General features: G+C 56.7%; 4 protein-coding genes, 2 long non-coding RNA genes and 1 pseudogene across 15 annotated transcripts; 4 read left to right on the top strand and 3 right to left on the bottom strand.

Moving 5' to 3' along the window:
• Positions 1-34,672: 34,672 nt before the first annotated feature.
• Positions 34,673-36,615, bottom strand: FAM43A (family with sequence similarity 43 member A). The gene has a single exon (XM_075938308.1). The coding sequence runs from the start codon at positions 36,467-36,469 to the stop codon at positions 35,399-35,401; it is 1,071 nt and encodes a 356-aa protein (XP_075794423.1). The 5' UTR covers positions 36,470-36,615; the 3' UTR covers positions 34,673-35,398.
• Positions 36,616-55,549: 18,934 nt separating this feature from the next.
• Positions 55,550-76,019, top strand: LSG1 (large 60S subunit nuclear export GTPase 1). Its single transcript, XM_075938307.1, has 14 exons — positions 55,550-55,712; positions 56,352-56,478; positions 58,317-58,437; positions 60,049-60,135; positions 60,849-60,935; positions 65,092-65,152; positions 65,922-66,098; positions 66,986-67,381; positions 67,645-67,746; positions 68,360-68,503; positions 68,796-68,919; positions 71,231-71,310; positions 71,886-72,059; positions 75,533-76,019. The coding sequence occupies exons 1-14, from the start codon at positions 55,623-55,625 to the stop codon at positions 75,710-75,712; spliced, it is 1,950 nt and encodes a 649-aa protein (XP_075794422.1). The 5' UTR covers positions 55,550-55,622; the 3' UTR covers positions 75,713-76,019.
• A 20,710-nt stretch (positions 76,020-96,729) lies between these two features.
• LOC142830825 (uncharacterized) lies at positions 96,730-105,316 on the bottom strand. The gene is made up of 3 exons (XR_012906344.1): positions 105,073-105,316; positions 103,122-103,229; positions 96,730-98,119 (listed from the first exon to the last, which is right to left on the bottom strand). It is a non-coding gene; the product is annotated as an uncharacterized LOC142830825 (long non-coding RNA).
• Positions 97,516-212,140, top strand: ATP13A3 (ATPase 13A3). 9 transcript variants are annotated; one of them, XM_075938300.1, is made up of 35 exons: positions 100,716-100,838; positions 112,983-113,116; positions 119,988-120,023; positions 146,607-146,700; positions 150,045-150,218; positions 152,293-152,454; positions 152,861-152,931; positions 154,851-154,931; positions 161,453-161,522; positions 162,231-162,365; positions 165,471-165,543; positions 166,611-166,742; positions 168,235-168,414; positions 173,067-173,224; positions 175,821-176,009; positions 181,871-181,932; positions 182,623-182,773; positions 184,620-184,736; positions 185,698-185,715; positions 185,827-185,980; positions 186,064-186,184; positions 188,805-188,929; positions 189,547-189,725; positions 190,986-191,108; positions 191,195-191,274; positions 192,546-192,588; positions 192,697-192,806; positions 194,025-194,121; positions 196,364-196,436; positions 197,480-197,657; positions 198,801-198,988; positions 201,968-202,056; positions 202,461-202,541; positions 206,851-206,940; positions 208,120-212,140. In XM_075938300.1, the coding sequence occupies exons 4-35, from the start codon at positions 146,650-146,652 to the stop codon at positions 208,315-208,317; spliced, it is 3,753 nt and encodes a 1,250-aa protein (XP_075794415.1). In that variant the 5' UTR covers positions 100,716-100,838; positions 112,983-113,116; positions 119,988-120,023; positions 146,607-146,649; the 3' UTR covers positions 208,318-212,140. The 9 variants fall into 9 exon arrangements, with proteins under 9 accessions (XP_075794413.1, XP_075794418.1, XP_075794419.1 ...); XM_075938299.1 differs by having other exon boundaries at positions 119,988-120,065; XM_075938303.1 differs by lacking the exons at positions 100,716-100,838; positions 112,983-113,116 and adding an exon at positions 97,519-97,537.
• LOC102451038 (uncharacterized) lies at positions 126,881-129,666 on the bottom strand. Of its 2 annotated transcripts, XR_012906343.1 has the most exons (5): positions 129,324-129,666; positions 129,150-129,248; positions 127,553-127,964; positions 127,376-127,465; positions 126,881-127,166 (listed from the first exon to the last, which is right to left on the bottom strand). It is a non-coding gene; the product is annotated as an uncharacterized LOC102451038 (long non-coding RNA). The 2 variants fall into 2 exon arrangements; XR_012906342.1 differs by having other exon boundaries at positions 127,376-127,964.
• A 3,793-nt stretch (positions 212,141-215,933) lies between the features above and the next one.
• Positions 215,934-221,357, top strand: LOC142830824 (podocan-like; annotated as a pseudogene).
• An 8,179-nt stretch (positions 221,358-229,536) lies between these two features.
• On the top strand, positions 229,537-249,803 carry LRRC15 (leucine rich repeat containing 15). Its single transcript, XM_075938372.1, has 5 exons — positions 229,537-229,813; positions 235,561-237,321; positions 242,030-242,083; positions 244,549-244,649; positions 247,478-249,803. The coding sequence occupies exons 2-5, from the start codon at positions 235,564-235,566 to the stop codon at positions 249,105-249,107; spliced, it is 3,543 nt and encodes a 1,180-aa protein (XP_075794487.1). The 5' UTR covers positions 229,537-229,813; positions 235,561-235,563; the 3' UTR covers positions 249,108-249,803.
• The last annotated feature ends 29,471 nt before the right edge of the window (positions 249,804-279,274 follow it).

Raw genomic sequence — 279,274 nt, 5'->3', positions numbered from 1 at the left:
GGCAAGGAGTTCCACAGGTTGACGATGAGCTGTGTGAAGAACTGCCTTTTATTTGTTTTAAACCTGCTGCCCATTAGTTTCATTTAATGGCCCTGTGATGGACCGGGTCGGGTCTGGGCACAGCTGAGGGCATCCGCTCAGGATGAATTGCTCAAAGTAGGGGCTCCTTACAGCACCCAGACTGGTGACCTCTCCAAACAGGCCACAGACCAGTCCCACAGAGCGCTTCAGCTGCCTGCCTAAAGCCTCATGAGCAAAACCCCTCTGATACCCCAGCAATATCCGTGCCCCAGATGGCCCCGGGCCTCATACACAGGTGGGGAGTCTTAGAACCCAATCCCACGTACCCCGAACAAGTTCTGTCCAGTTCCAAGAAACCAGCCACAGATCCCTGGTCAATTTACCCTCCGGATCTTACCCACAGATTACGCTGGGCCAATCCTTTAACATCTAAAGGTTTATTGCAACCAGAAAGAAAAGCCTGAGAGTACGGTTGTTAAAGGATAGTACATTACATGCATCGAATCTCCCAGTTCTCGATGCAGGCGCTAGCAGAGATGTTACAACTGCTGGCTTAAAAGTCCTTGTTGCTCATCCTATAGCAGGATGGGTCCACAGTTCTTCCCGGCTCGTGATTCCCTGCGAGGCTGCATCTGGGGTCAGAAGCAGATCTGGAGACCAAGATGGGGTCAGCCACATGGCCTCTTTATATCTCCTTCCTGGTCTCTTCTTGCCTGGAGTGGGTCACCTGGCCAGCGGCCTATCCCTGTGCTCCCTGCTGGTAGCCCTTAGGTGTCGGTCACCATTCCCGAGGTGTGTCCTTGGCCCATCGAGTGCCATTGTCCCACAGGGCCTCGCTAATTAGCATGTCCATAGGCCGGGCTCTGCCCAATGCTCAACCACATGCAGAGAAATATTCAGTATCCATACAAAGTACAGGCTTATAACTTCACACACAGACATTACACAGTCACATGACTAGTGTACACAGGAGTAGCAGACAGGAATCCTCTATTCAACACCCCACATGGCCCTTTTATACCATTTCTGGGGCCAACACCCCCACCTATGGTTGCAGCAGTGATCTGTCTGCTTCCCTCAAATTCAGTAACGTGACAGGACCCTAGTTTTTATATTATGGGAACAAGTAAATAACTTTTCCTTATTCACTTTCTCCACACCACTCATGATTTTATAGACCTCTATCATAACCCCCTTAGTCTCCTGTTTCCCAAGCTGAAAAGTCCAAGTCTCTTTAATCTCTCCTCATACGGGACCCGTTCCAACCCCCTCATCATTTTAGTTGCCCTTCTCTGAACCTTTTCTAATGCCAGTATATCTTTTTTGAGATGAGGAGACCACATCTGTACGCAGTATTCCAGATGTGGGCATACCATGGATTTATAGAAGGGCAATAAGATATTCTCTTTGAAAGTCCCCAGGTACTGCAGTGGACAGCCAGCCCTGACCCATACTGAGGGGGCACGGTTCAGGCAGTAGGGAATGAGCATTCGGTCCTACCCCCACAGGGAGGCTGTGTCTACACTGGCAAGTTATTCCGGAAAAATCAGCCACTTTTCCGGAAAAACTTGCCAGCTGTCTACACTGGCCGCTTGAATTTCCGGAAAAGCACTGACGATCTCATGTAAAATCATCAGTGCTTTTCCGGAAAAACTATGCTGCTCCCGTTCGGGCAAAAGTCTTTTTCCGGAAAACTGTTCCAGAAAAGGGCCAGTGTAGACAGCACAGTAGTGTTTTCCGCAAAAAAGCCCCAATCGCGAAAATGACGATCGGGGCTTTTTTGCGGAAAAGCGCGTCTAGATTGGCCACGGACGCTTTTCCAGGAAAAGTGCTTTTCCGGAAAAGCGTCCTGCCAATCTAGACGCGCTTTTCCGGAAATACTTTTAACGGAAAACCTTTTCCATTAAAAACATTTCCAGAAAATCTTGCCAGTGTAGACGTAGCCGGAAAGTTTAACGCAATCTGGGCTGACCCCCTGCCACGCCACTGGATTCAATGCACTTTTCTGTCATTTGAACAGCGTGTTGAACAGCCCGTTTCATCTCTCGCAGACACACAGCAGAACAGTAAGTGCAGCGCATCAGCCGCAGCGAGCAAGCAACGTGGAGCATGAACTGCACTGGCTAGGCGGGCAGATTTCGAACCTCTGCGCTTACTTCTCTTCCCTTCCCTCCTCCCCCAATGTACGCCCGGTGGGACAGAGTGATCCCACTCATGGCTCTGGCACAGATACACACGTTAGCGCGAAAGGCGTTTGCTTTGGAGGGCTGCAGCGCCGCAGAATGACAGCCGCTTGGATTTGCTTTGCTGACTCAGTGCAGCAATAAAGGGCCAGACTCAATCACAAAGCAAACACTTTTCATTGTTCCTTTTAAAAACGCACCAGCCAAAGGCCTCAGCTGGTCACAGCTGCCAGGGTCTCATATGGGCAGAGGCCATCTCTGAGAGCTAGAGCCCAAGCCAGCTAGGAATTGTAGGGAAGAGCCTGCCAAATTCATGGCCATGAAAATCAGACACGGACTGTGAGATCTGCTCGGCTGTGAGCTTTTACCCTGCGCTCTACAGATTTCACAGGGGAGGCCAGCATTTCTCAAATTGGAGATTCTGACCCACAAGACGGTTGCAGGGAGGTCCCAAGGTTATTGGGGGGGAGGTTCCCAGTATTGCCACACTGACCTTGGCACAATGCGTCCACATCCTTTCTATGGGGGGGGGGGGGCAGAACTGGACACAATACTCCAGATGTGGACACAATACTCCAGATGTGGACACAATACTCCAGATGTGGCCTCCCCAGTGCCGAATAAAGGGGAATAATCACTTCTCTGGATCTGCTGGCAATGCTCCTCCCAATGCACCCAATATGCCATTAGCCTCCTTGGCACCTAACCTCAGCCCCCCTCACTGTCCTGCCTGCAGTGCTCATGGAGCACACCGCAGCGACTGACCGCCCCCCACAGACCGGAGGCAGCTCTGGGCTCTCCCTGCAGGCAGCGTCGGCAGGACAAGCCTGCCCCGGGTTACCTTCTGACCCTGCGGCTGGAGCAGCCCTGGTGTCACGTTACTGGATTTTAGGGGGAGCAGCCAGATCACTGCTGCACCCACGGGGGGGGGGGCGGATTGCCCCAAAGTCTGTACTAAGGGGCCATGTGAGGTGTCAACAAAAGCTCGTGTCTTACTGATTCGATGTCTGCTGTTCATGTGCTGGGTGAGGGGTGAGTGGCATTATATATATATATATATATATATAATAGAGATTGCCTATCTCCTAGAACTGGAAGGGACCTTGAAAGGTCATTGAGTCCAGTCCCCTGCCTTCACAGCAGGACCAAGTACCATCCCTGATGAATTTTTGCCCCACATCCCTAAATGGCCTCCACAAGGATTGAACTCACAACCCTGGGTTTAGCAGGCCAATGCTCAAACCACTGAGCGATCCCTCCCCCTAAGGGCGTTATGGACATGGGCTCTGGGCTGGTCCTGGGAATGGTCTTTGCCCGAGACAGAGCAACGGCCTGGACGGCCTGTCGTGAAGCAGGAATGTCCAATCAATGACTGTTAATTAGCAGGGCCCCAAGGACAATGGCTCTCAAGGTGCCCAACACACACCTGAGGGATGCGCCTGGAACCGGCAAACCAGCCAGTATCGTACGGCAGCTGGCAGGGGACACAGGGACAGGTCACTTGGCCATGTGACCCGCTCCGGCTTGGGAGGCACCAGGAATGGATAGGAAGTGCCATGAGGCCGACTCCATCTTGTCTTCAATTCTGCTCCGGATCCCAGATGCAGCCTTGCGAGGGACGGAGCCGGGAAGGAGGCCGACCCGTCCTGACACAGGAGGGGCACCAGAGACGGCTAAGCTGGCACTTTGTAACATCTCCGCTGGGAGCCGGCAGCGAGAACTGGGGGACTGGTGCGTGTGACGTATTCTCCACAGCAACCTCCCTCGCCGCCTTTTCTCTCTTTTATCAACAAACCTTTAGATTGTAGATGCTGAAGGACTGGCCCAGCGTGATCTTGTGGGTGAGATCCAGAGTGTGAACTGACCGGGGACTGTGCCTGGTTCTTTGGGACCGGGAGGACCCGTTCGGGGGAGGTGAGAGCGGGTTCTGTAGCCCCTCACCTGTGTGAGGCCTGGGGCTGATGGTGGCACAGGGAGCGCTGGGCTGTCTGAGGGTATGTCTACACTACCCCGCTAGTTCGAACTAGGAGGGTAATGTAGGCATACTGCACTTGCAAATGAAGCCCGGGATTTGAATTTCCCAGGCTTCATTTGCATAAGCCGGGCGCCGCCATTTTTAAATCTGGCTCGTTCGAACCCCGTGCCGCGCGGCTATACGCGGCATGGACTAGGTAGTTCGGACTAGGTTTCCTAGTCCGAACTACCGTTACTCCTCGTCGATTTGTATAAATATTCAGAACTTTGCTTTTCATGCGTTTGCTTTCGCATATTGGGCCATACGTTGTCTGGGACAAAGCTTTGCAGCTATTTCATGTTCTAGCACGATGGCGGCCGGTCCAACAAGTCTCTGTCAGCAGGGAAGAACAAAGGTTTTAACTTTGCCAAGCTACGCTCCCCACTAGCAACAGAACCACCTGAAAGAGTCAGGAGAATTCAAAGCGCAATGGAGACGCTGGGAAAGCCGCCTGCGAGCCTGCATTAAGAAATAAACTTCAGCAAATAACACATGGAAAGAGGAAAATGGGGAATTTGCGATGACACAGGACAACAGAGCAAGCTGATGAGTCGGGGTGCATGTAACGACTCCATGGAGACAGAAAGCGGGTGCATTTCAGTTGATCATTCAAATGCTCACTTTAAACTATTTTAAAATGAAACAGGAGGCTGAACTTCTATGATCAAGGAACAATAAGCAGAGCAAGGAATGTGTATGTTGAGTGCTAATTGTTAACAGTAGCAGTCAGGGGCGCGAGAGCCAGGGTGTTACTAGGACGTTAGCAGCAATAGGCTACAATAAATACACAGTCTTACGATTCTCCTTCTCAGTCTTGATAACATCTCTTACCAAACCTTTCCAGTCCCGCACAACACGAATGCTGGGAGGCACAGCGGCTTCGGGATCACGGCTCGTCACACGGCAGAACAGCTGTCGTGGGTGGCTGGCCAGCCTTCGCTCAGCAGGAGCAACAGGGACTCACCGGTGTGACTGGCCAGCGCTCGGCTGCTGAGGATGCCTGAACTGCCAGATCCTGCCCCAGGCCGGCACCGACCCCTCTGGACTCTATTGCCATGCACAGCCGTGCGCCGCAATGGGACACGAGTAATGCAAGTCAGCTACTGGCGGGGTGACACTGCGCTGTGCCACAGGAAATCCCCGTCCGGAAATAGGAACGTCGGGTTAACTCTGCCCAGGCAGACCAGAGGCCGGGGGTGAGCAGCACGAAGTCGAGAAACTGCGGACCATGTGTCTGTGGTGCCAGCAGCCAATCGGAGCGTCACACCTTCCCACCGCCAGCCTGCGGTGCAGTTGTCCCCACCATGGACACCACCCAGTTTCTGGGCATCACGCTCCCCCGCCGCAGGCTCAGGCCCATCTGGACAAGAGGCGATGGCGCAAGGCAGGTGGGGACTAGCTCTGTGGGCTAGCGGTGTCACGGTGCCTGCTGCACGTCTCTGGCTGTATCAGTCGCAGAACAAGTGCTGCAGGGACATCTAAACAATTCAGGGACAGCCAGCGGTCCTGCGGCACCCTGGAGACTCACAACAATCGATAGTGTCGTGAGCTTTCATGGGCACCTCCCACTGAGGAAGTGGGCTGTGCCCGCGGCAGCTCATGACCCACAGATCTCCGGGTTAGTCTGGCTGCTGCTTGTTTCTACAGTGACAGACGAACCCCGCTCCTCTCTGAGCCTCTTCAATAATTCAGAGCAACAAGGCCTCCGAGAAGGTCCCAGTCGGGTCCATTCCCAGGACACGTTCTTCTCTGCTGATTATTTGTCCCGGTGAGATGCCTTAGTCCCGCCCAGCCCATGCTGGGGTTCCCGGGCCAGCTAGCCCAGTGCCTTGGCCATGTGGAGGGCAGCTCAGATGCCGTGTTAATTTGTTGTCTGAGTTAGCGGACTCAACCCTATCTGGCCACAGCAGCAAGGCGTGGGGCTTCTGACATGCCAGAGACAGCATCGCGTGTGGCCCACGAGCTCTGGGCTGCGAGGCTTCCCCTGGGGTCCTGAGCCTTAGCCGATCCTGCACCTTCCCCTGGTCCCAGCCCAGCAGCCCGCTCGGAGGGGGTGCCTGACGCCTGCCAGTGCGCGTGGCGCTTTACACGACGTGGGCACTGCCGGTGCCTGCCCCATGCAGGTGCCCGCGTGGTCATCACGCCCTAGGGCCGCACGACTTCGCTCTTCATGTCGCTGAACAGGGATGTGCAGGGCTGCCCTGGGAGGCCCTTTCTGTGCCACAGCCCTTTTGTCCCGCAGCAACTGCGCTTTCCGGCTTCCCGGGGTCCGAGAGCCGGTCTGCAGGGCGGTGAGACCCCATGGGCAGTGCCGCAGGCGCATGAGACACGGCTCGGGTTCTGAGGGGCCGGGGAGGCGCCCGTCCCTGGTGCTGGCCCCCCCATCTGACGAGGGGGGGGCCCGAGAGTCTCTGTGCCAGGCGTGCTCTGTGCTGGTGACCGATGTGGCCCTGCTGGCTGGCGAGCGGGCTGCCGGAAAGCCACGCTGAGAGCCAGCGATTGCCGCGACTCGGAGCCTGGACGCTGGCTCACTATGCGCTAATCACCCCCGAGACGTCTCCCCAGAGTTAGAGCTGGCCACCTGCTGCTTCTCGGCACAGCTCACGGCAGCGCTGAGATCTGGCCGGGTGGGACCCAGCGGGATTTTCAATCCTGCCCCCGAGGGCAGCGCCTAGGTACAAAGCGAGTTCCTCTCCGCCTTGATGTGCAGCCACGTTTCCACAGAACTCCTGCAGTGTCTGGAAGAGAACCCGTTCTTCGGACCCGCAGAACAGCTTGCACAAGCTTAGCTCCAGCGGCGGATATAGGGCAGGGCGAGCGGGGCGGCTGCCCCGGGCCCCGCGCACGCTACTGCCTGTCGGCTGTGGCCGTGGCGCATGCGCGAACTTGTGCTACCCTGGGCCCCGCAAAACTCTCATCCGCCCCTGCTTAGCTCGACACTAGGCCAACAGGGGAAGAACTAACAGCGTGCCATCCCGGAGCCCAGGCATGGGCCCAATCCCACCGCACACACCCAGTGCAGACACGGCTGCGGTAGGGCCCGCCTGGCCCTCGCCACTCTGCTCTTTTCTCCGTGGCGAGAAGGGCCACAGGCAAAAGACCCAGGAAGAGTCGGGCCTGGGGTGAGATGCCCACGTGGACCTGGTTGCAAGGGCTGCGTGAAATGCTTGCAGCAAAATGTGAAAACCTCCAAGTCTCAGGTTTTGCCATGTAATTGAACTGACAAAGACGGACAAAACGTCGGGTAAATCTGGGACATTCCCGGGGCTCCCAAAGCTCGCGTGTTTCGTCTCAGGAATGGTCCTGGTTGACGCTGCACCAGTCTTAGAAAAGCCTCGCCGCTTTTGACTTTAATCAGGCCACAGATTCTGAACAGGTACAAAATTGCACATTCTCCTGTTTGCTCCTGAGACTCGACGCAGGATGGAGCTGGGGGGCTGCAGGCTGACGTCTGCCTGCAAGGACAGGGACATCTGGCACTTGTGCTAAGCTTGTCTCTGCTAGAATTCACGTGTCGCACGGCTCAGCCCAGGAGACTGAGGCCAAAGAAAGACACCAGGCAAACCCAGCTCCTGGCTTGGGAGGGAGGCGTTTGAGTTCCTGACAATGTCCTAGGCCCCGTTCAAACTCCAGGGAGGCAGAGGGGCAAATTCCTGCATTTGTCGGCCCGAGCTCTGTATGGCCTCTGGGGCACCTCGGCTCAGACCAATGGAAAGCAGCAGACAATGGCGGGAGGAGGCAGCATTTGCAGCCTCGTCTGGGTCCCGGAGCAGAGCACCATGCTGCTGGGCAGCCCTGAGCAGCCTCTTGAAGCCTGGGCAGCTGTGGCCAGCAGTGACTCCGCTCTGAGCAAACCACCGTCCTGCTTTTAGCCTCTTGAGCCAGGGAGCTAGCGGGCCCCAACCCAGCCCCGGGAAGGCGCCAGAGGTTCCAGGTGCTCGGCCAGGGCCAGGGCTGTAAGCGGCCATTAGCTCTGCCCGAGACTCGCTCTAGTCACTGGAAAGGCTCCTGCCGACGGCAGCACGCTGAGTCAGGCCCCCGGTGAGCCCAATCCAAGAGCCGCCTCTGAACGCGCACCCCTGGGGCACGTGCCTCTGCTTGAGCAAGCCTGCCAACAGGGGCAGATGACTGTTTTGCGGGGCCCCGGGCAGCATAACTCCGCGGGGGCCCCCCTTTGCCACGGCGCATGCACGGGGCTTTTTTAAGCGCGGGGCCCGGGGCGGCCGCCCCGTTCGCCCTGCCCTATATCCGCCCCTGCCTGCGAACATCTCGCTTCCAGGGCACAGACCCCTCCCGCCAGCAGGGCACCGAGCGCGGCTCTCCCGGGTACGGCTCCCGGCGGCTGTGACCAGGGTGTTCAGAAACGCCGCTTTCCCGACCCGCTCACTCTGCAATCCGTGACTCGCCAGGCACAGGGGCTCCCGGCAGCATGCAGAGGTCTCTGAGTAACTCACAAAAAATAGACTTCAGCCCTTGCTACAAGGTTACAGCTTCCCTGCCCCGGGACTGCTCGCTCCTGGCCAAGGACTTCGGCTGGCAGCTCCCCAGCGAGGAGAGCAAACGTTTCAGCCTCTGTGCGCGGCCCAGCAGCTCAGCCCTCGCGAGTTCGCCAGTTACTCTTTGGGAAAGGAGACGTCTCCCTCCTCCCTCTTCTCATGGGACACTGCCACTGGGCGGATGGGGGGCTGCCAGAGGCAGACACGTGGCGCGTCAGTTCCAATCTCCCGTGTACGGCACGTGGAGGCTGCCGCCCGCTACGCAGGGAATGTGGGCACCGCACAGCGAGCTGCAGAGCGAGCTTCCCCCACACCGTAACGCTGTGCCTTGTGTGGCGGGCAATCACACAGCACGAGAACTGGCAGGGACCTCGAGGGTCATCGAGTCCAGTCCCTGCCCTCCCAGCAGGACCCAGCACCATCTAGAGCATCCCTGACAGGCGTGTGTCCAACCTGCCCTGAAATATCTCCAGAGGTGGAGATTCCACAACCCCCCTGGGCAATTGATTCCAGTGTTCAACCACCCTGACAGTTGGGAAGTGTTTCCTAACGTCCAACCTAAACCTCCCTTGCTGCAGGTTAAGCCCATTGCTGCTTGTCCTGTCCTCAGAGGCCAAGGAGAACAAGTTTTCTCCCTCTCCTTATAACACACTTTTAAGTACTTGAAAAACCGCTTTCATGTCCCCTCTCAGTCTTCTCTTTTCTAAACTAAACAAGCCCAATTCTTTAGTCTTTCCTCTTAGCTCATGTTCTCTAGACCTTTCATCGTTCTTGCTGCTCTTCTCTGGACCCTCTCCAATTTCTCCACATCTTTCTTGAAATGTGGTGCCCAGCTTGGTATCATCTGCAAACTTAATAAGCTCACTCTCTATGCCAATATCTATATCGTTGATGAAGATATTGAACAGAACCAGTCCCAAAACAGACCCCTGCAGAACCCCATTTGTCCTGCCCTTCCAGCAAGAGTGTGAACCATTAATAACGACTCTCTGAGAATGGTTATCCAGCCAGTTATGCACCCACCTTAGAGTAGCCCCATATAAGTTGCATTTGCCTAGTTTATTGATAAAAATATCATGTGAGACTGTATCAAAAGCCTTACTAAAGTCTAGGTATACCACATCCACCGCTTCTCCCTTAGCCACAAGACTTGTTATCCTATCAAAGAAAGCTATCCGATTGGTTTGACGTGGTAAAGAGCCGCTGCTATGGACCCAAATTTCAGCCATGCCAGTGCAGCGGCACCTGGGCAGTGCAGACAGCGCTTGCACTGGGGCACTGATTGGTCCAGAGCAGCTGCAGATGGGTCAAAGGCAGGACCTAGCTGGAGAAGGAAGGGAAGGAAAAAGAGGCCCTGAGTTTGGCTGGGGAGGGACCTTCAGGGCATTGGCACAGGTAGGCAACGTGGGGTGCAGGGGCAAGGGCTGTGGGGGCAGCATGGCCCAGAAAGCCAACCACAGCCGTGTAGCAGGCCAGCCCGGCAAAAGGCATCAGCTGCTTCCTGCGTCCCTTTCCTCTTCCAGCGGGACTGGCGGATAGAGACGAGGTTCTTGTTCTCACGCTCCGGCAAATCATTGCACAAAACAATCGTTGCCTCTGAAGCCACCTGGCACCAGCCATTGGTGGAGACGGGACATGGGACTGGACGGGCCATCAGCCTGAGCCAGTGTGGCCCATCTGACGTCCGTTTACATCTGTGTGTTTGTGTCAGAGTGTCTCTGTCTGTCTGTGCATCTCTCTGCAAGTCCGTTTGTCCAAGAACCCCTCCTAAACAGTAAGAGTTCAGGAGGCAGCTTCCTCTTCTCCTAGCTTAAAGCAAGGTCAGGGTTTGGTTGTGCCAGGAAAGCTGGACGTGCCTGGAATGGGACTGCTCTCCATAGCAAGGCAAGGGAGGGGCATAGCGAGGAGGGATGCACTCGTCACAGTCACCACTGGGGCAGCAGGCCATGGGGGAGAGCTATCCTGCAGAGGGGCAGTGGGGCAGCCGCCCCACTGCCAGAGTGAGCAGCTAAGGACTGGGCTCACAATCCTGCCTGCCACCGGCCCAGATAAGCATCTCCCTGCCTCAAGCCCTCTCCCCGAGGGGCACCACTGGGACCAGGCAGCACAGCCCCAGCTGCCCCCACGGGACCCCGAAGGCCAAAAGCGTAACTGGGTTGAAAAAGAATTGGCTCCATTCATGAGAACAGGCCCATCAATGGCTCGTAACCAAGATGGCTGGGGTGCACCCCGTATGCTGGGTGCCTCTCGACTGGCTGCCAGGAGCTTGGACTGGGCCGCATGGACGGATCACCCGATTCTCACCCTGTTCTCACTCCCTCGGGGCACCTGGCACCGGCCACGTCAGAAACCAGCCGACGGGGCGAGATGGACCTTTGGTCTGACCCCCTCTGCCAGCTCACGTGGCATGTTGGGATACAGCTGATGGCAACACTGTCCCATCTTAGAATGGGGGGCCCTTTGGCATGGGGGACCCCTGGGGTCACCCCAGGACTGTAAAACATTCAGCTAATTACATGAGGTTGATAGGTCAAGAAATGATACGTCTGTGACGCAGGAGCCCGGCGACTGGCACGAATCCAAATGTGTCAGTATGTTACGTGTCTGTTTACCAGGAAACAAGGCCAACTTGGCCCGGGAAGCTGAGACGAGCGCTCTGTGTGCTCACTGAGGCGGTCTGATTGCACGGCGTGCTGCTGTTCTATAAACAGGCATTATGCGCCCCCTCTTGCCGTGGTATCAGCAGCGTGGAGTTCGTGACCCTCTCCACAAACAACCACTGAACCCTTCCTCTCCCAGCACCGATACTGAGCCTGCAAAGGGAGCGGCCTGGTCCAGGAATCCAGCCCTGTTTCCTGCCTTCCATTGTGCAGAGAAACCCAGCTGCTCTGCCTCTAGTTTCTCAATGCATATTCGGCTCCATTGACGCCCGTGCGCCCGTCCTGTATTGGGTGGTGGGGCGCGAGGCCCGTGTGCCCGTCCTGCATTGGGTGGTGGGGCGCGAGGCCCGTGTGCCCGTCCTGCATTGGGTGGTGGGGCGCGAGGCCCGTGTGCCCGTCCTGCATTGGGTGGTGGGGCGTGAGGCCCGTGTGCCCGTCCTGTATTGTGTGGTGGGGCGCGAGGCCCGTGTGCCCGTCCTGCATTGGGTGGTGCGGGCGCGAGGCCCGTGTGCCTGTCCTGCATTGGGTGGTGCGGCGCGAGGCCCGTGTGCCCGTCCTGCATTGGGTGGTGCGGGCGCGAGGCCTGTGTGCCCGTCCTGCATTGGGTGGTGCGGGCGCGAGGCCCGTGTGCCCGTCCTGCATTGGGTGGTGCGGGCGCGAGGCCTGTGTGCCCGTCCTGCATTGGGTGGTGCGGGCGCGAGGCCCGTGTGCCCGTCCTGCATTGGGTGGTGCGGGCGCGAGGCCTGTGTGCCCGTCCTGCATTGGGTGGTGCGGGCGCGAGGCCCGTGCGCCCGTCCTGCATTGGGTGGTGCGGGCGCGAGGCCCGTGTGCCCGTCCTGCATTGGGTGGTGGGGCGCGAGGCCCGTGTGCCCGTCCTGCATTGGGTGGTGCGGGCGCGAGGCCTGTGTGCCCGTCCTGCATTGGGTGGTGCGGGCGCGAGGCCCGTGTGCCCGTCCTGCATTGGGTGGTGGGGCGCGAGGCCCGTGTGCCCGTCCTGCATTGGGTGGTGCGGGCGCGAGGCCCGTGTGCCCGTCCTGCATTGGGTGGTGCGGGCGCGAGGGAGGGAGGGTTAGGGAATCGCTCGAGGACCCCCCCGGTGACGGGACGGCTCCGGAGCCCATCTCCAGGTGGTACCCCAGGTAAGGAAAGGGAGGGTTAGGGAATCGCTCGAGGACCCCCCCGGCGACGGGACGGCTCCGGAGCCCATCTCCAGGTGGTTCCCCAGGTAAGGAAAGGGAGGGTTAGGGAATCGCTCGAGGACCCCCCCGGTGACGGGACGGCTCCGGAGCCCATCTCCAGGTGGTTCCCCAGGTAAGGAGTGATCAGGGATGTCAGTGGCCCGGCGACGGTCGGCCCGCACGCCCTCGCTTGTCGTCATGGGGCCGTGTCTGTCCTCAGCGAGGAGCGGGAGCAGCTGGTGACACCGCTCGTGGGCAGCGCGTACACCCTCCCACACCCCCCTCCGCACGCGGTGCCAGCAGGCCTCTCCCAGCAGCCCCCGCCCTCCCCTCGCACAGCCTGCTACTGCTGGGCATTACCCAGCTCACGTGTCTGCCTCGTTTCCAGCCAGCAGGGCGGGCGAGCACCCTCGGGGCGGGAAGGGAAGAGCCGCCAAGACGGAGCCCAGGTGGCTGTCTGGACACTGCGATGGGGCACGCGCCTTGTCAAGCACCAGAGTCTCCCCTTCGGGGACGCGGGCTCTGGCCGGGAAGGACCTGGGGAGGCAGCACTTGGGGGGCAGGACTTAGCTACTTACACGGGGCCCTAGAGTGTGAGTGTGGCAGGGTCAAAGGCAGGAGCAGGCCCCACGTGGAGCAGCAGGTCCTGATGGCAGGAGGGTCGAGATCCTGAGATCCCTCCTTGCCCAAGCCAGGGGAGACATGAGCCCGTGACCTGCTGTGGGCTGAGTCAGGGAAGGGCGGCTCGTGGCTGGAGCAGCCTGGCTGGGGGCGGGGGCAGGAAAAGAGAGAAGCTGCTGGACTCCCCGTGCGGGGCACCACTCAGCGCGCTGCGAGCGCCACGGCCTCAGCGAGGGCCCGTCTGAGCGAGGGCGTTTGTCCCAACACCAGACCCGCAGCTGGACGTACGACTCAGCCACACTGAAACAGGGCCCGTGCCCCGGCCCACGGAGCAGGGCCACTGTCCCGCCCACCCCGCCAGCCGGCCGAGGACTGTCCCGTGGGCCATTGTTTACCCCGTCACTCCAGCAGAACGCCCTGCGAGGAGGAGCGCGAAGGCCTCAGCGTTCAGGCCTGTGCGCATTAGGATGCCAACTGCCTTCGGTTATTTCTAGGGCAACTCCTGCACTCTGGGCTCTGCGGTTCACACGCTCGCTCGCTGTTCCGAGATAGCCCCTGGCGCACGCACGGCGCAGTGAAGCAGTGTGGAGCCAAGCTCCCACGGCGATATTTATTGCTGCATGTTTCTTACGGATCGTATCCCCCCCCCCGGGTCCAGAATTATTTCTCGTTTACAGCCTGAATTTTAAGTTGCTCCAAAGCATGCAGAGTAGATTATGCTGCAAGTCACGTTACACAATGTTGTGTTGCAATCCAAAGAAAACAAGTTCCTCTTTTTGGCATTACTAAACTACTTAATTGGGCAATTTCACTGCATTTGCACTTTTTTCAGAGAATAACATTCCTTGGAGAGTGGAAGAACAACTGAATTATTGCTGTTTAAAGTGTTACACAGGACAATCCACAGTTTCCTGGGTACTTTCACTGCTGGAGTGCTCTGTGATTGGTATTAGCGCCCAAATCAAACAAGGAGTCATACAAATTAGAGATGGGTGAATCACAGCCACAACCCTGCGTAAGAACACCCCAAAATGGGAACATGAATGCAGATCTCAATTTGGCAGCTAACCCCAGAGCAAAAACTCTGGATGCAAACACCCCAAATCTGGGGGCGATTCAAAATCCACATTCAGTTTTTCCAGCTTGATTCCATCTCAGATCCAACATCTGCCGTCCACTCTGGAGGGGTTTTGACCCGGCTTTGACCAAACCCTGTTTGAAGCAAACTCAAGATGGCTTTTGGCTTGGCATCAAGTCATGCAGCTCTCAGTCGGGGCGGGTTCAGCAGGAAAGCAGATGACATTTGAACTTGGCATTAGTTCTCCCAAGAAACTCGAGGGGAGCTTGGGGGTGAGGAGCACAGAAACCCAGCAGGTCAGAAGCTAAAGAAAACAGTTGCACAAACCTTGGCAAAGCAGCACCTTGCATGCGGCACTACCCCTCAGGCTGGCCGAGTCCAGGACAAGGGCAGAGGAGCTGGCCTGGGCTGAGTGTCCCACCCTGAGTCACACCCTGCACAGCTCAGACCGTGGCTGGCAAACATCCGGAGGGACCACGGGCGTGACACTGACACTCAGTGTTGAGCTAGTTATTTAAGGAGCAAGGGGCTTCCCCGGCGCCGCCTCACGCCTGTGGTCACACTCCTGCCTGCGGCAAACAGGCTGCAGCCCGGCCCTTAGCTCGGCCGCAGAACGAGCCTGTTTCCTCTGGTACCTCCAGGCCCGGCGGAAGCGCTGGGAGCGCCGTGGCCGCTGGAACGGCTCGGAAGGGCTGAGTCCGCCCGGGCAGGGCGCCGTGCTGCAGCAGGGGGTGTGTCGGGCCCGCCGATCGCCCCTCCCGCACCCTGCCGTCCGCAGCACCCCCTCTGGGTTTGGGCCTAGCCCGAGGGGGCAGGGTGCTGAGTACTCGCATCTCCCCCCGGGTGGGGGTTGAGAGTCAGCCACTTCCAGGGCTGTGCCCCCCCTTCTGGAACCTGAATCCATCCCTAAAGCAGGGTGGGGGAGGGGGAGAGCCAGAGTCCCCCCTCCAATGTGAGGAGCTCCCCAGCCCCCCATCTCCTAAAGCAGGAGCCAGAGGCAGGGATGTGGGGCTGGCTCCAGACCCCTGGAGCGGGAAGGGATCCAGGCCCAAGAATCACTCTCCTCCCCCCTCCCTGTGGTTTGCTCTGGTGGGGGGCAGGGCTCCAGGCTCACACCCCGACAAGGCCCCACAGGGTCCCCCCAGCCTGCAGCAGGCGGGCTCACGTCTCCATCCGACAGCCGGCCCCTGGCCATGGGGGCTCCCCCACCAGGCTGGGCTGCTCCTCAGAGCCGCCCCCCCACCAGGGCTGGACCTGTCCCCCCAGGCAGACGGCAGGGCGCTCGCACTGTCAGGGACCATGGACAGAGGCGCCCCAGTCTGGCTCTGGCTTCCCTGGACCCAACCTGGCGGCTCTGGGGAAAGCGGCAGGGCGGCTTGATTGAAGGACGCTTTTGGTGGGCCCCAGGCGGTCTCCAGTGCCAAGTAACCGCGCCCCAGAGCCCGCATGGGGCACAGCAAAAGCATCTGTCAATCAAGAGAGGCTTTTGGGCAGAGACACTGCAGCAGTGATCGGGGGCCCTGGGCCCTTTTAAATTGCCGGGCCCCTGGGCAATTGCCCCTTCTCCCGCCACTCGCCCGTGGGCCTGCAGCCAACCATCAACCTTAAAGTCAGAGGGCCCCGCCCAGAGACCCTGGGGGGCCTCTTACATCTGGACCTGGACCCACCCCTGCCTCACACCTGCCTCCTCCGAGGGCTGTGGAGGGGGCTGGCCGGGCACGCCGTGGGCGCGCGGAGGCGGGCGTTGCTGGAAGAGCACGCTCACTTTGCCGTCACGATGCCAGCGCGCGCTCGGCCCCGGCCCTGTGACTCACCCGGGGTCCGGCGCTCGCCTGAGCCCCCCAGGCAGAGACCAGGAGCAGAGCGCATGCCAGGCCCACGGGGCTCCTTCCTCCCCGCCCCCAAGGTTCCTCCGTGCTGGCCCCCCCGCCTACACCATGCGAAGGAGGCAGAGACGTGGCCCGTGGCCCACTCATTTCTCAGGGGTACCGAGTACCCCCCAGCCCTCGACAGGAGCCACGAGCACTCGGCACTCTGCCGGCCCGGCCCCAGGGCTCAGCGCGGCTCCCCAAGGCCTCTGACGCCCGCTGTGACCGCCCCAGGCCAGGTGCCAGGTCAGGCAGAGCCCTGCTCCCCTCGCCTGCCAGGCTGGGAAGTGGTGACGCCCCGTGGGGCCCACGCCCGCCTGCCTGAGGGAGCCCCAGGTGCGCGTCTCTCGCCCGCAGAGGTTGGGCCAGGCACTACTGCCTCCCCCCTCGCTCCAGAGCCCTGAGCCCGGCCTGGCCACGACAGCTCTGAATGGTGGCAGCATTCCCAGAGCCGCTCCGGCCACGTGCTCCAGAAGGAACCCGCCCGCCTTTGGCCCCGGGGAGGAAAGCAGCAGCTCGTGTTCCCCTCAATATTTCAGCAGATGGAGGGTTGGCTGAGGCTTCGGAGGAGCCTGAAATGGAGCTTTCGGGGCCGGGCTCTGGTCGCTGCTGTTGGCAGGAAGGGAGACGGCCCTGCGCGTGTCAGGCACAGGCCCCCTCTGAGCGCCTGGCGGCCTCCCCCCTGCCCCGGAGCAGCGGGCGCCCTGGCGGTCCAGCGGGGGGGCAGGCTGCACGGCGGGAGCTGCAGAGAGAGGCCATGAGTATTTCATGAGTGCATCAATATTTCATCCGGCTAGCGAGCCAGGGAGCTCTCCGAGCCGCTGCCAGAGCCTGCGTGTGGCACACCTCTCGGACAGGCAGCAGCGCCTTCTCGGCCCAGGGCCTTGAGACCCACCCCCGTGGCAAAAGCCCGTTACGGCAGCCGGGGCTGGAAGTGCCTGGGTCCCGTTTCTGTGGCCTAGAGAGCACAGCCGCATGCAGCACTTTGGCACGTTCCCTCTGGCAGGGAAAGGCCGAGTCTCGGCTCCTCGGAGTCACAGACCTGGCCCTGCCTGATGCGGGGTCTGTGAAAGAGGGAATGATACTTGCCAGCCTCCCCAGGTGGGGGCCGAGGCTGCCCCAGATCTGCGTGGCCCTTGCAGGCATGCCAGCCCTGAGCTCACTGGCTTGGACCCCGGCTTTGGGCCCCAGCATGCACGCCAGGCAGTGAGGACTCTACTGTGACGTAGTGGGGGTACCTGGCTGGTTTCTATGCTGCTGGCTCTGGGGTAACCCCCACTGGCTGCCGTGGGTACCACGACCCAGCAAAACAGGATGAGTCACTATGCAAACCAGTGGCCAGACACCCCCCATGGAGAGGAACAAAGGAAGGTGGATGCTGCCCTGGCTGGGGGGCAGGGCTGGAAGAGAGTTAGTTAGTTGCTGTCTGAGAGCATGGAGGAGACAGCCTAGGGAAGGGGCTGGAGTTTAGGGGCCCAGTCTCCCCCATCTCAAGGGGACCTGAGGCATCCTAGCCCAGCTCTGTGACCAGATTCCATCTGTGCTGTGCTGTATCCTGGAGAGGCAATAAACCACCCTCTATTCCACCGGCTGGTGCAGTCTGTTTGTGCCATTTCGGGGTGCAGGAGACGGGGGACCCCAACGCGCCGTCACAACCTTGCAGGCATGCCAGCCCTGAGCTCACTGGCTTGGGCCCCGGCTTTGGGCCCCAGCATGCACGCCAGGCAGTGAGGACTCTGCAGGCCCAATGCCAAGCCCCTGGCGTTAGTGCTGCCTCCCCCAGCAGCTCCCGCATGTTCTGATTCCTACCTCCTGGACGCAGGTCACCTGTGCAGGGGCGGCAGCCGCCGGGGGGGACTTTGCTCGGGATTCTACGCGCCCTTGCTCGCTGCTCGGCGTGAGCGATGCAGGTCGCTCAGCTGCAGTGGGTCAGCAGCGCCCCTGGGCCCGCGGTCAGAGTCCTCGGGGAGCTGCAGAAGCCTCCCGGAGCCCCTGGCTTCTCTGCAGAGCCATGGAGCCTTCCCGGCTCACTAGCCTGGCGCCTGTGACCTGGGCTGGTCCCCCTTTAACCAGACCCCAGCGCGACCGCAGAGGCCCCCCTTGTCCGTCTCCTCCCCCCAGGCTTCCGAATGCCACGGTTCACAGCTCCACACTGGGCCTGCTCTGGGGAGGCGGGCGCCAGTCCTGGCAGCCAATGGCAGAGCCCACATGGAGACCCAGCGCGTCATCAGACAGAAGCCAGGCATCTCACCGGCGAGCCTCCGGGTCGCCACGTCGGCCGTGCCACGTGCCACGGGGTGAGGGGCGCAGGGGGCTGCAAGGGCCAGAACTCCCGGGCCCCTGCTGGATCCCCGCCCAGTCCTGCTCAGCCTCCCCCCAGCCCGGGCCCCGCTGCCAAGCCCCGGGCCTGGAGCGCGCACACTGCAAGGTGTTCCAGGGTTTTACCTGCCAGGCTTGAGCCAGCCCGGACGGAGCTCAGGCAAATGGGGGTCTTTCCCGAGGCAAGAGAAGTCAGCCAGGAAGGGTTTCACAAGGCCCGCACAAAGCACCCGGACTGCGGACACCCTCTGCCACATGGAGTCTCTGTTCCCGAGCCTGGAGTGCCCCAAGCCCTCCTCAGTAACAGTGATTGGAATTTGAAAAGGGGGGTCAAAGAAACGATTTCCCCAGAAACAGCTGCAATGTTTGAGCTAAGGCCTTGCAAAGGCTCCAGGCTGAGCCAGGGCCCGGTGCAGAACACGCTGCCCGAGAGCTTGGCAAAGTTACGAGCAACTGCAGCCAGGTTCTCATAACTAACCGAACGCGCTGGGCAGCCGTAGCAAGAGGTGGCGCCTCAGCTCTGCCTGCTTGCTAAAGCTCCGCGCTCTACGTGCAGCCCCAGGGAGCCAGAGCGGGAGAAGCCCACTGCTACAGCAGGACACTAGGGCCAATTTTCTGCATCCGGCTCCCTGGTGCATGGGGCAGCGGGTTGCATCCTGCCAAGCCAAAATGTGGCATCTCATTCCCTTTCCTATAAAAAATGGAAACTAGGACAACTAACAAAGGATGAATATAGGCAAGCAACACGGGAATGCAGGGGCAAGATTAGAAAGGCAAAGGCACAAAATGAGATCAAACTAGCTACAGGCATAAAGGGAAACAAGAAGACCTTTTATAAATACATTAGAAGCAAGAGGAAGACCAAGGACAGGGTAGGCCCACTGCTTAGTGAGGAGGGAGAAGCAGTAACAGGAAACTTGGAAATGGCGGAGATGCTCAATGACTTCTTTGTTTCGGTCTTCACCGAGAAGTCTGGAGGTGTGCCTAACGTAGTGAATACAAGCAGAGAGAGGGTAAGTTTAGAAGATAGGATACACAAAGAACAAGTTAAAAATCACTTAGGAAAGTTAGATGTCAGCAAGTCACCAGGTCCTGATGAAATGCATCCCAGGATACTCAAGGAGCTGATAGAGGAGGTATCTGAACCTTTAGCTATGATCTTTGAAAAATCATGGAAGACAGGGGAGATTCCAGAAGACTGGAAAAGGGCAAATATTGTGCCCATCTATAAAAAGGGGAATAAGAACGACCCAGGAAACTACAGACCGGTCAGTTTAACGTCTGTCCCAGGGAAGATAATGGAGCAGGTAATTAAGGAAATCATATGCAAACACTTGGAAGGTAATAAAGTGATAGGGAATGGCCAGCATGGGTTTGTGAAGAACAAGTCATGCCAAACTAATCTGCTAGCTTTCTTTGATAGGATAACGAGCCTTGTGGATAAGGGAGAAGCGGTGGATGTCATATACCTAGACTTTAGTAAGGCATTTGATACGGTCTCACATGATATTCTTATTGATAAACTAGGCAAATATAACTTAGATAGGGCCACGATAAGGTGGGTGCATAATTGGCTGGATAACCATAGTCAGAGAGTTGTTGTTAACGGTGCTAAATCCTGCTGGAAAGGGATAACAAGTGGAGTTCCTCAAGGGTCTGTTTTGGGACCCGTACTGTTCAATATCTTCATCAATGATGTAGATATTGGGATAGAGAGTACGCTTATTAAGTTTGCAGATGATACCAAACTGGGTGGGGTTGCGACTTCTTTGGAGGATAGGGACATAATTCAAAATGACCTTAGCAAGTTAGAGAAATGGTCAGAGGTAAACAGCATTCGGCAGGGTCAGATGGTCAAGTCACCGCGCAGGGACCCAACAGCCAAGGCGATGGCTACACCACCGGGCTATTTCGAAACAATAACTCCGGAAACAGCGCGCCCACGCTACCGGGAAGCCGAGGCAGCTGCCATTCAGACAGGGGCTGTGTATTCAGGGGCCACAGGACCCCAAATCTCTCTTTGTATTTGCAGGTAGGCTGTCACCGGCTGTTTTAATGGTGTTTATGGAAACACCATTGAGCGCAACGAGGAGCCTCCAGCTGTAAAACACTGAATCTGGCTCCATTGCAGCTCCAGGGAGGCTCCAGGAAACGCTGGCAGGCCTGTGGAAAGCAGAAACAAACCCTTGAAAGCCCACAACCCCGCAGAGCTCCCTTGGTCAGAGCCAAGTCTTTGGTTAGCTGCAGAGACGACAGTTAACGGCAGTTGTGAACCCACAGCTTTAGCCCTGCCATCCCGGCTTCCTTTCATTGTTCCCTCGCATATTTTGGGGCAGCAGAGAGTTTGTTATGTTGTTGGCTCAGTGTATATTTAGCAGTGATCGTCCCGGGGAACACAGACAGCGCTACATGCCCACAGGGTTCTGTCTCGCTGTTTTGACTCATTTAGTTTTTCCAGTGTGTGTATCCTGGAAAGCTCCCTGGAGCTGAGATCTTTGACCAAGGTGCCCTGGGGGACACGGCCACTCCATGCAAGCATCACCAGACCAATGAAGAGCGCTGTCAGATAAGGAGCATTCCGTAGTGCGCTCTGGCCGGCATCGCTCTACCAGCCGGTCTAGTGCCCAGTAGCCAGCAAGCTGCTGTTGCACCCATGTGGCTGAACAGTCAGGAGTGAAGGTGATAAGCTGGTTCTACAAACACAGGGCCAAATTAGGCCCTGGTGCAGCCCATGGTGTATTTAGCTGCAGCTGAAGAGAAGGTCGGATTACAAAAGAGAAGTGACCCTACCTGCAGGAACAAGCTTCCTTAACAGGCTCTTCCTTGGAGAACAATCGGCAGCAGCCGATTGTAGCCACAGCCTCCTTACATCTGCCAGGGGCTATTTACAGCCCAGTTCTCTCATGAAGCCAAGAGGAGCAGCACACACTTCTTAATGCCATTGTTCTGCCAGAGCAGGTTTTAGTGAGATGGGTTTTTTCCTTGTGAGAACTAACTAATTAGACCTGACATCTGAAAGTGCCATGTTGGGTACCAAAATAACTCTCGCTGTTGCACTGCTGGCAAAGATCCTACCAGGAATAACAGGCGTCAGATCCAGGGACAGCCTCCGGTGGATGTGTTAGACCAGGCACACAAACACTGGAGGACACAGAAGTGAAGAGCACCCAGAATCCGCAAAGGGGAGCAGACATGAACGACTGTTACACAAACCGGCCAGGGCATGGCAGATCACACTAATCGAGTTGTCTGATAAGAAGATAAGAGCTGTCAGAAAGGACCCATTTGCCAATGGATGCTAATTCTTCATAATCCCTTTCTACACCTGGAATGACCCACCCCTCCCTGCCTCACTCAGACCGGTGGGGGGAAACAGGGCTTTATTTTCCTGCTTGCATTTTCCCTCCCAATAAAAACGCAACAAGGCAGCCCCATAGAGACAGCAGCTGCTGGAAAGGATTCACATGTCAACGTAATGCTTAAAAGGGAGACAGATCCTTCAGGCTTCCTTCCTCGACCATGGCTGTGCACACGCCCGGGTGCCCATCACTTAGGGGAGACTCTGCAGAGTGTGCGTTACCCACCCATGGTGCCCTGGGGCAGCAGGCTGTCTGGCAGAGTAATGTGCTGCCATACCCAGGGCCTCCCCAGACTTTGCCATCTGTGTCATTGAGATAGACACTGCAGCTGTCCTCTGCCGCAGAAGATGTGCTATAATCTCCCTGTAGCCAAGTTACAGACGCTGCCTGCCCACCAATCAGCGCCCAGCCCACTGTAGCACTAGGGTGCGATACTCACGCCACGTCGCTGCGGGGCAGGTGTGCCAGGTGGGCTCGAGAAGTGTTTCTCAACCTTGTTTTTATGAAGTACCCCCTTTAAAAAGAATTAGAAGTACCCCCAGACACACACATTTGTCTAAACAATTTAATCAGAGCTGGTCCAGCAAGGAAATGTGGGTGTAAAAAATACAAAATTCAGTTCTCCAGATGTCAGCTGTGTTGCCGAACCCTCCAGACTTCAGTCGACTACCCCAAGGGCACTTGTACCGCTGGTTGGGAAACACGGGGCTAGAGTCACCTTTGCGGGGGGTCCAGGGTTAACTGCTGGGCTTCCGTGACTCTCACAAGCAGCCTTTTCCCTGGCAGCTTGCAACCTCATTTCTAATCCCCATAATTCCATTTGTCTGGTATGTTCGCTCTCCCCCTCCGCCGCCTGGGCCAGGTGAAGTTCCAGCTTCTGTTGAGCCTCGCTCATTTTGCTGAGTTTTCTGCCTCTATTTCCCTTACCCACAATAAGCCACCAGAAAACAACAAACCAGCAACCCCTTCATCCAGCCACCCCCCGAGAACTCACTTCAGATCACTACTAGCATCCAGAGCAACCGGCTGTGCAACTATCCTGCCGACTGTGGCACGGTCACAGGTTCGATCCTTGGGACTGTCACTTGTTCGGTGGATCATTCCACAGCGCTGGAGTAACAGACACTGAGAAGAGCTCAGCTCTGGGAGGACTCAGTTGCAGGGACCTGTAGTACCTAGAAGCACAGCCCCCAAAGGGACCAAGCCCCCAAATAAATCTGTCTTACTGTGTGTGAAGGAAGTGGGTCTGGCCCACAAAAGCTCATCACCTATTAAACCATCTTGTTAGTCTTTAAAGTGCTACACAGTCCTGTATTTTGTTTCAGCTGCACCAGACTAACACAGCTACATTTCTACCTCTTTATCAATGAGAGAGACATAGGCTGTGCCCCTCCCCCCGTGTATCAATTATTCACACTGCGTGTGCTATTGAACAACAGTGTTTTATTAAGTACACAAAGTAGGTTTTCAGTGGTGGCAAGTGTGGCAGACAGATCAAAGTAAGTTACTAAATCAAAATAAATAAACATGGCAGCTAATCTGAGAAATTGTTACAATACATAATTCCTCACCCTAGTCCTTCTTTCAAGTAAAATGCCTCAAGTCAGAGCTGATCTTTTCTCTGACTAATGAGCGTCTCCCCTCGTTAGCTTTCTTTGCTTTCAGGTCTCCCCATGTTCATCCTCTTAGGGTGCATCTACACTGCGCCCATAGCTCAAAATAAGCTACACAAATTGTGTATCTTATTTCAAGTTAATTTAGAAAATAGCTTATTTCTACATTTAGCACTGTCAAATTTGACTCCTCATATAATGAGGTTTACAGGAACATTGGAATAGCAAACCTGTTATATATTGAAATAGCGGGCTTGCCTAAAAGATGCAGAATAGCTGTTTCAGGATACCTCTGGTATCCCAAAATAGCTCCACAGTGTAGACATATCCTGAGAGCGGAGAGGCAGTGACAAAAGCCAGCTAAAGACAATCATTGTGTCCCATCCCTTAAATTGAACAAAGTATCCCTGTCCTGGAGGAATTCTATCCTCCCCCACCCATGGAAAAATACCAAATTCAAGATGGATTCCAGCACCAGGTGGCCTGGTCACATGTCTTTGCAGGCTCATCCACCATTAGGGCTTACAAGAAAAGCAAAACCATTCACAGATCATTACCTTGAACACTGAGCCATTAAGTTCCTCAAGTACCACTAATGGCTTTCCCTAGGAGACCTAGAATTAATAAAGAGATTTACACTTTGTATTTCTAACTTCATACGGGAGTGACACATGCCCACAAATAGAACATACACACTCAAGGGATTACAGGCTCTTGAATTATAGGTGATCTGCCCTATTTCAAATGAAGCATGTTGGAGTTATGCATATTCGTATTCGCAATCATATTTCCATAAAAATATGGGAGCAGAGTGTCACACACCAGCAGGCTGCTCCTAACTCCACTGCAGATTCCTTATACAAGGAGATGGGGCTGCTTGAGCACACAGCACATGGCCTTGATCACATGTGCAGGGAGTGCCCCAACTCCCATGTGGGTCATGGCGAGCTGAGGGTGCCCAGCACCTGACAGGACCTGGCCCTCGGCTGCACAGGCCCCTGATGGAAGGCGTGACCATCTCCCTTGGCGCCCCCACGCTTCCCCGGCCAGGCCCAATTACCAGACTGTTTGGCCCCAAGTGTGGGGCTGAAGCCAGGGGCAGCCCCCGGTGGTGAAATCTTAGGGCAGTGCCAGGAGAAGGGCCACCACTGGGAGTTAGGGGATGACATGCCCAGTGCTCAGGGCAGCTCAGCCCACCTGGGCCTGGGGCTGTACCTCTACCAGGGAGCTCCCATCCCGCCAGGAAGCCCTGCCCCATGCTCCAGAGCTGGCTTGGCTGACAGGCCGGAGCCACGGGCCGGGTTTGGCCCATCTCCTGCTTTGGGACAGGAATCGCTGCCGCCGCCAGTCGTGCTTTAGCCTGGCTGGCTCTGCCACTCGCCAGAGTTACCGCCTCGGGACAGAGATGCCCTCCCGTTTCCGGCCGCCCGCTCTGCTAACGAGCTCCAAGCAGCCGCGCCAGCCCACCGTGCCTCAGGCCTGGGGCGTCTTCCTGGGCAAGAGCCAGGCACCGCTCAGCGCGCCAGTCTCCTCCGGGGGGCGCAGGCGGGGGCAGCCTGGCAGGGCCGTGGGGAGGGCAGGAGAGGCCTTTGCTTTCCTGCAGCACCAGCCCAGCCATGACCCTCCTGCCCGAGGGAAATGGGAAGCGGCGTTCCTACGCCTGTCTCCCCAGCCCCGTCGTGCTGCCGACACCACCACGGGAATTAGCTTGTGACACACACCGGATGCCCCCTCTAGCGGGTGTCCCCCGTGTCCCCCCTGCCCCTGCTAGTCCAGACGCGTCCTTCATGGGCCTCGGCGTCCTCTTCAGGACACGGCCCCCGGCAGGGCCCAGGCCAGTGTCTGCGCCCCCTTCCGGGGGTGGCGTTCATCCTGCTGGCACTCCAGGGTCCTTCCCTCCCCAGGGCACCCTGTTCCCCTGCCCCCACCTTGCCTCAGTGACCCACGGCCAGTCTTCATCTAGCCTCAGGGGCAAACTGCCGTCTGTCCTGGCCACTCCTCACTGGCAAAGGGGGTGGACCTGCCTCCTTTGCCTAACCTGACTGCTTCAGGGCCTGCAGCCTGGGGGCTTGCTTGGCCAGAGTGTCCCCAGCCCTGCTCAGCCTCCAGGAAGCCTCCAGCTTCCCTGGCAGCCAGGACCCTCCTGCTCTCTGTCCAGAGCAGTAGCTTGGGCTGCCAGGTGTTGGGTTTGGAACCGGACAGGCCAGTATTTGAGCTTCCAGTCCGGGACACAAATGGAGACAATGGAACGGAGACAATGGAACTGCCCGGTGTTTTCTGCAGCCGCCGTGATGTCGAGTGGGATGGAATGGCAAGGGTGTTGCAACCACCTGGCCGCCGGGGCTCGGCTTGCAGCCCTTCCTCAGGGCTGGGGTTTACCCTTAAAGAGCCAGTGCAGGGCAGATGCCCTGTCACCCCCCCAACACCTGTCTCCACTCCCTCCCAATGTCTGTCTCCCCCCGGCCTCCCAACATCTGTCTCCAATGGCCCCCCCATGTCTGTCCCCCGGGGCCCCTCCACATCTGTCTCCACTGGCCCCCCCACGCCTGTCTCCCCTGGCCCCCCAACATTTGTCTCCACTGACCCCCCCATGTCTGTCCCCCTGCCCCCCAATATCTGTCTCCCGATTCCCCCAACACCTGTCCCCCCGGCCCCTCCCACACCTGCCTCCCCCTCCTCCCAACTCCCTTCCGAGAGATCGCGGTGCGAGAGTGCCTGGGAGCCTGCGACCCAGGGCCTGACTGCACAACGCTGAGTCACCGTTCAGGGTCCCTCGGGCCCCCACCTCTATGGCAGAGCCCTGCCTGGCGCCCCTGCCCCTGGCAGAGGGACAGTGCGCTGCTGCCCACAGCCTCTGGGAAGCAAGCCCTGTCTGAGCAGCCGCCCAGCAGCTCCCGCCTGGCTCCCAGCCAGGGCAGCAGGCTGGGGCAAAGCGAGCGCTGCCGGAGGGGCAGAGGCTGGGGGCAGGGGCCGAGGGGTCAGCCCAGTCACTCTCCCTTCCCCAGACTGCTGGCGTTGCTGAAGCCGGGCAGAGACGCGCTTGGGCCTCGCCCCGGCCTGTGATCTGGGCTTCTAGCTCCAGCCCTGCTCTCGCTCCGCTGTGTAGCCGGCCCGGCAGCCGTACGGGGAAAGCAAAGAACCTCCCCCTGCCCGCACGCTGACCAGAGACCCCACCGCGGGCACCGCGCAGAGCCGCTCCTTGGAACCCCGGGTACGGCCTGCAGGCGCCCCTCAGCACCGCTCGGCTCCCGCGCAGCCCCGGGCTCAGCCTCTCCTCCTCTCCGGACTCCCACAGAACCGGCCGGCGCGCCCCCCTCGGGGCACAGCTGGGATTTGCACCCCGCGGGGGGGCAGGGAGCGTTTTCCTTCAGTTCCCAGGAAATCCACCCCTTGGACATTGTCCCATAGGGCTGCTCTGCCCCGCCCCGCTGGCCGTGGGTTCCCCGCTCCTCCAGCCCCACGGCACCATGGAGCCCAGAGACCCTGGCAGCCAGTCGGTGATTCCCGGGGGCTGCAGGACTTTGCCCCGTCACACAAGGCCTCCAGCCTGCTGAGAGCCCAGGGGCACTGGCGTGAGCTCGGCCCCTTCCGGAGTCCTGCTGTGTGGCCGGAGGCAGGGTCAGCCCGTGCCAGCAGCCAGCGTAGCCTGCAGCCTGCTTGACAAGCCGGGTCCCCAGGATTCCCTCGTCGTCCCCAGCGGGCAGGCACAGCGCCCAGGGCCACTGGCACTGACCTGACTGGGGGCAGGAGCCAGCCCTGCCACCCTTCCCCCACCCCTGCTTTTACCAACCCCCTCCCGCCACGCCGCAGACCTGAGGAGGGCGGCCCCCAGGGCAGCCCGTGGCCCAGCTCCCAGACAAACCAGCCACGGGCTGGGCGCAGCCCCGTGTGCGTGTTGTCACAGGGCACCAGCCATGCCCGAACGCAGGGCAGGCGTTTCCGTGTCGCCGGCTTCCTGCTGCCCCAGTGCCGGCCGGTGACTCAGTGGCCCTGCCCTGTCCGTGAGCCAGCCTGGCCCATGCCCCAGCATCCTGCCTGCCCTGGGCACCGCCAGGCTCAGGATCAATGCTGGGGCCGATTTCGCTTGGGTCCATGAGCCTTTCCCCCTCAAAGGCCCCCACACCCGCCGCCTGGGGCAAATCCTGAAACCTTCACTCCCGTAACCAGCCCCGACTCATCGCCAGCAACCAAACCCGCCATCCGCAGGGCCAGGGTGGCCCTAGGTGCAGGTGCCCCCCCACAGCGACTGGGAGCTCTGGGGTGCACCCTGGGGTGCCCCCTCCACAGCGACTGGGAGCTCTGGGGTGCACCCTGGGGTGCCCCCTCCACCGCGACTGGGAGCTCTGGGGTGCACCCTGGGGTGCCCCCTCCACAGCGACTGGGAGCTCTGGGGTGCACCCTGGGGTGCCCCCTCCACAGCAACTGGGAACTCTGGGGTGCACCCTGGGGTGCCCCCTCCACAGCGACTGGGAGCTCTGGGGTGCACCCTGGGGTGCCCCCTCCACAGCGACTGGGAGCTCTGGGGTGCACCCTGGGGTGCCCCCTCCACAGCGACTGGGAGCTCTGGGGTGCACCCTGGGGTGCCCCCTCCACAGCAACTGGGAACTCTGGGGTGCACCCTGGGGTGCCCCCTCCACAGCGACTGGGAGCTCTGGGGTGCACCCTGGGGTGCCCCCTCCACAGCGACTGGGAGCTCTGGGGTGCACCCTGGGGTGCCCCCTCCACAGCGACTGGGAACTCTGGGGTGCACCCTGGGGTGCCCCCTCCACAGCGACTGGGAGCTCTGGGGTGCACCCTGCGGTGCCCCCTCCACAGCGACTGGGAGCTCTGGGGTGCACCCTGGGGTGCCCCTTCCACAGCGACTGGGAGCTCTGGGGTGCACCCTGCGGTGCCCCCTCCACAGCGACTGGGAGCTCTGGGGTGCACCCTGGGGTGCCCCCTCCACAGCGACTGGGAGCTCTGGGGTGCACCCTGGGGTGCCCCCTCCACAGCGACTCAGAGCTCCAAACCGCCATGGGCAATGGGGGTAACCAACCTGTAGCCACCCAGCGCCTGTCCCTCCGCGTGCCGAGGGAGCACGCCCAGCGCTGTCGCAGCCCCCAGCTCTGGCAAGGCAGGTGGTGTGGCCCCAGAGAAACAGGGGCCTGGGTGGAGTGTGGCCAGGTCCTCCCAGGTTGTTTGGGGAGGCTCAGCCGCCCCCCGCCCCCCTCCCAGGGGTGCCTGCTGAGCCTAACGGGAACCCTGGGCCCATGAGTTTCGCCTGTTCTACTCTGGGATGGCAGAGGCAAAATGAGCTGCAGTCCAGTGACTAAAGTGACCGTCTTCTGCCCTGGCAACCCTGCTGCCTGGTCACCTCACTCCGCCCAGGCTGGAAACATTCCTGCGTGGCCGGCTCCTCCACCCGCCTGCCAGTGCACGCGAGCCTCCAAGCCCAGCGGCCCTCCCGCCCCGCGAGCAACACCTGGCCCTGCAGAAGGAACTGGGCCCGGGCCACTTAGCCTCTGCGGGGCGTAGAAGGAAGGGCCGGCTGGCTTGTGCACAAAATGCCTCGTGGGGCGGCGCTGCTGCTTTTCACGCGCCAGGCTGGGCACGGGCGGGGGGAGTCTGGAGAGGCTGGGATTTCACTCTGGTGACACATGGACCCTTGGGAGAAAGGACATCGTTGTAACAAGCCACACTCTCCTCTGGTCCTCGGAGGGGAATGCCCATATACACTGCTGACCCCCCCACGGCAGACCCCCCTCCAGTAACCACTTGGCCTTTCTCCTTCCGTCATAAAGGGGGGTCACGGACCAGCTTGTAAGAACCCCGGTGCTGCAGGGCTCCTGCGGGGGCTGGCAGTGGCGCTGCGGGGCGGCCGGGAGGGTTACATGACGGGTCAGGAGCTAAGAAGGGGCTGGCTTGGTGGGCCTGGCCTGTGTTCCTGCTCCTGCAGTCAGCTGAGTGGCGGAGTCATGGCTGCGTCACGCAGGTCAGCCCCAGGGAGTGCCAATAAAACCGTGCACCCTGCCCCGCCGCCACGTACGCTGTCTCCGTGGCCAGAGCCAAACGGGGGGGGGGGGTTCTATCAGAGCCGGGGGGGGCGGGGGGGCAGTCCAATGAGCAGATTCAAAGGGAGCCGCTCGCTCCTGCAAGCGCTTTGCTGAGGCTTGTGACGCTCGTCTCCCCGGCACCAGCCATCTGGCCTGCTCCCCTGGACGAAAGGGACGGCCGTGACATCTGTGTGGGGCTTGTGCTTTTAACCTTGCGGCTTTGGCTCATGCCCAAGGGCTGGAAACGGGAGGTTCCATTGTGTTACATTCCAGGGAGCGATAAACAACACAAGGGCAACAGCAGCCGGGCCGGCCGCCTCCAGCACGAGCTCATGGACGAGATTCCAGAGCCAGCTTGACTCATCTTGCCATGTATTTAAAGAACCGGAGCATCTGTGGTGCTGCCGTCCAATGGGGGGGGGGGGTCACGGCCGCACATTGTGCTCAGTCCAGAACACGAGGCCTTAGTCATTCCATGCGCGGGGGGGGAGGGGGACGGCCACAACCTACTTTGGAAACATTTCTTACCAGCTTGCAGTGTGAACTCTGCCCCCCCCCCCCCCCCCGCGCTGCTCACAGCCGGCATCCAACCCGGCCTTGCTTCTGAAGATCTCCAAGCCCATTTTAAACGTTCATCTTCACAGGCAGGGGAGTCTCCTTCAACCTGCTTCCCAGGAGACCCGCCAACTCCAACTCAAGCTTGTTCTGAAGCCTGAATCCTGGAACCAATTTCACAAAACGTTCCAATTGCTCCAAGCCCCACCCCTGCCTCTGTTTCTGGGTTTACACTCGTGGTTTGTCTTCGCCTGTCGCCATGTGAAGGACCCACACAAAGAACAAGGGAAACTGACTTTCCATGGCTGAGTCCTGCCAACATTTCTGCGCGTGTGTGACCTGCCCCGGGTATGACGCATGGACGGGTCCAGGCCCTAGCTTGTTAAACAGAGCCCTGTGCTGCACGCCCTGCCAGCTAACAGGGGAGAACTAGAAACCAGTCTTTAGTCTGTCTCCTCTCTTTCGATTACAGGCGGGAGGCAGCATTTGGGGACTCGTAAGGGGAGAAACCAGTCAGACGATGTGTAATTTGGAGGTTGACTTGCCAAAGGCTGCACGCGGGTAAGTGGCAGAAACAGAAGCAGGTCCCAGGCACGCTGGCTTAGTGAGGCACTTAGCCGGGAGCTGACAATCGATAAAGTCCGCCTGTACGTCATGCCCTTTGGCCCAGATCGCTGGCTGGCCTGTCACCCCAGCATGGCACAGGGCTGGTTTGTGGCCAGCCAGTCCCGTGGGGTCTGCCGCCTCGCAGCACAGTTACGCAGACACAGGCCCGTTTGCTTTCCAGGCCAGGCATGCTGCAGACAACGGCTGCACATCACAAGGGCAGGGGTCAGACCAAACCTGCCACTGACGCGGCCCGGCCAGGCCAAGTACACGCCAGGGAGGCTGCTTATGCCAGTGGCTAGAAGGGAGGCTAAACTACTCTGTTCACAGCTGTGTGCTCCCCATCAGCACCAACGACCCGACCGGCCTGGCCTCCCGCTCTGTCCTGGGTTGCTCGCTGTCCCCCCAAAGGGAACCGACAGGGCCCGCGGGCTCCCGTTGCGGCCCACACATGGAAGCAGTGTCGGCCTGAGGCGCCCACAGGGAGGCGGAGGGGTTTCCAAAGGCAGGCGAACAGTGCTCACGCCACCAAGCCAGGCTCTGACTCCCCGCGGCCCGTCCAAACGCCTCCCCTCAGCCCGGGAGGGACCCGCAGAGCCCGGTGCCCATTCCAGCCTGGGCCTCTCATCCAGCCTGAGAACTGTGCCAGCGAGACGGTGGGTGTGAGCGGCAGGGGGCACCCGTCCTCAGAGCTGCCTGGAGCCCACACACCAGCACTGGGTCACTGCTCTGCACTGGGGTAGGGCCCCTCCCGGCTGCACCTGAAAGCCATGGCCGTGCTGGCACAATTTAAAAGCCAGTAGCTGGGTTCAGGGAGGGGAGCTGGGGCTCCAGCTCCCAGGCAGCCTAGGAGTGAGCCTCACCCGTGCCCTGGCCTAAACCGAGCCATTTCCCCGAAGCAGGGGGAGGCTGTGTCCTGCCAGACAGCCAGGGATCCAGCGGCTGAGGAGCCGCCCAGGTCCTGAGCTCTCTGCCCTGACCTGATGTCCCGGGCTGCTCCCGAGCTGCTCGTTGGTGCCCCTGACGCGGAAGGAGGGGGAGGGTCTCCACAGGGCTCAGCACAGGGCTGAGGGCCTGGCCTTGGCCACATGCTGCAGCTGCAGCGCCCACCCACTGGGCCTGGCGCCAGCCCCCCAGGAGGTATCACCCCGATCTGAGCCCATGCAGACGCCTGCGAGTCAGGAACAGCCCCCCAGCCCTGTGGGAGCATCTGCTCCCCCCAGGCCTCACCAGGGCCACCCAAGGGGCTCCCACATCCTTGGGGTCCGCTCCTGGGCAGTGGGCGCCAACCTGCGGGCCAGCTCGGGCGGGCGCTGCCTCCCCTCCGCCGCCCTGGCCCCGGACAGCGCCTGGACACTCCCCACCGCCGCGCAGCAACTCGCCCAGGCCGAAGGAGCCGCAAACAGGCGCGCGGCCGCCTTTGCAGCGGGCACAGCCGGGCGGCTTTACAGACCCGCTAGAGCCTCTCCCCAGCCGCTTCTAGCCAGCCCCGGGGCCTTCGGGAAATGGCCCCATCTGCACCCAGAGCCCCGGGCGGGCAGGGACCGGCCCCGATCCTCAGCCGTCCCAGGGGGCTGATCCTGTTCCCAGTGAACTCGGCCCGTCCGTGCAGCGGGAAGGGGGCTGGGCCGGGGCCGTGCCGCAGCCGCCTTGCCCGGGGATAGAGCGTTTCCCTGTCGCTGCGGAGCACAGGCCGCTCTCCAGCGGGGAAGTGGCTGCTGCAGCCGATCGTGGAAAAGCGAACGTGACTTCAGCTCCCGGTGCAGCGGGCGCGGAGGGAGGGGACACGGGCATGGACCAGCCCCTCCCTGCTGCTTGGACCAGGCAAAGCCCGGAGGCGGCTCTGGGGGGGGAGGGGGTAATTGACAGGACAGGTGCCCGGCAGCGCGTGAGAAACACACGACGTTCCGCTTCCTGCCCCGACTCGCCCTCGGGGCGGACGTGCTGCGGGACCCGCTCTGCCCCAGCCGAGGCTGCCCCCAAGGGGCAGCGGCCCTTGCAAGTCAGCGCAGCCCTTGTTTGGAAAGTGCCCCCCGGTTCCGGTCCCCGGGGGTACGGGCCAGGCCGCGCGCTGGGGACGCACGAGGAGCCGGGCCGCAGGGCCGTGCCGCACGCTGGGGACGCACGAGGAGCCGGGCCGCAGGGCCGTGCCGCACGCTGGGGACGCACGAGGAGCCGGGCCGCAGGGCCGTGCCGCGCGCTGGGGACGCACGAGGAGCCGGGCCGCAGGGCCGTGCCGCACGCTGGGGACGCACGAGGAGCCGGGCCGCAGGGCCGTGCCGCGCGCTGGGGACGCACGAGGAGCCGGGCCGCAGGGCCGTGCCGCGCGCTGGGGACGCACGAGGAGCCGGGCCGCAGGGCCGTGCCGCGTGCTGGGGACGCACGAGGAGCCGGGCCGCAGGGCCGGGCCGCGCGCTGGGGACGCACGAGGAGCCGGGCCGCAGGGCCGGGCCGCGCGCTGGGGACGCACGAGGAGCCGGGCCGCAGGGCCGTGCCGCGCGCTGGGGACGCACGAGGGGCCGGGCCTCAGGGCCGTGCCGCGCGCTGGGGATGCACGAGGAGCCGGGCTGCAGGGCCGTGCCGCAGGGCCGTGCCGCGCGCTGGGGACGCACGAGGAGCCGGGCTGCAGGGCCGTGCCGCGCGCTGGGGACGCACGAGGAGCCGGGCCGCAGGGCCGGGCCGCGCGCTGGGGACGCACGAGGAGCCGGGCCGCAGGGCCGTGCCGCGCGCTGGGGACGCACGAGGAGCCGGGCCGCAGGGCCGTGCCGCGCGCTGGGGACGCACGAGGAGCCGGGCCGCAGGGCCGTGCCGCGCGCTGGGGACGCACGAGGAGCCGGGCTGCCGGGCTGGCCCGGGGCGATGCGGTTCCGCACCCTGGTACCCAGGCACGCGCCAGCACCTTCAGCCGAGTCGCACGTGGGACAGTCCATCGGGGGGGGGGGGTTCCCTCCTACCACTCCAAGCCCGAGCTTTGGGACCGGCCCCCCGACAGCCAGACTCAGCCACTCGGAACTCACCCCGCCCAACCTCCCCGGGTCGCCCCTCTCCACGCAGCCTCTCGCCGGGGTGGCTGAAAGCGGGGCCCTGCGGCGCCTTCGAGCCCAGCCGGTTCTTCCTGGCAGCGCTGCCGGGTAACGCCCCGGTATCAGGGGGAGCGGCTTTTACCCACCAATCGGTTCGCCTCGTGCTTGCTCCCCCAGCCTGTTCTCCAGGGCTGGCCAAGGCCTTTGCCAGGGGGGTTAACCGGGCTCAGACTGTAGCCAGCAGCCCATGGGCACGGCCCTGCCAGCCGGCTCCTCTCATCACCGGTTCCGGCACATGCCACAGCTAGGCCAGTCACTGTGGAAGTATTCAGACCTGGGGACTGTCTCACTAATGAGTCTCCTAATTGATACCTGGCTCGGGGCCGACTGACACCTGGGCCAGTGCAGCCTCCCCGGGAGCCAGCACCTGACAAACAGATTAACGCTAAGAATAGCCCGGCTGCCCCGAGGGGATCTGGCTAATTGGCTTTGCAGCTGATCTCCCGGCAGGTTACGAAACCCGCCAGGGTCTGAGGGGCACCGTGCAGCTGGCGCCCGCCGAGGGACGCGGTGCGGAATGTGCGACACAAATAAGTCGACACCTTCGGGGGAAGATACCTCGCCCCGGGCCATGGTCCGCACTGCCGGCAGCCAGAGCGCCACTCGGTGCTAGCCCTGGGGTGGAGCATCTGGCGAGCCGGCCAGCGCCGGGCGCTTTACGGGAGGGCCCGGCCTGAAACGGCCAGAGCGCCTCCCGCCTGCCAGACTGATGCCAGCCGGAGCGACAATGCTTCCAACACAAACACCCCTCTCCTGACCCCTCTGCATCAGAGCTCCAGCAGCCATCTCTGCAGCACCAGACCCCCACACCCGTCACTGCACCGGAGGCCGTCCCAGTTCGCAGTGCTGGCATCATAAATGCTGGGCAGGGGAGGCAAAAGGGGTGATGCCGCGTCCACCCAGCTGCCTGTCTACCCTCCAGCTCACTGAGCCGGATGGGACTGTGGGATCACACGGCAGATGCCAAATTGCCATCTCCAGTCCAGGTCTGTTAAATTATTGTCGCCTTTATTATCTCCACGTGTGCGCAAACGGAAACGGTGGTGTCCTTAAAGTAACCAATGTATTCGCGATACATTTCCCAGATGTACAAGTGAACAGCCACACTCACATTTCTCCTTTTGCATAGCAAAAGATCTAGAGCATTGAGACAGGAGCACATGGGATCAGGTACAAAAAAAGGCTAAAAAATGTCACCACAGTGCAAAACTCTCACAGGCCAGCATGGAATGGAACGTCTGTAAAATATATAAAAGGGAAGAAAACTTCCTGGTAGAGATTCACTTGTAAGTTGTAAACAAAATGCAACATCTGCCTCCAGCCAGCGGTGGGGGATTTGGCAAGTCTCCCCGGCTCTCTGGTAAACAACCCGCAGCTCATGCACCAGGCCGGCCAAGTGGCTCGTGTCCTTCTTGAAAAGGAAACACAACGAATTCGTAGCAGTGAAACTGGGATGCTGCTCCCGCGACATGATCCCGGGGCGCCGGGGAGCCGCCCCCTGCCCGTGCCAGACGCCCAGGAATCCCAGCTCGGAGCGCCCCATTGTGTCACGCGTTGCATTATCTCCCGTGGCTTCCCGGCCTGGCCCGGGCCCGCTTCTCCGGCTGCCCAGCCCTCGCCCCCGCAGGCGGTACCGGTGCGCGGGGAGGGCCGGGGCTCAGCGAGAGCCACACGCAGGCAGCGCCGCGCTCCGGGATGCCCCGCCCGGGGGCTCAGCCCGTGTCGGGCTCCAGGCCGGCCCCCTCCTCCGGGCCGTCGCAGGGCGCGGCGCCCCCGTCCGGGCCGCCGCTCTCCAGGGAGGACTCGCTGCCCGTGCTCTCCCCGGACAGCAGGCGCGTGACGCGCGGGTCGGCCCGCAGAGCCCGCACGTCGTTGCCGATGCGGAGCTGACCCAGGTCGCTGATGAGCTGGCTCAGCTCCTGCCCCTCCAGGCGGCCGGGCCCGGCGCGCAGCACCAGTGGGGCGCAGCCGCCCGGCGCCTCCCGGCCCCCGACGCGCGCGGCGCGCTCCTCCTGCGCCTCGCCCAGCAGGTCCTCGGTGATGGAGCCCAGCCTGGGCGCGCTGCGGCTGCGCTCGGCCGGCGGCTTGTAGCAGCTCTGGGCGCGCAGCAGCGGGCGCAGCGGGAGGCCCTGCGCGCCCACCCGCTGCTGCTGCTGCCGCCGCGCGTCCTGCCGCCGCTTGAGCCGGCGGAACTCGGCCAGCGCGGCCGCCGAGGTCTGGTAGAGCAGCAGCGCCATGGCGCGGGCCTTCTCGGGCCGGGAGAGCAGCACGGCGTGGCAGCGCAGCATCACCGCCTTGTGCCGCAGCTCGTGCCGGTAGATCCAGGCGAAGACGCGGGGCAGGCGCGGGTCGGCCACGCAGTAGGTGACGCGGTGCAGCAGGTAGAGGTGGCCGGGCCGGCGCGGCGCCCGCTCCTCGGCGTGCGCCATGCGGATGCCCTGCGCGCCGATGGTCAGCTTCATGCGGGCGCCCTGGCGGCCCGCCTCGCTCTTGGCCCAGATCTTGCCCACGGCCAGGTCGGTGCAGCCCTCGCCCTTGGCCTGCAGCGTGGCCGCGTTGCCCAGGTACAGCACCGTGTAGGTGGGGTCCTCGCTGCTCACGCGGAACTTGCGCCGCCGCGAGCGGAACATGCTGCCCACGCGCTGCAGCGCGCCCTCGGGGCAGGCGCGGGCCAGCGAGCCGAGCGCGGAGCAGCGCAGCCGCACCGCGTAGCCCTTGGCCTTGCTGGGCCGCCGCGGCTCCTCCGCCAGCAGCTCGAACTTGTGCCGCCGCCACGGCAGCATCTCCCCGCCCGGCCCGCGCAGCGCACGGCCCGGCCCGGCGCGCAGGGCGCTCCCCGGGCAGAGCCGCGCTCAGTCGCCGGCCGGCCGGGCGCGCCTGCCCCGCTCCGCGCCGCGCCCCTGCCTCCCGCCTGGCATGGTGGCCGGCGGGCCGGGCCGCGGCGCGCTAGATATAGGCTGGCGCAGGCAGGGGCGGCGCCGGAGAGGCGGCTCCGAGCGCAGGGGGAGGAGAGCGGCGCCCGCGTCTGCCGCCGCCCGCCCTGGAGCGGCTCCGGGCCCGGCCCGGGCGGAGGACGCGGGGGGCAAGAGCGGCCCGCAGCTCCGCTGGCCGGGGGGGCGTGTCCGTGCACGGGGCGCCCCGGAGCCGGGCAGCCTCCCGCGGCCGCTGGAGATCAGCGTGCGAGGGGCTGCGCCCCCCCCGTTCCCCTCCCCAATCTGGGCTGGAAGGGGCGCCTGGGGCGCCGCGCACTGGCCACGTTGGGTTACAGCTGGCACTGGCCTCGCTGAGGCAGGGGCTGGGGTCCCGGGGTGCGAAGGTGATTGAGGCAGGGGCTGGGGCCCGGGGGGGGGGGGGGGCTATTGAGGCAGGGGCTGGGTCCCGGGGGTGCGAAGGTGATTGAGGCAGGGGCTGGGGGCGATTGAGGCAGGGGGTGGGGCCCCAGGGAGGGGGGGCGATTGAAGCAGGGGCTGGGGTCCCGGGGTGCGAAGGTGATTGAGGCAGGGACTGGGGCCCGGGGGGAGGGGCTATTGAGGCAGGGGCTGGGGCCCAGGGGGTGCGAAGGTGATTGAGGCAGGGACTGGGGCCCGGGGGGGGGGGGCTATTGAGGCAGGGGCTGGGGTCCCGGGGTGCGAAGGTGATTGAGGCAGGGGCTGGGGCCCGGGGGGGGGGGGGGCTATTGAGGCAGGGGCTGGGTCCCGGGGGTGCGAAGGTGATTGAGGCAGGGACTGGGGCCCGGGGGGGGGGCTATTGAGGCAGGGGCTGGGGTCCCGGGGAGGGGGGGGGCGATTGAAGCAGGGGCTGGGGGCGATTGAGGCAGGGGGTGGGGCCCCGGGGAGGGGGGGGGCGATTGAAGCAGGGGCTGGGGCCCAGGGGGTGCGAAGGTGATTGAGGCAGGGACTGGGGCCGGGGGGGGGGGGCTATTGAGGCAGGGGCTGGGGCCCGGGGGGGGGGCTATTGAGGCAGGGGCTGGGTCCCGGGGGTGCGAAGGTGATTGAGGCAGGGACTGGGGCCGGGGGGAGGGGCTATTGAGGCAGGGGCTGGGGTCCCGGGGTGCGAAGGTGATTGAGGCAGGGGCTGGGGGCGATTGAGGCAGGGGGTGGGGCCCCGGGGAGGGGGGGGGCGATTGAAGCAGGGGCTGGGGCCCAGGGGGTGCGAAGGTGATTGAGGCAGGGACTGGGGCCGGGGGGGGGGGGCTATTGAGGCAGGGGCTGGGGCCCGGGGGTGCGAAGGTGATTGAGGCAGGGACTGGGGCCGGGGGGGGAGGGGCTATTGAGGCAGGGGCTGGGGCCTGGGGGTGCGAAGGTGATTGAGGCAGGGACTGGGGCCCGGGGGGGGGGCTATTGAGGCAGGGGCTGGGGCCCGGGGGTGCGAAGGTGATTGAGGCAGGGACTGGGGCCGGGGGGGGAGGGGCTATTGAGGCAGGGGCTGGGGCCTGGGGGTGCGAAGGTGATTGAGGCAGGGACTGGGGCCCGGGGGGGGGGGCTATTGAGGCAGGGGCTGGGGCCCGGGGGTGCGAAGGTGATTGAGGCAGGGACTGGGGCCCGGGGGGAGGGGCTATTGAGGCAGGGGCTGGGGCCCAGGGGGTGCGAAGGTGATTGAGGCAGGGTGTGGGGCCGTCATGGGGAGGCCTCCTTGGTGTAAGTACCGAGCTCTTATGGCAGTGGAGCCAATAGGAGACCTGTTCCACAGCTACTGCCAGGCCCCTGCCCACCAGCCGCAGGGCTGACAGCTTCCCCTGCTGAGTTGGGGGGCTCTCCTGTCTGAAAGTCTCCCCCGGCCCAGGGGGCAAAAAGACTGAGCCGGGCGGGACCCAGACGATTCTGGGGGAAACCCTGGGGGGGGAGGGCTGGAGGGGGACTCAGAGTGGAGAACCCTACCCAGTGGACATGGCCCGCAGGAACTTTGCCCGGAGAGGGCCCCAGCGTGGCAGTGCCTCCCGGGCCAGCCTCCTCCTGGGGTTAGAGATGGCCACTGTGGTCAGCGCCAGGGCGGGTGAGGAGTCAAGCAACTTCGTGTGGCCAGGGACCAGGCGCGCGGGGATCAGGGGGTGCAGGGACGATGTGGCCAGGGACCAGGCGTGCGGCGATCGGGGGGTGCAGGGACGATGCGGCGAGGGACCAGGCGCGCGGGGATCAGGGGGTGCAGGGACGATGTGGCCAGGGACCGGGCGCGCGGCGATCGGGGGGTGCAGGGAAGATGTGGCCGGGAACCAGGCGTGCGGCGATCGGGGGTGCAGGGACGATGCGGCCAGGGACCGGGCGCGCAGGGATCAGGGGGTGCAGGGACGATGTGGCCAGGGATCGGGGGTGCAGGGACGATGCGGCCAGGGACCGGGGTGCAGGGACGATGTGGCCAGGGATCGGGGTGCAGGGACGATGCGGCCAGGGATCGGGGTGCAGGGACGATGTGGCCAGGGATCGGGGTGCAGGGACGATGTGGCCAGGGATCGGGGGTGCAGGGACGATGCGGCCAGGGACCGGGCGCATGGCGATTGGGGGGTGCAGGGACGATGTGGCCAGGGACCGGACGCATGGCGATTGGGGGGTGCAGGGACGATGTGGCCAGGGACCGGGCGTGCGGCGATCGGGGGGTGCAGGGACGATGTGGCCAGGGACCGGGGGTGCAGGGACGATGTGGCCAGGGACTGGGCGTGCGGCGATCGGGGGTGCAGGGATGATGTGGCCAGGGACTGGGCGTGCGGCGATCGGGGGGTGCAGGGACGATGTGGCCAGGGACCGGGCGCGCGGGGATCAAGGGGTGCAGGGACGATGCGGCCAGGGATCGGGGGTGCAGGGACGATGCGGCCAGGGACTGGGCGTGCGGCGATCGGGGGGTGCAGGGACGATGCGGCCAGGGACCGGGCGCGCGGGGATCAAGGGGTGCAGGGACGATGCGGCCAGGGATCGGGGGTGCAGGGACGATGCGGCCAGGGACTGGGCGTGCGGCGATCGGGGGGTGCAGGGACGATGCGGCCAGGGACCGGGCGCGCGGGGATCAAGGGGTGCAGGGACGATGCAGCCAGGGATCGGGGGTGCAGGGACGATGTGGCCAGGGACCGGGCGCGCGGGGATCAAGGGGTGCAGGGACGATGCGGCCAGGGATCGGGGGTGCAGGGACGATGCGGCCAGGGACCGGGCGCGCGGGGATCAGGGGTGCAGGGACGATGTGGCCAGGGACCGGGCGTGCGGCGATCGGGGGGTGCAGGGACGATGTGGCCAGGGACCGGGCGTGCGGCGATCGGGGGTGCAGGGACGATGTGGCCAGGGATCGGGGGTGCAGGGACGATGTGGCCAGGGACCGGGCGTGCGGCGATCGGGGGGTGCAGGGACGATGTGGCCAGGGATCGGGGGTGCAGGGACGATGCGGCCAGGGACCGGGCGCGTGGCGATCGGGGGGTGCAGGGGTGATGTGGCCAGGGATTGGGGGTGCAGGGACGATGTGGCCAGAAGCTAAGGGCAGGGCTCTGAAGGGGCCGCAAGCTGATGCCTGCCAGGGAGATGCGCACCAGAGGCTGCCTTACGCTGCCCATGGGCAGGTCTCGGGGCAGGGGTGAGCCTGTGCCCACGGCTCCATGAGGGAGCCAGAGCTGACAGCAGCCAGCCTGGTGTGCGCGGCTCCAGGGTGCATTGCTCCCTGAGGTAAGAACGCCACAGGCCCGCTCCAGCGCCCAGCCGATCTCCCGGTGTGGGACGGGATCTGCTGGGCCTAGCACAGGGGCTGGGAGGAGGGGAGCCGGACAAGCTGTATTTCCTCCCCAGCTGGCCATCCTCCTTGGGAACACTGGGGGGTGAGAGCCAGCAGCTGGCCCCTGGGTTCCCCGGTGGGCGCTCCCTGCAGCGCTGCTGGTGGGAAGTGAGGGGCGGGTGGAGGACGGTGCCGTGCGGAGGGAGCGCAGGCTCTTCCCTGGGGACTGGCTCTTCTCCCCACCCCCAGGGGCGCTTAGGGAAGGGGCCGTGTGGCTTCATGCCTGAGAGTCCTCAGAGCGTTTGCTGGGAGAGATGCTGCCCGGAGCCCTCCGCCCCCTCGCGGGCTGCTCAGTTCGGACGCTGGGCGGCAAACCGGCTGCAGAACGGAGCGGCCCCAGTGCCAGGCAGGAGATGCTGGGCCGTGCTAATTCTGGTGGGCTGTTGGCACAGGGCTGCGCCTGCCGCCGGCTGCTCCACGTGCGAGAGTGGGTGGCCTTAGCCTGTCCCCAGCCGCCTGCCCACAGGCCAAGTGTGCTCAGGGCGTCAGAGCCCTTGGAGGGGAAGTGACCAGGCCCCAGACAAACAGGCGTCGCTTGTAGCATCAGTGGGTGATCGACTGCAGGGGACGATGCTCCAGGGAGACGGGCGATGGCTGGGGAGGACGGGGCCAGCCGCAAGGGAGGACATCCAGCATGGAGGCTGCAGAGTCCTGCTGGTTTCCCATAGGCCCCTGTGCCCTCCAGGGCAAGTGGAAGAGGGTGCATCACGGTGAGGTCTTGCTGGGACTCAGCATCTCAGAGTCCGGTTGCTTTAATTGGGTGGAGCCCGGCCGCGAGTCCAAAGGGCCCAGCTCCCTTCCCATTCCGTGCGGCCGCGCGGTGACAAGCCCGTTTGCCTGGGTTAGAGCCATAGAGCCACAGAGCGGGCAGAGGCCTCAGGACGGCAACGAGTCCAGCCCCCCGCCCAGGCAGGGCGACCCCATAACTCTAGAGAGAGGTTACTCGGGAGAGAGGCCGAGATCCCTGAGCTCTGCCCCGGCCGTTCTTCGTCTTCGGCGTCAGATCCCAAGGTTGAAACCGGCCCTTGTGGTGGAGCCGCCCCCAGGCCGCGGGGAATCCCGCCCGCGCGCCGAGGCAGCGAACCCACCGGAGACCCGGCCCACGCTGGCCAGTGTTACCTGAAAACAAATCGCAAGCCAGCCGCTCCCGTTGCTCGGCGCCACCTGCTAGCTCTCCCTGGAACTGCAGGTGCCCTGGCCGAGGGCGAACGCGGGGCCCTGACGCGCTGTCCGCAGAGCCCCTAGCAGGGCCTAGCGCCGCCGTCACAGGCTGGCAGTGCCCGGGGAGGCCGTTAGCAATGGGCACAGGCTGGCAGCGCAGAGCCCTCGCCTGCCCGCACCCAGCCCAGCAGCGATAACAGCTTTGCAGGGTCCCTGGGGACTAAGGGTCCCACCCCGTTTCCCAGGCAGGGCCCCAGGGCTGGCCCGGCGGGACATGGCAGCACACGCATCGTGCCACCGGAGCCCCGGGGGCTCCTCGCTCAGCCATGGGCTCCCAGAGCTCGGCACTGTGCAGGACTGAGCCCTCAGGGTCACGCCGGGAGCCGGTGGCCGGCCTGAGCTCTAAGCTCCCTTGGCTGGAGGCGTTTGGCGCTCTGCTCCTGCTGGGCTGAGGGAGGCCGGGTCAGAGCTCTCCTGGGCTCCCTTGTGGGTTCCCACGCTCCCTCCTCCCCCCGTTGTTGCTGCGAGGTCACTGTCCAGCTGGGAGCGCTGCCCCATATTGCCGGGGGCACAAGCTAGCACCTGCCCCAAGGAGAATCCAGCCTGTGCTGATGGTCTGACCGCGCCTTGCTAGACACGGCATCCAGCAGCGCTGCTGCCTTCCAGCCCTGCTCACACTCGCTGCTGAGCCACCTGCCTGACAACCAGGCTCCATCCTGGCCGGCGTCAGTCGCCTGCCCAGCCCACACGACCCCCATTGCCTGAGAGATCCCCGGGCAGAGCCTGCGTCCAGCCCGGAGAACCGCCCGATCCTCCCCACGGGCAAACGTCTGACCTGTGGCCAGCACAGACGTGCCACCGAGGCCGAGAGCCTTGGCAGCAGGGCTGGAAGGGCCGGGTGTGAGTGTGGAGGGGTGCAGCAGACGGTCCTCCGCCCAGCACCAGCAGGCTGGGGTGGGAAGCGCTCCCTGTGCTGCCCGGCCCTGCTCTGCCCGGCCCTGCCCTGCCCGGCCCTGCCCTGCCTGGCCCTGCCCTGCCCTGCCCTGCCCTGCCCTGCCCAGCCCTGCCCTGCCCTGCCCAGCCCAGCCCTGCCCGGCCCTGCCCTGCCCGGCCTGGCCCTGCCCTGCCCAGCCCAGCCCTGCCCGGCCCTGCCGCAGCCTTTGCCTCCCCCTTGCTGTGGACAAAGGCTCATGTGCTACTCACATTCAGATCCATCGTGTCAGCCCCTTCCTAGCGCCGAATGGGGAGGTCCGGCCAATCCCCCAGCCTGACCCACTCGCCCTGCAGCACCCGTGGCAGAGCTAGGCCTAGTAGAGAGAAGTGGCCAGCCGGCAGCCGTCTCCAGAGCCTGGGGACCTGCCTTGGCTTTGCCTTTGCACAGGGGAAGATGGGCAGGCAAGTCCTGGAGCCACCCTTCCCACCTCCTCTGCTCTGCGCTTGGCGAGCTGCAGGGCAGAACTGCGGCCCCAGGCCTCGCATTGCGCAGCTCCGCCCGCCCACGCTCTGCTGCGTGTGCCAAAACCTCCCCAGATCTCCTGCTCCAGCCTGCGCCGCCTCCCACCTAGGCCGCCTGTATCTGCAGGGTCTTGCACCACCTGTCACCTAGGCCGCCTGTATCTGCAGGGTCTTGCACCGCCTGTCACCTAAGCCGCCTGTATCTGCAGGGTTCTGCGCCACCTCCCACCTAGGCTGCCTGTATCTGCAGGGTCTTGCACCGCCTGTCACCTAAGCCGCCTGTATCTGCAGGGTCTTGCACCGCCTGTCACCTAAGCTGCCTGTATCTGCAGGGTTCTGTGCCACCTCCCACCTAAGCTGCCTGTATCTGCAGGGTCTTGCACCACCTGTCACCTAAGCCGCCTGTATCTGCAGGGTTCTGCGCCACCTCCCACCTAGGCTGCCTGTATCTGCAGGGTCTTGCACCGCCTGTCACCTAAGCCGCCTGTATCTGCAGGGTCTTCCACCGCCTGTCACCTAAGCTGCCTGTATCTGCAGGGTTCTGTGCCACCTCCCACCTAAGCTGCCTGTATCTGCAGGGTCTTGCACCACCTCCCACCTAAGCTGCCTGTATCTGCAGGGTCCTGCGCCACCTGTCACCTAGGCCGCCTGTATCTGCAGGGCCCTGCGCTGCCACCTCACCCCAGGGCCCTGTGCTGCAGTCCTCAGCCCAGGCGCTTGCGCCCCCAAAACTGGACTGGCACCTCTGACCCCCCAACTTCTCCTCCTTCCCGCTGCCTCTGCTCCCCTCCTGTGACAGCTGCCTTCCCGTAGCAGACACTTGGCAGAGGCCCGTGGGCGAGCCTGTGGAAATGCTCTTGGTGGTGTCCGTGGGCCTTGGGTGGGACTGAAGTTTCTGCCTAGCGCGTGACTTGAGATGGTGACAAAGGAGCCTGGGGGATGGGCCAAAGCGGGAACGCCTGGCTCTCTGTGCCGCTCGCCCAGACGAAGCAGGAGCCAGCGACCCAGGCTGGCTTGTGCTGCCGGAAACACCAGCCTGCGCCGACCAGAGAAGAGCGAACGGAGCGGGAGCCAGGCTGCCCGGGGCAGGTGGTGCTTTCACAGCTGCTGCCCGCAAAGGAGGCGCCGGGGGAGCTGCACCAAGGGTCCCAGCCGGGAGGTTCTCTGCGGAAAACGCTGCGGTGAGCGAACCGAAGGCTCCGAGGAGCACGGCGCCGTCGGCACTCTCTAACCACGAGAACCTGGGCCTGGCGCGAGCTGGAAGCACTCGGCCCCGCGTGTCCCGCGCCAGCACTTTGGGCCAGAACGCGCAGGCCGAGGGGCGCCCGGGCGGCACGTGTGAAGCTGCTAAAATGAAAACGTGCTGGGGCTTTGGGCTCGGCTTCGGCATCTCGACTCGGTCCTGGCTCGTCGAAGGGAAATTTTCCATGGACGGGAAATTCTGGGCTGCGACCAGGGGTCAGGCCAGGCATGGGCGGGACCCCCCACCTCCGGCCCCCGGTGACTAACAGGTGTTTCCAGCCTCTCACTGGGCATGAGCCAGCCGGGCGGCCGGGGCAAAGGAATCCCTGGGGGCGCGCTGGGGAAAAGCTGCCCTTACGTGCTGGGTTTGTTAGTGTTGGATTTAACCCTCCTGCGGGAGCAGCTGTTCTTAAACACGGAGTCCCAGGGGGTGCCGGGCTGGCAGACAGCGTGGCTGGGGGGGGCTGTGCAGTGGGGCATTTCCTGGAGCAGCCAGCCTGGGTAATGACTAGGTGTCGGGGGGGGGGGGCTCTCCGGTCCACCCCCAGCAACAGGACTGCGGAGAGACCGTCCCCATATTATGAAACCCTCTCGGCCATGACAGCCCCTGGGCCGGAGGCCTTGGCTTCCACTCCCAGCAGCTCCACTGGCTTCGCATCAGAAAGTGCCTGGCTCTGTCCTCGCTCCGAACGAAAGGAAGTTTCAAAATGTCGATTTCCCCCGGAATGGAAATTGTCAGTTGTGACCAGCTGTGCTCACGGGGCTGTGTAGCCTCAGCCACATCGGGCTGCTGTGGCACTTACAGCCCCTGGCACAGCCTGTGGGGCACACACACAGGGGTGCCATTGTATGTAAAGCCACTAGCACATACAGGGGTGCCATCGTGGTAGGTACAGTCGGTAGCACCATTCTTGTGTGTATAGATAGTGGAACACACAGGCGTTCCGTTGTGGTATGTGCATCTCTGGGGCACACACGGGTGCTGTTGCAATACATACAATCAGTGGCACATACAGGCGTGCTGGTACACACAGTCTCTGGAGCACATACAGGCGTGCTGTTGTGGTACACACAGTCTATGGGGCACATACAGGGGTGCTGTCATGGTACACACAGCCAGTGGCACATACAGGGGTGCCGTTGTGGTACACACAGTCTATGGGGCACATACAGGGGTGCTGTCATGGTACATACAGTCAGTGGCACACAGGCATGCTGTTGTGGTACACGCAGTCTTTGGGGCACTTACAGGGGTGCCGTTGTGGTATCCGCAGTCTCTGGAGTGCATGACTGTGCTGTTTTGTAAGATCAGACACAATCTGTGAGCTTGGCTGCCCGCATCCACCCAGGTTTGTTTTTCATGAGCCAAGTGCAGGCACACCCTGCTTCCTGTGCAGGATGGAGTCTTTCGAGTCGTCCAAGTGGTGTTTCCTGTACTGACAGCTGTAATTACAACAGCTGCTAGACAGCTGTGTCCCCACGCTGGCTGGCCCCTCACACTGAGAGCCCCTTTCACTGTGAGGGACGGGCGCCGCTCAGCGTCAGCGCGAGCCATGTGCCGGGGCCCCTCGGGCCAGATTGCCACGAGGAAACAGGGCAAGGGGCGAACGTGGCCCTGCTGATTTACCCTGCTGCCCAACCAGCCTGCCTGTGTGGCTGACGCTCACTGCGCCGACAAACACCCCCAGTCCCGTGTTGCAGTACATACAATCAGTGGCACACGCAGGCATGCCATTGTGGTACACACAGTCTCTGGAGCACACACAGGCGTGCTGTTGTGGTACACACAGTCTCTGGAGCACATACAGGCGTCCTGTTGTGGTACACACAGTCTCTGGAGCACACACAGGCGTGCTGTTGTGGTACACACAGTCTCTGGAGCACACACAGGCGTGCTGTTGTGGTACACACAGTCTCTGGAGCACACACAGGCGTGCTGTTGTGGTACACACAGTCTCTGGAGCACACACAGGCGTGCTGTTGTGGTACACACAGTCTCTGGAGCACACACAGGCGTGCTGTTGTGGTACACACAGTCTCTGGAGCACACACAGGCGTGCTGTTGTACACACAGTCTCTGGAGCACACACAGGCGTGCTGTTGTGGTACACACAGTCTCTGGAGCACACACAGGCGTGCTGTTGTGGTACACACAGTCTCTGGAGCACACACAGGCGTGCTGTTGTGGTACACACAGTCTCTGGAGCACACACAGGCGTGCTGTTGTGGTACACACAGTCTCTGGAGCACACACAGGCGTGCTGTTGTGATACTCACAGTCTCTGGAGCACACACAGGCGTGCTGTTGTGGTACACACAGTCTCTGGAGCACACACAGGCGTGCTGTTGTGGTACACACAGTCTCTGGAGCACACACAGGCGTGCTGTTGTGATACTCACAGTCTCTGGAGCACACACAGGCGTGCTGTTGTGGTACACACAGTCTCTGGAGCACACACAGGCGTGCTGTTGTGGTACACACAGTCTCTGGAGCACACACAGGCGTGCTGTTGTGATACTCACAGTCTCTGGAGCACACACAGGCGTGCTGTTGTGGTACACACAGTCTCTGGAGCACACACAGGCGTGCTGTTGTGATACACACAGTCTCTGGAGCACATACAGGCGTGCTGTTGTGGTACACACAGTCTCTGGAGCACACACAGGCGTGCTGTTGTGGTACACACAGTCTCTGGAGCACACACAGGCGTGCTGTTATGATACACACAGTCTCTGGAGCACATACAGGCGTGCTGTTGTGGTACACACAGTCTCTGGAGCACTCACAGGCGTGCTGTTGTGGTACACACAGTCTCTGGAGCACACACAGGCGTGCTGTTGTGGTACACACAGTCTCTGGAGCACACACAGGCGTGCTGTTGTGGTACACACAGTCTCTGGAGCACATACAGGCGTGCTGTTGTGGTACACACAGTCTCTGGAGCACTCACAGGCGTGCTGTTGTGGTACACACAGTCTCTGGAGCACACACAGGCGTGCTGTTGTGGTACACACAGTCTCTGGAGCACACACAGGCGTGCTGTTGTGGTACACACAGTCTCTGGAGCACACACAGGCGTGCTGTTGTGGTACACACAGTCTCTGGAGCACATACAGGCGTGCTGTTGTGGTACACACAGTCTATGCGGCGTTTGCTGCTCTGGCCAGTGGGCTGTATTCTAGCAGCAGAGTGTCTGCCAGATACAGGCCCTGCCTCGCTGGGAACGATGGGGGGGGGGGGGGGTGGAAAGAAGCAGCAGAGCTTGGCTCTCTGAGCCCAGGGAGAGCTGGCAGGTCTAATAGGTAGAGCAAAAACGTGAATTTGTTTGCTTCTCCAAAGCCCCATATGAACATCTCTCCTCAGCCTGCACCACCCGCCAGCAGGAAACCTTCGTCACCCCCGGGGGTTTAAGGGGCAAACAGGAAGTTTAAGTAACTTGCCCAAGGGCTCTGTCGAGTCAGTGGCAGAGCCCTGTGCTTATTCCTTGGGACCTGGTTGCCTCGTGAGCTCGTGGGAGACTCTAAACAGACCACATGACTGCCCTGTACCCTGCTGATTCACACGCACTTGCCAGTTCTGGGGCAGATGCTTCGTCATCTTTAAACCAAGGATTACAAAGTGCCCTCAGAGAGAGGGGCTCCTGCGTCTTTCCTCCCCTCTACTGCCCTGGGCAGTGTGTCCATGCAGCACCAAGCGCGGAGGGCCCTGGCTGGGGCTCCGAGGCACTGCAGTGAAACAAACAAGAAATAGCATCTCCTAGTCCGAGCACACAACCCTCCTCCTTCCTGAGGACGAGCCCGTGCTGTGGGGGTGGGACAGGCTGGGGGCCCTGCATCCCTGTGCCAGGATGGGCTGCCATTTGGCCAGTTAGGTGTGGGGGGCTGTGTAGTTACATCACTGTTGTTACCCAATTGCCATGACTCTTATTGAAAGCGTATCGCGTACGGCATCCAGAGAAGCGCTAGGATTGGTCAGTATGATTGCCCTGTTTAAATGCAGGTAGCAGCTTTAAAAGCCTTGGGGGAGGGGCTGTGCTGGTCTGTCACTTTAAAAACAGGCGGCATTCCTGGGACACTCAGGCTTTGTCTACACTACAAAGTTAGTTCGAACTAACATTCATAGGCGCTACACTAGCGCTCCGTTAGTTCGAATTTGAATCGAACTAGGGAGCGCTTAGTTCAAACTAGGTAATCCTCATTCCACGAGGATTAAGCCTAGTTCGAACTAGCTAGTTCGAACTAAGGGCTGTGTAGCCCCTTAATTCGAACTAGTGGGAGGCTAGCCCTCCCCAGCTTTCCCTGGTGGCCACTCTGGCCAACACTAGGGAAACTCGTCTGCCCCCCTCCTGGCCCTGGACTCCTTAAAGTGGCACAGGCTGGCTACGGTGCCCGTGCCAGGTGCAAGCCTGCCAGCACCCAGCCAGCAGACCCTGCACCTGGCATGGCTCGAGCCAGCCACCCGATGCCCCCCAGCCCTCCCCCTCTTCCCGGGACCAGGCTGGCGGCTCCCGGGAGCTTGCCCGGGACCACAAGAGGCGGGCACCCGCCTGGGCTAGTGCGGACATCATGGACCTCGTCCATGACCTCCGCACTAGGCACAGGAAAGTGGCCGGCTTGGGCAGGAGAGCTGCCAGCCTGGCCACGCAGGGGCAGGTGTGCAAGAGAATCAAGGGAGCCAAGTGAGACCCCCGACCCTGAGCCTACAATGGCCGTCCTGGGTCAGACCAAAGGTCCATCTAGCCCAGTAGCCTGTCTGCTGACAGCAGCCAACACTAGGAATCCTGGAGGGGATGGACAAAGACAGTGACCAAGCCATTTGTCTCGTGCCATCCCTCTCCAGCCTTCCACAAACCTTGGGCAGGGACACCACTCCTACCCCCTGGTAATACCACTCCATGGACCCAACCTCCATGACTTGATCTCACTTCCCTTTAAACTCTGTTCTAGTTCTAGCCTTCATAGCCTCCTGCAGCAAGGAGTTCCAGAGGTTGACTCTGTGCTTTGTGAAGAACAACTTTCTGTTACTAGTTTGAAGCCTGCTACCCATTCCTTTCCTTTGGTGTCCTCTAGTCCTTCTTTATGGGAACTAATGAAGAACTTTTCTGTATGCACCCTCTCCACCCAACTCGTGCTTTTAGAGACCTCTATCCTATCCCCCCTCAGTCTCCTCTTTTCTAAGCTGAGAAGTCCCAGTCTCTTTAGCCTCTCTTCATATGGGACCTGTTCCCAACCCTTGATCATTTTAGTTGCCCTCCCCTCTCCCAGCCTCTCTCTTCCCCTCTCCCACCTCCTTTTCCCAGTCTCCCCCAGTTTTGTTCAATAAAGACAGATTCTATTTTTGAACACACGTTTTCTTTATTTTGTACATCAGGAAGGGGGGCTAGGGAAGGGTAAGTGGAAGGAGGTGAGGGAGGAATGGGGTACGAGCCCCTGATGGGGAGGACTGGGCTGGCTCTGCGGGCTTCTCGGGGTGGAAGTTCTCCTGCAGCCCCCCAATTGCCCCCTCCCCCCGGATGGCAGCCTGCGGCAAGTGCAGCCGGGCTGATGGCCGAGTGCTGTGATGTGCCCAGTGTGGGCACTCAGGGCACTCCAAGCCAGGACTGCTTTGCAAGTGGGGAACCCTGAGAACTGTCTGTCCGGGGTGGGGGTCGGGTCCCTTTAAGTACAGCCCTCAGCTAGCCTGAGACAGCAGCTCCACGCTCTAAGTCCTCATCTGATGCCCTGCCGGCACTGCTTCCGGCCGTCCTTAACCTTGGTTCAGGGTCCACTCAGTGTGAACATGCTAGTTCGAATTAGCAAAACGCTAATTCAAACTAGTTTTTAAGTCTAGCTGCGCTAATTTGAATTAGCTTAGTTCGAATTAACTAATTCGAACTTAGTTAGTTCGAATTAGCGCTGTAGTGTAGACGTACCCTAAGGCAGCATTTCTTAAACTGTGCTCCGAGGAACACCAGTGTGCCGCAGAGAACAAGAGTTCAAAATGGTCTCCCTTAAAGGGGCAGACGGGCTTTTTTTTTTTTTTGCTCAATAACTTCCCCTCCACCCCCCCCCCCTTTTTTTTTGCTCAAGAAAAAATCCTTGGTGTTCCCCATTAAAAATATATTGTTTGGTGTTCCTCAGTCTTAAGAAGTTTAAGAAACACTGTGCTAAGGTGCCACAAGACTACATGTGGCGTCTTTGTACCTGAAGGCATGAACACTGGGTTTGGATGTGTATGGTAAGCATGTGTTTTGTTCCTGGAAGGCATTCTCTTCACAGAGTTACTTCAAGGCCACACAGCTGTGTGCTGGTGGCTTATTAAGGACACTCAGTGCACAATGGGCCATCCTGTCCTATAAGCCTTTCCTGTGGACACCTCAGAAGGAAGGTGAGTCAGCAAAGTGTCTAAGGACACGTGACCCTGGACTCCATCTTGGGCCAGTAATTTTCCATGCATGTGGGCTTTGTGAGGCACAGGAACAGGGGTGGCAGGTTTGCAGAAATATTGGTGGTGCCCAGAATGCCCAGAGCCTGTCCCCCGTTCCCCCACCACCTTCCTTTTATGTTGCCTGGGGGCAGCAGGCAGGGCTGAGCAGAGTGAGGCTTGGGGGTCCCTGCTGGGAAGAAGGGGTTGAACTCCAGGGGCTGTCTGGGCACGAGGGCTGCCAGAGAGCTGGGCTGAAGGTGCCAGCGTGACGTGGGGTGCTGTGGATTACAAGCCGGATTCAGGGCTCGGGTCACCCCAGCTGAGTGTGTGACAAGCAGCTTTCTAACCGTTCGCTGTCACCTGTGGGAGTTTGGATTGTTCCCTTTCTATGGAGACGCCATTCGAACAATCCACTTACGAGAGCAACGTTCCACCCCAGGGGCTGCTCAGGGCTAAAGGCCTGGGAGGAACAACTGGAGCCCATATTTGCCATCAAAGCACATTCCTCCCTCCGAGAAACCCTTTGCGGCAAAGTCTGGTCTCTGTTACCCTGTGCAGTGGGGGTCACTTCCTGCCTGTCCACACAGACTAGCCTGTGGTCGAAACCCCTCGCTGATTATCTCCGAAAGGTGCCACGGAGGCTGGGACTAGAACAGCCTTTTTGCTTAGCACTGCATGACCCTTTGGAATTCTGGTATGTTCGTTTGTAACTAACGCGCCTGGGAAGGCCACTGACTCGGGCCTGTGAAACTGCACAACTCCACAAGCCATCGCAGGAATGTTTTGGAAGCACAGAACTGAGCTCTTGCCACTATCCAAGAGGCGAAGGGAAGAAAACTTGGCTGCAAAGAACGTTTCCTTTAGGCAAAACGCCCTGGTGTCCTTGGCTTTGGAAAATGAGCTGCTGCTGCTAGAGAGTTCTCAGGGTTTCCATAAAAACTGGAACAGTGGTTTTGCTCCAAGGCAAGGAAGTTGGAAAGTGACGCAAGCAGAGAGGGTAGATGATCGTACTGCGGTACAAGAGAATCCGACTTGTTCTCTGTCTACCACACAGCAGAGTTTGCAAGTGCTGTTTGCTATAGTTACTTCTGCAAAGTGGGAGGCATGGCTGCAGAGTTAGAGAAAGGAGCCATAGAAATACACAGCTAGGGAAAGATGCTGTGAGGAGTGGGGCTTGTGGTTCAGTAGGGGGCGCTGTTCCTTGGCGGTCAGCATCAAACTGAACCCCAGCCCGGCGTTAAAGGGGGCTGAGCTGTTGGCGAGGCCATCTGCTCGGTGAGCCGTCAAAATGAGGTCCAGCATTAAATTACTGGTCACTTCTAGCAGCGTGCTAACAGCTAGTCGCCTTCAGCCCATTGGAATGTAACAACTTTATTGAACCTTTGAATGTAACAACTTTATTGAACCTGTCCACCTAGGAACAAAACTCTAAATCTCGTCACTAGCTGCCCCGGGTGTCACTGCACCCTCCTAGATACAGTCACTGCTTGGTGTACAGCTCTCAGGGCAGCAACTGATCTTCGCCAGTCAGCACCTCTCACGGGCAAAGAAGAGATACTGTGGCATTTTGCACATGGTAATGTCGGTGGGGGCTCCTTTCCTGTTGACTGTGGCTACTCTTCTCAGCCGGGTGGAGTACCGGCATCGATGGGAGAGCACTTGCAGCTCGATTTATTGCGCCCAACCAGATGCAATACAAATCGAGAGCTGGTGGATCAATTACTGCAGCATCAATCCACTGCGAAGTGAAGAGAAGTCCCCAGACGGTAAGAACATAAGAACGGCCAGACGGGGTCAGACCAAAGGTCCCTCCAGCCCAGTGTCCTGTCTGCCCACAATGGCCAGCGCCAGGTGCCCCAGAGGGAGGGAACACAACAGGGAATCCTCACATGATCCTTCCCCTGTCACCCACCTCCAGACAAACAGAGGCTAGGGACACCATTCCTACCATCCTGGCTAATAGCCATTGATGGACATATCTTCCATTAATTTATCTAGCTCTTTTTTGAACCCTGTTAAAGATCCGGTCTTCACAATATCCTCCGACAAGGAGTTCCACAGGTTGATCGTGCACTGTGTGAAGAAAACCTTCCTTTTGTTTGTTTGAAACCTGCTACCTATTCATTTCATTTGGTGACCCCTAGTTCTTATGTTATGGGAACAAGTAAATAACTTTTCCCTACTCGCTTTTTCCATACCGGTCATGATTTCATAGACCTCTATCATATCCCCCTTAGTCTCCTCTTTTCCAAGATGAAAAGTTCCAGTCTTTTTAATCTCTCTCCATATGGCACCCATTCCAAACCCCTAATCATTTTGTTGCCCTTTTTTGAAGCATTTCCAATGCCAGTATATCTTTTTTGAGACGAGGTGACCACATCTGTATGCAGTATTCAAGATGTGGGCGTACCATGGATTTATATAGAGGCAATAAGTTATTCTGTTTTATTCTCTATCCCTTCTGTAATGATTCCTAGCATTCTATTTGCTTTTTTGACTGCCGCTGCACACTGAGTGGAGGTTTCCAGAGAACTATCCACAATGACTCCTAAGATCTCTTGAGTAGTTGTAGCTAAATTAGTCCCCCTCATGTTGTACGTAGAGTTGGGATAATTTTTTCCAATGGGCATTACTTACATTTATCAACATTAAATTTCATTGGCCATTTTGTTGCCCAGTCACTTAGTTTTGTGAGATCTTTTTTTATCTTTATTTTATTCTCTATCCTTATAGAATAAGGCCTGTGCTCTGACCTAGTATGGCCATTCGTAACTATCTTGAGCAGTTTCGTATCATCTGAAAATTTTGTCACCTGGGTATTCTCTTAACCTCTGAGGACAGACAAGAAGCAATGGGCTGAAATTGCAGCGAGGGAGGTTTAGGTTGGACATTAGGAAAAACTTCCTACCTGTCAGGGTGGTTAAACACTGGACTAAATTGCCCAGGGAGGTTGTGGAATCTCCATCTCTGGAGATACTTAAGAGCAGATTGGATAGACATCTATCAGAGATGATCTAGACGGTGCTTGGTCCTGCCGTGAGGGCAGGGGGCTGGACTCAATGACCTCTCAAGGTTCCTTCCAGTTCTGATTCTATGATTCTATCCTGGCGTGAACATAGTGTTCAGCATAATAGCAACCATGAAGTTCTAGGCGGCCATGTGCCTTCCTATACTGCTAAAGGAAGAACCCAAGAAGTGGGTGATGCATTGTCCTTACATGGCAAGGGGTAGAGTTCCACCATTTCCTGCAGTCTCAGGTCTTGTGTATATTACCGTGGGTCATCCACCGCTGTTATGGAACTTCAGCTGTGTGAATAACGTAGGTGAAGTTGATGTATTTAGGTCTGCTTACCACGGTATCTTCACAGTGGTAAGTTGACAACTGATGCTGTCCCAACTCCATCTGCTCTTCTTGTTTTAGTGGAGTTCCAGAGTCAACAGGAGAGCGCTCATCAGTCTATTTATCGCATCTAGACTAGACACAATAAATTAACCCTCCGCTGGATCGATCACTGGCTGTCACTCTAATGGGTAGTGAAGACATACCCTGTATTGTCCGTGCCTTGGGTGTTTGAGTTACAAGAGCTGCCAGATGAAACCAGGGAAGCAATCACTAAAGGTGGGTCAGCCTTCTGGCTGCCAAACATGAAGCAGGGGAGAACGTATTTTTTAATGAAAGTATTAAAGAAATTGAATATTTGGTCTACTACAGCACTCTTTATTGGCACATGAGGACCTCAAATTGTTCATTCCAAAGATTAATATATTTGTATTCATCACCACACAAAGCTACCTAGGCCTGTCACCATAGTGTCTGAGCACCCTCCCTAAGTAAAATGACAACAGTGAGCTTTCTTGTTTCTCTGCTGGGAAGAAGCAGTCTGTGTTTTTCCAGGGGCAGGAGAGATGAAAGAAAGATGTTTGTGTGGTAGAGGAACCTGACACTAGATCAGCAGAGGCTCCTGCAAGTCACAGCTGTGCTCTAGGATACCTGTTCTACTTCTGCCCGCTTTTTACACAATGGCTACATCTACACTGGCGTGTTCTCACGCAAAAACTCTTTTGTGGAAGAGTTCTTGTGCAAAAACTCTTCCAGAAGAGAGCGTCTGCACTGGCATGTGCTTTTGTGCAAGAGCGTCCTTGCCAGTGTAGACGCTCTCTTGTGCAAGAAAGCTCCGGCAGCCATTTTAACCACAGGGGCTTCTTGGCCAAGAAATTCATGTTGCCTGTCTACACTGGCCTCTTCTGGAAGAGCTCTTGTGCAAGAGGGCTTCTTCCTGAGAGGGAGCGTCAGAGCTCTCGTGCAAGCAGCCCTGATTTCATACATTAGCACGTCAGTGTACTTGTGCAAGAACACACGGCCAGTGTAGACCGGCGGCACGTTTTTGCACAAGAGCGGCCGCTTTGGTGCGAGATCGCGCCAGTGTAGACACAGCCAGGTGTGCACGCGCGTCACCCCCCCCCCCGCGCCTCTCCCTTCCCACGTGACGCGGGGCAGCCGGGGCTGGAGGAGGCCCCTGTCCGGCGGGGGGACGCGCCCCCGGCACCCCGCGTCCGTCACTCGCCACAGGCCCGCCCCCTCCGTGACGCTAAAACCCTGCGGCGGGGGGCGGGGCTGTGCGGACCCAGGGGAGCCCGGAACCTTCGCTCCGGGGACGCGTTTCCGCCGGACACCGCAGAGCCGGACGCGGCCTGTCCCGGCCGAGCGGGGCCGGGCCGCGCTCCCCGCCCGGGGAAGGCCCTGCTGGATCCCGGGCTGGGCCCGGCGGGCGGACGAAGGGGCCGCAGGGCTGCTGCCCCGCCCGCGGGGTGAAACGCCGCGCCCCGAGCTGGTTTCCGGTGCGCGGGCCGATCACTTCCGGGGCAGGGACGGGGGCCGGCGGCGGCCAGCGCAGGAGAAACGCGCGTGGGACGCGGGCGGCGGCGGCATGGGCAAGAGGAGAAGTTCGGGGCTCGGCCGGGCCCTCATCAGGGAGCGGAGCCAGGGCACGCGGGGCGGCCGGCAGGCGGGATCCTGGGTAACGCCCGGGCCGCGCTCGCGGGGACCCCCCGGGCTGCCCCCCCCCAGCGGGGATCTGCCCCTCCCCCCGCCGGGATCTGCCCCCCCCCGCGGGGACCCCCCCGGGCTGCCCCTCCCCAGCGGGGACCTGCCCCTCCCCCCGCCGGGATCTGCCCCTCCCCCCGCCGGGATCTGCCCCCCCCCCCCCGCGGGGACCCCCCCGGGCTGCCCCTCCCCAGCGGGGACCTGCCGCTCCCCCCGCCGGGATCTGCCCCCCCCCCCCAGCGGGGACCCCCTGGGCTGCCCCTCCCCAGCGGGGACCTGCCGCTCCCCCCGCCGGGATCTGCCCCCCCCCAGCGGGGACCCCCTGGGCTGCCCCTCCCCCCCGCGGGGACCTGCCCCTCCCCCCCGCGGGGACCCCCACGAGGCTGCCCTGCCTCCTGTACCCCTTTCCTCCCTACCAGGGGCTCTCCCTGAGGCCCCCCCCCAGTGCCCAGCCGAAGGCTCTGGGGTACCCTGGGGAAGTCGGGGCTCTCCTGGGGGTTCCCAGCGCAGGTCCCCTCCTGCCAGGCCTGGGCCCCCACCCCCTGGGGCTGGCCTGTGACTGGTGTTTCCAGCGGCAGGGAGCAGCCTGACAACACTGCTGCTTTGCCTGCAGTTACACACAAGCGAGTTACAGGATGGGTACGACTGGGGCCGCCTCAGCCTCCGGTCCGTTACAGAGCAAAGCTCCCTGGAGGAATTCCTGGCCACCGCAGAGCTTGCAGGGACCGAATTTGTGGCTGGTAAGGTTTTTGCCATAGTAGAGACTCCTCCTGATATGGTGATTAGAAATGTAAAATAGGTTGTGTGTGACTAGACATTAGATATGGTAAAAGCTGGAGCCTGCGGTTTCTGAGCCTTTCCCCACAAGCTGCTGTAGGGTTGTGCTGGACATGTAGAGTGCATGCGCTCTTCAAGCTTTTATACATAATGCACGTTTTGTGAATGTTGTAAGCAATTTAAAGTAAGGGACTCAAATGGGACTGTAAAGTGACTTTTAACCCGAACTTCTTCTCAGTGCATTAAATAATACAAGTATCAGAGGGGTAGCCGTGTTAGTCTGGATCTGCAGAAGTGACAAGGAGTCCTTTGGCACTTTATAGACTAACAGATGTGTTGGACCATAAGCTTTCCTGGGCAAAGACCCACTTCGTCATGCATCAGTGGGTCTTTGCGGGCGTGCTCCAAGGCTTTGCTCCCCGTCTCCCTGGTCTGACCAGCAGACCAGAGAGATGGGGAGCAAAGCCTCGGAGCACGCCAGCAGTGGGACAGCCGCGGTGCGCCTGGACTGTCCCGCTGCCCGCGTGCTCCGCGGCTTTGCTCCGCGTCTCCCAGGTCAGCAGACCAGGGAGATGGAGCAAAGCCGTGGAGGACTTGGGCGGTCCCGCCACCCCGTCTTCTGGTCTGCTGGAGGGGGGGGGGGGTACAGCTAGTGCCCCCCCCCCAGCAGACCAGGCTTTTCTTGCCTACCCCTGGGGTAGAGCAGCTGGGGGCTGCCGGGTTGGTCCCGCAGCGCTGCTCCGGACCAACCCCGCAGCACCCCAGCTGCTCTGCCCCAGGCGTCCTGATTCAGCCGCTGCTGGTCAGTTTCACCAGTGGCTGAATCAGGACGCCTGGGGCAGAGCAGCTGGGGTGCTGCTGGGTTGGTCCAGTCGCGCCGAGGAGCCGCTCTACTGGAGCAACCCAGCAGCACCCCAGCTGCTCTGCCCCAGGCGTCCCCAAGTCAGCCGCTGCTGAAACTGACCAGCGGCTGACTACAGGAAGCTTGAGGCAGAGTTGCTCTGCCCCAGGCTTCCTGGAATTAGCCGCTGATCAGTTTCAGCAGCAGCTGACTTGGGGACGCCTGGGTTTCTTAAGTTGAATCTGTATGTAAGTCAGAACTGGCGTCCAGATTCAGCCGCGGTTGAAACTGATCAGTTTCAGCAGCGGCTGACGCCAGTTCCGACTTACATACAGATTCAACTTAAGAACAAACCTACAGTCCCTATCTTGTACGTAACCCGGGGACTGCCTGTATCTGCAAAGAAGCTGAAAGATTGACTGAGGACTAATCCCTTGTCCCTCTCAATGACGGTTGAGGCATACTAGTGGAGCAGTGCGTTTAAAGCTTTAACAGCTGCCATCTCTGCTTTCTGCTCTGTTGTTGGAGGACTTCAGTTAGTGGGTCTTTGCCCATGAAAGCTTATGCTCCAACACTTTAGTTAGTCTATAAGGTGCCACAGGACTCCGCGCCGCTTTTATTCATTTAATATCTTTCCCAAACACAAATTGGCATAAAAAAACCATTTTGATGATAGTGTTAAAATCTCCCCCAAAGGAGATGTTTTTTGTAATGGTTCACAGCTGAAATAGCTTCTGTAAAGGGAAGCAGCATACACTGTGTGTGCACACAGACAGTCGGAATTTGCATATTGGTTTCAAGAGAGCCCAGTAACAGTTGAATGGTGTGAGGATCAGCGGTTGCCAGCTTGGCGTGTAATCCCGCCACCCTCTCGTGGGTGTTCTTTTGTTCTAGCCCAGATGCTAAGGTCTGCACTTGCTGAGCATGAAAGTTAATGGCGGGTTTTTTCTTTATAAACAGAGAAGTTGAATATCAAATTTGTTCCTGCTGAGGCGAGGACTGGCCTGCTGACAGCAGAAGAGGCCAGAAACATCAACAAACTCCATGAGGAAAACAGACAGTTTTTGTGTATACCAAGAAGGTAAGATCTGACTTGGGGCAATACTGCGGTGTCTCCTCAGTGGAGTCTACTGGCATTTCCAACACAAGTTTCCTTTTATGGAGAGTGTGATGGCACATTGGGGTTTCCCCGTCTCCTGCACCCCTGTAGTGGCACAAAAAGACTCCACCGGCCAGTAGAATAGAGGGAGTTTATTGCTTCTCCAGGGTACAGCACAGCACAGATGTCATCTGGTTACAGGGCAGGCTTAGGATGTCTCAGCCCCCCTGGAGATGGGGGAGACTGGGCCCCTAAATCCCAGCCCGTTGCCTAGGCTGTCTCCTCCATGATCCCAGGCAGAAATAAAAACCATCCCTTCCAGCCCTGCCCCCCAGCCAGGGCTGCAGTCCGCCTTCCTTTGTTCCTCTCCCTGGGAGGTAACTGGTCGGACAGGTTACCTCCCTGTCCCATCAGCTACTCTGCTGGGCCGTGGTACAGGCAGCAGCCAGTGGGGGTCACCCACAGCCCAAGCCTAGCAACCAGCAAGGTATCCGCACTACGTCACAGAGAGGCACAGTTCATTCATTATCCTTTGGCACATTTATTCTAACATTTGCACTTAACTGACGTTTTGTCCTGTTGCCAGAATCTTTGACCTGAAGGTATCAGTTATGTCCTGGAAAACATGCACCTCATGATGTCCGTTGGGCAGCAGTGCACTGTAAAGTATCAGTGGGGTAGCCGTGTTAGTCTGAATCTGCAAAAGCGGTGAGGAGTCCTGTGACATGCATGTGACGAAGTGGGTCTTTGCCCATGGAAGCTTATGCTCCAGCACTTCGGTTAGTCTCTAAGGTGCCACAGGACTCCTTGCCGCTAGTGCACTGTAAGTGTGACATACCAGAGCTGGGATTGGTGCCGGAGCACAGAGGCCCAGCAGAGCACTTAGTGTGCCTTTTTCAAATAATGTCAGGCACCGGACAGTTCACAACTCCAGACGCCCTTTGAGAGTGTCCGCACTGGAGCCGGAAGCTGTAACTTCCAGCTCGGGTGGACATACGGTGCTAGCTTCAGTGAAGCTATTGTGCTAAAGTGAGTGGAGTAGCCGGGGCTGCATAACTGGTGGGATGGTCTCACTGCCCAAGTACAACTGAGCATCACGGGAATTCACTTTCCAGATAATTGAACAGAATATTAAAGGAGTTTTAACGCTGAGAGAGATGCAGGGACTGATTCTAGTTAGAAGTCAAGCCTCCTTTAAAGAGGACTGTTAGTCTCAGCCACTCTATTTGAGACCAGCCAGATAGAAGAGCCTCTTAAACTCAAAAAGATCTAGAGCGAGAGATGACTCTCACGTGCTTAAATATCTTAAGCCTCACAGCTGAGGGAACTGGCTTTTTGCGTGAGAGATTATAAAGTAGCATGAAATGAATTCTTCTGTCTAATACACTCGTCCCTTTTTGAAATATATAAGGAGAACAAAATGGCACTTATAAGTCTGCTAAAATACGTACCTGTACATAAGAACAACCACCAATAAAAGGCCTCTTAACTGTCCAGAGCAAGTGTTCTTTCTGATCTTTGTTTTCTGTTCTATCTGTCCAATAAAAGATTCTCAAATGCTGTTCCATTTCTTTCAATACGTGATCATTCTAGACCTTACTGGGATAGGAGAACCAGCGCTGAGAACTTACAGCAAGCAGAGAGAGAGAGCTTTCTGCAGTGGAGACGACAGCTTGCTCGGTGAGTGTGCTACTTGTGCTTAACACAGCCAATGAGATTTGGGGAAGAGTGAGTAGAACCCTAGGGACACAGGGATCATGTCTCTTGCTCCCGGTAAATGCAAGAAAAACCCCTTATGATTTTGGCCCATCCTTGTGGTGAGCTTCCGAAAAGTACCACTGTGTGTGCTGGTCATTATGAAGTTAAGAGTTCGGACCATGTGTCCTAGAATCCTAGTGAGGTGGGGCTGGCTGGGAGTTCGCAAAGTGGTAGTGTCCAGCCCCATGCTTTGGGGCAGGACCAAGCAAACCTGTAACTCATGTTTACATGCTTTGCCAAAAAGGAGGCTAATTTAGAGTCCCCTCAGCTGAGGCGTGATGTCTTATCCACAGCCCTTTCGAGGAGCTTGTGTCTCCAGAGAATGCCAGTGCCACTTCTGGTTTCTACAGGAAAGTGCTGCTCAAGTGAGCATAGCTCCATGGGAGCCGAGTGCCCTCTGGCCCAGACATTAAGATACCAGAAATGGCCCCAAATGCATGTTTTCCACATGCCAACGAGCTGTGTAGCTCCTGGGTGTCAGGAGTAATAACTTGAATCTCTTCCAGTACCTTAGCTCTGATGGAATTGGTCGATCCCTCTGGGAGAGGTGGATGTGTTGTAATTCCAGAGACTTGGTGCTCTGTTTGCTGTCTAACATAATCAGCATGCAGGGTGTCCTCTCTGTTTCTCTCTAGGTTAGAGGAAGAACAGAAACTGATTTTGACTCCATTTGAACGCAATTTAGACTTTTGGCGCCAGCTCTGGAGAGTCATTGAAAGAAGGTAACGTTTGTCAGTTTGTGTCGAGGAGCATAGAAATCATGACATTAAAAGTTAGATGATTTTATTCACATATTGCTAGTGATTTCCTGCATTCCCACTTCATAATCTTAAGTGGCTAATGTGGACTCTTTGTAATTATGAAGCCTCAGACCTAAAATGCTCGTCTGTGCTGAAGACACATCCAGGATTTCATTAGCGTCCTCACTCTGGAACGTGATCGATAAGCAGATAGCCTATGCTGCATTTGCAGGCAACTCCGCCTTCGGATATATTGAACTTCCACGCGGCATAAAATGTGAAATAGTCCTAGTTTGCAGTCTGAAGTCAGTGGCTTGTCTTTGAAGTCACATCAGTGCATTTGAAAACCCCACCCATAAATGCCTAAATATGCACCATATGGACTTGGAAATCTGACTTGAGGTTCCTGTTTTTTAATATCTTGGCCTGTGTGTGTTTAAAAAACAGGAACAATGTGATTGGGCGCATGTTGAAGGCCCAGTGAAGTTTCATTGTGAGCACTGCCTGGATTTTGTTTTGAAGTAACAAAGATTTTCTGTAACCCTCCACCTCAGACGTGTGCATATGCTTAGCTTGCAGCACAAGCGCACCCACTGATCTCAGCAGCAGCGCTGGCCCTTTTTCTGTGGCTTCCCTTCTAGGCTGCCCTTCCAAATCTTCTGTCAGCTTGACCCACCACCTCTGCCCCGCCCACATGGTCATTCCATGCACCGGCCTGGCAGGCAGGGGATGATGTGTCCTGGGATAGGGGAGCCTTTGAAAGCCCAGGGGAGGTGGAGGGTGGGCTCCTGGTCTAGGGTCTCTTGCTGTTCAGAATAAGGTTATTGGGAGCATTAGTCCCAACTTGGCATGCCAGGGAAAGGATCTTGCTGCTTGCTCTGCTTAGCTGGAACAGAAGAGCTAAGCCATCTACCTGCTTAATCTCGCCGGGTATTTAATTTCATTAGTAATTAACTTGGAGATTGAATCTCTACTGATTCTTCTGAAATTGAAAAATACTTCACCAGCGAGGTCACAGCGTTTCATGAAGAGCCTCTTTATACTGTCTGTGTTGGGAGGGGCTTTGGTTGGGGAGTGCCCGGGCTGTCAGAAACATCCTCCTGTTGATGCACCCTTATGCCTGGCACCCAGGCGCCTTTCACACACTTCACACGGTGCTGGTCTGCACAAATCTGCCGGCTCTCTTTGGAGCTCATTTCTGTGGTCCAATCCTGGAACTCCTAGACGGGAGCAACCAGTCACACCATCCAGTGCATCTCCCTGGCAAAAGAGGTTTTCTAGCTACTGGGCGTTTTCTAGAAGTGTTTGGTTCAGTCTAGTTCCAAAAGTCACCGCTTCTTTCTCCAGATTGTGCACCGCCCTAGTACCCTGCTGTCAGGGTGACAGTCAGCTTGATTCATTGTATCCCATCCCCACATGACACATTATATGATTCCTCTGCGTCTGATGTTCACTCCCTTCAGACATAGCTGGGAATGGTGGTTTTTCTCTGTGATGTGTAATGGACTCTTTCCACATCATTTTGTAACTATCTCTTGAGTCATGAAATTCCCCAGCAAAGAGTCTCAGTGATGAGGTTTAACCCACGTGCAGGCTCTCCCTGCAGCTCTGATCTTGCCGTCACGTTGTAGAGCCCTGTGTCATGTGGTTTGATTTATTTTAGATCCAAGGGAAACCAGGATATGCCAGGGCTACTGAACCACTTTCTGATTTATTGCAAGCTTTAAGCAGTTAATACAGTTTTTAAGTTTTACAACCCTTAATAACAATTACTATACAATTTAAACTTTAAATATTATAAATTCTAAAGCAATTAATACAGCGCAAAGCAATTACTATCAGATCTACTTTATACAATAACAAAGCCTAATCCACTTACACTTCACCCGTATGCTACCTACAGTGCCAGGCAGGGGGTCGTGGGTCGTGGGTCCGTCTCTTCCCACGCATTGGAACGCCGGTGTGAAGGGCCTAATCACTTCTAGTTACATTGAGCAGGACCTGTGGCTCAGTCCTGCCCATTCCCTCCCATCGATTTGTTCTTACTAAACCCAGTTTAGAGCAAAGCGAGACTTGGTCGTTCTAATACTATTTACCAATTGATGCATATTGTGCAGGACACGTCAAATGCCCAGTGCCCTAGCTGGATTACATCCTGCTGCTCAGGGTGTTGCTGCTCTGTGCGCAGTTGACAGTTCTAGGCTGCGTCTGTACTTTTTGCTTATCAGAAACAGGTACCAGTACAAGGCCGCTTGTCCTGTGTTCTTGACGTGGTCTCGCGTACCAGGCTTAATCTGCATTGTTATGCAAAACCGTTCCTGACTCTCCCGCCCTGCCTGCGTGCTTTGGCGCACCAGACTTGAAACTGGCCAGAGATCCACGCGTTGGACAAGGCAGACATCACCACTTATTGCCAAGGCAGGGTAGGCAGGCTCCCCCTCCCCCTGCCAGTCGGTGGGTACCTGTGGCTGTGGATGCGAGTATCTGTGGCTCATTTTTGCAGATACAGATGAGGCTGTGGATACCAATTGTGCGTGCACACAAGGCTCTGCACACGGGGGGGTGGGGGTGGGGGTGCTCCTCTTCTGCTGGCTCACCAGAGTGCTCTGCTGGGATCCAGACACCAAACCCTTGTAAGCTCCCCTGGTCCCTGCAGATGCTGGGGCACTGACATGGTCTGGGGGACGCAGACACGGGGAACGTTAAGTAGGATGCAAAGGTGATTTTTTTTCCTCTGGATTTGCATTGGTGCAGCTGCTGCTGGAATCCTGGGTCCAGTTCTGGTGCTCAGAATTCGAGCAGGACGTTGATAAATTGAAGAGGGTGAGAGAAGAGCCGTAAAACAATTAAAAAGATTAAAAACCTGACTCGAGTTCTAGACTCTTTAGCCTCGCAAGGAGAAGATTGAGCAGTGAGTTGACTAGAGAGTAGAAGCACCTACATGAAATGGGCTCTTCAGCCTATCAGAGAAAGGTCTCGTGCACGCCAGTGGCTGGACTTGGAAGCCAGACAAATTCAGACTAGAAATAAGGTTCACACTGTTAGCAGTGACAGTAAAGAACTATTAGAATAGGTCACCAAGATCGCGCTGGATTCCGGCACTGGCCAGTGTAAATCCGGATTGGGTGTGTTCTGTCCTGCCCTGTACAGGACCTCAGAGTGGACCATCACAACGGTCCCTTCTAGCCTTGGAATCTAGGAACCCCGGGGTTCATAGTAACCACTTCCTAATCCCAAGCAGAATTCCTCAGTGGCACCGGCACGTCCCGCAGCCAGGGATTAGAATGGGCTGCTCCTGGAGGTTTTAACTCGATCCGCGCTGTTGGGTTGTGAGAAGGGAGAACTGGATACCTGTGGGCTCTCTGATGGAAACGGGATTCCCATTGAACGGGGCAGTGGGTCCTGCTCATGCTCAGTAAGGTCACTGCTCGCTTGGAGACACTCTGGCATGGACAGTGCACGAAGGGACTTGGCGTTGGGACTCTGGGGATCTCCTGGGGCTTTCCCTTCCCCTCACGCAGTGCTTGGCAGCCATCCAGCTCATGCAGAGAGCGGGCAGCGGGCTGCTAGCAGACCCACAGTGAGGGGCAGGATTAGGGGGTTGGCAAGAATTACATGAATGAGTCCCAGCAAATCGCTCTGTGTCCCTCGGCAGGTGGCTCCAGGGGCAGCTCCTGCTCTTTCTCTTCTGAGTACAAAGGGGGCCCCGAGCGCGGTCCCTGGGGGCCTCGGTCTGCTGAAAGCCCCCTCTGTTTCCCCGTCCCCAGCACTTCTGCTGCGGTGCGAGGGTGCGAGCAGCGGGAAAGGGACTAACGTGGGGAATTCAGGGTTGCTGTAAGGGAACGGCTGGCGTTTGGCTGGGGAACATTTCCAAAGGGTAGGTCGATGGGTGTGCTCGCCCAAGAGGGATGAGAACGCTCCCATCTCAGCGGCTCGTCTGGGAGACGCTGAGGTGCTGCCGACAATGGCAGCTCCGTGAGATGAGTCAGCGTGCGGTGGGGCCGTGGGGGGAAGGTGTGTGTTGGCGCTGGGGACATTCCAGCTCGTAGGTTGCCCTGAAGAGAAGCAGTAACCAGCCCGTGCTGGGCTCCTTTGTGCTGCCGAGGCAGCAGGCGCTGACCGTCCTTTTCCTTTGCAGCGACATTGTGGTTCAGATCGTAGATGCCAGGAACCCTCTCCTGTTCAGATGCCAGGATCTGGTGAGTTCAAAGGACATTTGCTGCATTTAAACGGCTGCCCTCGTCCCGGTCCTCCCTTTGCCAGTCTGTTAGTTTAGATCCAGTACAATTACACGGGCTGTCGAGCATGCAAGGGTGTGTGCATGTGACAGTCCTCTCAGCAGTGTGGAATCCAAAACCAGCGTAACACTGGGAATTACAGACACAGCAGCCATTTAACAGAAGCCTCTGCAGCAACAAAATGCCAAACTTGATCAATACTCCAAGGTCTGGAGCCCTGCTGTGCCGCACCTGGCTGGTAACTAGGGGGTCTTTGTATTGCAGATATCCCCTTTGGCCTGGTCTCCACTTACCCCAGGATCCACGCTCCAGCAATGGATCTTCCGGGGTTCGATTTAGTGGGTCTAGTAAAGACCTGCTAAATCGAAGACTGAGGGCGCTGCCGTCACTCATTGTACTTGCTGTCCCAAGGAGCAAGGAAAGTCGATGGGAGGATTTCTCCCATTGACCTCCCACTCTGGGGCCACCCCAGAGAATCGATGCCCGGTACATCGCCTGCAGGTACGCACTAGCTGGAATGGGTATCCTGCCTCAGTTTTCTCCACTGTAGAGCTGGCCTTTGTGCGTGCAGTTCCGTGACTGCCTTTGCAAACCAGGCACACAGCTGGGGAGAGCCCTTTGCAGTGGAATTGTGGTGAGCCTACCTAACCGGCCTGATTTTCCTGTACTTGGTATTGGACTGCAGCGGTTCCCAATTCAGGATCCTGTCTGGTCCTTGTGTGCTCTGCAGGAATGCTACGTGAAGGAAATCAGCAGCGACAAAGAGAACGTCATTCTGATAAACAAGGCAGACCTGCTGAGCACGGAGCAGCGCCGGGCGTGGGCGCAGTTCTTTGAGAGAGAAGGCGTCACAGTGGTGTTCTGGTCAGCCCTGGCGGAAGGCGTGCGGCTGGGTGCTGCAGCTAAGGTAGCTCTCGTGGGGTGGGGGGAATTGTGTTTGCCTTGTTGCTGTGCTTGCTGTGTTGCTGTGTCACTGAACTCCGGAGAGAGGGACAATACCCTCTTCCTTGGGGAAGGGTGTGTGCCAGGTCCCACTCTAGAGCAGACTGTGGTCCCCACAGTGTGGTGCGCGAGACGTCTCTGGGCAGAAATGGTTCAATTGGATTTTATTTCGTAGTCGGCTCCTCGGAGGATGCTATGAAACTGGGACCTGGCGTTATGAAAATCCGATAGTTGCTCTGCTTCAGGGTGTGCAGTGAGCGCACTGATACAGAGATGCTGAAGTGCAGAGCCTCGCCTCCAGCCCCAATACCACCTGGAGCCCGGGGTCCAGCAGCTGTCCAGTCTAAGCGAGCTCAGGCCACGGGGTGGGCAGGCTGGCTGTATAAGTCACGCTGTAGCTATAGCTGTATGGGGACAGATGGCTTGGAAAAGCTAGCTTCAAGAAGAACCAGCAGCGGGTGGGGGATGCAGGCGGCTGGTATCTGGAAGGGGGTAGGTACTGAGAAAAGAACCGCTGCGGTTACCAAGTAGCGTTGCAGCAGCAGGCGGAGCCGTGCAGGAAAGCTGTGTGCCGTGGCACGGTGCAGCCCTTCGGCTCGCTTCGCACGGCTCCTGCAGCGCTCTAGACGAGGAGGCACTGAGCCACGGAAGGCAGGGACTGCGCTCCAAGCCCTCGGGCTGCGGACTCGGGAGTGTTGCTTGGCTTGCTGGCGGCCCACAGCAGCCGTGTGACGTGCAGACGGGGGTGTCTCTGGGGGGGGGGTGTGGGGCAGTGATGACTGCCCCCCAGCAGCGCTGCTGGTGACGTTCAGCCTTTTCCCTGCTGCTTCATGGGACTCCCGTTCCCGCCAGGGACTAGACATGGAGGCGGCTGCAGAGGCGGCGAGCGGCTCTGAGGATGGCAGGTCCAGCGAGGAGGAGGAGGAGGACGGGGCCCTGCAGAGCCTGGGTAACGCACCGGACAGCAGCGTCCTGGGCAGCGCCGATGAGAGTGAGGCCTACGAGGACTGTGAGGAGGAGGCGTGGCAGACCTGTTCTGAAGATGGCAGTGAAGAAGGAGGAAATCCCACTGACCCAGGCTGCAGGGAAAGCAGGACGGCCGGGGCTTTAGCGCAGTGCCCTGCGCCCTTGCAGAGCAGGCCCGTCCGTAACTTCAGCCACCTGGTTCAGAGACACGAGCTGCTGCAGCTCTTCAGGACGATGCACGCTGGGAAGAAGGAGAAGGAGGGAGAGGTCACGGTAGGGCTGGTAAGTCAGTGCTTGTACTTACAACAAACTGGCACGGTCCGAGCGCCTTGCAGCATGAAACATGCTTGTCCAGATGCCCTAGGGGCACGCGCCGGGCAGGTGAAGTCAGCGAGAGCTGGGGGGTGGCTTCGCTTGACGCGCTCTCTGCGGTACAACCCTCAGATGGTGCTTGGCTGGCTAGCCAGCCCCAGGGCCAGACCCCTACAAGTAGCTCAGTGCTGACCTGGGATGATCATGTTGTCGTTCCGCTTCCTTCCTTCCAGGTGGGCTACCCCAACGTCGGCAAGAGTTCCACGATCAACACAATCCTTGGGAACAAGAAAGTGTCGGTCTCTGCCACCCCGGGGCACACAAAACACTTCCAGGTATCTCGGGGCGCTGGCTGAATGGCCACGTGGCAGACGCCAGGGGCTCGGATCTCTGACGGGAAAGCCCGTGTTGTTTGGCCTGTGCCGTGGCTTAGGAGGGGCTGAGCTTGCTGGCTGGCAGGGCTCTCCGAGTGTTGTGGTGCCGCTGCTTTCCATGTTCCCTGGTAACGTGGGGCTTGGCCGTCCCCTGCCCACCAGTGCCTGGCAAGGAGGGGCCCTCAGTCACAGTTGGGTTTGCTGGGTTCCTGAAGGCCAGGAAGCCCCGTGCACAGCATCGAGAGCCGGAAGAGCACAGGCGTGTCTGTCGCTTGCCCCCTGCTTTGGGATAGTAGAATCTTTCCAGCCGCCACGGAAAAGCCTGCAGCGCTGCCGCTCTTCCTTTCCCGGGGGGCCTCGGGCACGAAGCTGGGGTCTTGTGACTTTCTATTCTTCCTCCGTGATCAACAGAGCAAGCGCCGCCCGGCCATCCCCGTGCCACTGTGGTGTTGGGGAGCTTTTGCCCGGATCTTCGCCTCCCTCCTGACTTTCCGGCTGTGATTTTCTGCCTTGCATTCCCGTTCCTCTCCCGGGACACACGTCCAAGCGTCCTCTTCTTTTGTGCTCCTTGCAGACGCTGTATGTGGAGCCTGGCCTGTGTCTCTGTGATTGTCCCGGGCTGGTGATGCCGTCCTTCGTCTCTACCAAGGCAGAGATGGTCTGCTGCGGAGTCCTGCCGATAGACCAGATGCGGGACCATGTTCCTCCCATCTCTCTAATATCCTTTGCTTGAGCTTGGGCAGTGAACGTGCACCTGAGTTTTGGCGTGTGGGAGCAGCTGGGTGTGAGCAGTGCTGTGTGCTAGCGGGGTCTGAGGCTGTCTGGCCATGGGTAGTGCCTCAGGGGCATTGCCTGAGGGATGAAATAGACCCGTGTGTCTCTCCTGCTTTCGTTCCTTTAAGGCAGGCCTCCGTGTGGAGGCTCATAAGCCTCTGTCATTCTTTGCTCTTAAAGCCAAGTGGTCTCCCTGTGTCCCAGCACTCAACGCATGGCTTCCTTCACTAGCTCACGTCTGCCAGCGCGTCCCGCGGCACGTTCTAGAAGGAACCTATGGAATAAATATCATCAGACCCAGAGAAGATGAAGAGCCAGATCGCCCACCAACCTCGGAAGAGCTGCTCACCGCGTATGGAAGTGAGTGACCGTGCCTTGAAGGACTCGCAGGGCTGCATCGGTGTCAGCCGTGGGAACCCTTTGCCTGGCTGGCTCACCTCTGTGTGCTCGACTCCTGGGCAATTCTGCGCCAGAAAACTGCCCCGCGTTTTAAAGTTCGTCCTCTTGTCCAGTGAGTGGAACCACACGAGCTTCAGTTGGTCGGGTCACTTTTGTTTCAAAATACCCGTCAGCAAGTACGTGTGGAACAATCCAGACTACGAACACGTCCCCTGGGAGCAGAGGGTTGAAGAACCGCCCCCCCCCCCCCCCCACAGCCCAACTCCTGCTTCTCTGTTACGCTTTTGTTGGGGGCCTCGGTACGTGAGTGTCACATGGACCTGCTGGGCCCGTCCTGGGGCAAAACGCGCCCCTCTGATTTCAGACACCCCCCCTTCCCCCCCAGCCCAGGGATCCAAAGGGAGAAACAGTCTGACACCGAGTCCCAGACTTGCATGGAATTTCCTGCACGGAAACCCGCAGCCTCCCAGCGTCCCTTTCCTTTGGCACTGCCCAGGGTTTGTGGCTGGAGAGCCGAGCTCTGCTGCGTCCAGCAGCCCCTGCAGGCAGCTAGCAGCTCTGCGGCGAATGACGCACTGCACGGGCCCCCGAGCGTGTTCTGCTCCCAAGGCTGCTTCCTGCGGATGAAGTAACCCCAGTGGAGGGCCTGTGCGTTCAGCAGCCCCGGCTGAATGGGTCCTGCCAATGGTCCGGAGCAGGGAAGTCGGTTTGGGACGCTCCTCCTGGGAGGTGCCTGATGCCAGACTTCCTTGAGTCACTCGGTGCCAAGTGGTACCGCTGCTGCCCCCTGCTTTCGGCGCGCGCTGTCTGGCGGGGGCCGCCCCCCCTTGCACTCGGCGCGCGCGGTCTGGCAGGGGCCGCCCCCCCTTGCACTCGGCGCGCGCGGTCTGGCAGGGGCCGCCCCCCCTTGCACTCGGCGCGCGCGGTCTGGCAGGGGCCGCCCCCCCTTGCACTCGGCGCGCGCGGTCTGGCGGGGGCCACCCCCCTGCTTTCGGCGCTCGGCGCGCGTGGTCTGGCAGGGGCCGCCCCCCCTTGCACTCGGCGCGCGCGGTCTGGCGGGGGCCACCCCCCTGCTTTCGGCGCGCGTGGTCTGGCGGGGGCCACCCCCCCTTGCACTCGGCGCGCGTGGTCTGGCAGGGGCCGCCCCCCCTTGCACTCGGCGCGCGCGGTCTGGCGGGGGCCGCCCCCCTGCTCTCGGCGCGGCGCGTGCGGTCTGGCGGGTGCCACCCCCCTGCTTTCGGCGCTCGGCGCGCGTGGTCTGGCGGGGGCCGCCCCCCTGCTCTCGGCGCGGCGCGTGCGGTCTGGCGGGGGCCACCCCCCTGCTCTCGGCGCGGCGCGTGCGGTCTGGCGGGGGCTGCCCCCCTGCTCTCGGCGCGGCGCGTGCGGTCTGGCGGGGGCCGCCCCCCTGCTTTCGGCGCTCGGCGTGCGTGGTCTGGCGGGGGCCGCCCCCCTGCTCTCGGCGCGGCGCGTGCGGTCTGGCGGGGGCCGCCCCCCTGCTCTCGGCGCGGCGCGTGTGGTCTGGCGGGGGCCGCCCCCCTGCTCTCGGCGCGCGTGGTCTGGCGGGGGCCGCCCCCCTGCTCTCGGCGCTCGGCGCGCGCGGTCTGGCGGGGGCCGCCCCCCTGCTCTCGGCGCTCGGCGCGCGTGGTCTGGCGGGGGCCGCCCCCCTGCTCTCGGCGCGCGCGGTCTGGCGGGGGCCGCCCCCCTGCTTTCGGCGTTCGGCGCGCGCGGTCTGGCGGGGGCCGCCCCCCTGCTCTCGGCGCTCGGCGCGCGCGGTCTGGCGGGGGCCGCCCCCCTGCTCTCGGCGCTCGGCGCGCGTGGTCTGGCGGGGGCCGCCCCCCTGCTCTCGGCGCGGCGCGCGCTTTCTAGAGGGTGCTGCTGAGCGCGCGCTCTGGCAGATGCTGCCCCTCCTGCTCTCTGGCGGGTGCTGCTGTGCTCTCCGCGCGGCGCGCGCTCTCTGGCGAGTGCAGTCTTCTCTGCCCCGCAGGGATTGGGATCGGGGGGTTGTCAAATCCCGTCATGCCCTTCCGACCACAATGGACTAGATGCCCCTCGCAGTCAGCAGCAGTCCCCGCACCTGGGGCAGCCTTCAGCTCGCGCTCCCCACGGCACCCGGCGTCACAGCGCGATCTGGAGCGGCTTGGGGCTTCCCCTGCAGAGCAAGGCCTGCGCTAGAGCTGTGTGTGCTGCATAGCTGGTGGTCTCTGCCCTAGGTCGACTGTTCTGAGAGCCTGCGCCACCATGACTGAATTGTAACCTTCTGCCTCCCTCCCAGGCATGAGAGGGTTCATGACAGCCCATGGGCAGCCAGACCAGCCAAGATCCGCTCGCTACGTGCTGAAAGATTACGTCACCGTAAGTTCTCACTGCCCTGCTGAGCTGCTCCGCCCATGCAGGGAGGTGCTGCGTCCGCCACGCTTGCTGTTTGAGCCAGAGGGACTAGGAGAGGAACGGGCCCTGCCCGGCCGGGGGGGATGGCAGCCAGCAGCGACCTAGGCCGCTAGGCTTGCCGAGCAGGAAAGTGGATCTCGAAAGCACATGCACATAGTTAGACAGAGCACTCCCCTTGCTTAGTGGGCCAGGCACTAGCCACCTTCTGACCGCCGCGCCCCAACCGTGACCACAGCGCTCCTTCGCACTGTTCCAGTCCCCCTCGCTGCACGATCCCAGGGAGCCTGCCTGCCTTCCCCTGCTGGCACACTTGGGAGCTCTGTTCTGTGCCCATGTGGCAGCCGGGCAAAGGGAAGTGTGCATAAGGGACTTGCCAAGCGTTCGAGCGAGTCTCTGGAAGAGTCGGGGAGTCCCGGCAGCCTGCTGCTTCTCGCCACTAGCCGTAGGTTTGCGCTCCACGTTGCAGTCACCCTGGCCCTCCCAGGGACTGGCTGGGAGGTTTGTGCCATGAGCATGAAAGCTGGCTTTGTTTTTTACAGGGTAAGCTGCTGTATTGCCATCCTCCTCCTGGCATTGACCCAGGAGCCTTCCAGCACCAGCATGACCGATACGCCCCACACAGAGCTACGCAGGCCAAGGCCGAAAGGAAGCCAGAAAGGAATCAGAAAGCAAAACAGATTGAAAATGTGGTGGACAAAACATTTTTCCAGCAGGTGAGTTCTGGAGTCGTTGTCTTACAGGCACGCGTGCTAGTAGCAAAGGGTCTGGCTACACTGCCGCCCTACTTCGAACTAGGGTGGCTAATGGAGGCATTCGAACTTGCAAATGAATCCTGGCATTTAAATATCCCGGGCTTCATTTGCATGTTCCCGGGCGCCGCCATTTTTAAATGCCCGTAGTTCGAACTCCCTGCCCGCGGCTACACGCGGCACGGACTAGGTAGTTGGAATTAAAGCTTCTAATTCGAACGACCGTTAAACCTCCTTGCAGGAGGAATAATTTGCAAGTTCGAATTAGGAGCTTTAATTCGAGCTACCTAGTCCCTGCTGCATGTAGCCACGGGCAGGTAGTTCGAACTAAGGGACATTTAAAAATGGCGGTGCCAGGGAACATGCAAATGAAGTCTGGGATATTTAAATCCTGGGCTTCATTTGCAAGTTCGAATGCCTCCATTCCCCCCAGTTCGAAGTAGGGCGGCAGTGTAGCCAGACCCACAGGCTGCGCATCTTTAGACTGTAACCAAGGAGGAAGTTACCAGCAGCTGCTGAAGTGGGACAGCTGTAAATCAGCAGGCGTCCAAGAACCTTCCAACCCGTGGGAAGGAGCAGTGAGGGCCGGGAGTGCTGCCTTTCAGTCTCTTGCTACTTTGGAGGTGGCGCTTCGAGGGGTGCACCCCTGCCGGTGTGGAGCGCCGCTGGAGTAGCAATGCCCGTGGGGCAGCACGTGCGGTCCTCCCACCTCGAGCCAGGTCTGTGTGGGCAGTGTAATCCAGCTGCCCTTGCTCCGTTCCTCCTCGGCCTCAGGTCTGGGATCCGGAGCCGCCGCCACAGAAGTGTTTCTCGCATTCCTCTCCATGGCTTAGCTCTGTCCTTTGTTTCTTTCTGGCCCCTGATTAAAAACCTGCTGCTTCCCACCTCCTTTCCCGGCTGTTCTTTAGCTCAGCATAGCTTCCTTTTCTATCCCCTCCCGGCTGGGACACGCTCCCTTCTGGGCGCTGTGCCGGGATGCCCCTTGCCATGGACTCTCCCTGCCACTGCTGGTCACTCCTGGTCCACGTGCTGCCTTGGTGAGGGACGTGTCTCTCAGAAGCGAACCCGCTGCCTCGTTAAAGGCTTGGCCCTTTCTATGTGGGGGTCACCACCAGCACGGTTGTAAGCCAACCCTCATTGCTGCGCACCACCGAGAGAGAATCCACCCTGTCCTGCCCAGGTGAAAGAAATGGGCCACTGGCAATCCTCCAAGGAGCCACCTCGGAGAAAGGCGTCCCCACGCGGTCCATAGCCTCAGCTCCCGTGACCATCTGAGCGCCTCCAGCACCATGGCCCCTACACGGGCAGGGCCACAGACAACCACTGTCCGTCTGCACCGAGAAGGACTCAACCAGGATTTCAGAATCGGTACCACCTGCTTCAACGAGAACAACATGGAGTGCTCATTCACCGAGCAAGCCCTCAACGGTGGGACCCTCGGCTCCATCTGCTGGCTGCTGGAGAGACTGCGCTGCACCGTCATCACCAGCAGTGCCCCCAAGCTCTACAACTCGCTGGTGCCAATGATGCTCTGCTGGTACCACAGGAGTCTAGGGCCCAACAACCGGGAGAGCCTCTGGCATCCCAGAGTTGTCGCTTCCCATGCTGACCTGTCTGCGCCTCCTGCCTGTTCCCCGGAGAACCCCTCTCTCCTTCGCCACCGTCTCTGGAGAGGAGGCCGGAGGGTCCCCGTGCTCCATGCAGGCCCACAGAGCATCCTCCGCTGGAGAGCAGGAGTGAGCCAGTGCCTGGGCTAGTCCCCCCACGTGAGCCCTTTGCCCAACACGAGCGGAGCACAGACAAGCGAGAGCTCCGCCTCCTCCGCCTCTAGGCCACCGGAGAGAGAGCAGAACGTGCTAGAGGCACAGGTGGCTTCCCCACCTTACTTCTCGCCCCCCAATGACGAGGTCGTCACGCCGCCACCTCCACCGTCGGCAGGCGACTTTACCGATTCCAGGGGCTGCTCCGCGGGCCCGCGGGAGGAAGTCGGGCCACACCTTGCAAGCCTCCAAAGACAGCACAGGCAGCCTTTGGGCAGCCCTCCAGGAGAGTCCAGTGCCGCCCGGCTGATCAGCAGAGCGCCCACAGCTGGCAGCCCGTGTCGCTGGGCGGTGCACATCGGCACATGTCTCCGTACACACAACAAAATGTGTTCTGCATCTGCATGGAAAAAATGAGGGAACCTTGCTCCTGATCACCCAGGCCTGGCTGGGCCCTGGCAGGGTGATCCAGCGGACCCAAGAGTCCATCGCTCCCACCTGCAAGTGAGTGGTTAAAAAACATTCGGCCCCTGCTAACGACACGAGGTTTCTTTTCACACCTGGCTTCAGCACAGGGGAGGTTCCCAGTTAGGCCCAAAGGGAGCTGCCCGTGTGCTGGGCGTTGCACTTAGCCTAGCACAGCAATCCCAACATGCCCCTAGGCCAGTCCTGGGCAAAACACCCTCTGTGGGCCGAATCTGGCCCCCAAGCCTCCAGATCCGGCCCCCAAACTCTCTCCCTGCCCCCCCCTCCCCGCTGAGAAATGCAGCCCTTGTGGGGCTGTTTGAACAGCTGTGAGCCTGGGAGAGAGAGGAGAGGGCTGCCCCCGCCCCCAGCACAATCCCATTGGCTGGTTTCCAGCCATTGGCAGCTGCCTGTGGTCAACATGGGCAGCACCCTCCTCCCCCCTCCCTCAGGCTTGTAGCTGCTCAAAAATCACGTGACCCCTGCAGCCAGTGCCAGGGAGGGCAGGCAGGCAGTCTGCTTTAGAAGGCTGCTGGCTGGAGTCAAGCAGGTAAGTCTCCCAGCCAGAGCCTGCCTCTGGCACCCCAGCCCTCTGCCCCCTACCCCACATAACTCGAACCCTCTGCTGCCATATTCCCTCCCAGATCCTGCACCCAACCCCCTGCCCCAGGTCACAACCCAACCCTCTGCCCCCCCCCCCCGCCCTTCTGCATCCATATTCCCTCCCAGATCCTGCATCCAACCCAACCCCGTGCCCTCTGTCCCCCCCCCCGCCCTTCTGCATCCATATCCCCTCCCAGATCCTGCACCCAGTCCCCTGACCCAGGTCACAACTCCCTCCCAGACCCTGCACCCTCCCCTGCACCTCAGTCCCTTACTGCAAGCTCCTCCTGCACCCAACCTCCCTCTCAGACCCTGCTCCTCCTCCATTGATTCGAGTGTGGCCCTCGCCCACTTTCTCAATTCTTCAAATGGCCCCCCCATCAAAAGTTATTGCTCTCAGCAGCGCTGTGGCCTCTGGGCCTCTGCCCCTTGCACTGCTGGGCAGGAATTCTGGCCGCTCTGGCTGTGCTGTGCTGTGCTGCATGGCACTGCTGCCCCTTTGCAGTGATGGATGCTCTGGAGGGGCCTGCATGTGGCGCCAGACGTCATCTGCTGTCGTTTCTCGTTCCCTGGCTCTGGCTCACCGGTGTGCAAATGTGTGTTTTCCAGGAGAGCGTCCGGGCCCTGACGAGAGGTGTCCAGACCGTGATGGGTTACAAACCTGGCAGTGGGCCTGTGTCCCAGGCTGCGTCCGGCTCCGAGAATGTCCAAGGAAAGCCCTGGAAAAAGCACGGGAACCGGAACAAGAAGGAGAAGGTGCGCAGGGTCAGCAAGCACCTGGATGCCTAGCTGCCGCGTTGGCGCCGTGTGCTGGCGCCAGGCCGGAGACCCCAGTGTGTCCTGGACGTTCGGTGCATGCTGACGCCGGCCGGACAGACCGGCATGGGACCACCCACAGCAGATCTGGCTGGGCTGAGACTGCCTGGAGCTAGCCCGTCTGCCTCTGCCCCTCCAAGAACTCGCCACTGGTCTCTTCTGGAGCAGGTCGGGCCCAGCTCCCACACAGCCCGCTCTGGCGCCGCGGCAGGGACCCGGCAGCCGGGGAAGAAGTGGAAGGGTTGGCCCGTCCTGTATAAAGCTTGTCATGTTTGAGACACTTGCCCGTCTCCTTTCTCACCTGTCCGGTGTATTCCGTCCGACACTGACGGGGGCTTGCCCTCCGCCTCCGGCCCCAGGGCTGGGGCCGCTGTGGGTGAGCCACTCCCTGCTAGCTGCTTGGGCGCTGCAGCATCCGCAGGCTTTGCCTCGGGAAACGCTTCGGCCAGCAGAGCTGGAGGTGCAGCGGGGCCTGGCCGTGCCGGGGGCGGGGAGGAGGGAATGCAGCTTTTACTTCCCTGCTGTCCCATTGACACTTCGCTGTGGTTCCCATTGGCCTCCTAAAGCCGTCCCTCTGCCTGGCGCCAGCTCGGCCACAGTGATCTGCGTTTGCCCTGCACGTGCAGGACGCTGCGTCTCCCGTGCAGGCGGGGAGCGATGGGAACGCCGCGATGGGAACCAGACCTGAGTCCGTGTGCTCGGGGAACTCGCCGGCCTTCTGGAACTCAGCGTGACTCCGGGGCAGAGCCAGCTGCTGCGGCATCGCCACCGCTGAGTCCCCAGGGTGCGCCTGAGGCCAGGCCCGTTCCCTCTGCCAGGACTCTGGGCCAGTGACCTGAAGACGGTGCCCTTGGTCTCTGAGCCATGGGGCAGGGCACTGGACATTCGATGGCCCTTCACCCCGAGGCTGCCATCCCAGCCTCGCTGGCTGCAGTGCCGGCGGTGTGGGGAACGGAGCCCTCGCCCTGGCGGGGTGGGAGCGCCTTTCCCTGTCTCGCTGGGGTCCGCACCCCGCTGCTCAGAAGTGGACACGAATCTGCCCCCACCCCTGGAGGCCCAGCCTGGGCCATGGCCGTTAGCGGGTGGAGGAGGGCGGTAGGCCAGGGCGTCCGTGTGCAGCTCGGCACATCGGGGCCGGGTGCTTGGCGGATTCATCTCCCACTGGCCCCTCCTCTTGCCTTAGCACTTGGTGTGGGGCTGGGAACGGCCCCAGGGCTCCGGTGGGGTAAACTGACGGGACCCAAGGGGTGGGCCGGTGCGCCAGGCCCTCCTGCGCCATGGGGCTCGGCTGACTAGCAAACCAGGTTCCACCCTGAGGCCTGCAGGGGAGCCCTGCGCCCCACTCAGCCCTGGGCGGGGGCAGGACAAGCACCCGGGCCCAGCCACGACCCCGCTCCCCGGAAAGTGCCTGGCAGGGAGGGGTGCCCATTTTTCAGGGGACTCTGGCCACTAATCCGCCCCTGCTGGGGTCCACAGCTGGCCCCATCACTTCTCTCTGGGGGGCCCCAAGGGGGAGGAGATGGGGGCATGTGGGGCAGAGACTGAGGGGGCTCAGCAGCAGCGTAGGCTGGTAGGGCCCCTTCTGGAGCACCTGCATCCCTGCCAGCCACATGGTGGGCCCGCACCGGGCTGTACCGGTGGGAGCAGCAGTGCTCCACGCGGCCAGCGCCGCCTGCTCCAGCAGGGTCTGTTCCGGGCCGTGGCCTCGGCAGTAGAGCCAGGGAGCTGGGTGGATCGTGTTCTGCAGTGAGAGCTGAGGCCTGCTCCGTGCATGAGCCGCTGGCGTGTGGGGCGTGTCTAGCTCGGCCACAGGCTCGCTGGGCTTGTCTCCACGCAGTGAAACCAGTTCCAACGCCCCCGTGCACCTCCCCTGCGCTCTGGAGCCAGCCCCGTCCGTTTCCACACGCGCAGGCGCCGGTTTAACCCGGGACAGACGCTCCCCTCGGGACGGAGCCCGCCGGGGGTTACGCGGGTGCAGCAGCTCAGCCGGGCCTCGGCTGCCACGGGACTCGCCCCGGAGAACGGTGAAAGGCGGGCGCGGGATAAGGGGCCACGCGCCATGGAGAACCTGGGAGGTTGTTGTGTGCACAGGGCACTGGCTCAGTGCAAGGGGCCACCCCGCCCTGCCGGCGCTGGCAGCGCTCCCCGGGGGCAGGCTGGGCTCCTTTGCCAGGCCCTGAAGTGGCGTCCAGGCGGCTGCCCTGCTGCAGCGCACGGACAGGCAGGTGCCTGCGGCCTGAGCCCGCGACAGGGACCCCAGGAGCCGCCCAGGGCAGAAGGCCGCGGGGAGCCCGGGAGGCAGGCGGCGGAGGCCAGCGCTGCATGAGTCCCACTGGCAATGCTGGGGCCAGGCGGCTCCCCCCGGCCTGCCTGGCGCGTCCCTTTGCGGGGCCAGGCGTCAGGCGCCCCCGAGCTCTGGGGGTGGGGCTGTAGGAGCTGCACCCTCCACGTGCCGGAGGGGAGCAAACGGGCTTGTGTTGCTTGGCTCCAGAATGAGACTGCTCGGCACGGCTGTGCCATTGGCCAGCCCATCCGCACCCTGGGCGCTCCGGGGGCTGGGGGCAGGGGGCTGAGGACTGGCCCCTCAGCCAGGCAGGACGCCTGCCCCCCGGCTCCGTGCGGGCCTCTCCCTCCCCCTCCCCCAGGTTCTGAGTCCTGGCCCAGGCCTGGTCTCCCCGGTTCCCTGGCACGGCAGGGGGAGCAGAGGGGCTTTGACAACCCCTGCCCTGGGCCAGCACCTGCCATTGCAGCCCTGTCGAGCTCTGTGGTGTGTCTGGGCTGCTGAGCACCCCCAGCTGGACCTGGCCCACGCTGCCGCGAACCCCAAGGCCTCCCCGAGGGGGGGAGAGGTGGCTGGTGAGTGCAGTGCGGTCCCTGCGCTGCTGGCAGCTAGGGGGCAATATTCCCACGTTCCAGACCGGCGCAGGCCTGGCTGCAGCATGCGGAGTCAGACCAGAGCAGAGCAGCCTTTTCCTTTGCCCTGCTGGCGTCCTGGGCCCTGGCAGCCGCCCCGGGCTGCTGCTGCGTCTGTGGAACCCTGGCCCGAGCGAAGGGACCGTGGCGCTGAGTCTCACGCCCCTTGGGAAGCCCTTTTCCTGCATGCGCTGCACGCCCTGGCTTGGGGGAGGGAGGTTCCGGACCGGCGCGGTGCTCTGCCCTGCTCGGGAGCTGCTGGCCAGCCTCCCCTCCGTGGCAAGGAAGAGAAGGGGCCAGGCTGGCTCGGAGGTGACGGCTGCTCTCGCCCAGCTCTTCTCTTGACCTTTGTTTTCCTTCTCAGCACGAGCGCTGGGAGGCAGCGAGCTCTGAGCAGGTTCCTGCTTGGTGCCGGGCCGCAGGGGGGAGGCCAGGGCCAGCACGAGTCTGCCCGGCTTCGTTCTGTCAGTGGGTGCCGCATTGCACCTGGAGGCCTTGTGGGTTACACGCGGGAGGCCCCACAAGGCCGCGGAGAGGCCGGCTTGCGCAGCAAGACCCAGCCACATGGCAGGTAAAGAAACGGGCGTGCTTTGTCCTCAGGGTGGTCCGGGAGGGGTCTGCTCACAGGCCATCTGGAGCGACTCCCCAGCCCGGAGCAGAGCTGCTCTGGATTTACCCTGTAGCGTCTCCCCGGGAGCTCAGCCCAGGCTGCTGTAGGTCACAGAGCTCCTTACGGTCAAAGCGTCCAGGGAAGCGACTGTCCAGGAAGGAGACCTGCAGGAAGGGATCTGGGGGCCAGGGTGGACCACAAGCCACATCTGAGACGACAGTGTGACACATGCAAACAATGCAGATGCATGAGCAGGAGTGTTGTGAGCAAGACACAAGAAGTTGTTGTTCTGCTCTGCTCTGCTCTGCTCTGCTCTGCGCCGATCAGGCCTCAGTTGGAGGCTTGTGTCCAGTTCTGGGCACCGCGTTTCAGGAAAGACGTGGAGGGTCCAGAGAAGAGCACCAAGGACGATGCAAGGTCGAGAGAACAGGAGCTAGGAGGGCAGACGGAACGAACTGGGCTGGTTTACTCTGGAAAGGGGCGGACTGAGAGGGCGCACGAGAGCAGCTTTCAAGTACCCAAAGGGCGTGACGAGGAGGGTGCAGGTGGGGTCTCATGGCTGCCAGGGCAGGTATTTGCCAGGCAGGGAGATTGGCCACGGGCGGCCGTTCCCCCCGGTCCCTGCAGCCTGGCCTGGCCACAGGAGTTAGCTCCGGGAAGCCCCTGGCCTGGGCTGGGCCGGCTGTGGCAAAGGGCCCTTCTTGCCCGTGTGTGGCGGTGACGCCACTCCGCTAACGGCATCCCCCGATCTGCATCACGGGCCGGGTTCAGATCAGCCGAGGCAAGGCAGGCGCTGCTGGTGCGCTGGCACAGGCAGCAAATCCCCACCGGAGTCGCAGCTCCTGGCATAAGGATGCTCTGCCGGGCTGGGGCCTTTTATCCCTCCTGTGCTGGCCAGGCTTCGGCCTGGGGTGGCTGGCTGGGAGCCCTTGGGGAGCCCCGCAGTGGGAGCAGGTTTGGAATCCCCCTTTCCTCGGTGCGGCAGGCTGCTCTGTCCCCTCGTGCACCCTCGTGCACCCGTGCCTTGGTGCTCTGGGCTCACGGCGCCCCCGTGCAGGTCACTGGGGCGTGAAACGCTGCTTGGTCGAGCCACAAGCCTCTGCCGCTGCTCAGAGCCGAGGCTGCCGGGAGCGCACTGGCGGCTGGACGCGTCTCCGGGCCACCCGTCGGCTGGGGCGGTTGTGGCACCCGCAGCCGGCGGGGAAAGCTGGCAGCCGTGCGGCGAGGCGGGCGTGCTGGGGCTGCGCCAGGGAGCTGCCGGGTTCCTAGTGCAGCGCCCAGCCGGAGGGTGGGCCCCGCCTGCCCGGGTGAGGAGGAGCCTGGGCCTGCGCTGGCCCAGGGGCCTGAGGGGCTGGAGCACAAGCCCAGGCAGGCGTGGCGGGGAAAGGCCCCTCTGCCGCTTTCAGCTCCTAGCACAGGCTGGCCTGAGGGGCTGCTCCCGGGCAGCTTGCTCTGCCTAGGCCACGGGCTGCGGGGAGAAGTCTGTGGAGCCAGTGCCTGGCGTTGGGCTGCTCGCGGCCCCCGGCCTGCCCACCGCTGGGCAGCGACCCCCGCAGCTGTTTGGGGAGGGGCAGGCTGGGCCCCGCGCTGGGCCAGATGGAGCCGCCCGCTGGAGATGAATTGCCTGGGGGCAGAGCTCAGAAACCCAGACAATGCGGAGGCTGGAGACCGGGGCAGAGGAAATTCTTCTGCTGTATTGCCTCTTCCCCTCCCGATAAGATGCACAATGCACGGCCGCTCTGCCATGGCCGCAGCAGCGAGGCTGGGGAGGCCCTGGCACGAGCTGTCCGCGCCCTGCTACCCGTGGGGGTGTTCGTGGTCTGTTACAGGCCCTGCCCGCACTGCCATGGGCCGAGGGCGCAGAGGGGCAGGGGAGCCGCAGGCGGCCGGTCTGGGAGAGCCAGGCTAGCGCTAGATCCCCCTTCCCGCCAGCGCGTGCCCCGTGGCCGTACGGCTTCTGGGAGGCAGGGACTTTGGAAGCTCAGCAAGAGGCTAACGAGACCCCCATGGGGACACCCGGCTCCTGCACCCACCCGAATCCTGCCGGCCTCTGGGCGCTTCCCTGACATGTCGCCGTGGGGCCTGGCCACCGTGAGCGTGATGGGTCTAGCGCTCCCTACGCTTTGGGGGACCCCACCCATCGAGCAATTGGCCTGGGCAGTGCTGGGCCTGGGTGGGAATAGGCAGGCCCGGGGGGAGCTGGATTGGGCGGGGGGGGGGGGAGAATTGCACATTCTGCGTTTCATAGCTTCAGGGAGCACTAGACGGAGGGGGCAGAACCGCTCGCAAGGACCTACAAGGGTGCTCCAGGGAGGGGACAGTGTTCTCCGAGGGCAGCACAAGCAGCAAGGGGCTGAACCTGCAGCCAGGGAGGTTTGGGCTGGACATCAGGAAAAGCGTCCTGCCTGCCGGGGGTTACACACGGACACATTGCCTGGGGGCTGTGAGTCTCCGTCTCTGGGGATATTGAAGAGCAGGTTGGGCAGACGCCTGCCAGGGATGCTCTAGAGACCCTAGACGGTGCTGGGTCCAGCCGTGGGGGTGGGGGCGGGGGCTGGGTCCAGCCGTGGGGGCGGGGGCTGGACTCGCTGCCTCTCAAGGTCCCTTCCAGTCCATGATTCTAGGGCTAGACCATCCAGTCAGACCTGCAGCATCACCGACCGGCACAGTGGCCTGGCCCCAGCCGCTTGGGTTTGGCTCCCCCCCCCCCCCCCCGCCAATGCTCTCGGGGTAGCTGCTGCCCCCGCACGGCCTGGCTCCTGGGCGGGATGGGACGGGCCGGGCAGGGCAGGAGGCTGTTAGCTGCCTGGGCACGGCCTGGCTCCTGGGCGGGATGGGACGGGCCGGGCAGGGCAGGAGGCTGTTAGCTGCCTGGGCACGGCCTGGCTCCTGGGCGGGATGGGACGGGCAGGGCAGGGCAGGAGGCTGTTAGCTGCCTGGGCACGGCCTGGCTCCTGGGCGGGATGGGATGGGCAGGGCAGGGCAGGAGGCTGTTAGCTGCCTGGGCACGGCCTGGCTCCTGGGCGGGATGGGACGGGCAGGGCAGGAGACTGTTAGCTACCTGGGCACGGCCTGGCTCCTGGGCGGGATGGGACGGGCCGGGCAGGGCAGGAGGCTGTTAGCTACCTGGGCACAGCCTGGCTCCTGGGCGGGATGGGACGGGACGGGCAGGGCAGGGCAGGAGGCTGTTAGCTGCCTGGGCACGGCCTGGCTCCTGGGCGGGATGGGACGGGCAGGGCAGGAGGCTGTTAGCTACCTGGGCACGGCCTGGCTCCTGGGCGGGATGGGACGGGCAGGGCAGGGCAGGAGGCTGTTAGCTGCCTGGGCACGGCCTGGCTCCTGGGCGGGATGGGACGGGCAGGGCAGGAGGCTGTTAGCTGCCTGGGCACAGCCTGGCTCCTGGGCGTGATGGGACGGGCAGGGCAGGGCAGGAGGCTGTTAGCTGCCTGGGCACAGCCTGGCTCCTGGGTGGGATGGGACGGGCAGGGCAGGAGACTGTTAGCTACCTGGGCACGGCCTGGCTCCTGGGCGGGATGGGACGGGCCGGGCAGGGCAGGAGGCTGTTAGCTACCTGGGCACAGCCTGGCTCCTGGGCGGGATGGGACGGGACGGGCAGGGCAGGGCAGGAGGCTGTTAGCTGCCTGGGCACGGCCTGGCTCCTGGGCGGGATGGGACGGGCAGGGCAGGAGGCTGTTAGCTGCCTGGGCACAGCCTGGCTCCTGGGCGGGATGGGACGGGCAGGGCAGGAGGCTGTTAGCTGCCTGGGCACGGCCTGGCTCCTGGGCGGGATGGGACGGGCCGGGCAGGGCAGGAGGCTGTTAGCTACCTGGGCACGGCCTGGCTCCTGGGCGGGATGGGACGGGACGGGCAGGGCAGGGCAGGAGGCTGTTAGCTGCCTGGGCACGGCCTGGCTCCTGGGCGGGATGGGACGGGCAGGGCAGGAGGCTGTTAGCTGCCTGGGCACAGCCTGGCTCCTGGGCGGGATGGGACGGGCAGGGCAGGGCAGGAGGCTGTTAGCTGCCTGGGCACAGCCTGGCTCCTGGGTGGGATGGGCAGGGCAGGAGGCTGTTAGCTGCCTGGGCACGGCCTGGCTCCTGGGCGGGATGGGACGGGACGGGCAGGGCAGGAGGCTGTTAGCTGCCTGGGCACGGCCTGGCTCCTGGGCGGGATGGGACGGGCAGGGCAGGAGACTGTTAGCTACCTGGGCACGGCCTGGCTCCTGGGCGGGATGGGACGGGCCGGGCAGGGCAGGAGGCTGTTAGCTACCTGGGCACAGCCTGGCTCCTGGGCGGGATGGGACGGGACGGGCAGGGCAGGGCAGGAGGCTGTTAGCTGCCTGGGCACGGCCTGGCTCCTGGGCGGGATGGGACGGGCAGGGCAGGAGGCTGTTAGCTGCCTGGGCACAGCCTGGCTCCTGGGCGGGATGGGACGGGCAGGGCAGGGCAGGAGGCTGTTAGCTACCTGGGCACAGCCTGGCTCCTGGGCGGGATGGGATGGGCAGGGCAGGGCAGGAGGCTGTTAGCTGCCTGGGCACGGCCTGGCTCCTGGGCGGGATGGGACGGGCAGGGCAGGAGGCTGTTAGCTGCCTGGGCACGGCCTGGCTCCTGGGCGGGATGGGACGGGCAGGGCAGGAGGCTGTTAGCTGCCTGGGCACAGCCTGGCTCCTGGGCGGGATGGGACGGGCAGGGCAGGAGGCTGTTAGCTGCCTGGGCACGGCCTGGCTCCTGGGCGGGATGGGATGGGCAGGGCAGGGCAGGAGGCTGTTAGCTGCCTGGGCACGGCCTGGCTCCTGGGCGGGATGGGACGGGCAGGGCAGGAGGCTGTTAGATACCTGGGCACGGCCTGGCTCCTGGGCGGGATGGGACGGGCCGGGCAGGGCAGGAGGCTGTTAGCTGCCTGGGCACGGCCTGGCTCCTGGGCGGGACGGGCAGGGCAGGGCAGGAGGCTGTTAGCTACCTGGGCACGGCCTGGCTCCTGGGCGGGATGGGACGGGCAGGGCAGGAGGCTGTTAGCTGCCTGGGCCCGGCCTGGCTCCTGGGCGGGATGGGACGGGCAGGGCAGGAGGCTGTTAGCTGCCTGGGCACGGCCTGGCTCCTGGGCGGGATGAGACGGGCAGGGCAGGAGGCTGTTAGCTACCTGGGCACGGCCTGGCTCCTGGGCGGGATGGGACGGGCAGGGCAGGAGGCTGTTAGCTGCCTGGGCACGGCCTGGCTCCTGGGCGGGATGGGATGGGCAGGGCAGGAGGCTGTTAGCTGCCTGGGCCCGGCCTGGCTCCTGGGCGGGATGGGACGGGCAGGGCAGGAGGCTGTTAGCTGCCTGGGCACGGCCTGGCTCCTGGGCGGGATGGGACGGGCAGGGCAGGAGGCTGTTAGATACCTGGGCACGGCCTGGCTCCTGGGCGGGATGGGACGGGCAGGGCAGGAGGCTGTTAGCTACTTGGGCCCGGCCTGGCTCCTGGGCGGGATGGGACGGGCCGGGCAGGGCAGGGCAGGAGGCTGTTAGCTGCCTGGGCCCGGCCTGGCTCCTGGGCGGGATGGGACGGGCAGGGCAGGAGGCTGTTAGCTGCCTGGGCCCGGCCTGGCTCCTGGGCGGGATGGGACGGGCAGGGCAGGAGGCTGTTAGCTACCTGGGCACGGCCTGGCTCCTGGGCGGGATGGGCAGGGCAGGAGGCTGTTAGCTGCCTGGGCACGGCCTGGCTCCTGGGCGGGATGGGACGGGCAGGGCAGGAGGCTGTTAGCTACTTGGGCCCGGCCTGGCTCCTGGGCGGGATGGGACGGGCAGGGCAGGGCAGGGCAGGAGGCTGTTAGCTGCCTGGGCACGGCCTGGCTCCTGGGCAGGATGGGACGGGCAGGGCAGGAGGCTGTTAGCTACTTGGGCCCGGCCTGGCTCCTGGGCGGGATGGGACGGGCAGGGCAGGAGGCTGTTAGCTGCCTGGGCACGGCCTGGCTCCTGGGTGGGATGGGCAGGGCAGGAGGCTGTTAGCTGCCTGGGCACAGCCTGGCTCCTGGGTGGGATGGGCAGGGCAGGAGGCTGTTAGCTGCCTGGGCACGGCCTGGCTCCTGGGCAGGATGGGACGGGCAGGGCAGGAGGCTGTTAGCTGCCTGGGCACAGCCTGGCTCCTGGGTGGGATGGGCAGGGCAGGAGGCTGTTAGCTGCCTGGGCACGGCCTGGCTCCTGGGCGGGATGGGATGGGCAGGGCAGGAGGCTGTTAGCTGCCTGGGCACGGCCTGGCTCCTGGGCGGGATGGGATGGGCAGGGCAGGGCAGGAGGCTGTTAGCTGCCTGGGCACGGCCTGGCTCCTGGGCGGGATGAGACGGGCCGGGCAGGGCAGGAGGCTGTTAGCTGCCTGGGCACGGCCTGGCTCCTGGGCGGGATGGGATGGGCAGGGCAGGGCAGGAGGCTGTTAGCTGCCTGGGCACGGCCTGGCTCCTGGGCGGGATGGGACGGGACGGGCAGGGCAGGAGGCTGTTAGCTGCCTGGGCACGGCCTGGCTCCTGGGCGGGATGGGACGGGCAGGGCAGGAGACTGTTAGCTACCTGGGCACAGCCTGGCTCCTGGGCGGGATGGGCCGGGCAGGGCAGGGCAGGAGGCTGTTAGCTGCCTGGGCACGGCCTGGCTCCTGGGCGGGATGGGACGGGCAGGGCAGGGCAGGAGGCTGTTAGCTGCCTGGGCACGGCCTGGCTCCTGGGCGGGATGGGACGGGCAGGGCAGGGCAGGAGACTGTTAGCTACCTGGGCACAGCCTGGCTCCTGGGCGGGATGGGCCGGGCAGGGCAGGGCAGGAGGCTGTTAGCTGCCTGGGCACGGCCTGGCTCCTGGGCGGGATGGGACGGGCCGGGCAGGGCAGGAGGCTGTTAGCTACCTGGGCACAGCCTGGCTCCTGGGCGGGATGGGACGGGACGGGCAGGGCAGGAGGCTGTTAGCTGCCTGGGCACGGCCTGGCTCCTGGGCGGGATGGGACGGGCAGGGCAGGAGGCTGTTAGCTGCCTGGGCACGGCCTGGCTCCTGGGCGGGATGGGATGGGCAGGGCAGGGCAGGAGGCTGTTAGCTGCCTGGGCACGGCCTGGCTCCTGGGCGGGATGGGACGGGCAGGGCAGGAGGCTGTTAGATACCTGGGCACAGCCTGGCTCCTGGGCGGGATGGGACGGGCCGGGCAGGGCAGGAGGCTGTTAGCTGCCTGGGCACGGCCTGGCTCCTGGGCGGGACGGGCAGGGCAGGGCAGGAGGCTGTTAGCTACCTGGGCACAGCCTGGCTCCTGGGCGGGATGGGACGGGCAGGGCAGGGCAGGAGGCTGTTAGCTGCCTGGGCACGGCCTGGCTCCTGGGCGGGATGAGACGGGCCGGGCAGGGCAGGAGGCTGTTAGCTGCCTGGGCACGGCCTGGCTCCTGGGCGGGATGAGACGGGCAGGGCAGGAGGCTGTTAGCTACCTGGGCACGGCCTGGCTCCTGGGCGGGATGAGACGGGCAGGGCAGGAGGCTGTTAGCTGCCTGGGCACGGCCTGGCTCCTGGGCGGGATGAGACGGGCAGGGCAGGAGGCTGTTAGCTGCCTGGGCACGGCCTGGCTCCTGGGCGGGATGGGACGGGCAGGGCAGGAGGCTGTTAGCTGCCTGGGCCCGGCCTGGCTCCTGGGCGGGATGAGACGGGCAGGGCAGGAGGCTGTTAGCTGCCTGGGCACGGCCTGGCTCCTGGGCGGGATGGGACGGGCAGGGCAGGAGGCTGTTAGCTACCTGGGCACGGCCTGGCTCCTGGGCGGGATGGGACGGGCAGGGCAGGAGGCTGTTAGCTACTTGGGCCCGGCCTGGCTCCTGGGCGGGATGAGACGGGCAGGGCAGGAGGCTGTTAGCTACCTGGGCACGGCCTGGCTCCTGGGCGGGATGGGACGGGCAGGGCAGGAGGCTGTTAGCTACCTGGGCACGGCCTGGCTCCTGGGCGGGATGGGACGGGCAGGGCAGGAGGCTGTTAGCTACTTGGGCCCGGCCTGGCTCCTGGGCGGGATGGGACGGGCCGGGCAGGGCAGGGCAGGAGGCTGTTAGCTGCCTGGGCCCGGCCTGGCTCCTGGGCGGGATGGGACGGGCAGGGCAGGAGGCTGTTAGCTACCTGGGCACGGCCTGGCTCCTGGGCGGGATGGGCAGGGCAGGAGGCTGTTAGCTGCCTGGGCACGGCCTGGCTCCTGGGCGGGATGGGACGGGCAGGGCAGGAGGCTGTTAGCTACTTGGGCCCGGCCTGGCTCCTGGGCGGGATGGGACGGGCAGGGCAGGGCAGGGCAGGAGGCTGTTAGCTGCCTGGGCACGGCCTGGCTCCTGGGCAGGATGGGACGGGCAGGGCAGGAGGCTGTTAGCTACTTGGGCCCGGCCTGGCTCCTGGGCGGGATGGGACGGGCAGGGCAGGAGGCTGTTAGCTGCCTGGGCACGGCCTGGCTCCTGGGTGGGATGGGCAGGGCAGGAGGCTGTTAGCTGCCTGGGCACAGCCTGGCTCCTGGGTGGGATGGGCAGGGCAGGAGGCTGTTAGCTGCCTGGGCACGGCCTGGCTCCTGGGCAGGATGGGACGGGCAGGGCAGGAGGCTGTTAGCTGCCTGGGCACAGCCTGGCTCCTGGGTGGGATGGGCAGGGCAGGAGGCTGTTAGCTGCCTGGGCACGGCCTGGCTCCTGGGCGGGATGGGATGGGCAGGGCAGGAGGCTGTTAGCTGCCTGGGCACGGCCTGGCTCCTGGGCGGGATGGGATGGGCAGGGCAGGGCAGGAGGCTGTTAGCTGCCTGGGCACGGCCTGGCTCCTGGGCGGGATGAGACGGGCCGGGCAGGGCAGGAGGCTGTTAGCTGCCTGGGCACGGCCTGGCTCCTGGGCGGGATGGGATGGGCAGGGCAGGGCAGGAGGCTGTTAGCTGCCTGGGCACGGCCTGGCTCCTGGGCGGGATGGGACGGGACGGGCAGGGCAGGAGGCTGTTAGCTGCCTGGGCACGGCCTGGCTCCTGGGCGGGATGGGACGGGCAGGGCAGGAGACTGTTAGCTACCTGGGCACGGCCTGGCTCCTGGGCGGGATGGGCCGGGCAGGGCAGGAGGCTGTTAGCTGCCTGGGCACGGCCTGGCTCCTGGGCGGGATGGGACGGGACGGGCAGGGCAGGGCAGGAGGCTGTTAGCTGCCTGGGCCCGGCCTGGCTCCTGGGCGGGATGGGACGGGACGGGCAGGGCAGGGCAGGAGGCTGTTAGCTGCCTGGGCACGGCCTGGCTCCTGGGCGGGATGGGCCGGGCCGGGCAGGGCAGGAGGCTGTTAGCTGCCTGGGCACGGCCTGGCTCCTGGGCGGGATGGGACGGGCCGGGCAGGGCAGGAGGCTGTTAGCTGCCTGGGCACGGCCTGGCTCCTGGGCGGGATGGGATGGGCAGGGCAGGGCAGGAGGCTGTTAGCTGCCTGGGCACGGCCTGGCTCCTGGGCGGGATGGGACGGGACGGGCAGGGCAGGGCAGGAGGCTGTTAGCTGCCTGGGCACGGCCTGGCTCCTGGGCGGGATGGGACGGGCAGGGCAGGAGGCTGTTAGATACCTGGGCACAGCCTGGCTCCTGGGCGGGATGGGACGGGCCGGGCAGGGCAGGAGGCTGTTAGCTGCCTGGGCACGGCCTGGCTCCTGGGCGGGATGGGACGGGCAGGGCAGGAGGCTGTTAGCTGCCTGGGCACGGCCTGGCTCCTGGGCGGGATGGGCCGGGCAGGGCAGGAGGCTGTTAGCTGCCTGGGCACGGCCTGGCTCCTGGGCGGGACGGGCAGGGCAGGGCAGGAGGCTGTTAGCTACCTGGGCACAGCCTGGCTCCTGGGCGGGATGGGACGGGCCGGGCAGGGCAGGAGGCTGTTAGCTGCCTGGGCACGGCCTGGCTCCTGGGCGGGATGGGACGGGCAGGGCAGGGCAGGAGGCTGTTAGCTGCCTGGGCACAGCCTGGCTCCTGGGCGGGATGAGACGGGCCGGGCAGGGCAGGAGGCTGTTAGCTGCCTGGGCACGGCCTGGCTCCTGGGCGGGATGAGACGGGCAGGGCAGGAGGCTGTTAGCTGCCTGGGCACGGCCTGGCTCCTGGGCGGGATGGGACGGGCAGGGCAGGAGGCTGTTAGCTGCCTGGGCCCGGCCTGGCTCCTGGGCGGGATGGGACGGGCAGGGCAGGAGGCTGTTAGCTGCCTGGGCACGGCCTGGCTCCTGGGCGGGATGGGACGGGCAGGGCAGGAGGCTGTTAGCTACCTGGGCACGGCCTGGCTCCTGGGCGGGATGGGACGGGCAGGGCAGGAGGCTGTTAGCTACTTGGGCCCGGCCTGGCTCCTGGGCGGGATGGGACGGGCCGGGCAGGGCAGGGCAGGAGGCTGTTAGCTGCCTGGGCCCGGCCTGGCTCCTGGGCGGGATGGGCAGGGCAGGAGGCTGTTAGCTACCTGGGCACGGCCTGGCTCCTGGGCGGGATGGGCAGGGCAGGAGGCTGTTAGCTGCCTGGGCACGGCCTGGCTCCTGGGCGGGATGGGACGGGCAGGGCAGGAGGCTGTTAGCTACTTGGGCCCGGCCTGGCTCCTGGGCGGGATGGGACGGGCAGGGCAGGAGGCTGTTAGCTGCTTGGGCATGGCCTGGCTCCTGGGTGGGATGGGACGGGCAGGGCAGGGCAGGAGGCTGTTAGCTGCCTGGGCCCGGCCTGGCTCCTGGGTGGGATGGGACGGGCAGGGCAGGAGGCTGTTAGCTGCTTGGGCATGGCCTGGGTCCGCAGCCGGCCAGGGCAGTCTGGCGGCGCTCTGCTGCCCGGCGGGCGGGGCTCTGCGTGGCCGTATACCCTGGCTGGTCCGGCGCCAGTGTTTGGTGGCCCGTAGTGGGGGTCAGAAGGGTTAGTGCCGCCTGGGCTCAGTGTGGCTGAGGGGCTGGGCAGTGGGGGGCAGAGCTGAGCAAGCGGCCCGAGGGCCACACGAGGGGCTGGAAACTGCAGGGCACCGTGAATGCTCATGAAATGGGGGCGAGGGCTCTGGCTGGGGGGCAGGGCCGGGACTGGGCGGGGGGTTATTTTGCTTTCGATTAGTTAAATGTGGCCCCGGGGGCTGTGGCCTGGCAGCGGGGAGGGGTCAGACCGCGCTCGGCGCTGTGGAAATGCCCCCTCCCTCCGCCTGGCCCGCAGCCACGGCTCCACCCGCCGGCCCCCGCTCTGTGGGGCGTGGGGCCCAGAGGCGGGGGAGGGGAGAGTCGCTGCGCCCTGTCCAAGGAGAGGCCGACCCTGCTTGCTGCAGCCAGGCTCTGAGCCGTGCGAGCGCCCGCCTGGGCCAGGCCGCTGCGGCGAGGCAGGAGCTGGCCCCGTGGCCCGGCATTAGTCAGTGGCACAGAGTGGCCCTTGGGCTGCGTCCTGGCGGCCAGCGGGCTTCGGGGAAGGGACGGCTTGTGCCTGCAGCCCTGCGTGGGCGGCTCGGCTCCAGGGAGCCGGGCTGCGCTTGGGTCGCCGGCAGGCGCGGAGCCCGGGCAGGAGCAGGACGGCTGGCCCTGCGCAGAGGGCCGTGTGCTGCCTCGGTGGCTGTGGCGAGCGCCGTGCTGGGGCTGCCCCGTGCAGGGCGCTCACCCTCGCCTGCTGTGCTCTGTCCACCCAGCAAGTCCAGGGCGACGCCCCGGCTGCCCCAGGCTCGCCAGCTCAGACACACAGGCACCGCTGCCCACCGTGGCCCCATGGCACGTCCCACGCGCCTTCTCAGGCCCCGCTGCCTCGCCGCTGTCCCGTCGACAGGTGCTCTGCTGTGTGGCTGGAGGGTGAGTGGGATTCGCCCAGCCTGGCCCTGTCGGGTGTGTGCACGCGCCAGCACGGGCAGGGGACGCTAGCTCGGCAACCAGGGCCCACGGCAGCCCGGGCAAAGCCCCGCAGGCTTCCTTCTCCCTTGGCCTGTGACTCCTGCCGGGGCCCCCACCCTGCAGCTCGGCTGCAGCATCGTTCCCAGGCTGGAGCAGCCCCGGGCGAGGCAGGACAGTGGGGGCTGCTGGCCGAGAGGCGCACAGGCTGGCCCTGGCCCCAGCAGCCGAGGCTGCAGGAATGTTGCTCGGTGCCAGGGCTGCTGATACAATCTCCCGTGCAGAGGAGCTCCAGCCCCGCTCTCCTGCCGGCCACAGTGGCTCAGCACTTGCCGGCAGCGATAAGGGCTCGGCCGCCTGCGGCCCGGCCTCAGCGCAGACAATGTGGGGCGGCGAGCCCTGCCCGGCTCGGGGGCGCGTTGACCTCGGGCGGCCCCTCCGCCGGGTGGAACAATGGGGGTGATTACGGGCAAGCCCGTGCTGCTTCCAGCGGCAGCAATGCGACCTGGCGGCGTCCTGCTTTCCTCTCGGCGATAAGGCAGCACAGGCAGCACAATGCCCCTTCCTGCGCCCGCCGCGGCTCCCGAGCACGCACGGCAGGAGGGCGAGTGCTGGTCTCAGTGCGCTCTGGCAGCGGGCTGCAGCTTTTCATTGCTGCCGGGGGAGCGGCAGGGACCCTCCAGCCCAGCCCCTCGGCCAATCCGCAGCCAGTTCTAGAGCAAGGGAGCGTGGCAAGGTGGCTCCGTGGCCTGGGCTGTGTGAGACCAGCCAGCAAAGCCGAGGGATTGGTTTGGCTCTGTGGCCAGGGCAGGGGACCAAGTCCCATCTCTGCCACTCGGCCTTTGCGGGTTGGACAATCATTTCACTGCCCGGTGCCTTAGTTTCCCCTCTTTGAAATGAAGGTGGAGCTACTTCCCTTCCTGCGTAATGCGCCTCGATTGATGTGCCAGGCGACAGCGGAGGCAGAGGACCCACGGAGCAGCTGGTGCAAGGGCGAACACGAGGATTTAACGGCCGGGGGGGGGGCACCGTCTTGGAATATCCAAGCAACAACCCAGCCGCCCTCTTGGCTGCCCTTCCCCTGCCTCCCCCGAGGGCACTTTCCCGCCCTGGCGCCTTCGGGGGGAAATCAGGGCCCGCGCCGGGGGTTCTGGCTATTGAAGGGCTGCCTCGCTCGGCCCAGGGGCTGCCCTGCCGACGGGCAGCGGGTGCTACCGCTGGAAGGTGCAGCCCTCAGCTGCTCGGGGAAGGGCACCAGCTACGCCCCACGTGGAGGCCTGGTTGTGGGGGGAGGGGTTTGATTGTGCTGGGGTCGCCCCACGAATAGTAGCCATGCTGCCGGGGTCAGTCGGGGGAGCAGGCTGTGGCTACACAGACATGCAGGGGTGACCTGCCGCCTGGGAATGGCAGGAAAGCGCCGGGAGGTGCCCCAGGCGGCAGGGCAGAGGCCACTGAGCTCTGGCCTGTGCCCGCGGGAGACGATCGTCCTCTGCTCAGCACTGGCACGGCCTCTCGGCCGGGGGCTGGGGCCAGGCTGTAGGATCTGCGGCTGCAGGGGCCGTGGGTTGGGAGTGTCCCGGGGCAGGCAGACACAGAGCAGGGCAGGAAACCGACGAGTCCTGGTCAGTGGAGACCCTGGGTCCCTTCTTGTCCTCCTGGAGCAGCTGGGGGCGCAAGTCCTCACGGAGGGCCCTGCCCCTCATGCATTTGCCCAGGCTCCCTGGGGGCAGGAGGAGCCGAAGGTCTCGCTCTAGCTCCTCTCCCCGAGGGACGTGGGAAGAAAGGCTCCTGGCCCAGGGGGGTTGGGAGCTGCCGGCAGATCGCTCAGCACAGCCCCCCCGCTGGACAGGGACTGCCCCGCCCCCGCTGCCAGCACCTGCACGTCCATTGGACAGGAGCTGGCCAATGGGAGCTGGGGCGGCCGTGCCTGTGGGGGGGAGCTGCTTGTGCACCCCACCCGGGAGTCAGGCCTGGGGCTGGCGGGATGCCAGGAGAGGCAGGAAGCTGCCTCAGCCCCCTGCTGTGTCTGACTGGGAGCTGCCAGAGCTAAGCCCACAGCCCAGCCCCCTGCCTTGAGCCCTGTCCCACGCCTCAGCCCTAATACCATCAGTGACCAGAGCCAAGGCCCCTCCAGCCCCGTGTCCTGTCGGCCCACAGCGGCCAGTGCCCGGGGCCCCGGGGGAGGGAACAGAACCGGGAATCACCAAGTGACCCCTCCCTTCCCAGGCTAGGGCCACCATCCCTGCCCGGCTAGGCGCCAGCGAGGGACCCACCCCCCAGGAACGTGGAGTTTGGGCCTTTGCACCGTCCCCTGGCCGAGCGTTCCCAGCCTGACTGAAGAAAGCCTTTGATTTACATACGTGGAGCTGGGTCGGCTGCTAATGCCAGCGGCGTGAGGAGGAAATGACGTTTCCTCGGCCCGTGTTCCCACACCCACTCATGATTTCCAGACCTCTGACACCCTCCCCCCTTTAGCCATGTCTCTTCCGAGCGGAAAAGTCCCCGTCGTGTTCATCTCTCCTCGCGGAAGCCGTTCCTCACCCTCGTCATTCCTGCTGCCCTGCCCTGTGCCTGTCCCAGGCCCAGTGCGGCTGGGGTGACAGATCCGCTGCAGCATTCGGGGTGTGGGCGCCCCATGGCTTTGTGTAGCGGCAAGGTGATATGTTCTGCCTGCTCCGCTGTTCCTTTCCTAACGGTTCCCGTGCTCTGCCAGCTCTTAGCCGGCCGCCGCCCGCCGAGCACGTTTGCAGGGACCTCTCCACGGTGACGCCACGATCGCTCTCGGGAGCGGTGACAGCTGACTCGGCCCCAGCACTTTGTCTGAGCCGGCGGGGTGCTGTTCTGCCAGGGCATCACTTAGCATTGATCACTGACTCCCATCTGCCCGTGTGCTGCCCAGCCACCAGGTCTGCGGATCCCAGCCGGGCTCTTTGCTGGCGGCCTTGGCCTCAACTATTCCGAGCAACTTTGTGTCATCTGCAGATTTTGCCTCCTCTCTGTGAGCCCCTTTTCAAGATCATGGATGCCGAAGTCGAGCAGCCCTGGTGCCCGTGCAGACGGCTCTTCCCCAGCTGTTAAGCGCGGTGCCCAGCAATGTTTGCAGGATCATCTAAGGATCCTTCAGTCACTTGACTGACAACCGGTCCCTGCCCCAAAGGCAAGGCTGGGAGCGCCTGAGCTCTGTTGCAGTGAAGCGCTGCCGCTGGGCTAGGCCATGTGCTTTAAGCAGACTCCAGTATGAAATCCTGGGGTTCAAACTTCCAGGGGGTACAGACCCTCCTAGGCCCCCTTAATGGGCATCCATTGCAGAGCGCCCCAGTGCCTGGCTGGCACCACGACGAATCTCAGCCCTTGTGCAGAAAAATGGCCTTTCCAGCCTTGGTGCTTGTGGAGAAGGCAGGCCGAGGTGATCGAGTGCAGCCAAAGGCCAGGGAAAGAGACAGCCTCTGCTTGCTTAGTTCATGGTCCTGACGCCAGTGTCCTGACATTGGAGCCGGGGGAAGCCTGGCTGTCATCTGCGCCAGGTACTTCTGAGGTGTGTGCCACCTCTCTCCCCACCCCCTCGCTGCTCTGTCCTCGCCAGCGAGCTCCCCCCGGGGGAGGCGCTGCTGAGCCTCCGCCTCGCTCGGCACGTCCGGCGGCAAGCCTGAGTGGGTCCCTAAGGCCAGGCTGGGCCTGGACAGCTGTGGAGGGACGGTAGTCCCTGCGAGTCCCCTCAGCAAAGGCCTGCCAAAGGGGGCAGAGGTGTTAGCCAGCCGCCCCTCCCAGTGCGCCTGGAGCTGGGGGGTGGAGGCACGAGGAGGGGAGCCGACTTGTGCCAGGTCATGGAGAGGGAGAGACCCCAAGAGTCCAGCCTCCTGTGTCCCTGGCCCTGCTGCGGAGCCGCCCACAGCCTCAGGGCACCGAGTTGGGGCCAGATCACTGCTCTGCGTCGCGCGGGCACAACACAGCCATTAGCCCCCGCCACGTGCTCCGGTCGGGCGCCTCGCCTCAGGAGAGGCAGCCCTGGATCCAGGGACACCAGGCCGGGGACTCAGGGCAGGCCGAGAGAGGGCTTGGATGCTCGGGGGTGTAGCCAGACAGGAACCCCCCCCTTGTAACATCCATTTTTGCTTGCCTGGAGCATGCAGGGCACACAGAGCAGAAGGCCCAGGCTGTGTGACCGTGAATGGCTGTAAACAGAGATATGCCAATTGCTGACCAAGAGGCTGCAGAGGAGTGCCCTTGACTTAACCCATATTGATACGAACACACAGCCGCCCGCGGGGGAGGAATCTCTCGCCCAGTAAAGAATGCCCAGTGCTCACAATTTAGTTCTCTCTCTTGCAAGTGTAAATTAACTTGAAACTTGCTTGTAAGAACTGGCGCCACAAAACGGACCAGTACAATTTGGCATCTTAGATAAGAAAGAGGATACGGGCCCCCAGGGGTATATAGATGGGTCCAGCAGCACATTTACTCTGAGTGTCAATCTACCATCTATCTGCTGGTCGGGTTTGGTGTTTGATCTCCCGAGGTTCCAAGGGGACGCCCACCTCGTATTCATCTTTCCTAGGAATTGAGGGACCGGCCCTGGCCTGATACGCTGGAGTCGAGAGGCACAGAAAGGGGTAAAAATTGTACCTGGATGTGTCCTTTGTCTTAAGTGCACACATAGACTTAGAGCTCTTTAAAGATTAAGCTGTCACTTGGTACCATTATTTCTATTTTCTATCTTTATTTTCTTTGTAACTATTTTTAAAATCTGTATTTGCTAACAGTTAAGAAAGAGAGCAATAGCCATTGTAACCACATGCTTTTATAGGTTTTTTTTAATAAACCTGTAACTGTTTAAGTTTTTAACCTGACTCCTTCAGTTGCTGTAACAGAACCAGGCACAATTTAAAAGAACTCCAGCCGGTCATAAGGGACAGGTATAGGAAGAGCTTGGGCGTTTGGATCTGTGTCACTCCCAGGTGACAGGTCCGTTGGGGCACCTCTCAGTCTTTCCCAGGCTGCCCGCTGCGAAGGGATTTTTGCATCCTAGCAGCTAAAATCTGAGGTGTAATAAGCTCTTCCTATAAAGGGGCGTCTGTTGGCCTGCTGGCCACCCTCTGCGATGGGACCCCGGTCCTAGCAGTAAAGACACGGACGTTAAACCTTTTCTCGGAAACACACACACACACACACACACACACACACACACACACTGCCCTGACCGTTGGCTGAAAGAATGTCCAGGAGCTCTGCCGACGGTGGGGTACAGCCTGGAGCCAGGCAGGGGCATAGACAGAGCACAGGCCTCCAGGCTGGCACCTAGTGGAGGCAGCGGCGTGCCCAGGACCCAGGCACTGAGTGAGCTTCTCGCCTGCAGCATTTGGCGGGAGGTTTGTGGTTTGCAGCGAAGCCTAAAACTGGGACTGAAGTGCCCATTGGGGAGACTTGGCATGGGGCTCGGGGGAGGGGGCAGGACAGTGTTCAGAGGCTGCAGCCTACTGCATCAGGTATCTGCATTGCACTCAAAGGGGGGCTGTTCATCAGGCCCCCAGGGACCTGTGGGGCTTTATTGCATGTCACCGAAAACCAGAATGGGAGAGATCCCAGGGAAAGGCGCTTGGTGTGTGGCCATGCAGGGTGGGGGCAGGGCGGGAGACTGCATGTGCTCCCCCTGCCTCCAGGCCCTGCTTAACCTGGGGACATATGTTAATAACGCCATACAGTGGAAACGTATAACTTCATGTTGCCATACATACATTACAAGGCCAATAATGATCAGCAAATTATGAGTTTTCAAATGATATCTTGCAAGGCATACTGTGTACAAAGATTATTACAATAGCGTGTGAATACAGGGGCACAATCTGTCAGTGACAAGTGACAAAAAATGGATAGAGGCGGATGGGTGACAGCTTGATCAGCTGTTTCAGGTTTAATTGGCTTCTAAGAAGTGTGATGGCTATTCTTTTGCTTGCAGCTTGTTGTGGCTTATTGAGTCTTCTTGGCTCCTGGCAAGCAGGGACAAGGGGGAGAGAGTTTGGGGTGAACAGCAGGCTCATCACAGTTCCAGAACCCAGAGTGCACGCTGGAGGGATGTAGCCACATAGTGTGCTGGGCTTCTTTTAGGGATTGGCTTGTTTTGAAACAGAATAGCTTAATTTTTTTGCTTATTGTGAAAGTCGTGCGCTTACTGACAACATGCAAAAGTTGGCAACCCCTAGTTTTAGTGCACGCACTAGGGAAAAGGCGATGTCATGTGCTGCAGTTCAGGATTACCACAGGGGAGAGAAAGTCCAGATCCGTGAGAGAGAATTATTTAGTGCAGCAGGACAGAGTGGCCAAAATCATCGTAAGAGAATGCTACGCTGAAAGGCACTTGTGAAGGGTCTGGTGACAGGCAGTGACAAAGTTAGGACTGGCCTTTGTGAGGAAAGAGCCAAAAAGAATTTCCTGCATGGAAAGGAGATTTGCTAATAATGCCAATTGCAAGTATCAAGTCAGATTTACAGCTCAGATCCAGATGGGAAGGTGAGTGAATCTACAATGATGAACTCTGCAGATGGTCATTGAATTTGCCAAAACACAGCTTCTATAGTTACTTTTATGTTCCATTCCCAAGCTGTTTGCCTGCTCCAGGGAGGTGTAGGGTGAAATGTAAAGCAAGGTCTCTAGGAAGTTGTGGCTGTTCACAGCCAGTATAACATTTTCAAAAGTAATGACAATGATGAATTTTGGGTTATATGGTTCATTTCCCACTGTTAATGAGTCCCATGCTGAGCAGCTGAAATGTGGACTGAATCATACGGCTGAGCTCATGGCTAGTTTTCCTCCTACTGTTCCACTAGTTTTCTTCCTTGTTCTTGCCATACTGAGCTGATCCAATACCTTATCCTGTGACTTCTTTTAAAACAGAAGAGGGAAAGTCCTTTCATGGATCAGTAACTTAAAGTGCTGAACACTGGAAAACATAATCCTGACTCTGCATACAAGATGGTGGGATCTAAATTTACTGTGATTGCTCAATGTACCGATCTTCAAGTCATTGTGGTTAGTTGTCTGAAAATATCCACTCGGTGTGCAGCGACAGACAAACAGCTAGAATTCAAAACTCTGAGGAAAGGGACAGACCAAACCGTGAATATCAAAATGCCGCTGTATAAATCCATGATACACCTACGCCTTGAATACTGGGCGCGGTCCTGGTCACCCCATATCCAGAAAGATATACTAGAATTCGGGGGGGCCTCTAAGTAAGGTGGGGAGAGAGAGCTGGCTCTGCAGCCCCAGCAGGGGAGAGGCTAAGGGCCTTGGGCAGCCAGCCCACAGCACCGCCCAGACTGCGCCACTGCCTGCAGCCCTCAGAGCATGTGGCACGGTGCTCCTGCGGTGATTTAGTGCCGGCTGGGGGTTTCAATCCACCACTGGATTGGCTCAAGAACAGACCCTTGTGAGACCCCATTTCAAATGCCTCCTTTGGAGGCCAGCTCCCCATTTACAGGTACTTTCCGAAATCCATCAATTACACATTTTCATCCATTTACTAAGGTTGCATTGATGAATCCCAAATACAGACAGGGCCTGACTCACTAAGGACTGTGCAAAGGAGCTGAACCTCATGCACGCTAGACGTGCACCTACCGTTCTACAACTAGCGTGTGATATGAACTGAATCTGTAGCAACAAACACAACTGAGCTTTATTCACAGTGCAGTTTCCCCCGCGACAGCGGTCAGGGGCTCCCTGCAGCATGGTTACAGCCAGCGATGGCCAACCCGCAGCTTTTCCCTCGCGAAGCTGGCCCTGTGCCCCTAAAAATGGCCTCCGGCTCCCTGTGCTCACCAGGCCGGCGGGGAGCTGTCTGGTGCAGTGATTCAAAACGGCGTCGGCCGATGGGAGCCTGATGTGGCCAAAAAGCCGAGTCTTTTAAAAGGGCAGCATCCCTCTCCCTTTTTTTTTTGGCTCAACAAAAATTGCTTAAAAAAAATTCTGGTGCAGCTCTTCACATTTTTTCCGCTGCTGTTTCGGCTCTTTTTGTTTAATGGGTTTGGCCAGCCCTGTTATAAATCAACAGCTACCAAGCTGCTCCTACCATTGCATACTAGGGAAATCTGTGAGCAGCAGCACAAAGAATAGTACCTACAGGGCATTTCCAAGGAGCAGCAGGTACTGTACTGTGATGTGCAGAGAGGGGAGGAAGGAATACAGGCTACATAGTGATAGACAGGTTACACAGGTAGAGTGTCCACTCTACGCTGCCTAATTTGAGTCAAGCGGATTACAGGAAGACAACTATGTATTGCCCTAAGTGCTAACAAGGAAGAAACACTAGTTTTCTATTGAGTGTTAACCAACTTGAGTGTGGACACAAAGCCATGTTTATAGTTAAACACATAACTAACAGATTGCAAAATTAAAGTCTTAACAAGGTAGTGAAAAGTCAATTATGGGAAATATAGTGTATACACATCTATACTTGTGTACTTAACATCAGCTATGTGTGCTTTCATGTAGCTTTTCTCCTGTGTTCGTTTATTCACCACTGAAAGATTTACCCAGTGTTGCTTGGGTCCTTAGCTGAAATAAGTTTTGTTTTTCTTTATTGAAATCATTGCTCTAGAGTAGGGCTGGGGAGGAGGGGTTCAGGATGCAGGCTGCCCTAGGGAGAGAGGACAACTCCAGCCTTCTGTCACTACAATAGTTTGGGGCCAGAGGAGAAACACTTATTTATGGCTGCTGCAGCAGACTCCACTGGGAGAGCGATGTAAGTACCATGGCTGGGGGACAGACAGATAGACAAACAGACAAAGTCTCTCAAATGTATAGTAGATCATAGAATCATAGGACTGGAAGGGACCTCGAGAGGTCATCGAGTCCAGCCCCCCGCCCTCAAGGCAGGACCAAGCTCCGTCTACACCATCCCTGACAGATGTCTATCTAACCTGTTCTTAAATATCTCCAGAGAGGGAGATTCCACCACCTCCCTTGGCAATTTATTCCAATATTTGACCACCCTGACAGTTAGGAATTTTTTCCTAATGTCCAATCTAAACCTCCCCTGCTGCACTTTAAGCCCATTACTCCTTGTCCTGTCCTCAGAAACCAAGAGGAACAAATTTTCTCCTTCCTCCTTGTGACACCCTTTTAGATATTTGAAAACCGCTATCATGTCCCCCCTTAATCTTCTTTTTTCCAAACTAAACAAGCCCAGTTCATGAAGCCTGGCTTCATAGGTCATGTTCTCTAAACCTTTAATCATTCTTGTCGCTCTTCTCTGGACCCTTTCCAATTTCTCCACATCTTTCTTGAAATGTGGCGCCCAGAACTGGACACAGTACTCCAGCTGAGGCCTAACTAGTGCAGAGTAGAGCGGCAGATTGACTTCACGAGTTTTGCTTACAACACACCTGTTGATACAACCTAGAATCATATTTGCTTTTTTGGCAACAGCATCACACTGTTGACTCATATTCAACTTGTGGTCCACTATGACCCCTAGATCCCTTTCCGCCATGCTCCTTCCTAGACAGTCGCTTCTCATCTGATTGCTCCTTCCCCGGCCGCTTGGAAGCGCTCGGACAGACTCGCGGACACGTGACCCGCTCTCGGTGCGTGCTCTGGGCAGCTCATGCCTCGTGGCCCCCCCCGACCCCCGGTCCCGCGCGGGGGGTTCCGGCCCCTCCCCCGGCAGATCGCGGCGGGTGACGTCACATCCGGCCCCCGGTCGGCGCGGAGCCGGTTGGAAGCGGTTCCGCCGCGCGCCGCCTCCCAGGAGCGCGCAGCCCGGCCCGGGCCCGGCCGCCGGCATGGGGCGGAGCTAGGCGGGGCGCCGGTGAGTGCGGGGGGGCAGAGAGCGGGGGGCAGGGGCGGGGCTTGGGGGTGCAGAAGGGGCTCCGGGCTGGGGCAGGGGTCAGGGCCCTGGCTGGGGGCGGGGCTTGGGGGTGCGGGGGGGGCTCCAGGCTGGGGCAGGGGTCAGGGCCCTGGCTGGGGGCGGGGCTTGGGGGTGCGGGGGGGGCTCCGGGCTGGGGCAGGGGTCAGGGCCCTGGCTGGGGGCGGGGCTTGGGGGTGCGGGGGGGGCTCCAGGCTGGGGCAGGGGGTCAGGGCCCTGGCTGGGGGCGGGGCTTGGGGGTGCAGAAGGGGCTCCGGGCTGGGGCAGGGGTCAGGGGCCAGGCTGGGGGTGGGGCTTGGGGGTGCAGAAGGGGCTCCGGGCTGGGGCAGGGGGGTCAGGGCCCTGGCTGGGGGTGGGGCTTGGGGGTGCAGAAGGGGCTCCAGGCTGGGGCAGGGGGGTCAGGGCCCTGGCTGGGGGCGGGGCTTGGGGGTGCAGAAGGGGCTCCAGGCTGGGGCAGGGGTCAGGGCCCTGGCTGGGGGCGGGGCTTGGGGGTGCAGAAGGGGCTCCAGGCTGGGGCAGGGGGTCAGGGCCCTGGCTGGGGGCGGGGCTTGGGGGTGCAGAAGGGGCTCCGGGCTGGGGCAGGGGGGTCAGGGCCCTGGCTGGGGGTGGGGCTTGGGGGTGCAGAAGGGGCTCCAGGCTGGGGCAGGGGGGTCAGGGCCCTGGCTGGGGGCGGGGCTTGGGGGTGCAGAAGGGGCTCCAGGCTGGGGCAGGGGGTCAGGGCCCTGGCTGGGGGCGGGGCTTGGGGGTGCAGAAGGGGCTCCAGGCTGGGGCAGGGGGTCAGGGCCCTGGCTGGGGGCGGGGCTTGGGGGTGCAGAAGGGGCTCCGGGCTGGGGCAGGGGGTCAGGGCCAGGCTGGGGGCGGGGCTTGGGGGTGCAGAAGGGGCTCCGGGCTGGGGCAGGGGGTCAGGGCCCTGGCTGGGGGCGGGGCTTGGGGGTGCGGGGGGGGCTCCGGGCTGGGGCAGGGGTCAGGGGCCAGGCTGGGGGTGGGGCTTGGGGGTGCAGAAGGGGCTCCGGGCTGGGGCAGGGGGTCAGGGCCCTGGCTGGGGGCGGGGCTTGGGGGTGCAGAAGGGGCTCCGGGCTGGGGCAGGGGGTCAGGGCCCTGGCTGGGGGCGGGGCTTGGGGGTGCAGAAGGGGCTCCAGGCTGGGGCAGGGGGGTCAGGGCCAGGCTGGGGGCGGGGCTTGGGGGTGCAGAAGGGGCTCCGGGCTGGGGCAGGGGTCAGGGGCCAGGCTGGGGGCGGGGCTTGGGGGTGCGGGGGGGGCTCCGGGCTGGGGCAGGGGGTCAGGGCCCTGGCTGGGGGCGGGGCTTGGGGGTGCAGAAGGGGCTCCAGGCTGGGGCAGGGGGGTCAGGGCCAGGCTGGGGGCGGGGCTTGGGGGTGCAGAAGGGGCTCCGGGCTGGGGCAGGGGTCAGGGGCCAGGCTGGGGGCGGGGCTTGGGGGTGCGGGGGGGGCTCCGGGCTGGGGCAGGGGGTCAGGGCCCTGGCTGGGGGCGGGGCTTGGGGGTGCAGAAGGGGCTCCAGGCTGGGGCAGGGGGTCAGGGCCCTGGCTGGGGGCGGGGCTTGGGGGTACAGAAGGGGCTCCGGGCTGGGGCAGGGGTCAGGGCCCTGGCTGGGGGCGGGGCTTGGGGGTGCAGAAGGGGCTCCGGGCTGGGGCAGGGGTCAGGGGCCAGGCTGGGGGCGGGGCTTGGGGGTGCGGGGGGGGCTCCGGGCTGGGGCAGGGGGTCAGGGCCCTGGCTGGGGGCGGGGCTTGGGGGTACAGAAGGGGCTCCGGGCTGGGGCAGGGGGTCAGGGCCCTGGCTGGGGGCGGGGCTTGGGGGTGCAGAAGGGGCTCCAGGCTGGGGCAGGGGTCAGGGGCCAGGCTGGGGGCGGGGCTTGGGGGTGCAGAAGGGGCTCCGGGCTGGGGCAGGGGTCAGGGCCAGGCTGGGGGCGGGGCTTGGGGGTGCAGAAGGGGCTCCGGGCTGGGGCAGGGGGTCAGGGCCCTGGCTGGGGGTGGGGCTTGGGGGTGCAGAAGGGGCTCCGGGCTGGGGCAGGGGTCAGGGCCAGGCTGGGGGCGGGGCTTGGGGGTGCAGAAGGGGCTCCGGGCTGGGGCAGGGGGTCAGGGCCCTGGCTGGGGGTGGGGCTTGGGGGTGCAGAAGGGGCTCCGGGCTGGGGCAGGGGCCAGAAAGCTGGAGAGGGCTGAGGCAGGAAATTGGAGCCATAGAGGCTCGGGGGCAGGCTGTGGATGGGACTTACCTCAAGCAGTTCCCAGAAGCAGTGGCAGGTCCCCTGTTTGGCTCCCACAGGTGCCACTCCCATTGGCTGCAGCAGGGAGCTGTCAGGATCCCTTTTCTACTTGGTGTTCTGCTTAAAAAAGAGACACCTGGTCACCCTGACGGACACTGACCAGCCACGTGGCTGTGGGGGTCCCAGCTGCCAAAATAAACAGGCTCCTGGACAGTACTGCTGACATTGGGGCAACTTCTTCCCAAGTCTTTCCATCCGTTTGAAATGGCCCAGAATTGACTGTGCATGATGCTGTGTGAGGCTGTTCAGTTCAGCTGCAAACAATGGCGTTTGGTCAGCCTGCTTTTGCCTCTCCGTAGGCAGTCACAGATGGTTGTGAGTCGCCAACTTTCACAATGCAAATAAGCAACACGACTTTCATAACGAGCCAAAAAACAAACAAACCCCATTTTAAACAAGACCAAAACAAGCCAGTCCCTAAAAGAACCCCAGCGTCCTCTGGGACGGTATCCCCAGGGCAGCATGGGACCACCTCCGTGCTCTCTCCAGCCTGTGCTGTCACAATGCCTTGCTGGATAATGGTTATCCATGGGTGGTTTGACACCCTGCCTGAGTGTGGGTTACTTTCCTCATTGCCTCTGGAGAGCTCATTTCTGTCTGATTCCTCAATTTAAAGCATGTTTTAGTGACCACTGTACAGCACAATTCTCATAACTTCGCATGCATTAATGATTAGGGCCCTACCAAATTCATTGTCCGTTTTGGTCAATTTCAGTTGAACTTTGAAGTAGGAATAAGATCCTCCGGAAAAGGGCACTTTTTCCGGAGGATCGGGGCCAGTGTAGACGCTCTTTTCCGGCTTTTTTATAAGCCGGAAAAAAGCGGCAGACATTTTTATTTAAATGCCGCGGGGGATATTTAAATCCCCCGCGCATTTCCCTACTACGACTCATGAAATTTACATGCCCCTTCCGGAAAAGGGGCCAGTGTAGACGTAGCCATGCAGCTTTCAGCAAATCATAATCTTTCCCCCATACCTTCCAAGGCATGCTGTACATGTAAGATCATACACAATCATTTGCACACGCAACCATCTGAAAATAAAAATATTGCCCTTTGTATCTACACTTAGGGAATGATTAATATACTACTGCTTAAAGATTAGATCAGCACACTGGGTGTTCTCTCTATGCCACTGGTTCACAGGGGTTTCTTAGGCAAGTCATTTAATCTCCCTGAGCCAAATTAATTGTGATTTGTTCCAGCGAATTCTCATCCTCCACTGCCCCCAGCCAGGCTCCCTTCCTCAGCCCGGTTGTGCGTCCCAATGGTCCTGTGTCTGGCTCTGCACCCTCATCTCCATTGGCTCCTTCCTTCCATTCTCCTATACATCTCTGCCCACCTGTGCCCCCCGCTCTTTTCCTTTCCCAATCCAGCCCCCCCCATTTCTCAGCCCGGTTCTGCTGTCCCCTTTCGTCCAAGTCCCGTGCCAAGCTTTACCCCCCCAATCCAAGCTTGGCTCCTCCCTTTCCCAGACTGGGTATCCAGATATCTCCCCGCTCCTGTTTACCGCTTGTCTCCTCCTGCCATCCCCTGTCTGGCTCTCCCCTCCTTCCTTTCACAGGGATAGAACCGTATACTCACAGGACACTAGAACTGGAAGGGACCTCGAGAGGTCCAGTCACCTGCCCTTGTGGCAGGACCCAGCACTGTCTAGATCATCTCTGATAGATGTCTATCTAAGTTGCTCTTAAATATCTCCAGAGATGGAGATTCCACAACCCCGCTAGGCAACTTATTCCAGTGTTTAACCACCCTGACAGCTAGGAAGCTTTTACTAATGTCCAACCTAAATCTCCCTTGCTGCAGTTTAAGCCCATTGCTGCTTGTCCTGTCCTCAGAGGCCAAGGAGAACAATTCTCTCCTCTCCCCCCCCCCCGCCACCCTCCAACACACTCACCCTTTTAGGTACTTGAAAACCGCTCTCATGTCCCCTAAACAAGCCCAGTTCTTTCATGATGATGCAGACAGTTTCACTTCTGGACCAAGATAAGTTGCAGCATAGCAGTGATTGTTGCTGCTATGGCCAACCCGGCTCCTTTCCCCGGCTGTGCCACCTTTGTACAGCTGCTCCGACTCATCCTCCTCCTGCTCCTGTGCTGTCCCTGCTCCCCTGCTTCCTTTCCACCTCATCCAACCTCCCTCACCTGCTCACCCCTCCATTCCCTACCCTTCTGCCGAGCTGCTCTGCAGTAGGCGCTGAGACCAAGAATGTAACCAGGCAGGAAGTAGGAACCAGGAACTTTACGTTGCTTAAAACGCAGTCACCTCCCCCACCTGTGTTTCACCCACACAGGTAGCTGGAGCCAAATGCCAATCACCAGTGGAGCTTTCTGACTGGCAGAGGATAGGAGCCAATTAAAAAAAAAGCCATAAGCGACTGTAAAATTTAAAAAGCCCAAGCCCAATAAGCCTAAAACAAACCAAATTCTTGCTTATTTTCCATGGTTTTGGTAGTAGCCAGGAATAGCCTGTCTTGCCATTCACAATCTTGTTCTGTCAGCCTCTAAGTAAGGAAGTTACTATGAGCTATGCATATTACATTGCTAGACTTCATTCAGAAAATGTAGCTGATAAACTAGTCTTCCAGTATTCAAGGCAGCTTTTTTCCACTTGCATGTTCATTTGGCAAGAACCCATTGGTAAATGTGGTAAATACTAATGCTGGTAGTGTTTCTACATTGTTGTTCGGACACAGATCCCTATGGTGCTTAGTATGGGTCTTTGTTCTTTTGTGATAATTAGACTTGGAATTATTTGTAGTGAGCCTACAAATCATTATTTAACAGCTTCAGGTTGTACCTCCCTACCAGAGAGCCGCAGGCCTGGGATTCCCGCGGCAGGGGGAGCTGGTGGTGTGGCCAGGAATGGGGTGGCCAGGAGCCCCACAGCAAGGGGGCTCTGGCATTGTAGGGAGCCCCTTGGTGCGACTGGTTGCCTCGTGTCAAGGTGTGTTTTGGCAGCACGGCCAGGAGCGGAGCCGGTGGAGACTGGTGGCAGGGACCTCCCCTGGTTCAGCAAATTCCCTTGTTCCGGGCTGGACCAGGGAGATCCAACCTGCATATGGATTTATTTTAAATTGAAATATCTATTGGTAAATGGGTAGTGTAATACAAATAATATTGTCTTTAGTGGTACAGTGGACCATCCTTTAGTTGTAAGTAGTAAATCTACTTCGTCTGTTGAGGGATCGTCTAAGCTACAAGAGTCAAATTATAGCCTTAATTTCTGCACATTTAAGGGTACATACATATTTTCCAGTTTCAACATTTCTCTGCCACGTGCTTATATTTATTTTAGTAGGTCCCCTCTCCTACTGCCATCCTTCAGTTTTCTTATTACCTACTTGCTGTGTCCCAGACTGACTCTCTGAATTTTAGGTAGCTTTCAAAATATTATATACAGGCAGTCCCCGGGTTATGTACAAGATAGGGACTGTAGGTTTGTTCTTAAGTTGAATTTGTATGTAAGTCGGAACTGGTACATATTGTAGGGGAAACTCTAGCCGAACATTTCTCCAGAGCTCAGTTTTATTCTCCCACACCTCACTTCCCTCAGTCCTTTATTCTCAAGCTGAGGTGTCTGCTGAGAAAAGCCGCTCCACGTCTCCCTGGTCTGCTGGAGGGGGGGGGGGGGCGCTAGCTTTGCATCTCCCTGGTCTGCTGGGGGGAAGCAGCTAGTGTGGGGTTGCCTCACCCCGTTTGTAAGTAGGGATCCGATGTAAGTCGGATCCATGTAACCTGGGGACTGCCTGTACAACACTTAGACATAGTAGTCTTTTGGGGTTTCAGTTCTGGTGAAGGATCATGGTAACCCTTGTATGTCCAGGGCTCCTTGTATTTTGCTGCTCAAATAGGAGAATTTCGTAAAATTGGCGTATAACAAAAGGCTTCGTTGAAGTGATGATGAGGAACAAGAGAAGCAGAGCTACAAAGTGTGTTAGATTTACTTACCTTTGGAATTTAACTGAATTTAAATTTATTTAAGTACCAATCTCATTTGTCTGTTACTTAGGTGTAAAAATAACCTTTAAACTGGGACATTGTAACAATAGGAATGCTTTAATGGAACCTGTGAAATGAGGCAGGGTAGAATGGTTTAAGTCAAGATAATGATTTAAATCATTAAGTGGAAAGTCTTGATTTTAAATCAACTGTTCTAATCAACTTTTCCATTTAGACTTCAGTTACTTTCTAAAGAAAGGTGCATTCTCATTGGTTGATAAAACCATTGAAATATGTTAACTAGAATTTAATTAAACACAAAGTAGCATATAACATTTATTTGTATTGAACAAAACAGCCTTAATTGTCTTTACATAAACGTTTCTTATCCAAACATATTTCACATTTACAACTAATTTATAAGTTTAGGCCTTAACTTATTTTGTATTAAACCTGTTTAAAATGAAATACAAATTTGTTTTAAAAATTACCTTATTTAAATGACAAAATAAAAAAAATCCAGTCTAACTAAAATAATCTGATTTTTTGATTGTTTCAGAGAAAATCATAGATTTTCATCCAGCCTGAAATGAGGTCTTTTCTGTTCAAAAAAGTTGTGGTGCGTTTCCCCTGTGTTAGCATTCTTGTTTAAGAAGTGATTTCATCAGTGACTGCAGCTATGTAGATCTAAAGTGTACCTATATCTATTTAAGAGGGTCCACTTGAGGGCTAGGTTTTTCCACAGATTTATTTAAATTTAGTACTTTTTGTATTTGGGTGGTGACAGGCCAGCCTGGGAAGGCAAGCCCCAGCCCCGCCCCCTTCCACCCAAGGCTTTCAGGTCACATGGAGAGCCACAGCTGCCGAGCTGCAGCCCCATCCCTCCTCAGCAGCTGGGGAAAGCCTGGCTGCCGTGTAGTGGCCAAATGCATCCCCAGCGGTGGGGAAAAGCTGGGCTGCCATGTAGTGGCTTATTGCTTCCTGGTGGCTAGGCTGCTGAGCTGGGCTGCCTTCCCTGGTGGCCAGACAGAGCCAGGCTGCTGCGCTGCAGCCCCAGCCTTAGGCAGTCGGTCATGTAGGCAGTTTTGGGAGGGCTGTGCCCTCCATCGCCTACATGACGGACCACCGATGACTGCATTCTAGAATCATAGAACACTAGGACTGGAAGGGACCTTGAGAGGTCATCTGGTCGGGTCCCCTGCCCCCATGGCAGGACCAAGCACCGCCTAGACCAGGTGTCTCCAGCTTTTTAAAGTATGAGAGCACTTTTTGAAGTTAAGTGCAATCCAGGATCTACCTCAAACCCAAATACCTTTATGCCTCTTCTCCAGGGCCCCGCCCCTGCTCACGCCACCCTTCCTCCCTCCCTCCCCCATCCCTCCTCCCTTTCATCAGGCAGGGGCAGAGGGTTGGGGTGCAGGCTTTGGCCTTGACTAAGGGATTTGGAGTGTGAGAGGGGCTCTGAGCTGAGCCTGGGGCAGAAGTTGAGGGTGCAGGAGGTGGTTCAGATTAATGCTCTGTAAGGGAGTTTGGGTCGGGGGGAGGGGCTCGGGGCTAGGGTAGGGGCTTGGGGTGCAGGAGGTGGTACATGACTGGGGCAGGGATTCAGGATGCAGGCTCCAGCTGGACACTGCTTACCACAGGTGGCTTCTGTGTGGTGGGGCAGTGGGGCAGAGCCAGGCTCACCCCTGCCCTGGCCCTGCACCACTCTCAAAAGCAGCCAGCAAACTCCCCCCATTCCAAGTCCTGTTATGCCCCACAACCCCATTCTGTGGAGATAGGGGAACAGCTCCAAGGCAAAGGGCAGGAGTTGCACAGCAGTGGGGAGAAGGGCAGCTGAAGTGTCTGCACTTGATAGCCTCCTGGCCAAATCAGTTGAGATCACCTGTCAGAGGCTCCAAGATCTACTGGTAGATCCCGATCTACTGGTTGGTGACCACTGGTCTAGACCATCTCTGGCAGGTGTCTGTCCAATCTGCTCTTAAATATTTGCAGAAATGGAGATTCCACAACGCTCCCACCGGGCAATTTATTCCAGTGCTTAGCCACCCTGACAGCTGGGAAGTTTTTCCTAATGTCCAACCTAAACCTCCCCTGCTGCAGTTTAAGCCCATTGCTGCTTATCGTATCATCAGAGGCCAAGGAGAGCAATGTTTCTTCCTCCTCCTTATAACAATCTTTTAGGCATTCTGTACATTCTAAATGCTACCATTCTGGGGTAAAACGTGTCTCTGATAACCGTAGACAAGTGACTTATCACATTTTGGGATAAATCATGAAGAAAATGATGACCATTTGAAACTTTCTGGGAATTGTAGGTGAGCAGAATGTAATTAGCTAAGGTTAGATTTAGACTGGGCTCTGGTTGCTTATACTCTTGCATAGTATCCGTGTTTTAGTGATTACAGTAGATGCAAATACTATTTGGTAGGGAAGAACACTACTTCGTTCATCCCCCTGAATTTTCTCCATCCAAGTCTGATAAAATGAGAAGTGAGGGGGTATTCTGCAGCAAACTCCTGAGGAAAACTGCTTTGATAGTTTGTGCTTATGTGAAGTGCTTTTCGGGCATCAACAAATCCAATCAAAAGTATGTAATAGCTACATGAGAAACAAATGGATTTGAAGAATGCAAGCTTCAGTAATATCTTGGCTCTTCAGCAGCTTGACACAGTTGTTAATGTAAAATGCTTTAAATTTCTCCAGCGTCATTTATCGAACTACATATATTAGTTATTCAGTGACTCAGCACTTCTAACCCCAGATATAACTTACATTAATGTTTGCCTAACTCTGTTGTGGGGTAAAGTATTCTAGTGGCAATAACAAACCCCTTGAACTTTGTTCCTTGATTAAACTGCATCTTTAAGTATAACTAGGGCAATCCTGCCACTTTCTCATCACATCACATACCTTCTTACTGTTCAGTAACCCCCAGTTTATACCTAGGCAACCACAAGTTGTGGGTAACTTTTGCAAGAAATGTGTTCCCTGTAAGAAACCTTCATACCTGCTTCAGTTTTGATAGGATATGTTCAACTTAAACTCACCTGATTTTAAGGGTTTAAGATTTTTCACTATTTACTTTTGTTTTCAAATGTATTTGAAAGCATCTATTCTGACTGGCTTCTAGCATTTATGTAATTGAATTGTGTAATCCTGGATGATAATACCAAACCACAAGTATTTAACCTCAGACTACATTCTAGTAGCAACAGCACAGCAAAACCCTCTCTCTCAAACATCCACCCCCATCCTGCATCTCATCTCTTTAGCAAAGGCTTGGGAGAGCTTGCAAGATCTTATGACTGTCAGTAAATCAAGATTTTGCCAGGCCAAGGAGAAGCTCACATTCAAGCACTGAGGACCCTTTAAGGGAAATGCCTGGCCAACAACTCTTCAAATCACTGCTGCCCTTGGGAGTTGTTGCAGTGTGTCACAGGGCAGAGAGATACTGAAACCTAGTTAGAAGGTAGTGCACTTGCTGAGCAGTGTGCTCTCACTGTGCCTGGCCTCTGGGTAGGTGAGCCCTGCATTCTGCACTAAAGTGTGCTGAACACCCACGCAGCACCAGCTTAGGGTGTTACCTGAATAATTCTCACATCTCTTGTGCTTGATTTTGTCATTCAGAACAAATGGCAAATCTTAGCAGTGTTCTTTGAATTCCTGGGTAGTTTCTTCAGCAACTGAGACTAAATAGACGTCCATGTTAACACCTTCAATCTGCTCTGTGCATCTTCCCTTCCTTTTCTGTACCGACCTTTGGTAATCACCAGTCAATCCCACCTTTGCATTATTGATCAACAGCTTGCATGCCTTCACTACCTTTGCAGTCAGAAACCACCGCATTGTGAAAGCCGAAAGACAAGATGAGCTAGGTAGCTTTGCACAGAACAGTATTATTGGATACCCAGTCCAACTTCCAGAAACTCCCAAATTCTAGAGGGCCAACGCTCCTTACAAGATACAGCTTTATCTGCTGCACCCCCCTCTCCACATGAACATCGTTATGGTTTATTAAATGAACTAGTCATGCCTTTGTCATCAGTAGTGACTCCTTCAAGGCTTCTATTTTAGACAGTTCTAAATTTTTGTTTCTTCATAAGAAAATGAAGGGCCATGATATTTTCATCACTTCCCTTTTAAATTCTTAGACTAGTTAGTTTATTAATGAATTCTAATTTTTATTTTTATTAAACATAAAACACTTTCACTATATCATCACGCAATTACTTTAGAATGTCACACAAGTACTAAAAATGAAAAGCCAATAATATCCCCTGAAAAACACCACTATACTGGGTTTTTAACAACATTTTTTGCTCCTAATAGTATGTTCTATACTTAGTGATTATAGGGTCAGACCACGTGAGTTACCCAAGCCTAATGTTTAGTTGTTTTCACTTGTGGTTTATTAAAATATGATTGTATTTTCAATGCTTAAAAGTCCAGTTCATTTATTGTGTAGCTCTAGTTAAACCAGCTGCGATGGCATTCATCACTTTCTTTGTTTGACAGGGCAACTGGAATTGTAACTTCCAACTATTATTTTAAGACCTTCCCACTTTTTTATAGCAGGGGACTCAGCTGTTGACTCCAGTCTGCACTGACTTTCCAGACAGGTTAGCCATGCTTTTTCTGTGAACAGCTGCATTTGAGAACATTGCTGCTTTTTTTTCCAATTACTTTTTAGAATAAAATTAACTTATTGAGCATTGTCTTCTCTAGAGTAGATGATGCCAGCACTTTTTAGGTTGTGAAAAACAGCTGGCCAGGTTGGTTTTATTCTCTTTGTAACCTTGTTGAAGGTTGGATACTGTAAGTTGCAAATACTTATGCTGCTGCTGTTTGTGTCTGTGTGAATCTTTACTCTTTTCTTCCTTTGGGATTTATTGGCACTTGATATTTTCACCTGGACCGAGCTCTAAAATAACACAAAGTTCTGTAGTAAGGAATACATATTTGGGGATTTTGTAAGGGAGAGGGGTGTTTTATAGGCCAAGAAGCTCACCTGAACTTGCTCCAAGAGTGTTGAGTGTTTTTAGAATCCCCGGGACCGAACCTTTGTCAGTGCTGCTGCTGCTGTGTCATCCTAAGGGCTTGGCTTGGTGGGGACTTCCCTCTCCCTGTGCCTGTGATCCATCCTTGGTCACCTCCTGCAGCCACTGCCATGACAACCCCAAGGGCAGGCAGCATGTCCTGCTTTGCTGGATGCTATTCCTCAGCGGAGCAGTGTGGTGTGGACTCATTGGCATGCTTGCTCTGCAGCACACAGCGTGTGCCGCAAGGTGGGCGGTAGTTTGCAATAGTGGGGCATGCAGCTATTGCTTTACTGACCCCTCCCAGGGTAGGAGGAGGGGATCAGAAACGACTCACGGCAGCCTGAGAGGGTCAGGGTATAGAAACTGTGAAATTTAGCATAGATCTTGTGTGGTTTTTAACAGATTCACTATTGATTGCAGGGGACATTTTAGGAAGGCAGAAATGTCATGATTGAAATAGGAGTTTGGTTAGCATTAGGATTAGCATTTCTAATCTTGTGAAAAATGGCAGGGTCTGGCCTAGGGTTGTTAAAAATCCTAACTGCTGAGATTGATTATAGAGCACTAGAACGGGAAGGGACCTCGAGAGGTCATCAAGTCCAGTCCCCTGCCCTTGCGGCAGGACCAAGCACCCTCTAGATGAGCTACTGCAGAGCCTGCAGCGAAGTTCCCTGGGAGTGGGGCCGTCAGCTCCTGCAGACCTGGCTCCACTCCCAGGGAGGAGGCGTCGCTAGTGTAACCAACACCCATACACATCTGCTTGTCAGTTAAATGGTTTGTCGTTTGCACGCCAACATCCCTAATCTGGACCTTTTTCTTCTTAGGGAGCGCCTCCAACAAGACAGTTCCCCGTGCGCCAGTCCAGTTCGGTACAGTACTGACTCATCGTCGTTGTTTGCGTTACCAGAGTCCCCCAAAGCACTCCACAGACAGAACAAGAGCGAGCCCCTGGGCAAAGGTCAAGTCAAGTCACCGACATGATTTCTTGTAGAAACTGATTTTTCTTGCATGTCTTCTCGCCAAATGTTGAGCTGGGCTGACCCTGCCTAAGCTGTGGGTCAGGGTCTGATTTTGATGAATGGCTGTAGCATACACCTGCTGTCTCGACTTAGAATCATGGAACCACAGAGCTGGAAGAGACCTCAGAAGGTCATCAAGTCCAGCCCCCTGCTCTAGGCAGGACCAATCCCAACAAGATCAACCCGACCAGGGCTTTGTCAAGCCGAGACTTAAACACCTCTAGGGATGGAGACTCCACTGCTTCCCTAGGGAACCCATTCCAGTGCTTCCCCACTCTCCTAGGGAAATAGTTTCTCCTAGTATCCGACCTGGACCTCATCCACCACAACTTGAGCCCATTGCTCCTTGTTCTGCCATCTGTCACCACTGAGAACAGCCTCTCTCCATCATCTTTGGAACCTCCCTTCAGGGAGTTGAAGGCTGCTCTCAAATCCCCCCTCGCTCTTCGCTTCTGCAGACTAAACAGACCCAACTCCCTCAGCCTCTCCGCATAGGTCATATGCTCCAGCCCCCTAATCATTTTGGTTGCCCTCCGCTGGATTTCAAAATGTCTTCACTCGTATCTGAAATTCGAAGTAGTAGAAATTACAGTGTGTGAAGTAGGAACCAGAGCACATAGCCAGCACAGTGCTGAAAAAGCCAGAGGTGTTGGGTTGTTCATTTTTGTAGCCAGTCATAAGTGTTCCAGCGCCTGCTGTTCTGGAAATGGTTTGTTTATGGGAAATGTCACTTTCCAGTGATACCCTTCCTTCCACTCTAGTTCCATTCTAACTGTTTAACTCTCACACCTCATCCATTTCTGCTCGTTGGTATTTCAGTTATCATTAAGTATTTTTGACTTTTCCAATGTCTGTCTCAGCAATGAATAAATGAATTTCTAGAACATGGTCTGCAAGGCGAGTTACAGATTTTTTTCAAGAGGAATAGTGATTTATCGTATCTATATTTTGTGGACTCGTATTGCTCAGGTTTTGATTTTCTTAGGTTCTTGTATGGCTCTTGTATTAGTATCTGAGTGCCTCAGAATCTTTTAATACATTTACCCCCCAAAATCCCTATGAGCTGGAAAAATGCTCTTATCCCCATTTTATAGATAGGGAACTGAAGCGCAAACACACTAAGGCCCAAATATGGAAACGTATTTAGGTGCCTAAATACTTCTTCAAATATCTGGGCTCAAATGACTTGTCCAAGGACACATAGGAAGTCCATAGCTGAGCAAAGAATTGAACATGGGACATGCGAGTTCTGTGCTAGAAACCTAATGGTGGGACCATCCTTCCTTTTCTAGAGGTCTTCAGAGCCTGCATCTTTGTCAAATACAAAAAGAGTAAGATTTCCCCCTTTTGCTTGGCTAAGGTTCATTTTAGGAAGTGGACATATACTGTTCTTGCCAGAACCATTGAATTCAACAACTTGTGCCTTAACAGAATTAAAGAAAACCAACGGGGGGAATGGTCTAAAATTTTCCTTGCTAAATGTCAGTCTGCTTTGGCTTCCTTTATGCTGGAGGAAGGCAGAATAGTACATTCCTCAATACACTGTAAAAGGAGGCACTTTTTAAAGCAGAAGCAACTTTCATGAAGAATTTTCTAAAAATTTACTTTCATTTCCATGAGGAAATATGATTTCTTTCCAGTGCTCCACTCCAAGACCCACATTATGTAGCTGCTGCTTATGTACCCGCTACACTCTTTAAAGAAGTCTCTGAGGCCGCAGTCATTCGGATACTTGCACTGCCCCCGGCAGTCAGTTAAGCAGGCGTGTGCGGGCATACCTACATTACAGGTGCTAAACGATGCAGCTGGGCTGCTGTAGCACTGTAGGGGAGATGCTGCCAACATTGGCCGGAGGGGCTTTCCATTGATGTAGTTAATTCATCTCTCCAAGAGGCGACAGTTTGGAAGAATTCTTCCATTGACTTAGATGTGGCTACTTGACTGCAGTGCTCAAGGCTCAACAATTTTCACAGTGCTGATTGACATAGCTCAGTTGATCTCATTTTCAAGCACAGACCATTCCTAAATACAGGAAAGCTTGGGTATCTGGCACTGTGGGGGAATGAGGAGTGCTAGCCAATCAGGAATTCTGTGAACTTGGTGTTCCTGGCCTTTGTTTGTCTGGAGGTGGGTGACGAGAGGGATCACGGGAGGATTCCCTGTTGCGTTCCCTCCCTCCGGGCACCTGGCAGTGGCCGCTGTGGGCTGGCAGACACTGGGCTGGAGGGGCCTTTGGTCTGACCCAGCCTGGCCGCTCTCATGTTCTTCTTACCGATTACCCACCCTGTGCTGGGTCCCCAGTTGGCAGGCTTATCTGTTTTGAGAGTCCCGCTGCTGCCCCTGTGCCACCCCCTCCCTCACCTGCTCTCCTCCCAGTGGTGGATTAGTCATTGAGTCAAGGGATGTGCCTGGGGCCCCAGCCAAATGGGTGCCCTGCACCCTCACACACTCAGCCCCCTGCCCATTGTTTCTGTGGGGGGAGTACATGGGGTAGGTGGAGCAGGGCAAGTCCATGACCTTGCCCCCTGGCTGGCGTGCCAGGCAGGAACGGGTTAGCTCCAGACCTCACTGCCTGCTGGAGAACCGAGCAGATGGGCAGGCAGGGAGGGACAACTCGGGGGCCTGTGATGGCTGGGCCTGGATGCTAAGTGAATGGGCTGTGGCTGATCCCGGCCTACCCACGGCTGCATCCCAGCTTGGGTCTCAAATAGCTTTGGCATCGATTCCAGTTAGCTCTGGCATTGGTCTTGGTTACTAGATTGAAGATTGACACGGGGAGAGATCAGAAATGCCAGGTTCTCTCTGCGGAGCAAGGTGCCAGATAACGCTGCTTTGACTGTATTTGGAGGCGCTGGGCTTCAGGGTGTGAGCTCTTTGGGAGGGTGATTGTCTTTTACTACAGATTTGTGAGGCGCTGTGTGCAGCTGTCCCTTGAGATGGTTCATGCCTCCAGGCACGCTTGTAGTACAAATAAGCATGGCATGTGTTCTTCCACTGTTGAAAATAAGGCATGCAGTTCAAATAGAGCATGAAGTTGGATTTGCAGTTGACATGGTGAGTCTTAAAAGTGTAAATAACAGCGCCCAAAACTAAAACCTGTTGATTTGGTAGCTATTGTTACCTAATAATCTTTTCTTAGATAGTTGTTAGTTTGAATGTTTAAAGCTGTATGCTGAAATGTTTCCTCTTTCATGTTGTTGTATAGTAAGATAAAAATCAGGAGTTTCATTGAGGAAAAGTTACTTCCTTTGTTAAATAACCTACATAGCCGAGGATAAGGATCAGTTGCTGTCAGTCCATGGTGGTAGTCTGCTTGCAGCTCTGAAATAGTCCAGTACCTAACAGAAACTCAGTTCCAGCTTTTTACCCCATCAGAAGAATGATACCTGTTAGTAGGGATGTAAAGCCATGTAACCGATCAAAATGGTTAACCGCAGGGCTTGGGCTGCTGGCCCTGCGCCAGGGACAGCAACTGGGGGGTGCTCCATTTGGATTGGGCACTGGTTACTGGGAAGCATCACCCAGTAAGGGTCAGGGATGTTAAATAGCGATTTGTAAGCTAATAGAGTAGTTGATGGAATGTCCATTGATTAGTTGATAAGGGGGTTAGCTCCTAGGGTGGCGCAAGTCGGGACTGAGCAGTCCCGACTTGCGCTGGCTCCAGGACAACTGCGGCTCTGCTTTTTAAATGTAGTAAAAGCCATTAGGCTCTTACTACATTTAAAAGGCAGGCGCCGCAGTGGGGGTCCTGGCTTGCGCCAGGTCCCAGACCGCTGCACCTCTGCTTTTTCAATGCTTACTCTTACTACATTTAAAAAAGCAGAGCCGCTGTGGTTTGGGACCAGGTGTGAGCTGGAACAGCTGAGTCCTGGCTTGCGCCGGGTCCCCCGCTGTGGCTCTGCCTCCCCTACCCCCTGGCAGAGATGGTGCTGGGGGAACCGGCTCTGCACAGTCTAGGCTTATTGCGTAGTCGACTACGTGACTAGTTGCTTACATCCCTAGTAAGGGTGATGCTTACTAGGTAACTGGTTACCTGTTTACATCCCTACCTGCTAGTAACAGAGTGTACATGGCACAACCGCTGGGAGAGAATTATGAATGTGACTTAGACCTTGTCTACACTTGCAAGTTTTGTCACCAAAAAACCCTTTCTGGCGACAAAAACTGTTCCCATTGTGACACGATAAGAGTCGCGACATACCCCCATTTTTGGTGACAAATTGATTTAGGAAATTAAATAATTTTTCAAATCTTTTTAGGTACTTAGGAGTCTAAATTCCATTGGTGATGGAATTTTAAGCTTCTAAAGGCCTAAATCTTAGGAAAATTATATTTAGGTTCCCATGTCAAGTATTAGGGTTCAGAATCTGTTTTCGGCAGACGGCAGTGGACCTATATTTTTCCATAAAATCCTTTTTTGTCACTTATGTTTTAATGCAACACAGGGTTGTGCTTTTTTTTTATAGTTTTACCTCAAAAATCTCATCACATTTCTTTGCTTTTTATGCCAATAGTGTAGGGTAAGTCTTGCATTTCTTGTTGAATTTTGGATTTTCATGATCATCTAAGTACTAGAGATCCCTTGCAATCTCTACTGCTTAAATTTCTATATTCGGTTTAAGGATAACTTCTTAGAGTGGCTTACCTTATTTAAAATTGGATTTTGAGTGATCCCCATGTCAATTTCCAGAGGCCTAAGTGTTCCTTCTGATTCATTTGCTTGTTTTAAAACTTTGCATGACCCTTAAGTCTCTATGCCTTCTAACCTTCCTTCTTCACATACAAAACCCCCCTCGCAGTTTATGCCGACAGCCTTTTATTTATTTGAGTAAATAGGACCTCTCGATGCTTTTGCAAAGAACCCCGATTACTGCATCAGCAAAGCATGAATGAGTACAGAAATGGAGAGGGAATGTTCTGACCTTGAACATTCTCTTCTGCAACTGTCCCAAGATGAACAATTTTCCTCCTTCTGCAGGTGTCTTATTTTTATTAGACTCCATTAGCGGTGGGATCAAAAGGCATTAGAGAAAAGTGTCAGGTTAGTTATTACTGGGCTATTTTAACAGTGAGTGGAACAATGTACAGTATTCCAGTGAATCTTTAGTTTTCACAATCTGTTTTTGTAAAATACCAAAACCAATGAATTAATGGACTGGATTTTTATTAAAAAATGCAGAAGCTAGAAGTGTCTTATTTCTTACCTCATCTTGGTGGAGGAGGTTATGTACACTCAGTTTGAATACCATCATAGAAGATTTAAGCAGATTGCTGTTATGCTGCCTTATTGCCTGCCTGCCTTTTGTAGTAATACTTGCTGTCAGTCCAGGGTTATGCATTTTTCTCTCAATAATAAATAACATTTTCCTTGATCACCCTCCCGCCCCTCCAGCCAAAGCATTCTCATACTCTGCCCTGATGTAAGTGCCTCCTCAGCCCCGGATATTCCCTGACACACCCAGTGGGAGCTCCCAAAGAAGGGTGGAGGCTATACCCAGACCCAGCCTTTATCTGACTGTGGCTGGCCAATTGTAAAAAGAAGCTGTTCTGCTGAAGTCTGTTTATTGGTGCTGACCTGGAAGGATTCAAGTAGGCTGACCTATGCAGTCAAACGGAATAGGGTTCTCGTGAGATTGTTCGGTGCCACCTGTTTTTCTGAGGATTTGTCTCTATTGCATTACAAGCTGAAAGTTTCAGTTCAGGCTCAAGCCGAACCGTCCATCTGCACACAAATTGCACTAGCCCAGCGCTCAAATCTGGGGTCCCGGAATGCCGTAGAAGTGGTGGGTCTGACTCTGAGTTAAGCTGGGACCCAGAGTTCAAGCCCTATAGCTTTGCTATGTAGAGAGCCTCCTGGACTCACGCTCTGGGAGTCCACAGTCCCACAGACCGACTTTGTGTCCTATTGGCCAAGCTTGATGCTCCAAAGTGATGTTTTCCCAAGCTGCACCATAAACCAAAGGCTAAAAAAGCCACATTTGGGGAGGTGCGAGGAAGTCTGGAATATGGGGCCTCATAATCTGGTGTAGAAGCTGGAGCCCCAATTTGGGACCCTGGGGGTGTGTCGAGACTACAGGGTTTTTTCGACAAAAGTGGACCTTTGTCGACAAAACTAAACCTGCATCTACACTACCGCTGAGTTCTGTTGACATAACGTTGACAGAACTCAGCAGTTTTGTCGACGCTGGTAAACCTCATTTTACCAGGAATAACTCCTTTTGTCGACAGAGTTCTGTCGCCAGAAGGCGTTATTGCATCTGCACTGTCCTTTGCGTCCACACTGTTATGTCGACAAAGCAGCTTGCTTTGTCGACAGAACTGAATGTAGTCTAGACGCTCTTTGTCGACAGAAGCTTTGTCGACAGTATCTGTCGACAAAACTTCTGTCGACAAAACCCTGTAGTCTAGACGTACCCTGGGACTATAAATGAGAGTAGGCTTTCAAACCCTAACTCTAAATGACAGATCTGCTAGCTTGAGATCTACTAACCCTGGCAGTGTAGACGTATCCCCAGATTCCTGGTATTCTGGACTGTCTGGTATCCCTACAGCATGCAGGGTTATCCACCAACTCCATGCATCAGCAAATCATTGTACTGGGCAGTATGTTGTAATTCTGAGCATCCTCCAGTTGCTAGATTCCTTAAGGGAATCATTCATGTGTTTTCCCCATTGTGAGAGGGCTCCCCCATTTCTGACAGGTTAATGTAGTTTTATTTGGGTTACTAGATTCTCCTCTTGAGCCACTAGCAACATTGGCACTGCTACATCTATCTCTTAATATCTCTCTCTCGCTCTCTCTCTCTCTAGGTATACCACCAACTCAAAAGTATAGAAGAAATACAGGTATTTGCATCTGGTCTACCTTACATGTTCGTTAAGGATAAGGTAACCCTTAGGTTCATCCTAGGTTTTTACTGAAGGTTGTTTTGCACTTTCATTGGAATCAAATGATTCATCTCATTGTTTTCTTTGCCAAGCCCCACTCAGCTAAGGGAAAGCTAAACTACAGACCTCTGATGTTAAAACTAAAAAAACCATGAATAGTCCTGCAGCACCTTAGAGACTAACAACAATGCAGATGGTATCATGAGCTTTCATGGGCACGACCCACTTCTTCAGGTGACTGGAGTTAAGGGGTTCAGGGTACAAATAAATAACAGAGAAAGACAGGGGATGGGGAAGAAAAAATGGGAAAAAATGGGTGGGAAAATTGTCAGAGTGTCCCTGCTAAATGAGGCTAATGGAGTGGGCTCCAAGTACCTGGTGCTTAGCTTTTTATGTCATTAGGGTGTGGAATGTACCATCTCATCCATGGCTGCTCTGGATGAGCTTGTGTGGTGCAGGCTGTGGGACTAGAAAATTGCTTTGTTGACATTTGGGCTTGGGTGGGAGCCCAGGCTCTGGGCTCCTACCCCCCTCACTGCGGGGAGAGGGCAGGGGCTGGAGCCCAAACATCTGCATAGCCTTGGCCAGCTACAGCCATGCCAGGCGTCTTTTATTCCAGTATAGCTGTTTGCTTATCACAGCAAACAAGGGTGTTTCCATAGCACAGATGAAGAAATCACTGACAGGTATTCTAATGTTTGCTGCCTGTGATGATACAATGTTTTGCCTGTGATTACGTTGAGGGATATTGTATGATCGCAGTTCACTCATACGATTAACTCAAATTAATCATGACTGATCTCCGTTTTAATCACATGGTTAAACAATAGAATGCCAATTGACCACCTCATGCAAGTACTATAGTGCAATCTCTTTATCGTGAAAGTACAACACACACATGTGATTTTTGTTTGTTTGTTACATAACTGCACTGAAAAACAAAACTGTGTACAACTGTGGAGCCTAGTAGTCCACTCAGTCCTACATCTTGTTCAGCCAATTGATGACAAACAAGTGTGTTTACATTTATTGGAGCTAATTCTTCCCACTTCTTCTTTACAATGTCACCAGAAAGTGACCAGACTCACATTACAAAGTCACCAGAAAGTGAGAACAAGTATTTGCATCGGACTTTTATAGCTGCCATTGCAAGGTATTTTCGGGCCATGTATGCGAAACATTCCTATGCCTTTTCATGCTTCGGCTTCCATTCCAGAGGATAGACTTCCATGCTGATGATACTTGTTAAAAATAAATAAAATGGGTTAATTTAGTTTGTGACTGAACTGTTTGGGGGGAGAATTGTATGTCTCTGTCTCTGTCTCTGTTTTACCTACAGTCTGCCATGTGTTTATTTCATGTTCTAGTAGTCGCTGATGACTCAGCACGTGTTTATTCTAAGAACACTTTCACTGCAGATTTGACAAAATGCAAGGAAGGTACCACTGTGCAATTTCTAAAGCTAGCTATAGCCCTGGGCCTAAGGTTCAAGCGTCTGAAGTGTCCTCCAGAAGAGGAGTAGTGCATGCTTTCAGAAATCTTAAAAGAGCAACCCTCGGATACAGAAACTATAGCGCACATACCATCCAAGAAGGCAGTCAGCCTTTTAGGGATGTCAGATCCCTTGTAATCAGTTTTCTGGTTAAATGTTATGTTTAACCAGTTAACTGTTTAACTGGGGACAGGTGCGGGGGGGAGGAGGGGCTGTGGGTGAGCTGGAGCACCCCCGCACGCATCGTGCTGCTCTGGCCAGGCCGGGTCCACTGTGGGTGGTGGTTGCTCTGGCTGGGCTGGAGCACCCCTGCCTGTGGTGCAGTGGGTCTCACTGGGCTGGAGTAGCCCCTTGCCTGCGGGGGGCTGCTTCAGCCCCTGCCAGTTAACTGTAACTGGTAAACCATTCACATCCCTACAGCCTTCTGCTGGAGGCATCTGACTCAAATGACGAAAATGAGCTCTTCAGTCTGCACTGTTTTGGATCGTTATTGAGCAGAACCCATCATCAGCCTGCACATGTGTCCTCTGGAGCGATGGTTGACATGTGAAGGGACATACGAATCTTTAGCACATCTGGCAGGTAAATATGTTGTGATGCCAACAACAACAGTAACATCTGTTCTTACTTTCAGGTGATATTCTGAACAACTAGGCAGCATTATTTCTTGCAAATGTAAACACATTCGTTTATCTGAGAGATTGGCTGAACAAGAAATAGGACTGAGTAGACTTATACACTCTAGAGTTTTACATTGTTTTATTTACATATTTTTTTACACATAATTCTACATTTATAGGTTCAATTTGCATGATAAAGAGACGGCACTACAGTATTTGTCTTAGGGGAATTGAAAACTTTTTGACAGTGAAAATTTCAGTATGGAAAAAGAGTGACCACCATACACTTTGTATTGTAATTACAGTCACTATATTTGAAAATGTAGAAAACATCCAAAACTATTTAAATAAAATGTATTATGTTATTCTTTAACAGTGTGATGAATTGTGCAGTTAATCATGATTAATTTTTTAAATAGCTTGACGGCCCTAATCATTTTCGTAGTACTTGATAATTACAGCCCATGGGATATTTTCAGCCTATTTTCACTGAGTGCCCACTAGAGGGCGAAGATGGTTTTCTCTCTCTTCACTTCTTAAAAACAAAAAAGGGGTGCATTCTTGAAATGATTTGTAAAATTGACTCAAAGACTTGAGTCAGAACTTGTGGTAGCTTGTGCATAGATTACCAAATAATAAGCGGTGCATGTAGAGATGGAAAATCTCCCTGAAGAGATATCCCTTAAACTTTTGTTTCCTCAACAATGGATACAGTTATGAGCTCAGGCAGAGTTTCGGGAGGGTGGAGGGGCCGCAGCCGTGGGCTCTGCCATGGCATTCCCGGCCTTAGTGAGGGGAAGTACTTGCGTTCCATGCATGCCTCTCACCCCAGGCTGGTGAAGGGAGCGCAGCAGCCAGGGGCGAGAAGCATGCACGGAATGCAGGCACTTTCCCCACACGCCCGGACAGTCCTGGGAATGGGATGAAAAGCTAGCTGCTGCGCCCTCCCCCTCCCCCGCCGAAACGGCCCTTGATTAGGAGCACAACATCATGACCTATTCAGGGCAGTTGACATGCATCTCAAGTCGTCCTTGTCTCCTAGCCTAACTATGGGACTGTTCAGAACGTGCTTTGTAAATCGGTGCTCTTCTTCCAGAGAGGGCCCCGTGGGTGCTCCCCATTCGGTTGGTGCGCCAGCGCCGCACCTCAGAGCGGAGATTTTGTAGCAGTGTCCTTGGGGCTGCGCTGGCGCACACCAGCCACCGTGCGCTGTTAGGCTGCAGGCGTTGCGCAGGTGCGACCCCCCTACTCCTCAGTTCCTTTTCTGTTGCCTCCAGCTACCGACGGACTCATCCGTGATCCCTAGCGTCTTCGCGTCTACATGACCAGACTTCTTAAAACAGTCACATTCACAATAGTAGTTGTGACAGCACGTTGGGGTTTTCCCGTCTCCTGCACGCCTGGCTCTAAGGCCCTTGCTTCTATTGCGCTTTGTCACTCGCTGCTGGGAGCTCCGTCCACGGAGTGCAGTACATCCCACTTCTGACACCAGTGTGACGGCGTGTTGGGGTTTTCCTGTCTCCTGCACCCCCGTAATGGCACGGACAGACTCCACCAGCCAGTAGAACAGAGGGAGTTTATTGCTTCTCCAGGATACAGCACAGACGTAATCTGGTTACAGGGCAGGCCTAGGATGCCTCAGCCCCCCTGGAGATGCGGGAGCCTGGGCCCCTAAATCCCAACCCGTTGCCTAGGCTGCTTCTTCCATGATACCAGACAGAAACCTAACTCACTCACTTCCAGCCCTGCCCCCAGCCAGGGCTCCACTCCCCTTCTTCCCATTGTTCCGCTCCCTGGGAGATCACTGGTCAGACAGGTTTGAAGCCCCCTTGCATAATGACTCCTCTCCTGCCCTGCTGGGCCGTGCTGCAGACAGTGGAGGTCACTCACAACCCACTGCCCAGCATAGCAACCAGCAAAGTACCTCCCAACTATGTCACAGTAGTTAATTAGTGAGTTTAAATACTTAATTACTTTGTTAGTTAAAAAAAAACTCGATTAGTATAAGGGTGTTTTTTGTTTTGTTTTTCTTTTTCTCCCAGTTAATCCCTTCCTGCAGTCTCTGACTGTTTCCTCAGGCAGGCCTGGCTCATCGCGGTTTAAGTGCTCTACCTCATGTAAAGAGCCTATCCTGATATCGGATGGCCACTCACAATGCGTCCACTGCCTCGCAGAGCAGCATTACGCTCAGAAATGTCCTCATTGTGCAAAGCTAAAACTGTGGGCACAGAGAGACAGAGACCTCCTGCTTCAGTTATTTTTATTGGAAAATTCGCTTAGACCAGCCTCTGATCTGGGCCAGCAGCCAGAGAAACGTGAGCAGCAGGGATCCAGAAAGCTCGCCAAAAACGTATGATGCTGCCGGCGTCTTTGGAGACCCCAACGGAGATGAAAAGCAGGCATGCGCTAAATCGTGCTCTGAGGTGACAGGCTTGGAGTTGCCTGCCTCACTAGCTGCAGCACCATCCGGCAAGGATACAGTCTTGCCGACGCAGCACGAGAGCGCAGCGCCAATCACATCAACAGGCATCTCAGCTGCTGCCACAGAGGCACCTGATGTGGCACAGCTGCCCTCGGCTCCGAGGCATGATTCAGTGCCTCAGCCTCTGTGTCTCCTGCTATGGTACCGCCAGCACCTGTTGGGCATTACACTCAACACAGAGACTTATTAGTCTCATCCACTTTTAACTCACCACTTTTACAAGCTGAACACGCTCTGCTGTGTTCACATCACAGAGATCACTCTCTGGGAAAAATTTCATCCGAATCTGGTGACGACTTCTCTAGGGGTTTTTTTCACCAGAGAATTCTCCTTACACAGCTCGGAATAATTACTCTTCCAGACTAGGAATATGCCTTCATATTATGGCAATCCCTGGGAACCTCACCTGAACCTTAGCCCTACTGCCAATACTGGCACAAATGGCAATATGATCACAAACACTAGCATAGGTGGGAACACCACAGAGTGCAGTATCCCTCCACCAAACACATACAAGAAGGGGGCTCACTCGCATAGGAGGCAGTACCCCCTGCTGACCCAAGTAACCTCCCTCCAGTGGAGGGAGAGTCTCTGGCCCCAGCTTCAATGACTTCAGACGATGCTGCACATTTCCAAGACCTTTTTAAATGTGTAGCTGCAGAATTAAACATTTCTCTTCGTGAGGTTGTGGAAAATCAGCACGCGCTAACAGACAAACTGCACTCAGTAACACCATCAAAAATACCATTGCCAGTTAATCCACTGACAATGGAATCGGCAAAGATGGTGTAGCAAACTCGGTGTCATTTTCTTCGACGGCTAAGAGAACTGATAAGAAATACTATGTCTCACCCAAGGGTTCCGAATTTCTTTTTCTCACCCAGCACCAAATTCCCTCGTGGTGGAAGCTGCACAACTAAAATTCAAGCAACAACAATATTGGTCTACCCTATTGGACCGTGATAGCGAGAGGTTTGATATATTCTTCTGCTGTACAATTTCGCATTTCAAATTACGCAGCTTAATTGAGCAAATCTGATTACAGAAATTACACCAAACTGAATGACTTTGTTGCAGACATCCTTGAGGCTAAGGGGCACACTACAAAGCACTGGTATTGTTACACTGAGGGAAGCTTGTACCTACATTTGCATCTGATTATTATTAATTAAGCCTCAGTGGAAGTTGCAGATACCACCAAACCTCATCTATCGTAGGTGTTTGCTGACCCAAGAATGCCGCAGTAAATAAAAACGTTGCTCACTTTAAAAGGGCCAAACCATATATTGTAAAAGTTTTAAAAGCACAACAAGGAAAAGCAGGTAAACACTTTTTATCCCAACCCCAAGAAGGAAAGAAGATAGAAAAGTACCCCACAAACACAAGGTTACACAAAATACAATAATTACACAGTCCAGTAGTTGACAGTGGGTGAGAAGCTCCTGTCTCTCAAACCTTTGGCTAATTGAAAGCCTCTGGTGAAAGACACGGAGGAGATCCCTCGCAGCGGTGACCCTCTGCGGTGCTCTGGACCTCAAGCCTTAGGCTCCTTCCGAGCCCTCAGCGAGGAACAGAGAGGCGATCCCTCGGAGACCCTGGGGACGGGTGTGGTGCAGGCAGGTGGTGATGATCCTCGTCTGGGGCCTTCCGCTCCTAGGCGCAGGAATCACCGGTGGAGACTTGCCTGGCGCTGATCTTCAGGTGGCTTCTGCTCTTCAGCAGGAACCGATGATAGACAGCTACCTATCCCTAACACCTGGACACAAAACCTGACTAGCTAACACGACGCTCCCGTCACGGACAAGAACCCGGCCGCTGGTGCAGTGAACCGACGCACTAATCCTAACGGACACACTCGATGACGAGATCTAGCTAACCCTGACTAACTATAGACTAACATAAACAGACAGGAGACAAGCAGGGACAAGGGTGGTGCGAAGGAACACAGACAACTGCTAGCCAGGCCTTCAAAGCACCCTTCTCATAAATATTCATGATCTTTATCTTTAAAATCATAGGCCCCTGTACAGGAAAATAAGGGTCCCTGGTTGGTTGCTTTGATAAACAAGTTGTAACAGCCTGGATCAGTGTGCTGCATGCAGCAGCACAGTGTGACATGTGCAGCTACTTGCGTGCCGTGTGCCACATTCCTAGCAACTTCTAACTGAATATGAATACAGCTAATACATATTCATAACTAAAGATACATATTAATGAGGTGTCAAAGTGACAGGCTACAGTATCCAAGGGTCACCCGATTGCAAGAACGGCGTTACAGGCCGCCTTCGAGGCTGCTGACACAGCTGCACGTTCTATAGCAACAGCGGTATAATGAGGAGGGCATCATGGTTTAGCTCCATTCCATTCCCCCAGGGAGATTCACTCTACAGTAGAAGATCTGCCTTTCGACAGCCAGAAGTTGTTTGCAGCTAACACCAACGAAATTCTCCACTCCATGAAAAATTCCAGAGTGATGCTTCAGTCTTTGGGGATCCACACCCAGGTACCTAGAAGAAGGCAGTGTAGGTTTCAGCCCTACCCCAGACCTCGATACCCCCCCATATGCACAACACTGCAGGAGACAAGACCAGCAGCAACAGAACAAAGGCAGAGGCAGAAACCAATGATGACGCCCTTCCTCTACCGATTCCCAACAGTCGCAGCAGTCCAACAAGCAAACTCGATCATCTGATCGAGGGTCTGTAGAGCCTGTCACCTATTCCAACGCCATCAACGCAAGCAAATCTCTTCCAGCATCGATTGTTGCCCTTCTTCAACAACTGGTATAACCTCTGATAGATGGCTCCTGCAGATAATTGAAAAAGGCTACTCTTTGTGTCCATACCCCCTTGGCCACCCCCCTTCTCTGTCTCTTTTCAGGGACCACTCTCACAAGAGCCTTCTCCAACAAGAAGTAGAGCTCCTCTTTCACATAGGGGCGATTGAACGCGTCCTCACACAGTTTAGGGGCAAGGGGTTCTGCTCCCATTACTTCTTGACTGAAAAAAGGATGGAGGGTTAGAGGCCCATTCTAGACCTTCGAGCCCTCAATAAATTCATTCAGAAGCAAAATTCAAGATGGTAGCGCTTGCTTCCATATTACTGGCATCCAAACAGGATGATTGGTTCTCATCCCTCGACTTGCAAGATGCATACTTTCACATTGCCGTCCACCCTGCGCTCAGATGTTTTGTTTTCTTCTTTTCGTTGTAGATTCTCAGAACGACCAATACAAAGTGCTTCTATTTGGACTCTCTATGGCCCCGAGGGTCTTCTCAAAGGTGCTGGTGGTTGTCAAACTGTACCTGAGGAAACAAAGAGTTATCATATCCTTACCTAGACAACTGCCTCCTCAAGCCACACTCACACAACGATTCCTGCTGTTCTCTGTCAGTCACAAGACACCTATTCTGACATCTTGGCCTTCAGGTGAATGAAACCAAATCGATGCTCTGTCCTACACAAAACATACAGGTTATCGGAGCATGCCTCAATTTGACAACAGCCACCCCTTCCCTGCCTACAGACCATTTCTAAAAAATTGTGGCCTTGGTAAATTCCTTACAATCCAGCCCCGCTCAGCAGCACTCGAATGCCTTCGGCTGGTAGGGCACATGGCAGCGTGCAACTTAGTAGTCAGCAATGCGCATCTGTGCATGAGATGTTTACAGACTGGCTGGGACAGGTATACAAACCCAATCTCCATCTACTACCCGAATCTCTAGCCCTTCCAGAGATAGCAAAGAAATCCTGACGCTAAGCCCATGGAACCTTGCTTCTAGAGTCCCTTTCCATCCACCAGAAGCATCCGTCTCCATGACGACAGATGCATCTCGTACAGGATGGGCCTCTCACTTCCGACATCACACCTGCCCGGGCCTGCGGTCCTGCACCGACAAGAACTTTCACATAAACGTCCTAGAACTCCAACAGCCAGGAATGCATGTATCAAATTCCTCCCATTCATCGCCAACAGACACATCAGACTGTACATAGACAATGTCGCAGCAATGTTTTACGTAAATCGTCAGGGCGGAGCCTGATCTTGAGCACTTTGCACAGAGGTCATAGCACTTACTTATGAACTGGTGCCTGAAACACAAACACGATTATCACCGTGGTACATCTTCCTGGCGCCCTGACTACAACAGCAGCTGCACTCAGCAGAGCCTTCCCGGTCGAACATCAGTGGCAAATGAAACCGCATCTATTGGCGGACATCTTCCGCCTGTGCGGTCACCCTACCAACAGCCAATGCACCCCCTATTCTGTTCCAGGGCAGGAATAGGCAAGGGTCAATGGGAGATGCTTTTCTCATTGCAGAGACAGCTCACCTATTCAATGCATTTCCTCCTATACCTCTATTGAACAGAGTAGTTCAAAGATAAGGAGGGACAGGGCTCATCTCATACTTACAGCACCGGCATGGCCATGCCAGCGATCGTTTCCCTTCCTCGTGGTGACGTCCCACACCCCACCGATCCACTTACCTTGCGTGAGGTATCTCCTTCTTCACCTGGGCTCTCACGACGGCCATCAACTCTCCACTCACTGCACCTGAAGGCATGGCTCCTGGCTGGTTCGCTGACCTATAATCGACATGCTCACAGCAAGTACAAACGGTCTTTATATGCAGTTGGGCACAGAGTACCTGCAAAACTTACCTTCAGAAATGGAAAAGATTTTCAATGTTGTGTGCTTGTCACCAGCCGGTTCCTTCAACATCCTCCTTACCTACCATCCTCGACTATCTTCTGCACCTTAAACTAGTGGTCCTCGCAATGAGCCCCGGTAAGGTTCACCTTGCGGCTTTTACTACGTTTCGTGCTAAGGTAGATGACTCGTCCAAATTTAATACTGAAGCTACAAATTTAATACTTGGTTTATTTTGTTTTAATTTTTTTTACTTTAAAACAAGTCAGATTGGTACAAACCCAGCTCTGTAGTTTTAAACAGATGACCATAGGAAGATGGCAAGTTCACATGTGCATTAGAAGAGAAGATAAAACTGGACACCCCTCTGCTGATTTAGTCAGTTAACAAAGGTAGCTGTTAAAATTGTTAACTGCGCAGTTGCGATTCAAGAAATGTAAAAGTTGTGCTGGCAAAGCAAGCAGCGCTCCTGCATTCCACACGTTACAAAAAAGGGGGGGGGGATTTCTGGGGAGTGTGCGTATGCGTGTTTTGTTTTAAATAGCCCGAGGAGAGTTAAAGGAAAAAGGGTCTTTACTGCAGAGTTAAGAAATCTCACTCCGATTCCAAAGGTAACCATTTGACCCCATGACACTGACTCTGCCATGCTTTTCCTCTGACGGCAGCTAGTCCTGTAATAGGAAAGAGAGAAATAGAAGAGACTGTGTCTATGCTGCGTGGGTCCTGGAACATTAGAGAGACATGGTGGGTGAGGTAATACCTTTACCAGGCCAACTTCAGTGGTGAGAGAGAGTTTTCCTCAAATGGCAGTTGTTCCAGTATAGGAATAGAAAAGGGTTATGGGGTAAGTGGTTAACCAGCGGCCCGGCTAGACTGGAAAAGCCCCCCTGCCGACATGGGCAAAGGGCCTCTCCAGCCAGGCCGGGCCCATTGTGCTGTGGACAGGGGGTCGCTCTCTCCGGGCCGGGCCCACCCTGCCACAGATATTGGCTATGTATGTCTAAGCGTTTCAGACAGTCTAACTTCAGGCATTCTTTAGCCTTGAGTGTTGGGTTTCTTAACCACAGAGCTCCATTAATTAATATGTGACTGTCTGCAATTTAAAATAGAAAAACTATGAGAGGTCAAGAAGTGCAGGTGATAGATGCTTCACCAGCTGATATTGATAAAACTTTGTTTTTCCCAAGCTACTTTTCTAGAAAATGTTAACCAGTTATCTAGTAAAATTATTTGAATCTGAAGGTACACTAGTAATGGGTTTTTCAGAACAACGTTAATTATAAACCTTTGTTCAATTATAATGATGTGTATGGTTTTGGATGTTACATAAAACTCTTTCTTGAATGTAGTGTGTATTTTACTGTAAATATTGCAATTTCTATTGCAGCCTACAGACAAGAATAATTATATAAAGAATACACTTTATGAATGTAAACACAGTTTTGGTTTGGTGTATGTTGGATACAATGGTCTTCCTTAAGCATAAGCACAGAAACAAAAGCCTGCATTATAAGAGAAAGTCCAAGATGGGAAGTGATAAAATGGGTATTGAGCAGAGGGCTTTGTTAAAACTTAGCTGGTGTACTTGTAAAATTTCCATGTATTCATTAAACTCTTATGTCATTCTTATTGTTAGGGGTTGGTTAGTTGACTAAAGTGTTAAGCTTTGTTTGCTGTGACAAATAATAACCTCAACTTCTTTCAAAATGTAGTTGGAAGATCCTGAACTTGAATACTAATTACAAATTGCATGCGTTATCCAAATATGTATTCTACCTTATGGGATAAAGAACCATGTTTAATGGTGTCTATCTACTGCAGAACTGGAAATGGCAGGGTCTTACATTTCTGTAAAGGTGCATTTCTTAGTTTAGAAATGTCTTTCTGTAAGAGTCCCTTTACCTTCTCTATTTGGTCATTTAATTATTGTTGGCTCTGGAATGTATAACAAAACCCAGCATGCTAAAAAACCCCTTTTTTGTAAGAGCTAATGCATCATAAACAAAAACAAATATTTTCAATGTATAATGGCATATATTGGACCTATATCGCACCTTTTGGCACTGGAAGAGACTCTTACTTCTGAAGCTGAATCATCACAGGAATCTCAACTGGTATAATGGAGGTGGGGAGATTACCTCTAGTCCACATCTGAAGGTTCTTGATCATGCAGACCAGCAGCGCTTCCATGTGTCTCATACAGGGCAGTGGACATCCACTGTTGCTGGCGCTATGGAAATCGCATTGGTGATCATAGAACTGGAAGGAAACTTGAGAGATCGGCAAGTCCAGTCGTCTGTGTTCAGGGCAGGACCAGGCACCATCTAGACCAGGGATGGGGAACCCGTGGCCTGTGTGCTGGATTTAGCATGCGGCTTGAGGCTCTCCCCACCCCACAGTGGAGCACTGGCACTTGCACTCCAGGGCCACGAGCATGGTGGGCCTAATCGAGGCAAGCTCTGGCCACGTCAGGCCCGTGGGCTCTGCCTGGTGGGAAGGGGGAGGAAGTAGGGAAGTGCTGCATACAGACACTTCCCCTTGCCACTCTCGTTGGCTGGGAGTCACGGGCAGTGGGAGTGGCAGGGGCAGTGCCTGTGTGGAGCGCTTCCCTGCAGCATGCAGAGCTGCCTCTGCCCCTTGGGTCCAGCACCGGATAGGCACCCCAATCCCCTGCTCTGTCCTGCACCCCCACTCCCGCTCAGACCCTGCATCCATGGCCCAGTCTTGTCCCCCGCCCGCTCCTGTACCCTCCTCCTCCCAGCCCCCCAGCCACGGTAGGGAAGTTAAAACAAAATGCTAGCTCTTACCCGGTTAACCGTGTTAACTTCGGGCCTGCCACAGGTTCCTGTCCCTGCCGCAGCCGTGGGATCCCTCTTCCCCTCCGTGGCCAGGGCTGCTCCTGAGTGGTGTGGATGGTCATCACCAGAATTCACTGGCAAGTGCTGGGGAGCCAGTAAACATACCTGTAAGCCTCACGCTTGCCGGTTTACCATTTAACATCCCTCGCCCTCTCCTAAACCCCATCTCCCATCAGACCCCACAACTGTACCCCCGCTTGTTCCCCAGCAGCCCCCCCGTGCACCGAACCCCTCCTTTTGGCTCCCTCCGAGAGCCGTGGGGGGGAACCACAAAATCTACGAGGTCCCCAGACGTCAGAAGAGTTAATTTGGCCCTGTGGGGGAGTCTGGCTCCTCCTCCACTTCTCCCTGGGGCTGGAGCTTGAGGGGAGTGAGGCGAGTGTCTTTCCCCTGCCTCTCATTTGGGGGCCAGGCCAGTGAGGGTTTGGTTTGGTTTGGTTTTTTGCTTCCCTCATGCATGTGGCCCCCAACTGACTGTTCTGTGGGTGAGTGGACCCTGATCTAGACCAGCCCTGAGAGAGATAATCTAAACAAGCCCATCATAGGGCATGTTCTCTCGACCTTCAGTTGTTGTTGCTCTTCTCTGGACCTCTCCCGTTTCTCCATGTCTTTCCTGATGTGGAATCTACTTCCAAGTCCATGTAAAGATTCTGGATTAGACATTTGTAACATAGGAGAGCTGCTTGGAGGAGGCGTGCGCAGGAGTGGAGGGAGATTTTGAAATCCATTTTTCCTTTGACATCTTAGGCCAGGGATTTGAGACAATTGAGAGATGGCTACAAAGGTAAAGGGCATGTGGAATCCAACTTTCAGTTAATGCCTTTTGTTTGTTTTGGTGCTGAGGTCCTATCACATGCACTTCCAAGTCTGTGTGGCTGTCCTATAATCAAGCTTCCTTAGTTTAAAAGAAAATAAAAAAGGTTTGTAATTAGCTGTAGGCCCAGTTAGCTATTTAATGGAGAAGTTAAAAAACAGGCTTCTTTTTACTGGGAAAAGCTGCTGTTTAGTTTTTACACAATGTAGTTTCATAAGGTTGCGTTTGTAGATATTTCTATAGTCTGTCATTGGGCCTTATGGTTTTTCTTTCACTCTTTTCCATGACTGTGTTGTGCAACAGTTTTTAATACTGTAACTTGTATTATTTTATTTTGTGTAGTCAGTTCCTCATCTGCCTTGCATCTACAGTGCCCATGCGGCAGCTGCAGGATCAGGCAGTACTTGTTAAGACTCCTTTCTTTTCCTTTTCTTTCACTTTTTTAAAATAGAAGTTCAAAGAAAGTGACAAGTGAAATGCCTGCAAGCTGCAGGGAGGCTATTATTATATATGCAAACTAAATGTATACCCCAAATAAAAACAAAACAATACGGTAAAATGACCAAAAAAAGAGCCACCATTGTTAAACAGAATAAAGGAGGCAGTTAGAGTAAAAAAGAAACCCTTTACATGTTGGAAGTCAAACCCTCAGGAAAATGCAGTGTCAAGAATAAATCTAGAATTTGGCCAAAAAGGCCTGAAGAGCAACTAGTAAGATACACAGATGACCAGCCACATTTTTAAATACATCAAAAGCAGGAAGCCTGTCAAACAGTCATTTGGACACTTGGGTGACCATGGTGGTAAAGGAGCACTCAAAGAAGACAAAACTGCTAAATGAATTAATTGCATTGGTCTTCCCTGCAGAGGTTGAGAGATACTTGAGCCGTTCTTTTTAAGTAGTTCTGAGGAACTATCCAAATTGAGGTGTGTTAGAAGAGGTTTTGGAATCAGTTGGTATATTAAACATTAATTAGTTAGCAGGACCAGATGATATCAACTCAAGAGTTGAGACACCTTACACACCGGGAGTGTCCATCGGAGACAGGGATAGCCTCCTGGCACTGAAGGCACTTCTTGAAGCCAGGTGATCCTGGCATCCTGACTCCCTTTCTGATTTATTTCTTTGTCAATTTCAGTCAGGAAGGCACTGACTGACCGCTGAAGGAAAAACGGTGGGTTTTTTTTGTTTTTTTGTTTTTTTTAAACAGGGGACTACAACTACTAACACTATAACTGGTAACTATCTATGACTAAACAAGAAAACTAACTAACTAAGAGATTTCCCTTTTCCCTCAGAGAGGGGAAGGGAGCTTAATCTAACTCCGTCTGCGGCTGCGGACGGTTGGAGAGAAACTGACAAGACCGGACCGCGCTCAGATCAAAGGCGCGAAGGGGCAGTCGCGCATGCGCGGTCCGGTAGGGGGCTACTGCTAATGAAAATTCCTCCGGTTTGTGGCGCCGGGACGAGCCCAGCACCTCGAGTGGAGCACCCCCGGGGGGGCACATCTCGAAGAACAGACGTTACTACACAGGGTCAGTAACTCTCTTATATCAACTCGAGTTCTGAAGGAACTCAGTTTACAAAACTGCATGTAATTTAATATCTATCACTTAAATCAGCTTCTGTACCACAGGCCTAGGGGATGTCTACTGTAATGCTGATTTTTAAAACAGTTTTTAGTGGTGAACCAGAAAAAAACTGGCTGATAAATCAAATTTTTAACCAGTTATCAAGAAGAACAAAAAAAATGATGAGGAGTATGGAACAGTTTCCATATGAGGACAGATTAAAAAGACTGGGACTACTTATCTTAAAAAAGAGATGACTTGGGGGGAGGAAGGAATGTGACAGAGAGCTAAAAAAATCATGAATAGTGTAGAAAAAGTGAATAAGGAAGTATTTATTCCGTGCAACACAAGAACCAGGGCTCACTGGATGAAACGAATAGCCAGCAGGTTTAAGACACAGTAAGTACTGTTTCATAGTGTACAAGTCAGTGTGTGGACCTTTTTGCCAGGGGATGTTTTGAAGGCTTTTGCCTTGTTCTGTAGGGATTGTTAATTATTATTGATTTCCAGTTAATTACTAATTAAAGAGCTAAGGATTATAGGGTTGAAAGCCCAGAATCCAAGTCACTAGCTTCAGTGACTGCTCACATGTGTACAGTCAAGACACTCACACCGAGGATGAAGCAAAACGTTGAGTCTTTACTACAGGTTGCTCCTCTCTAAACCGGGACTGTCTGGTCAGGCTGAACCACGGCTGTTCCAGGGTCAGTGTGTCCTGGCAGGCTGCAGAGGTTGGGGGGCCCAGGAGCCCGGCGCAATGCAGGGAGGTGGGAGCCTGTTGCGATGTGGGAGGGGGAGGACTCAGCATACCGCCTCTGTGGCATTTACCTGCTTTGTAACCAGCTGATTTATGAACACAAGTGCTGTCAATGCCTTGGAGGCCTTCCTGTTTGGGCATTGATCAGTCCCACTTCACTTACAAGATCTAACGGGTTTCTAATCTGCTTTACCATGTCCACGTCATTGATTACATTTTTGTACCACATTCTTTGGAGCAAAGAATAATAAATATATATTTTTGTACTTCATCTATGACCACTCTATCACTGAGGAGTGTGTCTTGTATTGTGAGCTTACTCTTGTTAAAATGTTGAGCTCAAAGCTGCTTGGTGTAAATACCAGGAAGGGTTTGGCCAGAAGCATAATATCCTATATGTGTATAGCCATGCAGATAACATCAGGGCTCATGCATGCCCATGAAATTATGTCCTAGGACCCTGGCGAGCTGCTGTAGTGGTTTGAATAGAGTGAGCTGTACCAGCAGTCTGATGGCTGGAGGCATATCCTCTATATGAATCCAAGTAAAGGCTTTCAATTGTCCCCCCTCCCCTCCAAAAATACCCAAACCCAGGCAGTGCCAAACTTTGTGATATTTTAATCTTTTGATAACACAGTTTGAAAAGCCCTTGGAGACTTTTTTTAGATTTTTTTAGACAAAATAGTTCACTGGCAGGACTTCCCTTGTAGATAGTCTCAGTTATTAAGAACCGTATCGTGGAACTCATGATAACAGACGCATTTGGAGAGGACGGGTGAGAGACTGCTTGGGGTAAGAGAGACTTTTGGAGGTACTTACGTGCTGTTCAAAGATCTGAGACGCAGGTAAATCTTAAACATCTTTTGTTCCATTTCTTTTTTACCAGTAAGCTACAAGGATTTTCTTTTGTAATTAAAATAGACTCAGATGGGGATGGTATTGGAACGTCTACCAAAGGTAGGGATATTGCAGATAGATGAATCAATGGGATTTCCACAGCCTAGGTGATTAGTCTATAAGGGTGCTCTGCTGGGCTCTCGCTGCAGTTCAAAAGTGGAGCCCCACAGGGAGTGCAGGCCTTCCTTTGGAAATGTACGAGAGCCCCAGTGGAACCCGCTGGCCCCATGCTGCCTGCAGTGCCTCAGCCGGAGGCTCTTGTACGTTTCAAAAGCAGAATTGCAGCAGAAAGGGAGCAAGTGGAGACTGCTTCAGTCTCTGCTCATGCCATTTCCTGCTGTGCCCTTGCCCCCCGTGGAGACAGAGCTGGGGGGGCTGGCTCCCCCCCGCACTGGCTCCTGCTCCCCCCCCTTTGCTGCCTCTTGCTCTGATAGAGGCAGCAGGATGGGGAGGAAGCAACTAGTCTTTCACATCTCTAACAGACCTAATTGCATGGCAAAACTCTTCAAACAAACAAACAAAAAGGCCTCCTCCACACACACAACTGATGTGACCTATGTTGCCATCTTAAAACCTAGTATTGTAATTATGTCTCTTCAAAACTGCCTTTTTTCCCCTCTTGAGTAGAGACGTTCTTCCCAAGGTTCGGCGTTCTCTCCTTTTCTCCTGCCATTCTGCAATTTTCAGTTAGCTTAGTTTTTCCTGTTCTTTGTCTTCTGCCGACTGCTTATGCTTACAGCAGAACTTTTTTGGGGGGTTGGGGGTATTGTGCATACCTGTGACAAATGTTCAGCATTGTTGTCTTACAGCCTTTTCCATAAAACATTGTGACAAGTATTCAATCTTAGAAAGTTGATTTCAGAACCAACAAAAAAATAGTCTAGTCATGGTCCTCAGGTGTCACATTCATTTCTAAATGAGTAAGTGTTTTTGAGATGTATAATTTTTTATATTTATATTGTGTCTGTTTTAAAAATGTGCTTTGTTACATTGATTCTAGAAAGTATAATGAAATGCTTTCTTCACATAGCTATGCAGTTCAGTAATACAAAAGGTTGTGTGTTGTGCTCTTTGGATGTTTAGGACTTTCAGATATTTATTATAAATTGCCAAACAGGCCAGCAATCTTCCTGTATTCTGTCTATAACCAAGGTTGAAATCTGATGCTTCAGCAAAAGGCTTTACACATCACCCATCCCTCCCCACTAATTCATACAATTTTCCCATGCAGCTAGGGTCTTCCTGACCCTAGTTAATAATTATTTTTGTACTGATGCATGATTAGTAGGCCTCTAATCTTAATAAGTATAACATCAGATGTTGTTTATACATTGCTGTAATCCTTTTAAAAATCATACTATTTGAGGACAGTGCATTTCCAAGGCTGGTTATGTATTGCACAATCACTGTTTATTTGTATCTGTGTCAAATGTGTTGCCTTTAATTTTCCAGTGCTCCTTTTTATTGAGAGAGCTTATGCAAGATTATCCAAGTGTCCTTTTTTATACCATTCATAATATTTTCAAACTTTAATTCCACTGTCATATAATCTATGCACGAAAGGTTCCCTTTTCCTGAATTTTGGTGCTCTTCTGTTCATACGTTCCATTTCTACTAATGTTCCTAAGATGAAGTGACCAAACCTGAACTTGCTCTTCTCTTTTGGAATAGAATTACTACCATGCATAATGACTGATTTTCTGTATGATTATATTAAACAGTTTGCTCATTATTCACCATTGAGCTGTCCAGTGACACCTATGTTTATTTCCTGAGGATGCAATTAATTTGCAACCCACTTGGCTATAGCAGTGGTTTAAATTGTTCTTTTCAGTTCGCATTGCCTTGCTCTTTGCTGTGTTGAATTGTGTGTTGTCTCATTTTGATGGATGTCTGCAATTGAACTATGCCTGGCAAAATGATGACTAAGTGAACAACAATTACACGAGCATACAAGAAATCAAGATTGTATTTTCAACTTCTTCCTGCATTGAGAGTTTCGTTGTTATCCTGGTACTTATTTTAGTGTGACTTCTCATTTTCCTTTGCTGTTGTTCTGGGACTGCCGTTGGGAGTGGCAGGGTATAGAAGGGAAGGAAAGAGAGATTCAAAGAAGGGTCTGAGGCCTCTGGAAAGATCACAATCATTCTGAAGTCTGGAGTTCCATCTCTGTGGGCCCAGTCCTCTGCTCCTGCCAGCCTTGTTCTTGCTGTGGTAGGTGCTTGGATACTGTGGTGATGAGGCTAGCTATAACCAGGGCTTGTGTTAGGCTGGTTACACAGCAGTGTGGCCTACTAGCACTTCCCGCAGGCTGCTCTGTTCTCCAGGGTGTCAGCTGTCATACAGAAAAGCACTGGGATGCTTGTGAATGAAACTGGCAAGGTGAACAGTACGTCCTTTGAGTTTGCCTCTAGCGTAGCTCTGGGAGGGGTGAGCTGCTTCAGTTCTTTCAAAAGGAGTCAGCTCAGTGCAAGTGATACATTCGGGTAGAACTTCGGGGAGCCAGCCCCAGTGAATTCCCGAGAGTGCTGGGCGACTAAGTCCCTTGGAAATCCCAGGATTCACAGCAACACTTAAATATGTTGCAGCTCATTTCAAAACCCAGGAGGATCACATGAGCAGATCCTGACAGTCCACTCATCCTTCGAGTGGCTGGGTGGGTTTCCTCCCTGCAGAGGAGCGAAGGCCAGCCCAGAGAGCTGAGGCTGCACTCATCAGAGAGAGGAGAGCTGAGTCCAGGGGGCCGCGTCATTCCATATGTTGCGCAGTCTGGTGTCAAGTGGGCAGACATTGCAAGAGAGACACTTTCTCCCCTCCTCTTCCCTTCCAGAGCCAGTGCCTGACTGTAACTCCCTCGGGGAGTCAGGGACGTGACCCTGGATGTAGCCAAAGCTGTGTGTGTTGGACAGAACGATAGGGGCAGCCTGTGGAGCCTGGTGCCGTGGGCCGTAGAATCGGAGTTCCCAACTGGACGGTCAACCACTGGCCTGGCTTGGAGCCAGAAGGACCCGATCTGGCAGCAGCATTGTATTACAGCAGTGGCTGTGCCTGTCCCTAATACAACCCGCACCTCTGGTCGATAGGCCCATGTTCATGCATCTAACAAGTGCATTGGCCCTTTTGGCCACAGAGCCGCATTGGGAATTCAGGTTCAGATGAATGTCCCTTGGGAGCCTGGCTCCCATGCCCGTCCCCTGTTCTTTCAGTGTCACTGCTTCCCAGAGAGCCCTCACCCTGTGGCTTGGTTCCCAGAGGCGAGTGTCCATTCGGCTGTGTTAACGTACCTAGTGTTGGCTAGCGCCATGGCTGGTTTTCCATGCGGTCCGGATTGCTCTGTTTGTGACCTTTCCTTTTCATTATTTACCACTAGGGTGGTCAGATAGAAAATGGGAAACATCAGGACAGAGAGTAGGGGGCAGTAGGCACCTTTATAAAGCCCTGAACGTCGGCTCTACTCCTAAAAGCAGATCCGGGCACCCTATTTACGACACCCCCAGCCTTCGTGCCATTTCCCAACTTGCAGTCGTGGCTTTGTTGTCTTCCGGGGCATTGCTAAAAACATTACATAGCATAGACTAAGAACAGAACCGTATGGAACCTCACTAAAACACTCCAGTTGACGTGTCCCTCTTTATAATTACATATTTGGACCTAACAGCGGATTCTTAATCCAGGTAACGTGTTCCATCTTGGTTTTGTATCACTTGAGTTTTTCAATCAAAATATTGTGCAGAACCAAGTCAGACTCCACCGAAGTCTAAGTATATTGTATCAGCAATATTTTAGCTACAGGTTGGGCCTCCCTGGCCCAGCACTCTGGGAACCAGACCCGTCCCAAATGAAGGATTTTGCTGGACCAGGGATGGTCAATTCCGACCCCTTTGCTGATGGACTGTGGAATCTGCAGGGGTCCGCTCTGCCATCTGGCTCCCAGGCTCCCTGCCCCCAGTAGCCTGGGCTGTGCTGTTGGTCCAGCCCCGACCCCAGCCACCGGGCAGGCTCTGTGTCCCCAGGCCCACAGATGAAGGTTTGAAATGAGGACTGTAGTCGCTCTCCGTGCAGTGTCTGAGCACAGCCAGAACACTCTTAACAATACCCCATTTGTTAACTGTCTCCAGCTTTGTAGCAGATTATAGCGGCAAGCTCCTAGAAACATAAGGGCTTAAACCAACTGGATATAATTTGTAATTTGTCTTTGTATTCAATGGAATGCATTTAGAATAAATAAAACCTGCTATTCTTAAGCTGTTTTACTTGCTTTTTCTTCACTTGCTCTTTCTCATCACATCTGCCATCTTGTTTCTCGTGCCATTTCTTCTGTCTACTTCCTTCGACCTTTTTGGGTTGCTTCAGCTTCCTTGTTGTGCCACTCTTCCTGGTCGCGCTGCTGTCCTTCTATCCTCCTTCCTTCTAATCTTGACTCTTCATGCTGTGGCTAGAGCCAGCTGAACCTTGGCACTGGTCTTCAGGCAGCCATGGGCTTGCTCTCTCTCAGGGCCCTGCTTGGCAAAAAGGGGAGCTGTTCCACTCCCAGGGCTGTTGGTTGCAGTGTCTGTTTCTGATTCTTTCTGTGAGTTACATGCAGCAGGGAGTAGAGCAAGCTTCCGCTCCCTGCTTTGAGAGGGCCTTCAGATGAAGCCGCTCCTGGCAGCTGAAGTCCAGCCAGGGTGGGGAGTTGTGGGGGAGAGCTGCTCGCAGTGGTGAAATGAAAGGATTTTATCTGCTTTCCCATTAACGTCCGCTAGGAAAGCTTTCAGCTTTCGCTGCTCGGACTAAATGTTTGAGTATCTGAGGTTGTGTCCTAATCCTGCAAACTCTTATTCTCATCCCACGGAGCAGCCCCTGTCCATTGGGGGTCTGAGCTCCTTGCGGGATGTGGACAGGGGCTGCTGCCAGCCCACACTGCTGCCTCTGTATCAGAAGCAGCAGCATGGGGCGGTGGGCAGATGCTGTGTGTGCGGAGCTCACAGACCGGTTCTGCCTAGCACCCCATGCTGCTGCCTCTGACTTGCAAACAGATATGCAAATTGGAATAATTATTACCATTTATTCCTCTTCCCCGTGGTGCTTTCTTAGTGCCATTTTTTCTTCTGCCCCTCAGTGCTGGCCACTATTCTCATCAAGAATTGAACTCTGCCTCCAGGCACTGATACAGATAATGTAGCGTAGTATAGATTGAACTTCTCTGGTCTGGAAACGTTCGTGGTCCAGCATGATTTTAGTTAACTACATATCCACTTGGCCACCCCCATGATAAGTTTCCCGCTGTCCCATGAAGTTTTGTTACAGCCCCCAGTCCTGACTCTCGGTGTTCTGTGCTGTTATTTAGCTCTCATTGACCCCCTAGTGTCTTCTAAGACCCCAGTAAGCAGTGGAAATGTTAGTAATGCTGCTACACAATATTGACCTCCCGTGTTTGGCAAATCTCTGGTTCGGCACCGGTCAATTCCTGGGGGTGCCAGACCAGAGAGATTCAACCTGTAACATGCATATTTTTTATGGATGGATCAAGTTCCAGCATGATAAATGGACGTCTTTTCTCACTTTTCTCATGATTGCTGTGAACTTTGCTATAAACCATAATTCATTAGGCATTTTTTGGGGAAAAAAATCTTGTGATTTATCTGTGGTGCATGCATAAACTTGCATTTGACATGTTCCAGCAATCACCCAGCACACCTCCATCATACTCACCCAGGAACCCACCCCTGTATTCAACTCCGGTCCAGCTCTGTCTACACAAGCGACATCATCCCAGGACCTAACCACATAAACCAATGTTTCTCAACCTTTTTTTAATAAAGTACCCCTTTAAAAAAAATAATTATAAGTACTTCCAGTACCTACAGTTTTCAGACACACAATTTTTTTTCTACCATTGCAATATATTTGTTTAAACAACTTGATCGTAGTCAGGCAGGCCATGACATTTTTGGGAATGAAAAGTACAAAAATAATAAATTGCTGTAAAACTTAAATCAAAAATTTAGTTTTTTCCAAATTTCAGTTGTGTTGATGTACCCCCCCAGATTTCTCGCAAGTACCCCTAAGGGTACTCGTACTACTGGTTGGGAAACAGACCTAAACCACCACATCAGAGGCTCATATAACTGCACATCCACCAATGTGATCTATGCCATCAAGTGCCAGCCGTGCCCCTCTGCCTTATGGGGGCCCGCATATGCTATGGGGGCCCGCAAGGTTCTATCTTGTCCCCTATGCTGTTTAATATCTACATGAAGCCGCTGGGAGAGGTCATAAGGAGTTTTGGAGGACGGTGCCATCAATATGCAGATGACACCCAACTCTATTTCCCTGTGACATTAGAACCAGGTGTGGTGGTGACTGATCTAAATCGATGTCTGGAGGCAGTGATGATTGGGATGAAGTCACACAAGCTGAAATTGAATCAAGATAAGACTGAGGTGCTGTGGATCAGGAGGCCATTTGTTCGGGAATGTGGCACGGCACCTGTTCTAGACGGGGTTACTCTCCCCCTGAAGGAACAGGTGCGCAGCTTGGGAGTCCTCTTGGACCCTTGTTTAACATTTGAAAATCAGATTCTTTCAGTGGCCGGGAGTGCTTTTGGGCAACTGCGTTTGATCTGCCAGCTGCGACCCTTCCTGAACAAACATGACGTGGCCACAGTGATCCATGCGCTTGCTACATCCCGACTGGATTACTGTCATGCACTTTATGTGGGGCTGCCTCTACAGAGCATTCAGAAACTTCAGCTGGTCCAGAATGCGGCTGCTCGAGTTTTAAGCAACACTAGTTATACGGAGCACATTATGCCAGGGCTTCGGCAGCTGCCCTGGCTTCCGGTATGTTTCCAGGCACTATGTAAGGTTTTAGTTATGACCTATGAAGCCTTAAATGAGTTGGGTCCAGGGTATCTGAAGGACCGTCCTCTCCCATATGAACCTGCCCGGGGATTGAGGTCAGCGGGGGAGGCTTTTCTTCGTGTTCCCCCACTTGTGGAGATAAGATTAACATCTACACGGAACAGGGAGTTCTCAGCTTTTGCTCCCAGGCTGTGGAATTTTCTTCCTTAGGATAGTCGCATGGCGCCAATGCTAGCGTTGTTCCGGCGTCAGGTGAAAGCCACCCTTTTTACTTGCGCTTTTATTAACATTTGAGTCTCTATGTGTGTGTTCCTCTTCTTTATGTTTTTAGCAGGTTTTATGTCCCTCTGGGGTCTCGTATTTTAAATGTTTATATATATATGTGTATTGTGTTTAAACATTTTTTGTAAGCCGCTTTGAATATTTTAAATAGAGAGGCGGGGTACAAATATTTACATAAATAAATAAAATAAATATTGGCCAAACTGGACAGTCTCTACAACAAAGGATGAATGGACACAAATCAGATATTCAAAAAGGTAACACACACAAACCTGTTGGGCACTCACTAATGGATCTAAAAGTTAGCATATTGTTACAAGCCAATTTAAAATACCACTTTGAAAGGAAAGCTGCAGAACTTAATTTCATTTACAAATTTGATACGTTCAATAGAGGTTTAAACAAAGACCTTACTGGATTACCCGCTACATTCCACATCCTAATGAGCTGTAAAGCCAAGCACCGGGTACTTAAGAGTGCTTAGAATCCAATCTATCAGCTTCATTTAACGCAGACACTCTAATTGACAATTTTCCTCCATTTTTTCCGTCTCTTTCCCTCCTCATCCCCTCTCTTTCTCTATTTATTTTGCCACCTGGACCTCTTCACTCCATTCATCTGAAGAAGTGGGTTGTGCCCATGAAAGCTTATGACCCCATCTCCATGTCTGGCTAGTCTCTGAGGGTATGTCTACACTTGCAGCCTAATTCGAAATAGGTCTGCAAATGTAGGCATTCGAAATTGCAAAGCAAGCCCGGGATTTAAATATCCCATTCTTGATTTGCATCTTCCCGGCCGGGCGCCATTTTTTGAAATTGACAAGCCCAGAATAACTGCCTGTGTCTACATACGGCAGTGAAACGGGCGTTGGAAATAAGGCCCTATTTCGAACTACTTGTTAAACCTCATTGCAGGAGGAATAACAGGTAGTTCGAAATAGGGCTTTATTTCCAACGCCCGTTTCCCTGCCGCGTGTAGACATACCCTAAGGTGCTGCAGGACTGTTTCTTGTTTAAGTTAATGCAGCAGTCAGTTTTGTACGCTGTGTGCTTTTGAATTTAAAACAATCTAACTTTCAGCTAGAGTTCCAGGCGCTTAAAGCAGTGGGTTTGATTTTGGCTGGTCCTATGCTATAGAAATGTCAGTTTAGCCATGAAGTGAGAATGGAGTTTGTCTTCAGGGCTCCCTCCAAACTGCGCACCATGCACAAGGCACTTCATGCCCGCCCACCTCGCCTCCACCGCGCTTTCCTGCTGGACCGGAAGGTGAATGGTGGTGGCGGTGGCCGGGTGGGGCCGTGGGGTGGCAGGCGTCTGCCCTGCCCCCCTTTGCTCTGGCTGGAGCCGGGGCACAGTGAGGTTATCCGTGTGGCTGGCCCCGGTTCTAGCTGTGGTGGGCAGGATGCTGTGGCCTAGCTGGTGGGGCTGTGTGGTGGGCAGTGGCTACTCTGGTGGTCTCGGCCAGGGCCAGAGCCGCTGCATGACAGGTGGCGGTGGCAGCTCTGTCGACCTGGGCCAGAGCCGCCATGGCAGCACGTGACCCTCAAACTTATCCCCCGGCTTTCAGCTGCAATACCGGCAGGTGTGTGGCTGCCAGCCAACAGCCCTGGCCTCCTTACCCCAGGAGCTGCTGGGCAGCGCAGCCCCAGCTCCCCCTTGCCCACTGGTTGAGGGAGCCGGGCAGCCCAGCCCTTTCTCCCATAAAGAGCTGTGGGCTGGCCAGGGGTTGGGCAGGCCAGCTCTGCTCCCCCCAGTGAGGAGCTTCCTCGGGGGCCAGGTACCTCAGTCCTGGGCCCATCTCCTGCAAGGAACCTCTGGGGGAGTGGGCAGCCCAGCTCCAGCCTCCCCCCAGCGAGGAGCTGCCATCTCCCTGGCCTCTCCGCCCCCCCATGCCCTGAATCCTGCACCCCCTGGCCTGAGCCCCTCCATCCCTTCTATCCCTGGCCCTGATTCCTGTGCTGCAGGGTCATGCATCTTGTTAATTATCCCTTGGTTTAGTGTTGTTTCTTACATAGATAATTTAAACTGAGATCTGCCCAGATCGGTCTGTCTCTATCTAAACATGTTGCTTGCTACTGGCGGGTGCCGCAGTGGAGCACACCTGAACAAGTGCACACGATGGCCGTGTTGGTGCTCAAGACAAAACTCACTCCACTCACGGATGGGAAATGTTCGTGGAGATTCTGCTTCCATTGGAACTGTTGTAGAAGGAGGTTGCTTGCTTGGTTCGAACGAAGACGTTAACACAGTTATTCAGTGACTAGACGTGGCAGTGGGTTAAAAAGGGTAGCAAAGGAATTATTTTGAATTTGTATTTCATAGTGAGTCTTGTATTCTCATCTACGAACTCCATGGACCCCTGCTCCCAGTTGGATCCCAGATGACTTTGTTGGAACCGGGGCTGCCTGCACAGTTCTCTGTTGTGGGGTCAAGGCCTCGCCATGCAGTAATACACTTCCTGTTACAGGCGGGGGTGGACTCACTCCCCATTAATGTTGCCTGAAGCTCCTTCCACCATGTTTTCAGTCATTTTTACCTTTGCCAAACTTTAACCGTTCGGATTGAAATTTCAGCTAAAACGGTTCCGTTGTTTCTGAGACCAGAATAGTCTGTTTTGCCCCTTCTAACAATTCCAGTGACCTCTTTGGGTGCCGGTAGCATCCTCATGTTTTGGAGCAGTGACTTGAGTTTTGGCACACAGGTGGCCTTTGTGGCAGGGATATACACCTTTCGCCTTCCACATGAAAATCTGCCCCAATTTGGCCAAGTTTCACATGCCTTTGAAACATCACCCTTCACACTTGCCCGGGCTTTGCAGCTACATTGGGCATGCTCCAGCCTGGGGTTGACTTTTGCTGCAATTGCAGCTGGGACAGGGCACGAGAACTGAGAGCAGGGTGCCTCTCACCTGGTACTCATGCCCCCTGCGCCCCTGCGCTGCAGGAGCAAGAAGCGGAAAGAGGTGGGGTGAGGAGCCTAGTGGGGGAAGAGTGTGGGCAGTTGCACTGCTGGGGCAGGGCGTTAGGACTGAGGGGTGGAGGGAGAGGTCCGGTTTTAGCGGGCACTACTGTATATTGAAGAGTGAACCACTTGAACGTAGCCTGGGGTTACACGTTCTGTGAAGAGCTGGAGGAAAGCAGGTTGTGTCCGCGCTTTCCAAGTATGGCGTTCATGCACATGCATTGTGGTTATGCCAATGTAGCACCAGAAGTGACTGTACACAGCAGTCCAAATATCGCTTCACCAGTGTTTTAATTCTTCTCTTGTTAGACTGCCTGTCTCTGAAGTGGAGAAGTTCCACGTCTCCGTAAACATGGAAAAGGATGAGAAGAAGATAGTAAATGAAGATGAGGAGGATGAGATGGTAATAGGTTTGGTGGCCTAGTTTCACTCATTGAGAAAATGCTGCTTTTGTGTGTGGGGCATATTGTTTTAGGCACAGCCCTCCAAAGCCCTTTCTGCAGTCGGAGAGGACAAGTGCTGGGGTACGAATGTCCATCATCAGGGCCCACACCGCATGTTACTCTCAATGGCCATTTCAAGGACAGCTGCAGCAAGGAAGTGTTTCATAGAAACCAACTGTGCCTGGTCACTTGTGGGATGGTGCCTGGCTGTGCTTACAGACGCAGTTCCTGGCCCATTTGGGGAGGCAGCTCTGTAGCTATTAGATAGCAGCAGTTATCTGCTCCTGGCTCCTCGCCGCTTTTGCAGATTCAGACTAACACGGCTACCCCTCTGATACTCTAAGGTGGAGTCTGTAACTTGTCAAGGTTTGGGGGCAGCTAGGCTTAAGAGGAAGGCTCCAAGGCTAACCTTGGAATGTCCAAGGCCTTCGAAGAGGAAGAGGCAGGCTGCGGAGAGGGTTGATCAGGGATGGTGAGCTAATTTGCATAGCTCCTCCACCCCTTCTGCTTTTCCACTCTTAGTTAGGGTGACCAGATTTCCCAAAGAGAAAATGTGACACCCACAGCCGCTCGCCTGAGGGCTTCTCACTGGACTCCTGCTCCCTTCCTCCTTCCCTCCCCACCTGCTTCAGTGTTGCTTCCCCTAGGGGACTGGCGTCTCCACTCATTCCTGCTGCCCACACCCCACATTTGTCCTGATTGCTCTGGCCCGCTGATTGAGTCAGCTAGAGCCAGTGTGAGAAGTGGCCCCTTGGGGAAATAGTCAGGACGCGGCTTAAGCAAGGGACTGTCCCGTCCAAAACGGATGCAGCCACCCTGCTCTTAGTGCACAGACAGTGATGGTGGCTGCGAGGGCATGCGGCACAGGCTCTGCTCTGCGGAGGTGACGGAAGGGCTGCGTGGCTGTTACTTCTTCATAACCAAAGCCCAGGATCTGGCCCTTTAAAAACTTAAGAGCAACACATTGGTCACTAAATAACCCCTGCGCTGGTCCAGAAAAAGGAAATGTACTTCCCAGAACATTGCAAAATAGCATTTTTGCTCTAGAAGGTGGCTGCTAAAAAACAAAACAAAACGCCACGACCTTTGTGTTGGTGGGAAGAGAAAACATGCTAGCTACTTTGTTGGTCTTCCCCAGCACGCTTTTTTCTTCTTCTTCTTCTTCCCATCAAGGAAAAAATGTGAAGAAAATGTAACGTTTTCCCTAAACAAACAAATTTGTCAAGAATAATAAAAAAACAACAGCAGCTTTTCTTTGTTGAAAGGCATTTTTCATTAAAAAATGACAGAACAGTATAAAGGAGCTCTAGGACTTCTGAAGTGCAATGATGTTTCAAAACCAGGTTTCCGTGTCAGTATTTTCTTAAATCTGAATGATGCTGGCAGGTCTCAATGACAAGCTTTCATGTTGCAGATAGTTCATAGCAGGAAAGCTGGTCCATGCAGCCCGAGACAGCGGAAATCCAGCTCAGCATTTGAAAGCTTCCCAGGTTACAGCACTGAAAGGCTTCTGCAAATTTTCGATGACAAAATGTTCCCAAGTATCATGTGGATGAGAAGTACCGCCTCCCAATTACAGGCTCCCTTTAGCAAAGCTTAAGATAAAATGAGAGTCGTTTGGTTCATTCCTTCTTCCCATTCCAGACTGCCCCATCCCTCTCTTTATTTCCTCCTGAGAGAATGAAAAGCATTTGTCAGTCAGCTTGTTACCATGTGGATTGATTTAAATCAGCAGTTTAAATCATGCATTATATCACCAAGTGGAAAGCATTGACTTAAGTCATCAAATCAACTTGAACTTCAGTTATTTTCTAAAGGAAGATTTTTTTCCTGCTGGTTGATATAATAACCATTGAAACATGCTATTTACAGCTAAATACTACTTTTCCAGTAGATTTGATACATCTCTTGCTGCCCAGGAAGGGTACATTATAACCGTGTACATTTATTTAAATAATTATGTAGTTGAATATTCTCAGATTATTTAACATTTTTCCTGTGTTAGCAGGGTTCGCCAAACCGCAGCGAGCCCCGCTCGCCAGCCGTGCGGTTCAGCACGCTGTGCATGCACTGACCGTGCTTTGCCATCTTGTAATCTACTCGCCACGGGCGACTAGATTACATTAATTGTCGAGCCCTGTGTGTTAGAATGATGATGCAATTTTATAGATTACTATCACTTTGCTTATGGAAAAACTTAAACAACAAATAGTCTTGTAGCGCCTTAAAGACGAACAAAACATGTCGATGGTATCATGAGCTGGGACTGGCCCTGCCTAGGGCAGGGGGCTGGACTTGACCTTCTGAGGTCTCTTCCAGCTCTGTGGTTCTAGGATTCTATGAGCTTTTGTGGGCACAACCCACTTCTTCAGAGAAGGTGCTACTAGACTATTTGTTGTTTAAGTTTTTCCTGTTACAGACTAACTCGGCTCCCCCTCTGCAGGTTTTGCTTATGCTTTGTGTCAAGTTGCATAAGGATGGTAACTGAAATTTAAACCCTCCAGTTTATTTTTATTAAACAAAACAAGTTTTTGGTACAGTAAATGATTTCTTGAGCCCTATTTATAAAGCATGACCTAAACATTGGATGTTTTACCCCTGATTATTTATACAGAAAAGCAGTCTTTAGCGCATAGATCTTGATAGGGGCTCACAGATTCAGCATATTTATTTTTTATTATTTTAGGAGATCTTAATAAGGTTAGATTTTGACATATTTTGTATTAAATTTAGATTTCCTTTTAAACTGGCTTATTTTTAGAAGAAAAAGCTATGTACTTTAAATAATATAATAAAAATCATTTAAAATAAGTCAGTTTAAAAAAATTATCACTTTTTTCAGCCTCCTTTGGGGTCAGATTGTGAACAGAAAGAAATATGCTAAATTGCTTACAGTTGCTGTTGGACTGCAGAGCAGCTTCCATGCCATGTTCCCATACATCCTCATAGCCGGGGACTGACCCTGGCCCTTATGCACTGCAGGCAAGATTGTAACGTAATAGTTTCCCTGAATAAGTGTCTCAGAAGCAGGCCATGGAGAAGTTTGTTTCTTTTTTGCTGTGTTGTTAAATTGGTGTGTATGTGGCACTTCACTGGGGTTGTCTGAGACTCTGCGTGTTGGATTGAACAATGTTCAATTACCATCCTGATGCACTATAGAAAATAAACTTTATGGAACCCTCCCCCACCAAAGAAAAGAAGAAACACCTTTGAAGTATGACACATCTGCCACAGCTTGTAACAGATTACTACTGACTTTTTCCTCCAAAAAAAGTTCATTGTTTCTGTTTCCGTTTCCGTACAGGAGATTTATGGGTATAAGCTGTGCCGCTGGAAGCTAGTTTTAGTTGCTGTCGGGGTGCTTTGTACTGGTGGTTTCTTCCTCCTCCTCCTCTACTGGATGCCTCAGTGGCGGGTGAAAGCAACATGCGTAAGGACTACACTGAAGGACTGTGGGGTGGTGCTACTGAGAACAACGGTAAGTTTGTGCATGGAACGTCCTCCAGTGTTGCGAATGCAGTGATTGAAATGGAGAAGTTAGAGGTGGTCGTTATCGGCTCTCAGGCTTGGAACCGGAGCGATATTATTGTCTTTGCATCCCAGTTTATAGATAACCTAGAAGATTTACTTGGCGTTGCTCAGGTCCTTCACCCAATTCATTTTTACTTTTTGGAGAATAAAATGAAAATGTCCAGACTTCATTTCAGTCATTGCTGGGCTGGGGCTGCGGAGGAGGGGTTCAGGATGCGGCTGCCCTCGGGAGAGAGGAGACCCCAGCTCTCCCTCAGCGTAGCAGCTTGGGGCCGCTCCTTGGCCTCTGCAGTGGGCACAGCTGGGGGAGGAATGCATGTCCACATTCATCTGTCCCCGGCGCGCTCCAGCCAGCCTGGGGAATGCACTTTCCTCTCATTTTCTGACACGGGAGCAGCCAGCAATGTTCCTGTATGAATTGGAGAGGAGGGAGCTTCAGCTCCTCCTGCCTCCCCAGAAGGCCTCTGGGGGGTGGGGGGAGAGGCTCAGAGTTGGGGCAGTCCCAGACGGGAGGGGCGCCCCCAGCCAGCCCCTTTCACCTGCCTGGTGATTGTTTCTTTTCTGTATGGTTTTCTGGGCAGCAATCCCATTCCAGGCATATCCCATTTTCCTGGCACAACCAAACCCTGACCTTGCTTTAAGTTATGGTAAGGGGAAGCTGCCTACCAAATTTGGTGGTCCCAGCTCTTAGCATTTAGGATGAGTTCTTGAACAGACAGACATGCAAACTCTCAAATATATAGTAGATGACAGGCTAGTTTACCAATTGAAAACAAACTGAAATCTTGGGGTGTGTCTAGACTACATGGCTCCGTCGACGGAGCCATGTAGATGAGTTTACTAGACATAGGAAAATGAAACGGCGGTTTAAATAATCGCTGCTTCATTTACATCAAAATGGCCACCGCGCTGTGCCGATCAGCTGTTTGGCGGCACAGCGGGGCAGTCTGGATGCTCCGCAGTCCACAAGGGAAGCCTTTGTCGACGGTTCCGGTAAACCTCATTCCATGAGGCATAACGGAGCGGTCGACAAAGGCTTCCAATGTTGACCACAAAGCGTCCAGACTGCCCCACTGTGCCACCAAACAGCTGATCGGCACAGCGCGGCGGCCATTTTGATGTAAATGAAGCAGCGATGATTTAAACCGCAACTTCATTTTCCTATGTCTAGTAAACTCATCTACATGGCTCCGTCGACGGAGCCATGTAGTCTAGACATACCCCAAAGCCCCCTCCAAGGGTAAATGAAATCATGTGAACTTTAGAAAAATACTCCCTTTGCTGTGAAAATTGTAAAAGGTTGTACTCTTCTTGTGTAGCCTTGTGTGCGTGAAGAATGGTGAATACCCAAAGGATCAGGGGTGGCGGGTTTGTATAATTTTTTGGTGGTGCTCAGAATGGGTCTAGTAACACCCCCCCCCCCCCCCCCGCCCTATAAGCTATTATTTATTGTATTAAATGATGTAAAAATGGACTGGAAACCATAAGCGTTTAACAGTTTCCCTTTATTGCACAATATGATGATCGTAAGAAAAATTATTTAACTAAGAATATCAATTTGTTGGAATTGGTCCTGCCTAGAGCAGGGGGCTGGACTTGATGACCTTCTGAGGTCTCTTCCAGTTCTATGGTTCTATGATTCTAATGTTGTTAATACTCTTTTGAATATGGAATGAACCCATTGTGGATTCCATTGTGAATATAAATATAAATATAAATATAAATATAAATAGTAATATAAATATAAATAGTAATATAAATATAATAAATTTTGTTGTACCTGTTGTGACGAAGTGGGAATGTTCTTAATGTTTTCTCTGATGGACACATGACCAGAAGTAAAGTCCCCTCTTTCATTTCTGTAAGAATATGTGGACCTGATATTTAATTGGTTTGTATTCCAGTTAACATTGATACTTATTTAAAAAAAGGAAAGTGTCCCTAGATTCACTTTTATGCACCCTTACAAGGTATTGAACACTATTCTGTTTCTCTATTAACAACTTTTTTTTCTTTGTTAGGATGAATTCAGGATATGGTTTTGTGCAAAGATTCGCATTCTGCATTCTTGGGGACCCAGCCCATTACAGAATCCTCCATGTATTGCAGACAAAGTTTCAAGCGGTCATTTATATGAAAGCCCTGCCGAAGAAAATAGAAATTACCCGCACAAATATTTTCCTGTAAGTGGACCTGTGGTACCTGAACCCTTAACCTTCAAGGCACCTATGACTAGGCTGCACACACATGACAATGCATGTGACCTGTTTAGACTGTCAGAGAGGCCAGTTGGTTGAGGTAGGGAAATGTGCCCCTATATTTTAAGTTATATAACAGATCTGTGTATTGTGGGATTAATGAAAGACATTAATAAGACTTTTGAAAAATAAACTATCTTGTATAAAATATATTGTCAGCAGAGCAGAGAAGGGTACACAGTCAAAGTTTTGTATTTCATTTTCATACCTATAATATAGCTAATTTAAGTTAATTTTTGTTACAAATGTTTAACATATATACTAAATTTAACAGAAAACAGGTGTTGAGCAATGCCAGCTCAATATATAATTGCATGCATTTGCTTTACAGATTCGCTATTTCACACATCACAGTGTAAAGTATTTCTGGAATGATGCAATCCAAAGTTTTGACGTCAAAAAGTAAGAATATTACTTCATTATTATTGCCTTGTAGAGCAAGTGTGTGTCTTGTCTTGTTGTCTGTGTTCCCAAAAAGCTTTTAAAAATGACAGTATTGCAGCACAGTTTTCCAATCTCTGATTTGCCTTTTTCATTTCCTAATGAACTTCAGGACTTTCATGATTGGTAGCAGGGGTCTTGGTTAATCCATTAACTAGTGCGCCACATCTGTAAGTGTTTGTCTATGCTGCTGATGGCAGTGTAGACCATCCAGCTTCAGCTGACCTGGACAGCTAAGCAGCACAGGCCAGCCATGGGATTTTAACGGCAATGTAAACACCTTCAAAAGGCCTGGTTTGTTGTTGGGGGTGTCGCCTACTGACCTGTTCCGTGTCCCGCTGTACGTGTGCTCCTCCCGTTAGGTGTCCACATTGCTAAGCCTAGTGCCACAGCAGCCCGCTGAAGGTTCCCTCTGCATTGAACATCCCGCATCCCTTCACAGCTCCTGCCTGCTGAACTGAACTGTGCATATGCCATCCCACAGACTAAATTTGGGTGCCCTCTCCCAGGCTTCAGGAGGTGGGCTGGGTGTCCTGTGTAGCTGCGCCTCTCATCTGCCAGGGCTGCTGTGGCACTAGGCTTAGCAATGCTGCGTACGAGCTCGGAATCAACCGGGATGTGCGGTCAATGAGGTTGTGAGTGTAGGACCCCTGTCTCATTTGTTGCACAAGTTGGAAGGTGCATAGTGAATGTGGCAGGGACATGCAGGAAGGGAAAAGAGGGCATTGGTACAGCTTCCCTGGGAGAACTTACTTCTATCCTGGCCTCTGCCCCAGAGGCTCTATGTGATTCTAGGCAAGGCACATCAACCAGAGTTTCTCTGATGGCCACTGTGCGTTCCTCATTTTCTGCGTACCCAACTTCACCCGCCTGGGGCCAGATTTGCAGAAGAGCAGCTAAGCATTCCCTACTGTAACCGAGTGTGTGGGAGCACTGCTGTCAACCACGTGAAGTGCTAAGTATTTGAACAATTGGGCCTGACGTGGACACTTAACGGTTTGGCCTTCCCCTCCGTGTCCAGTTCCTCATTTTGTTCATGGGGGAACTGAATCCCACCTCAGCTCACAGGAGAGTTGTGAAGAGAAATTCATTAACCTTTCTGAAAGGGGGAGATGATGCTATGAGCCCTACAGGAAACTCACGAGGAAACTAATAATTCTGTATTTAGGGTAGTTTGGATGATGTGCAGTAAATACGTGGGGCCACACAGTGAACGATGAAGATAAAAAGAAATATTGAATCCATCCTGTGCACTGAATGAGGCAGAGGTCCTGTGGGAAAATTGGTATGTCGTGTAATCAAAAATGTACCCTAATGCGTGTGCACAATGGGCTTGCATGGAGGGTAGAAGGAACCAGTGAGATAATATTGGCCAGCACAATAGGCAAGACAGTGGTTTCATCGTACCCGGGGCCTCTCGGTTGTCAGTTTCTGTAGGCCTCGTGCAAAGCATGTAAGGAGGGATCTGAATAATAATTTATAGGCCAAAGCTAATCCATATCATATCCATTTTGTTAAATCCGAATTCTCGCCTGTTTCTTTGTGGCAGCTTCCAGTTCTAGTTACACCAGTCGGTGTTTGAAATAAGCATTTACATTTAAAAACATAAGTGATGTGAACAGGGCAGTCTTGGCCTAACCAAACAATGAATTCAGTGGTCTTCTGCTCTCTGATATTTGCAATAACTAGGCAAAAATGAGGGAAATGACAATCCTAGCTGACTGCTTTTTAATATTCTTATATAAGGCAACTTGAACGTCTGCTATAAATGTAACATCTTTACAACAATTCCTAAGCATTTTAATGGTTTGTTTTTAATAAGAACATTAGCCTAAGAAGCTTGTTACTGAGAACTTGTTTAATTTCTACCATTATTTTAGGGGACTGGATGAGTTTACTTCCTGCTCTTCAATTCACAATGAACATAGTACTGGACTGACTAAGTGGGTGCATGAGCACAGGTAATCGTACAATATTCAGACTCGCATATGCGTTAAAGAGATGTCAGAAAGGCACATGGTTACTGGATGGACAGCTGTGTTTCTGGAATATTTCTCATAATGAATTAAAGTGTGATCAGTGTGTGTTGTTTGGGCATTAAACTTCCTTTCAGAAGAAGACTTGACAATGTGTAGCCTTGAACTGAGGAGATATACTAAATGTGAGGGATCTCCTTTGGGACTGCTTACATCCTCATTGAATATGGCTAGAACTATATTTTCTCTCTGAGACTGGTTTTTCAGAGATAGCATTGCTATTAACAATGGAATCGGCAATGGCAGTTGTCTTTGAAAAATAAAGGCTTTAATTGCTTAATTCTTCTTGTGATGCTTAATAATCTTTTCCCGTTCACAAATTGTCCAAAAGGAGTCAGAACTCAGTCACGTGTGCCGGAAGGTGGGTGAGCGGGGGCAGGGCTGGGAAGAGACGGGGTGTGGTACACCCAATGTACATAAGAACAGCCATATTGGGTCAGAGCAAGGGCTCGTTCTAGACTACAGAACAGGATCCTTTGAGCGTTGTCCTGTTGTCCAATCCCGCTATTAGCAGTTGGAGGTGGAGGGATATCCAGGGCAGGGGTTGCATCCCTGACCACGTTAGCTAATAGCCACCGAGGGCTTATTCTCCAGGAACTTAACTCACTCTTTTTTGAGCCCAGTTATATTTTTAGCTATCCGAGCGTCCTCTGGCAAGGAGCCTTGTGCTGTATGAAGAAGCACTTTCTTCTGTTTGTTTTCAGCTTGTTGCCTGCTAATTTCATTGGGTTCATGTGTAATATGAAAGGGTAAATAAAACCTCCCTATTCATTTCTTCACACCAGTCATGATTGTATAGACCTCTATCACTTGTCTTTTTTCCACGGTTGAACGGTCCCAGGCTTTTCAATGTCTCCTCATCTGGAAGCTATTCCATACCCCAAGGAATTTGTGTTGCTCTTCTCTGTACTTTTTTGAATTCTAAATGTATCTTGTTGGAGACAGGGCAGCCACCCCAGCATGCAGTGTTCCTGGTATGAGCCTACCATACTCTGCTCTAGAGGCAATATGATATTTTCTGTCTCGTTCTCTATCCCCGTCCTAATGGTTCTTAGCATTCTGGTTGGTTTTGGACTGCTCAGGCACACCAAGGGGATGCTTTCAGAGCAGTATCCGCAATGGCTCCAAGATCTTTCTTGAAGGGAAGCAACTACATTTAGATCCCCTCATTTGATATGTGGAGCTGGGGTTCTGGTTCCTGTTGTGCGTTACTTTGCATTTCTTAACATGGACTTTCATCTGACATTTTCTTGCCCCTTCACGTTTTGTGATATTCTCGTGGAATTCTTTGCAGCATGTGTTGGACCAAACCGTATTGAGTAAACTCCTAATGCGTTTACAGAGCCTCTTCTTATGGCCCTTCCTGAGTGTAACTCATTCTATGCTTTAGCCTTTCTGATTCTCCTCCTTATGCATTTGCACTGTTCTTTTGTACTCCTCCAGAGCATTGTGTCCATGCTTCTGGTATGCCTAGGGTCCCTTTTGCTGTTCAGCTCATTAAAGAGCTCCTCTTGCCCCTTGACTCTTTTTTCTGTCTTGTCTTTGCATTGAGTTAGCTAGCTGTTGTCTTTAATATTGTTTCTTTGAGAAATGCCAGCTCTTTTGAACTCCTTTTCCCCCGTGGGACCTATCTTCCAGTCCTGTGAGTTTCAGTGTCGGCTGTCACTCCTTCCTTTCCTTAGGCTCGTGAATCTATCAGTTCATGATCCTTTCAGGCAAGCAGTGTTCCCTGTAAGCCGAGCGCTTGTACAGCAGCTCAGGAGAGATTCAGACGCTGCCCAGCTTATCAGCAGTGCGCCCACAGTTAGGTTTCTACTAGTGGTGCACATTCATACATGCCTCAGTGCACATTCAACATTTGTTCCACACATGGCTGGAAAAAATCCACATATGGATTGAAAAGACTAGAGAACACATTGCAGCCAAGTTCTCTTCCACCTTAGATTTGCAACCATTTCCTCCCTGTCAGTTAGAATCGAGTGGAAAATGGAAGTCCCCCAGTGAGTTGCTCCATCTGAAGGGAGCAGTCCCTAGTGCATTCCAGGCACTTACTGGATATGCTGTTTCACCACATCACTTCTCCAGAACTTGCCTGGGAGGTAAAAGGGCCATTACCACCAGGTCTTGTGTATTGAATATTTTACTGTTGTTCTAGAAATGCCTCCTCCATCTGCTCCTCCTGATTTAGCAGGACCGTCTCCTGCTGCTGACCCCTTTTATCTTCACCCAGAGCCTTTCAACTCCATTCCTTGTGGGCCTCAGAACAAGTAGATACGTTCCTGAGGCATGATGCAGTGCCGCCTCCCTTGTCTCCTCGCCTGCCTTTCTGAACAAGCAAACTCCAATATTCTGGTTGCGAGATCGATCCCATCCACTCCCTAGATGCCGGTTAAGCCAGTCTACTGAGACTTCCAGTTCTTCATATTTATTTTCCATATTTTTTTGCATTTGTGTATAAATGTCTGAGGAGAGCTGATTCCATTACAGATTTCCCTCTTGTTACTCCTGTAACCCTACTGTAAATTTCCGTGTCTCCTCCTCCTTCCCTGCTTCCAGCCCTCTTCAGGGTCACCTTTTTTATTTCCTGCCTATGGGTTTTTGTTACCTGGCCCCTTTTGCAGCTCGTTTCAAGTCATCCTCCCTGGCAAATTGATGTCCCAAAAGGCTCTTCCATTTCTGTGTCAAGTGGACAAGGCAGTCGTCCTTCATGGAGAACCATCCTGTGGCCGAGGACACCAAAGCCCTCCAGGCACCGTAATCTTTGTGGTCATGCATTTGTCTTCCAGATGTGGGTCCCTCCCTGGGGCCTACCTTCAGCTGGCAGGGTAGATGACAGCACCGCCTGAGCTCCTCATTCTCAGCGTCCAGTAGTTACTATTGATTTGCTTAAGGGCATCTTGGGATGTTGGCAACAACCTCACACTTAGAATCATAGAATAATAGGACTGGAAGGGACCTCGAGAGGTCATCGAGTCCAGCCCCCCGCCCTCAAGGCAGGATCAAGCGCCGTCTACACCATCCCTGACAGATGTCTATCTAACCTGTTCTTAAATATCTCCAGAGAGGGAGATTCCACCACCTCCCTTGGCAATTTATTCCAATATTTGACCACCCTGACAGTTAGGAATTTTTTCCTAATGTCCAATCTAAACCTCCCCTGCTGCACTTTAAGCCCATTACTCCTTGTCCTGTCCTCAGAAACCAAGAGGAACAAATTTTCGCCTTCCTCCTTGTGACACCCTTTTAGATATTTGAAAACCGCTATCATGTCCCCCCTTAATCTTCTTTTTTCCAAACTAAACAAGCCCAGTTCATGAAGCCTGGCTTCATAGGTCATGTTCTCTAGACCTTTAATCATTCTTGTCGCTCTTCTCTGTACCCTTTCCAATTTCTCCACATCTTTCTTGAAATGTGGCGCCCAGAACTGGACACAGTACTCCAGCTGAGGCCTAACTAGTGCAGAGTAGAGCGGCAGAATGACTTCACGAGTTTTGCTTACAACACACCTGTTGATACAACCTAGAATCATATTTGCTTTTTTTGCAACAGCATCACACTGTTGACTCATATTCAACTTGTGGTCCACTATGACCCCTAGATCCCTTTCTGCCATGCTCCTTCCTAGACAGTCGCTTCCCATCTTGTAGGAAGGAACAATCAGTTCCATACATAAGAGGAGCACTTTGCATTTCTCTTTATTAAACCTCATCCTGTTTACCTCTGACCATTTCTCTAACTTGCTAAGGTCATTTTGAATTATGTCCCTATCCTCCAAAGAAGTTGCAACCCCACCCAGTTTGGTATCATCTGCAAACTTAATAAGAGTACTCTCTATCCCAATATCTACATCATTGATGAAGATATTGAACAGTACGGGTCCCAAAACAGACCCTTGAGGAACTCCACTTGTTATCCCTTTCCAGCAGGATTTAGAACCGTTAACAACAACTCTCTGACTACGGTTATCCAGCCAATTATGCACCCACCTTATCGTGGCCCTATCTAAGTTATATTTGCCTAGTTTATCAATAAGAATATCATGCGAGACCGTATCAAATGCCTTACTAAAGTCTAGGTATATGACATCCACCGCTTCTCCCTTATCCACAAGGCTCGTTATCTTATCAAAGAAAGCTATCAGATTAGTTTGACATGACTTGTTCTTCACAAACCCATGCTGGCTATTCCCTATCACTTTATTACTTTCCAAGTGTTTGCATACGATTTCCTTAATTACCTGCTCCATTATCTTCCCTGGGACAGACGTTAAACTGACCGGTCTATAATTTCCTGGGTTGTTCTTATTCCCCTTTTTATAGATGGGCACAATATTTGCCCTTTTCCAGTCTTCTGGAATCTCCCCTGTCTGCCATGATTTTTCAAAGATCATAGCTAAAGGCTCAGATACCTCCTCTATCAGCTCCTTGAGTATCCTGGGATGCATTTCATCAGGACCTGGTGACTTGCTGACATCTAACTTTCCTAAGTGATTTTTAACTTGTTCTTTGTGTATCCTATCTTCTAAACTTACCCTCTCTCTGCTTGTATTCACTACGTTAGGCACACCTCCAGACTTCTCGGTGAAGACCGAAACAAAGAAGTCATTGAGCATCTCCGCCATTTCCAAGTTCCCTGTTACTGCTTCTCCCTTCTCGCTAAGCAGTGGGCCTACCCTGTCCTTGGTCTTCCTCTTGCTTTTAATGTATTTATAAAAGGTCTTCTTGTTTCCCTTTATGCCTGTAGCTAGTTTGATCTCATTTTGTGCCTTTGCCTTTCTAATCTTGCCCCTGCATTCCCGTGTTGCTTGCCTATATTCATCCTTTGTTAGTTGTCCTAGTTTCCATTTTTTATATGACTCCTTTTTAATTTTGAGATCATGCAAGATCTCCTTGTTAAGCCAAGCTGGTCTTTTGCCATATTTTCTATCTTTCCTACACAGCGGAATTGTTTGCTTTTGGGCCCTTAACAACGTCCCTTTGAAATACTTCCAACTCTCCTCAGTTGTTTTTCCCTTCAGTCTTGCTTCCCATGGGACCTTACCTACAAGTTCTCTGAGCTTATCAAAATCTGCCTTCCTGAAATCCATAACCTCAATTGTGCTGGTCTCCCTTCTACCTTTCCTTAAGATCATGAACTCTATTATTTCGTGATCACTGTCCCCTATACTGTCTTCCACTTTCAAGTTCTCAACTAGTTCCTCCCTATTTGTTAAAACCAAATCCAGAACAGCTTCTCCTCTGGTAGCTTTTTCAACCTTCTGAAACAGAAAGTTGTCTCCAATGCAGTCCAGAAACTTATTGGATAAGCTGTGCCTCGCTGTGTTAGTTTCCCAACATATGTCTGGATAGTTGAAGTCCCCCATCACCACCAAATCTTGGGCTTTGGATAGTTTTGTTAATTGTTTAAAAAAGGCCTCATCCACCTCTTCCACCTGGCTAGGTGGCCTGTAGTAGACTCCTAGCATGATATCACCCTCGTTTTTTACCCCTTTTAGCTTAACCCAGAGACTCTCTACACAGCGATCTCCTACGTTCATCTCCACTTCAGTCCAAGTGTGTACATTTTTAATATACAAGGCAACCCCTCCTCCCTTTTTTCCCTGTCTGTCCTTCCTGAGCAAGCCGTACCCTTCCATACCAATATTCCAATCATGCGTCCCATCCCACCAGGTTTCTGTAATACCAATGATATCATAGTTGTATTTATTGGTTAGCAATTCCAGTTCTTCCTGCTTATTACCCATACTTCTCGCATTTGTATATAGGCATCTAAGATACTGATTTGATCTTGCCTCCCTGTTGTGCCCTGACCCTCCTTTCTCCTTGCCATTATAGGCCGTAGTCCCCCCCATTTCCAACCCATCTCCCAGTCCCGCACATTCAGCACTTATCTGTGGGCTTTGCTCACCTGCCCCCGACAAACCTAGTTTAAAGCCCTCCTCACAAGGTTAGCCAGTCTGTGTCCAAACAAGGCCTGTACACGTGGTTTGCTGTTCACTATTTTCTCTATATCTTTCTCTTACTCTCTATTTCCTTGGTTTTGTATGTGTTTTTCTTCTCAATATTCTGTGTTTATGTGGAACATCACATATCTCAGTTTTAATCTCTTTAGGTCACTTTGTTTAGGGTTTTTTTCTGTTGTATGTTTAGTACCTCTCTGATTTTTTTTCACATTTCCAGAATATTTGATTGTGGTTCAATTTATATCTAGTTCATAAATATTTTCATGTTCAAGGCCTGCAGCATCTCATCCAGATGTATTTTTTCTATTTACTGCTGCTACATCCTTAGCTAGCATTTAAAAGGCTGTAGCGACTGTGTGAAAGACAATCTGACACACTCAAATAAATGGGAAGATATAAAGTGCTTTAAAATAATGGAAGGTATTGTGGTATAGATTATCTACAACCAGAATACAACTAACTTTTTGTCTCTCCCTCCATACAGAAAAGTATTCTATGGAGTAAATGAAATTGGTGTGAAAGTGCCTTCAATTTTTAAGCTTCTGATTAAGGAGGTAAGAACTCTTTTAAATTAAAAAAGCCGTATCTAGAATTAATGAATATTTGGAGTTAGAGTGGCACTGAATGTGTGTCGGATTTCAAAGGGGGCTATTATGTATAAAGTAAATTTTAGCCCTTTTCTTTACAAGTGAGAATATTTCTTAGATCTACAGGTTGGGGGAACCAACTCTATGGGTCCAGAGTCCAAATCTGAGTCGAAGAACAAGAGCATTACAGATCATGTGAGGGCTCTCTGTGGAGAGTTACACATCAAAACCCCATGCCATGGTGGCTCCTGCCATTTCTCCACTCTTGGCATTAAATATGCTTTTCTCAAACTGTAAACACATTAAAGACACCGAGACTATCCATCAGAGAAGTGGATCTAAATTGCATGTTAAGCCTATTCCATTATCTTTCTATTTTCTTTGGCGGTACACACAAATGACTAGCATTCTGTTTTTACGGATAACTGGGTTTTTTAATTCTGAAAATTGTTTTTTTCACTGATTTTTTTTTTTCACCTGTTTTTGGTGGTGGTGATAAAGACCAATAAATATGCAGGAAAAATTAAAGAAAATAAAACCAAAAATGAAAGGACCTAGGCATAAGGAACTGAAAAACCTAACTTTTTCTCACTGCGAATAAGTTTAATTTATTTCAGGCTTTTCTAGGAGACATGTTACATTTGATGTAACCTTAGTATGTTCTTTCTCTCTCAGGTTCTAAACCCATTTTACATTTTCCAACTGTTCAGCGTGATAGTGTGGGTCACCGATGAATATTACTACTATGCATTTGCAATTGTGATTATGTCTGTGATATCTATTGTTAGCTCACTGTACACCATCAGAAAGGTAAGTTCACATTACCTTGGTGGCCATCATCACAAATTCTATTTTTACTAGAGTATCCATTTCAGAATCATTCCCTGAAAACCCTACTTCAAACTTCCTGGTGTGTTCAAAAGTGGACAAGGCCTGAGAATCCTTTGCCTGTTGTTTGATGGAGATGCTCTTTACATCTGCAAAAATTTGTTGTATGTGAGTTAATGCGGGGAAGTGAACGGTCCAAAGTATGAAAATTGGGTGCAGTCTGATCTAGAGTTCCTGGAAGCTTGGATTTGGTTTCTCAGTTTGACCCCTATAAGCAGATATAGAAAAGTCAAACTGGAAACGTGGCTTTGGGGTTGGTCATGGAGGATGTTCTGCCTCCTGTTGACCATAGGGAGGAGTGACCCTGCAACTCCTAGTTCAGTCTCTCTATTGATTACAACACCTACAAAAGAAGGTTGTTTGCTGATACTGCTTGCTCCACCCTGCATGAGTGACTCTTCCTTGGAGATCTGCTTTCAGAGCACAGAAGGGGGTTGTGGTTACTGAAGGTCAGAGAACAGTTTGTGGGGTTTTAAAGACAGAGCAACCTTGGAACCATTTCAAAGCCATGCTCAAGGTTAGAGAAGACTTTTTGGGGTTTTTAAAAGAGCAGCAATTAACATTCACAATCAACCTGCATTTCTCTGGATGTGTGTGCATTAGTGACTATGATTGCATTAGATTAGAGCAGAGAGAATAATTCATTTTTTGGTTTGAGAGCTAAGTCAAAAAATATGATAATTAAAAAAATCAGTTGGATCAAATCAAAACTGACACTTTTAAATTTCTCACTGAAACAAGAAACTGCCCCAAAATAGTCTGCCCTGAACCCTTCATCCTAGAAATGCCAACGTTTGTATCTCAGTTCCTAGGTGTGTCTGTCCTGGAGCTGTGAACCTGGCAGAACTGGAGTCACTAGCTCCCCGGTGTGGAAACACTGCCTTGGATTCACTGAAACGTCAGTGAACCCAAAATATATTGGGCTCAACAAATCGACGGTTTCTGAGGAATCAAAGTTTCACTGGAAAACTTGATCAACTTTAATTAGAATATATTCAGTGAGTTTTCACTACCTCTCTAGAAGTCTGGGTAAATATATGGACCTTGCAGTACTCCTTAAAGAGTACTCCACATTGCAGCTTTTTTGGCCCAACTCCGTATTCTGATACATTCTGTATAACAGGGTTCCCATAGTGCAATGCAATTCAAAGTCATTTAAAGAATCTTATTCTATGGTATGGATGGTGGAGTATGGATCTAGAATATACAGTGTCAACCAATTCTGCCACCACAGACTATAAAGAAGACCCCACACTACAGTTTACTCAGGAATTTTAAGTGATCAGATCTTTTGCCAAATGACTCTGAGAAACTCTACAAACTCTTTCCACGAGAGCCTGCCCCGGGGAACTTCTGCATGCTTCCCAAGTTACATAAACAAGAGAATCCAGGCAAACACAGCATGTCTGGCCACACCACTCTTGCTGAAGGAATGTCAGCACGGACTAAACCTTCCTCAAAACACTGATCACACAAACGGCTGGCTTCTCCAAGGGTACAACCAGCTTCCTCCACAAACTCCCTTAGAAAGCCTCCTTGCCACCACGGATGCTACTTCCCTAAACACCAGTGTCTCTCAAAATGACGGTACGGCAGCTGGCCTCAAATATTTCCAAGGCAGTGGCTAACCCTCAGATATTTCATGGCCAGAGTCGTCTTTCATACTCCTCCATAGCAATTTTACACTCAACAACCAACCCCTTGTCCAAACCATGGGAACAGCCAGGGGTACGAGCATGGTCCCCAGTCAGCCACCCTCTTCATGGGCCACCTTAAAGGAGAATTTTTGGACAAATGGACCATGAAACCGTTGCTGCCTGAGAGAGACGGATATTTTCATCTTCTTGGGAGTGACTTGAAACTCCCTCATAGATTTCACCACAGCTTCAACAGCCACCACCCATCCAATAAACGCTTTCCGGAACACTCTCAACTAGCATTAACGTCCTGGCCCCCATAATCAGCCTCAGTCCTGGAACCCTGTCGACAGCTGTGCACCTGCCTTCACAGATCAAACAGCAGGCACTGTGTTCCACACAGCAAGGTGCTCAGACACCGTGGCCTGTGCTCTGAGGAGACAGTTCAGAGTATGCACCGTAATCCACTCAGAGCCGCTTTCGCTAAACATGGGCACTCCACAAGAGAGGTAGACCACATTATTGCCTGGGCCGCCCAGTGAGCCTGCTTCAGTGTAGAAATAAAACCCCTCCTCTCGAACGCTGTTAGCTGGCACCTCCCCCCACGCACTGAAAGCTATGTGAGTGACGTATCCTCAACAACTACAGGCCATACTTGAACCCACCTCTTTTAGCCTCTAAACAAACTCCTACCCCTCCCAGCACATCCTCAGAAGCCGGCTCCCCACAGACATGGACCCACCAACTCAAAAGTTGCGCCAGATCCTGCAGATAAATCTCTCCTGTGAGACAGCCAACCACCTCCTCCCCCACCACACGCACAACACACCTCTCCAGACCCAGGGGTCTACATATGCCCAGGATGCCATGTATAGCTAATCCCAGGCCCCAGTAACAACTACGTGGGTAAAACTGCTCCCGAATGAACACAGAGAAATGATAAAAGGCAAAGCCACCCTGTCACTCCTGTGGGCAAGCCCTCTTCACAAAGCCGGCCCTCTGTCTGAGCGGCCAGAGAAACCTGCGTGACGCTTTCAGACGTGGAGCCTGGGAGCTTAGTTGCTCCGCTAGACATTACCAGTCATGGACCGAATAGAAACACTGGGCTTGGGGCTTATTACAGCAACCCATAACCCTCTGCCCCTCCCCTTCCTTTTCCTCCTGTGACTGGAGATGAGTGAAAGGGCCACTTCAGCTCGAATGCACCTTGGGATACGTGCTAACTCCTGGAGCTCACCCCCAGGAGTGCAGCCGTGCCCCTCCGGAGAACAGTCCCAGAGCTGAGCCGGAGCTCCGTGGAGCTGGAGGGTGCCTGTGTGAGTGCCAGGCGGTACTAGCGCTAGAGGGCTGTTGCTGCCGCTGATTAACGCCTTGTTCTTTCCCCCTCCAGCAATATATATTGTTACATGACATGGTGGCAGCTCACAGCATTGTCAGAGTGTCTGTTGGTCGAGCGAACCAAGGTAAGTTGCTCTGGCTGCCTGGCTGAAGAGAGACACACAAACTGGCCCCGCTCCATGTGCTTAACGTAACCGGGCCTTGTGACCTCTTAGCAGCATTGCTGGGCCAAGGGGTTAGGTGTGACATTCAAGGGGGGAAGATAATCTACTTGAGTGTCGCTCACAGATGATCAGCTCAAGATTTATGTTGGAGCAGATATAGACTGGCCCTTCGTGTCCCTCCTCCGTTTTCTCTTATGTCCCTCTCTATGAATACAACTACCATTGCAATAGGCTACTGATGGCTGAAGGGATACAGTTAGAAACTCCAAGGGGAGACTTTTTTTTAAGTACCTTTCAGTGAATCTGAGCAGTGCTGTAACCTTTGGCGGTCGTATCTCCCGGTGGTTCAGGTTCTGCTGGTGTGATTCACCTAAGAACTAGGGATCACCAAATGAAATTAATAGGTAGCAGGTTTAAAACACACAAAAGGAAGTATTTTTGCACATGGTGCACAGTTAACCTGTGGAACTCCTTGTCAGAGCATGTTGTGTGAAGGCCAAGAATATAACAGGATTCCACAAAATACATGAAGGTTATGTCAATCAATGGCTATTAGCGAGGCTGGGTAGGGAGGGTGTCCTTGGCCTTTGTTTGTCAGAAGCTGGCAATGGATGAGAGGGGAGGGATCACCTAATGATTCCCTGTTCTAATTATTCCCTCTGGGGCACCTGGCATTGGCCGCTGTGGGCAGACAGGACACTGGGCTAGATGGACCTTTGGTCTGGCCCAGTCTGGCCGTTCTTGTGTGGGGAACAAGAGTTGAGCTGCCTTAGGTTCTTTGTGAGGCAAATTGTTTATTATATTGGTTTTTTCTGAAGCACCCGTCAGTGTAAAACCAAGGGTTCATGCAGGAGGAATCATTGGTTTAACCATTTTAAGTTATACAATTAATAATGGAAACAGCAGCATAATTGTTACAGTTTGGGTCATGGCTGTTATATTCATGGAGGGGTCTGTTGGAACTGCTGATTTGCAAGACTTCATTTACTGTTGCAGAAAAAGAGCTTGTTCTAAAATTTTACTTTCAGAAATAGAAGAGATCCTTTCCACCGACCTTGTGCCTGGAGACGTCATGGTGATCCCATCTAATGGGACAATCATGCCCTGTGATGCAGTGCTTGTCAGTGGTACCTGCATCGTCAATGAAAGCATGTTAACAGGTGAAATACAGCTTACGTTCTGGATGGCCGAGCTATGAGGCTAAAACGTTATGTCGGTGTTCTTCTTTTGAGCTGCACCTTACCTTATCCAAAGGACTTTGTTTACACACCCTGAAATGTCCACTTTTATAATTTACTCAAGATAGTGTTGTTAGTATTTATCCAAACCTTGGTCATTGTGCAAGATGCTAGTCTATATATTTTTATAATGAAAGGTCTAAGGAAGAGGTGTGTCTTCATCACGCTGTTTGTATTTTCCTCTCTTTTATTTTTCACTATGTTCATTAAAATAAACATTTCTGTTAAGAAAGGAATCTGCCTAAAATGTGAACTGCACTAAAAGACTCATTCATTCATACAAAGCCTTTTGGATTGACTTTCTGTTAGGCAAGATGAGTCTTGCTTTTGGCCGAGGTCATGTTTAATTGCTTAGAAGACACTATAGTATTTTAATTGTGTGTTTTAAGTGTTGAAATTACTGCATGAATTCTTAGCAAGTCACAACTGGATAAAGGTGCGTGTAGGGAGTGGGGCACATGCTAACAAAGCTTGCTAGAGGTAGACTTGCCTCTATCAAATGGGTCTTTACAGCAATGTTTTTGGTAAGTTTTTGTGTTTTACCCTCTGTACTACAAGCAGCAGCATGTTCGTGTTTCACTAATTGGTGTGGTGATTTTGATGCGAGAAGGTCGGCAGTCAAGACTCTTGGGTTCTGTGGGAGGTCAAGAAGGTTAAAGAATGAGCTAATGGGAACTAGGAGTCCTGGTTTCTTTTCCTGGCTTTGCTGCTGCCTCGCTCAACCCTGGTCCACACTTACGGGGAGATTGGCACTGCAGGGGTCGATAAGACCTGCTGAATCGAACGCTGATCGCGCTCCAGTCGACTCCGGTATTCCACCAGAGCGGGAACAGTAAGGGGAGCCGACGGGAGCATGTCTCAGGTTGAGACACAATGGTAACTCGAACCAAGTGAGTCAACTCCAGCTAAACTATTCACACAACTGAAGTTGCATGCATAGACCTGGCGTGAGTTAACTTTACACAAATCACTGCTCTCTGAGGGTATGTCTACACTACCACCCTAGTTCGAACTAGGGTAGTAATGTAGGCAACCGGAGTTGCAAATGAAGCCCGGGATTTGAATTTCCTGGGCTTCATTTGCATCTCACCGGGCGCCACCATTTTTAAATGTCTGCTAGTGCGGACTCCGTGCCGCATGTAGCTGTGCGGCATGGAGTCCGCACTAGCGGACATTTAAAAATGGCGGTGCCCAGCTTTATGCAAATGAAGCCCGGGAAATTCAAATCCCGGGCTTCATTTGCAACTCCGGTTGCCTACATTACCACCCTAGTTCGAACTAGGGTGGTAGTGTAGACATACCCTGACTCTGTTTCCACATCCGTTAGGATAACATGATTCTAGAAAAGGGGTGAAAAGTGCTTATTGTTTGTATTTGACTTTCATGAACTGAAGAGGCTTTTTTTTTGTTTAAGGTGAAAGTGTTCCTGTAACAAAGACTAATCTCCCAAATCCTGCAGAACACCCCAAATCAGCGGGAGATGAAATATACAGTCCAGAAGCACATAAGCGACACACTTTGTTCTGTGGGACCAATGTCATTCAAACCCGTTTTTATACTGGAGAACTCGTCAAAGCCATAGTAGTGAGAACAGGTACACATTTTAAGTTTTCTCATTCATATAAACCATTTGATTTCAAAAGTAGAGCTGTCTGCTGCTTCCTACCTTTTTGTCAGTTTAGTTGTATTAAACAGATATTCCCTAAAACATTTCACAAAATTACTCTGAAAACTTTTAGGACGATGGTACTTGAGATTTCCTCGCTGGCTATTAATTTTTCAGCACTATTAACCATTAAAGTCAAGGGATTGAAAACATGCCCAGAAACATTTGCAGTACAGATTGAACCTCTCTAGTCCGGCACCCTTGGGACCTGCCTGGTGCCGAACCAGAGAATTTTGCCAAACCACGTAAGTTCAATATTGTCCAGCAGCATGACCAACACTTCCACTGCTGACTGGGCTCTTAGAAGACATAGTGGGGTAAATTAGAGCTAAATAGCAGCACAGAACATGGAGAGCCAGGGCTGGTGGTTGTAAAGAAATGTTAAGGGACCGTGGGAAACTTGGCTGCACCCGTGTGAAGTGGACATCTGACTGACTAAAAACCTGCCAGATTCTGCTGGACCAGAGTGTGCTGGACTAGAGAGGTTCAGAGTGTAGCATTAAACCCAATTTGTGGTGTTTTTCCGGAAGAGTGTGTCCTGCCTGTATCTTTGGTATTGGTTTTCCTTTTGGCTTCACTTGACTATGGAGAAAACCTGTCTCTAACGTTGAAGTAAATATATTTAAATGGCAGTGTGTGCCCACAAGTGGCAGTCACCTTCTTATATAGTTATTAGCTTTATTTATAACCCTGTGTTCCACCACATCAATAGTTTAATAGCTCTGTAACCCAGACTATTGTGAAATAGCATTTTAAAACTGCCCAGGATTCCTCCTACGTGTCTTGCAAGCCTATTTTTAGATACAGACCTGTGCATGGACCATAATCAGAGAGAGAAAACTTAGAACCCCAGCGCCTCCCCACCCTTCTAGGGAAATAGTTTTTCCTCATATCCAACCTGGACCTCCCCCTCTGCAACGTGAGCCCATTGCTCCTTGTTCTGCCACCTGCCCCCACTGAGAACAGCCTCTCTCCAGCCTCTTTGGAACCTCCCTTCAGGAAGTTGAAGGCTGCTCTCAAATCCCCCCTCGCTCTTCTCTTCTGCAGACTAAACAGACCCAACTCCCTCAGCCTCTCCTCCGTAGGTCATGTGCTCCAGCCCCCGAATCATTTTCATTGCCCCTCGCTGGAGTCTCTCCAATGCGTCCACATCCTTTCTGTAGTGGGGGGTCCCAGAACTGGCTGCAGTGCTCCAGATGTGGCCTCACCAAAGCCGAATAAAGGGGAATAATCACTTCTCTGGATCTGCTGGCAATGCTCCTCCCAATGCAGCCCAATATGCCATTTGCCTTCTTGGCTACAAGGGCACATCCAACTTTTCATCCAAAATCATCTATCCATGCATCTTACCCTGGTACTGGTGAAAAGTTGTGAGGCATTCAGTGACTTTAAACTCCTTTAGAAAGCTCGCCATGTTATTCAAGCGACATCCAGCTTTATCCCATTCTCAGTCTCAAGTAAGCCATAGAAAGGCCAGACTGTGGATGAAGTTATTGATCGCCAAGTTCAGATCAGAGCAATACTCCTTTCCTTACGTTGGTTGGGATAAGAACCGGGGCTAAGCAGAGCATCTGAATACACGCCTGAGAGGCTGAGCTTCACACCCTCGCTTCACCATCCCACAGACGTCCCTTCCTTTGTGTGCGCGTGGCAACCTCCTTCTTTCCACTCCACCCATTAATAATCTGGGACGTGCTCCCAGCGTCTTGCCCAGGGCCAGGGTGGCAGTTATATGTGACTTTGGAGAAGGGACTTGACATTGAAACTCTTCCTGGACAGTTTTTCTGTTTGCAGACAAGTAAAACAGTGCTGTAAGTTTGGGAGTACCTAGGGCTGGTGACCTGTGGTGTTATGGAGTCTGTCGCAGGCCGGTGCCTAGGTCTCCTCTTAAAAGAACGTTAACGCAAGATGAAAATGGCCATAAAGGAAACCAGGTGGTGTCACAGAAAACAAAAACCCAGGCCCACTAGAAGCCTATTAAGAATACTTATCTCCTGCACAAACCTGTTTCAGGCACCCAGGCGTCCTTTCATCCTCCACCTCTCACCGTAGCACATCTGTTGCCGCAGGTCTAGGTCACGTTCTGGGTTCTCCAGTCACGTGCTGACTTGAGCGTCAAAGTTTGAAGGGATTTTTCTCATGTCAGGCGCCAGCAGGGGGCAGCGAGGGGCATGTTGAGCTCCCAATTCAGGCCAGGGACCGGGTGCCAGAAAAAGAGCCGCATCCACCCGCTGGTACGCAGCGAGTTGTTGAGACCCCGTGTGGATAATGGATGGCCAGAGTGTGTGATGGGGTTTCCATAAATCCCTCGGGAAGGACTCCTCTTCCATCCCCCGCTTGGAGAGAACTGCTTGGTACTCGGAGCGGGCGCTCTCTGGGCAGTCTCTTGGAAAGAGACCAGTGACTCGCCGTGCAGTAAGTGGGCTCCTCTGAGATGCGTTGTTCGTGCTGAGTCCATGGTCCCCTCCTTCCCCACTAATCCAGAGCCCTTCTCGCTGAAGGAACTGCGTGGCTGTTAAGGCCACCCTGCAGCTACAGTGGTCTCGAGTATTGGGGTGTAGACATGGCTCCAACAGGTACTGCTCTTTAAAAAGAATCCAGTCGCTTGTGCTTACAGCCCATGCACACCCAGAGTGGCGTTTGGGTGCACAATGTATCTGGGAGAACCTGTCACTGTAGGGTAGATAGCCATGCTGTGCCGGGTTGCAGCTAGGATATAAAGAATGTCTGCGAGTAACACTGATAACTACATTTGCTCTTCATCTTCTTGATCATAGAATAATAGGACTGGAAGGGACCTCGAGAGGTCATCGAGTCCAGCCCCCCGCCCTCAAGGCAGGATCAAGCTCCGTCTACACCATCCCTGACAGATGTCTGTCTAACCTGTTCTTAAATATCTCCAGAGAGGGAGATTCCACCACCTCCCTTGGCAATTTATTCCAATATTTGACCACCCTGACAGTTAGGAATTTTTTCCTAATGTCCAATCTAAACCTCCCCTGCTGCACTTTAAGCCCATTACTCCTTGTCCTGTCCTCAGAAACCAAGAGGAACAAATTTTCTCCTTCCTCCTTGTGACACCCTTTTAGATATTTGAAAACCGCTATCATGTCCCCCCTTAATCTTCTTTTTTCCAAACTAAACAAGCCCAGTTCATGAAGCCTGGCTTCATAGGTCATGTTCTCTAAACCTTTAATCATTCTTGTCGCTCTTCTCTGTACCCTTTCCAATTTCTCCACATCTTTCTTGAAATGTGGCGCCCAGAACTGGACACAGTACTCCAGCTGAGGCCTAACTAGTGCAGAGTAGAGCGGCAGAATGACTTCACGAGTTTTGCTTACAACACACCTGTTGATACAACCTAGAATCATATTTGCTTTTTTTGCAACAGCATCACACTGTTGGCTCATATTCAACTTGTGGTCCACTATGACCCCTAGATCCCTTTCCGCCATGCTCCTTCCTAGACAGTCGCTTCCCATCTTGTATGTATGGAACTGATTGTTCCTTCCTAAGTGGAGCACTTTGCATTTCTCCTTATTAAACCTCATCCTGTTTACCTCTGACCATTTCTCTAACTTGCTAAGGTCATTTTGAATTATGTCCCTATCCTCCAAAGAAGTTGCAACCCCACCCAGTTTGGTATCATCTGCAAACTTAATAAGCGTACTCTCTATCCCAATATCTACATCATTGATGAAGCTATTGAACAGTACGGGTCCCAAAACAGACCCTTGAGGAACTCCACTTGTTATCCCTTTCCAGCAGGATTTAGAACCGTTAACAACAACTCTCTGACTACGGTTATCCAGCCAATTATGCACCCACCTTATCGTGGCCCTATCTAAGTTTTATTTGCCTAGTTTATCAATAAGAATATCATGCGAGACCGTATCAAATGCCTTACTAAAGTCTAGGTATATGACATCCACCGCTTCTCCCTTATCCACAAGGCTTGTTATCTTATCAAAGAAAGCTATCAGATTAGTTTGGCATGACTTGTTCTTCACAAACCCATGCTGGCTATTCCCTATCACTTTATTACCTTCCAAGTGTTTGCATATGATTTCCTTAATTACCTGCTCCATTATCTTCCCTGGGACAGACGTTAAACTGACCGGTCTGTAGTTTCCTGGGTTGTTCTTATTCCCCTTTTTATAGATGGGCACAATATTTGCCCTTTTCCAGTCTTCTGGAATTTCCCCTGTCTGATGATTTCCCCTGATGATTTGATGGAAGTCAGAGTTTGCAGATACAGCATGCTAAATAGGGTTAGCACTTGCAAAACCTGAGAATCAAAAGACTAGCTCAGGATTTTACTCTTTCAAAGGCTTTTGGTGCATTGTGGGAGGAAGGGGAGAGCTCAGTGCTTTGAGCATTGCTAAACCCAGGGTTGTGAGTTCAGTCCTTGAGGGGGCCATTTAGGGATCTGGGGCAGATCTGTCAGGGATGGTACTTGGTCCTGCCAAGAGGGCAGGGGACTGGACTCAATGACCTATCAAGGTCCCTTCCTGTTCTATGAGACTGTGTCGCTGCTGCTGTTTGCACTTTTAATCTGATACATTGAAATCTCATTATAGGCTTTAGTACGTCGAAAGGACAGCTTGTTCGTTCTATACTATATCCAAAGCCAACTGACTTCAAGCTCTACAGAGATGCCTTCATGTTTCTGCTGTGTCTTGTGGTGGTGGCAGGTGCTGGCTTTCTTTACACGGTTGTCAATAGCATACTAAACAAGGTAAGGTTACCGCCCCTCTGTCGCCCTACTCTTGTATTTTAAAAGTAGAGGCTGATTGGTGTTTTGTATTTGCTTACTAGTCCTATTATTATTACTAGTCCTTTCTGCCAATATTTGTCTTGATTTTTAAATGGAACCTTTGTGGCTGTTATTGCTTTCCATTAAGGGTGTAGCAGGCACATGTATTGACAGGAATGTTCAGCAAGAAAGCAAAATTTAAGGGACCGTACTTTTCAAATACACCATAATAGAGGCCCAATTTAAATGTATACCCCAAATTAAAAAACGAAGTAGAAGAACTAAAAAAGAGCCACCGTGGCTTAACAACCATGTAAAAGAAGCAGTGAGAGATAAAAAGGCATCTTTTAAAAAATGGAAGTCAAATCCTAGTGAGGTAAATAGAAAGGAGCATAAACACTGCCAAATTAAGTGTAAAAATGTTGTAAGAAAAGCCAAAAAGGAGTTTGAAGAACAGCTAGCCAAAAACTCCAAAGGTAATAACAAAATGTTTTTAAGTCCATCAGAAGCAGGAAGCCTGCTAAACAACCAGTGGGGCCCCTGGACGATCGGGATACAAAAGGACACTTAAAGATGATAAAGTCATTGCGTAGAAACTAAATGAATTCTTTGCTTCAGTCTTCATGGCTGAGGCTTTTAGGAAGATTCCCAAACCCGACCCGTCCTTTATAGGTGACAAATCTGAGGACTTGTCCCAGATTGAGGTGTCAGAGGAGGTTTTGGAACAAATTGATAAACTTAACAGTAACAAGTCACCGGGACCAGATGGCATTCACCCGAGTTCTGAAAGAACCCAAATGAGAAATTGCAGAACTATTAACTGTGGTTTGTAACCGATCCTTTAAATCAGCCTCTGTACCCAATGACTGGAAGATAGCTAATGTAACGCCAATATTTAAAAAGGGCCCTAGAGGCGATCCCGGCAATTACAGACCGGTAAGTCTAACGTCAATTCCGGGCAAATTAGTTGAAACAATAGTAAAGAATAAAATTGTCAGACACATAGAAGAACGTAAGACCAAAGCAGACTGTGAAGAACTTCAAAAACATCTCACCAAACTAAGTGACTGGCAACAAAATGGCAAATAAAATTTAATGTGGATAAATGTAAAGTAATGCACATGGGGGGGAAAACCCCCCCAGCTATACATATATTACGATGGGGGCTAATTTAGCTACAACTAATCAGAAAAGAGATCTTGGAGTCATCATGGATAGTTCTCTGAAGACGTCCACACAGTATGCAGCGGCAGTCAGAAAAGCAAACAGGATGTGAGGAATCCTTAAAAAAGGGATAGATAATAAGATGGAGAATATCTTATTGCCCTTATATAAATCCATGGTACGCCCACATCTGGAATACTGCGTACAGATGTGGTCTCCTCATCTCAAAAAAGATATACTGGCATTAGAAAAGGTTCAGAGAAGAGCAACTAAAATGATTAGGGGTTTGGAACGGATCCCCTATGAGGAGAGGTTAAAGAGACCGGGACTTTTCATCTTGGAAAAGAGGAGCCTAAGGGGGGATATGATAGAGGTCTATAAAATCATGAGTGGTGTGGAGAAAGTGAAGAAGGAAAAGTTATTTACTTGTTCCCATAATATAAGAACTAGGGGCCACTAAATGAAACTAATGGGCAGCAGGTTTAAAACAAATAAAAGGAAGTTCTTCACACAGTGCATGTCAATCTGTGGAACTCCTTGCCTGAGGAGGTTGTTTAGGCTAGGTTTAAAAGTGAACTAGATATATTCATGGAGGTTAAGTCCATTAATGGCTATTAGCCAGGCTGGGTAGGAATGGTGTCCCTAGCCTCTGTCTGTCAGAGGGTGGAGATGGATGGCAGGAGAGAGATCGCTTGATCAGTACCCTCTGGGGCACCAGGCATTGGCCACTGTGGGCAGACAGGATACTGGGCTGGATGGACCTTTGGTCTGACCCAGTCTGGCTGTTCTCATGTTGAAGGAAAGTGAAATCTGAATTTACAATCACAAGCATTTGCACCAGAAACCTGATTCTAGAGGTTACTGTGATGCAAAGGAGAAATAGGATACCATGTGACTTTCATAGCCAATCAAACCAAATTAGATATTGCTAAAATGTGTAGAAATGAGCTCCATACCAAGGGTCATTCACAGAAGTTTTTTGGTGAGATATAGAAAATGTCAATATATCAGATTTGTTGCACATGAGTCACTCACCTTTGACTTTTAACTAACGTATCACCCAAGAGATTGGGGGTTTACAAGCTGTGTTCCCTCCAATTCCCTCCAATTATTCAGCCCGCCCAGTGAGTCAGCTCCTAGCGAGGCTGATTAATCAGCTGTGAGGCTGGGCTGCCAGGCACCCTGGAGGGAAGGCTGCTTACAGGTGTAAAACTGTCAGGATCGGATGGCTAGCATTGCAGCTTACCGCAGCTTTAACTTCCTGAGCGCAAGAGCGGCGGCAACCTGTGATAGCCCAGGAAGAGGTGGAAAGGAACGTCCTCTCTGAAAGCTGTGCTCCAAAGCTACATTGAACTTGTGTATTAAGGGGAGACTGAATTTTATTCACTTAAGATTGTACATTCTTTAACTCTAGGTTCCTGCTCACACTATAATCATCGAGTCCCTGGATATCATAACCATCACTGTACCTCCTGCACTTCCTGCTGCCATGACGGCTGGGATCGTTTATGCCCAGAGACGGTTAAAAAAGATTGGTATCTTCTGCATCAGCCCTCAGAGGATAAATATCTGTGGCCAGTTGAATCTCGTGTGCTTCGATAAGGTGACGTTTAGGAATCGGCGCTAGTTACTGAAAGTCGCAGTAACAGCAGTGGCTAGAAGGGCATTAGTAATAATTATTTACGGGAGAACTTGTGAACCTGAGCTCTGTTCCAGTAGCTACAGGCCCTTGGTGCATTCCTGGGTGGTAGACAATAAACAAACACAGCTCGTCCCTCCCCAACCGGAGTTCTCTGGCTCCTGCAGCTGAGAACCCCGGTAGTCTAGTGGCAGGAGGGTGATCCAGGAGGGTTGAAGCAGTGGGACAGGGCAGGAGTTGGCAGCAGCCGCCGACAGCCTGCAGCACTGGGGCCAGGTCAGGGAAGCCCCCGCAGCGCAGAATTGGGCCAGCACCAGCCTGTGGCCCTGCAGAGCCAGGGCCCCAGGCAGCCTGTGGAAGGGGGGCTAGAGCCTGTGGCAGAGGAACCGGGTCTGGGGCTGCAGAGCCCCAGACAGCCTGTGGCAGCGTGGGCTGCTGGAGTCTGGCAGGCAATCTGGGCGGGGCAGCAGCAGCAGGGTCAGTGACCCGGCAGGCAGCCTGCCAGGTGCTGGAGGGAATTCCTCTGCCTCTGCCCCTGGCCCCTCCCGCTGGCAGAGTCAGCAGCTCTGGCCTGTGGCAGGGAACCATCGCTAGTCTGGCAATCTCCCCGGTTCGAGACCGGTCCGTTCCCGGGGGCGCTGGGGAAGAGATGTCCAGCCTGTGCTTTAAAATGTAAGTGGAATCTCAAAACTCCAGATGCTACTTTGCCAAGAGACCCAAGAGGTGTAAGTATTATCAAACTGGAATGAAGGCCCACACCACACCTCTTAGGAAAATTTGGGATTCAGACTTTGTGGCTTCGGCTCCTTTCTCTTTTAATTTAATTTCAAATGAAAGGCCAAACTGTTATGTGGGACCAGGGAGAATTAAAAGTCAGAAATAGCGCAAGTAAACACAGCCCGTCTGTCTCCTCCTTTCAGCTCGCGCAGTGCTTCTGAAACTTTTTGGGCTCCGGAGCCCCTTACATGCATAAAAATGTATGCGGAGCCCCAGCGGTCCACTGACTGTATGTGTTGTACTTATGCGGCGCCCCAGCGGTCCGTTGACTGTATGTGTTGTACTTATGCGGCGCCCCAGCGGCCCGCTGACTGTATGTGTTGTACTTATGCGGCGCCCCAGCGGTCCCCTGACTGTATGTGTTGTACTTATGCGGCGCCCCAGCGGCCCGCGGACTGTATGTGTTGTACTTATGCGGCGCCCCAGCGGCCCGCGGACTGTATGTGTTGTACTTATGCGGCGCCCCAGCGGCCCGCGGACTGTATGTGTTGTACTTATGCGGCGCCCCAGCGGCCCGCGGACTGTATGTGTTGTACTTATGCGGCGCCCCAGCGGTCCGCTGACTGTATGTGTTGTACTTATGCGGCGCCCCAGCGGCCCGCGGACTGTATGTGTTGTACTTATGCGGAGCCCCAGCGGCCCGCGGACTGTACGTGTTGTACTTATGCGGAGCCCCAGCGGCCCGCGGACTGTACGTGTTGTACTTATGCGGAGCCCCAGCGGCCCGCTGACTGTACGTGTTGTACTTATGCGGCGCCCCAGCGGTCCACTGACTGTACGTGTTGTACTTATGCGGCGCCCCAGCGGTCCACTGACTGTACGTGTTGTACTTATGCGGCGCCCCAGCGGTCCACTGACTGTACGTGTTGTACTTATGCGGCGCCCCAGCGGTCCACTGACTGTATGTGTTGTACTTATGCGGAGCCCCAGCGGCCCGCGGACTGTATGTGTTGTACTTATGCGGCGCCCCAGCGGTCCACTGACTGTACGTGTTGTACTTATGCGGCGCCCCAGCGGTCCACTGACTGTACGTGTTGTACTTATGCGGCGCCCCAGCGGTCCACTGACTGTATGTGTTGTACTTATGCGACGCCCCAGCGGCCCGCGGACTGTATGTGTTGTACTTATGCGACGCCCCAGCGGCCCGCGGACTGTATGTGTTGTACTTATGCGGCGCCCCAGCGGCCCGCGGACTGTACGTGTTGTACTTATGCGGCGCCCCAGCGGCCCGCGGACTGTACGTGTTGTACTTATGCGGCGCCCCAGCGGCCCGCGGACTGTACGTGTTGTACTTATGCGGAGCCCCAGCGGCCCGCTGACTGTATGTGTTGTACTTATGCGGAGCCCCAGCGGCCCGCGGACTGTATGTGTTGTACTTATGCGGAGCCCCAGCGGCCCGCGGACTGTACGTGTTGTACTTATGCGGAGCCCCAGCGGTCCACTGACTGTACGTGTTGTACTTATGCGGAGCCCCAGCGGCCCGCGGACTGTATGTGTTGTACTTATGCGGCGCCCCAGCGGTCCGCTGACTGTACGTGTTGTACTTATGCGGCGCCCCAGCGGTCCACTGACTGTACGTGTTGTACTTATGCGGCGCCCCAGCGGTCCACTGACTGTATGTGTTGTACTTATGCGACGCCCCAGCGGCCCGCGGACTGTATGTGTTGTACTTATGCGGAGCCCCAGCGGCCCGCGGACTGTATGTGTTGTACTTATGCGGCGCCCCAGCGGTCCGCGGACTGTACGTGTTGTACTTATGCGGCGCCCCAGCGGTCCGCTGACTGTACGTGTTGTACTTATGCGGCGCCCCAGCGGTCCGCTGACTGTACGTGTTGTACTTATGCGGCGCCCCAGCGGCCCGCGGACTGTATGTGTTGTACTTATGCGGCGCCCCAGCGGCCCGCGGACTGTATGTGTTGTACTTATGCGGCGCCCCAACGGCCCGCTGACTGTATGTGTTGTACTTATGCGGAGCCCCAGCGGCCCGCGGACTGTATGTGTTGTACTTATGCGGCGCCCCAGCGGTCCGTTGACTGTATGTGTTGTACTTATGCGGCGCCCCAGCGGCCCGCGGACTGTATGTGTTGTACTTATGCGGCGCCCCAGCGGCCCGCGGACTGTATGTGTTGTACTTATGCGGAGCCCCAGCGGCCCGCGGACTGTATGTGTTGTACTTATGCGGCGCCCCAGCGGTCCACTGACTGTATGTGTTGTACTTATGCGGCGCCCCAGCGGTCCACTGACTGTACGTGTTGTACTTATGCGGAGCCCCAGCGGTCCACTGACTGTACGTGTTGTACTTATGCGGAGCCCCAGCGGCCCGCGGACTGTATGTGTTGTACTTATGCGGCGCCCCAGCGGTCCACTGACTGTACGTGTTGTACTTATGCGGCGCCCCAGCGGTCCACTGACTGTACGTGTTGTACTTATGCGGAGCCCCAGCGGCCCGCGGACTGTACGTGTTGTACTTATGCGGAGCCCCAGCGGTCCACTGACTGTACGTGTTGTACTTATGCGGAGCCCCAGCGGCCCGCGGACTGTATGTGTTGTACTTATGCGGCGCCCCAGCGGTCCGCTGACTGTACGTGTTGTACTTATGCGGCGCCCCAGCGGTCCACTGACTGTACGTGTTGTACTTATGCGGCGCCCCAGCGGTCCACTGACTGTATGTGTTGTACTTATGCGGCGCCCCAGCGGTCCACTGACTGTATGTGTTGTACTTATGCGACGCCCCAGCGGCCCGCGGACTGTATGTGTTGTACTTATGCGGAGCCCCAGCGGCCCGCGGACTGTATGTGTTGTACTTATGCGGCGCCCCAGCGGTCCGCGGACTGTACGTGTTGTACTTATGCGGCGCCCCAGCGGTCCGCTGACTGTACGTGTTGTACTTATGCGGCGCCCCAGCGGTCCGCTGACTGTACGTGTTGTACTTATGCGGCGCCCCAGCGGTCCGCTGACTGTACGTGTTGTACTTATGCGGCGCCCCAGCGGCCCGCTGACTGTACGTGTTGTACTTATGCGGCGCCCCAGCGGCCCGCGGACTGTATGTGTTGTACTTATGCGGCGCCCCAGCGGCCCGCGGACTGTATGTGTTGTACTTATGCGGCGCCCCAGCGGCCCGCTGACTGTATGTGTTGTACTTATGCGGAGCCCCAGCGGCCCGCGGACTGTATGTGTTGTACTTATGCGGCGCCCCAGCGGCCCGCGGACTGTATGTGTTGTACTTATGCGGCGCCCCAGCGGCCCGCGGACTGTATGTGTTGTACTTATGCGGCGCCCCAGCGGCCCGCGGACTGTATGTGTTGTACTTATGCGGCGCCCCAGCGGCCCGCGGACTGTACGTGTTGTACTTATGCGGCGCCCCAGCGGCCCGCGGACTGTACGTGTTGTACTTATGCGGCGCCCCAGCGGCCCGCGGACTGTACGTGTTGTACTTATGCGGAGCCCCAGCGGCCCGCTGACTGTACGTGTTGTACTTATGTGGAGCCCCAGCGGCCCGCGGACTGTATGTGTTGTACTTATGCGGCGCCCCAGCGGTCCCCTGACTGTATGTGTTGTACTTATGCGGCGCCCCAGCGGCCCGCGGACTGTATGTGTTGTACTTATGCGGAGCCCCAGCGGCCCGCGGACTGTATGTGTTGTACTTATGCGGAGCCCCAGCCGTCCGCTGACTGTATGTGTTGTACTTATGCGGCGCCCCAGCGGTCCCCTGACTGTATGTGTTGTACTTATGCGGAGCCCCAACGGTCCACTGACTGTATGTGTTGTACTTATGCGGAGCCCCAGCGGCCCGCGGACTGTATGTGTTGTACTTATGCGGAGCCCCAGCCGTCCGCTGACTGTATGTGTTGTACTTATGCGGCGCCCCAGCGGTCCCCGGACTGTATGTGTTGTACTTATGCGGCGCCCCAGCGGCCCGCGGACTGTATGTGTTGTACTTATGCGGCGCCCCAGCGGCCCGCGGACTGTATGTGTTGTACTTATGCGGCGCCCCAGCGGCCCGCGGACTGTACGTGTTGTACTTATGCGGCGCCCCAGCGGTCCCCGGACTGTACGTGTTGTACTTATGCGGCGCCCCAGCGGCCCGCGGACTGTACGTGTTGTACTTATGCGGCGCCCCAGCCGTCCGCTGACTGTACGTGTTGTACTTATGCGGCGCCCCAGCCGTCCGCTGACTGTACGTGTTGTACTTATGCGGCGCCCCAGCCGTCCGCTGACTGTACGTGTTGTACCTATCGACATTTCCAGTTTGTCAACCTCGCGGAGTCCCTGGAGAGGTCTCTCGGAGCCCTGGGGCGCCACGGAGCACAGTTTGAGAAACACTGAGCTAGCGCTTCATCCAGACTTCTCTCCCCTCTACATTTTTGTCTAACTCCTTAAACCTGTGGTGTGCAGCACACTAGCCCTCGTCAAATGTAGCTATTTGGCTGGTTGAGTGTGGCTAGTTTGCTGTAGCTACTGCTGCTATAGCGGCTACTGCTTCAGAACCGGTTGGCCGCCACGGCCTTAAACTCTCTGCACGGCTGTGAGGTTTCTCTGTATGGCTGATGGATTCAAACTGGTGTGTGAACAGTTCTCCAAATACCTGTTTGTTGGGGCAGTAGCTTAGCGCCCAGCTCTCGAGCTGTTGCTCTTCAGTCATCTGTTGTCTTTTCACTCGGAATTCCATGTGCAAGGTTAGGAAATTCCTCGCCCAAAACCACAGGCTTTGTGAGCTCACAGTAGTGAGGGCTGAGGAGTGGGTGTTCCCTCCAGTCCCGTGAGCGCAGACTGTGGAGAGCAGTGAATGCATGGCACGGGGAAGTGACACAGTCTTATGATGCTGCTGTACCGTGGGCAGGGCCCTGCGGAACCTGCACGGAGACGTATTCTGCAAGGGACAGCTAACAAAAATCATATCTGCATTGTGGCTGGATGTGAAAATGCTGTCGTGTCCCTGCTCAAGTGTAGCTCTGGTCATTTGTCCACCGGCACTTTTCAGAGCCCATCTTGGCAAGGGAGTTTTTCTCTTTGGCGACTGATTGGCTTTTTGTTTTGCTTTTTGATAGACTGGCACTCTGACTGAAGATGGCTTAGATCTTTGGGGGATCCAGAGAGTGGAGAATGGTCGGTGAGTACAAGCGTACCACAGTATTTTCATGAGAGGGAGGTTTGGTTTGGCACCGTGGGATTGATATGAGAGCAAATATGTAACTGGTACTCAGACACTATGGTCATGAGCATCCAAGAGCCTGCATAAAGCAGAAAAGAATTTTTGATCCTTTGTGTTCCTGAATGTGCACAACAGCATGCCTGGAAAGGGTTACACATCGCATGTGAGCACGACTTGGTGGAAAGTCCACGACCTGTTCTCACAGCTGTAAAATGTGGGTTGGGAGTTAGGAGCAGGGCACAGAACAAGGCAAAGGGATTTTGAGCCTGGTCTGTGCACTCGTTGCAGCCTGGTCAGGGTGTTTCGTCTGAGTTACCAGGGACTGGATTCAGGCAAGCCAGCTTTAGTTCTTGTCTGGACGAGATCCAAGTGAAGTTACAAATGATCGAACCAGCTGTGTCTGACTACTCCCCTAGTGGAGATGGGGATTGCAGAGGAGCCTGCAGGAGGTACATGCCCATATCATGCTGTAATTCAGTGGGAGCAGGTTGCCTAATTCCCTTGGGCTCTACGAAAAATCTCAGCCTGCGGTCCTAATCCGTCCTCTGGGCAGAGTGGAAGGGATAAGCTTGGGAAGTGCTGGAAGGCAGTGTTCCGCTGCTCACCTAGCTCAGAGTAAACCATTGGCGTTACTGTGTTCTGTGCTAGGTTCCTTTTGCCAGAAGAGAGCGCCTGCAGCGAGAGCCTGGTGAAGTCTCAGTTTGTTGCTTGCATGGCAACGTGTCATTCACTCACGAACATTGAAGGCGCGCTTTCTGGGGACCCGCTTGATCTGAAGATGTTTGAAGCCATTCGATGGGTAAGTCCGTTCTCTCGGAGTGCAGGAACCCGAACTGCAGCTAGTACTCGGGTGCATGGTGCTGCGCTTCCTCAGACGGCAAGATTTCAGCTCCTAGACGGGCCTCCGTGCTGGAGATGTGCTCTAGGGCAGTGTGACGGACCGGGCTGTGTCTGGGCACAGCTGAGGGCGTCCGCTCAGGGTGAATTGCTCAAATCCGGGGCTCCTTACAGCCCCCAGACTGGTGACCTCTCCAAACAGGCCACAAACCAGTCTCACAGAGCGCTTCAGCTGCCTGCCTGAAGCCTCCCGAGCAAAACCCCTCCGACACCCCAGCAATATCCGTGCCCCAGATGGCCCCGGGCCTCATACACAGGTGGGGGTCCTAGCACCCAATCCCACCTACCCCGAACAAGTCCTGTCCGGTTCCAAGAAACCAGCCACAGATCCCTGGTCAATTTACCCTCTGGATCTTACCCACAAATCACGCTGGGCCAATCCTTTAGAATCTAAAACTAAAGGTTTATTAACACAAGAAAGAAAAGCATGAGAGTAAGGTTGTTAAGGAATATTACGTTACATGCACCGAATCTCCCAGTCCTCGATGCAGGCTCTAGCAGAGATGTTACAGCTGCTGGTTTAAAAGTTCTTATTGCACATCCTATGATCAGGATGGGTTCACAGGTCTTCCGGGCTCCTCGATCCCTGCACTGCTGCCTCTGGGATGAAGTGCTGAGCTGAGAACAAAATGGCATCGACCACATGGCCTCTTTATACCCCCTTCCTGGCCTCTTCTGGTCTCAGCCGGTCACCTGGTCCTCACCCTCTCTCTACTGGCAGCTCTTGGGTCTCCGCCCTCCTGCTTTAGGTGTGTCTTTGGCCCATCAAGGGCCATTGTCCCACAGGGCTTCGCTACTCAGCCCGTCCATAGCAATGCTTAACCACATTCAGAGAAATATTCAGCTTCCACACAGATTACAGATTCCTATCTACACACACAGACATTATACACTCACATAAACAGTGTACACAGGATCAGCAAACAACAAGCTCCCATTCAATACCCCACATGGCCCCCTTCTATATCATTGTTGGGGCCAGCACCCCCAACTATGGGTGCATCAGGGATCTGGCTGCTCCCCTCAAGATCCAGCAACGTGACAGGCAGTGATGGGCAGCCTGCGGCCTAGCGGGTTCTGTGTGTGGTCCACAGCCCCTTTCTTACCAGATTCTGCTGGTTTTCGCCTGCGTGGTTTTTCCCTACAGATATTACCAAAGTGGCATGGGCATGAGCCAAGGGCATGTCGAGTGAGGTGCATGCGTATGGCACACACCATCGAGAGAGGCGGGCGTCCCCTTGGCACCTTATCAAAGTGCTGCCGCAGTTCACCTGGCACTCGACACATTCTAGCTTTGCAAGTGCAGTTAGTAAAACTGTCCTATTCTGAGAGACTGGCTTGGGTAGAACAGCCTTGAGGTCACTCGCTAGCCTAGGCTGCCCACTGCTGCTCTAAAAGGAGAGTGTCAACACCAACACTCAGGTCTTAAACCTTCGGTCTCATACAAAACCTACATTTAGTAAGCTGAGAGAGTTCTTGAAGTGCGATTTACTTTTTCCCTAATCTTGGCAGTGTGGCGTCAGTTTCTGGCATAAACCACTCATCTTCTTTTAGCTAAAGTTTTTTAAGGGACCGTGGTCTATCTGGTCTTTTGCTGGTTTTTATTCTTGTTTGGATTTCTGTTAAGAGCTATCAAGAAAGATCAGCCCTCTTGCTGTCGAGTACCTGAGTTGTTGTTTGCAGAAATATAATTGTCTGGTGTATAGTTAGTTAATGGAAGGCGTGACTCGAGTGTTGTTTTCATTTAGATTCTTGAAGAAGCAACTGAAGAGGAAACCGCTCTCCATAATCAAATAATGCCAACTGTGGTTCGGCCTCCGAAACAGCTTCTTCCAGAATCCAAGCCTGCCACAGATCAGGAAATGGTACAGAATTTCCCTCTGCTCTGCCTGCATTTTATTCTGTAGCACGTTAGAATGCCTGGGAATCCTCTGAATTGTGGTCCTGTGGCTCTGATCCTGAATGGGTCAGGACTGATCAGCACTTGGTCCCCTCAGGTGTTGCGGGAGTTGGTGGCACTGCTCCCTGTGGCACCAAATGAATGTGTCAGTATTCTGACGCTCTGACCACCTAGGTAGTGTTGAACATATTAGGATGTTTTTTTAGACAATTAGGTATCCTTACCCTCCTAAGTAGTTTGCAGCTACTGCATGAGGAGCACGATAGCAATGTTCTCTTTACTTCCTGTCCTTAGCTGTTGAGCAGACTTGCAGTGCGCTGTTAGCTGCATGTGAATTTCTATAATGGGCTGAATGTATAACAGTAAGGAGTACTACTTAGCAGTTCTCTAGCACCCGCTATCCCTGCGTCTCCAAGGGTACGTCGAAGGGTCTACAGGAAGGTCCCAGAGCCCAAGCTGCAGCCTGAGTCCTGCGAGCCTGAGTTGGCTGGCGTGGCCAGCTGCCGTGTTCTGTGCTGCGTAAACATATCCTCAGTGCTTTTCAAACCTGGGTTATGTCTCTCCTCTGCTGGTAGAAGAATGGAGTGGGGAGGGCCCACAGCATCTCTGCGGCCACATGGAGAATCAGTCTGATCTACTGATGCCATTCTTGTGCTTTCACTAGTACACAAGGCTGGGAAGTGCTTCGGGGTCATTTGGGGTCGGATGCACTGTATTAATGAACGACATTCATATCAAACTTCCTAAGCCTAATTACAATTCAGTGCAGTTTAAATTGAAATTCTATCTTGTGGATGCACCTGCCATATCATATCACTCAGATGGATTCCTGGCATGATACAGATCAGATAAGCGCACTGAAAACATTGCTTTGAAATGGAGATTTGTAAACGATACTTAGAAACTTTTCTTTTTTTTCCCCTTAGGAACTCTTTGAGCTGTCGGTAAGTGTGAATATTTCTCCTCTTCCTAAGGAACTGGCTTTTAAAACCATTATTCAGGGGATACATTTGCCCAGCAACCCTCCCCTTTGTTGTCTCTGATCATTTACACAGGCCAGTTATGAGATTGGAATTGTGCGTCAGTTTCCATTTTCTTCTGCTTTGCAACGCATGTGTGTGGTGACAAGAGTGCTGGGGGAGAAAAGGATGGATGCGTTCATGAAAGGGGCTCCAGAGGTGATTGCCAGTTTGTGCAAACAGGAGACAGGTAAAGGACTAAACTGACTTTTCTCGTAGAACTCAACTGTGAGATGAGAAGTTCTAATGATTCTGTAATTGACTTTTTTCAAGTTCCCGTTGATTTTGAAACGATTTTGGAAGAATACACTAAGCAGGGCTTCAGAGTTATCGCTCTTGCTCACAGAAAATTGGAATCAAAACTTACATGGCACAAAGTCCAGAATATTAACAGGTAAGAGGAGCTACTTTGAATTTAGAACTAACACATTTAGTACAGTTGAACCTGCACTGTTTACATTCTTTGTACTCCTTGATTGGCTGAAGGCTGCTTATTTTGTTCTTATCTAAATGACCTCTCCTGTCCATCTCTTTCATTTGTGTCTACCCACCTGCACTACAGTGCAGTGATGTTGATATCCTGGACATTAGACAGAATCCTAAGGCAAGCAAATACCTTTTAGTAATAAAGGGCATGGTCTGGAGCATCCCAGGCCCTGCAGAGTTCCAGAGTGATTGTGTGGTGGTGTCTGATACAGGTCAGCATGACAACCCCCACTCTCTTCATTCTGATGTGAGTAGATTTGTGAAACAGAAACTAACGTGTCCATGAAAAGTGTCACCGGGTGTGGTGTTCACAACAGCCAAACGTGATGAAGACCAGAAAAGACTGGACCTTTTTGACCAAAAGGCCTACTCCTCCGTAACTCTCCAATTTCGGATCTCAGAGTGTCAGATGATCATGGCCAAGGGCGACTATGCAAGCTACACATTTTTAGTCTCCAGACAACATCTTCCACAGATGCATAAAGAGCACTGGATTTCACAGAATCCCTGAACCTACCGGGAGAGGAATTCCAGAGGGCAAGAGCTTCTCACGCCCTTCGTTAGTACCCAGTTATTGAAACATAGATCTGATGTCCTGGTTGAGGGTTGACTTTTTCATGTCTAGTTTTGCAAGCTGCAAACTTTTGCCCACTGCTTTTGGACACCACCTTTTCCATTTCCAACAGGCCTGGCAGTATATTACACCAGAAAGGTGGGTCATGGAAGATATAACATCTTCCACCTCATCTCCCTCCCTCTTTCCCAGCTCTCTTCAGCGGACCACTCACACAAGACTAGACTGAGTCGAGAGGACACTATCTGTCATTTAGGAGCATCAGAACTGGTCCCTCTCCTCGTAGGGCAAAGGGTTTTATTTTCTCATGCCAAAGGCGGACAGAGGGGTCAGACTGTAAGATGATCGAACACATTTGTAGTCTCAAAAAAGTTCACCGTGCTTTGGGAGATGCCTTTCTGCTTCCATGGACAAAGGTGCTTGTTTTCCCCATTCCCGCCAGCTCCTCCCCCTTTAGCTTTCGGAGAACAGGGCCAGGCAAGGGTTAATCTAGTCATCCCAGCCTGGTATCTTATCTGCTTCTCCTGCACTCACATTTCTCACCTCCCTCATCTCCTCTCCCAGAACTCAGGGTGTGTTCCTCACCCCAAGCTAGGGGCCCTCCAAGGCCAAGCTTGGCTCCTCAGTGGTTCTCGAATCCACTTGCTCGACAGGAGAACAGGTGGGAAAGGGGTCAGCTCCAGTTACTTCACTTCAGAAATGGAAAAGGTTCCACCACTTGTGCATGGATCAGCTCTGCTCTCTGCCATGTTGGGTTTCCTGCTGCATGCGAAGAAATCAGGGTCATCAGTTAGCTCTGTTAAGGCTCATCTGGCTGCGACAGCCTAACACTAAATGGTTCAGTGTTTGCCCTTCCGAGGTTCTCTGGATTTATTAAGGGTTTGGGGAAACCAGATTAAAGAGTCCGCTCTGACTTGGCATCTCAACCTGGTACCTCGCGGGACCTCTGTGTGACCCTGTTCCTTGTTTCTCTTCTCTGTGGAAATGGCCTTTTCAGTAGCTATCAAATCAGTCCACAAGGCTGGGGATAGTGGGGCCTCGATGGCTGATTCCTCCATTTATAGTATTTTTCCTCCAAGGACAAGGTTTCCTTATGGCCACACTCAAATTTTTACCTAAGATGCTGTTGGACTTCTGTATTAACTGGTCCTTTCCTTTCCTGGTGTTTCCCTAACCCACAGAACTCTTCACATGAACCCTTCTTTCGTAAGTTAGTTGAGAGAGACATTGGCTTTTTTATTTGGCTAGGACCAGGCAACTCAGGGACTCACCTGGCAGCAGGATCCACGGGGTCCATGATTTCTTCAGAGACATGAGGTGGAGCGCTGGGTGGAACGCTGCTTGCTGCAAGTCAGCTGGTACTTCACCTCCTGAAATGATAACGGGGCGCTCCCCCAGGTCGCCGGCCACTTCTCCCGCGCTCCTCCCTAACCTCCCAGGAGCTGCTCCTGGGAGAGACTGGGGCTCCGTGCTTGCCTTTTCTAACCGCGTCAGATGGGATGTGACACGTGGCTCTTTGTACTGTCTTCAGTCCTGGCCTGATTTCAAAGCTTCCTCCTCCCCGCGGAGGGATTGCTCCCAGGGCTCTGCCGCAGAAGAGGTGACTCCTCTCCTGAAGTGACTGGTTCTTTGGCGTCTGTGTCCTGTGGACACCAGGAGGGAGCCAGTTCGTCCCCACAGCACTGTGTGTTCTCGTGTGCTGCCTGCCTGGGCTGAGCACCCACGTCTCAAAGAAATCCAGTTACTGCACCAAGCAAGTGGCTTCTCTGGGCCTTCGTGATTCAGCACATTTGGTTTTTCTTAAAGAAATAAACTAACTGAAAGAGAGATTGTATTTTTAATTATGAATTTCTCTTTGCTTTGCCAGAAAAGCAGAGGCACGTTGTTTAACCCCTCCCCCCCAAATAACACCGTGTCTGTCGTTCCCTGAGAATGTTTCCCCCTGTTGTTACAGAGATGCGATTGAAAGCAACATGGATTTTATGGGGTTAATCGTAATGCAAAACAAACTCAAGCAAGAAACCCCTGCTGTACTTGAAGACTTGCATAAAGCCAACATTCGCACTGTCATGGTTACAGGTTAGAATGTGCTTAATCCAGCATTTTGGGGACAAATGAATGTCCAGTCTGTGTGGGTTGTTATATTTACCATCAGTGACTCTCCAGCATGTAAAGCTGTGTGGTATTTAGCATCTCTGGTCCAGGTTTTCTCTCTCTCATCCGGAAAAGGGCTGGTATTGCACAGGAAGGAGACGAGAAAGGGGCAATAGCATTTTTGCTTTTGGTATCTGAGGAGAGGAAGTATGTAGAGCCCTGTGCAGCTACAAGATCTGTATCCACATCCATAGCCGCAAACATGAGCCCCCCTTTCCCGAGTGACGCCGGAAGCCAGCTGGGCCCGTGGGGCTGCGGCTGGCCCCCACACTGCCCCTGCCCCACATCTCCTGAGCAGCTCTGGGGTGGTGAATGTCTTGCAGAAATGATGCTCGGGCACAGCAGACACCCAGTGAAAAGGCATTACCATCCTGGAAAAGGGAAAAAAAGATTTGTCTGTGAAATAGCAAAGTGGGTCACTCAGGTCGTGGATGCTAGTCAGACAGGCCTGCTGCTATTTTAAAGCAGGTTTACTTGAGCGTGTTGCTCATTTCTGTTGCCATTTCTTTAATACAACCCTTTTTTCTTTACTCGCCCCATAGGTGATAACATGTTAACTGCTATCTCTGTGGCTAGAGATTGTGGAATGATTCTACCTCAGGAGAAGGTCATTATTGCTGACGCGCTACCTCCAAAGGATGGGCAGGCTGCCAGGATAAACTGGCATTATGCAGATACCCTCACAAAATGCACTAACTCAGCGCCAGCCATTAACTCCCAGGTAATTCTGCATTGCTGTGGGCAAGAGTTAGTGTGAGATTTACTGCCAGGTGTGTTTACGTTGTTCTAGTGTGTAGTTGTAGAGTGCTACATGCGCTCCTTCACGGACAGCGGGCAATGCAATAGCACAATGCTGCCATTCAGTATAGGGCTGGCTTGGAACCATGGGCTGCTGGGAGGAAGAAATGCCTATGAGTCGCTCGTTCGTTGGACTCTGATCTAATTAACAACTAAGTGGATTCATTTTCAGTCTGGAAAAATAGTTTGAGGCCATTTGAGGCAGTCTGGGTCAGACGCACTCAGCTGGCCAGCAGGGGGTGCTGTTCTGTTGCGGAAGCTGTCCATTGGGCAGCACCCCAAGTTCCTAACCAGGGCTGTAATTGGTTAGCCATCAGCTAGATGTGACAGCAGGAATGTGTGTCCAGCTGTTCTCATCGAAACACCATTAACGTTAAAATAATGACAGTACACTGGAACGGAGCTCTGCTCGGGATTTACTTCGTGCTGGGTTTTGTCTTTTGGAAAAAAATAAATATATTGAAACCTGTCTCTGAGAGACAAGACCTCTCCTGAGTATTGGCCTGCATAACGGAACTGCCCCAGGGTATATTACACCGTGTCATGTTGCCCCCACAGTGCGCAGGGTGGTGTGAGTCCCGACTTCCCCGGGGTTGGGTCGGGATGGGACGGGTCTGGGGAACAGCCGGGTGGCCCTGGGGCAGGCAGGATAAAGGGCCTTCCCGCCGCGGTAAGGTGGTGGGGTGGGTTCCTGCATGGCCTAAGGGATAGGGCGCTCACCTGGGGGGGACAGGGTCACAGGTTCGAGTCCTCTCTGAAGCAGCAAAGTCCTGCCCATTGGCAGAGACTGGCCCCAGACACATAGGCGGCCAGTGGGTTGCTGTCAGTTACATCCAGAGGCCCTGCATTCTGCATGCTCTAGTTCAGTTTACTGCGGTCAGTCGTAAAACACCAACCAGCAGCAAAATCCCATCAACTGTAGTTTGGAGCTGCAGCTGCAACCGACTCTTTCATCAACCCGGTTTTATTATTTTTTATTATTCCAAAATATTTCTTTATAATTAACCGGGTAATAAACCATAGAAGTTGTGCTTATGAATAAGTGTGATTTAACCTTACAGGGTTTCCTGCAGCTCAAAGTACAATTCTCACAACCAAGATCCCATGTTCTGTTGCTCCTTTGTGTAGTGGCTATAAAGAAACTGGGTAACTAATGTAACCAAAGCTCCTTGTTTTGATACAGGATATTCCGGTTAAATTGGTCGATGAAAACCTCGAGGACCCCCCGCTGACTAAATTCCATTTTGCAATGAATGGGAAGTCATTTGCAGTGATACTGGAGCATTTTCAGGACCTTGTGCCCAAGGTTGGTAACGTGACTGGTGTTTGGCTTTTCTGGTGCTGTGCAGGTTTCCAGTGACTAATGCTGGTAAGAAATCTGTTGTCTTTCAGCTGGTGTTGCATGGCACTGTCTTTGCCCGCATGGCGCCTGATCAGAAAACCCAGCTAGTGGAAGCTTTACAAAATGTAGAGTGAGTATTTATGTGGTGTGTGTTTGTGAAAATGTCGTGTGTTTAGTGCGTTACAACAGTGTGCTTAGGGGAGCACCGAGCACTGTACTGCTTGAATTGCTTATGGTTAGCCTGGAAAAAGGCTGGACTGGAAAAGCTTCTGAGCTGGTGAACTGGACAGTTCAAAGAGCAGTTTCATAAGCAGTGTGATTTATGGAGGACTTTGAGACGGGTTTTTAACCAGCTGCGTTTTCCGGAGGTTGCAGCTGAAGTATTTAATGGTGCAGCAGTCATTAGACTAAAGCAACACGGACTTGCCCTGTCTGATTAAAAGTTCCATACCCCAGTTAATTTCTACTTGTTAAGCAAGCAAATATTATGGGATGAATTCTGCTTTAGTCAGTCACTAGAATATTTACCCAGCGCTGCTCGGGTCAGTAACTCCAGTGCGTGGTGTTTGTCTTCATTGGAACCTTGCTTGCGTGGGCTGGGGAGGAAGGGTCAGTCTGCTGGCTTCCCCGGCCTCTCTCACTGCAACAGCTTGTGGCCAGGGGAGACATGCCTGTCCATGGCTGCTGCCGCTGTAGCAGGCACAGCCGGGGGAGAGGTGCATGTTCCCTGGCTGGGGGACAGACAGACACACACAGATAAACTCTCTGAAATATAGAGCAGATAGCTCTCCCTTTCTCCACCCTGCCCCCTCCTGGCACAATGGGGTTACAGCTATCCCTCCCCCCATCTCTGTCCCCCTCCCCCCGTCATTCTGCAATGTAACTCCCTCCTAGCAGACCTCCCCTTTCCATTTGATGAGAAACAATCAAATTCCACCCACATCCTATTGTCTTGGCACAACTGAACACTGGAGGGATTAGTGTAATGGCTGGTTTACCTTTGCAGCTGTTTCCCCCCGGTGGAGGTGTTTCTAGTCTTCGTGATAGTTTCCACCTGATACCTTAGAAATAATTTGTTGGAAAAATATGTAAGAAAATCTTGCAAGGTGCCCCTTTCCCAGCGATGGCGGCAGCGCAGTGTGGGGGTTGTAGATTACGTGTGGGAAAGGTGGTCACAGACTTCTGAGTTCCAACCTTGACTCTGGCGTTTACTTGCTGCTTCTCCTGGGGCCAGTCACTCAGCAGCTCTGCCTGTTTTCCCGTCTGCATAATGAAGATTGCAATAACCCATGATGCTGATGATTCGCTACGGTCTGTGCAGCTCTTGGGAGGCATGGGGTGTGTAGAATGGAGTGAGTCTTACAGTGAAACACAACACTGAAACTTGTCTGGTTTTTCTAGTTACTATGTTGGCATGTGTGGAGATGGTGCAAATGACTGTGGTGTAAGTACACTTCTGTTTGTTTGGCTTGAAGGAGCTACTCTCACGTTCCTGAGAGTGTAAGAGCTGAAGGGTTATTACCAATCTCTCTCTCCTCCTGATACCTGGCAGGCACTGAAGAAGGCCCATGGTGGGATATCGCTGTCTGAACTTGAGGCTTCCGTGGCATCCCCATTCACCTCAAAATCTCCCAGTATTTCCTGTGTGCCAGACCTTATCAGGTAAGGCTCCGGGTGCTCAGCAGACAGGTCCCCTTGGGGATGCAGGGTGCAAGCCAATATCTTGCATGCCAGCAACGGGAAACCAATGCAGTGCAGGCCTGGCTCTCTCCATACGCCGTGCGACTTGCTGTTTGATCCGAGAGCTCCCGAGGATGAGACATACACCTTGATAGTTTTTGCCTTTGGCAGAGGCTCTCTGAGAGTAATGTCTTTCCAGAGCATGAGCCAGGGTTTTACTACTACTTTTGGCCACATAAAATTAACTGCCCGTTAAGGTAGGGGAGTGTCGATAGCCATCCGAAGTTGTCGGAAGGGGCATTAAATTTCCTAGCAACAAATTGATGTGTTGCCATTAGAAACCAGGAATATTTTTTGGAGTTTGTAGGAAGCTTTAAATGAACAAGAATTCTAATATCTGTGCTGTTGGAAAGAGACCATTCAAGGCAGAAAACGCCGTTGTGGGCTACAGCTTCTGTTCATGCCCTGAAGTTCAGCCTGGCTCTGAAGGGAGACCGTGAAGGATGGCGCTTGGGTTCCATGTTTCTCTCCAGGATTGCTGGGCCAGGGTTACTCTGTTTCCATTTATAAAAATGTCTCTTTCTAGGTGTTGTCAGTCCCTACAAACTTACCCTGGGACCTGAGAGGCAAGTGATGTTCTTTCCTGCTTGGGCATAATCACCAGCACTAAAAATTGCCCTTAGTGATAACTTTGGGGGAGTCCCACTGGAATTTCAAATGGGGTGGCTGGGAACTGATTTTTGTCCCAGCAACTTGAACTTGGCTGGTGCCCGGGAATCCAGTTTGGTCTAAATCAGCGGCGTGAGCTCTGTGAGAAGTCCTGCCGAGCGGTTTGTGTCCCTTGAGCCCGCGGATCTGGTCCTGAGTGCACACAGGGAGCGCCAGACGGCTGCTGACTGTGTCGCCACGCATGCTTTCAGAGCAGAGGGGCGTCTCAGCGGATTGATTGATTGATTTTCCAATACAGCTTTTTAAAATGAAACAGCAGCAAGCCGAAATCTGATGATTCTTGGTAGATGGTATGTTCAGAATTGTGATTAGCTATCAAATGTATTCTCCCTCCTCCCCCCCCTTTTTTGACTTTTCTGTCTTTAGCAGAAAATGTCTCACTGCATTTGCTCTTCAGCTCAGCGTTAGCTGTCTCGCCAGCCAGGGTGTTTAAGTTTATGGCTTTCGTTATGTCTGTTTTTGTTTTTACAGGGAAGGCCGTGCTGCTTTACTAACTTCCTTTTGCGTGTTTAAGTTTATGGCTTTGTACAGCATTATCCAGTATTTCAGCGTCACTCTCCTGTACTCGGTGAGTGGTCGACAATACAGCACTCCAAAGCTCTTACGTGAGGGTTCAGATGAGCCAGTTAATGCCTGGCTGGTTCTGTACGTTTCTTGGGGAGCTTGGTGATTGTAAGATTCATCTTCCTTTCATTTTCTAGATCATGTATAAAATGATCATCTAAAATGTTACTACTTCGCTTTTGATAACGAGCTAACGTGGTCACCGCGTTCATAGTATTTCATCTCCTGCTCTGTAGTTCGTATAGGGAATACTGTGGTAAGATTTTCTGTTTATGAAAGGCGGCAAACCCCACAGTCAGGTTGAAATGGCTCACAGAAGAGCTGTGATGGAGGTGTGTAGCCACAGAGCAATACAATGCAAACACCTAGCACAGGGCTCTCCAACCTTTCTAACGACAGGATCACTTTCTCAATGTAAGATCTACCTCAAACCCAAATACCCTGGCCCCACTTCCTTCCCGCCCCTTCTTTGAGGCCCTGCCCCTCCTCCACCCTTTCTCCGAGGCCTCACCCTGCTCACTCCATCGCCCTTCCTCCCCCATCCTCACTCACTCTCACCAGGCTGGGGTAGTCTTGGCCAAGGGGTTTGGAGTGTGGGAGGGGTGCCGGGCTTAACCCAGGGCAGGGGATTGGGGTCCAGAAGGGGTTTCAGGGTGCAAGCTCTGGGAAGGCATCTGGGTGCGGGGGTGGGCAGGAGGTTGGGTGTAGGAGGGGGTTCAGGGCTGGGGCGGGTTTAGGAAGCAGGCCTTGGCTGGGCACCATTTAACTGAGACGGATTCTGGTTGTTGGAGCAGCAGGGTAAGACAGGCCCACTCCTGCGCTGGCCCTGCACCGCTCCAAAGCAGCTGGCACATACAGCAGTGGCGCCATGTGCTGCCCCTCATCCACCAGCACTGAGCCCACAGTGTCTCCTGGCCACGGTTCCCCCTCCCACCTTGCTCAGGGCCGCAGGGTCATGCCGGCCACTTCCAGGAGCAGTTCCCACAGGGATAGTTACTCCAGCTCGGCGTTGGAGAACTCACTGCTCACAGGCGTACACGTAAACGTCAGAGAGAAATGCAAACACTGAAACGCAGACCTGTCAAAACCCAGATAACAGAAGTAACAAGAACCCCCACGTGTGAGTTGGGTCGGGAGAGGAGAGGGAAGGACGGTCTGTGTTTGTGAGAGTCACAGAGATGTGCACTGCCAAGTTCCCTCTGTGTGGAGATAGGCTACAGGAGTGGGGGAAGGGGGTGGGGCACTCTGCCATCAGCCCCCCCTTCTCTCCCCCCCACACCCTGCACAGCAAGCAGGAGGCTCCCGGGGGGCAGCTCCAAGGCAGGGTGGAGGGGCAACCGAAGTGCCAATGCTTGAGAGCTTCCCGGCCCAACCAGTCAGGATCCTGTCAGAGGCTCCAAGATCTGCGATAGATCCAGATCTCCTGGTTGGTGACCACTGGCCTAGCAGAATGGGTAGAACGAAGGCCTGGTTTGTATTGGTTACCGTGCCGTGTTACCAACTACCAGGAAAGGAAGAGGGCTGTAAAAGTCAGTAGTGACAGCTTGAGAGAGAACACCTGGAAGGTGCCGAGTTGTGCGTGTTTGGGCAGAAATGACTAAATGACTGAACTTCGTCTCTCCGTGGAAACTCCCTCCACTCTAGCTGCTGGTTAATTCACCTGTGTGACTTCCATTCGGAATTCATAAACGACGAGGAGTCCTTGGCACGTATAGACTAACACATGTATTGGAGCATGAGCTTTCGTGGGCAAAGACCCACTTGGTCAGATGCCAATGAATCTGTTGGTCTGTAAGGTGCCACAGGACTCCTCGTTGTTTATGCAGATTCAGATGAACACGGCTCCCCCTCTGGTGCTTGTCACCATTCCTAATATAGTAAGGGAGTGGCAGCCGCTGTGTGATTAAACTCATGGGATTTTCTTGTGTCCAATACTTGGGGAGCTCTGGGGTCTGAGAGCCTGCATTTCCTGGGTATAGGTGGCCTTGTTTTACTGATTTGGCCAGAGAGCAACTTGCACCTAAACTACCTAAAAGCGTATTTGAGTCTGCATGCGGCAGTCATACAGTCCAGTGCTAACACAGGGCTTGGTCCTGCAGGGTGCATGGTGCTCCTGACTTCCACACTGGACACAGCCCACTGCTGGCTGGGCGTGCTTTTAGCAAGTTTCGGTGCAGGTGTTAGAGCTGCCCAGTGTTTCTTACTGTGAAGGAGTGAGTAATACTGCCCTTGTGTTTTCTGCACAGATCCTGAGCAATTTAGGAGACTTCCAGTTTCTCTTCATCGATCTGGCAATCATTTTGGTGGTTGTCTTCACTAGTGAGTATTGTACTGAATTAGCCGTCAGCTGTGGAAAAAACCAAAACCAACTGCGGGTCTCAGGCACACGTTTACTTTTTAGCATCTCGTTAAATAGCCCTGCTGCTGTCAGCTGACTTCTGTATTTTGATACCTGTAAAGGAGCCAGCTCAACGCTCTGAGTAAATGACCTGACAAAGTGCCCCGAGGTGTTGCCCTGCAGTTCTGCGTGTGGCAGTGGCATGGGAGGGTTCAGTAAACCTGTCACTGTGTTTGGAATCCCTTTGTTCATGTAAAAGGCCAAACTGATCATTGCTAGTTCTGTGACATACCACGTGAGCGGGTATGTCCCTGGTTCTCCTTGTGCAGCCGCAGGTCTCTGCTGGCCTCGGCGACTCTGCTTTCAGCCAGTACCAGGGGATGCTCTCTTACTGTTTCATGGCTGGCTGCTCCCCCGGCCTCTGCACTGCGGGTGAGTAGGGAAGGCTTGACCTTCCCCACCCCCACCTGCCACGTACCTGTAGGCGAGAGCACAGGAAGCAGGAGAAAAGAAATCTGAAGCGAGCTGTGTACGCTTGGGGCTTGTGTTGCAATTGAAATCAGTGCATTTGAGACTGTAGAAGCCCTCCACAAATATTGAACCAAATGGGGTTCCACTGTTACCAGTGCCATTAGCTGCAGTTCATTTGGTAAATTGCTTGATAGTCTAGTCACAAGTCAAACACTCTGCAGCATTTTCTAGGCTGTGAGTGGGTTTGCGAGTCCCCGCTTGCGAATGCATCCTTACACACCCTTGAGCTAGCTCTCCTCCAGCTAGCGGGAGTATGAACAGCTGTGTAGCCAGCTGAGCCAGGCCAAGCGCTCCCGCCGCCTCCCAAATTTCAGGCGGGTACTTGTGCTACTGTGGCTACTTATTCCCGTGCAGGCTCCAGGAGAGCTGGCCCGCTGCTGGCACAGGAGCAGGGGAATTGCGCTCACATAGCTTAGCCCAGAAAAGTCAGACGGGTTCGTGCTCGGCCCCGGGCAGATTCTAACCTCCCCTCCTTTTCTTTCTCTCCGCACAGTGAGTTTAAATCCTGCTTGGAAGCAGCTTGTGGCACAAAGGCCGCCGTCAGGTCTCATCTCAGGTCAACTTCTCTGCTCAGTTCTGTCTCAGATTCTCATCTGCCTTGGTTTCCAAACTGTGGGATTTCTTTGGGTCAAACAGCAGCCCTGGTATGAGCCCTGGACCGCACAGTCAGAGTACGTGGAGCCTTGGTAACTGCAGTCTGGGAACGGGGGCGGCGTGAAAACATTTCATGTGGCAACTGGCGAGTGCGCAGAGCTGGCCCGGGGGCCTTGCCTTGGGGAAGGGCTTCTTAGAAGCAAACTACAACAGGGTTCTTGCCTTGAACGGGCCTGCCGCCTCCTGCACAGGACTGGCAGTTCCCTCCGTCCCAGGGCTACTCAACTGTGGAAGCCCCGGGGCCCACAATGGCACTCACCGCACATGCTGAGGGCTGCTAATTGTGCGGTTGCATAGACATGCAAATCTATGCAAATAGCTGCTTTCACACTGACGGGCATGAATACCAAGATTAAGCCTTAAACCAGGGCACCGGACCCGGACGCGGCCAGTGTGAGCCAGTCAGCACCTCTCAGGCTCTGCCCGCCAGGCTAAGCAGCCAGCACGTCCCACAATGCCCCGGTGCTCCTGGCACCTCCTCCCTGGGGGCTAGAAACGCCGACACCCCGCACCCGTCTGTTCCAGCCAGCCCATCCACTGGCGTCTGTCAGTGCTCGCCTCGCCTGGGAGCTGCCTCGCCGCTGTGGAGCGTGTTCCCAGTGGAGGCCTTGTTCAAAGGGTCCCCCCCGCGGGCCGCGCGTTGAGTAGCCCTGCTCTGTGCCGTTGCCTGTAAGGCTCTGTTGGAGCGCTCCGGAAAGGGGAGCTTGTGGCAGATGCTCAGGGTGCGTGGCGGGAATGAAGGGCTGAGGATGTACCAGGGCGAGCAGAGCGAGAGAGGATCTGCCCTCATGGGAGAGGGTAAGGGCATGGCAGCAGTGAGTCCTGGGCCGTTCATATTGCCAGGGAACGCACTGGGATTCACAGCTCCCAGGGCCCCACGGGACACTCCAGCCTATGAGCTCAGGCACCCCACACAGCGGCCTTTCTGCTTGACGTCAGTCACCACAGCAAAATGTGGAAACCCACGTGTCCAGCCAGTTCTGAAGTGAACTAGCCAAACAGCCCCACGTGGCCAGTGCCTAGCGTGCCGGGCACCACGGATCTGAACTGTTCCCACCAGAGCCTCTTAGCAAGCGCTGCTGGATGGTGGCCACAGTGAAGAGCAGGCTGAAGCATGCTGTACCCTTTATTTTGACTGTCGAATATTCTCCTTGTTGCAGTGCATGTGACCCAGCAGCAGCTGCAAATGCCAGTGCCTCCCCACACGGGAATGACACGGAGCACGATGAGCACAATATCAAAAACTATGAGAACACAACGGTGTTTTTCATCTCCTGCTTTCAGTACCTCATAGTGGCAATTGTCTTTTCTAAAGGGAAGCCCTTCAGGCAGCCTTCCTACAAAAACGGTAAGTCTCTTCTCAGCACAGACAATCCCGCTGGTTTTCGGGGTGAGTATTCCAGAGCACGAGGCATGGTCCACTCAGGCAGCACATCCTTTTGGGTGCGTGTGGTGCTGCTTTTGCAGGAACAGATCTGCTGTGGCAGGAATGTGGGGCTCCACCCGGAGAAGAAGCAGGAGAGGGTTTTGCAGGTGTCACTAGATGGGGCAGAGCTGGGAAAACGAGTGCAAATATTCTCTCACTACACATTTCAACAAGATGTTTGAATGGCACGCCCGCCTGGGAAAGCCCCCGAGATCCCATCATTGCCGCGGTACTGAGTGACATTTCTCCTGGACTCAGTGGCTTTGGGCGCAGGATACTCCTGCATCCCATTGCTGATTTGTTTAAGATGCTGAATAATCCTAGAACCCCAGGGCGGGCAGAGACCTCAGGAGTCATCGAGTCCAGCCCCCCACCCAAAGCAGGACCGACCCAACTCAATCAACCCAGCCAGGGCTTTGTCAAGCGGGGACTGAAACACCTGTAGGGATGGAGACTCCATCCCCTCCCCTCCCAGCGCTTCCCCACCCGCCTAGGGAAATAGCTTTTCCTAATCTCCAACCTAGACCTCCCCCACTGCAACTTGAGCCCATTGCTCCTCGTTCTGCCATCTGCCCCCACTGAGAACAGCCTCTCTCCATCCTCTCTGGAACCTCCCTTCAGGAAGCTGAAGGCGGCTCTCAAATCTTCTTTTCTCCTCTCCTGTCCTCTAAATTAAATAGGCCCAAATCCCTCAGCCTCTCCTCAAAGGTCATGTGCTGTGGCCCCCTGGTCATTTTTGTTGTCCTCCACTAGACTCGCTGCAGTTTGACCCCATTCTCTCTGTAATGGGGGTTCCAGAACTGGACTCAACACTCCAGATGTGACCTCACCAGAGCTGACTAAAGGGGAATGATGACATCTCTGGATCCGCTGGCAATGCTCCTCCCAATGCACCCTAATACGCCATTAGTCCTCTTGGCTACAAGGGCGCCCTGCTGACTCATCTCCAGCTTCTCATCCACTGTAACCCCCAGGTCCTTTTCTGCCGAACTGCTGCTTAGCCAGTCGGTCCCCAGCCTGTACCAATGCTTGGGATTCTTCCATCCCAAGGGCAGGACTCTGCACTTGTCCTTGTTGAACCTCCTCAGATTTCTTTTGGCCCCATCCTCTAATCTGTCTAGTTCACTCTGGACCCAATCCCTGCCCTCCAGTGTATCTATCTCTCCCCCCAGCTTAGTGTCATCTGCAAACTTGCTGAGGGTGCAATCCATCCCCTCAGCCAGGTCATTGATAAAGACTTTGAACAAAACTTGACCCAGAACCGACTGCCGAGGTGCACTTGATACCGACCACTAGCCAGACATCGAGCCATTGATCACTACCCGTTGGGCCCAACAATCTCACCAGCTTTCCAGCCACCTCGCAGTCCATTTATCCAATCCTGTGGGAGACCGTATCAAAGGCTTTGCTAAAGTCAAGGTCTGTCACATCCACTGACTTTCCCATGTCCACAGGGCCAGGTACCTCATCACAGAAACTAATTAGGTTGGTCAGGCATGATTGCCCTTGGTGAATCCATGTTGATTATTCCAGATCACCTTTCTCTCCTCTAAATGCTAGTTACATTTTTCACTTCTAACTCTGTTGGGACAGTGTGTTTGCTGCATACACAGAAATCAGCTTGCTGATATTCTTAAGATAGTTTTGTGTGTCTAGAGCTCTCACATGCAGATTTTTTTTTAGTTTTAGATTGTTGCTTTAATGTTTTTCAGAATTCTGAAAGATTCTGGTCTCTATTGTAGGCCTCAGAATGTATATTTAAAATGGTCTTTCAGGAGTTCAGAAAAGTGCAATGTAAAATCTGCAGTGTTTTGTTGCTAGGGCAGTGATTCATCTGAACTCCTGCAATTTAGTCATTTTGTATTTATATCAAATTATATGTATATACCGTATATACCGTAAATTAGCGAATATAACCTGCATCCATGTATAACACGCACTCGTGTATTACCCATGGGTTTTCTATCGTGTTTAAAAAAATTTGGATTACCCACGGACGTATATAACCCGCAGACACTTCTGCTGCCTTTGTAAAAGGTGGTCTGTGATGCCACAGTGGGAGATGTGGCAGCACCCCGGGCACTTGAGCAGCAGTGCCGAGGTGAGGAGGTAGCCGCCTAGCGTAGCGAGCAGACACAAGGCGACGGCCATCCTGCTGCCAGCGAGCCGGCCGGCCTGCGTGAGGGGAGCCGCGCTCATGCCCAGGCCCACCCCGTGCAGCCGCAGCCAGGTGCCACCCACCCTCCTCCGGGCAGGGGGAATGGAGAGCATAGTGCAGGCCCTGGAAGCTCGTCAGGCCCTCTCTGTCCCCCTGCAGCAAGCTTGGGCGGGGAGGGGGGCAGAGCCACTTAGGGGAACTGATGCTCCCGGGGGGACTCCAAGGAGTGAAAATCAACTTGTATAAGACGCAGACATGTATACCCCACGGGGGGCTGTGGGGGGCGTGGTTGGTAAACACGTGTATAACCCACGGGTTATATTCGCTAATTTATGGTATTATTTTAGAAGGTTAGTGGAGACAGCTTTACATGTGTGCACACATGCTAAAGTGAAATGGTGGATAAATATAATTCAGATTTCGAAGTAATCTGAGATTTGTGCTCTGTTATGAAAGGGAACACTCTTTGTATATGAAGTGTCAAATACGTTGCATTTTTTCATGAGTTTATGAGAAGTTACCAGATGTTTGTTAAGGTGACTTTTTCACTTATGCAATAAAATCATTGCAGTATAATTTCTCAGGAAAGAAATCCAAAGCCATTTAATCAATATGTACTTGTATATGGGCTACCGATGCAGAATACATTTTGTGAATTATTGTTCAGGGTTTATTGTGATAGAGATGCAACAATCAAGAGGGACAATATGCTTGAAGTTCTATTTCTCTCTTTCTGTTTACAGCTCTATTTGTTGTATCTGTGATAGTTCTGTACATCCTCACATTTTTCATCATGTTGTATCCACTTGAATCCGTTGACAGCCTTCTTGAGGTAAGAGTCAACAAGCACGTGTGTGAATGTCACACCTCATGAAATAAGTTGGCTGGCTTCTCTTCCTGTCTAAAGTTCCCAATGGCTAGACTGACCCTTTGAAAGCTAGAGTACAGGTTCTACCAGAAGATGAAAATCTGGCATACTGAAAACCAAAAATACATTTAGTTTCACCGTTTTTTAATCTTTAATTAAAAAAAAATCTTGTCTACTGGCCCTCTGTCGATAAGCCTTATCTTCCCTGTCGCAGAGACTCATGTTTAGGCAATAACAGAGGCGTTAAAAGTCGAGATTTACAACCAAGCTTGTTTCAAATTTGCTTTATTTCACAGATACACTGTTTTAGTGTGTAACTGCTCAATGCGTAGCGCGCATTGCTCACCTGTGGCATCTTTGTCTTGCAGTTAGTGTGTGTACCGTATCAGTGGCGTATAACAATTCTCATCATTGTCATCATCAATGCAATTGTATCCGTCTTGGTAGAGGTAAGTAGTTCAGATGTACAAGGGGGTTCTCCATGGAGCCCTTTCCTGGGTGTTAGGACGCCCTGTCTGAATGCTGATGGAGTACCGTTGTGTTTGTACTGCTGGTGTATTTTCAGGCCAGAATGTCTCATAACACAGATCATTAATATCTAACCTGACCTACGCATTGGTACGGAGTTCGGTCCAAGCGACTCCAGCATGTATCTCTGGCCTTATGCTGGATCAGAAGTGTGCATCACTTTAACAGTAGAAGGGGCCTGGCAGGAAGAGCCACTAGATCCTCTAGTCGGGGGTTCTCGGACTTCACTGCACTGTGACCCCTTTCTGAGAACAGAAATTCCCACGTGACCCCAGGCAGGGACCAAAGCCAGACCCCACCCACTCCCCACTGCCTAGGTAGGAGGGCCCCAGGCAGGGACCAAAGCCAGACCCCACCCACTCCCCACTGCCTAGGTAGGAGGGCCCCAGGCAGGAGGCCTGTAACTGAGCCCACCCTGCCAGGCTGAAGTCTGAGACATCATCTTTGGTTTTGGTTGGGCTTTAGCTTTGGCCCTGGCAAGTCGGAGCCAGCCCTGGCGACCCCATGCAAATGAGGTCACACCCCACTTTGGGGTCCTGCCCCACAGCTTGAGAGCCACTGCTCTAGTCTGACCTCCCGTATCTCACGCCCCCTTTCAGCCAGGGACTGAAGCGCAGTCAGTTGGGTTTGGCTCAGCTTCCGTCTTGATTGGAAGAAATCAAGAGATGGAGAATCCCCCACTCCCTGGTTGGTTTGTTCCCCAGGGGTCGATCGTCCTCTGTTAAAAATGTCTGACTCCTACTTGGTGCTTGCCTGGCTTCCCTTTCTAGGCGCTGGCTCTTGCCTCGCCATTCGCTGCTAGAGTCAGGCCCTTGCATAGCTGAGACGCCCCCCGAAGGAATTATACCTTGTCATTGTCACCCCTCTGCGGCTGGACTAGCTGAACAGACCGGGCTCTGCCACTGCCTTGGAAGGCGTTTTCTTGGCTCACCTTTGTGGTTCCTTTCCGCAGCCTCCATTTTCAAGGCCTTTTAAAAATGTGGACACTAGGTCTCAGCTGTGCTGTGAACAGGGTAAAATCTCCTCCTCGCTGCTGCTTACTGCTCCCCCGTTTGTACATTCAGGCACCCCCTTGGCACTGTCTTCCAAAGCATCGCTCGAGGAGCTCACATTCAGCCGCTTGTCCACTAGCGCCCCCAGATCCTTTGGGTTTCTGCTTCCTGGGATCCAGTCCCCTCTTCTGAAAGCTGGCCTCTGCTCGCTATTCCTAGACCAATCACTGCAGTGAAATGTGTGTAGCTTGGATGGGCCCTGTTTCCAGTGATCCAGGTTGCTCTCTAGGACCGTCTCATCCTCAGTGTTTGCCACTCTCCTGATCTTTGCCATCTGCAAATGTTCTCAGCAGTGACTGTGTATCCCAGGCCATTGATGGGAATGTCGGACACATGGGATCCCCCTGGAATGCCACTTGAAACATCCCATTCAGTGGCTATTTCCCATTGAGGACTACTGTAAAGATCTGTCAGTTAGCCGCTTCTTAATTCATGTGGGGTGAGTTTATAGCTATCTCAGGGTGCCGGTTTTTAAATCAGAATGTCCTAGTGTGTAAATCAAAGGCCCCGAGTGTGTTACATCTGCACAGCTGCCTTTATCAACTACACTTGTATTTCATTCCAAGAAGGAGATCAGGGTTTCCTGTCACCGGGAATGTCTCTGGGGTTCAAACACTTAACATTTTATATCTGTGGGCAAAGGGTCTGCCCAGCCAGCTCTTTTAGCAACTCAGGAACAGGGTTGTCAACCATCAGTAAATTTACGAACAGTCTGTAAAAAATTAGCCGAAATTGGACCTGTCTATAAAGTCCGTAAAAAAAAAAAAAATGTAGGTGTCCATATATTTCGTAAAATTTCAAAAAGCAGCAATTATTCTCTAGCGATTACATTTCTTCTGTGCTGCTTCAGCCATTTTACTGTGGAGCAGCAGAAATTGGAGGTTTTAATTGTTTATTTAGGACCATGTCTGACTAAATGAAAGTGTGTTAAATAGCATATTGTTCTTGTGATGTATGAATGACAACGATTACTCTTCACTTTGGGCCATTTATGTCGTCTTAATTTTTATATTATATTATCTCAATAAAAAATGTGTCTGTAAATTTTTTCCCATTTTGTCTGTAAACGAAATTTCTGTGGGTTGGCAACCCTGCTCAGGAAGTTCTCCAGACCTGCTGATTTTAAAATTATTTATTTCTAATACATTGTCAACATCCTTCTTTGTTTGAAAGGACTTCTCCATTCGCATGTGACACAGCAACTTCTTCCTTTTGCAAATTCAGAATAGAATAGAAAAAATATGGAATATTTCTTTTTTCTGCATCCATTTAATCAATAGTAGGCCAGTAAAATTGCTAGAATTTTTTTAGCTCCTAGTTTTCTAAACTCCTTATTGTCCTTAATGCTGCTTGTCACTGAGTTTTCCCTGACATCTTTAGCTTCCTGTATCAATTTCCTGTACTTCATAACTTCTCATTTTTATCACTTGCTATCTGCTTCCTCATTTGTTGTTTATTGCATTTTTATTTTGACTTGGTGATGTACTTTGTCACTGAACCAGGATGGGGTTTCAATCACAGCTGTCGTATATCTTGTTTGTGGTATCATGACTTTTTGGCCACCTATTAAACTCTTCTTTAAGAACTTCCCAGTTTTCAGTCACATTTTTCTATCTGAAATTTTCTTCTCAATCAGTTTTGCTCATAATAGTCCTCAGCTTTGGGAAATTAGCTTTTTTTGAAGCACCAAGAATGTACGTTTCTGGTTGGGACTGTTCTCTGTTTACTACTATTAAATGTAATTAAGCCATGAACACTGGTTGCCAAGCAACCACCAACTTCCAGTCCAGTAATTCATTCCTAGTTCTGTCATCACAAAGTCCGAAAGCGTTACTTCATTGCGTGCATCACCTTTTGTGTTAGGAAATGGTCATCTATCGTTTTTAGAAACCAACGTGTGTTCTGCAAGCAGGACTTTACCAGGGTTCAGAAAAGAGCTAGCTAGATTCATGGAGGTTAGGTCTATCGATGGCCGTTAGGCAGGACGGGTAGGAATGGTGGCCCCGGCCTCTGTTTGCCTGGCAGTGGGTGACGGGAGGGATCGTGTGAGGATTCCCAGCTGTGATCCCTCCCTCCGGGCACCTGGCAGTGGCCGCTGTGGGCAGCCAGACACTGGGCTGGAGGGGCCTTTGGCCTGACCCCATCTGGCCGCTCGGATGTTTTTGTGACTAGCTGCAGGAGCTCTCAAGCTACGTTACCACTGAGCTGCCTGGCTGCTTATTAGGCCCCACATAGGGCAGTGGCAGGAAGAGCTGCCTCTCCCCAAGCCCTGACTGTACCACTGCACTGTCCCCTGGAGGGCCGGCTCTGGGGGGAGGGCACTGGCATCACCGCCCTGGCTCAGCCACACCGCAGCTGCTGCAGCTGGGCAGGCGCCTCTCCCTGGGCTTTGAGCTGCGGCAGTGAGAGGCGGTGGGAGGAGTCCTCTCCCTGCATAGCCCTCAGTCAGCCTGCACCCAAAACCCCAGCCAGAGCCCTCCCCTTCCCCACACCCAGACCTTCTGCCCCCAGCTGGAGCCCCAGAGCCCGGAGCCCCGTCCTACAGGCCGAGCCCCTGGAGCCCACCTGCCACAGGCTGTCCATTCGGGGAATGAGTCTTGCTGTGTGCGCAGTGCGGAGGTGATGTGTGTCACACGGCCCTCGCTGTGACTCTCATGGCTTGGGCAGGGACCCACAGCCCCTGCAGTGTCCTGAGAGCAGCCCGACCGGACGCACACTCAGCAAGCCTCCGAGTGCCGTGTCTGTGTCCCCGAGCAGCCTGCCGCTCCGCCTTGCCCAGTACCGGGCTTGGCACTGCGATCAGCACTGCTGAATAAATACCCGGCACATCAGACTGACCAGAAGGCGGCAGATCATTGGAGAAGTCGCAATTCTCCGCGTCCTTAGAACGTGCCGAATGGCAGGCTCCAAGCGCCTTTTAAAAACGCCTTTTCGTGTAAATGCCGTTGTCATAATCAGTGCAGTTCACGTGAAGCATGCGTCCTGCTCCTGAAACCTCGGGAAGCACATGCACGCCGGGCTGCTTTCTCTCTTCAGTGCAGATCCAAATCAACGTTGTCAAAGGAAAGCTGGGTTTAGTTTTGCCCTGAGTTAATTGTGCCTGCCTTGCTGATCAGACTGTGTGTTCACATGCACACTAACAACAAATGATCATTAGTCTTTTTCATCCTTCCTGCAGAATGTCTTCCTGGACATGATCCTTGGGAAGGCTGTGTTCAGTCGAGACAGGCAAGGAGAATATCGCTTCGCCACGCCCCCGCCACCTCAGGTTGGAGACCAGTATTTTGCTGTCAATCCTACAAATGTCTGCAGATTAATTTGGTTTTCTCCCATGCATTTTATAGTGGCATGCATGTGTGCTTGCTGCCCTTATAAAGTCTGTTTTGAAATCGTGTCTGATGTCTGTAGCTTTACAGTTAAAAAGGACTGTAACCGAAGCGCCGTTACACATTACATGTGTACATGGAGATGTGTAGCTGCACTTACAGGTCTTGAGAGAGAGAGTGCCTGTCACTTTTGAGGCCTCTCATTTTTCTTTTGACATGTGTTTTCACCCCCAAATGGCACAATTAAATTTTCAGAGACTAACATGCAGTGTCTCCACTGCCCATTGCAGACCCGTAGTAGTAGTCTGCATGTCAGCAGATCGGTAGAGTCGGACTAGAAATACTTGATTCTTATGAAATCAGGGGTCGGGGGATTTGATCCAGCTCCCAGTGAAATGAATTGTGTTGACTTCAAAGGATGTTAAATTGTCCTCTCGGTCAAGGGTCTCAAACTCCCGGCCAGGGGCGGTCCCTGATCGTAGTGATTGCAGAATCGGACACTGGCCCCCAAGTTCCTCCCCTTCCCACCAGCCCGCTCCCCCTGAACCTGTGGCTGGCCTGCGGGCCGGGAGTTTGAGACCCCTGCTCTGTGTGATCAGTAATTTGACACACACATACTAGCAGGTTACTTACAGTTCATTGCTTTGCATGCTTTTTAACAGCACACGCTGTGAGATCGGCACTGTTCGTTTAAATTGCTTATGCTTGTTGTTTGGAGACAGCTGAGCAAACGCGTGTCAGGGTAGAGGGTTTGGGTGTCCCCCCTTCCTCCCCATCTGGGCATCAGGCAGACACAGCTCTATTAGACACGTGGTTTAAGGCTGTTACCTGCAATGGGAGACTCCAGGCAGGACTCTGCTTGCTGGGAAATGCCGGGGAAGTGTGCGAGCTGGATACTAGGATGCAAAGTCTGATTTTTTTCCCCCTCACCTTTGTACCTTTTAAAAATCTCCTTGCTGCCACAACGCAAGCGAGGTGCGTGCGACCGTGACACGTTGTGATAAAACCCAAGCCCAGCCCATTGCTAAGGAACGTCCGATTCGCTCTGGGCTCTCACTGTCAGGTTTCTGGCGTGTGGTGTCTCGTTTCTATACCTGTTTGTTTCCCTGTTCCCTCTGCAGGAGGCTCTGGATCGCTGGCGAGGCTGCTTCCTTTCGTCCCTGTTTGGCTGCAGAGGGAAGATCCCCAAAGCCAAGTACATGCACCTAGCTCAGGAACTGTTGGTCGATCCGGAATGGCCCCCCAAACCTAGAACAACCACCGAAGCGAAGGCGGCCCCCCCGGAGAATGGCTCCTGCCAAGTCGTCACTGTAACGTAGCCGTGGCGCGTCTGTGGCCGTGCTCAGAGCGATCAGGGCTCTGGCGGCGTGAGCCTGGCTCGGGCGGTGCCGTCGCACGGTCGCTGACGGCAGCCGGAGCTGGGCATCCCCCAGCGGCTCCATTAAAAACGAGCGAGAGCGTGTACAGCAGAATATCTATTTTTTTAATTTTGAACCTCGCTTAGCCAAAGTGAGCTGTGTGTAAAGTGCAGGGCAGTTCAGCAGGGCCTCTGACTCTCTGGGGTGTTGGTTCGGTCCTGGGCCCCAACACCGCTGGGCACAGCACGCTGTCTGGCGGCCTTGCCTGCTCCTTTGGAGAAACAGCCTGGAGCGGGCGGGCAGTCATTTCTCCTTCCCCTTTCTCGGAAAGCGCCGTGACTGCGTGTCTGTTTCACACGGACAGCATCCCTAGTAGCGCCCGAGCCTGCCCAGCTGTGGTGCGGTACGAGGGGACTGCGTCTGACCCTGCCGGCCTGGGGGATGCAGCAGAGCAGGGCGCTGCCTCCCTGGGAGGAAGGAAGCACATTGGTCCTCCTCAGCTAATCCTGAATTGTCCCGGGCTGCAGGAGGACGCGTTGTTAGGGCCTCTGAGGTGGGGCCACGTCATTGCTCCTGCATTCACCACGCCGGTGGCCCCGGGGTTCGGTTTCACTTCCAGACCCGGTTTTCTGTGTCAGTTGAGTGATGGCAGCCCCTTTGCACCAGCGAGGCCAGAACTGCTGCTGGGGGGCAGAACGTGCTTTTCACCAGCCCGTAGCATTAGCCAATAGTAGTTCTGGGCACCAAGGGCTTGTAAATGCCAAAGGGTTGGCCTACCAATGTCTTAATCAGCAGGCAGTTGTGTGCAGCTATGTTAGGGTGGAAACGGGAGCCTACGGCGCAGACTCCCCACGAGGGTGGGAACTTGTAAATACGAGACAGCAGAGCAGCAGCAACTTCTTCAAACCCATTGCATTTAGAAGCCTATAAAAATGGTGGTAAAATGCAAACCCTTCGGCACCCTAATGAAGCAGTAAAACCCGGAGGGAAAGCTCCAGCCAGTTCTCACTGCTCGTGGGAGAGAGTTGAAAAGCTCCAGTTCGGGTTGCCTTTTGGAACTCGGTGACATTGACCAATCTAAGCCACTCTGGGCTGTGGGGAGGACACTGGGCCCTTCCGTGCCAGGCCGAGTGATCCCTGCACTGACCCAGGCAGGCAGCTCGCGGGGGTTAGCGAGGGAGGGCTCGAGGGCTCTGTCGGAAGGGGGTTTGCAGCTCAGGCCTGTTTCCCGTGTGTCACAAGGCAGTGCCTAGTAACCCCCTCGCTGCTGAGTCTGCCGCACTGCTGCGGGAAGGAGTTCTGGGCGCTGCACGTGGGAGGCTCCTTTAGGGCTGGGAGGCCCGGCAGTGCCAGCACCAGTGACTCCTCAGGCCTTGCTAATGCGCTTGGGGCGCTCTGTGCCCCTGCCGACTAACCGCCCTCGCCTGGCTTCCTTTTGGGCAGGTGTGGAACAGGGATGCAAAACCCTGTGTAATTGTTTAGCCAGTTAACCAACGGGGGGTGCACGGCCGCGGCCAGCTGGGACACTCTCCTCCCTCACCTGTGGCGGGCCCCACGAGGCTGGAGCAGCCTCCTGTCAGCGGGGGCAGGGAGCTGCTCCGGCCCCCCGGTTAACGGGAACCAGGAGGCCTCACCTGCAGTCCCATCCTCCGTGTGGAGCAGAATTGCCCTTGTGCTGCCTTGTTATGCGGTTCCACTTCAAGCCCTGGTTGTAACCTTAGACGCATGAACCCGGTCGCTGTCCGAGGCTGCCGCTGCGGAGTCTGGATCTTCGCTCACTGGGGGCCTGCCGGCTGAGGAATGTTCTCGCCCCTTTCTGTGTGAAGCCATGCACCTCAGACCATGGAGCTGTGACCTCCGACCACCCCCCTCTGCTTACAAGTAACTCACCGGGGTTTCTGAGTCAGCGTCCCTCATTGTAGCTTGCCTGGTCAGTGACAAGTGTGCACACGGCCTCTTTCCTGGCGTGGTGCTCATCTCCCGAGCCACTGCCCCGCCTGCCCTCGCCCAGCCTGTCCTGCCCGGCGATAAGCGGCCGTGTTCCACCCGCTCGAAATGCCCAGGCAGTGAGGAGTCAGCCGCGTGGCCAGTAGTGAGTTTGTTTAGCGAATTCCCAGAATTGCCAAGTGTGCCCTTTAAGTCTGGGCGCACGGCTTGTGAAAACTAGAGCACGATTTTCATTGGTCTGACGGCAGTGGAGTTGTAGGAGCTCAGCGCCTCTAGGGTCAGGCTCTCTGCTCTTCAAGTTGGGAGCCAAGATGAGTGGGGCTGTTGCCATCGCGGACGGACTGGCTAGTGTCTTTGGCCCAGAACCACTCGTTACTGCTGAGGACACAGGTCAGCTGTCTCGGTTTCCTTTTGCTTTTTGTTACAAGGGTTTATAGCTCTTGGGGTTCAAATGCAGCCATGCAAGTAGCCCGACTCCTACTGACGTGCCTGGGAATTGCACCTTCTGACCCGAGGGCCGGGCTCCGTCTGCACGCTTGTGTCACTTTGAAAGGGAGAGACGGTTGTTCAGGTGCACAGAAAGAGCCAAATTAGCAAGTTAGTTTCCTACATTGAAGTGTGTTGGACTTCAGAGTTTAGGCATAAAAGAATCCTTGTGTAATTTTTTCTTGAAAACTAATGAATTCAAATTAACAACTATTTAGTGGGCCCTACTAATTACTCTTGATGGACTTTTTTCTTTCTATTGTATAATTCAGCCTCGCACTGAAGAGTTTGATTCAGTTTTTCATATTAAATTATTTGAATGTATACAGACCTAAATTTAAATCTGTATATGTCTTACTTCAGTGTCCTAGGATTTGTAAATATTGCTGATTTAAATATTATTTATGCACATACTTTAAGGAATGGTCTACCCAGGAAAGCGAGTGTTAAATAATAAATGTAACTTAATTTTTTAAAAAATAAGCAACCAGATCTTTAAAATGTGTATCCCTCAGGGTTATTTTTAAAAATCTCCTTCCCTTCAGATATAATTAGTGGTAACTAGATTTCACACATTATACAACTAAATCTGCTGTAAAATAGGCTGCAAATAAGGTTTGGGTAAAAGTGGCTACGCCAAATTTGTAAACTTTAAATTGGGGACTTTTACAATTGCACTTTTATTTTTAAAATGGTCACAATTTTTTATTCTATTTATTTTATTCCTTGTTCTGTGTTTATGAAGATTGTGCTGAACCAGTTAATCTGAAATTGGGTAAATAATCATCTACTGTATTATGTATATATTATGTTAACATTAAACACATGCAGGATGCGTTTTTATGCTGCAAGTTTTTTAGCATTTTCCTTGGTTATCACAACATTCAGTAATTAGAAAGTGCTTTAGAATTTCTTCCATGAAATTTTGAATTACAAAACTAGATTTTTATATGTCTGAGTGAAAGGGGTGGTTTTCTGACAGTTTTTAGAGTCCTGAATATGTTAATTTTATACAGCACAGCTTTGGTTTTTTACAGCTATTTTCAATAAATTACAGCTTGTTTGATAATTGTGAACTGGAAATTACTCTTGGTTTCGGTGTGCTTCCTTGAAACTAACAAAAATAGAAGACTCGTGATTTCAGCATCCTCTGGAAGCTCCCTTCCTCTTTCCAAAAGCTAGTTCTAATCAGAGCGCCACTGTGTCTTTCTATTTCAGAGCATGTCATGCTGCTGTAGCGTGGTACCCGGCTGTCAGAGGCACACGTGCAGAACTGTACATCATTGTAACGAGCCTTGTCGAATCATTTTTCTGATTGAAGCTATTTGAAATAAAATGCAAATGAACCACGTGCACGTTCCTCACCTTTGCTGTGCTCAGTGTTTGGGACTGTTCCTCTGGCTCCCCCCCGCGCGCGGTTAGGGCTTGATTCAGAGCTGGCTGAAACGGACAGAATGGCTCAGAGGGCGGTGGCTTAGTCCCTTGTGCACACACTCTCGCTCCCACACGTGTGCATGGGCGTGTACATCCACGCACAAGGTTGATCTGGAAACAATGCTAGTGACCAAGGCTCCCTTTCCTGAGCCCTGTGCAGAGGCAGGGAGCTCAGCTGATTGGCTGGGGAAGGCGGGGGCGGGGTACTTGCCCTCTCGGACCAGCAGAAGCAGCAGCTGCTGGTGCCTGCTCTAAATGGAGACATTGGCTCCAGCCTCTGCTCCAGGGCTGGGCAAAAGATGATCTGCAGGCTGGATCTGGCCACGAGAGCCTCAGCCAGGTCCCTGCCTGCCCCGCCCCCGGGGGCTTGGCACTCCGGAGAGCTGGGTGCAGGGCCACGTGTGTGTGAAGGCTGAGAGCCTGGAGGGAGGGGAGCCAGGCTGCTCGTTCTGCCCCCGTCCCCAGTAGCTCCCATTGGCCAATTTCCACCAGTCGCAGTTGCATGTTTGCAGGACAGGCAGCATGTGAAGTGCCCTCCTCCCCCATCCCTCGGGCTCACAGTGTTCGTGTTAGTGCAATACACAGGGCTCCTGCAGCTTCCCATAGCAGGCAGAGGGGCTGGAAGGCAGGGACCCTGGCTAAGAAACCTGCTGGCTGAGAGCCACGTAAGGTCTCCCAGCCCCTTCCTTCCTCCCTCCTACCCCATGTAACCCAAACCTGCACCCTGCTCCAGCCCCCAGAAACTACATCCCCTCCTCAGGTCACAACCCCCTCCCAGACCCTGCACCCCAATCCGCTGTCCCTGGTCACAGTCCAAATCCCTGCCCCAGCAACTCCTCCGCACCCCAGTCGTTGCCCCAGGTCATGATCCCCTACTTCACCCAAACTCCCTCCCAGATTCCACCTCCCCGAGCTCCCTTCTGCGCCCAACCTCCACCCCAGCCCCCCGCCCCTCATGGAAGTGTGTGGCCCTCGACCACGTACCAAATTCTTGGAGTGGCCCCCCCATCAGAAATTATTGCCCACCCCTGTGTTAAGAAAGAAGATGATTCTTTTAACCGTTTGTGGGTTGTTGCAGATCATCTAAACCTTTCATCTTGGTTTTTTAACTCCTCTGTTACTAATTACTCCATGGGAACCTGTTGCATTAGGGCCAGATCTTTGCTACGTGGTAGAGTTCTGGCTCTCGAGAGTCAGAAGTAGCGAGTACTAGGTGTGACACTGGCTGTTTCGTAGGGTGAAACCGTATTTGCAAGATCTTTTACCATGCGCCTGTCTGCTCGAAAGGCCAATGACCCGTGTGCTTCAAGGTCTCCGAAAGGTGCCGTGTTAGTCTAACTAAAAACAACTATGGTCCTTCGCACCTTTAGGTTAACAAAAATATATAAATAGTATCATGAGCTGTTATGGGCACAACCCGCTGCTACAGCCAAGGGCAGTGTGAATTTTCTTTTTGATTTCATATTAAACATAAGCAGGGCTCGACAAGCCACGGCGAGATCTACTCACCAGCCCCGCCCCGCGTGTGCGCCAGACCGGTACTGCGCATGCTTGCAGCGCCGGTCAACGGGGCGACCGGCTGAAATCTACTCACCACGGGCGAGCAGAAACAGCGATTTGAGGAACCCTGATCATAAGCATTGCTCTGTTATTTATCCCTTGTTTTAATACATTTTCTTCCACGTCTATGGACTATTTCAATATATATTTATCGCTATGCTTTTTGTTTGTTCTGGTGGATGCACATCCACACACAACCTCAATATCGGTGTTGCAGATAAGAAAATTCAGCCCGTCCAAGGATGGAAAATCTTAGAGGGAACACTGCTAGTGGCCTGTGTCTGCATCATGCATTGATGAAGGCCATGCTGAGGCTGTAACTTTTACCTTACTAAGAGCAGTGAGGCATTTCTGTTTCATCATTGAGATCTTCCAGTGTAGCTTCCTTGCATCGTGCTGTGCCGATAGCTCTTCCTCCAGGGTGACATCTGCCTGCCAATACTGTTGCTTTGCAACTACCATCTCTCTCCTGCTCTAAGGTCATGTCTCCACTTGCTTTGCTGGAGATCAATCTTCTGGCGTTCGATTTAGCAGGTCTAGTAAGGACCCACTCAGTTGAATGCTGAGGGCGCCCCATTGGCGCTCGTATTCCTTGATTCACGAGTAAGGGAAGCCAACGGGAACGTTTGTTCCCATCAACCTCCTGCTGTGGAGACGGCACCAAGCTCTGCTTAAGGTATATTGGCTCCAGCTACGTTATTTACATTGCTGGAGTTGAGTGGCTGAAGCCAACCCTCCGGGTCTAGTATAGACCTGGGGTGAGCCTGGAAACATCACATCATGAGCGAGGCTGAGACCCTTTCCACGCTGAACTGCACTTCCATAGTCCCGGACAAAGATGTTTGTTTAAGGAAGGTTACGGTAGAATGTGCTTGACGGGTTCTTTTGAAACCCAGCCCCAAGCCTGGAACCAACACGAACCTTTTGCCAAGGTTCTTCCAGCCTTGGGTTTTGTTACAGGCTGTTCGTGGAGGCCAGGGCATGAAATGGGAGAGACACGGAAAGGAGGTAAGAAACGCCGAGCCACGTCTGGAGCAGAAAGGTGCCCGCTCCCTGCTGGTGCTGCCAGGATCCTAGCTCTGATGCAGAAACTGGAGGGTCTTGTTCCCCAAAGCCTGATCACTTGGCAGGTGCGACATCGCATTGGGAACCACTGGTCTAGACACACCCTGAGTGCTGGCCTGGGCGGGGCTTTGCCTCTGGCCGGTGACAAGCCCCTTGCAGCTGTGTGGCCGCTGCCTTCTGGAGGAGGGGATCCGGACGCACTGTCTGCTGGCAGTGACAGCCCCCGGCCGTGGTCCTTGGCAGAGCGCTGGCCCATGTGCAAGGGGCTGTGTTAGATTGTGCTGCCTCGGAGCTCTCCAGGCAGTTTAACTCAAGCTACGATGGCTGGAGCCTGGCGCGCGTCTCTTAAAACCCAGCTGCCAAGTGGATTTCCACGCAGCGGGGAGAGGGAGCCCCGTAGCGGCGGGGGTGGCCGGAGCCGGACGCGTGCTTGGTCTGGATGACAACGGGAGCGTGTGTCTAAGGGGGTTACAGCATCAACAGTGACCCCAGAACACTGAGGACGTCGTTGCCTTTCTGCAGGATGGGTAGGGATGTCCCTGGCCTGTTTCTTTGGAGGTGAGACGGGAGGATTCCCTGCTCTGTTCCCTGCCTCTGGGGCATCTGGCCCTGGCTGCTGTGGGCAGACAGGACCCTGGGCCGGAGGGACCCCTGGTCTGACCCCGTCCAGCTGCTCCGTGTTCTTCTGAGGATTTTATTGTGGCTGATACAAATATGAGAAATGAAAGATTCTAAATCGTGAGTGCTCAGAACTTAGGGACAGCACCGGGGCTGCACCATCTGGGTCCTACCCGGACGCTCTTTGTCCGCGGGCCGTTTACAGTTCCCAGCTGCCTGGTGTTTGACCACAAGCTCTGGTTTGAGGGGACCCGTGGGCACCCCGGGGCAGGGCGGCACCGGGTCAGTAACCCACACCAGCCTCTGCTCAGCTGGGACTCACACTGACCCCGTCCTGGAGCAGAGGAAGTGGAGTCGATCCAACAAGCATTGGGGGAGGGGCGGGGCCCAGAGAGAAGAGGCAGGAAGGGGTGGGGCCAAGGGAAGAAGGGGGTGGGGTTTGGGGGAAGGGTTGGAAAGGTGGCAGCCCTGGAGCACTGTCAAACCCGTGTAATCGCACAGCAGTGCGGAGTCTGGGAGCTCTCGGTTCAGTTTGTGTTTTGCTACAGTCGTTCGTACAGTCGAGTTTGTGATTCACACCGTTATTACGAGATGGAAACCGGACCCTGTGGTACTAATTTAAAGCTGCTCGTAGTCCAGGCACCTCAGCCAGGAGGCTGGTTTTTCGGTTAGCTGCAACCATCCATATTTTCCTTCGGTTTGCCCTCAGAAATGCGCGTGGTTTCTGAAAGCTGCCGCCGGTCGCTCTGGTCCCGGTATCCAAGGCCTGGCACGGTTAGGTCTGCCTGCCGTGTATTCCGGCAACAAGCACTAGTGCGGCCAATTGGAAGGGGGGGGCTACGGCCTCTGTCGCCTTCAAGCCAGATTGCCTTCGTTTTCCCAGTGGCTTTTCCAGGCTTGAGAAAGCTAAAGACCCGTAAGCTGCTTGGCAGCAAGTTAACTCAGCTTCCCGCTGGAGGAGCGGGGGGGCCTTCCGCCACTGATCCTGGACAGCCATGTGCTGAAAGGCACTGGGCACAGCCTCTCGGACAAACTGGTCAGCTCGCTGGAGCTCTTTTGAACAAAGGCCATCGCTTGGAGCTTCCTGGTGGAGCACTCGGGAACCCGGCCAAGCTTAAACGACTGAACTTATCCAGAAACTATTTGGCAGCCTTGCCAAGAGCTTTATTTAGCACATGAACCGAACTTGAGACGCTCGCGCTGTGTGAACAGGCTCTGCTCAATAGACGGGCGAGCAGGATAGTCTGAGACCTGCAGGCGCTCGCTCCGTCTGCGTCCAGATGGCATCCAGTCCATTGCCCGGGCGCAGCCCACAGCCTGCTTGGGCGAGACATTTAACGCTCTCAGAACACCCTGCCTTGGTGCCCTCCTGGGCGCCGTCTGCATTTGCCCAGCTCAACTAAATTGCGCTTGTGCGGGAATCGGGGAAATCCCTCCCGGAGATCCCATTTGGGGACACGAGCAATCTCCGGAGTCTGTGGGTGAGACACCAAACTTGCAACTCCTCCAGCTTTTGTGTCCTGTGATTGACAGCTGTCGAGCTACTGGTGAGGCCTCAGTCCAGATGTCAGTGTACGTGGCCAGTGGTCTCAGTGGACTTCCGAGCTTGTTGTACATTCGAGTAACCTCTCTGCTCTCCGGGGGGGCATCTTCCATAGGCTGCAGAAACGCCAGGGGCTTCCCCGTTCAATAACAAGATGAACGTTCTTCCTACAAACCTCTTCAGCGAGCGCCACAATCTCCAGGCAATTTGCTAACTCGGGCCAGGCCGCAGCTTGTCTCTGGAGACTTCACCCCAGGCTGCCGGAGTTTGTGCTTGGCCCGCCCTGCGCAGTGTGACTGGATTCAACAGGCGGCTCCCGCAGAACGTAAACATCCTGAACCCACATTCCTGCCACGTCCCAGTCCCTTCGTCTCGGCCGGATGATCGTTTTCTGCCCCCTGCCACAGCCCTTCCTCGCCCCCACTTGAGAGCTCCACCCTCCCTCGCGCCGTCTTCTCCTACAGCTGAGCCCTGGCCGACCCTTGGAAGACCCCGCCGCGCCTGGCCTGTCGTTCCCACTGCCGTGCCCTTGCCTGCGACCGCATCACGCCCCCAGACTTCTGCCCAAGCGCCCCTGGACTAGCGAGAGAAACCGCGCAGGAGCGACCGCTCCACCACTGCCACACCCTCCTGGCTGTCACGAGACTCTCGACGTTCTCGGCCTCTCTCGGACATTCCTTGGGGTCGGATACTTGTCTGGCTGGGCGGCGGCTGGGCGGTGTAAAGTTGGGCAGCTTGCGCCTTGCAGCCCTGCTCAGGCCGTTGTACTGGTGAGACTTGTACACGGGCGGGAACGCAGAGGGGAGCTCAGCGCGCATGTAGTCCAGGAAGGAACCGGCCGGCTGGGCACAGCCCCCCAGTTCGCCCATTGCAGATGCCAGCTTGCAGCTCTCGCACAGTGGGCAGCAGCTGTGTTTGCGTCTCCTCTGCGCAGCATTGTGTATTGACCAGGCACGTGTTACGTGCATTTTACAGCCGTTCCCTGGAGCGATCACCCCAGCGTCCGCCCATTTCCAGGCCTTCGCAAGTGCTGTTAGGCAGTGACAAACCGGCTAGATGGAGACTTCGTCTGGTTTGGCCATGGCACTTGACTCCATGTTGCACCGCTATGAACCGGGACCCTCTGGTCCAGCCCGTGGCTGTTTCAGGATCACAGCGTTCTGGCGCGCAGCGAGGGGCAGGGAGACCCAGGATCTGGTGCAATGCAGGAGGAGGGCAGCGTGTGGCTCAGTTGGGTGGGGGAGAGACGGGGCGTGGGGCGGGGCTGGCAGCAGCGGGGCCAGAAATGACCTCCCCTGGTCTGGCAAAATCCCTCGTCCGAGACCAGTCAGGTCCTGAGAGTGCCGGCCCAGGGAGGTCCCAGCTGTGATACTGCTCCGCGCTCACCTGCTGCTCATTCAGCTGTTCGGGTTGTGCTGCCGCTCTCGATCCATCAGACGTTCAGGCTTGAAGCGGGAATGGCCGGGGGGGTTGTGACCTGTGCGGTGCAGACGTGCGGGAAGTCGGGTGCCGCGGACGAGACGGGACCTCGCGGCTTGAAGTAGCAATTGCAGCCGCTTGTGGCTTCCATCAGATGCTGGAGTCACAGTCTGGCTCACTGGCTCAGATTGGATCCTCAGAATGGCCTGGCCTGGCCTGAAATTACGAGTGTCCAGCAAGGACTCGCTGGCCGTTCCCAGACTGTCTGGCTCCTCGCTGGACGTCACGTGATTAAAGACGGCAAATGTGTAACCCCTCCCTCCGTGCTCCTCACTTACCCCCTTTCGGCCATCGCTCTGCTTGGGCGATAAATGTCTCTCTCCTGTGCTTCTAGTGGGGTTTATTGTCTAGTGCCACGGATTTGCACCCGCTGCAATGCCTAAGAACGTAGGAGCGGCCACCCTGGCTCAGGCCACCATCTAGCCAGTGTCCTGTTCCAACAGTGGCCAGTGCCCGGAGCCCCGGAGGGAATGGACAGAGCAGAGCAATTCATTGTTACCCAGCCCGAGGCTTAGAGACACCCAGAGTGTAGGGCTGCTTCCCTGACCACCCTGGCTAATAGCCAGCGATGGACCTGGCCTCCTAGAACTTAGGAGTTGTTTGTTTTAACCCAGATATACTTTTGGCCTTCACCATATCCCCTGGCAAGGAGTTCCACAGGTCAACTGTGTGTTGTGTGCAGAAGCACTTCCTTTTGTTTCTTTAAAACCTGCTGCCTCTGGCGTTTGTGTTATTTGAAGGGGTAAATAATATTTTTTTTACACCATTCACAATTGTGTAGACCTATTGTAGCCCTCCACACTTACCCTTTTCTCAGCTAGAGAGTCTCAGTCTTTTTAATATTGCCTTGGATGGAAACTGCTCCAAACCTCTGACCACTTTTGTTGCCCTTCTCTGTGCTAATGGAACAGGGTGGCCAGCACAGCATCCCATGTTTAAGGTGTGGGCGTGCCGTGAATCCATACAGTGGCATTATGGTCGTTTGTCTCACCCCTCTCTTTGCAAAAGGTCCCTACCCTTCTGCTCGCTTTTCCGACTGACTGCGCCTGGAGCAGATGTTTTCAGAGAATTGTCCACAGTGTCTCCGAGATCTTTCTTGAGTGGTAACAGCTAATTTACCCAGTTGTCTCCCAGGTTAGTGCGACCCCCTGCAGGCCTTCCCAACCCACGTCGCTAGCAGGAGTCATTTTGTATCTTCTGCAAGTTTTGCCACCTCCCCTTTCCAGATGACTCGTGACTGTCGACCAGCCGGGGTCCCGGCACAGACCCTGCTGTTTGCCCCTCTCCGCTGTGGAAACTGACCCTGTGTTTCCCAGCCTCTATCCCGTTACTGAGCACTGCAGCAGCGGTTCTCAGTGTGCTCCATGGACCACTAGTGATCTTGCAGATGGGCCCAGGCTTGGGGCTTGCTGCCCCCTGCTGGGGAGCATGCGCTGGTGCTCCAGCCCCGACCCCACCCCATGAGGTTGGAGTGTCAGGTCTAGCTTCCCACTGGGGGGAAGGGATCCGGCTCACGAGGTTAGGAAGTGGCTCCGGGCGCTGCTGCTCCCCCTCCCCCTCCCCCTCCTCGGGGGAACGGCAGCGCAGGAAACGGCTCACTGGAGGCTTTCCCAGCTGCTCCCATTGGCCGGAATCGTAGCCAATGGGAGCAGTAGGGGCGGGGCCAAAGTGTGGCAGGGCCACAGATCCAGGTAAGAGTCCCCCATCTCCCGCATGTGAGGAAGCAGGAAGACAGCGGGAAAGCGTTTCCCAGTTGTTTCCAGACTGAGGCATCGCAGGCTGCCCCACGGGGCGGGTCCCTGCCTGTGCAGGCCTGTGTGGGACGTGGGCTCACACCCGCTCTGCTACCTTGCCGTTCAGTCTCAGGGCCGTGGGCTTTGGAAGCTGGCGGGAGCTGTCTCCCCAGGCGTGGGAAAGCTGCAAAAACAACTCGGGCAAGATTTTGGCCCAACTACCAGACGTCTTCTGGGACCAGCGGTGTGAGGAAATGGGCCTAGTTTGGCCTCCCCCGATCCAGGCCTGAATCCAAGTTCATTCGTAACGACCTCGTTCCGCAATGCAGCGTGCAAGGCGTTCGCACGAGCAGCGTGAGCTCCTTCCACAGCCGGCTTCCTGGGTTGCACAACAGGAAGCCTGGTGCCAGGCCTGCTGGCGGTGGCGAGATAAGAATAGAAGCTGGGAGGGGGCCCCCGCCTCCCCTCCCGTGCCCACGCCGCTCTGCTGCTTTCGGGCTCTGACTCGCTGCCCTGCCCAGGGCGCGAGGGTCGGCGCGGCTCCCCCAGGTCTCCAGGGCAGGGCCCTGCCGTGGCTCGGACAGGCCAGCCTGGCTCCTGCAGAGCGAAGGCTGGTCAGGGCCCCGGGAAAGTCGCTTCTTTGTCAGGTTGCCCCAGCACGGGGACCTGGGGGCTCCACGGGGCTCTGAGGGGCACTACCAGCCCCTCCCCCGTGCTGCTCGCCCTGCCACAGACGCGCCTGGGGGCCCGTGTCAAGGTGGCAGCTTGTTCCCAGCACGTCGCCTCGGGCGCTGGGGTGTCCGCTCCCCGGGGAGCGACTGGCGGCCATGCCAGCCCCATGGCTGCACAGGGCCCGGGGGTGGGGGGGCAGGCGGGGAGCGCAGCTCTAGCCCATGAAGCAAGGGAAGAAGCCAGGGACACGGAGGCCTCGCTGCTCTGGTTTCCCTGCAGCAGCGCCCCACGCAGGCAGCAGGCGAGTAACGTAACCTGCCCCAGGCCCCCCTCGCTCTACCAGCTCCCTTTGCACTCACAATATTTCGCGTTACAAATCCTCCGCAGGGTTCGGGGTGCCCCTCTGGCCTGGCGGGTTCACGCCTGCGGGGTGACACGGCCGTCGTGCCTGGGCCGCGCTCGCAGCCGGGTCCCCGTGCTGAGGTAAAGCACTTTTCTCTTCAGCGGAGAGACCAGTCGGGCACCTCCCCCGCCTGGAGACATTCGTCCCCCGTGTGAGAGGAGTGAGGTAGAGCAGGAAGTGGGAAATGGCTCCTCGGACGATGCCCGGTTGCACTAGGACGGTACCTGACATCTCCCCTCTGGCCCGACCCTCCCGCCTCCTGCCCTTGGCTGCCCCCTGTTCAGCCTGGCACTAAGCTGGCACAGCTGGAGAAGTCGTGCTGGAAAGTTGCACTGGTGTGCTGGGCGTGCAGCGTGGTGCAGTGTGCAGGGTGTGGTGCAGCATGGTGCAGTGTGCAGGGCGTGCTGCAGCGTGGTGCTGGGTGTGGTGCAGCATGGTGCAGTGTGCAGGGTGTGGTGCAGCGTGGTGCTGGGTGTGCAACGTGGTGCAGTGTGCAGGGTGTGGTGCAGCATGGTGCAGTGTGCAGGGCGTGCTGCAGCGTGGTGCTGGGTGTGGTGCAGCATGGTGCAGTGTGCAGGGTGTGGTGAAGCGTGGTGCTGGGCGTGCAGCGTGGTGCAGTGCGCAGGGCGTGGTGCAGCGTGGTGCTGGGTGTGCAACGTGGTGCAGTGTGCAGGGCGTGGTGCTGGGCGTGCAGCGTGGTGCAGTGTGCAGGGCGTGGTGCAGCGTGGTGCTGGGCATGCAGCGTGGTGCAGTGTGCAGGGCATGGTGCAGGGCATGCCGTGTGGTGCTGGGCGTGCAGCATGGTGCTGGGCGTGCAGTGTGGTGCAGTGTGCAGGGCGTGGTGCAGTATGTCGTGCAGCATGGTGCAGCATTGTGCAGCGTGGTGCAGTGTGCTGGGTGTGCAGTGCGCAGAGCACGGTACAGTGTGCTGTGCAGTGTGCAGGGTGTGGTGCAGTGTGGTGCTGGGTGTGCAGCATGGTGCAGTGTGCTGGGGGTGGTGCAGTATGTGGTGCAGCGTGGTGCAGTGTGCTGGGGGGTGCAGTGTGCTGGGGGTTGTGCAGTGTGTGGTGCAGGGCGTGGTGCAGTGTGCTGGGGGTGGTGCAGGGCGTTGTGCAGTGTGGTGCTGGGGGTGCAGGGCGTGGTGCAGTGTGCTGGGGGTGCAGGGCGTGGTGCAGTGTGCTGGGGGTGGTGCAGGGCATTGTGCAGTGTGGTGCTGGGGGTGCAGGGCGTGGTGCAGTGTGCTGGGGGTGCAGGGCGTGGTGCAGTGTGTGGTGCAGCGTGGTGCAGTGTGCTGGGGGTGGTGCAGTGTGCTGGGGGTTGTGCAGCGTGGTGCAGTGTGCTGGGGGTGGTGCAGTGTGCTGGGGGTGGTGCAGTGTGTGGTGCAGCGTGGTGCAGTGTGCTGGGGGTGGTGCAGTGTGTGGTGCAGCGTGGTGCAGTGTGTGGTGCAGGGCGTGGTGCAGTGTGCTGGGGGTTGTGCAGTGTGTGGTGCAGCGTGGTGCAGTGTGCTGGGGGTGCAGGGCGTGGTGCAGTGTGCTGGGGGTGGTGCAGTGTGTGGTGCAGCGTGGTGCAGTGTGCTGGGGGTGGTGCAGTGTGTGGTGCAGGGCATGGTGCAGTGTGCTGGGGGTTGTGCAGTGTGTGGTGCAGCGTGGTGCAGTGTGCTGGGGGTGGTGCAGTGTGTGGTGCAGCGTGGTGCAGTGTGTGGTGCAGGGCGTGGTGCAGTGTGCTGGGGGTTGTGCAGTGTGTGGTGCAGCGTGGTGCAGTGTGTGGTGCAGGGCGTGGTGCAGTGTGCTGGGGGTGGTGCAGTGTGTGGTGCAGCGTGGTGCAGTGTGCTGGGGGTGCAGGGCGTGGTGCAGTGTGCTGGGGTGGTGCAGTGTGTGGTGCAGCGTGGTGCAGTGTGTGGTGCAGGGCGTGGTGCAGTGTGCTGGGGGTGGTGCAGTGTGTGGTGCAGCGTGGTGCAGTGTGCTGGGGATGCAGGGCGTGGTGCAGTGTGCTGGGAGTGGTGCAGTGTGTGGTGCAGCGTGGTGCAGTGTGTGGTGCAGGGCGTGGTGCAGTGTGCTGGGGGTTGTGCAGTGTGTGGTGCAGCGTGGTGCAGTGTGTGGTGCAGCGTGGTGCAGTGTGCTGGGGGTGCAGGGCGTGGTGCAGTGTGCTGGGGGTGGTGCAGTGTGTGGTGCAGCGTGGTGCAGTGTGCTGGGGGTGCAGGGCGTGGTGCAGTGTGCTGGGGGTGGTGCAGTGTGTGGTGCAGCACTGTGTAATCAGCGGCTGCTCTGTTCCCCTGGGCACTGAAACGTTCCGGCTCCGTGGCGACCCAGAGAGCAGCTCTAACTAACTGTGACTGTTCCACACCCATCCCTGCTGCGCCAGGCTGCCCTGGGATGAGGCACCTTGTAGGGCACCGTGCCAGCCCCCCCTCTTCCTCCATTCCAGCCCCCCCAGCTGACCGGCAGGTCTCTGGCTGAGCTCTCCCGGCAGCCTGGTGGGGCCGACGATGCTTCTCCCCCCCGCAGGAGCCCCGGGCGGTGGGTTGGGCTGCCTCCCCTGCAAGGCTGAGGCGGCGCCGGCCAGGCCCTGCGAGGGCAGCAGCTGCGAGGCCTTGGCCAGTGCTGAGGCTGAGGGAGGCGGGAAGGCTCCGGAGCAGCCCAGCTGACGCTCGGTCTCCCGGTGCCGTTACTTCACGCCGAGGCATTTCCTGCCGGAGCGGCCGGGCCCGGTGCAGCCAACGGTCACATTCCTCCCTTCCAAACGGGCGGGACGTGCTCCGAGACTCACGCTCCTTCTGTCAGCTCCCTGGGGGCTCCCCGGTGCCCCTCGGCCGCTGCGTCTCCCCCAGCCGGGCGCTCGGCCCCGGGGCAGCGCCTCAGGCGAGACACAGCGCCCTGTGCCGGGCTCCAGGATCGCCGCGGGGCCTGCCGAATGGGGCCGGGCCTCTGCTGGCCCACGAGGGGGGCCTTGGGGGCTGGAAGCAGCAGCCGCAGCATCTGAGGGGACCGGAAGCACAGTGGGGATTTATCCCCGTGCCGGGTGGGGGCGGGGCGTGCCTTGGGGGGCACAGAGGGCCCCAGGGAGCTCAGGCCGTGTCCCCCGGCATCCCCCGGACGCAGGCTAGAGCAGCTGTGACCTCTGCCTGGAGTGGCATGTGCAGGGGGCGCAGAGACTGGTGCCAAACTCACGGAGCAGCCAGCCAGTGAGGGCCAGGCCTGGGCGGAGCGGGGGGCTGGTGTCTGGCTCGTTATGGGGCGCACAGTGCTTGTGAGGGGACAGCGCCGGGGGGCCTGGATGCAGAGTCTGGGCAGCCCGCCAGCTCACGGGAGCAGAGCCGGGGGGGCTGTGGCTGCTCCATCAACCCCCATTCATGGCGGCTCGTGGTCTGCACACGTGGCTCGGACTGGCTCCGGTGGGGGGTGGGGGCGCTGGAACATCTGCGCTTCCCTTCCCAAGGGTCCCACCTGCTTCGAGGCTTGCGGCCAGCCCGGCCCACTGGCTCATCCAGTCTGATGGCCTGTGTGGGACAGAGCAGGAGCCGTCAGTGCCCAGGTAACTGCAGCCGGTCCGGACGCCGCAGCGCGACTCCCCAGCCGCGTCCTTAGTGGCTCATAGAGCAACTCGTCACCCTCCTTGTATAACAAACTGTACCCAGGGAGCGACTGCTCTGGCCCCTCCGGCTCAACAAGCCCCGTTCCTTCCCTTTCCCCCCCAGCTCGTGTTTGTCCGGTCTGTGCCCACGTTTCGAGGGTGGTGCCTAGAGCCGGGCACGTTTCCCCAGCGCCGAGCAGAGGAAGAATGACCCTGCGTGTCCTGCTTGCGACACTCCTCTTCCTACAGCCCAGAGTGATGTTGGATTTTTTGCAGCAGTGTCATGTTATTGACTCTCGTTCTCTTTGTGATTCACTCTGCCCCCAGATCCTTTTCCGCAGCTCTTCCTCGGCGTCAGTTCCCGTTTCATGTTCGTGCGATTGCTCGTTCCTTCCCAAGTGCAGCACTTTGCGTTTGTCCTTGAATGTCATCCCCTTGACCTCCGGCCGTTCCCCCAGTTTGTCCAGACCCGCGCGTGTCACGGCCCCGTCCTGCAGGGCGCTCGCCACCCCTCCCAGCCTGGTGCCCTCTGCAAACACAAGAAGAGCACTGCCTGTGCCAGTATGGAAATCCAGTTAATGGAACTGGATCCAGGACAGATCCCGGCAGGACCCGCTTGCAATGCCCTTCCCCCACTACCTCCCGGGACCGCGTTTCCAGCCAGCGTGCGCCTCCCTTGCTGTAGGTTCTTCTGGCTCCGTCTCCCTAGCTGCTTTACATGGGAGAGTAGCAAATCCCTTCCTAAAGCCAAGGGTCCCGCTCCCCCCTCCACAAGGCGATGGCTGGCACAGATGGAGCGTTCCAGTTGCGTCCCTACATGCTTGAGCTGGCTGTTAATAGTCATCCCTGTAGCCTGGCTTCCCGCCCGCGCCCCGCTCTCCACCGTCTTCGCACAGCCGGCTCAGGGCACCAGCCCCTCTCCGCCAGGGCCTGCGTCCTAGGAACCTGAGCGAAAGCCCTGGGGAGGAGCCAGGCCAGCGCTCTGCACCTCTGGCCCGGGGGGCTCTCTGCAGCCTGGTCCAGCTCCTCCGTGTGCGAGAGACGGTGTTTGCTGGGGCTGGTCCCAGGCTGTGGGAGGGACACGCCCAGGAGCTATGGACCCCCCCTGCTCCCCACCTTCCTTCCTGTCAAAAGCGACAGAGAAGAGAGCGGAAAACCTCCCCCCGGCTCCGTCGTGTGGGGCTGAGCCAGACCCCGTGCGCCAGGACCTGACACCTGGCCTGGGCCAAAGGGGGCTGGGTCACGTTTCAGGCCTCACCTCTGCCTGCAGCGTGTGTGTCAAGCAGCAGATCTCAGCTGATGGGGCATGACCCACAAGTGTGTCACAGGGACGTGCCCGGCAGATCCTGGGCCAGCCAAGGGTGAGTAGCCCTGTGTCGGCTGGGCCCCGTGACTCCGCATGAGTCGCTCTGACCTCTCCTCCTACTAAAAGGGTTAATGGGGGGTTATGGCTCTACTGCGGGGGGGGGCTATGGCTCTACTGTGGGGGGGAGAGGGGCTATGGCTCTACTGCGGGGGGGGGGCTATGGCTCTACCGCGGGGGGGGGGCTATGGCTCTACCGTGGGGGGGAGAGGGGCTATGGCTCTACTGTGGGGGGGGGTCTATGGCTCTACCGCGGGGGAGGGGGCTATGGCTCTACTGCGGGGGGGGGGCTATGGCTCTACCGCGGGGGGAGAGGGGCTATGGCTGTACTGCGGGGGAGAGGGGCTATGGCTCTACCGCGGGGGGAGAGGGGCTATGGCTCTACCGCGGGGGGAGAGGGGCTATGGCTGTACTGCGGGGGGGGGGGGCTATGGGTCACTGTGGCGGGGGGCTATGGCTCTACTGCGGGGGCGGGGGGCTATGGCTGTACTGTGTGGGGGGGCTATGGCTCTACTGCGGGGGGGGGGCTTGTGGATGGAAGAAGCCCTGAATCCAGCAGTGTCCGATGGGGAAACAGCTTGAGCTGTGCTTGGGAGCGCGGGGCTGAGCAGCTGCAGCAGGCAGGAAGGGGGATGCGATGCCCTGGGGGGTGAGCGTGTGCCTGTGTGAGCGTGTGCGCATTGTGAGCGTGTGTGTGCACTGCGTGAGCGTGTGCACTGCGTGAGCGTGTGCGCACTGTGTGAGCGTGTGAGCGTGTGCGCATTGTGTGAGCGTGTGCGCATTGTGTGAGCGTGTGTGAGCGTGTGCCTGTGAGAGCATGTGCGCACTGTGTGAGCGTGTGCCTGTGTGAGCGTGTGTGCACTGTGAGAGCGTGTGCACTGTGAGAGCGTGTGCCTGTGTGAGCGTGTGTGCACTGTGTGAGCGTGTGTGCACTGTGTGAGCGTGTGAGAGTGTGCCTCTGAGAGCGTGTGCGCACTGTGTGAGCGTGTGTGAGCGTGTGCCTGTGAGAGCGTGTGCGCACTGTGTGAGCGTGTGTGCACTGTGTGAGCGTGTGAGAGTGTGCCTCTGAGAGCGTGTGCGCACTGTGTGAGCGTGTGAGCGTGTGCCTGTGAGAGCGTGTGCGCACTGTGTGAGCGTGTGTGAGCGTGTGCCTGTGAGAGCGTGTGTGCACTGTGTGAGCGTGTGTGCACTGTGTGAGCGTGTGCGCACTGTGTGAGCGTGTGTGAGCGTGTGCCTGTGAGAGCATGTGCGCACTGTGTGAGCGTGTGCCTGTGTGAGCGTGTGCGCACTGATGCACACTCGCTGGTGCCTGGCAGGTTCCTCACGTGCCCTTGGATTCGGCCTGGGGGCCGGGCGCCCAGAGCCAGGCCTGGCAGAGGCGCCTTTGAAGGGCTTGGGCAGGGTGGTGCAGGCAGGTGCCGGGTGAGGCGGCTGCTGAGTTTCACACCCCCCGGCTGGAGTCTCGGCTTGGGAAGTGCAATGAAGCTCAGCTCCCGGCGTTGCTAACGAGGCCTGCCTGAGCCAGGGCCCAGGAACGGACCCGCGCAGCCCCCGAGCCAGCGTCTTCCGCGTGGGGCGGCTCCGGAACCACCCGCTGCCCGGCGAGGCCTCGGGGTGCGGATCAGGGAGCAGCTGCCGGCCCCGGGGGGCTCTCGCCCGCTGGCCGGCCTGGCACCCCCGGCTCAGACGGGATGGGGGAAATGGGCGGTTCCCGGTCGCCCAGAGGTCGTGGCGCCCGGCCAGACAGGCCCCGGGGCTCCCCCTCAGGCGAGGGGAGCAGTGACCCCGAGATTCCAGGCAGCCTTGAGGGGCTCCCCGGGTGACCTCTGCAGAGAGCCCTCGCCACCCTCCCTGACCAGCTCGGCGGCCCTGCTGCTCGCCAGCCGGGCGGGGCTCAGGGACACTGCGCTGGTTCCCTGGCGCATGGTCGGGGTGACCGGCTGCAGGGCTGTGTCCTCCGGGCTGGGAAGCGCTTCCCTGCCGCTCTGCGGGCGGGCCCCTGGCCTGGGGCCAGCTCCTCTCCCGGAGCTTCGGCCAGTGCCCGTGCTGAGGGTGGCGGTGCTGCCACAGGCTGCGCGTGGCCCCGGTAGCCGGGGGGTTATTGTCCCCAAGGGGCCAGAGGCGCCAGAGCCGGTCCAGGGGCTGATGGAAGCTGGGCCGCCATTGGAAAAGGGGAAACACGTCCCAGGCCAGAGCCATCGCTAGGGAGACGCAGCGCCTGGGACGACTCCTCTGCCTTGGGCGGTGGGGGGGGCCCTGCGCCGAGCCCCCCGGAGCCCCGCGCTCCCGCGCACACGGGCTGTTGAGGTGGCTGCCGGGGGGCGTCCCAGAGCATCCCACGGGAAGGACGGCTCCGTCCCGGCCGTGCTAGGCCTGTGCCTGTCAGCCGGGGGCGCCTCTGCCAGAGACGGGGCGCGGAGCGCAGAGCTGCCGGTGGCGCGGGGGGTCCGGGCTCAGCAGGCTCTGGTCCCATGGCGAGGCGAAGCAGCAGGGCAGGGCTCCAGGGCTGATGCTCAGCTCATGGGCCCGGGCCCCCAGCGCCTCGGCGGGGCCACTGCTCAGCCCTGGGGGAGCCGGAGCGGCCTAGCGCGCTGCCTTGGGCCGCGCCCTGACCGGCCTGCGCTTTGTGGTTAGCTCCTCGCCTGGGCATGGCCCCGCTCTGCCCGGGTCGCACGGGTGCAGGGGAGCAGCGGGGTGCCCTAGGCTATGGAGCTGTGGGCAGTGTGGTGGGGCCAGGCCTGCCCCGGGTGTCTGTGCAGGCTCCCCTGGGAGCGGCATGAGGCCGGCATTGGGGGCCCGAGCAGGTCGCTGCCCGAGGGGCCCGCTGCAGGGAGCTGCCCTGGGCATGCGGCGCCCCCTCGGCCCTGTGCTGCTGCTGCGCTCGTAGGCTGCCATGGGGCTGCTCCAGAGAGGCCCGAGCTGTGTCCAAGCCACCAGTGGGGGGGCAGTGCTGGGGGGGGGGGCTTCAGCAGCCCTGTGCTCTGTTCTCTCTGTGGCCTTGGGCAAGACACTTAACTTCCCTGTGCCTCAGTTTCCCCATCTGAGAAGTGCAGCCCCCCCCTCCCCCACTGTGGTCCAGCTTGCTGAGGCTGGTGGGGAAAGGCGCAGTCTGAGCAGCATGAGGTGCTGCCAAACCTCAGCCAGCCGCCCCTCTTCCCAGCTCTGCCGGCTCCGAGATGGCTAGTCCGCGTGTGGCAGCAGGGTGGCTCAGCCTGGCACCGGCGGGCTGGCTGTGAGCCGGGCGGGCGGGGGCTCTGCCCAGGGGACATCTCTGCAGCTGTAGCAGCCGGTTCTCAGCGCTCCGCTTCCTCCAAACCCGCCGCAGGGCTGGTGGGTGGGAACGGCGTTCCGGCTCTCGGGAGAAGCCTCCTGCTCCCCTTGCAAGCCCGGGGGGAGCCGGCCCCGGGGTTTTCTGTTCCAGTGATTGCTCCAGCCTCTGACACTGCCCCTCTGCTGATTCATTGAGTCAGCAGCTTAAATACTGGGAGGGACCGAGCAGCCCCACTCTGCTCCCACAGCTGCACCGGGCTTGGGCTGCTCCGCTTCCCCGGCCCTGACCCGGCCCAGCAGCAAGACCCCGGCTGGTGAGTCTCTTTTCATTTTCTGTGCTGGCAGCGCTCGTCCTGCCCCAGTTCTCCCAGGAGCTCCGGGTTTGCCTGGCTCCGGCTTGTGTTGCTCCGGCACACGGATTCCAGCCGAGAACTGTGGGAGCAGAAATATGTAGGTAAGAGGAGCAGAACTCCAAGTGCCGCCCAGAGAGACCGGGGAGAAGGGGGAAGTAAAAGTTTCAGATGGGTTGATTGTTAAAGGGTGTGTGTGTGTGACTGTGTGTGTGTGTGTGTGTGTGTGTGTGTGTGTGTGACTGACTGTGTGTGTGTGTTGATTGTTAAAGGGTGTGGCTGTGTGTGTGTGTGTGTGTGTGTTAAAGAGTGTGTGTGTGTGATTGTTAAAGGGTGTGTGTGTGTGTGTGTGTGATTGTTAAAGGGTGTGACTGTGTGTGTGTGTTAAAGGGTGTGACTGTGTGTGTGTGTGTGTGTGTTAAAGGGTGTGACTGTGTGTGTGTGTGTGTGTGTTAAAGGGTGTGTCTGTGTGTGTGTGTGTGTGATTGTTAAAGGGTGTGTCTGTGTGTGTGTTAAAGGGTGTGACTGTGTGTGTGTGTGTGTGTTGATTGTTTAAGGGTGTGACTGTGTGTGTGTGTGTTGATTGTTTAAGGGTGTGACTGTGTGTGTGTGTGTTGATAAAGGGTGTGACTGTGTGTGTTGATTGTTAAAGGGTGTGTGTGTGTGTGTGACTGTGTGTGTGTGTGTTGATTGTTTAAGGGTGTGACTGTGTGTGTGTGTGTGTTGATTGTTAAAGGGTGTGTGTGTGTTGATTGTTAAAGGGTGTGTGTGTGTGTGACTGTGTGTGTGTCTGTCTCTCTCTCTCTCTGTCTCTCTCTCTGGGGCACTTCCTTTGTAGGGTGGTACATTCTTGCCCTGACCGACAAAGGAGTAGAACAGTTTTCGGCTGCCTTTCATTAACTGGTGCTCGCATGCTCCCAGCTGGTGGGAAAGGCGGCGGCAGGAAGAGCCGTTTGATGTGCCGAGGGCTCGGTTAAGTATAAGATGCTCAATGTAAACAGAATCGGTCTCGATGCAAACCGTTTCCAGATGCAAACCACACAAAGGTGGGAGGCTGGAGGGGAATTTTCCCTCTTGCCAGCGAATGGTTCCGGGGGCTGTGCTGCGCAGAGGCCAGGGAGGGAGGGCAGCCGGCCCGCGGGCAGGTAGCGGGGTGTGTGCCCCGGGTGGGGGTCAGTGCTCTGGAGGCTGCCAAGGGCCGGCCGGCGAGGGGCGGGAGCCGCGACTTCCCTTCCAAGCGGAGCTCTGGTGGCTGGGGGCTGGTTATGGTGTTGGGGGGCCCAGGAGCTCTGGACGGGGCCTGGGGCTCGGCGGTGCTCCCCCAAGGCTGAGTGGCTGGGCTCCCAAGGGGGTCTGGCTCTGTCTCCCCCAGCCCCTGGCCAGGCTGCTCGGAGCCTCGCCCCGGGGCACGTCGGCCAAGGGCCTTCGGAGCCACACAAAGAGCCTGGGCTCAGGGCGCACGAGGATGGTGCAAAGAGCACCATTATTACGTAGTGCTCACACCCACGCACCATCCGGGGGAGCCCCTACGCTGGCACCTGGCCATCGGGCCGAGCCGTCCGAGAGACCCGGCCCCTCCGGGCAGGGCTGCCAAGTGTCTGGTGGCACAAAGCCACGCCATAGCCCCGCCCCTTCCGGTGGCCCCGCCCCCACTTGCTGCATTCCCCCACTCCCAATGGCTCACTTTCCCTAAGCTGGGGCAGGAGCCGGGGTGCAGGATGGGGTGAGAGCTCTAACTGGGGGTGCAGGCTCTGGGGTGGGGCCAGAAATGAAGGGTTTGGGTAGAGAAGGGGATTCTGGGCTGGGGTGAGGGCTCGGGCTGGGGGTGCAGGCTGGAGAAGGGTTTGGGGTGCGGGGGCTGCAGGATGGGGTGAGCTTTGGGGTCAGGAGGGGGTTCTAGGCTGGGGCAGGGGCTCAGGGTGCAGGAGGGGACAAGGGCTCCAGATGGGGGTGCAGGCTCGGGGGAGGGGCCAGGGCAGGAGGCTGTGACTTGTGCTTACCATGGGCAATGCCAGCCAGTCGCAGAGGGGCTGAGGCCAAACAAGTCCGGCTCCTAGGCAGGGGGCAGGAGGCTCCATGCGCTGCCCTGGCCTGCAGACACCGTCCCTGCAGCTCCCATTGGCTGCAGCTCCTGGCCAATGGATGGTGGAGCTGGTGCTTGGGGCGGGAGCAAAGCCCCAGCTCCCGCCTAGGACCCGGACCTGCCGGTTGCTCCTGGGGTGCAGCATGGAGCCAGGACAGGCAGGGACTGGCCTGAGCCCCCCGCCGCCTGGTCGCAGGCGCTGGCCTGAGCCGCCAGAGGGCACTCGGTCGCAAACCGGGCAGCTGCAGCCCCTGCCATCCCCAGCTGCCCGGACTCAGCATGGCCCCTGCCCGGGAGCCCGGGAGCAAAGGCTGCCTGGGTGCCGGGCCCACGGCTGCGGCCTCGCTGGGGCAGGTGTGTGGGGGGGGGGGGAGGGGAGCTGCCGCCTTTGATTGCTTGACTCTGGGGGTTGCAGAGCCTGGCACTTTGCCTGTCCAGCTGCAGGCGCCTCGATGCACCAGAGCCTGGGCGAGCTGCCGGGCCCTTGGGAGCCAGGGCTGGCCCGGCCCTCCGAAGCACAGCTGTTGGCTGCCCTCCTGCACCTTGTGCTCAGCCCGGCTCGTTGGGACTGGGCTCCGGGCCACCAGCAGCCGCATGTGGGAGGCTTTCCCTGGCCTGTGCTGCCGGCCGGCCCCTCGAGCTCACCAAGCCAAAGTGCCCAGGGCTTGGCGGGTCCGGCCCAGGCTGCGGAAGTGGCACTGGGTGTCCCGGGGCTGCCGAGCGAGCCGTGAGCGTGCGAGGGCGGAATCGCTGGAGAGCCTGAGGCTCGGCCCAGGGCTCTGCGTTCCCAGGCCCTGGCCTCGCCACCTGGCCTAGTACCTGGCCTGGCTGTCCGCAGCTCCTCTCTCTGGGGCGAGGCGGCTCGTTCCGGGCAGGAGCCTGCCGCCAGGGCGATGAACTCTGGGTGCCGTGTGCGCGCGGGTAGGATGGGCAGAGCTGTGCCGAGGGCGGGCGCTGTGCTCCTCCATGGCTGTGCGCTCCTGGGCTGTGTCTAGACTGGCCAGTTTTTCCAGAAAATCAGCCGCTTTTCCGGAAAAACTTGCCAGCTGTCTACACTGGCCGCTTGAATTTCCGCAAAAGCACTGACTTCCTACTGTAAGAAATCAGCGCTTCCTGCGGAAATACTGTGCTGCTCCCGTTCGGGCAAAAGTCCTTTTGCACAAAACTTTTGCACAAAAGGGCCAGTGTAGACAGCTCAGATTTGTTTTCCGCAAAAAAGTCCCGATGGTGAAAATGGCGATTGGGGCTTTTTTGCGGAAAAGCGCGTCTAGATTGGCAAAAAGTGCTTTTGTGGAAAAGCGTCCTGCCAATCCAGACACTCTGTTCCGAAAATGCTTTTAACGGAAAACTTTTCTGTTAAAAGAATTTCTGGAAAATCAAACCAGTGTAGACGTAGCCCTGTTGGCCTGGCTTTGTCTCCTTCCCACGCCCGGCGCGCAGGCCGGCCGCTGTCGCGCTGAGATCCCCTCGGGTTCTGCTTTGTCTCCTTCCCTGTCGCGCTGAGATCCCCTCGGGTTCTGCTTTGTCTCCTTCCCTGTCGCGCTGAGATCCCCTCGGGTTCTGCTTTGTCTCCTTCCCACGCCCAGCGCGCTGAGATCCCCTCGGGTTCTGCTTTGTCTCCTGCCCTGTCGCGCTGAGATCCCCTCGGGTTCTGCTTTGTCTCCTTCCCTGTCGCGCTGAGATCCCCTCGGGTTCTGCTTTGTCTCCTGCCCTGTCGCGCTGAGATCCCCTCGGGTTCTGCTTTGTCTCCTTCCCTGTCGCGCTGAGATCCCCTCGGGTTCTGCTTTGTCTCCTTCCCTGTCGCGCTGAGATCCCCTCGGGTTCTGCTTTGTCTCCTTCCCTGTCGCGCTGAGATCCCCTCGGGTTCTGCTTTGTCTCCTTCCCTGTCGCGCTGAGATCCCCTCGGGTTCTGCTTTGTCTCCTGCCCTGTCGCGCTGAGATCCCCTCGGGTTCTGCTTTGTCTCCTGCCCTGTCGCGCTGAGATCCCCTCGGGTTCTGCTTTGTCTCCTGCCCTGTCGCGCTGAGATCCCCTCGGGTTCTGCTTTGTCTCCTTCCCTGTCGCGCTGAGATCCCCTCGGGTTCTGCTTTGTCTCCTTCCCTGTCGCGCTGAGATCCCCTTGGGTTCTGCTTTGTGTCCTTCCCTGTCGCGCTGAGATCCCCTTGGGTTCTGCTTTGTGTCCTTCCCTGTCGCGCTGAGATCCCCTCGGGTTCTGCTTTGTCTCCTTCCCTGTCGCGCTGAGATCCCCTCGGGTTCTGCTTTGTCTCCTTCCCTGTCGCGCTGAGATCCCCTCGGGTTCTGCTTTGTCTCCTTCCCTGTCGCGCTGAGATCCCCTTGGGTTCTGCTTTGTGTCCTTCCCTGTCGCGCTGAGATCCCCTCGGGTTCTGCTTTGTCTCCTTCCCTGTCGCGCTGAGATCCCCTCGGGTTCTGCTTTGTCTCCTGCCCTGTCGCGCTGAGATCCCCTCGGGTTCTGCTTTGTCTCCTTCCCTGTCGCGCTGAGATCCCCTCGGGTTCTGCTTTGTCTCCTTCCCTGTCGTGCTGAGATCCCCTCGGGTTCTGCTTTGTCTCCTTCCCACGCCCAGCGCGCTGAGATCCCCTCGGGTTCTGCTTTGTCTCCTGCCCTGTCGCGCTGAGATCCCCTCGGGTTCTGCTTTGTCTCCTGCCCTGTCGCGCTGAGATCCCCTCGGGTTCTGCTTTGGCGCCGTTCCCACGCTGGCTCCAGCGGGAGCACCGGAAACCTTGCTGGCCACCCAGACTCTGGGAAGGCTCCTCGGAGCGGCGGGCGCGGGGGCTGCTGGGCGGCGTGGGAGACGCTCCCGTTGGCTTTGCTCCCAGCCTGTTCCAGATTTGCCCGTGTTTGTCCAGGCTGATCTTGGCGACCCCAGCCCGGCACAGAGCCCGTTCCCAGCCTGTCTGCATCCTCAGCAGGGTGCCGAGGCCTCCGGCTGGGATCTGCTCGGGGGCGGGGCGGGCGTGCACAGTCTGGCGCAGAGCCCAGCCGAGCGCTGCCCCTCCCTGCAGCCAGCCCCGCACGCGCCTTGCTGACGGCTGCAGCGGGGCTCAGCCCGCGGGATGTGGTGCTCCCTGTGCAAGTGTCGGCAATTGGCCACGGCCAGAAGCTCCGGGCTATGGCCCCCTGCCCGTGTCCCCCCCCCCCCCGGGGCTACTGGCATCTGCCCAAGGCGGGAATGTGTGCGCCCGGGCCGGGGGCTCCCCGGGAGCGGGGAATCTGGCACGTCCGCGCCCCAGAGGCCGTTCCAGCCGGGGCAGGAGTGGGAGATCCCTGCGGCCGTGACCCGTCGGCCCCGCGCCCCGGGCAGGCCAGAGCAGCTGTGACGGAGCCCTCAGATGCTCATCAGAGCAGTAGCATCTCCTAAAGGTTAGAGCCAGGACTGGGCACCTGGGCCCTTGCCCCAGTGCTCTGCAGACCTCCCCACGGCAGAGCGGGAGTAACTAGGCCCTGTCCCTAGAGCCCGGCAGACCCGGAGGGTCGCCCTTCGCTAGCAGGAATGTCTCTGGGCCTGCCTCGGCTAGCGCCCCAGCGCCCTGCGGGTCCCTGGCCAGGCTGGCTGCGGTGAGGGGCTCACGGCCGGGCGGGCGCTGACGCTGACGCTCTGTGTTGTGTTCCAGGCCATGGCGCTGAGAGGCTGCGTCCTGCTGCTCGTCCTGCTGCAGGGGCTGCGCGTGGCGCTGGCGCAGTGCCCCGAGCCGTGCCAGTGCTCCAAGTCCGCCCAGGTGCAATGCGCTGGAGCCGGCATCACGCAGCTGCCCAGCCCCCTCCCCAGCAACGCCATGAGCCTGCAGATCATCAACACCCGCCTGGCGGAGCTGGGCCCTGCGGCCTTCGGCAACGTCTCCCAGCTGATCGCCCTGCGGATCGAGAAGAACGACCTGTCCCGCCTCAGCCCCGGCGCCTTCCAGGGCCTGGCCGCCCTGCGCTACCTCAGCCTGGCCAGCAACCGGCTGCAGGACCTGCCCCCGGAGCTCTTCCAGCCCCTGGGCAAACTCGAGTCCCTGCTGCTCTCGGGCAACCAGATCCGGGAGCTCCAGCCCGCCCACTTCGCCCCGCTCGGCCTCCTGAAGGAGCTGCAGCTGCATGGGAACAGCCTGCAGGCCCTGCCCGAGGGCGTCTTCGACCGGCTCGCCAGCCTCACCAAGCTCAACCTGGCGAAGAACAGCATCGCCGCCCTGCCCGCCAAGGCCTTCCGGCGCCTGCCCCGGCTTCAGGTGCTGCGGCTGTACGAGAACCAGCTGCAGGAGATCCCGGCCGGCGCCTTGGACCGGCTGCGGGAGCTGCAGGAGCTGGGGCTGCACCAGAACCGGCTCCGGAGCCTCTCGCCCGGGCTCTTGGCGCACAATGCCCGCCTGCAGAAGCTCTTCCTGTCCAACAACCTCCTGGCGGCTCTGCCCCCGGGGCTGCTCCTGCGGCTGCCCGAGCTCTCCAAGCTGACGCTGCACCGGAACGCGCTGCGGGACCTCGCCCCGGGGACCTTCGGGCCCATGCCCCAGCTGCGGGAGCTCTGGCTCTACGACAACCAGCTCGCCACCCTGCCCGACCTGCTCTTCAGCAACCTCACCCAGCTGCAGGTGCTGGTCCTGAGCAGCAACCAGCTGGGCAGCGTCGCCCCCGCAGCCTTCCAGGGCCTGGGCGAGCTGCTGGAGCTGTCCCTGCACTCCAACGCCCTGCACACCCTGGACGGGGAGCTGCTCCGGGGCCTGCCCAAGCTGCAGAACCTCTCCCTGCACAGCAACCAGCTGCGCGCCCTGCCGGGGGGCCTCTTCCGCCACGCCCCGGAGCTGCTGAACCTCCAGCTGCAGAACAACTCCCTGGAGAGCCTGCCCGCCGGCCTCCTGGAGCCGCTGGCCCGGCTGCGCCAGGTGGGGCTGCACGACAACCCCTGGCGCTGCGACTCCGGCATCCTGGCGCTCCGGGGCTGGCTCCGAGCCAACGGGCAGAAGGTGGGGGACAGCCCGCCTGTGTGCGCCCTGCCGCTGCTCGTGAGGGGGGCCCCTGTCGTGGGCTTTGAGGAGGGGCCCTCCTCCCCGGAGACCCCTTCCGGGGCCCCGACGGACGGGCCGGACGCCACCTCCCCTGGTCACCCCGAAACGTCCCCCTCCGGCCGTCTCGCTCCCGAGAAAGTGCCGCCCACGGCCTCCGGGCCCGGGGACGCAGGGACGGCGAGCGGGTCCCCGAGCAGGCCCCCGGCTGGGCCCCCCGGGGCCCAGGAGAAGGGGCTGTGGGGCCTGACTCGCACCCAGAGCGCGGTGGTGGTGGCTGTCATCACGCTGGGCTGCTTGGCGGTGCTGTGCACGCTGGTGGCGCTGGGCGCGTTCGGCTGTAAGAGGAGGGGCCGGGGGGGGCGGAGGCGAAGGAAGGGCCAGAACAAGGCCTAGGCCGGGGCGTGAAGCTCTGTGCGGATTGCACTGGCGCTGCAGGGCCCCTCATTCCCCCCAGCATGTGGGGCTGGGAGATGGGGGTCGGTCCTATGGTCCCAGCAGGCCTTACAGCGCACACAAGGACTGAGCTAAATTGCCTTCCTCGCAGACCCAGACTCCTCTCCCCTCCTGTGGCCTGGAGCCTGAGGCCTGCCCCACGGCATCACCCTTGCCCCTCGGGCACCCCATGGGCCCGGCCTTGGCACGCTGGAGGCACCAAAGGCTGAGGTAGAGCCCTGGGCGCTTGAGGGGGCGTTTGTGCCCTTGGCCCCTGGCCCGTCATCCCGCTCACTAGCCCAGCTCCATCGCCCTCGTGGCAGGGAACAGCCCGGGTCTCTGCGCTCCCTGCTCCCAGGCTGGGGGCGCGAAATCAGCCCAATTCAGACAAACCAGAGCCCTGCAGGGCAACTATGGGGGGCACTGCGTGGATACCACGGCACTGCGTGGGTATTGTGGCCACCCTCGGCACTGCGTTGATACCATGGCACTGCGTGGGTATTGTGGCCACCCTCGGCACTGCGTGGATACCATGGCACTGTGTGGGTATTGTGGCCACCCTCGGCACTGCGTGGATACCATGGCACTGCGTGGGTATTGTGGCCACCCTCGGCACTGTGTGGATACCACGGCACTGCGTGGGTATTGTGGCCACCCTCGGCACTGCGTGGCCACTCATGGCACTGTGTGGGTATCGTGGCCACCCTCGGCACTGCGTGGGTACCATGGCACTGCGTGGGTATCGTGGCCACCCTCGGCACTGCGTGGCCACTCATGGCACTGTGTGGGTATTGTGGCCACCCTCGGCACTGCGTGGCCACTCATGGCACTGTGTGGGTATCGTGGCCACCCTCGGCACTGCGTGGATACCATGGCACTGCGTGGGTATCGTGGCCACCCTCGGCACTGCGTGGATACCATGGCACTGCGTGGCCACTCATGGCACTGCGTGGGTATTGTGGCCACCCTCGGCACTGCGTGGCCACTCATGGCACTGCGTGGGTATCGTGGCCACCCTCGGCACTGCGTGGATACCATGGCACTGCGTGGGTATCGTGGCCACCCTCGGCACTGCGTGGCCACTCATGGCACTGCGTGGGTATTGTGGCCACCCTCGGCACTGCGTGGATACCATGGCCCTGTGTGGGTATTGTGGCCACCCTCGGCACTGCGTGGGTATCGTGGCCACCCTCGGCACTGCGTGGCCACTCATGGCACTGCGTGGATACCACGGCACCACGTGGCCACTCACGGCACTGCTTGGCCACTCAGGAAAAGCGCAGATGCTGGGCGCTGGAGCGGCTGTGGTCGGAGGGCTGGGCTGGGTTGGTGCGTGTCTGCAGTGCAGTACGGGGTGGGCAGGGGAGGGGCCCCCATTCCAGCACTACATGCTGTTCATTGTGGAGCAGAGACCTTCCTATTTCTTCCCCTCTCGCCACCCCCGTCTCTAACCCTCCCAGCAGTGCCCAGTGTCTGCCTCTCCCCACGTGGCTATGGGACCGCGCCCCCCACTGCCAGTCTGGCTGGACCCCTCACCTACCGCTTCCAGAGCCATCTCCCCTCTCGGGGGCCAGAGCCGACCCCTCCCCCAGTAGGGTCTCCTCGTGGCCCCGTGCCGTCTGCACCCACGGTGTGTCTCAGTGAATACTTAGCGTGTGCGCCCCACGGGGCAGGGACCTCGGTTTGCTCAGCCTTTGTACAGCGCCTTGCACAGTGGGAGTCTGGCTCGGGACCGTGGTTCTTAGCTCCCCAGCAGCATGAACAATACCAATAAAGTATCCCTGACCCACCCCACCGCTCTTCTGTCTGTGGCCGGCGCAAGTCACTAACACCCTGCCCCACGCACAGCTCTGAGAGCCGCCTCCCCAGGGCCCCCCGCTGTCTGCGCCCCCCACGCGCCTGCCCTGCAGCTCGGAGCCGCCTCTGCTGCCTGAGGTTCCCAGGAGACGGGCGGACTGGTGTGAACGGGACAGGAACCCTCCAGGGTGTGGAGCTGGCTTCCCTCCCCACTGGCCATCCCAGGCCCAGTGGGGCTCCCATTCTGGCAGGCAGGGGGCTGCTTGTGGGGAAGCAGGGGCAGGGAGCCAGGGGAGCAGGGGTCTGGGGGGTAGGGAGCCGGGGGGCCAGGGGTCTGGGGGGTAGGGAGCCGGGGGGCCAGGGGTCTGGGGGGCAGAGGGCCGGGGGGCCAGGGGTCTGGGGGCCAGGAATCTGGGGCGCAGGGGGCCCGGAGTCTGGGGGGCAGGGGCCCGGGGGGCAGGGAGCCGGGTGCCAGGGGCCTGGTCTCCCCCTGTGCCCAGGGCAGGGGCGATGCCCTGTGAGCGCCCCCGAGCCCGTAAGCTAGCGGGTCACCTCTCTGCCTCGGTGAGGTGAGCTTTGCCGGGACGGCGCCCGCGCGGCAGCCCCCGCACGCCCCTCGCCCCCTGCAGCTGCAAACGCCTGGGGCCTCTGCCCCCCTGGACTGGGGGGCCCGTTCAGCGAGCCCAGGTCCCGCTCTCTGCAGCGCCCGTCCCCTCCCGGGAGGCCACAGCCGCTGGCTCCGGGGGCAGAACCCGCTGGGCTCCCCGGGCTTGCACGTCACTTCGCTGTGGCACGGTCGGGGGAGCGTGAACCTGCCGAGGCTCCCGCAGCTCAGCCCCGCGCAGAGAACCGGCCGGGGACGCAGTCGAAGCGGCTTTCCAGTGGCTGGCTGGAGCGACGGACCAGCAGGCCCCAGGACACCCTGCACTCGCCCCTGGCGCTGCCAGCTCCAGCCCGATCCCTGCCCCGCCCCGCCCCCAGTCCGTACGGCCATCGCCCGTGTCCCCACCAGTGTCCCTTCCACCAGGGCTGCACTGGCTGTGACGGCGCGGCGGGTCCCCGCCCTGCACCCCGGAGCAGCAAGAACAGACCCCGCCGGACACAGCCCAGCACAGCCCTGGGTGGCTGCAGGAGTCAGGGCCAGGCAGCCTCAGCCCCCTTGGGGTGGGGGTCCATCCCCCCCTAGGCCCTCAGTCCCCAGCTTAGGCTGTTCCCTTCACGTTTCCCATCCAGCAACTGCCCAGCCCCCAGCCAGGTGCCGTCTCCGCCTCCCCCCTTTGTCTCTCCCCCGGGGAAGAGCCTTGTTATCTGCTCAGGATGGGCCTGGGTGTCTGGGCCAATCCCCATGTGGGTGAGTCAGTGGGAATCGCACAGCACAGGGGGACCCCGGGTTACAGAGCAGACACCCCCCCCACTACATTGCACTGGCGTAGGGCCCTTTGCACCAGGGTTGCACTGGCGTAGGGCCCTTTGCACCAGGGTTGCACTGGCGTAGGGCCCTTTGCACCAGGGTTGCACTGGCGTAGGGCCCTGGCCGTCGGTGGTGCTACTGCTGTTTCACACCAGCGTGAGCGAGCAGGGACTCCGTGCACTGCTCTGGGACGTCTTGTGAGAGCCGGGAGCCGAACACTGGCCCGAGTGCGGCACGGAGCCGGGGCGAGAGATCCGCCGGGGGCAGAATCAGTGCGCCCGCCCAGCCGAGAGAGGCGGCGGATCCCGGTAACGCACTGGTGAAGCGCTGACTTGGGATTTTCCCTTCCTGCTCCTGCTCCCACCACCCGGGCCGGCCCCACCCTGCGGAGGAAGCGAGCCCGGGGCCCTTAAACACGCCCTGCGCAGCCGTGGCCTCGGCCGACTTTCCAGAGCCGGCTGTGGCTGTGGCGGGCGAGACGGCAGTGGACACGCTTGGTCCAGGCGAGCCAGCCCCTCCCTGACCAGACAGTGTCCTGGGCCTGGGCCTTTCCCCGCGCGACCCCCGGGTGACTGAGCGCAGCTCGGCCCTGGCCGGGGCCTCTACGCGAGGACTCCGGGCAGGCCTGGGGAGCAGGGCGTGTCTCGGGCCGTCCCACGCTGGCCGAGCTCTCCGGGACGGGGGCGGGGGCAGGAAGCGGTGCTGTGTCTGAGCCCTGGCGGCCGGCCCAGCCCACGCTGCTGGAAGCGGGATGCCTTTGGGATGAGATGTGAAACCGAGCCCTTGCGGTGGATTACGAATCCCGTTTCTGCAAGATCATCAGTGCAGGCCTGGCCCGGGCTGCAGAGGGGCCGGCGGCGGCAGGGCGAGGGCTGAGCTGCACAGTTCCTGAAACTGGGCGCGGGGCTGGACCGGAGCTGCCCCAAGGGGAGGGGGAGGGGCCCTTTGCACCAGGGTTTCTGCCGCTTCCCCCTCTGGCAGCAGCAGCAGAAGTGGCCGGCCCCTCCTGAGCGGGGAGCGCCGGGTCACGCAGCTGCAGCTCTGCAGCCCTGCTGGGGGAGGCGGGTGGATGTGGGCCCTGCCCTGCGCAGGCAGCTTGTGGAAGCTGCCGGGGCCTCCTGGGGCGTCGGAAACACCCGCTCTTCCTGCCCTGCCCGTGGTGCTCAGCCCGGCCTGCGCCTGCTTCCTTAGCGGCGTGAGAGAGAACTGGCCGCACTGCCTCTCCTTAGCGGGCCGCAGGCTGGGGTTCCAGCTGCCCCCCAAAGTGCCTTTGTTTTGGGGGGCTGGGCAGCGCGTCACGACGGCGCCGCTCAGTGTCTTGCACCCCTGCTCCCCAGGCCCCTGGAGGCCCCGCCTGGGCATGGCCCCACCCCTCAGCACGTGCTGGGCCAGCTGTTACGTTCCAGGAAGCAGGGTGCCGCTTGAAGGGGCTGCTCGGACGTGAACCCGCCCGGCGAGGGACGGCAGAGCCGCGCCTGGGCCACGGGAGGTGGCTGCACCGTGACTGCGCAGGTCTTGGGCTCGTGGGTCTGTGGGCAGGGCCGGGAGCTTTCGCAGCTGCTCTGGGCCTTGCAGGAAACGGCCTGGGAGTAGAGCGAAGCGGGACGGGTCCCTCACCAGACGGTGGCACCGCTCCCGGCCGGCGGCAGCGCCGAGGGAAAGGGCTTGGCTGGAGGGCTGGTCTGCGTGACTAGTGCGCGGTAACAGCTGGATCCTGGCAGCCGCTCGCTGCATGGGGGGCTGATCTACACAGCCAGGACGGGGCTGTGGGAAGGGACAATCTCACCAGACTGGAGTGCGGCTCTGCGGCCCCCAGGGCGCTCGGGGGAGGAGAGGCCCGGCTGCTAGCAGGGGCTGTGCCAGACTCAAAGGCCACCGAGTGTTCGCAGGGTCGGGGTGCATGTCTGAAATGGGACAGGCACATCCTAGGGCTGGTGTGAGCAGCCCTCCTGGCTGGGCATTGTGACCCCGTGGGCTTGGGAGCCGTCAGAGTGCAGGGCTGTGTTCATATGTTGGGTGTGTACACTGCTAGGTAACCAGGCAGATGTGTGGGTAGGTTGGGGAGCGGTGCAGTGCAGGCCGGGATGCAGTGCAGGTCAGCATGGCGCAGTGTAGATTGGGGGGCAGTGCAGTGCAGGCCGGGATGCAGTGCTGGTTAGCATGGCGCAGTGTAGATTGGGGGGCAGTGCAGTGCAGGCCGGGATGCAGTGCAGGTTAGCATGGCGCAGTGTAGATTGGGGCGCAGTGCAGTGTAGGCCGGGATGCAGTGCAGGTCGGCATGGCGCAGTGTAGATTGGGGGGGCAGTGCAGTGCAGGCCGGGATGCAGTGCAGGTCGGCATGGCGCAGTGTAGATTGGGGGGCAGTGTAGTGCAGGCCAGGATGCAGTGCAGGTCGGCATGGCACAGTGTAGATTGGGGCGCAGTGCAGTGCAGTGCAGGCCGGGATGCAGTGCAGGTCGGCATAGCGCAGTGTAGATTGGGGGGCAGTGCAGTGCAGGCCGGGATGCAGTGCAGGTCGGCATGGTGCAGTGTAGATTGGGGGGCAGTGCAGTGCAGGCCGGGATGCAGTGCAGGTCGGCATAGCGCAGTGTAGATTGGGGGGGCAGTGCAGTGCAGGCCGGGATGCAGTGCAGGTCGGCATGGCACAGTGTAGATTGAGGGGCAGTGCATTGCAGGCCGGGATGCAGTGCAGGTCGGCATAGCGTAGTGTAGATTGGGGGGCAGTGCAGGTCGGCATAGCGCAGTGTAGATTGGGGGGCAGTGCAGTGCAGGCCGGGATGCAGTGCAGGTCGGCATGGTGCAGTGTAGATTGGGGGGCAGTGCAGTGCAGGCCGGGATGCAGTGCAGGTCGGCATGGCGCAGTGTAGATTGGGGGGGCAGTGCAGTGCAGGCTGGGATGCAGTGCAGGTCGGCATGGCGCAGTGTAGATTGGGGGGGCAGTGCAGTGCAGGCCGGGATGCAGTGCAGGTCGGCATGGCGCAGTGTAGATTGGGGGGGCAGTGCAGTGCAGGCCGGGATGCAGTGCAGGTCGGCATGGCGCAGTGTAGATTGGGGGGGCAGTGCAGTGCAGGCTTGGATGCAGTGCAGGTCGGCATGGCGCAGTGTAGATTGGGGGGGCAGTGCAGTGCAGGCTGGGATGCAGTGCAGGTCGGCATGGCGCAGTGTAGATTGGGGGGGGCAGTGCAGTGCAGGTCGGCATGGCGCAGTGTAGATTGGGGGGCAGTGTAGTGCAGGCCGGGATGCAGTGCAGGTCGGCATGGCACAGTGTAGATTGGGGCGCAGTGCAGTGCAGTGCAGGCCGGGATGCAGTGCAGGTCGGCATAGCGCAGTGTAGATTGGGGGGCAGTGCAGTGCAGGCCGGGATGCAGTGCAGGTCGGCATGGTGCAGTGTAGATTGGGGGGCAGTGCAGTGCAGGCTGGGATGCAGTGCAGGTCGGCATGGCGCAGTGTAGATTGGGGGGCAGTGCAGTGCAGGTCGGCATGGCACCGTGTAGATTGGGGGGGCAGTGCAGTGCAGGCCGGGATGCAGTGCAGGTCGGCATGGCGCAGTGTAGATTGGGGGCGCAGTGCAGTGCAGTGCAGGCCGGGATGCAGTGCAGGTCGGCATAGCGCAGTGTAGATTGGGGCGCGGTGCAGTGCAGGTCGGCATCATGCAGTGTAGCTTGGGGCGCAGTGCAGTGCAGATCAGGACATAGTGCAGGTCGGGGCACAGTGCAGTGCAGATTGCACTATGATAGTGTAACGCACACACCTGCTGGGGGTTGCACTGATGAGCTAGTGGCACTGACACCATGCAGAGAGAGACTGATGAGTCTGCTCTAAGCCAGCTGGCTTTTTGCTCGGGCGATAGAGGCTCGTGCACCAAGCTCCAGAAGTGTCCCCGGTTGGTTCTTCCTGCACTTGCTCTCTGGGCAGCGCACATACGAAGCTGGGCTGCTTTGCCTGTGCTCAAATGCCGCCCTGCGATCTCCCTGCAGGTCGGTGCCGTGGGACGTGCAAATAGAAGGTTTGCACGAATCCGCCAAGTATTTCGCTTCGGAGACCGACCTTCCCGATTCTGCCTGGGCCTCATTTTCAGGTTCGTACCTGCCAACCTGCGTGCAGAACTGGGCTCCCACGCGGGAGTGCGAACTCCCTGGTTTGTGCCTCGCAAACCGGAATGGGGTGGGCCTCATGCCGGTGCATGGCCGACTGCGTGGTGGGTGGTGACCCGTTCTCATACGTGCAGGCGTAAAGGGGCAAGTGTTCGACAGCCTGGGCCTACGTCTGTCCTTAGCACCAGTGGCGCTGGGTTCAGTTTCACCACTCGGGGACCTGGCGCGCTGCCCCCCGATCCATTGCACGCGCCAGCATAGACCAGCTGGGTCAGGAGGCGACCTGCGTCCGGCGCCAGGTACCTGTCCCAGAGCAGGACAGGTCGTGGGGGTGGAACGCCCCGGGGGAGCTCAGCCTCTCTGGCCGTGTCTCGGGGCCCCTGCATGGGACAGTGCAGCCCCCAGCAGGTGTGTGGGCCACAGTCGCATCACGTGTCTCTGTGTCCTCCTCTCCTGTCGTGTTAGCCCCCAGCTTGGCCCGTACTCTCCCCCCGAGTCCCTCCTGCTCCCCAGCCGCTCCTCCTGCTTTCACGTGTCCGTGGCGAGCCCCTGTGGGGCCGCCGGCTCCGCATCCCCCCGGTCAGAGCACTGGTGCCCCAGGCGCAGCCCCTGGCCCGAGGTCCGTTCCCCCCTCGGCACATAGCCCAGCCGGCAGGCATGGGGCCGGGGCAGACACCCCAGCGCAGAGGAAGGGGCAGGCCTAGGCCTGAGCTGGCTTGCAGCCCTTTGCAGACACACGGGGACCGGAGCCTGCCCTGGTTTCTATGGCAGCCGGAGCCTGGGCCTGCCTCCCACGGCTGAGAACTGGCCCCTTCCTCGGCTGCAGGCCTCTGGGCTCACCCGCCCAGCTCTGCGCCCCTCCGCTAGCTGCAGCCCCCGTCCTTCGGGACAGGCCTGGCCACGGTGCTGTGGCGAGGGTGCCTAGGCCCGCAGCCGCCCTTGCCCCAGCCGGGGCTCACTGCTGCGTGGCCCCTTGCGCCACTTCCCCGCATGCTTGTAACTTCTGTCGGGGTTCCTGCCTGTCCCCGCGCTGGAGGGAGCTGCCCCGTGGCGGGTGCAGGATCCTGCCCGGGGGCTGCATGCCGGGCTGGGCACCCAGTGGTTGCTGGCGGGGAGCTGTTTTGGGGTGCGGCCAGTAGATCCCCGTCCCAGATGGCTTGAGGCGGGGATGGCAGGGAGAGGCGTTGCCATGGCCGCCTGCGGAGGGGAGAGAGGCCGAGGGCTCAGGGCAGAGTGCCGGCCTGGCACCCAGCCATGTGAGCGCTGCAGCCTCCAGCGAGCCTCCGCTTTCTGGGGCTTTTCCAGCCAGGCCCCATCCGCGGGCTGGGCGTGGGGCGAGGGATCCGGTCTGCGGGCTGGGCGTGGGGCGAGGGATCCGGGCTGGGCGCGGGGTGAGGGATCCGGTTTCTGGGCTGGGAGCGGGGTGAGTGATCCGGGCTGGGCGCGGGGCGAGGGATCCGGTCTGCGGGCTGGGCTGGGCACGGGGCGAGGGATCCGGGCTGGGCGTGGGGCGAGGGATCCGGTCTGTGGGCTGGGCGCGGGGCGAGGGATCCGGTCTGCGGGCTGGGCAGGGGGCGAGGGATCCGGTCTGCGGGCTGGGCAGGGGGCGAGGGATCCGGTCTGCGGGCTGGGCAGGGGGCGAGGGATCCGGTTCGCGGGCTGGGCAGGGGGCGAGGGATCCGGTCTGCGGGCTGGGCGCAGGGCGAGGGATCCGGTCTGCGGGCTGGGCGCGGGGAGAGGGATCCGATCTGCGGGCTGGGCGCGGGATCCAATCTGCGGGCTGGGCGCGGGATCCGATCTGCGGGCTGGGTGCGGGGCGAGGGATCCGATCTGCGGGCTGGGTGCGGGATCCGGTCCGCGGGCTGGGCGCGGGGCGAAGGAACCGGTCCGCGGGCTGGGCGCGGGGCGAGGGATCCGGTCCGCGGGCTGGGCGCGGGGCGAGGGATCCGGTCCGCGGGCTGGGCGCGGGGCGAGGGATCCGGTCCGCGGGCTGGGCGCGGGGCGAGGGATCCGGGCTGGGCGTGGGGCGAGGGATCCGATCTGCGGGCTGGGCGCGGGGCGAGCGATCCGGTCCGCGGGCTGGGCAGGGGGCGAGGGATCCGGTCCGTGGGCTGGGCGCGGGGCGAGGGATCCGATCCGCGGGCTGGGCAGGGGGCGAGGGATCCGGTCTGCGGGCTGGGCGCGGGGCGACTGATCCGGTCCGCGGGCTGGGCGCGGGGCGACTGATCCGGTCCGCGGGCTGGGCAGGGGGCGAGGGATCCGGTCTGCGGGCTGGGCGCGGGGCGACTGATCCGATCTGCGGGCTGGGCAGGGGGCGAGGGATCCGGTCCGTGGGCTGGGCGCGGGGCGAGGGATCCGGTCCGTGGGCTGGGCGCGGGGCGACTGATCCGGTCCGCGGGCTGGGCGCGGGGCGACGGATCCGGTCCGTGGGCTGGGCGCGGGGCGAGGGATCCGGTCCGTGGGCTGGGCAGGGGGCGAGGGATCCGGTCCGCGGGCTGGGCGTGGGGCGACTGATCCGGTCCGCGGGCTGGGCGCTGGGCGAGCGATCCGGGCTGGGCAGGGGGCGAGGGATCCGGTCCGTGGGCTGGGCGCGGGGCGAGGGATCCGGTCTGCGGGCTGGGCGCGGGGCGAGGGATCCGGTCCGTGGGCTGGGCGCGGGGCGAGGGATCCGGTCTGCGGGCTGGGCGCGGGGCGAGTGATCCGGGCTGGGCGCGGGGCGAGGGATCCGGTCCGTGGGCTGGGCGCGGGGCGACTGATCCGGTCCGCGGGCTGGGCGCGGGGCGACTGATCTGCATGCTTGTCTCCGGCCTAGGATGCTGCTGGCCGGCCCCCTGCTGCTGGCCCTGCTGCTGGGCCGGCTCGCCCAGGCCTGCCCGCCCCCCTGCCAGTGCTACGAGGAAACCAAGGTGTTCTGTGCCGGGCCAGAGATCCGGGACATCCCCGCGGGGCTGCCAGGCAACACCACTCAGCTCTTCTTCGTGGAGACTGCCCTGAGCACCGTGCGGCGCGGGGCCTTCGCCCACTGCCCCCGCCTGGCCAGGCTGGTTTTCCTCAACAACCCGGCGCAGGCCCTGGAGCCGGGCGCCTTGGGGGAGCTGGCCGGGCTCACCGAGCTCGAGGTCTCCGGCAGCAACCTGTCGGCCCTGAGCAGCGAGGCCTTGTGCAGCCTGCCCGGGCTCCGCAGGCTGCTCCTCACCTTCGCCGGCCTGCGGGCCCTGGCGCCGGGGCTCTTCGCCCCCACACCCTGCCTGGAGACGCTTCACCTGCAAGGGAACGCGCTCGCCGCCCTGCCCCCCGCCCTCTTCTCCCCGCTGCGGGCGCTGCAGGTGCTGGACCTGTCGCACAACCCCCTGGGCCAGGTGCCCCCCCGGCTGCTCGCCCCGCTCGCCGGCCTGCGCGTGCTGAAGCTGAGCAACGTCAGCCTCCCCCGCCTGCCGCTCGGCGCCTTCCGGCCCCTGAGCAGCCTCCAGGAGCTGTCCCTGGACGGGAACGCGCTGGCGGAGCTGCCCCCCGACGCCTTCCGGGGGCTCGTCCGCCTCCAGCGGCTGCAGCTCCAGCACAACGCGCTCACCAGCCTGCGCCCCTCCGCCTTCTGCTCCCTGCCGCACCTGGACTCCCTCAACCTGGAGGGCAACCGGCTCTCGGCGCTGCCGGCCGGCCTGCTGCAGGGCACGCCCCAGCTCCGCCAGCTCCTCGCCGCCTCCAACCGGCTGGAGACCCTCCCGGAGCGGCTGTTCCGCGGCCTGGCCCACGTGCAGACCCTGGCGCTCTCGCACAACCGGCTCGCGCGCCTGCCCGCCGGGCTCTTCGCCGGCCTCTCCAGCCTCACCACGCTGCAGCTGGCCCACAACCACCTGAGCACCCTGGCGCCCGAGGCCTTCCACGACCTCTTCAGCCTGCAGGTGCTGGACCTGGTGGGGAACCGCCTGCAGGCGCTGCCTCAGGGGATCTTTGACACCAGCGACTCCCTGATCAGCCTGGCCCTGAAAGACAACCCCTGGGCGTGCGACTGCCACGTGGCCTCTCTCGCCAGCTGGGTGCGGGCCTGGGCCGCGCCCCTGAACGCGCAGACCCTGTGTGCAAGCCCTGAGCACCTACGGGGATGGGCGCTGCCGGCTGTGCCGCCGGAGCAGCTGGTGTGTCGGGCTGCGCCCGCCCCCACCGACCCCTCGACCCTGGGAGAGGCAGGGGCAGCCCAGGCCCCGTGCACCTACCATGACCCCGAAGGCTCCGTGCAGCTCGCCTGCGACACAGCCGCGTGCCACCGCTTAACCGTTCGTCTCCCCCCCGCAGGGGAGGCGCCAGCCCGGGGCCTGGCGTACGAAAACAGCTGGGTCCTGAATTCCAGCTGTGGCCCAGTGAGGCTCTGGGTCAGCATCCGCGTGGAGCCCGGGGGGGCGGCGGTGGAGGCTGTTTCTCACGGCCCCCCTTCTGAGCCCTAGTCGGGAGTCTCCCGGGGGCTGGTGCCAATAAAAGTCACAACCAGAAGGACGGTTTGTTTTCAGCTCATTGGCCCCTGCTCTGGGCACGTCTGGCCCCCGGCGCCCTGGTACCGATTGGCGGCGTCTCTCGTTTAATTACCCAAACGCTTCTCCCAGTTCCCCCCGGGGAGTGAGTGCAGCCGCTCCATGGTGCAACTCTGCCCCGTGTGTTCCTGGCGCACGCCCGTGCAAGGGTGCCCCTCAGCCTCACCCCAAGTGCATGCAGGGGCAGCTTTCTGGGCATACTCGGACATCCAGCGGGCAGGGTCGGCATCTGGTGCCAGGAGGGGGACTTGCTGAATGGCCTGGCCTGGCCTGGCCCTGCTCCATGGACAACAGCAGCTGTAGCCCAGCAGGGAGTAACGACGGAGCAAGGGGGCAGAGTTGGGGGGGTGTCAATAAATGAGCCTCCTCATCTCAGCACTTCTGGAACTCGGGCCCCGATCTCCAGCCCCCAAAGGAGTCGGGTTGCCATGCTGGGTGGGGCGGCTCGTGACTGCACACACCTCAGGGCAGAGACCCCAACAGGCTGTGCGGCCTACAGGGGGATTCCCCAGCCCAGCACCCGAGAGGCACTCCTGTTGCGCTGCTGCCCTCACCCGAGGGTGCAGGGGAGCTGGCGGGAGGAGCCCCCAAGGATGGAGGGGGGCCGGCGGGAGCAGCCCCCGAGGGTGCAGGGGAGCCGGCGGGAGGAGCCCCCAAGAGAGCAGTGGAGCCAGTGGGAGAAGCCCCCAAGGGTGGAGGTGTCCTCTGGGGCCGTGTCTGGCGTTGGCCTGGAGGTTGTGGTGACCCCTGGTGCCGTGGCTGGCATTGGCCTAGTGGCGGTGGTGGCCCCTGGGGCCGTGGCTGGCGTTGGCCTGGTGGCGGTGGTGGCCCCTGGGGCCGTGGCTGGCGTTGGCCTGGTGGCGGTGGTGGCCCTTGGCGCTGTGGCTGACGTTGGCCTGGCGGTGGTGGTGGCCTCTGGTGCCGTGGCTGGTGTTGGCCTGGCGGTGGTGGTGGCCTCTGGTGCCGTGGCTGGTGTTGGCCTGGCGGTGGTGGTGGCCTCTGGTGCCGTGGCTGGTGTTGGCCTGGCGGTGGTGGCGGCCTCTGGTGCTGTGGTCGGCATTGGCCTGGCGGCGGTGGTGGCCCTTGGCGCTGTGGCTGGCATTGGCCTGGCAGCGGTGGTGGCCCCTGGGGCCGTGGCTGGCGTTGGCCTAGCGGCGGCGGTGGCCTCTGGCGCTGTGGCTGGTGCTGGCCTGGCGGTGCAGTGGCTGATGCTGGTCATCAGTTGGGTGGTTGGCGCCCCCGGGCCCGTTAGGGACGTTGTGGTTCACGACGTAGCAATGGCGGCCGGGGAGGCGAAGGAGGACGGCAGTGACGTGGGCGTGGTGGTTAAGCAAAGTGATTGCGGTTTTTAATGAGTTGACTGCTTTCCTGATCAGACCGTAAGAGTGGCCAGACGGGGCCAGACCCAAGGTCCCTCCAGCCCCGTGTCCTGTCGGCCGACAGTGGCCAACGCCAAGTGCCCCAGAGGAGGGAACAGAACCAGGACTCACCAAGCGATCCCTCCCATTCCTAGCCTGACACGCAGAGGCTGGGACACCCTCACGAGGCCAGCGCCAGCCACGGTACCAGGGGCCACCACCAGCCGTCCCTGCGCAGGGATGTCACGCCAGGCTGCCGGCAGGCACGGCCCATGCTCTGCCCCCCACCACACCAGCCCAAGGACAGCACCAGGGGCAGCCACAGGGAGAAATCTGCTGCCTGGGATAGGACAAATGGTCCAGCCGCTGAGCACCGGGACACGGCGTTCGGAGCCGCTGCTAGTGAGCGGCCCCCGGGGGCCCGAGCTGCCCCTGATCCTGCGTCTTACACCAGCACGGCCTGCGCACACGGGTCGTTCTGGGCTCACAGCCTGCTTGTCTGTCTGCTGAGCCACAAGGGAGCCCCGCTGCGTGCCCTGCTAACCCTAACCCTAAGTGCCTGCGCCAGCCCTGCCCGGACTCACCCCCTTCCCCGCTGCGCTCCTGCGAGGGGCCTGGCGGCTCCCCCTGGCGCTGTGCTCATGCTGCAGCGGGTGCCTGCCCCTCTCTCCTGGGGAGCCGCACGCTGGACAGGCCGGCCTCGGCACCTGGAGAGCTGGTGAAGGTGTCGCCCGGAGAGAGACGCTGTCTGCAGCCGGCCAGCCCCTCCTGAATCCGCCTGTGAGGGGCAGGAAACGCCGGCGCGGCAGGGAGTGGGGCTGGGCCAGGCGCCGCTGGCTGTGGAGGGAGTTCGGAGCCAGGCCCGAGCGCCACGTCAGGCGTCGGAGTGACCCCTCCGCACCAGGGCTCCTCGAGCACCCGACTCGCCGCGCAGCTGCACGGTGCTCCGCTCTCCTCCCCCCCCAATGGCGGGGCCGCAGGGTGAGGCAGCGTGAGGCCCCTTTCACAGGAACACCAGTGCAACGCGAGGCTGCTCCCGCTGCTTGGCCTGCTGGCATGGACCCCGAACTGCCCCGTTGGCCAGCCCCTGGGCGCGGCATTCCCCGGCCCGCCGCCCCGCAGAGGAGTGGGCACAGCTCTGCGTTCGCTCTGCCGCCCTTCCCGACGGCAGCCAGGCGGCTCCAGGGACGCCGTGTTCTCCCGCAGCAGCACCCGGCGGGTTCCTCCCGGCATGGGGCAGTGTGGGGGGCTGGCGGGGACCGAAGACAACAGCGAGATGCTGCCCGGGGCACAGGCTTTTGCGCCAGAGGCTGAGAGCAGCGTGGTGAGCTGCAGAGAAGCCAAAGCGCGGAGTGAGAAGCCTGGGGCAAGACTCCAGAGCCCCGGGGAATGGCGGGCGGGAGGGGCGAGGAAGCTTGTGGGGGAGAAGGGCTCTCTGCCCCATAGAGCACGTGCACCCTCCTCCCCACATCTCCGGAGACACAGTGGGGCGGCCAGGCCCGACGGCAGGCCTGGGACTCCCGACAGGCCGTTCTGCGGAGCGTCGCTAGATGGCACCAAAAGCGAGCCGGTGACTGCTCCACCGCGGCGACTGGCAGCGCCTGCCCCGGCAGCAGTGGGACCCGGCGGCAGCCCCCAGCCCGGAGGGCGCAATGACGGGCAGTGCGAGGAGACGCGCCGTGGGTCCCTGGGACTGCCTGCCGCCCGCAGGGGGTTCAGCTCACTGCCCCGCTGCGAGCGAGGGCGTTCCCAGGGGCTCTGCTGGGATCCTCTTCCTCCCCTGCCCTTGTGAGGGGCGCTGGCCCGAGGCAGCCCCTGAGGGGGGGCGGGCGCCTGCCTGGTGCGTGGATCTGAGCCGCCCCGGCCTGGCCCACGGAGGCTGACCCTGCTCCCCTTGGCCTTGGCAGCTCGGGCTCGTCGTCTTGCTTTTCTTATCCCAGTAGCCTGGAAGTGCGGCCTATGGACGGAGCCGGGCCCCAGGGCCGCTCTCCTGCCCGGCACAGCCCACGGGCCTCCGCGTCCTGCCCGGCTTCCCTGCCTGCGCCGCGCGACGGATCGGTCCGAGTCCCCCTCGTGCCGTAACATCGCCTGATAGACGGGCCCCTCCCGGCCTTTATCCCAGGCCCTCTGTCCCGGTGACCTCCTCGGGGGACCCCGTTCCGCGTGCTCTGCGCGAGGGGGGCCGAGACCGGGGGCTGGCAGGAAACTGCCTCAGAGAAGGGAAGGGAGAGTGAGAGGGGAGACTGAAGCGACCGCCCCAAAGCAAACCACAAACCCCCCGCTCTGGAAGTGCCGAGGCCCTGGAGCCGCAGAGCTTGGCCGGAGACAGGCCAGTGTGTTCGGTTGCAGAGACTGACCTGAGCTGCCCCCAGCCCCCACTCACGCCAGCGCTCCTTGGCAGCCCAGAACAGCAGCACTGGCCCCCTGAGGACCTGGGTCCCCGGCCCCGGGGCCACGCTGCAGTAAGAGTCTGGCCGCGGCCGTCCTGGCCTAGCCAGGTGCTGCAAATTGTTCCCGAGACCTCCGGTCCCGCGGCTGCCCCGGGCTCGGAGATGTGACACCTCTGGGCATTACGTGCGGTGCCTCCCTGGGCCGCCAATCGCCCTGCAGCGCTCCGAGCGCTGTGACCTGTGCAGAGCCGGGGCATCCGCTTGCCCCTCGGCGCTGCGGCGCGCAGGGGAGAGATCATCGCATGGCTGAGCGGCCGCGGTGCCCACAGGGCTGGTCTCCCGTGGGGGCACCTGGCCGGCTGCTGGCACCCTCGGGGTTCAGTGTGCGCCAGCCCGGAGCAGCAGCCGCCTGTACCCTGGCCGGACGCCTGGGCTAGACTTCGCCTCTGCCGTGCCTTGCTGGGGCCGTGGCAGCGCCGCTGACAGGCAGCTGTGGGGTTCCAGCTGGCAAGGGCCCGGGGCAGCACACGCTCTCAGAGCAGGGGGCTCGCTGCCCGGTGACGCTTTGCGCTGTGTGCCAGGGCAGGCCGCGGCTCGCCGGAGCCCTGCGGGGGCCCGGGGCTCAGGGAGCTGGGCCTGGGCCTGCCTGGCCGCCCCGCAGGGGGATGAGACGGATCCTGGCAGCCACACGCTGGGATTGGGCCTTTCCCAGGGTTGGGGGCTGGCTGGGGTCTGCACTGGTGGCTGGCCCAGCACTTCCCGCAGGGCAGTGCTCAGGGGAGGGGCTGAGCAGCGCAACACAACTGCCCCGTGGGCGCTGGAGCGGCACAGCGCGCCCGCTTCGAGGTGCGTCCCGCTTGCCTGGCCTGGCTGCGGCTGGCGGTGGCCCTGGGCCGCCCTGGTGTGCAGCTCTGTGCTCGTCAGAGCCACGTGCCACCCCCTGGGGCACTTTGGCAACTGAGCTGGGGCAGGCAGCGAGCGCCCTGGGGTGCGGCTCCAGCAGGATCCGGCTGAGGCCGCAGGGAGCTCGCCGAAGAGCCGGGGGGCCCTCCCCCACTGCACTGAGCAGAACCATTGCTGAGTTTGCTCACGCTGCCCCCGAGAGCCTCTTCCGACCGTGGCCCGGCCGCAGGCCCAGCATTTCTTGGTCCTGCTCCGAGAGGCCTGGCTCCGGGCTGCGGGTTCGCTCAGGCGCCCAGCACATGCCGATCGCCAAGGCATTCCCAGCCAGCCCCGGGACGCCGCACACAGCAGTTCCGGTTCCAGTCTGCCGGGGGCACATTACTGCCCCCGCCCCGCTCCCACCGGCTGCACAACGGGAACAGCGACACCGAGCTCTCGGGCGCTGGGGGCTTGGCCTAGGCCTGTTGCAAAGAGCGGTGGGCTCCTTGGCCGCAAAGGGCTGCGCCTGTGACTCCTGCGCTGCCCGCTCTCCCCTGCGGCGGGGCTCCGCTCGGCAGCTGGACTGCGGCTTTCTCCACCTCGGCGCGGCTCAGCAGCGAGCGGAGCTCTGCAGCCAGAGGGGCCTCTGCAGGCATTTGCCGGGAGCGGGGCATGGAGCCGCGCTGTGACCCCCCGGCGTGCGGGGAATCCCGCAGGGCCCAGGATTGCCGCCTGAGTTCTGCGGAGCCAGGCAAGTCCCTGCGCGGCGCTTCCTTATGGGAAGCCCAAGCAGAACCCCCGTTGCCGTGGCCGGAGCGTGAGGCCGCCAAGCCCCCCAGAGCAGGGGGTGCACCCGGTGATGAAATGCAGAGAAGCCATTCCACACCCGTGGGAGCCACGTCCGGTAACGTCCCTTCCTCCCGCTCACGACCACTCTGTCCTCCCACTGCTGGGAGCTGGGCAGGCCGGGGCATAGCCGCTCCCGCCATTTCGAAAAGCTTGTCGGCTCGGGGCTGGCTAATCCCCAGCAGGGAAGGGCCGTGCCTGGCTGCAAGGCGTTGGGTCCGTCAGGGAGCACAGGGCCCATTGTGAGGCCTGGTGAGCAGGCACAACGTGCAAACGGTCACAGTGACGGTGAGCAAGCGGGAGGGCCTGCCCGAGGTGCGCCCTGGGCAGCGGTGAGTACGGAGCACGGGCAGAAGACGTGCCAGGCCCCGCAGCACACGCCCAGCGCAGGAACTAGGAGTCCCCCATGACATTAATTAATAGGCAGCCGGTTCCAAACCAGCCCAAGGGAGAGTTTCTTCACTCCGCGCACAGGTAGCTGGAACTTGAACAGGGTCCAAAGGAGCTAGCTAGATTCCTGGGGGTCGGGTCCATCGATGGCCATTGGCCAGGGTGGGTAGGGATGGTGGGTGTCCCCGGTCTCTGGAAACGGGCGACCCTCTGGGGCACCGGGCGCTGGCCGACAGGACCCTGGGCTGGATGAGCCGTTGGTCTGGCCCCGTGTGGCCGCTCTGATGTCCGTGCTGGGATCAGTTCTCTCATGGCAGAGTCTGCTGGGGGGGGGGGGGGGGGTCATGCTCTGGCAATGGGCTGGTGCTGCAATCGGCTCTGGCCGCGGTTAGCAGCCTCTCGGGGGCTGAGCGGTCCTGGAGGCAGCTGAGTTTTCCTCGCTGCCCTGGGAGCTGGTGCGAGCTGTTTTCTGTGCGGGGACGCGGGTTGCCTGAACCCGGAGCACTTCCCAGAGAAGGTTTGATCCGGGGAAGGCCTGACAGCCCCTTGCGGGCCTCGCCCTGCTGGCTCTTCTGCCAGGCCGGCTAACAGGGAGCAGAGCTCCTGGCTCAGCCGGCCCGGCCCAGAGTGCTGAGAGCCAGCGGTCCCGGAGACGCCGGGAGTGGGAGCCCACCCGCTCCTGCACGCTGGCTCGGCTGCTTGTGGGTTCCCACGGCCCCGCCAGGCGGAGCCATGTTTAGGAGCCTCGGAAGGAGCCAGTCTCACTGCTCAGAGCCATTAGTTTTGGTCTCTGTTTCTAGGCTCAGTCCGGGCCTCCCGGCGGCTGGGGGAGTCAGGGGAAGGCTGTGGCTGACTCGCCCTTGGCGGGCACCGTGGGAGGCCCAGCAGCCAGGGCAAAGCCATCTGGGCAGGCGGCTCCGCTTGGGTGCAGCTGCTAGCGCCCCAGCCACAGAACAGGGGCTTCCCCTTTAGCAGAGCTGTGGCTGGCCCAGCCGTGCGTCACCAGGGCCCCGTGCAGATGGGCAGGGATGGCGGAGGCAGGCCTGGTCCCACAGCACGTCACGGCGGCCCCAGTGCACAAGCGACGCCGCTGCGGGGCCTTTGCCGCTGGGAAGGGGCAAGGCCTTGCTCTGCCAGGGTCCCTCTGAGGCGCGTTCCGCCACGTTTCCCACTCGGGACTGGCCGTGGGCGCAGAGCCCTGCACGCCTGGGCTGCCCGTCTCGCTCCGGCCAGGCGGGTCTTTCCTCCTTCGTCCCAGCAGGCTGCAGCGCAGTCGGTACGGCCCGGGGCAATCGCTGGGGAGCGCCGCGCGGGCCGGGCAGCAGCACGGGGCCGTTCTTCCTGGGCCCTCAAGCGCCCCCCGCTCCCGAGCTGGCGCGGAGGTAAGAGCGCAGTCGACTAGCCCATAGGGCAGTGCTGTAGGGTACCACCCCCAGGCAATGTTTTAGCAGGCTGGCCGGTAGCCCGGCTCAGTCCTGGCTCGCGCCAGGTCCGAGAGCTCAGGCCTGCCCCCTAGACAGGGGCTGCTGCCACCCCGCGGTGCTGCCTCGGTATCGGGGCGAGGGCAGCGGGTTTCTAACCTGTCTCCCTCGAGGACCAACTCCCGCCCGGCCCCCGGCGCTGCTGTCTCTGATACAGGCAGGGGGCTCCGCGGGAGTGGGGCCGGAGCGCACTGGCCGCTGCCCCTCCCACCCTGGGGACTATAGAGTAGTCGAGCAACCAAGAGGAATTCCTGAGATGACTCGACTAGTCGGTTCACCGATATTCACCATGCCTGGCTCTGAGCTGTGCGGGGTGACCTGGCTGAGGGCCAGCCCCATACGGGGGGGAGAAGGGGGAGAGCAGCCCCTTTGCCCCCAGACGTGCACACAGGTTCCCGTGCTCATAGAACCATAGAACCACAGAGCTGGAAGAGACCTCAGGAGGCATCAAGTCCAGCCCCCTGCTCTAGGCAGGACCAATCCCAACTAAACCAACCCGGCCAGGGCTTCGTCAAGCTGAGACGTAAACACCTCTAGGGATGGAGACTCCACTACTTCCCTAGGGAACCCATTCCAGTGCTTCACCACCCGCCTAGGGAAAGAGTTTTTCCCAATATCCAACCTGGACCTCTCCCACCACAACTTGAGCCCATTGCTCCTTGTTCTGCATCTGCCCCCACTGAGAACAGCCTCTCTCCAGCCTCTTTGGAACCTCCCTTCAGGGAGTTGCAGGCTGCTCTCAAATCCCCCCTCGCTCTTCTCTTCTGCAGACTAAACAGACCCAAGTCCCTCAGCCTCTCCGCATAGGTCATATGCTCCAGCCCCCGAAGCATTTTGGTTGCCCTCCGCTGGACCCTCTCCAATGCGTCCACATCCTTTCTGTGGTGGGGGCCCAGAACTGGACACAATACTCCAGATGTGGCCTCACCAAAGCCGACTAAAGGGGAATAATGACATCTCTGGATCTGCTGGCAATGCTCCTCCGAATGCACCTAATATGCCATTAGCCTTCTTGGCTACCAGGGCACACGGTTGGCTCATCTCCAGCTTCTCATCCACTGGAATCCCCAGGTCCTTTTCTGCAGAACTGCTGCTCAGCCAGTCGGTCCCCAGCCTGGAACAGCGCTTGGATTCTTCCGTCCCAAGCTGCAGCTCCATGCTGCTCCGGGCTGGGCTGCTTCTGGATCCAGCCCCTGGCCAGTGCACCCCAGACCCTGTGGGTGGAGACAGACGGGCCTTGCCACCTGCCTGCTGGCTGTTTCCTGCCACACAGGAACCTGCTGGAGCGCCTGGCGTCAGGGTCCCCGCCTGCACTGGGGGCTAGGAAGTAACAGGCCTTTCTTGTGGCTGCAAGGGGCGGGTTGAACACCTGCAGAGAGATTTTAAAATAACTCGGAGGCCCCGGGCGGCTTGCAACCCCGGGCCCCTAGCGAGCAGGCACGGCCCCCGCTGTGCTGGCCCTCCCCTCACCGAGCGCGCTGTCTGCGAGCTTCTGCTGTGCCTGGCTGCTGGCAGGCGCCGTCTCCCCGCCTGCCTGATGTGGTTGTGCTGCTGCTCCCCTGACCCCGTGACCCCCGCCATGCTGCAGCGCGGGGCGGGTGTTTACGAGAGAAACTCGGCTGTGCTGGCTGCGTGGCGACGGGACGGGGGCCCCGCGGGCAGCCTCGCGCTGCCTGGCGGCTTGTGCACGGCCGGCCTGCCCAGCCACCCTACCCGCTCCTCACGCCCCTTGGCGGCTCCAGCCAGCGGGGGCCTGGCTGCCTGCTCCGGGCAGAGATCAGGGAAGGCGTTACCCGCAGGTCTGGCCCGGAGGGTTGCCAGATACTTTCACAAAAAATCCCGAACATGGTGGGAGAAAAAATTGGTTGAGCAAAAAAAAAAAAAACAGGGTTACTGCATCTTTAAATTGCCATGCTCTGCGCCCCCCCACCCCCGCCAGATGTCCAAGAAATACTGAAAATAGCAGGCATTTTACATGTCCAGGGGCCATCTCCTTTGCCCTCTCTCCAGTCCCGCCTGGCCAGAGCAAACCTCCTGGCTTCCCACAGAGGCCGCCTTCCTGTCCGTGCAGGGACGTGGCCCTTCCGGTCTCTCGGCACCGGCCTGCCTCGCTTGTGGGCTTCGTGGGGGAGCTACTGGCTGGTGCTGGTGCAGGCTTTCAGCTCTGCGGTCTGTGCTGATGCCCCAGGCATTGCCCGGCTCTGCCTGGCTCGCTGCTCGGGTCTGGAGACGCGACTCCACTCCCGTGCCGCGCCCAGCCCCCTGCCTGTGTGGGCTGGGTCTGGCGGCGGGTCCTGCTCGGCCAGGGGTGGCTGCAGGGGCTGTGCCCTGGGCGATGCAGGAGGACAGGACGGTCCCTTCTCACCCTGACTTGATACAAATGGGGGGGGGGGGTGACGGACCGGGCTGTGTCTGGGCACAGCTGAGGGCGTCCGCTCAGGGTGAATTGCTCAAATCCGGGGCTCCTTACAGCCCCCAGACTGGTGACCTCTCCAAACAGGCCACAAACCAGTCCCACAGAGCGCTTCAGCTGCCTGCCTGAAGCCTCACGAGCAAAACCCCTCCGACACCCCAGCAATATCCGTGCCCCAGATGGCCCCGGTCCTCATACACAGGTGGGGGGTCCTAGCACCCAATCCCACCTACCCCGAACAAGTTCTGCCCGGTTCCAAGAAACCAGCCACAGATCCCTGGTCAATTTATCCTCCGGACCTTACCCACAAATCACGCTGGGCCAATCCTTTAGCATCTATATCTAAAGGTTTATTATCACAAGAAAGAAAAGCCTGAGAGTAAGGTGGTTAAAGTACAGTACGTTACATGCACCGAATCTCCCAGTCCTCGATGCAGGCTCTAGCAGAGATGTTACAGCTGCTGGTTTAAAAGTTCTTGTTGCACATCCTAGCATTAGGATGGGTTCACAGGTCTTCCGGGCTCTTCGATCCCTGCAATGCTGCCTCTGGGATGAATTGCTGAGCTGAGAACAAAATGGCATCGACCACATGGCCTCTTTATACCTCCTTCCTGGCCTCTTCTTGTATGCAGCAGGTCACCTGGCCAGCGGCCAATCTCTGTGTTCCCTGCTGGCTGCTCTCAGGTGACAGCCCCCATTCTTTAGGTGTGTCCTTGGCCCATTGAGAGCCATTGTTCCACAGGGCCACGGTAATTAGCATGTCCACAGGCTCGGCCCTGCCCAATGCTCCACATGCAGGGAAATCTTCAGTATTCATACAAGTACATTCTAATAATTGCACACACAGACATTATACAAACACATGAACAGCGTACATAGGATTAGCAGACAGTGAGCTTCTATTCAATACCCCACATGGCCCCTTTTATACCATTTTTGGGGCCAACACCCCCACCTATGGGTGCAGCAGTGATCTGGCTGTTCCCCTCAAGATCCAGCAATGTGACAGGGGGCCCATCCGGCTCGGTCCTGCCCAGGGCTGGCCTGATTATTTGCGGGGCTAGTCCAAATGGGGCACACCAGGCCTGGGGCTCTGGTGGCTGCTCCCCCATGGTGTGAGGTGCGCCTAGGCCTACAGCGCAGGGAGCTGGGCTGCCCTCACCACCAGCAGCTGCCTCCTCCTGCGGGCAAGGGCCCCACCAGGTAGGGGACGCAGCTCTGGTTGGATGTGCAGGCAGGGCCACGTGCATGCGCCTCCCGCCGGCCCCGGTCCCACCAGTGGGAAGTAGAAGTGGCCCCCCTGGAGCTGACAGTATCTCGCCGGCGTGAACGGGGAGGTGGGGGGCACCTGGCGGCAGGCGACGTGCCTGCTGGAGACCGCACCGGCGCGGCAGAGCTGAGTGCTCACGCCTGGGGGTGTCACCACGGCCGTGCAGCTCCAGACCCGTTGCCAGGCCTCGCTCTACCCCGCCCTCGGCAGCGCGCCTCACGGCGGAAGTGGCCTGTTTGTTTAAGGTGCCGGCGACGGCCTGCGGCCTGTTTGTATTGCTGTGGAATGAGCCTGTGCCAGGGAGTCCATCAAGGCCCTGCGCCGTGCGCGGGGGTCGCCGGGTTTGCCGCGGAGATGAGAAAACACAGAAGGGCAGATGGAATGGCTTTCGGAGAGAGAGAGTTTTTTCGGCTATTTATGATAATTAGTGGGAAACGTTCCTCGAGCGTTTCAGATGATTCTGTAATGAAGCCGGGCAGAATGTTCCGGCTTTGTTCCTTGGGAACCATTAAAAATCCCCCTTCATTCGCTTCGTTAATGCAGCGCTGAAAAGGCACAATGGAATAAAAGTAACTCTGGGCAGCGTGGAACGCCCCTTCCCCCCCCGCTATACAGAGACCTTTAGAGCGGAGATTTTCTGGGTTATAACCCTCCGTGCTCCTAACGTTCGTGTGAACACATCAGCATCCTGTTACTAAGGTTATTTGGCACCGTGTGTGTGTGTGTGTGTGTGTATTAACATGTCTAAGGTGTGAAAACAAAAGACCGAATGTAAAAGAAATTAAACAGCGCGGACGTGATGTAAAATGCCATCACTCAGCTTTGGCAAAAGGTGCTTTTCTGAAAGCGGCCGTGCTGGGCAGACGCAGGCAGGGCCACGCCTGGAGTCAGACTGCAGGAACGCGGCAGAATTCCGTGTCCGAGCAGGTGGAAATACAAAGTCAGCGCCCAAGGAAATTCTTTGAGAAGGGTTAAATCGTTCATTGCTTTCCGGGCCTGCTTGCCCATGTCCAATAGCCCTTTGCTCTCGGCTAGTCCCACTGGGGCTGGAGTAGATTAGGGACGTATGTGCCTGAGGAGGGGAGACGCTTTCTCTCTGTAGTGGAGTGACCATGTGCCACGCGGGTTTGGTCACCCCTGGGGAGTCAGAGCTGGCCGACTCGTTTCTTTAGCGGAGGGATTATTCTCTCGCGTAAATGATCAAAGGACTGTGCGTCTCCGTGATGTGAGCCAGTTCTCACGGACCTGGCCGTAGAGCTGGTGTCCCAAGGCAACGTGGGAAGCCCCACTAACGCGCCGACGAGGGGGAAACGCCAGGCACTTTTAGCGAGATGCTCCAGGTTGATCTTGACAAGCAGGGTTTTTGCAGTGGCTGTAACTGGTATCCGGGAAGGGCTGGGCTCCTTCCGGGGAGGCTGCAAAGGGGACATGTCTTCAGGACTGCAGGGGCAGGAGGATAAGGCATTGGGAGACGGGGAGGGGAAAAGGGAACAAAGCCTGCATTAGAGCCAGGGTCCAAACCGCCCCAGACGCTGGGTGTTGGAAACCCACAGCGAGCTCAGCCTGGTGGCCCAGCCCCTTGGTTAATGTGTCGCTACCGGGCCCAGCCCTCCTCTGGGACACCAGGGGTCTTGGGAGTGGACCCAGCCAGTGGTCCCCACACGGCTCTGTACCTGGGGGGCAGTACCGGCTCAGTCTGCCGTGCTCTGGGGCTCACTCCCAGGCTCGCAACCCTTTTCCGAGCCTCTCCCTTGGGTGTGGGACTCTGCAGAGCAGCTGCCCACAGCCCCGGGACCAGAGTCTCCGCCCTTCGCCCCAAAGTGCGGCCGCTGGCGAGGGGCACGTGGGGCTGCCAGGTTAACGCTGCTGGGAGCAGCGGGGCTGCAGGTGAGGTGCAGGGTCAGCCCCGGGATCGCTCAGCCAGACACGCAGTCACGGTGCAGATCTCGGGGCTGCGCTCTGCCCTTGCGAGGCGGAGGTCGGGTCAGAGGTCACGCTGGGCAGGGCCCCCCTGCCTGCTCTCTCTGCACCCCGCTCTCCTGGCAAGCAGCCCAGCCCCACGCCACAGCGGCCCCACAGCGCTGCCGTGTCCAGTGAGTGGGGCGCTGGCCTAGCTGGGCCAGACACGCCCTGTGCAAACGGGGCAAGCCACGCAGGCCCAGACTCCAAAGGATTTAGGTGCCCGACTCCCACAGATTTCAATGGGGCCTAAATTCTCCTGGGGGGGAGGGTCTAGGTCTCTCTGGGCCTCGGCTCCCGGTCTGCAGCAGGGTCCCGGCTCTGCCCGCCGCAGGAGCAGGCTGTCAGAGCAATGGGACAGAGAAGCACCTAAAATGGCTGAGACAGGCCCCCGCCTCCCCGCAGCTTCTGTGTAGACAGGCCCTTGTTCCACGAGGGCGAGCCAAGCAACGTGGGTGGCTCCGGGTGCTTTGGGGTGGCTCTCGGTCGTTCTTGCTTCCTGGGCTAGGCGCTTGTCTGGAAAGCATTGTGATAACCAGCCTGGGACAAGGCCTTCATCACCTAAGCCAAAATGGGCGCCCACACCCAAAATGGAGTTGACCTTTGGCCCAGCGGAAATTGCTCCGTCATCATGGTGATCGATTCTAGAAAACAAAAGCATCCGAGGGTCAGTTGCTCCTGCACGTGTCTCTCGTGTCGGGGTCGTTTCCCTGCTGCTGAGAACGCCCCTTTGCTACCGCGCCCAGCGCACGCTCCAGGACACTGGAATCGTTCCATCGCGCAATGAAATGCCTGAGACATGACAGCTGTTCGCCACGCTCTGAAAACGCTGAGACGTTTGGGTCACCCTGCTAGTATCCAAGCCCAGACTGCGGGGCGTCCGGAGAGCCCACGCTGAGAGCGCTACGGAAACGTCAGAGCCGAGCTTTGTAAAATAAGGGTCTTTTCCCTTCCCAATGGGGGTTACACGTAAACTAGTCGGATTACACCAGTTGGGGGCCATTAAAAACCGTGCCATGCTCTGCATCGCACAGACGCTGTCTCCATGATGAGCGGACCGGACCGTGCCTGGAAATACTTGAAAATGAGGAACATTGATGCTGCTCTGGCTGCTATTTCTCTGCTTCTGGGAACTCATCGGCTGGAGCACAATGGACCAATTACTCCATAAAATGCGCAGGCTCCTGAGGAGAGGTTAAGGGCTGGGAGCGCAGCTTCCTTTGAGCCGGCTCTGCGGCTCCATGTCCTCGGCCCGTCCTTAATCAAGTTATCGTCTCAGCCGCTGTCCGGGCCAGCGGGGCCCGTCGCTCTTCTCAATGAGAGAAATTTGCAGACAAATTTCTAGCAGCAGGAAGTGGGAGCTCTCCTGCCTGGCTGGCTGAACAGTGCCTGTGACCTCGGCGCAGCCTCCTGCGGACAGCGCCTCCGGCGAGCGCCCCGCTGGCTTGGGAGCCCGGCCCTTAGGGCGAGCGGGGGACGGGCTGAGGAGACCCTTGGGGGGGGCGGCCGTTAGGGCGAGCGGGGGACGGGCTGGGGAGACCCTTGGGGGGGCGGCCGTTAGGGCGAGCGGGGGACGGGCTGGGGAGACCCTTGGGGGGGGGCGGCCGTTAGGGCGAGCGGGGGACGGGCTGGGGAGACCCTTGGGGGGGGGCGGCCGTTAGGGCGAGCGGGGGACGGGCTGGGGAGACCCTGGGGGGGGCGGCCGTCAGGGCGAGCGGGGGACGGGCTGGGGAGACCCTTGGGGGGGGCGGCCGTTAGGGCGAGCGGGGGACGGGCTGGGGAGACCCTGGGGGGGGCGGCCGTCAGGGCGAGCGGGGGACGGGCTGGGGAGACCCTTGGGGGGGGGCGGCCGTCAGGGCGAGCGGGGGACGGGCTGGGGAGACCCTGGGGGGGGCGGCCGTTATAGTCTCCTTGTGAATACACGGGCTGCAGTGGCAACGCAGCAGCACAATGTGACCGTCTGTGGCTAGGCTGGAGCTGGCGCCTCAGGGCTGCGTGTGGGCAGTGCTGCAGCCCCTCTGAAGTCGGGGTGCCCACGCTGCGGCGCGGCCCAGTGGCAGCGCCATTTCCGCGAGCCCGTCGGGGGGTGTGCGAGAGGCTCCCTTTGATCGGCGCTGAACTGGCGGGGCCTGGGGAGGCTGGTGGGTGAGTCGGGCGTAGCGAGGGCGGTGGAGGGGAAGTTGTCCCCAGGTGCTATGCTGGGGGGGCACCTATTTACTCCCCCTCCATTCCCCTGTCATCCCTCGGCTCGCCTGCTCCTCCTCCGCCTGCCACCACTGGAGCCTCCTCCCCACCTCTCCGCCCCCAGCCCAACCTCCTCCATCTCCGCTAGCGTGCGGGGGCCCAGCCCCAAACTGGAGGGGGCGGGGGAAGACGTGGTACAAGCTCCCCCCCCCAGAGTCAGGCTCAGCCATGCACCAGGTTCGGGGCCCTGCCACACGATGGGGCCGGAGCAGACGCAAACTTTGCCTTTGCCCCCGGGTGCATGACGCCCTCGCTATGCACGTGGGGGTGGGGCAGGGCCCTGCGCAGTCGTGTCTCTAACAACCCGAATTCTGGACGCGGCCCGTGCAGAGCCCGCGTGTGAATTTTGCCCTACGGGTCTGCCCAAGCTCCCGCCACGTCCGGAGCACTGGAAACATGCTGCAGGCATTCGCGGGGCTGCGTCCGAGCCGTCTGAAACGCGGCCTTTTCGCCGCCGCTGCGGAGGGCGATCCCGGAGAGCCTCCAGGCAGTGCTGCAGAGACGGCTGCCGTTTGGGCAGGGAACCAGCCTGGCCCCGTGGGGGGGGGGGGCTGCCGGGGTCACTAGTCGCTGCAGGAGTAGGGAGGAGGCGTGTGCTAGCCCCTCAGGGTGGCGGAGCGCTGGCCAGATCCCTCCAGCAGCGGCTCTGCTGAGAGGAGGCACCTTGCAGCATTTCCAGGAGGCCAGCAGCAGGCTATGGCTGGCCGGGAGCCGGAGAGGCTGGGAACGGCCGCAGGGAGTCGGAGAGGGGACCTGTCGGGCCGGGCGTCGGCAGGGGACAAGCTCTGTGAGATCACAGGGGCCGGCAGCAGGCTATGGCTGGCCGGGAGCCAGAGAGGCTGAGAACGGCCGCAGGGAGTCGGAGAGGGGACCTGTCGGGCCGGGCGTCGGCAGGGGACAAGCTCTGTGAGATCACAGGGGCCGGCAGCAGGCTATGGCTGGCCGGGAGCCAGAGAGGCTGAGAACGGCCGCAGGGAGTCGGAGAGGGGACCTGTCGGGCCGGGAGTCGGCAGGGGACAAGCTCTGTGAGATCACAGGGGCCGGCAGCAGGCTATGGCTGGCCGGGAGCCAGAGAGGCTGAGAACGGCCGCGGGGAGTCGGAGAGGGGACCTGTCGGGCCGGGCGTCGGCAGGGGACAAGCTCTGTGAGATCACAGGGGCCGGCAGCAGGCTATGGCTGGCCGGGAGCCGGAGAGGCTGAGAACGGCCGCAGGGAGTCGGAGAGGGGACCTGTCGGGCCGGGCGTCGGCAGGGGACAAGCTCTGTGAGATCACAGGGGCCGGCAGCAGGCTATGGCTGGCCGGGAGCCAGAGAGGCTGGGAACGGCCGCAGGGAGTCGGAGAGGGGACCTGTCGGGCCGGGCGTCGGCAGGGGACAAGCTCTGTGAGATCACAGGGGCCGGCAGCAGGCTATGGCTGGCCGGGAGCCGGAGAGGCTGGGAACGGCCGCGGGGAGTCGGAGAGGGGACCTGTCGGGCCGGGCGTCGGCAGGGGACAAGCTCTGTGAGATCACAGGGGCCGGCAGCAGGCTATGGCTGGCCGGGAGCCGGAGAGGCTGAGAACGGCCGCAGGGAGTCGGAGAGGGGACCTGTCGGGCCGGGAGTCGGCAGGGGACAAGCTCTGTGAGATCACAGGGGCCGGCAGCAGGCTATGGCTGGCCGGGAGCCGGAGAGGCTGAGAACGGCCGCAGGGAGTCGGAGAGGGGACCTGTCGGGCCGGGCGTCGGCAGGGGACAAGCTCTGTGAGATCACAGGGGCCGGCAGCAGGCTATGGCTGGCCGGGAGCCAGAGAGGCTGAGAACGGCCGCGGGGAGTCGGAGAGGGGACCTGTCGGGCCGGGCGTCGGCAGGGGACAAGCTCTGTGAGATCACAGGGGCCGGCAGCAGGCTATGGCTGGCCAGGAGCCAGAGAGGCTGAGAACGGCCGCAGGGAGTCGGAGAGGGGACCTGTCGGGCCGGGCGTCGGCAGGGGACAAGCTCTGTGAGATCACAGGGGCCGGCAGCAGGCTATGGCTGGCCGGGAGCCGGAGAGGCTGAGAACGGCCGCAGGGAGTCGGAGAGGGGACCTGTCGGGCCGGGCGTCGGCAGGGGACAAGCTCTGTGAGATCACAGGGGCCGGCAGCAGGCTATGGCTGGCCGGGAGCCAGAGAGGCTGGGAACGGCCGCAGGGAGTCGGAGAGGGGACCTGTCGGGCCGGGCGTCGGCAGGGGACAAGCTCTGTGAGATCACAGGGGCCGGCAGCAGGCTATGGCTGGCCGGGAGCCGGAGAGGCTGGGAACGGCCGCGGGGAGTCGGAGAGGGGACCTGTCGGGCCGGGCGTCGGCAGGGGACAAGCTCTGTGAGATCACAGGGGCCGGCAGCAGGCTATGGCTGGCCGGGAGCCGGAGAGGCTGAGAACGGCCGCAGGGAGTCGGAGAGGGGACCTGTCGGGACGGGCGTCGGCAGGGGACAAGCTCTGTGAGATCACAGGGGCCAGCAGCAGGCTATGGCTGGCCGGGAGCCGGAGAGGCTGAGAACGGCCGCAGGGAGTCGGAGAGGGGACCTGTCGGGACGGGCGTCGGCAGGGGACAAGCTCTGTGAGATCACAGGGGCCGGCAGCAGGCTATGGCTGGCCGGGAGCCAGAGAGGCTGAGAACGGCCGCGGGGAGTCGGAGAGGGGACCTGTCGGGCCGGGCGTCGGCAGGGGACAAGCTCTGTGAGATCACAGGGGCCGGCAGCAGGCTATGGCTGGCTGGGAGCCAGAGAGGCTGGGAATGGCCGCGGGGAGTCGGAGAGGGGACCTGTCGGGCCGGGAGTCGGCAGGGGACAAGCTCTGTGAGATCACAGGGGCCGGCAGCAGGCTATGGCTGGCCGGGAGCCGGAGAGGCTGAGAACGGCCGCAGGGAGTCGGAGAGGGGACCTGTCGGGCCGGGCGTCGGCAGGGGACAAGCTCTGTGAGATCACAGGGGCCGGCAGCAGGCTATGGCTGGCCGGGAGCCAGAGAGGCTGAGAACGGCCGCGGGGAGTCGGAGAGGGGACCTGTCGGGCCGGGCGTCGGCAGGGGACAAGCTCTGTGAGATCACAGGGGCCGGCAGCAGGCTATGGCTGGCCAGGAGCCAGAGAGGCTGAGAACGGCCGCAGGGAGTCGGAGAGGGGACCTGTCGGGCCGGGCGTCGGCAGGGGACAAGCTCTGTGAGATCACAGGGGCCGGCAGCAGGCTATGGCTGGCCGGGAGCCGGAGAGGCTGAGAACGGCCGCAGGGAGTCGGAGAGGGGACCTGTCGGGCCGGGCGTCGGCAGGGGACTCCTCCTCTCTCTGGAGAACCAAGCTCTGTGAGATCACAGGGGGCCGGCTCCCTCTGCCTCAGCGTGCAGGCTCCCCCGCCCCCGTGGGAAGCGCCTGGCTTGGCCGGGCGGGTGATCTCTGCCATGCGGCCGAGGGAGGCACATTCCCTCTCCCGCTCTCGGGCTCCAGCCAATGATTCTCCGAGCCCTCGCCAGCGGCCCGAGACAAAAGCTCAGGTATGGCGCCTCGGCGAGCTCCTGACCTTTCACATTCCCGGCCAAACGTGCAGCAAGCAAGAGAAGGCAGCACAAAGGGGCCCTGGCGGCCCGGGGCAGTGACCCTGCCTTGCCACAGCTACCTGCTGCTCCGCACAATGGAGCCCACGGCCGGGGCCTGCCTTCTGCGGAGATGAGAAAGGGCCTAAGACCATAATGAGCCTGGCGACCACTGCTCTCTTCAGAGAACCCAGCCACCTCCTTGGGAAGCCCCCCCCGCCCCGGGTAATAAAGAAGTAACAAATGAAGAATAAAAGCCTATAGAAGACGTCTTAACCCAGCCAAGAAAAAAATGTCAACATCTGTGGGGCTGTCTGCAAAACCAGACCAAGCCCCTAATGAATCCCTCTAGAAAAGGCATTCACTCGAGGAAAGGCAAAAGGCTACATTTTTCTAAGGAGCCATAAAGATTTTGATGAATCTGCCCTTTTTCTTTCCACTGGAGTTGAACCAAACACTAATGTTCATCTTCAGCTTTATTAAAGAATGGGGGGGACCGGGGCGGAGGGGTGGGGGGGGGCAGAGAAAGCAGCAGCTTGCTTGGATAGTTTATGAGCAGGGTGGATTTCGGGAGCCTGCATAGATGTCTGCACATAGAGGCGAGGAAGAAAAGCAAAGGGTATTAGAGAAAATACTGTTTAACAAGAGTTCCTTTAGACAGCCCATTTGGAGAGAGACTGGCGTTCCAATAAACGTAATCCTCTTAGCACCGACTTAAACGTGTTTGTACAAAACAGGGAAATATAATATGAATGGAATAGTCACTTTTGCTAAAATACTTAATAAAAAGACAAAAGTTCTTTATTTTGATCTTCAACTCCAGCGCGGGGCTGGAGCGCAGCAGATGTTTGCGCTGAAGCCTGTTTACAAAGAAGAGGAGAAAAGAAAGAAAATTAGAAAATAGCCTCCCAGATTCTCTCTGCTGTGCAAAGTCTTTGGTTATTGTATTAACCCACTGCCTATCGGCGAGGAAGACAAGCCTTTATGCAGCCTCAGGGGTTTCTGAACTACAACTGCGTAGCTATTATTTCTGAACCGGGATCTTAAGGAGAAAGTTTGATAAACAAATCACATTTTTGGTGGGAATGCACGTGCAGTTTTATTCTCTTGGGGTTCTTTGGTCTTTGTTCTCCATGCACAGGAAGTATTTAGTGTTACCCCCTAACTGGAAATATTGATTGAATCCTCTGCCAATGCACTGAGTTTTTAGACCTGGTGTTCTAACCGACCAGCGGGGTTTCGCCCACATAGCCTCTCAAATTCATAGTGTTATATTGCGCACATGGTGCTGTGCCGAATACAGAGCTAGATTATGACTCTGACTAACATTCTAAGTATAAACCAATCACAACAGAACTTTCAGTAGGAACATGGACCCATTTTCTGAGGGAAATGCAGCAAAATTAAGCAGTTTTTTTCACAAATTTGAACTAAAGTTGTGACCTTGAAGTGGAAAGGCCTCTGGTTTAGCAGCCGCTGTTTTAGCTCTAAGGAAATTCTTCTGAACAAAACACACGCAGAGGCGCTCTTATCTAATGCTGAGGCATTTCTGCTATCCTAGGCGCTCTTTAATCATGCTTTGAGAAGATGGTTTATGTTGCAAATGCAAATCTGAAAAACCGTGCGACCAGCCTGTCTGACAGAACTGCTCGTTTGGGGGAATCGTTCTCACAGCTGGTTAAACAAAATGACAACTGGATGTTTTTCTGTCAGAATATGTTGCTACACTGAAGTAAAAAATGTTCATGTCAATTACAAGACAAATTTGGAGTGAGAAATCTTGGAATTACTTCATCACAAGACACCACCGCCCATCGCCTACAGCCCCAGCTGTGCTGACATATTTTGAAATTTCCACGTTGCAGTCAACTTTGAGTTTTCAACTCCTCATCCCAGTTTGAGACAAAAGGGAATTTCAAAATGTCAGACTTTCCCCCTGGATTGCCAGCTCTTGTAGTTGCACACAGCTGTGATGGACTGGGCTGCGGCCGGGCACTGCTAAAGGTGCCAGCTCAGGGTGAATTGCTCAAAACCAGGGCTGCTTACAGCCCCAGACTGGAGACCTTCCAAACAGGTCACAAACCAGCCACCGAGCACTTCAGCTGCCAATCCGGCCAGCAGGAACCTCACGAGCAAAACCCTCAGACAGCCCAGCGCTCCCTGTGCCGCCATCAGCCCCAGGCCTGCACACAGGTGAGGGGTTACAGAACCCGCTCTCACCTCCCCCGAACGGGTCTTTCCGGTCCCAAAGAACCAGGCACAGTCCCCGGTCAGTTTACACTCTGGATCTCACCCACAAGATCACGCTGGGCCAGTCCTTCAGAATTTAAAATATAAAGATTTATTAATAAAGAGAGAAAAGGCGGCGAGGGAGGTTGCTGTGGAGAATACGTCACACGCACCAGTCCCCCAGTTCTCGCTGCCGGCTCTCAGCGGAGATGTTACAAAGTGCCAGCTTAGCCGTCTCTGGTGCCCCTCCTGTGTCAGGACGGGTCGGCCTCCTTCCCGGCTCCGTCCCTCGCAAGGCTGCATCTGGGATCCAGAGCAGAATTGAAGACAAGATGGAGTCGGCCTCATGGCACTTCCTATCCATTCCTGGTGCCTCCCAAGCCGGAGCGGGTCACGTGGCCAAGTGACCTGTCCCTGTGTCCCCTGCCAGCAGCCGTACGATACTGGCTGGTTTGCCGGTTCCAGGCGCATCCCTCAGGTGTGTATTGGGCACCTTGAGAGCCATTGTCCTTGGGGCCCTGCTAATTAACAGTCATTGACTGAACGACCCTTCTGTACAACAGGCGGTTCAGGCCGTTGCTCTGTCTCAGGCAGAGAACGTTCCCAGTACAAGCCCTGATTCCTAACTCCACGCACAGACATCACAGAAGTACGTGAGTAGCAGACACAGAGTCTGTAGAACATGAGCTTTCCATTTGACACCTCAGTCGGCCCCTTTGTACAGACTTTAGGGTAACCCCCCCCCCCCGTGGGCTCAGCAGTGATCTGGCTGCTCCCCCTAAAATCTAATAATGTGGTTTTCCCCAGTGGTGCACTTGATCCCACCGGGAGCCGGTTGTGGGGTGAAGAGAGCAGGAGAGTCGCTCTTCTGAGGCTGTTTCACGAGCTGCCGTCTGAGGAACAGCGAGTTGAGTTCCTGTCGCGCTGTGGATCAGGAGTGAGCCCGTGGTGAGGAGCGTGAGCAGAACGAGGAGCAGGCCCAGGGTCTCGTGTGCTTTCGGCCCACGGGTGCAGACACAGCGACAAGCGCAGGTACCTGAAATAGGAACCCTCGTCCCCATGTGCATCCTAACTCAGAGCAGCCAGGTAGCGAGCCGTACCTTCCCGGGCCGGAGCTCGCTGGTCAGCGGGGTCCTTAAAGCGCAGAGCGTTGGCCGGGAGCCGCCTTAGAAGCTGTCGGAGAGTGCGGGTGTGATGGGGGGCCGGCTGAGAAGTGACTGGGACCCAGGCATTGCCCAGAACTGCTGGGATGTGGCTTGGGGGGCAGCCGGCGGCTTGGGTGGTGCCATTTTCCTCAGGTCCTGCTGGTTCTTCCTACAGTGATGCAAGGGAGGACGACCTGGAAAGTAGCCATGCGGGGTCACTTGCTTCATGGCTGTTTTTACTTGCCGCTTGGGTGTATTCCCAGCAGGGGAGCTGACAGCCTCGCCGGGCCCCTGGGCAAGGGGGCGGGGCCCCAGGTGGAAGGGGCGGGACTCCTGGGCAAGGGGGTGGGGGCTCGGGTGGAAGGGGCGGGGCTGGAGCAGCCTGGACCACAGCGTGTCCCGGGTAGCTCGGGGGGGGCGCGCTGCATGGTGCTCGGCAGCAATTTAAAGGGCCCGGTGCCGGGCACCATGGCTGCTGTAGTAGCGGTGGCAACGGTGTCGGAAGCTCACGGCCCTTTTGAATCACTGGCCTGTGGGGCAGTTACCCCCTTCGCCCCCCGTCGGCAGGCTGGATTCCCAGCGGTGTTCCCAGGAGCACAGCGGGGGACGTGGCTTTTCACGGGTGCTGGTGAGGAACCGTCAGTGCAGTGGGTGTTTCCAGAGTGGCCAATGGACATTTCTGCGAGGGCAGCGCCCTCAGTGGGTGTGTCTGGGCCATGTAACGGGGGAGAGAATCTCCTTTGGCCTCTCCAGTCTGTGCTCATGTGTCTACAGTGCGCTGCCCAGAGCTGAACACCACCCTCCCGCGGCAGCCCCGCCAGCGCTGGGCAGGCAGGGCACGTACAGCCCCAGGCAATGCACCCGAGATGGGTGCCCACCCCACGCAAGCAATGAAGGGTCTAAGGTGGCCGGCTGGGCCAATGAACTCTCCCTGATTTGCTGATCATGCCACTGACACCCACCTTCCTGCCCTCTGGGGCTCCCCACCACCCTGTCCCTGCCTGCCCAGCAGCTCTGGTCTCTCCCAGACAAGGCAACGAGCTGGGGTTACCTGCAGAGCAACACAGACACTGACCCAATGCGGCTCTGGCAGGGCTCAGCACCCAGGAAACAACCCCCCAAACAAAACTATGTCATCCCCTGTAAACGCTTTACACGGTGAAAACTCACAAGGCCCGCCCACTTTATCAGTGCAAGAGAGAGATGCGCAGTGGTTGTAAGGTGGGCGTCAGAGGCATGGTCAGCAAATCAGAGGACAACCCTAAGGGGACGTCTGTGAGTCATCCCATCACCCACAGTGTAGTAGTTTCATCTAGACTGCAGAGCCCTAGTTTACTTATGTAACTGTCACGTGGGCCTGAGTCAGAGGCCTTACTAAAACCAAGATCTATCACGCCTACTGCTTCCTCCCAATTCGCTAGGCCAGTGGCCCTGGCAAACAAGAACGTTAGGCTGGTTTGGCGTGATTTGTTGTTGGCTATGACTTAGTACCCTCTTAGTCTCTCGATGCTTATAAATTGATACTTTAACCATCTGTTCCGGTATCTGTCCATAAATGGAAGTTAGGCTGGCCTGGCTGTAATTCCCTGGATCCTCTTTGTTTCCCTTTTCCAAGCTAGGACAATCATAGCACCTTCCTCAGTCCTCTGGGACCTACCCTGTCCTCTGTGCATCCCGTGGTGCCTTAAAGACTAACAATTGTATTAGGGCATAAGCTTTCATGAGTTGTGACTCACTTCGTTGGCTGCATGACGTGAAAAAAAAAGAAATGGATGGTAGGGGTAGGCAGTGGTTCCCAACGGGGCGCCATGGCGCCCGCTGGGGCATTTATGTGCACCCGCCTAGTCGGGGTCGCGACGTGGGCTGGCCGGGGGAGGACGGACCGCACGTGCTATGACAGGGCATGGGGAAGTGTCGGCGGCGGGAGAACCCGCTGGGGAGCGCGGTGGGGAAACCGTGGGAGCAGGGCGGCTGGTCTGGAGCGGCGAAATGGCCACGGTGGGGGGTCTGGCGCCAGCACAGGTGCACTTGGCATGGGGCCGGCCGGCTGGGTGACGCAGCAAGATGACGTCCCCACCCGGTGTGGCGCCGCCACACAGAAAGGTTGGGGACCACTGGGTACAGAGATGGGAGTGCTACATTGGCACCAATTCACTCGGTGGATGTAGCTAAGGTGAGAATAAATCCACTGCCATGAGAGAGCCATTCCAGTCCCTAGTCAGACCTATTCCCATGTGCATAGGAATGCCAGCTCAGCAGTTCCATGCTGAAGTTGGTTTTTGAAGTTGTTTTGCTTGAGGATGGCGACGTTCACGTGTCGGTTCAGCCTGTTGGGTAGAGCCAGCCCGGTGTGTCCGTGGCAGAGGGGCGTTGCCGGTGCGCGATGGCACAGATCGCATGTGCAGATGGTGTGGTTGTGTGGGGAGCTGCTGTGATGATGTCACTAGTGCAGAGGTGTAGCCAGAGCTGGGAACGGGGTTTGTTTTGGGGACGGTTCCTGGGTTAGTGTGTCTGTTGGGGGGGGGGGGGAGGTGGTGAGTGTTTGTCTCTGGCTGGGGTCTCTGGCTGCCTGTAAGCGAGGGCTGTCTTCCCATGGGCCCTGCCTGCCAGTTCTCTGAGTTTGGCAGAGCCTGCTTTTGTCCTTATTCTGCTACTCTCACTCCTTCCTTTCCTTCCTGACCAAGCTACTTCATGTCACTGTCAGAAGAACATCCGAGCGGCCAGACGGGGTCAGACCAAAGGTCCCTCCAGCCCAGTGTCCTGTCTGCCCACAGTGGCCAGCGCCAGGTGCCCCAGAGGGAGGGAACACAACAGGGAATCGTCACGCGATCCCTCTCCTGTCACACACCTCCAGACAAACAGAGGCTAGGGACACCATTCCTACCCACCCTGGATAATAGCCATTGATGGACCCAATCTCCATGGATCTATCTAGCTCTTTTTTGAATCCTGTTAAAGTCCTGGTCTTCACCACATCCTCTGGCAAGGAGTTCCACAGGTTGACTGTGCGCTGAGTGAAGAAAACCTTCCTTTTGTTTGTTTTAAACCTGCTGCCTATTAATTTCATTTGGTGACCCTTAGTTCTTATACTGCAGGAATAAGTAAATAACTTTTCCTTATTTACTTTTTCCACACCAGTCATGATTTCATAGACCTCTATCATATCCTCCCTTAGTCTCCTCTTTTTTAAGCTGAAAAGTTCCAGTCTTTTTACTCTCTCTTCATACGGGACCCGTTCCAAACCCCTAATCATTTTTGTTGCCCTTCTCTGAACCTTTTCCAACGCCAAGAGCTCTTTTTTGAGAAGAGGCGATCACATCTGTCCTCAGTATTCCAGATGTGGGCGTACCATGGATTTATACAGAGGCAATAAGATATTTTCTGTCTTATTCTTGTCCCTTTTTTAATGATTCCTAACATTCCATTTGCTTTTTTGACTGCACTGTGCACTGAGTGGATGTTTTCGGAGAACTCTCCACTGTGACTCCAAGATCTCTCTCTCGCATTGTGTGCATAGTTGGGGTTATTTTTCCCAATGTGCATTACTTTACACTTATCCACATTCAATTTCATTGGCCATGTTGTTGCCCAGTCACTCAGTTTGGTGAGTCACTCTGGGTCTGTTCCCACCTTGGCATATGCTGCCAGTTCCTCCCTCTTGGTCACAGTCCAGAGGCTGCCCCGCTGGCTGCCTCCTCCACCATCTGACACCTGAAGTTGTCCCAACGCTCCAAGAACTATCCTAAGACCGATGGGGACCAGGTGCTGTGGTGCCAAACCCACCAAAGCTCGCATGGGCACAGAGCATGCGCCAGAGGGTCAGAGCATCAGGGCACGCAAGGGCTTGTCCCCCACGCCCGGGTCAGGCCTGGGGGGGAGGCGTCGCTACCTCGCTCCTCACACTGCCTGGGGGTGCTGGCCCTGGTTACGGGCACAGCCGGGGCTGCTGTGAGCCATGACCGCTGCATGTGCTGCACGTCCCTTCCTGACTGCGGGGCCCCAGTTTCCATTGGCTCCTGTTATCCGGACTTGGCCTCCCAGTACCCCAGCCACAGGGCCAGGCTACCGTGTGCAGAGGGTGTGATGGGCCGGGCTGGGGCTGGGCACTGCTCAGGGCGAATTGCTCAAACTCGGGGCTCCTTACAGCCCCAGACTGGAGCCCTTCAAACAGGCCACACACCAGCCGCACCGAGTGCTCCAGCTGCTGATCTTGCCAGCCAGAAGCCTCCAGAGCAAAACCCCTCAGACATCCCAGCTCTCCCTGTGCCCCAATCAGCCCTAGGCCTGCACACAGGGGAGGGTTATAGAACCCAATCCCACCTCCCCTGAACAGGTTCTTCCGGTCCCAAGGAACCAGCCACAGATCCCAATGAATTTACCCTCTGGATCTTACCCACGAATCACACTGAGCCAGTCCTTTAGCATCTAACATCTAAAGGTTTATTATTGAAAGAAAGAAAAGCACGAGAGTAAGGCTGTTAAGGAGAATACATTACATGCATCGAATCTCCCAGTCCTTGATGCAGGCTCTCAGCAGAGATGTTATAACTGCTATCTTAACAGTCTCTGGTGCACATCCTATGTCAGGATGGGCCCGCGGTTCTTCCCGGTTCACTGTTCCCTGCAAGGCTGCATCTGGGATCAGGAGCTGAACTCAAGACCAGACGGAAGGTGCCACATGGCCCTTATATAGCTCCCCTGGCATCCTCCTGGCCAGAACAGGTCACTGTAGGTCACATGGTCCAACAGCCTATCTCTGTGTCCCATGCTGGCAGCCCTTCGGCCCTGGATGGTTTGCAGGTACCAGTCACATGCCTGAGGGGTATATCGGCACCGAGAGATTCATCGTCTCCTTGCTAATTAGCACAGCCACTGGCTGAGCATTCCCGGCCCATTGCTCAGACAGACAGAGAACCTGCCAGCATCCTCACAGGGTCCATGTCCATAACTCTGCACAGACACCGTACAAGTACGCGAATAGCACGTACAGAACCAGTAGAACAGCAGCTTCCATGTGCCGACTCACAGAGCCCCTTTGGAGCCACTTTGGGGCAACCCCCCCCCCACGGGTGCAGCCGTCACCTGTCTGATGCCCTTCAAATCCAGCAATGTGACAGAGGGACGCGCCCAGTCCTTTGCATCGCACGTCCCTTGGGCAGTGCTAGCTGTGCTGTGTCCCTAAGGCCAGCAGGAACACAAAGGGCCAAATCCCGCCGGGTGTAAAGCAGCCCAGCTCCTCTGTGGAGTTAGCACTTTGCGTTTCTTGTTCTGGGGGGCATCACTCAGAGCAGCTCAGTCCTCAGGGTGACAGATCCTGCCCCTCCCATGCGGCCTCCTCCCAGACTGCAGGAGGGCCAGGCGCGGGTGCTTCAGGGAGACGGACGTGGCTCGGCTCTGTACTGAAACCTGCCTTTGTTAGCGCCCTTGGAAACCCCAGGCCTCACTCTCCTGTCCCTGGCAGCTGCAGAGGTTGTGAAAAGGGAAAGTGGGGTCCACTCTGCCCCACACGTGGCTGCTGCCCCCCATGTCCTGCCTCTCCTCCTCTAGGCTCTGTGGTCTCTGTGAAGCTGGGGGCGCCCCACGGGGAGAGGAAGGCGGCTGGTTGTGAGGTCAGGCCAGTCCTGTGCTCTGGGCATGCAACACACGACACGTGACATGCGCTGCGCATTGTTTGGCACGTCACGTGCTCAAGGAGACAGCCAGGAGATGGGCAGGACTGGCTTCGTGCCACGGAGCATGGACCCCCCCCCCAGCCTGGTCAGGAGATGGGCAGGACCGGCTTCGTGCCACGGAGCATGGATCCCCCCCAGCCTGGCCAGGTGATGGGCAGGACCGGCTTCGTGCCACGGAGCATGGATCCCCCCCAGCCTGGCCAGGAGATGGGCAGGACCGGCTTCGTGCCACGGAGTATGGCTGAGCTGGGGGGGACTGGCTTTTTGCCACTGCTTGTGGCTCCCCCCAGCTCTGCCACATGATTGGCAGGACTGGCTTCATGGCCACAGAGCACGGCTCCCCCCCAGCTCGGCCAGGTGATGGGCAGGACCATCTACCCGCCAGCTCACTGAATATGGGGCCCAGTTGGAGCCTGTTCCCGAGAGCGTGGCTGCCAGCATGTGTGTGACAGCCAGACATGCAGAGTGGAGGGTGTTTGGGCAGCCATGAGCCCTGCCACGGTGGCATGCAGGGACCACGAATGCAGCCAGTCAGCACAGCGGTCCCCTGCGCACGAGGTGCCCCACGTCACACACAGCAGGGGCCAGAGGGCTTGTGGGGAAGGGGCAGGAGGACGAGCGCCTTCCCCGTCACTCACTGCGGGAGCGGAGAGCCATGAGAGCTGCCCGCCGGTGGGGTGGTGAGGATGTGGCTTGATTTTCCAGGGAACACGCCCAAGCCAAATGTTTTGTCAGGCAGCGCCGCAGCGGCCAGACACCAGCAAAGCCCTGGCGTGTGCCCTGCACGCTCAGTCTGCCCAAGCACCCTCCCAGGCCCCAAAGGGGGCAGGCGGCGCCTTTGCAGAAAACAGGGTTTTCTTCTGAATTCCCTGCGGAACATTGATCAAACTCTCCCCCTTCCCCACGGTTTGGCCCAAACCCAGATGGGCTTTAAATGGAAACTTCATGCCTTCTGCGGGGAGCGGATGCTGGTTTGCAAAACATTCTGTCTTGTGGAAAACTCCCTTTGCCCTTGGAAAGTGCGTCTGCGGCTCGTTTCTCAGCGCTGGCTCTGCCGCGTGCCACGCGAGGCCTGGAGGGAGCAGGACTCGGAGAGGCGCCAAGCCCCTGTCCACCCAGACGTCAGTGCAGGCTTGGCCCCTGGAGATAGGCTGAAGCTGCAGGCGGGTTGGGAACACTTGCTAAGCATTTTGTTGCCCTTCTCTGGGTGTGTCTACACGACAAAGTTAATTCGAACTAACAGCCGTTAGTACAAACCGCTAGTTCGAACTTAATTCCAACTCGGGGAGCGCTTAATTGGAACTAGGTAAACCTCATTTTACAAGGACTAACGCGTAGGTCGAATTAAGCAGTTCGAATTAAGAGCTGTGTAGCCACTTAATTCGAACTAGTGGGAGGCTAGCCCTCCCCAGCTTTCCCTAGTGGCCACTCTGGGCACCACCAGGGAAACTCGTCTGCCCCCCTCCTGGTCCTGGAGCCCTTAAAGGGGCATGGTCTGGCTACAGTGCTCGTGCCAGGTGCAAGCCTGCCAGCACCCAGCCAGCAGACCCTGCACCTGGCACGGGATGAGCCAGCCACCCGCTGCCACCCAGCCCTCCACCTCTTCCCAGGACCAGGCTGGCGGCTCCCGGGAGCCTGCCCGGGGCCGCAAGAGGCAGGCGCCCGCCTGGTCTAGTGCGGAGATCGTGGACCTCATCGAGGTTTGGGGGGAGGCCTCCAACATCCACGATCTCCGCACTAGCCACAGGAATGTGGCCGTCTACAGCCGCATGGCTGCCAGCCTGGACACCAGAGGCCACATGCGGAGCCGGGACAGGTCCGCTGCAAAATCAAGGACCTGCGGCAGTCCTACTCCAGGGCCTCCCAGCCAGGGGCCGACCCGGAGGCATGCCCCCACTTTGAGGACCTGGACTGCATCCTGGGGGCTCACGCCGTCCATGCCCCCCGGGTGGTGATCAACCCTGGGGCAGAGGGACCCGTCCCTGATACAGAGGAGGAGGAGGAGGATGCCAGGAGCCTGCAGGGAGCCTGCCCAGGACCCAGGACCCCCGAGGCACCCCACAGAGCACATCAGCTGTGTCATCCGAGGCCGAGGAGGGTTCCACATGTGAGTGCCATCATGCTCCCCTTACGTGTATGGGGGGGTTTGGGGGAAGAGGGAGCCCAGGGACCGTGCGCCTGGGCCTTGCCCACCATGGAGCAGCAGCTGGGTGTCATGCAGGGGCCTTGGGCCGTTCCCCACATGCTGACCTCACCTTGCAGAGGGGGG

The sequence above is a fragment of the Pelodiscus sinensis genome, chromosome 10, assembly GCF_049634645.1.
Source record: "Pelodiscus sinensis isolate JC-2024 chromosome 10, ASM4963464v1, whole genome shotgun sequence".
Classification (NCBI taxonomy): domain Eukaryota; kingdom Metazoa; phylum Chordata; order Testudines; family Trionychidae; genus Pelodiscus; species Pelodiscus sinensis.
This window is presented reverse-complemented; position numbering and strand designations above follow the sequence as displayed.

Excerpts from the sequence above, each read along its gene's own strand:
- LRRC15 (XM_075938372.1), top strand. The coding sequence starts at position 235,564 with ATGGCGCTGAGAGGCTGCGTCCTGCTGCTCGTCCTGCTGCAGGGGCTG. Across the intron at positions 237,322-242,029 it reads GGAAGGGCCAGAACAAGGCC|GGACGGCAGAGCCGCGCCTG; the intron begins TAGGCCGGGGCG and ends CCGCCCGGCGAG. Across the intron at positions 242,084-244,548 it reads GCTGCACCGTGACTGCGCAG|GTCGGTGCCGTGGGACGTGC; the intron begins GTCTTGGGCTCG and ends ATCTCCCTGCAG.
- LSG1 (XM_075938307.1), top strand. The coding sequence starts at position 55,623 with ATGGGCAAGAGGAGAAGTTCGGGGCTCGGCCGGGCCCTCATCAGGGAG. Across the intron at positions 67,382-67,644 it reads GAGAGGTCACGGTAGGGCTG|GTGGGCTACCCCAACGTCGG; the intron begins GTAAGTCAGTGC and ends CCTTCCTTCCAG. Across the intron at positions 67,747-68,359 it reads GGCACACAAAACACTTCCAG|ACGCTGTATGTGGAGCCTGG; the intron begins GTATCTCGGGGC and ends TGCTCCTTGCAG.
- ATP13A3 (XM_075938298.1), top strand. Across the intron at positions 146,701-150,044 it reads AAGATGAGGAGGATGAGATG|GAGATTTATGGGTATAAGCT; the intron begins GTAATAGGTTTG and ends GTTTCCGTACAG. Across the intron at positions 150,219-152,292 it reads TGGTGCTACTGAGAACAACG|GATGAATTCAGGATATGGTT; the intron begins GTAAGTTTGTGC and ends TTTCTTTGTTAG.
- FAM43A (XM_075938308.1), bottom strand. The coding sequence starts at position 36,469 with ATGCTGCCGTGGCGGCGGCACAAGTTCGAGCTGCTGGCGGAGGAGCCG.